This window comes from Phaseolus vulgaris, chromosome 6 (genome assembly GCF_000499845.2).
Source record: "Phaseolus vulgaris cultivar G19833 chromosome 6, P. vulgaris v2.0, whole genome shotgun sequence".
NCBI classification, from domain to species: Eukaryota; Viridiplantae; Streptophyta; class Magnoliopsida; order Fabales; family Fabaceae; genus Phaseolus; species Phaseolus vulgaris.
Genome location: NC_023754.2, coordinates 29,995,973 through 30,278,452, shown reverse-complemented (window position 1 = coordinate 30,278,452; position 282,480 = coordinate 29,995,973). Strand labels below are relative to the sequence as shown.

Below are 282,480 nucleotides of genomic sequence, written 5' to 3'. Positions count from 1 at the left end.
AATTATTTAGTTTCTAAATTTAGTCTCTAAAACCTTGGTTGCTAATTAGATACCAATTTAGAAACTATTTAGCAATAATAGAAAATAATATAAACTAATTTAGAAACTAAATTTATTTTTAGTTTCTAAAATGGTCTCTAATTTAGTTACTATTGCAATTAATTATTTTGGTTTCTAAAAATTGGTTTCTATTTCATGATTTTCTTGTTACTTTTGAGTGTCTTTCCAACCAAAAACTAAAACTCGAGTAATTGAATAAAGAAAAATAAAATGTAAGGAGAGAATTTAATTTCAACCAATTAACACTAGCTTGTTACCTTCCCACACACAAACAATAGTAAAAAAATATAATAGTATTATGACTTAAAACCATACACTTAATTATTCTTTTTATTAATTTATTGTGTCGTATCATCTTTTATTTCTCTTTCTTCTTATATATATATATATATATTATATGTACTTATCATTCTAAAAAATTTAAATAATTTATTGTATCAACTTTTCTCTGTTTAAAATATAAGGTAATGAAGGAACAGAATAAACCCAACAGAGGGAAGACAAAGATCTAGATTTATTACCCTAATACTTGTTTACATTATTGTGTGACTTCTCAGACACCAATCTTTCAAGATCTAACACAAATTCACAGATGTCATCCTTTCGTGTCTTTTTTCTTTATATTATTATTACTGCACACCCCCATTTGTGGGATTTAGGTGGGAATAATAAAAAAAAATAGTAGAAAGACAAAAGAACACCAACGTTTGAATTGGTCTGATGTAAAGAGAGAAAATGAAGTGAAGAAAGTGAAAATATTGTGTATATTATACTTTTCTTTTCCTAAAACTTGCTTGCAATGTAACTTGACTGTGAAGTTATTGTCTCTTTCATCAACAGCAAGTAAAGTTTTCTCCCTTCTGTACCCAATGTGCTAAATTATCATTCCAACAAAAAAATATGTAAAAATTTACTTTTAAAGGGAGAAGAGAATCAATTGCTCTTTCGCTCTCTTTCATTTTACATATCTTTTAAGTTTTTTAATAATCTATCATTATTTTTTCAATAATTTAATTATTATTTTGTTTAACTATATATTATCTTCAATAAATATTCATATTAATATAGATTCGCTTATGAACATTCATTCGCATAAGCACAAATTAAAATTTATTCCAAAAAAGAAAAGAAAAAGACATAAAGGGAATGCAAAGATTTTTTTTCTTCAGCAAAACAAATATATTATATTATATAAGTACAGGAACAGAGTTGAGGTAGCAGTAGTAACTATTATTACATTATGACACATTTCTATATAACATAATAATCTCAGAAATGTTAAATAATATGCAGCCATAATACCAACTTAAGATGCTTCACCCTCCTGTAATAGTAAAAAACTAGTACCACACCCTGCAACAATGAAGAATGTTGTATCTTTTGTTGCATCAATTTCGTTTTAGAACAAACCAGTTGAAGTGGTATTTGGTCTAACATTTGTCTATACTTTTAAATGATTAATAGATAAATTGGGAATAAGATCAGTTGTAATAATTATCTTTTTTTTCACATCATATGCTTTTATAAAAGGCAATATATTGAAAGAGTATTCCTTGATTTGTCACTACATCCTTCCACTCACTTTCCTTTTATTTGTCTTTATTCTAAGTAGACGAGGTATTATGATTCCAGTATTCGAATTTAAGGTCTTAGACACTCTTTGGGTAAACACAAGAGAGGGAGGGAAAACATGCATTGAAATTAAAATATGGTTAAAAAATGAATTTTAAGTTTAATTTAATTTTATAAAATCAGATTATAAGGTGAAATTTGCATCTACTTATATACTATGAATTGTTATAATCTCTAGTTAATGTGAGATCTCCAACACATCTTTCACGCTGAGATTATTAACTCGTGTGCGAAACTATATATTATGGATGATCCAATAACGATTTGATAGTGGGTGGTCTGATAAGATTAATAAATAATTGTTAGGATAAACTCAAAATGATTTTAATATTGTGTTAAAAAGTAACTAACTTATAAAGTGAAATTTACACCTATTTATACCCTATATAAAACTCACGTATACTATAAAAAAAATTTGACCTAATGTAGAGTAAATCTCCAACCACTATTAAAGCTACCTACAATCTGATTTTTTTCTCATTCTTTAATAGATAGCAGTGAAAGTAATCATGTGCCTCATGCTTGCTGACAATAAAAAGTATAGTATTTAGTTTCTTAATTTCAACCTTCTATTAGATTATCGTATTGATTCAAACCATTAATAAATAATCTTTTTAGACCAAACCATTTTCTGTTTGGATTGTTCCACTTCCTTTTATGTTAAATGGTAGAAAAAGTGGCAAATGATGGTAATTTGGAGCATGTGGATGAAATTTGGACCACAAGAAAACGTTTATCAATTACACTGGAAATGCAAAGTCTAAAACGCATCAATAAGCATTTTTACAGACATAGTACAAAGGAATAAAAACTAAAATACTAGTGAATTATTAACTCTTTGGCATCTTCTACTAGACAATAAAACATTTTCCATCAATGTAATCTGTAATGTGAACCAGTGATTTTAAGTATATTAAAATTTTAATTTTTTTGCAATTTTGTCTTTTAATTACATTTGATTTTCAGTTGGTTGCTTAGCTTCGTTTGCTGACAAATAGGATAAATTAAAAACAGAAAAACAAAAGATTAAATGAAAAAAAAGACATACCAGACAAAGAAAAAAGTAGAAAAAAAAAGAAGTAAAGTCATTGTTTTATTACATTATTTTTGAAAAAACTTATTGTTAAACAAGTTCCCTTTCAACAGCCATGAATATGACCCTTGACCTTATGGAAAACTACAAATTGACATGCCAGAAAAGCATCTATATCTCTACAGTGTTTTCCATTATCATTCTTTAACAAACATTAAATACTTGTTTGCCTTTAATTGATGTAGAAATGGAATCACATGGTGCTAACCTTCAATTTCATGCTATGATTTGTTTGGCAGATGGAAGGGGTGTGTTTGGTTCTTAGTTTCCAATAATGAGATGATAAGTACTTATTTAATAGACGTTTGGCAGAACCACCATATCCTATTTTCTAGCTTCTCATTGGTCTCAAAAATTGGAGTAATTTTATTTTGATGTGCATGGCCATGTCCCACAATGGCATAACGTGAACGGGAATCAAACATGATTTTAAGCAACAAGTTAAGGAACTATTTTATCTGATTTTTCTAATCAATCATACTAATTAAAAGGCATTTGGTCCATCACCATCACCATCACCACTTTAATTGCCATTTGAGCGTGGACGCTAAAGTTTCATATATATCCACTGGTTGTGGTGCTTTTGAATGCTACAATCAATATTCTTTAAACCTTGGCCACTTTTTGGCCACCAATTACATTTTATTTTCATAACTTTTAATGCATTTTTAAGATGAGGAGTGTGGGCTCATGAGTTAATCTCATATCTCGTATAAGAGGATATACTTTTAAGTTTTTAAGTCTCATTGATTTACTTCAGAGATAGGTTGGAAGGTTGTATGGTCATGAGCCGAGTCCAATAATGTTGTTTGGAGTATCCTATTACAGTGAATGAAGATGATGAATATTCATTGTCTGATATGATGCTTTAATGTAGTGTACGTAATTGTACGTAATCGTAATGGAAAAAAAAAAAGTTTTGATAAACCCTACTTGTAGAGAAAACTAAATATAAAATAAACTTTTATTCACTTGTATATTAAAGAGTAAAATACATGGTGTGTATATATAAGAGAAAGATTAAGACCTAACTAAAATAGTAAAGGAAAGTTGGGTCAAAGAAACAAAGTCCAATAATTTACAATAGAAAATTAAATATGTTAACATATCCCTGATCACAATATTTATGAGAACTTGTATTTACTCTGACTGGAGTGAGTAGACAGAAATCATGAAATTAAAAGGATACTCAAGATTCAAATCATTAGAGATAAATACGAGTAGGAAACAAAAGGAACATCAAGATTAAATGGAAACAAAGACTGATTTATAAGATAAGAGACTTAAAAACTAAGAAGAAACATTGTTGCTAGATGAATTGTATATTCTAGAAAGAAGAGTTTGCTATTTGCTACAACAAGGAGTAATTATTCAATTAATGGTTCCTTATTTGTGTGGTCAAATGGGACAAGGAATAAGAGATATTTTTCTTTTCTTTTCTATGCAAGTCATCAATCATTTTTGTCATACAAGGTATAAAGTACTATAAAATTGTGCGAAATTGGAAATGTTTCACTTTTACTAATACAGTGACTTCCTGAGACTGTGAATGGTTTGGTAGAAAACTGAAACTTAATTTATCACAATGCCTTCTTTATTTACCAAACATGAGCATACCTGTCAATACATTTTTAATACATACATCCTAATACTCTATACATTATTAACAAAATTTATGAACATTTTTGCTAAATGAGATTTAAGACCTATACGGAAAAAAAAAAGTGTGCTTTTGATTTTTTTTCCCCTTAGAAAAATTTACTATCAATGTATGTTTTTAAATTCATCGAGTGCATATGAAATATTAACATTTAATTAAAGTACTGATATAAATTCTTAAAATTTATTTTATAGTAACCGTGAACCATTAGCATAAGTCTAAAATATTGTGATTTATGTGAAATAAGGGTGACAATTTTGTGATATGTAATTCTTACTATGAGTAACTTTTTTTATTGATTCTCATATGTCATATTTTTTTTTTCTTAATACATAATCGTTGAGCATTAGGGGTGGCAATGCGGGTGGATCATGCGAGCCAGCCTGTGACGCTACTAAAAAATGCGGGACAGACTCACTAATCTAGTCTGTTGACTCGTTTAGATTCGTATTGTATAACCCGTAGCTCGTGTGGACTAACAGCAGGACGGAACAGGTTGACCCATTGACCAGTAAAATGAGTTTGTACTCCTTATGTAGGATGGACGGACCTATGTAGAATGGACCAACTCGCATTGTCATCTATGTTAAACATATTATAATGATTGTTTTAAAAGTAATCAAATACAATTTTTGTTACTAGTTGATTTTAAAACATTATTAAAGAATTAAAAAAAACTTAGTAAAAATAATATAAAAATTCATTAAAAATTATATGAAAAGGTATTTTATATATCTCAATAAAAAAACTTGAAAAAAATATTTTTAATTTGTGATCACTTTTGTGAAAAACACTTCAAATATATTGGAGTTTATGAATCATAATACGTGTGCCTTAAGCTGTGGAAGAGGGAGAGTTTTTTTATATATCTTGTTCCTTTAAGACCTAAATATATGATTATTTTGTGATGTTTATTCTATGATGTCTCTGTCTTATGCTTATTTTATTAAAAAAGAAAAAAGAAAGATGAGACACGTGCATGATCGTTATTCAGTAAAAAGCATAATGAAATGGAATAAAACGAAATAAATAAAGTAAAATAAAAATGAAATAAAATCGTGATTTTACTGTTTGGGTATTTATTGTATATGTTCATTCCTTTCTGATATAAAATATTAAAAAAATATATCATTAACAGAATCTTAGAAAGTACTGTTAAATTTATAAAAATAAAACATGAAATTCACATGCCAAAAATATGCAATAAATATGCATTAATAATATTTTTTGATCAAATACTTTCCTTTGTCGAACTACATTTATATGTTAAAAAGGGGTTACGTTATAATTTTGATATTTTATATTTTCAAGTGATTTCATTTCTTCATCATATAAAAAACCAATGAATTTTGTCCTATTTTCAAATTGGAATATATTTTATTATTTATTTTCTTTTAATTGAGTTTTAGATCTAACACATATCTCTAAGATATAATAAAAAAAAACAAATTAAATAAATAAATATAAAAAGGTGTGTGTATATTATTAAAAAATTGATTAAAATTTTCCATGATGAATTAAAGAGTAGTGACATGGTGGTTTAGCCTAAAAATAAAACAAACTAAAATGGAGGGGAAGTGAAAACACCCAAACAGAAACAATTAAGATAATTGTTTGAAAAAACGAAACTAAAAAGTAGGATTGAGGGTTTATTTTATTTTATTTCTCATATGAATCTGTAACAGTTGATAAGGAAGCATAAACTTTGAATTAATATAAAAAAATAGATTTAATGTTTGGTTATTTAATTAATGTTCATATACCAAGCTTATAGGAAAGCACCGACAGTGTTTGTTTGTGAGAATAAGGGGTTTAGTTTAGTTCTGTGCATGTTTCCCTTTCACATATTTATTCTCAAACCCAACTCACACAAACAAACATCATTGCACCTCCTATTTAGAAATGCTAGTAACTGCATTAATAATTACTAATTATTTCCTTTTTTTTTTTTTTTTCCATATATAATATGTCTTTACCAACATTATTGACGAAAATGATTATTAGAGAAAATAACTACTTTGGAAAAAATACCATTTAAAAAAAAAGATACTATATATTAGTAGATATTATACTTAATTATTAAATAAATACAACTTTGTCTGGTTTTAATAGCATCTCCATTGCAGATATACCATTTTGATTGTTTATTCACACGAGACTCAAATAATGGTAAAATATTGAAACGAGTAATAATTTTTTTATAAGTTTGTAATGCAGAGGGCTCAAACAGACAGAAACCTTGATATGCTAACTGAAGAAGACAACATAAGTGATGAAGATGAAAAAGTAATTAACAATTTCTCACTTTTGGGTTTGAAGATAAGATCAGACATTTCTAACCTTTTCTATATTTTACTGCATCTATAGTATATATATAGTGATAAAAGTAGCTGAAAAGTATACTAAGAAAAATACATGAAAAATCAAGCAAAAATGTAAGTTTTTTTTGAAGAAAATTTTGAAAGAAAACAAGGGTAATTAAATGAAAAAAATCTTTGAAATTGATGCATAAGTTGTTTAATATTATGCAAGATTTCAGTTCATTTTACCTTCGTGTATTTTCTTGTATAAATACTTGTGGAATAATTTATGTAAATAGTACTGATATAAATATTCATGATTGGAAAACTTTAAAAAAAAAATAATGATTAGAACTGACATTAATGGGTTTTAAAAACTATGTAAGATTTCTAAAAATGAAATGAAATTGATGGTTTATTTTGGGTTAAAAAAGAAAGCCTTTTTTTTTGTCTAAAAGAACAGAGGCCTCTCTCTCTCTCTCTCTCTTTGAGGCCCATGGACATGGTAACATGGGCCAAGATCTGAAGTTTATGAAGGAGCCAAGGGATACAATCCAACTTCTCCACATATATGGGCTTTGCATTTTACATCCCATATTTTTTAAACCAGCACCCCCATAAGGGGTAAAACAATAAACATGACCATGAAAAAAATACATTATAGATTTCATATTTCAATATGTATTTTTGAATTAAAAAATACGTTTTAAAATCTACAATTCAAAATATATTAATGTATTTAGTTCTAGAAATATATTTCAAAATGTACAATATAAAATGCACTAATACATATGAGAATGAAGATTCTAAAATATATTTTCAGACTCTTAAATATTCATTTCATAATATACATTATAGAAATACATTCTAGAATATGCAATATGAAATGTATTAATTAATCTCAAAATATATTTTTAAATCCATAATGTACAGTCTATAATATATTAATACATTAAAGGATGTATTTTCAGTGTACAATCCAAAATATATTTAGAATTTAAAGTTTAAGATTTAAAATATAGGGTTTAAAGTTTAGGATTTAAAATTTAAAATTTAGATCAATATATTGGAAGTACAAAATACAATGGCCAAAAATCATACACCTATTTTAGATAATTTATGTCTCAGATTTGTTCTCTTTTTAGAAAAATCTTTCTAAAACCTATTTTGAAAAAAAATATATATTTACAAAACACATTCTGGAACATATTATATACATTTTGGAAAGTTTATTTGAGGATTTTTTGGTGAAATGTTTTCCAAAAGTTGTGTTGAGAAAATAGAAAATGTTTAATCCTATGTATACGAAGCGATTAGTGTATATTAATTTAGAATGAGAAAAAATGCAGGATGATAAAGAGAAAAGAAGAATGAAATTGTATTTGAAAGTATAAAAATTATAAATGAATGGATGGAGTAGTTGAGTTGTGTTTGGGTCAAGAAGAGGACTTTTTCAAAATAACTTTTGGAATTATTGCCTGCTCTAACCCCTTTCTTCATCAATTTAATCCTTTTATTACTCTTCTTATTCTCACTTTTTATTTTTTTATTTATTTATTCACCACTTTCAATGTAACAAATATGAAACGGGCGCTTTCACCCCCTTAAGGTAATGTTTACAAACTATACAAATTTGTATAAGGTTAAATTTTAAAATTAAATAAGAGAGGGCTAACAAAAATGTCACGTGTCATTAAAAAATCAAATATTATTTTTCTTAATATATATATGATCAGATGTTGAATATTATATTTTAAAAGTTATCAAAAATATTATGTTTTTAAAAATTATTACTCAATTAGAATCTAAATAATTGGTAGTTAAAACTTTGATAGCTATTTTGATACCAATTTAGAAACTATTTAAAAATAGTAGAAACTAATTTAAAAGCTATGTTTTTAGTTTCAAAAATGGTTTCTAATTTAACTATTATAGCAACTAATTATTATTATTATCTATAATTGATTTTTATTTCATGATTTTTTTTTGTCATACTAATTAATAGTAGAAGGATTTTGACATTAAAAAAGTTCAATAAATTGGTTAAAAATATTAAAAATATACCTGTAAAGTGTGAAAAGTAAAAATATAATTAAAGTCAAATAACAACCACTATAAATAGATGATCTCACATTATTATTGGAGCTCCTTGCAGGTACCACTCACCGGAGAGTGATCATGGACTTAGAAACTAAGAGCTGACCCAAATTCAATAAGTGAGTGATGTTGCACATTCAGTGGCTAAGTTCACACAACAGAGTTCAAACTAGCTGATCTAATAAGACAAATCATCAATTATAAACCGAAAAACTGAAGAATAAGTTATTTATTTCTAAAACTCTTGACTTTTCATAAATTCACAGAATCAAAACATGTAAGATATGAAGATCAGAATATATAAGCAAATAGAAATGTAGAGCAGAGTTACTAATAAAAGAAATCTTCACTGGTGATATTTATAGACAGAAAAGAAATCTGAGGAGAGAAAGAGATAAAAAAGAAAAATTGAAGAAGAACGTGCTTGTCGCATGGTCATGTATTATTCAAAACTTGAAACAGCTAAGCTAGCGATGTATGTAATCTAACTCGCCGGAACGTGAAAACAAGTAAAAAGGAAACACAGAACAAGGAAAAATAGCCACAATTATTTGACTAAAGTGCTCAACTAAAAAGTGATTAACCCCAATTTTGAAACTTCCAAGTAAATTTTTTACGCAATAAACTATTGTCTAATAATTGTGTTTCTTATTTATTCAGTAACCTTTATAAACTATAGTAATTATAGTAAAATAATTTAAAATTTTTGACAAAAACGTGTTTTTGTTTGTTCTATGTTTGAATTGAAGTTTGAACATTGAAAGCTTCTTGGGGCACTGTGTGGGGACAGTCACAGGCGTGCAAGCGTGCGTGTTTGACCCAACTTTCTTATTTATTACCGTTCAATACCAAACTCTCTCTCTCTCTCCTCTTAGCATTTTTTCATGTGAATTTTACTTTCTAATCACAGTTCATACTCCATAATTCATATTCACGTAAATAAAACAAAGAAAAACCAGAAAAGTATAATTTTTAAAGTTAAAAAAGAAGAAAAGAATAATTAGAATAGAAGCAGCAATTTCTCAACAAAGGATGCAACATTCGTTGACTTGAGCTTTCTCTTTTCCTCGACCCTTCTCTCTCTAAACCGTTCTCTGCATTTTCTGCTAAACCTGCGCGCACCCAATTGGGATTTTAGCTTCAGATTCCAAGGCAAGAGCAGAAAGTGGAGAAAGAAGATAACTTGAAGCTGCCCACAGTACGATTTTGGGCAGCAAACCGATTTTGGGTTGGCCAACAAGGTGAAGATGTTTCTGAGCTTGATGGGTGTCATGTAGATCAAGAGGGCGTGTGGATTAGGGAAGCAATTGTTTATGAAGGCTTGGTTGTTGTCATAAGGTCAATTGTTTATGAAGTTGAAGAGGCATGGAGAGACTGACTTCATCTTTTATGAGTTCCTTTTTTGTTTGGGCAATTTTGGTGCTTGATTTGGTACTTAAGGCTTCTGGCAATCAGGAAGGTGGGTGTTTACCTAACTGTTTGAGGTTTTAATGGTTCCATAAATGTCTCTTCTCATTAAACAGCTGCTTTATAAATGACTAGGATTAGGAAAATACACTCAATTGTCTTATTATTATTTTTGCCCCCTTTTGATCTGGTATATGTTGGCCTTCAGCTTGATTATTACTGGTACATGTGTTGTTTACTTGACAAGTTGAACTGGAGAGGCTAATGTTAGACTTGGAGTAGTTTTTTTGTTTTATTTCAGTTTCAGTGTTTCTCTAGATGTAATCTTAGTAAGCAGAATATAATCATTAATTGAAAGGTTTGAATTATGTTCATAGCGTTGTTTCTTAGCTGGGAAGTAGGAATTGTTAAGCTTAGGGAATTCACCATAATTTCTATTGGAATAGTTTGAGATGAATGGCCTGGGCGAGACAGTTTATTGACTTCATTATCTCAGAGTGGCTTGTCAAAGTGGTTTTACTCTTGCAAAAAGATGTTTCTTTCCATTTGCTTTCCATTTCCAGTAGTTGGCAAGCAATTAGGGGGAGTACGTATGCTTAAGGCTAAGTAATCGAAGTAGGGCTTCATGTTTCTGATTCCTGAATCTTACAATTTCACATTGCACCCTTGATATAGTAACACATATTTTATCTTCTCTACATACAATTTAATCCTGGGAATTATTGTACCTGAATATTGCTTCTTCCCATAACAGGCGATGCCCTGAATGCATTGAAGAGCAATTTGCTTGATCCTAACAACGTTCTTCAAAGCTGGGATGCTACTCTTGTCAATCCCTGCACTTGGTTTCATGTTACTTGCAATAGTGATAACAGTGTGACCCGTGTGTAAGTTAATATTTGATTTTTCCCTGTTGTTTTACAACTGTTTGACTACATGGTTAATTATTTATTTGTGTTTGGTCAGTGATCTTGGAAATGCAGACCTTTCTGGTCAACTGGTTTCACAACTTGGTCAGCTCACAAATTTACAGTACTTGTAAGTTATGAATCAGACATGATATTGTTGAGTAACTTAATTCTTTCCTGCAGCTAACGCCAAACCTTATTTCTTGATTGATACTCTTGTATTTCCTTTCTTCTTGCTTTCTTCAAAGGATCTTGTAAGCATTAACACTACATTGGGTGGCCACGCATCTAACCAACAATATCATAGAGATATGTGCTTAATTTGTAAATCAAGTTAATAAGAGAAAGCAACTGATAAATCAGGGAGGCACTCATGTGGTTTATATATGGTTTAGAGACAAAACTTTCACAACTGCAGTGTGCTTTTGTTTGCCTTCTCATCTTCTGTATGACAATTCGAAAGGCCTTAACCACCTGTTTACTATTGTTGAAGAGAGAAACTTCTGGCATTTTTCCATGGCTAACTTAATATCGGTTGGGTTTTTAGATAGTTGTATAAGTTGCTAAAGCCAATATAAGAAAATTTGTATTGTACATAACTATCAATTTCTGTTTGTCTGGTTCCACTCTCAAATGTGAATATTTTCTGTCACCTTTTAATTATTTGTTGGATGATTTGCCTGCACAAATCTGATTTTTTATTTTCATTAACAGGGAACTTTATAGTAATAATTTAAGTGGAAAAATTCCAGAGGAGCTTGGGAACTTGACAAACTTGGTGAGCTTGGATCTGTACTTGAACAATTTATCTGGTCCCATACCGACTACGCTGGGAAACCTTGCAAAACTACGTTTCCTGTATGACATACTATCCTTATTCTCATGTCTTTGAAGTGCAAAATCATTTAACTATTTGAATATTTGATAATTGCTTCATGTCATGTCTTATTACGCTACTCTATCATTAGCTTATTACTGCAAACTGATTCATTTTGCTCTCTGAAATAGGCGTCTCAACAATAATACCTTGACGGGAGGCATACCCATGTCTTTGACAAATGTTTCTTCTTTGCAAGTTCTGTGAGTGTCACTTCTATATTTACATTTTCCTTGAGTAACTGCCAAAGTATATTCCCATTTATACTGTGTGTCATATATTATATGTGACCTGAATGAATTGTAATTTTGGAATACAGTGATCTCTCCAACAACCATCTCCAGGGGGAAACCCCAGTGAATGGTTCGTTTTCATTATTTACCCCTATCAGGTTGGTACAAATAATTAGTTATTTTCTATGGTTATTGTTGAGGGACAACCTGAAAATTTTGCTAATCCCATGTTCCATTTTACAGTTATCAAAATAATCCTGGCTTGATACCTCCAAAAAACGCTCCATCTCCAGTTTCTCCAACACCACCACCAGCTTCTTCAGGTTTGTTGATGCCTGTCTTGCCTTTGCTTCTTTTATATGCTGACTCAAACTTTTCTCTTACCTACTGATACCCTTTACCCCAAAGGATGAGGAGATAGGTAAGAGTTGATAATTGATAGGCACAATCTTTGTAGCTTTTTTCTAGATATTTATTCTGTAGTTATATGGAAAAGGTTGGAATATTTTTTAACAGCAATATCCTGAACAAACATAACTTATGTCAGCTTCGCTAAGCCAGTTGCATTATGCCTCACTCTTAGAAATGTCACTACTTGAGGCCGGTGTCTCTCGGTGGTTGAATTTAACAGTGGGGGATATAACGATATTGAATCTTGGGTTTCTTATTCCATTCGATCACAAACAATTCTTGAATGGAGTTATAATTTCTTATTTCATCTGTCAATCCTTTTCTTCAGGAAATAGTAACACTGGAGCTATTGCTGGAGGAGTTGCTGCTGGTGCTGCTCTGTTGTTTGCAGCCCCTGCAATTGCACTTGCTTATTGGCGAAAGAGGAGACCGCAGGATCATTTCTTTGATGTTCCTGGTTAGTTGAATGACAGAAAAGATGATATACACACTGATCAATGCTGCATATGATGGCCATAACCTATTTGCTGATATTTTATCTGTTCTTTACTGGCAGCCGAGGAGGATCCTGAAGTTCACCTTGGTCAACTTAAAAGGTTTTCGCTGCGTGAGCTGCAAGTTGCCACAGATAACTTTAGTAACAAACACATTCTGGGTAGGGGTGGATTTGGAAAGGTTTATAAAGGACGCTTAGCTGACGGATCTCTTGTAGCAGTAAAAAGACTTAAAGAGGAACGTACGCAGGGTGGGGAGCTCCAATTTCAAACTGAAGTGGAAATGATCAGCATGGCTGTGCATCGTAATTTGCTTCGGCTTCGTGGTTTTTGTATGACTCCTACTGAACGATTGCTTGTGTATCCTTACATGGCTAATGGAAGTGTAGCTTCATGTTTACGAGGTACCCCTATTATTTGAATTGCTTTTATTCATATAAAACTTTTCTCTCATGTGTCCTTTTCTTGTTTAAATGTTATAATGCCAGTTTTCAATGTCAAAATAATTTCTAGTGTATTTTGATTTATCAAAAAAAGAAAAAGAATTCGGTGTTTCCAAGATGTTTTCTCTCAGCAACTTAAATTTCTTAATTAATCGCTCAAAATTTTAAATTTTCCAGCTCGTCCAGTTTTAGACTGAAACTGTTTTTGTGTATGTTGATTATGTTGTTGAAGAGCGTCAAGAATCTCAAGCACCACTTGGCTGGCCAGAACGGAAGCGTATTGCTTTGGGATCTGCAAGGGGACTTGCTTATTTGCATGATCATTGTGACCCTAAGATTATTCATCGTGATGTCAAAGCAGCAAATATTTTGTTGGATGAGGAATTTGAAGCAGTTGTGGGAGATTTTGGTTTGGCAAAACTTATGGATTATAAAGATACTCACGTTACTACTGCTGTACGTGGAACAATTGGACATATAGCTCCTGAGTACCTTTCAACTGGAAAGTCTTCAGAGAAGACTGATGTTTTTGGATATGGTGTGATGCTTCTTGAACTCATAACTGGACAAAGGGCTTTTGATCTAGCTCGACTTGCCAATGATGATGATGTCATGTTGCTTGATTGGGTAGGAATTAATTACCTTAATCATTTAATTAGTACTTGAATTTATGTTAACTGTACTATCTATCAACCTCTTCACATGGTTCCTTATGCTCTAAATTATCAATGTCCCTTGCTGATTTGCTTTCATTCATGCTTTCTGGAGCCCCTTTTTCAACCCTGAAAACTTTGCCTTATACTAATTTAAGAATTCAGTTAACTGTCTTGTTTTTCTTTCTGGTAAGTATTACAAGGTAGAAGAACAATTTTGTTTCAGAACCTTGTTGTTTCTTGGTTTCTTGAAAATCTCATTTCATATCAGTAGGGGGGTTCTTGTAATATTATTTCCTTCAATGCTATAGTGTGACAACAAATTGATTTGGTATTTCTTTTTCTGTCACAAATTCTTGAATCTCCTTTTCTGACTGTTCCTCTGAGCAGTGTTGCTAATGTTATATGTAATATTAACAGCAATGAATGGGTGATCATTGATGGTAACTGACATTGTTGTGAGTCCAGGTTAAAGGACTTCTCAAAGACAGGAAATTGGAAACACTGGTAGATGCAGATTTAGTGGGCAATTACATTGACGAGGAGGTAGAGCAGTTAATCCAAGTGGCCTTACTATGCACACAAGGTTCTCCTATGGAAAGACCAAAGATGTCAGAGGTTGTCAGAATGCTAGAAGGTGACGGTTTGGCCGAGAAATGGGAGCAATGGCAGAAAGACGAGACGTTCCGACAAGACTTCAACTACAACATTCATCACCCCAATGCTAATTGGATAGTAGATTCAACTTCCCACATCCAAGCAGATGAACTGTCAGGTCCTAGATGATCCCTTTAACATTCTATGGACAAGTGAATACACAATTCTGCCTCACTAGGCTTTCTGTTGGAAAGGGATATACTTCTGATTTGTGCATATGATTTTCACCCTTCTACCTTCCTCTTCTCTTGTTCTTTTGAAATTATCTTCTGTGTTCAGATTACATGCCCATTGATGATGATGTTGTGATTATTAAAGGAAGAAGGTTGTAATTTCTATTGGGTCATCAAGTTGCAGAATGAAGTGTATGTTACAAGCAACTTTTGTCATTGTATGTATGAGAAATTAGAATAGATCTTTATGGAAATAAATGAAATTCTATTATCAGTTTCAGATAAGTATATTATTTCAGTAGTTTATTGTGGGGCTGTAGAAATCAGTACAACTTGAGTCATTGCATTTATTATCTGTGGAAATGTATTTTCAGTTTCTCATTTGGAATATGTTATTCGCCCATTATATATGAAGATTATGTTGCTCCAAATACTAATCGCTGTTTTGGTTAATCATGTTTATGGTAGGGCAAATCATGTTTAATCCGTTAAGTGGAACGATAGAACATACTATGATACCATGCTATCCAATATTTTTTCGTAGATATCTTCATAATTTACCCTGCAAATAATGTTTAGTATCGGTGAATTAATCCATCCATTATTAGTTACGTTTGTGTTCTTAAAAGAAAATTTGCAGGTTATAACTTTAATAGTGTTAAATAGCTAAAATATCTCTTCTGAAAAAATGTGGGATGACACTAATACCTTGTTAGAAGGATATTTTGTTTTTTTTTGTTAGTTTCTTGCACGAATTACAAATATATTAACCTAATAATGGTAAGTTGCAGAGGATTGTAAGGTGAATTTTAAGGAGTTTAAATTTTTTTTATTGTGAGTTTGGGAAGACTTCATTTATTTATTACTCTCAATTCAAAGTTGTTTTTCTTGAATAACTGTTATTAGGAGAAAGTATTTACTGGTTCTGTAAATGGCAAAATTTTAGTAAAGACTCTGGTTGGTCATCTTCAGGGACTCTTCTCTCTCAGTATCGTTTTTTACTCACGAATTAATCTTGTAAATTCTGCTTGACTACTTGGTAAAAACTTAATAATATTTTAGCTTTTTTGGGAGAGGAATTTAAATTTTTATAATTTTTTAAAAATGTTTTGACATTTATATATATATATATATATATATATATTTAAAATTTATTATCAAACAATAATTTATTTTAAATAGTTAACATGAAAGAAGAGATATATATATATATATATATGAGATTTTTTTTAGGTGAAATCAACATTTTAAATAAACAAAATATTCTAATAATTTTAAAAAAAATTAATTTATTTTAAAATCACTTTTCCAAACAATATATTATGCTATAAAACATTAAAACTTGTTATAAAAATAATTACCCTATAAGTTTTTTATTCAATTCAAACATTAGGGTGCAGTTTTTCTATTAAAAGTCTTTTAGTTAATAAAATTTCTTGTGTCCTGCTAGTTGATTTTTATTTTTTTACTTTTAACCCCTTATATTCATCCAAGTATTTTAGGATTATGTTATTTTCTTGTTGACTTTTTTATTTAATAGTATTACATTTTTTTTATCAGCAATTTAATACTATTAAATATTACTATATTTAATAGTATTACATTAGTTTTCTTATTTAAAAAATTGCTTACAACCGTACATTCCCAAATCCTTTAATACAAAACCGACTTGGAGTTTGTGCACTTAAAAATTCTCACTAATTTCTCCTTTTTACATCCTGGAATATTTCCAAAATATAGAAAAGAAGGGGCTTGATGAGTTGTTTTGGAGTGTGCATAAGAAACACCCCAACCCACTTTATTGAGAACGACAGATTCAGAGAGCAAATAGAACTTATATGGAGAACTTTAAGACTTCCAGTGTCTTACAGCGCCATGAAAGAACCTACCTTCAGTGCTTCAATGTACAAGTCAACCACCCTTGATCTTAAAGCAGGTAAAATACAAACCACACACATTATATACATGTTTTGACCATGAATTAGTTGATAATTTCTTCCAAGTTTTGACCAGCCCATTCAACTTCTATATTACCTTGGCTGCATTATATACTAGTACTAGCCACTACAAACATAATAGAACATAATACCAGAGCAGGATCATCTCTATTTTCTGCCAGTAGCACCAATGCGTGGTTTGCCCTTGACCTCAGATTCCTGCATTTCATAAGAATATAATTTGCGCATCAATCACAGATGATTAAAGGATATTCTTTTGAAAGGGATACCCAAACCAAATACCTGAGGCAAGTGCAGGAAAATGTAGGTCTTTGCTGTTGCAGGATTAGAATTTTCAGCCCCTTTACTCCAGTCATAGCAGACCTACGCGCAAGATGTCTAAGGCTTAGTTGTTGTTATATAAACAATGGAGTCATAAACAAATTTACAGTTCATGGTACAGTGCCAAGTATGGTAATCGCAAATCAGAACTACTTGTCACTGCTATATAGATCGATAGGCATGGGTTAAAACCCAATGGTGCTGCTCGATCCATATGGTCGAATTCATCACCCAAACTATACCTAGTTATTATAAGGCTTGGTTTTTGTTGTTGATGAGCGATGACTTTAGAGATCTATAATAGAAGATTGCCATTATTGAACATAATCCTTAATCTTCTCACTATCTATCACAAGATTATCGTTATGGATCATAAATAATCCCTCATCTAATTAGCTTTTATCAAATATAACAAGCAAGTAAAATGACGTTTGGTCCACACTCACCCCAATCCTCAAGAAAAAAAAAATGTATTTTATAGAGAAACACCTCTAGATTGCTAGGGAAGAAGAAACAACTATGCTTCTCGAAAGCAAAGTCCATCAACAAAATTAAGATATCCTCTGGCAAATTCTTTACATATCCACGTCACTTGTTGTTTTGCTCTTTAGTATCTATTTAAAAATTACTCACAACTATATGCATTTTAACATCCTCTCACACATAATGGTGTGCTGAAGTCAAGGGTGCTTTTCAAGGTATTCTAACACAACAAATTGAAACAAGAAAAAAAATGCAGCAAAAGAAAGAAACCCAAATTTCATCACTTATAGTATATGTGCATAGAAAAGGGTGCAAAACGCATTTAACAAAGATGCAAGTTTATGCAGAATAGTAAGGTGGGCATACTGAGTAAGCAAATATTGAACCATCACTATTGAAGGTACTGCAAGGAATAGGTTGGTTGCATCTCAACATGGCCTGAAATAAGCTAAGTTTGCATTAGATAAGTAGGTAATTGAGCCAAAAACATCACTACAATATGTGTCCGTTAGGAGTTGAATGGAACTGTTAATAAAGATGGAAAAACCTTGAGCCTCTGTTTACTATCCTTATCCCAAAAATTGAAAGCACCATCCGAACCAGCAGTTGCAAATGTGTGGTGTACCTAAAATAAGTAGAAAAATAATGTAAGAAATGATAATAGACTAAAGTGGATCAACTTTGTCAGTGATTTCTGATGTGCATTGGGACTAGAAGTAAACAGAAATTGTGAAAATATGTGAACAAGCACCAAATAAACATTTATACTAGATATGCTATATAATTTTAGGGAGACCAACAAAATATACACAGCACTCAGCAAAACAGTACACTGGGGAAAAAAAGAATTGAGTCTACAAGATCTGTGAAATTCCATAACTGAAAGACTTACGATACTGAATATGCTTATTCATTGTTTACACAAAAATGAACTGGATAAAAGATGTCAATACACCATAACCATGGGCTAAACATTTGTCAAAGTCAAACATTTTAATGTCAATACACTAACACTTGAAATTATTAGTAATTAAAATAAAAATTACAACTGTTTTTATTCAATTACTACACGTCTACATCCAAATACCATAAATAAACAATAGGACCCTTCTCTTAAGATATTTGTAATCAAAGAAGTCAGTATTAAAGCAAAAAAAAATAAAAAAATTGTTAAAATTAAAAACATAGAACTTTGACAGTTAGTGTTAATGTGCTTCCTTTCATGAGAGCTCATATATGGAAAATAACATTTTCAATGAATACAGAAATCTCATGTGATTGGTTTTTCATTATTACGAAACAAAAATGGATTTCCTTAATCTGCGTAGCAGGAACATACTATCTTTTGGTTCAAAATTTACAGAGTGATTGACTATTTAATAAACTCGGACCAACTTAACAATATATTTACAGATATAGCTCAATACTTCAAATTGGTTGACAAAAGTGAGAAAGTAACAAGGTGAATTAAATTCTTTATTACTGAATATATAATCATAAAATTCAAAGCGAAGGGGTAGTATGGCTTCAAAAGTAACCGATCACAAAGTTTAAGCTGGAGAGAAGATTTCTTTTAGCTACTTCACTATTAATGATTAAGAATGATAATAATATTAATAAAACACACAATAAGAAAATCACAACCAGGAATATTTTAACACCAATCATTCATTATAAAAAGTGCAATGACCCAGTTGAAATTCAAAGATAGTAGAACAACTTAAATCATACAAACTTAAATCAGAATAGTAAGGCACAGGTGGAACATAAATCTTACAGGATGGAAGTTTAAAGAGTTGACTGAGTATATTTCGTTCCCCTCTCTGTGGCATTTAAAAGTGAAGTTTTTAGCCTGCTGACTATCATCCAAATGATGCACCCCAACTCTTCCTTCTATTGATCCAACCTACAGCAAGTGTATTGTCAGTTTCAACATCCCAAAAGTATACAAACTAGACATGCAACTTACAAATTGATAATTACACTGAAATGAGACTCAAGAAGGAAGAGATATTTTGTATATTATTCTTATAAATCAGAAGTATACGATGGATAAGTTATGGAAACAAACATAAGTTGGTGTAAGAAAATTAAGGAAAGGGCCAGAAAGTGGAGAATACTCCCCCTTCTTAGCTGGAGTATGCTATCAGATTTATGTCTTGATGTAAAAATAGATAAATAGAAGCAACCTATAAATTGGTTACAGAAGACACTAAATAGGAACACACTGTTAGGAAACAGTTGAATGTTGTTTTTCACGGAAGAATAAGATTACTAAAATGCAGAAAGGAACAAATATCTAAAAAAGAGAGGAGACTGATGCATACCAAGAAACCTTGTTGATCAGGGAATGCTGAAAGGCACCTTGTCTGATACTTTAAGGGTGAAACAATTCTCTTGAATTCAACCTGTAGCAAATGAACAATGGTAAAAGGTAGGAGACACTAGCAAAAACAGAAATGAAAGCAAAAAAAGATAAAAATCAATAGGATGAATAGTTTGTGTATATATATATATATATATATATATATATCATATAACAACACATTGATCTCATCACAATATATAAAAGGCACTGAATAGAATATGAAAAGACAAATGGCCAACAAACTAGTATTCAATTAAGGAATCAATAAAAACAAATATATGTGGAGAAGGTATGATGTTCCCAAGCCCACCAGGCGGCTGAAGCACCATTAACGTGCATTCATTTTACATCTATACACATTGAACGCAATCTATGGCTCTTGAATAATTGAGCTGAATAGACAGTTAACAGTTTTGAACATCAAATCAAACACTATATATAGTTAACTGATTGTCTTACAATGAAGCACACAGCAGAAGAGAAAATATAATTGTATCTTCAGAGCCAAATTGTGGCTATTTATTTGTTACAATGTTCAAATAAGAAAGAAATGTGACAAGTACTTAAGCCCTTGGGAAACTCACCCTCAAAAGTTAGCTATTAAGGGAAACTCCACCGAGCATCCCATACCCCATAGCATCCGTGTTTCTATCATAGCACCGCTCCTAAGAGCTAATATCTTGTCAGCTTTCACTCTACGCTTCTCTGTTGGTTAAAACCCTTCACCAGTCAGAACCCCTTGGTATCATAGCACCGCTCCTAAGAGCTAATATCTTGTCAGCTTTCACTCTACGCTTCTCTGTTGGTTAAAACCCTTCACCAGTCAGAACCCCTTGTTGGTAGCCATTTCTAAAACACTGACAACTAGGCTTTGATAATAGTTGACAAGTACCCAAGCACTTGGGGGTTCCACCCTCGAAAGCTAGTTATTAAGACAGAAAAACCAAACACTTAAATACTCCACCAAGCATCCCATACTATTCAATGAGGGGCTTAGGCACCACATATTACCCAAGTTCCTTTCGAAATGCTTGATGCCAGGTTGGAGGTACTTGAGACTAAACTTCTCTTCAAGGTTCTAATAAGCAAGGAAGTACACGAGACTAAAGTTCAGTTAAGTGAGGATTGCCTGATGCCTCGGAAAATGTATGTGAGGCTACAAATTATTAAGCGTGTGACTTGAGTGACTGATGCTCCAGTAGAAATACTCCAGACTAATCTTCTGTTAATAGGTTGTCCTAATTTTGTCTAGTATGATTCCAATTATGAGATATCTAAGTAAATCATGAACCAAATAAGCTTTTCTGGATGTTATTATATTTAAATCCTTTGATTAGTTTCATCGCTTCTGAACAAAATGTAAAGCATACTTATATAGCCATATAGATATAATTTTTAATTTTCGTGTAGTTTGATTTGAGGATGCCTATCGTTCTTAGCAGGAAAATCCTTCCTTCGCTTTTACTATTTGAAACCTCTGGCTCCAAACAATGATTGGGAGTACGTGAGTGAATATACAGTAAACTTCTGGCCAAGAAATTGGGATGTCTCTTCTTTTTCTTTCTAGATGATTTATTGTTCTCATGTAACTCCTAGTTTCTCCTCGCCCTTAATAAAGTTCATCTTTTTATTGTCTAATTAAGCAATAAAAAGAAAAAACCCTTTTTATTATGAAATCTTAAGAAAAAATAGCTGTGATATAATAATAAGTGAATATACAACTGAAAGGTAACACTAATAATGCAGAATACAATTAAGTTGAGATTCACTAAATTAGACTGGAAGTATTACCTGAGGATTTTGCAAGTTGTAAACAATAAGATTTCTATCAGCAGTGCCAACAACCATCAGAGGATATCTCACTGTCATAGCATAGCAGCGCTCTGGGAGTTGCTGTGTGTGCACTGGGTTTGACTGCCTTGTATCCCAGTATCTAAAAGTAGCCACAAAGATTCATGTCCAAGAAGAGGACAGAAGCATCAGATCAAGCAAACTTGCAAGCTTCATACCATACTTAATCAGAAAGATGTGATACATATCAGCCGCACCACAAAATTATAGATATAATGTTCATATTATGAGATATTTTTTATATATTCTAATTCCTAAAGTTATAATTTAAAAACAAATTGCTGTAAAGGCAGAAAATGCTAGTGCAATACTTCAAAGTCTTGTCCCAGCTTCCTGTGGCTAAGAGATTCATTTCAGGAATCCAAGCGACTTCTTTTATGGGTGCGTCATGCATGGCAACAGTCATTGGTTGGCCTCCAGATAATAGAGGCCACATCTTCACTTGCTTATCACATCCACCAGAGAAGACAGTTGTGCCATCGTCTTTCCATGAAGAGCACAAAACCTTTGCAAAGAAACAAATATGATGAATTTATGAGTTCATAGACTTGTAAATATTGCTGTTTAAGGAAAAGACAGAGCAGCAAGATCGTGAAAACCTATAGTCTTAGATTCAATAGTCAAGTACTATTAATATAGGTTAATATATGTTCTTAAATGCTAAAAGATAAATCTTCTACTTTTGGTTCCTCATTTAAGGAAATGTGCCGAAAAATGTGTCAAGATATGGTTCTTGTCCTTCACTAAAAATCACGTCTTTTTGGTCCTGTTCTAATTGAATTCCTAGTTACTCTATTTTTGGTTCTTGTCCTTCCCTAAAAGAATTTAATTCTAACCAATTAATTTATCAATCTAATCAACTCAATGGTCAATGCATATAAGTTCATTATCTGGATCAATTCATCGACCGGCACAAAACTAGGGTACAAAGAGGCAAAAAACACTAATAGTAAAATGTTTAACTCCAAAATCCCCAATTGAGACTCAAAAACATGTATAACATATATATGAATATTGAAAGACTAATACAGTACCTTAGGGCACTGAATAAAAAAAATGGAAAATCCTTATTAAAAAGTATTATTAATGCAGTCCAGAACAATTTCAAATGCAACCACGATGTCATTCCAAGAAAAGCTTCTACTTGTCGATACCTTAACTAGTGCCCATAGAAGGGTGATTTGCACGAAGCATACCTTCATATGAAAAATAAGTAACCATACAAGGCCAGTTACATCGCCATCCACATGCAGCACTATACTTCATTTTAAGCAGACGGAAATCATTGTCAAACCTCTATGCCTAATGTCTTTGCCACAAAAAAGCACCTTGATTCTTAAACCCTAACTATGATCATCTCCGAGTCCTACTTGTGAATCCCAAATTAACCTTGCACATGTACCAGAATAGTAATTCATGAAAATAAACACACACACACATAAATAGTAAGGAGAAATGAATAAAGAAAACTAAAATAGCTTACTGGATGATCGTGCGTTATAGAAGCCTTGGGGACAGTGGCGACATTTACCCCATTCCGTGCTACCTCCCAGCAACGAACCTTGAAAAGGTTGCTCATAACATAAGGCTCTCGAAATGAGATGTTTGAACAATGAAGCTTAAAAGAAAGGGAACTGAGAGAGAAAGAAAGACCTGATTGTCCCAGGAAGTGGCTACCAGCAAGTTGGCTTTGGGACTGAAACTGAGACTGGAGACAGAATCAGTGGGAGGCTGATTCACCTGCAAAATTCACCAAGCAACCATGAAAACTATCACACTGCACAACACAACAACCTGCTTCTCGTGAATCTTTCAGGTACCTCGAAGGACTTGTTCGGATTTGGATTAGTGTTCGTGAGGAAATTGGACATTTGCAAATCTTCTCGCTGAATTTTCTCTCAAGAAAATTACGCAGAGAGACAGAGAGACACTGTGTTCGTAGTTTCGAGTTTGGAGGGAGTTGATTTGGGCCTTGGGTTGGTTGGGAGAGAAAAACGTGAAAGAGTGGGTTTTGTGTCGGTGAATCCAGGTGTACGAGTTAAATACTACGACCTAGCGTTATTGCCACGCTTGCGTTATTTCCACGCTTGTTTTTGGGCTCTCTAACTAACTAACTGCAATTGATCTGTTTATTATGGGCCTACATTCATCATTAAGGCAAATGCTCCCTGCACCCAATCATTTTTAACCTGAACCCAACATATTTTTTTAATTTCCAAAAATGCCCTTAATTCCGGAAATAAAAATCCGGAATTGAAAATAATATATTCCGAAAAAATAAATCTGGAAGTAATTATTGAGTTTCGGAAATAAAAATCCGGAAACCAAAATTAAAATTCTATTTCGGACAAAAAAATCTGGAATTGAAAAATAATACATTCCGAAAAAAAAAATCCAGAAAAGAAATAATTGTGTTTCGGAAATAAAAATCCGGAAACAAAAATAAAAAATCAATTCCGGATAAAAAAATCCGTAGTATAAAATTTCGTTTCGGAAAAAAATATCCGGAATACATATTTTGGAAATTTTTTTAAGGACAGTTTCGTCTTTTCCGCTAAGATCGAGTGCAGTGATATGGTGCAGGAAGCAATTGCCCATCATTAAGTTGGGAATTGTTCCCTCCACCCATTATTTTTTAACCTGCACCCACACAAATTAAAAAATTTCGAAAATACTTTTTATTCCGAAATTGAAAATAATGCATTCTGTAAAAGTAGATCCGGAACGGATTATTGTGTTCTGGATATAAAAAACTGAAAAAAAAAATCAAAATCTCATTCTAAATAAAAAATTCGAAACTGAAAATAATACATTGTGGAAAAATTTATTCAGAAGAGATTATTGTGTTCTAGAAAAGGGATTCAGAAGGTATTTTTATATGTATCCCTTTTCTTAAGGGTATTTTCGTCTTTTGGCGTATAATTCAGTCCAGTGATATGGTGCAGGAATCAATTGCCCATTAAGTTTAGAGTATTTCTTCCTACACCCTTATATTTTTCTTCCTACACCACTACATTTTCTGAAATACTATAATTATCTTTAATAAATTTGGGTGATTATGGAATAGGGTGTCCGTAAACAAAGTGTGTTTCTAAAACAGGAAATCCACAAGGAAAAAATCTATTATGAAAATGATGAAATAGAAACCAAATTTAGAAAAAAAAATAATTAGTTATTATAGTGACTAAATTATAGACTACTTAAGAGACTAAACAAAATTGGTTTCTATTATTGTTAATAGTTTCTAAATTGGTATCTAATTAGCAATTACATATTAATTAATATTATCTGATTATATTCATTTTTTCATCTCTTTTCATATGAATAAATAATTTTTTTGAGAAATGCTTTTTAAATGGACAAAAAAAAAGGCATAAAGGGATTAAAAACAAATTTAAACATATAAAACTAAGTAGAATTTTCATGGGGAAGCTTTAATATTTCATTGAAGATTGTGAGGTGGTGCATTTAATTAACTTAGCTTGGTACTTTGAATGGTGATGGTAAGATTTGTAGAAGTTGCAGAGGAGGTAGAGTACGTTGGTGGTGGTGGTCCTTGGTTTGATGTCTGCTTTGTGCAGCATGGAACAGAAGAAGGAATTAAAGACTGAACCCTCTTAAATAATGTCACATGCCATCCCTCAGACAAAGTAGTGTGTCTATGTACAACTCATGCAATCATCATTAAGGAAGTTTCGATCAGTCATGTCTGCTTCCTTCCATCATCTTCTAATCCTCACATTTAATTCTATCTCCTACGTCTTGCTTCATCAACCCTATTAATCTCCCATCTTTTCTTCTTTTTTTCATTTTCTTAATGCATACACAACAATATTAGTATTTTGATTCTGCTATAGTTTGGACCTATGCATCACTGCAAACTACATGCATTATTGGTAGCAAAATGGGTATGGTTTTTTTATCAGTATATAAATATGAAACTATTTTAAGAGTGGTCTAACCCTTATACATTTTGGATAAATAAATAATAACAACAACCTCTCACAACCAGCAGAAAGAATCACCTATCCAACCTAAGACAAATCACTTGTTTTTAATCGAAAACATTCAAATCAAAGGATCAAGATACCAATTTGAAAAAAATAACATGTTGAAGAAATTTTGAAAATAACTCAATTCCAGACCTTCAATTGAGTCATGAAGAAAATTTCAAAATGATTAATCATTTCCCACTTCAAAAATATGTTTATTTCGATGATGCCAACTCTCACTAACAAAAAAAATCCAAATATTTTCAAAAGCTAAATTAACAACTGTATGAGCACCAAGTTTGTTGGAGATCCCACATCGACTAGAGATTAGAGTCTTTCATAATGTATAAGTGGGGTGCAAACCTCACCTCATTGAGCCGATTTTATAGTTACGTGCATTGCTTATTTGATTTGCGAGAGAGCAAAACTCAGCAAGTGGTAACACTTCTTTGCCTCGATCTCTCCCCACTGATTTTAGCCATTTTTGTGCATCGACTAAATACTTTTGATGCATCGCTGTCCAACTGCATTTCAGCTTTTCCACTATATGGCTATAACCTTTAGGGCAGAAGACAAGAGAAAACGACCATATCCACTACCCTTGTAACAAAGGGTACCCTACTTCTTCAGCTTACCTAACTTTCTGTGGAGCATGGTGGTCCTTTGTATTCTTCTCACTCTCACCACTCGTAGTTGGCCAAGGCCAAAAATAAGGAGTGGAAGATAAAAGAAGATTTTATAGTTTTAACATCCACACGCAGCAAAACCCTCATCCAAATAACCCAAACATAAAAATAATGAAATGCTTTGTGTTGAAAAATTAAACCAAGAAATCCATGTTTTAATGTGATTTTCTACAAATCCATTGTAGCAAAAAGGGTTAGTGTGAATCTCTCAGAATTAAATGCTGAAAAGGACAGGGTTTTGGAGTCTTCAAAGGTCATACATAGACACATGCATAATACATAAAATGACAAAAAAAATCCACTCTTCCAGTGAACTCATTGTTATTTGTTAGCTACATCATAATGACAGCACGTCTCTTCTATTCTATAGTCACTTTCTACTTTCTTCCACTTTGAAAACCATCGTTGGTGTCAACTATATCTCTAAACCTAAGGTTCTCTTCCCCCTCAAAACATCTTCATACTGTGATGAACCTGAAAAACAGTAAGAGGACAATGAGGAATGGTTTCATGTGTCCCTCTGAGGCATCAACAGCAGTTTGGTCTGCGGTTGTGCCCCGTAAGAGGCATGAAAGAAGTGTTTCTCTGGATGACACAAGGTTGATCAACTGTTCCAACTACTCCAAAATTGTTGACTCTGCCACTGCCACCTTCAATTCAGCTCACAACTCTCTCTCTTCAGCAAACATCCAACAGAGAAGCCAAAATCAAGAGAATGGATCAACCCAACTTCACAAAACTCCAACAGATCATGTCTTTCAGGTTACTCACATTATTACTTCACACCATGTTCATGTCTCTCTATAAGAGTTGTTATATCTTAAATGTTCATTTTATTTTATTTATTCTTACTGAACTATGCTTTGTGTTGCCCTATGCTTTACCTGTTATGTTTTTATCATGCAAATGATGAGTCCCTTTGGATCAAACTTGAAAAAAATGCTTATGTAATTGTGGTGAAAAAAAATTAAAGCAAGTCTTTGAGTTTTAAGAAAAGAGAAATGAAAGGGCCTATGCAGATTCTTTCGTAGTAGTTGGAAATCTGCAATTCAAAATCTTAAAACAGTAAGTGACTGCTTGCATGTCTCTGTCAAATTGATAATGAAGGAAAGAATTAATATTAGGAGTCCAAAATGAAAGACAGAAGAAGAAGAATATGGATTTCCATTTTTTCGTTGTACATGTCAGAGCATTTCCTTTTCTGCCATTTCTTCCTGTTTGGTCAAATTAACTAAGACTCAACAGTTACATATTTTGTGTCACTGCTGAGTTCTTCAAAGCAATGTAGAACACTAATTATAATTACTTTTCCTCCTCTTTTATATGCTTACATGCATGTGTTATACATCAATTTTATTATATATACATGTATACAATATTTGTACCTTCTTTTCCCTTTTTATTTTTCAAATCTTTTGTCTATCAGTGAAAATTCTATGTCAATTAAAAATTAAAATATTTCATAATATATAAATAGATCTAAATTTTATTTTGTAAATTGATTTTATATTATTTTTTAATAAAATCTTTGATAAATTTTGCTTTCTCTTTCTTATCTTTGCATTTTACTAACTAATGTTGAAGGTGTGTATGTTCAGGTGGTTGTGATGAGGGTTGCTATTCACTGTGAAGGATGCGCTGGTAAAGTGAAAAAGCATCTGTCGAAGATGGAAGGTACCTAAAGTAATAATATTTTTATGAAGATAATATAATTTATAATTTTTTATTTTGAGAATGTTTAATAAATGTGATTTTAATTTGGATTTATACAATTACAAATATCATTGTGTTTTGAAATAGACAATATATACAATGTCAGGAGTGACATCATTCAGTGTAGATGTAGAGTCGAAGAGGGTGACAGTGATGGGATACATTTCTCCGGTGGGAGTTCTTCAGAGCATTTCAAAGGTCAAGAGGGCTGAGTTCTGGACTTGTTAAAAACACTGCACTAAGCATCTTCCAAATTTCTCTTTGCTTTTACCACTACAACTTTTTATGTTTTTTGTTAGACTAATCTTCCATGACTTGGTATCATTCAAATAAAAAATATTCTAATTTTAAGTTCATAGATATGGCGTTGTTAGTATCAATAATTGTATATGAAGTTTTGTTCGTTTTAGAAATTTTGAGCTCTACCACGGTTTTGTCATTTTTTTATCAACCAAAAAAAATTAAAGATACTTTAACCCTTATACAAGTCAATCTAAGTCTTCTACTACTCTACCTAAGTCTTCTACTACCCTACCAAATAATTTCGATAAGTTTCATACAAATCACAAGCTCAGGATACCACCAGTCAAAGTAAGAAAAACTAGTTAGACGAACTTTGAAGGAAATCCACAATCATACCTTCAATTGCACTATTGTGAAGATTTCAATGTGATCTATCATTTCATTCCTAAAAATCTTCTAACTTTAGTGAATTAAGGGAGGAATGTGTATTTAAACTATCATTAATTTTGACTCCTAAGCTAGGATTATATTTACAGTATAAAAAAAAATAAAAATTTTACAACTCTATACTTACAATATCGATTTATAATCTTTTAAAACTTCTTTATTTGTTCTCGTAGATTCATATTTCACTAAATTTTTCTTCTACTTTTAAATAGTTATAGTCACGGGTAGTTGTGAATATATCAACATTCCTAGTTTTTTTTGCCAAAAATTTAAAAACATTAATCCAAAAACTACACTACATATTGAAATAATTCTTCTGTAATAATTTAGGATACCGAATTTGAAAATGATTATTTGAGAATATTAAAAATATTAGGAGCGAAGAAAGAAAATGAAATACAGAAAAGTTTAGTCTTTGAAGAGAAATTTCATCCCAGGCTGCAGTTCTACCTTTTCACTCTCTAGCTTCTCCTCTTGGACTTATTGTTGACATAAATAAGTAAGATTTTACTTTGTATCTCCATAAATTAACCAAAAATTATCTTTATTATATATTTTAATCTAATAAATGTTTATTTTTGTCAAACCAACTTGTTGTGGCATCAGCAATAACGAACCGACCATGAGATTCCCTATTTTGTATCTTTCCCTTTGTATTAATTGTGGAAGCCAGCATTTCAAAATTGCCTCTGCATATTATTTTTGTTATAAAATTACTAATGAATTTGAAAGGAAAATAAACAAATGAATGTGTACATAATATGACGAACAAATCAAAAACTTATATCTAGAAGTTTACTTCAATATTCAATTATTTTGTAAATTAAGATTCTGATTATGATGAGCTTTGGCACCTAGTTTTTGTTGCTATTAAAGGAGGTTTGGAAGTCCATAGTTCTATCCAAACTTCAATTCATTTTGTGTGTTTTGTATTAGAGATTAGAGAGAGATGCCAATGATTTAGAAAACGACTCTGCGCATTGAAGCTTCTCCACCTTCAAATTCTGCAAATTCTTATGTGGTTGAGGCCATTGAAGAACCTCCTCTACTCATGGTGAGTTTCATTTTTACTCCTGCTTTTCACTTTCTTCTTCATTAAATGCTTTGAAGCTGTGATGATGGTAGCTTTTACATTTGTTTCTCTTTGTGTTTTTTTATCACGAAAAAATTGGAAAACTATTTATTCATTTCTAATCTTAGTTTTCATCGAAATGGAACTCAGTTTGTCTGTTTTATTCATCCATTTTCATGGTACAAACTAAAACTATTTGAGAAATTATATATTCAGTATACAATTTTTTTATTAATGATATGGGTTGATAACAAAAAAATTTGATAATGTATAAATAGATGTAAATCTTATTTTATAAGTTGGTTTTATAAAATTAAGTTAAATTTAAAGTTTATTTCACATGATACCATAGTCATTTTAAGTTTATTTTAATAATTTTTATTGTATTTATCAAATTACTTATTATACTATTATCAAAACATCTAAGATAAGGAAAAATGTTGTAGCAACTTATTAAATGCACAAAATTGCAAAAGACTGATCTTATTCATTTTGATTCACTCAATTATATATATATAATTACAATTACTGGAAGCTATAAACTAGGAATACAAACATGTCTATAAATTGACCATTAATACAATATAACGGTAAAATAATTTAAGAGTAATAAAATCTGAATTAATAATAATAAAATCAATAAGTATTAGCCATATTTTTCGTTTTTTTATTTTGTGAAACATGATGAGTATTGTATGACATCAAAATGGAGATTTGAAGTATGTGCTTACGCAAATTTGATGGGAAAGTGGGTGGTTAAAAAAACTTAGTGAGTGATAAATAAAATAGTGGAGTGAATTAGTCATCGACTAAGAAGAGAAAACAAACACGTGCATGCCCAACAACCTAGGGCCACGTGGACAGTAACCAGTGGTTCAAATTCAATGAATTTTAATTAAACAAGTTTTCCTTAAGTAAACCAGTAAAAATGAATGTAGACATATCCATATTTTTCTAGACTTCAACTTCTAAATATATGAACTATTTTTGTTTTAATTATTTTATCATTTTTTTCTTCAAATCGAATACTCTAATTTCAAATTTATATTATTGAAAACTAATATATATAATTTTTTCTATTATTTGAATTGACATGATACACTAAGATATAATGAAAAACATATTCGTAGTTATCATAAAAAAAAGTTGAAGTTAAAAGAGAATTCTAAAAATATTATACGAATCAATTAAAAAAATCAACATAATAATGAAGATGAAATATAAATAAATTTTTTTTGAGGAACTTAAACAAAAAAAAGTATATTTTATGTAGTGCCAATCTTTAAAAAATATATTAATTACTAAAAAAACTGAACTTATATTAATTATTTAAAACTTATTTAAGTTTATTTTTTATTTAATAAAAAAAGTTTAAAATAAATTTTCAACCCTTAAATTTAGTATGTAGTGATTAGAAGATATTGTATAAATCATACCGAGGTGTAAATGTAGATAAAATATTTAACTAAAAGTAGAAAACTAATGTTCTGGTTGGTACAGAGGAAAAGAAATAAAGAGAACATGATAATTTTTTAATAAAGAGAAATAAGTAAAAATAAATAGATAAGAAATAAATAAAAATATAAACTGTTTGGTAAAAAATAATGTAAAAAATTATTTCTTAAAAATTATTTTTACTTATTTTTATTAAGATAGGAGATGGAAATATACAGTAATACCCTCAAATCTTTTTATAACTTCATTCACTTCGTTCAACTTTATCTCACTTTCATCTATACAATAAATTAACAAAAAAAAATGCATTCAATCCTGAATTAAACTATCTAATTGTAATTAATGTTAACCTGATACACTTAATTATAGATTTAAAATTAGAAGAAGAAAATATTTTAATTGAATAATATTTTTATAACAATTTAAATTAATCTAAAGTTTTAACAGAATTAAATAATAAAGAAATACTGTTACACCTGTGCCACGCGCAGTGCCAGCGATGTACAGTTAATGAGAAACAGAGAAAGTGAACCCAGGCTCAATTATAATGACTATAAAATCATATAATTAGGTATTAGCATGTTAAAAAAAAAATTGAATTGGTCCTAACGTTTATTGATTTATTTTCTTTTAAATAATTTTTAAAAAAATTATATGTTAATAATATATGTGTTTTGATAAATGAGAAAAAGCTTTATAATGTAAAATAATGTTTAAAGTGAAATCAGGAGTTTTAAATGTTAATGATGTTTTTATTTTTTGGGGTTGAAGTTGCATTTGATGTAGAAAAGAAGTGGTAGTGGGTTGTTGAGATTTGAGAAGTGATGAAAAATATACATCCAAGTTTTAAAAGTTGCCAAACAATATAAATGAACTATTAAATATCTATATCATTTCGTAATTATTTAAGTTTAATTAACTGTTTTAATTCAAGTTTTAAAATTATAGTCGTCTTAACTCTTCAACATATATCATACAAGTTTCTTATAAGAATTGTTTGAGAATAGAAAAACATTTTAATATAAATAATACACTTTTTAAATATAAATCTTTATTCAATTTATAAATGACTTTTTTTTTTAAATTTAAACAACTTGTATAACTTATATTACAATAAATTTTTTCCATTATAAATATTCTTAAGCGCTCTGTAAATTTAAAATTATCATAATCATTTCTTTCTGGTCACTTAGTAGTCTTGTTTATTTCGTATATAATTTTTTTATGGTGAGTAATCATTTTTATACTTGAAAGAGTAAACTGGTAGTAATAATTCTTGAAAAAACTACAAATATAATTTTATCCCTAAATATGTAAAGTACAAATTAATCTTGAATTTTAGAACATATATATTGTTAAATTAGTCTTTAAAAACGTACAATTTAATATAAAATCATTCTTAAACATTACAGCTTAATGAAAATATGGTATCATCGCAATACTTAATAACGAAACATAATTATTGCAATTTTAACACTAAATATTTAAAAAAAAAAATTGACTCTCAAGAAATTGCAGTTTCAAAGATCAAAATGACTACGAACTCAATTTTCACTGTAAAAATTAATTATGTGCTAAACAAATTAGCAAAACACAAATATTTTCTTTTTTTATTTTATTTTAATCGTTTAAAACTTTGCATGTGTATTAGAAATTTAATACTTTTAAATGAAGAAAATAATAATGAAACTATTAAATCGAGAAACGTGATTTTAAAGTTATAGTTAAAGCATCTAAATTTCCTTTTGAATTTTGTTTGAACGAACCTTGGTCCTAAAATTTAATCTTGCATAGGTCCTTACATAAGAAAACTAAACATATTTTAATTATTTTTTAGCACATTGATTCTAACATGTTTAGTATAAATAATTTTAAAAAAAATGTTTAGAAGAAAAATAAATAAATGGTTAACTATTAATTTTATAATATCTAGAAAAATCTTCCATTAAAGTATGTTGGTATGCCAATTAATTTAAGATTCTAGATTTAAATAAGATTTTGAGTTATAAGAATAAACACATCATTTTCTTACATTAAAAAAAAACTTTGGTTTCAAATAAAAATTCTATAAAATATATGTTTTTAAGTTAAAGCGTGAATAATATATCATTAAATAAGATTAGATTGCTACTTGCCAGCATTCTCTTGTTTTTATTTAAATTTCACCTAAATTTTTACTTGTATAATGCAACAAAAAAGTTACTAAGTTACATATAAAATTTCTTTGTAAAATATAATTTTCAATTTTAAATATAAATTTCGTGACATTTATCCCCTCGACTGCATAAAAAAAATCCAACGTTGTAACGGAAAAACCTAATGAAACTATAACTTTTAATTACATTATCGTGAATTTTCTTCCTGGTGTAACTCCCTTTTTCAACTTTGTAATATAGATTATGACTTGCTTCCTTTTTTCTGAACTTTTTTGTTTTTCTTTAATCACTTTCTTTAAATAATTACAAATTTACAAAGTTAACTAAAATTTCGAGGTAGATATTAAAATGCATTTATCTTAAAAGCTATAAAATTATGTAAAGAATAATATTTTAACTTTTTTAATAAAATACCTTTCCTTTAAAAGTTTTAATAAAATATATAGCCCAGAGAACCTCATTAGAAATGAATAAAGGATAAGATTTGGAAGATGATATTGCTCTATTTGAAATAAAATAAAAAATTGGAGGTAAAAGTGGAAAAATATTATTGGAACATATAAGATTCATAAAAGAAATTCATGGCTATTATCGAGAGTGGGCATTTTTAGTTGATTTTTTAATAAGAAATAACTCATAATTTTTGTTGAGAATTTGAAAGAGATTGAAGTGGATGTGAAATCTTATCTTATTATTTTTTATATTTTTTATATAAAAGTTAAGTTACCTTTTAATTTATTTATATTTATTTATTATTTTTTATTAATAAAAAAATCGATAGAATAAGATGTCTAACAATTTTTTTTTTTAGAAATGTATGATTAGAATTATTTTAATTTAATGTGATTAATAGCGTTACACAATCAATGGAGAAAATGTTTATTAGGATGGTAGGGTATGTGGCAGTGACAAAACTTGAAGGATTATTCTTTTATCACCAAACCATGCATTCCTCGAGGATTTTAAAATCTTAAGGTTTTATAAATTAAAATCAAATCATTTTTTTCTTGCAATCATGGGATGCATGTTTATGATAATGTTTCATTAGTTCATTAAGTAAATCAAACCAAAAGAAAGATGAAAAAAATAATATTATGTAGAGAAATACCTAATTATATAAACTCAACATTTACATCACCAAAGTCAAATTGGAGATATAGAGGAGATTGAATAGAATGAAAATCACTTAAGTTAAATTTTAACATGAAAATAAATCAATAAAAGAGTATTATATTAAATTCTATATTATATTTAAAAATTACTTTAAATTTAACTCTTTCTTATTATTAAGTAAACTTGTGAGTAAAGAGATTATTCCATTTATATATTTTATATTAATTTTAGTGATAAGAAAATTATGAAATAAAAACTAATATTTAAAGACCAACATAATTAGTTGTAATAGGAACTAAATTATAGACCATTTTAGAAACTAAAACAAAATTGGTTTCTAAATTAGTTTGTTAAATAGTTTATAAATCGGTATCTAATTAACAACCAAAGTTTTAATCACTAATTATTTAGTTTTTAAATTTTGTCTCTAAAATCTTGGTTGCTAATTAAATACCAATTTAGAAACTATTTAATAATAATAGAAACTAATTTAAAAACCAATTTTTGTTTTAGTTTCTAAAATGTCTATAATTTAGTTACTATTGCAACTAATTATTTTGATCTCTAAAAATGTTTGTATTTTATGATTTTCTTGTAGTGTAATACTAACAACACATCTTTCATAATACATTTTGTATTATATTTTTAACATACTATTTATTATTGAATAAAATTTATTATAAATGTAATAGCCACGAGTATGATTCATTAAATAGATTATAAATCCAATTTTTTTTTTGTAATTTTAGATAATTCAACCAATAAAAAAATAATATATTTAACAGAATATATTATTAACACTTTATTTTTCTTATTTTATAGTCTCTAACTAGACATAGAGAGATGAACATGCCCATTCATGTGCATGCATTAAATTAGCATTGCAACAAGTAGGTTATAAAGCTATCATCATACTCAAAGGTTTAATTTTATTAATTAGTTATAAGATTAACTTCACATAACATTCTGATTAAGAGATCAAATGATAATTAACTTAATAAAAAAAATCACTCATCAAATATCTCACAATTTTGTATTTTAATTCATTCGCATGGATGAAAGTAAGTGGAAATTATAAAGAATGCAAGAGAGTCATTATCCATAAATAACAACATGGAGTAAGTAATATTGTACATAATAAGTGATTTGGTCTTAGTTTTATTATTTCAAGATAACGGATTAATAAAAAAAACCACACGAAAATAATGAAATAATAAAACAAATCTTCATGTTGGAGATGAAATCGATGAGTCCCTTCCCCAGTTAAGTTCTTCATTTTTATTTTTTTTTAAAATAGTTGTTTTTCGTCAGACTTTTGCTTAGGAAACATCAAACATACGATAGCGTGAATAATAATTCAGTTGAACCAATTTTTAAATAAAGAGTTGCAGCTTTATAATTTAAGTTTTTATTTCTCAAAATAATTAACCATAACCTTTGAGTAGCCACTTTTAATCACTATTTGCGTGGTTAAATATTTATTATTTACTTCTATATAATCATTTTAAAGATCTAAGAAATTATATACTAGTAACAACTTCCTCAGCACACTTTCTTCAACATGTATAGCATATAAAGAAACATTAAATTTTAGTTTTTTTTTAAAGAAAGTTATAATTTAAAAAGCAATTCTCTTTTAAAAAAACACAATGAGGGTACCCATAATTGTGTAACATTTCTTACAACAAAGATTGAGAGAAAATGGAATTTAAAAGAAAGTACAACATGTAATAAATAAGTAATATAATTACGAGATAGAATAAAAAAATATTTATTATATAAGTTACTGCAAATAAATTATCCTTATATATAATGTATTTAATTATCTGTCTCATTCAAAAGTATAATATGACGTATATAATCTCTCAACAAAAGCGGCAATTGCATTTGTAGTCAACGCTATGCAAATTGCTGTGCTGTAATCTCAATTATAAATTAATAATCAACGCCTTAATTCCCTTCATTTTTTCATGAACTTGGACACAATATTGTCCACATTCATTCAAACCCAAACCTATTATAAAATACTACAGATTTTTGGTTTTTACTATTTTTTTAATATAAATTCTCCTAATCAAACCTTTATAACAACTTATAGTTTTACTATTTTCCTTCTATAATCAATATTTTCTAATTTATTAGCTTTTAAAAAAAATTATGTTTCCTTGCTAAATTCAGTGGATTTTATTGGGCTTTTAATTTAAAGAGTGTAATGAGTTATATTTTCTTTAAGATATCTGATTGCCATGTGAATTCAAGTACATTTTTTGTACAACTAAAGCCACCAAATAGGGAAATAACTCTTGGTACTTAATATGTTTCAATTGTAGTTTCTTTATGTATTTATTTAGTATTGCTAAATTTAATGTAAAGAATATGTTAGTTTATGTGTTTTAAATTGTTATAGCTATAATAAAAGGAAAAAAAAATAGTGAAAATATTACAATATGGTAAATGCAATGATTAATCATCCCATGTTATTGTTTATCTTTATATAGCAAAGTTGCAGGTGTAAGTTTTTATATAAACTAAAAGCACTTGAAGAATATTGAAAAATGTTAGAAGTAACAAGTCAAATATAATAAGTGAATAATTTCTTAACAAGCCACGCTTAGAAAACTGAGAAAAGTAAAAATTAATAATATTGTACTTCACTGAGATTTTTTTTGTAAAATAATATATACTTGTAAATATAAATATCTTAATTAAAAATATTATACAGACAATACTCATTTTTATTCTTGAACAATCTAAAATATATAAAAATCAAATTTTATTTCTAATGAAAAATAATTAGATTTAATTTTATATCTAGATAGTATCATGATGGAAAAGCCAAGTGAAACTCTTGTTCAGTCATTTTTCACACATTGCTTTGTGACTTGTCTCTACCTAAAAGCGAGTCCTACAACGTTCAATGAATGATGAATAATCAACAAAGCAACATTGGAGAAGAGAAAAAACACACTCCCACCCAATGTGAAAATTAATTGATAATCATGGTCAATGGCAATAATTAACCTTATCTAGGTGTTATTAATCAGAAGAAGTTCTAGTGAGAATTGGCTTTGAAGTGTTGTGTACCATAACCCCTTTTTTATGTTTGGTTCAACCTTTTAACCCTCCCAAGTTGGTGAGGTGTTGACTTGCATTAATAAATAGAACTAGAATTTGTTTAATTGAAGTTGAGCCTCACACATTACATCAATTAAAGTTGACATTTCCCATCACTTCTCATTTCAGATCCTATATAAGCACTTGTCTCATCACAGAAACAACAAGAAGTTCGTGCAGTATCAAGCTTGTAACATCATTTGGTACTTTGAGTGTGTCTTATGGTCAATTATTTGCATTTAAGAAAGTTCCCATGACAAAATGTGACCATGCAGAAAATAGAATGCATAACTAAAGTGTTGTCTGGTTTGCAGGTGAAACGTTAAATGAGTCAGCGTGTGAGTGACGAGGCTGCGAAAAAAGCCATGGGGGAAATAATAAGTGGGGCATCTTCACGTAGGCATGGAGATTCTTTGCCAAATATTCACAAGGTGGGATCTCCTCCTAAGCAGACACTTCTCCAAGAGATCAAACATTCTGTGGTTGAGACTTTCTTCCCAGACAAACCCTTACACAAATTTAAAGGCCAATCTCCCTTTAGAGTCTTTCTACTATGCCTGCAATCTCTCTTCCCCATTTTTGAATGGGGCAGAGATTACAATCTTAAGAAATTCAGGGGTGATTTCATTTCTGGACTCACCATTGCAAGTCTCTGCATCCCTCAGGTGAGCTTGCTCTATCAGTTGTAACTAAATGTGTTTTTTATGATAACTTTCTAACATGTAAATGCATGGCAGGACATTGCATACGCAAAGCTTGCGAATTTGGAACCCCAATATGCACTATGTGAGAATCTTTATTTACTTTAAGAAAAATCTCTTGCATCTTAGTTTTTTAGTTTCATGACTTGGCTTTCCTTCACTGTGTGCAGACACAAGTTTTGTGGCTCCTCTTGTGTATGCTTTCATGGGAAGCTCGAGGGATATTGCCATTGGACCCGTAGCTGTTGTGTCCCTTTTGCTTGGGACTACGCTGAGCGATGAAATCAGCGACTTCAAAAGTCATGACTACCTGCGTCTTGCATTTACTGCCACCTTCTTCGCAGGAGTTACTCAAATGGCACTTGGTGTTCTCAGGTATATATAATAAATATGTTCAAAACACGTGGTGCAAATCTCAGATAATATGAGATTGAGTTAGATTTAAAATTCAGATTATCTTTCATTCACTCTTTTTACTGCTTTGCCTAAATCCTTCTCGTCTTGTGTTACAATCTAAACGTGAATTTTGCAGGCTTGGTTTCTTGATTGACTTTTTGTCTCATGCTGCCATTGTGGGATTCATGGCTGGAGCTGCCATTACAATTGCACTGCAACAGCTTAAGGGATTGTTTGGCATAAAAGACTTCACCAAGAAAACTGATATTGTTTCTGTCATGCGCTCGGTGTTTAAATCAGCACACCACGGGGTAAGGTTTCACTTTGCTTAGAAATTCACTTTAAAATGGGGTCGGTATTTAATTTGCTTTAATCTTTGCTTGCAGTGGAATTGGGAGACACTAGTCATTGGATTAGCATTCTTGGCTTTCCTTCTTGTAACCAAGTATATTGTAAGGATGCCAACAATAACTTTCCTTCTTTGATGCCCTTTTTCTTGAAACTTTCATCATCATAACATAACTTCACTGTTGCAATGAACAGGCTAAAAAGAATAAGAAACTCTTTTGGGTGGCTGCAATTTCTCCTATGATATCTGTCATAGTGTCTACCTTTTTTGTGTTCATTACCAGGGCAGACAAGAAAGGAGTGGCAATTGTAAGTAGCATAAAATTGTGGGAGTGGTCGAAACAAAATTAAGCACTGTGAAACTAAAAGTATGTTATTTCAGGTGAGACATGTTAAGCAGGGTGTGAATCCAGCATCTGCCAATGAGATTTTTTTCAGTGGAAAATACCTAGGAGCCGGTATTCGGATTGGTGTGATAGCTGGTATGGTAGCTCTAACGGTAAGCATCTTTCAGTTTCCTACTTTAGACAAGCAAAATTCCTATTCTTTTCATACTCTTGCAGCTAAATTCCTCAAATTTCAGGAAGCTGTAGCAATTGGGAGGACATTTGCTGCCATGAAAGACTATGCACTGGATGGTAACAAAGAAATGATGGCAATGGGAGCCATGAATATTGCTGGTTCTCTAACATCTTGCTATGTGGCTACAGGTACAACTATTAAATCATGTTTAAGTCTCTAGTTAAGAAGTGTCCTTTAATCTAACTTCACTTCATAAAACTGATTTATCAGGTGAGGTTTGCATAACTTATATACTATGAAATGCTTGGGATCTCCAACACACACCCCTTTAATCGAAAATGACAGTTTGTGCGGGAAACATTATAATATGAATGTTCCGATAATGACCCGATAGCGGATGACATAATAGACTCGACTCTATATGTCGACTTTAAGCTAACTTACTTTATACAAATTTCTTGTACCTAAAACTGTCATACTAATAGGAGTTTTTCTGATCTTTATGTAGGCTCATTTTCTCGGTCGGCAGTGAACTACATGGCCGGTTGTAAAACTGCAGTATCGAACATTGTTATGTCCATGGTTTTGTTATTGACTCTGCTACTCATTACGCCGCTATTTAAGTACACTCCAAATGCGGTGCTTGCTTCCATTATAATAGCTGCAGTTCTAGGCCTTGTGAACATTGAAGCCATTATTCTTCTATGGAAGATTGACAAGTTCGATTTTGTTGCTTGCATTGGAGCCTTGCTTGGTGTTGTCTTCAAAAGTGTTGAGATTGGCCTTCTAATCGCGGTAATAAGAAGATTGGTGTTGTCTTTTTTGCATATTCGATTTGGCCACATTTACTTATCCTTCCTTATGCAGGTGGCTATATCTTTTGCCAAAATTCTTTTACAAGTGACAAGACCAAGAACTGCAGTACTAGGGAAGCTTCCAGGAACTACTGTTTATAGGAACGTCCTGCAATACCCGAAAGCAACCCAAATTAATGGCATGCTCATTGTCAGGGTTGACTCTGCAATCTACTTCTCAAACTCCAACTATATCAAGGAGAGGTAAATCACTGCTTTCATTTTATGTTAAGAAAATCTAGATATTGCTTTACTCATCTAATTTAAGCTTAAATAATTTCATTACTATTAGAACTATTAGATGATAAATCATATATTCTAGATTTTAGTTGTACAAAATCTAATAATCTCAATTTTTTTTAGCATCCTGAGATGGCTGAGTGGTGAAGAAGCCCAAAGGGTAAAAAGTGGACTGTCCAGAATAGAATATGTCACTGTTGAGATGTCACGTAAGGGTTCCTAAGAAATCCTGTTTTTCAAGAATAATTTTCATGAATTAATGAACTTATTCACTCTACCATATTATTCTTGCAGCTGTTATTGATATTGACACCAGTGGCATCCATGCCTTTGAAGAGTTATTCAAGAGCCTTCAGAAAAGAAAAGTCCAGGTAATAAATTAATGAATAACTAATAATCATAGATTTAACCTTTTCTGGGTACTGATCTTGTTCTGTTCTGTGCTCTTAAAATTTGCCAAAAATGATAAGGAATTCCAAGGTCCATGTCTGTCCTATATTATATTTGCTTGACAGTGATATAGTTTAAGTGAACTAATTAATTAAATGAGTTTGTTACGTGCAATCAATGTCATCAATAATAGCAATAATAATAATCACATGCATTAGAAAACAACTTGTAGTAATTCTGAAGACATTAATCTCTTTTGTGTGTTTCACAGCTTATCTTGGCAAACCCAGGGCCAATTGTGATAGAGAAGCTCTGTGCGTCAAAGTTAACAGACTTAATAGGAGAAGATAAAATATTTCTAACAGTGGCTGATGCTGTTTCAACTTTTGGTCCAAAGGGTGAAGGAGAAGTATGAGAGTTGAAGTCAAAGGTGAAGTAAAGGGTCGGAAATCAAGTGTTGAAGGAAATGTTTAGAAATGGCATGAGCAATAGTTGTGTTTGGTTTTGTTCATTCTATACACAGATTTATAAAAAGAAAAGGAAAAGAAAAGTATGTGATGGTTTGACTGTACTGTAGGTTGTGTGTAAGTAATTATTTTGTTTATGTAACACATGCTCATTTGTTGCAGAAGAAAGAAAATTGAGTTGATGATTTCATGTATGGAATGTGACAGATAAAAACTGGTTTAAAATATGATATACTTCAATCACCATCAACAAATGAATGGAATATAAATTTCCTTAAAATATGTTGTATAAAATTTCCATAACCTTTGAGAAAAAAAAGAGTGTTCATAACATAAACTTTGAAAAAGTAGAATGTTCATAAGTTGAAAGTGACATAATGTATTGTTGTGTGGTTGGCTTTTGGGATGCGGAAATGGTACTGTCACATTCTGTACTGTTCTCATTTAATACCATCTTCACCTTTCTAACTTTATGCATTCACGCACCCAAATCTTCTGCTTTCTCATAAACTAGTATCTTGACTTCTATATTAATTGTTTAAGAATGGTATTAATATTTATTATTCTTAACTTCTATATTAATTAAGTATTAGTTCTTTCTCACGTATTTATCAAGTTCTGTCTAAGTATTTCTTTCAATAAGTATTTTCAAAAAAATATTATTAAAAAATTACAAAAAAATATAGAGGATTAAACCGAAACTCACTTATTAACAAAAAATAGGTACAAAAATAATATATACCTATTAATAAAGAATTTTAAAAAAAAATTAGATGAAAGTCTATTATACAAATGAAAATACTTTCTATGAATAAAGCTTAAATTAACAAGTTTATCTGTACATACATTTTCTTCATGAAAAATGTGAGAAATTTTAAACCTGATATGTATCATCACTAATTATGTTTGATATGAATGTTAATATTAATTATTTATTTATTTTCATAATAATTAAGTATTATTGGATCAGTAATATCTTATGAAGTCATAAGATTTGTACTTTGCATGCATTAGCCAAATAAAACAAAGTTAAACTCTATCTTCCATTATGAAATAATACTTGGCCCTCGTAGTTTTGGAGGCAGTTCTACTTAATAAACAATTTATGATGTGGTTACGATTATATATTATAATTATAAATTATTTTTTATATTTAATGACTACATAGTTAAACAAAACAATTCATTTTCTGATTTGGAACTCATTCGATTGACTACAAGGAAAAAAAACAATTGCAAACTCACACAACACATTGGTTTTAAACTTTTATAATGGAAGGGTGATCACACTCTATTTTTTTTTATTATCAATATCCCTTTCCCTCTTTTTTTTTTTAATAACATAAGTACATATGAACTACCTTTCACAACAAGAAACATCACCTCTAGATGTTTTGTTTGAAGTATCCTCATCATATATAAATTATATAAATTAGAATACACATTAAAAAATAAATCCATTTAAAAAAATCAATAAAAAATCTTTAATTCTTGTTTTTTTTCATTTTTATTTGTATATTATTTTAAAGTTAAATTTTATATTTTCTTAAAAAATATTAATAGATTCAAAAAAACTTGTATCATAATCATTGGAGGTACATGAACTAGAAATTAGTACATTTCATATTATATAAGCATTAAAAATCATAACATTTTGTATATAAGTAAATGCAAACCTCACATTATAAGTTAGTTTTATAATGTTGAGTTATCTATAAAATTCACGTTGAGTTAGATTTCAAGTCTTAATATGATATGAGAATCATTTAGTTTATCTTAGTGAGAGTTTGTTGGTTTTATCAGATCATCCACTATCGAATCATTCATAATTTATAAAGTTAAGTTAATTTTAAAATTCACTTATTAATAATAATAGAAATCATTAACCATAAATTTATAATAAAATTGATATGTTTAAATTTATTTTCTAATAAATATTTTCATGAAATATAATTTAAAAATTTAAAAATGTTTATTCATTATAAATTTGAGATGTCTGATTCCATGAGAGAGTGATATGAGCTAACGTGTAAAGCTAATTTTAGAGCTACCAATATGGACAGTTTGGCCCGTTTAGATTGGATCTGTGTTGGGCTCACAAGTTTAATGTATGCGTATTTCTTCCTGCATCCCATATTTTCTTTCTCCACCCTAAAAAATAATGAAAATATTAATTTTGGATGCTACCAATATAATTTTTTATTCCAGTATGTTGGACTGTATAATCTGAAATAAAAGAATTCATAAATTTAACTTGAATAGCAGAAATAGTTATGAATATAATCAGACATCAAAACAGATTGTACAATTAAAAAGAAAACATAATAACAGAAGAATCTGCTACCACTCTTTCTAAGTTTACTATTTCAGATTATTACCAAAATTATTTTAATGACTATTTGAAATCATGAGTTAGCTCATATTTATTATATGAATAGCATATCATGCATTTAACTATTTATTTATATGAATGACATTGGAGAAAATAACATTTCTGACAGTGGCTGATGTTGTTTCAACTCTTGGCCCAAATGATGAAGGAGTATTATGAAGAAAATAAATAACTATAATCAATCTATGTAGCATTTAAAATATATGTCATATTTGAAAGATATATCATAGTCTTACAGTATTTTATTTTATAAAGTTTTCGTGTTAGGTATCACTATGCAACTTGACATCTAAGCTAAACTAACAATAATCATACATGAAAAAAAAATATTATTAAAAAGATTAAAAAAATATATAAAAATATGGGAAGCTAGACCAAAACCCATAGGTTAACAAAAACGATACATAGGTAGATTATATCTATTCATAAAGAATTCTAAGAACAGACTAGCTGGGAGTCCATTATACCAATGAAATGATTCTCTTTGAATAAATCCTAAATTAGCCAACTTATCAGCATACCATTCCTTTCACAAAAAATATGAGTTACCCTAAACCTGATTGTCCCACAAAAATTAAGACAAGTATTTCATCGATTCTGAAGCATCCACGGAACATTAGTCATAGCAATAAACGCAGCACAAACCAAGGCAGCACAAACCAAGGCAGAATCACATTCGACATTAGTAAGTCCCATTTTTTGAGCTTCCTCCCTAGTATGTATAACTTCATAAAATTCAGCAACCAAAACAGTTTGAACTTCAAGAAACACTGAAAAAACACCAATAAATTCTCCCATACTCCCACGAACAATATCTCCACAAGTAGCAAGACTAGGATACCCCTTAGCAGCCCCATCAGTATTAATTTTGACTCTAGTAAAGGAAATTCCAATCTAATAGGAAGAGGACGAAGAACTTTACCATAGCCTCAAAGTACTTCAAGGTGCTCGTTACTCTGTTTCTAAGCATACTGTTATGCAAAATTTTTAATAGATAGTTCTGCTTGGTTATCTTCGATTGATTTATGCTTTATAACCCCGAGTTGATGTGTAAAAGGAAAAGGGAAACAAAATGTGTTGTGTTTATCTTCCTTTGTGGGAATAAATATATCAGTAATGATCTAATTTTATTTTTTAATCGGCTAGTAATTATCTACATAGTTGCAGAAGAAGAAACAAATTTGACTTCATGATTTGATGGATAAAGTTGATTATATATGGAAGTAGCAAGAAAAATATAATTATTATAGATATTATTACACGATACATATGAACCAGTGTAGTTGAACTAATCTTGCGAAATTTGTAGTATTGAAAAACTGAACTACAAATTACTGCGTATACAGAGACATTCAAACACATGACTGATCCAAAACTATTTCTGATGTTTTTTCAATTCATGTTTTGTGCTCTGACTCTACAACCCCACGAACCCTCCCTCTGTGCCATGCGTGTGTGAGACTTTCTCTTCAACTCAACCACCTGCTCCTGCCACCTACTTCTCCACCTCTCATCTGCCACACTTTTCTTGGTTCTCAAACCCAACTCATAATCATAATCTGCTCGAAGCTCTGGGTTGGACAAGGTGGCGTAGGCTGCGTTCAGTTGCACAAACATCCTCGTCAACTCTTCTTTCTTGGAACCATCATGGCACACGTCAGGGTGGTACTGAAGAGCCATTGATCTATACGCCTTCTTTATGTCTTCTGTGGTTGCACTCACGGGACTCAAACTCAGAACCTTGTACAAGTTCTCCTCCACACATGGCTTAAGTTTTGTGGCTCTGCATGAAACAGAGAACTTGGTACGAGGAGGTTGTGTTTGGTGTTTTTTTGAGAGTGGAAGCATGTGAGTGGTGGCAGGGTTTGAGGTGAATCTGAGAACATCCATTGCTCTGAATCTAATTGCAGTATTGGGGACTCTGCTTTCCACTATGTGGGGTACATATTTATAAGAGCTTGGACATTTCTAGAACCTCTATTCAAATCTTACACTCTTTAATACTAATCTAAGGAAAATAACCTTAGATTTCAACAAACAAATCTATTATTTAACATCTTGCATTTTCTCTAGTTTAGTTTAGTTTAATAATATCTTTATTATTTTTAAATTAATAATATTGATATATAATTTTTACGTTGTTAAACAAAATTGTATATGTAATTTGTATGCCTTATTTTCAACATTAATATTAACGTAAAAAAAGTGTATAAAAATGTATAATGGATAAATTTCAAAACACGCATTGAGGAATGGTCTTGAGTCTAAGTGGAATGTTCTGATTTTAGTTACATTACATCACAGAAAGAATGAAAATAAGAAAATTTTGCTCTCTTTAAACAAGAAAACGTAAGAGAAAGTCTTTAACTTCCGTCAATTTTCAACAAGCAATCACTCACTATACAAAATTATATTACTCTCTCTCATTCTAGAATCACTATTTTAATTCTTCTTCTTTTTTCTTCCTTTAATATTTCTACATTAAAACATTACAACTTTACCCACTTTATTCTGATTCAATCTAATTCTAGATTAAACATATTTATTTCACATGTTAAAAAATAATTTAGCCAATTAAAATTAACAAATAAACATTATCAAAATTATAAGTTTTTTAAAATTAAAATTGAACTATGAAAAATAAAAAATAATATATATTTGTTTGGTTTGTTATATGTATCTTTCTTCTCTGCCTGCGTGCAGCAGTCACTAGTCAAAAAATGCTCATTTGATGTCAGTTTATTGCAAACTTTTCTAGAGATTTGGATCGTCTGCATTTAGTACCAGAACTGGGAATATCTTATCCATTAAAAAACTATATGATTTAAATCTGATCCATTAAATAATTATTGTTTTAGCGGTTGGGTTTATAATTGCACTCCGCGGTGTGGAACTTATTTTTGAAACTGTAGAGAATCTATTCCTATGAAGGAGCGCGTGAAGAAAAAGATGAGGCTTGAAAAGTTGAAATGAAAGAAGATTCTGTATACGATATGATTTCTCAACAGTTTCAAAATTAAAATAAACTTCTTAGTTAGTCATTAATTTTATCCAATTACTTTTAATATTAATTACACATTCTTTTATTTCCCATCGTTAATATTTTATTATTCACGTCATTTAATGATTTTTAGATAAGCACATATATTAATGTATTTCATTTACTATTAAACATAGAAAAAAAATCATAAGAGAAAATTAAAAAAAATATGTAAAATATATTAATAAGTGGAGTCTTGTAGGAAATATTCAAAATACTTAATGTATTATACTTAGTAAAAATCAATAATTAATTTGTAATTTGTTTGAGTAATTTATAAGTTACTTTGATACGAGATAAATATTTAGTAACTTATTTAACGCGTTTTCTTCACAGTGTTATTACTTCTAGAAGGAGAACTGCGTATAGATTATAACTGAACAAAAATTGGAAATAAAAGAAAATAAAATAATAAAAACACTAAAACCAAAGGGCAGTATATATGTTTAAAATATTTTTCCCAACTATGCGAACGGAAAAAATCGATATTTGATTATGAAAATTTCGTAATTATTACATTTTAATATAATTGATTTTCTAATATGATTAATTATTATTATTATTATTATTTTATAATGTAGTTTTTTATTAAAAATTTATAATAATTTTTTATTTAATTAAAAAATTATTCTAATTATAATTTATATTTATTGGATTATTTTGTATTTTTTATATACTTCAAATTAAAGGAAGTTTAACATATAAATTTAATTAATTAATTTTATTTACATAATTAAGTAAGGGATAAAATCGATTTATTCTCTCATCCACTCAAATGCTAAATTGACATATTGGTTGACCTACCGAATACTCTCATAGACAACCAACTCACATGGAAATAATAATTGCTTAATTTGTAAATAAAAATATTTAATATTAGAATTCAACAATAATAACACTACAAATATAATAAAAAAATTATATGTAAGGATTTATAATTATTCTGTAAAAAAATAAATTAAAAAGAATCCTTGCATATTTGTTAGAGAACGATTTTAAAATAGCATCCTCAAATTAAAAAAATATACAAAAAATATTTTTATTATTATTTTAGTATAACAATTTTTTTACATAAATACAAGCATTACTAAAAGCATAAAATGTTGTATTTGTGAATTTTACTATATTACATTATACTTTTTAAGATTTTCTTCCAACTTTTCCTTTAACAAGAAAAGTTTTATAAAACTTATATTTTCATTAATGTTTTATTTTATCATTAATATTTTTAACATATATATATATATATATATATATATATATATTACGTCTTACTTGGCATCTTAAATCTTAATTTTATTTTTATTCACAATAGTCTTTTTATTACTTTTTAAAAAGAATAACATTTTATTTTAAAAAATCAATAAGTAAACAATTATTTCTTATTAAACCCAAAATAGTTATAAAAATATTTACTTTTTGGAAGTGTTATTCTCTGTAAATATGGGACAATATTTTTGCTTTATTTTATTAAGTTGAATATGTTTTTTTTTTCTTAGTACTATAATATAAAATTAATTTTTTTTTATGGTTCAAATTTTAGATCTTGTAGTATAAAAATAATTAAAATATGTTTTTTATATATAAAATTGATTCAAAATTCAAGTTCTTACTTCATCAACTCATTTTACTCTAAGTACTAATTTGCAATCAAAACAACAGTAGATTTGAAGACTAACAATTAACAATCATTTTTACTTGTTAATAGACTCATTTAAATTATTTTCATAATATTACTTGTTAATAGACTCATTTAAATTATTTTCATAATATTATAAATATGTGGATAATCTAAAATTTAATTTTGACAACGTGGATGGATAAGCCACCATACAAATTGCAAATTGCTTATGAATAAATAAAATGTTTTTTAAATAGGGCACAAACAGATTGAATTTAATTGGTGATTAAATTAAAAATTTATTTGCACTCCATCCCTCATAACTATGAATAAATTATTGAGTTCACCCATTCCAGAATCTTACCTGCGAAGTTGCCTCATAGTTCTAGAACAGGAAGTACATTAATCAGTAATCATAAATTGTTTTGGTGTCATAAAAAAATAAAAAGATGGAATCTTAAAATTTTATATACACACTAGTCCATCTCACTAATCGACCAACCAGTAATTTTTAATCAATAATTATATATAATTAGGCAGTGGTGGACCCAAGATTCGTGATTAGTGGAAGCAATTTATTTAAAAAAGTGTAAAGAGTGAAATTTGAAAAAGAAAAATGGAAAAGTGACCCCACCTCATATGATGTTATATTGAAGAAAAAGGAGAGAAAGAAAGAATGAGAAGAGAAATTGAAGTTGGTAACTTCATTTTGTGAGTGTTTCCTTTGCGTGATGCATAAAAAATGGCGTAATAATTATAGAGAACACAACACCATGCTTATTTGTTTATTCTCACGTAAGTCTTCGTCGACAACCACTCTGCAACTTTTGTTTCAAGTTTCTAGAGGTCATTGCCCCTTTCAAATTATTCTAAGAAACACAATATCATTTTTAACACCTTCTTCCACGTACCCACGTTCTAGACAAATATAACTTTTCCATCAATTACAACTATTATTCCAAATACATTTATATACAATTTTTTCACCCTCAACTCCTACAATTAATCTCTCTCAAATATCAATTTTTTAGGATTAAATAGAAATTGGTCTTGTAACAGTTTAAACTTTATATTTTTCTTTTATAGTAAGAAAATTGTTGGAAAAAATTATTTATGTCATAGGGTTTGTGATAAAAAAAATAATGTTATATATATAAATTCTTGGACAAGAAAAAAATAACTTAGTTTTTTCTTCCCCTAAACCATCGACTATTATTATGATATGAGCAACCAAATAGACACTTGTAGAATAGTGTGCTCTCATAACATTTAGTAAAATATAAATAATTTATTTAGAGTATTTATAAATATGGTGGATGTTTAGAAAATAATTAAAAAGTGTTTTTTTTTCATATATAGTGTTTGATAAAATGCTCGCAAATCAGTTCTTTATAATATACCACATGAACGTGAATTTATATTTTTGATAAATTTTCAAATATGAGTTTATTACACTCAATTTACATAATTAATATATTTCATGTTATTTATCATTAAATTAAATATAATCTAAATTTTAATTTCTCTTGATTTTTTTTGAAAAGGGGTTTCTTACTATAGTAAATTACTTAGGAATACTCTATCACAGATTCATGTACGATCACTTGTATAATTCACAATTTATGTGAATGCGGATTATTTATGGTAAATTTTTAAATGAGTATTTTATATTTGATTTCACGGTTTATATACTTTGTGAATTACCTACAATCTATATTACAAGATTGAATCCAAAAATTAATCTGATTTTATTTTTTTATTTTATTTTTTTAAATAAAAATTTTCATGTTAGGTATTATTATGTAATTTGACATCTCAAATAGGTTGAAACCTCAAGTAACAACAATCATTTATCACATAAAAAAATATTATTAAAAAAAGTTGATTTTATTTGTATTAACTATACATCATTTAATGAATTGGATAAATTATCAAATTATTATCATAAGTAAATGGATGTGAACAAATTTGAATTTACATTTGAAATTACAAGACGGTCTATTTATAACATGGTAATTTTTCTTCTAGGAGTTGAAAAAATAAGGCAAATTCTTGTGCACTTCCATATTTTTTTCCTTAGTATGTATTTTTTTTTATGTATTTTTTTCTGTTCAAGTGGTGCTAGTTGTTTATGGTAGTTGATAGTAAAGTTTGGTAGTTGAGATAATTTTTGTGATATTTTAACTAATAGTGATTGTGTTTTCTTTTTTTGGAAGTCACAAAACTAGAAAAAAAAAATTACGTGAAAAAGTGAAATACCAAACTACAAAATATTATTTTTAATGAAAAACATTGAATAGAATGAAAAACCATTTCAACCCTTTCATACACTTAAATAATGAAATTGCACTTTCAAATAGTATAACTTGAGAATAATACAACTGTAGTAAGTGGAAGGGAGGTATGCAACTAAATGTTTGTGAGTGGATCATGCAATTGAGATTGTTTTAGAAAATGAAGTTATACTTCATTTAAAATTATTTAAAATTTTAAAAAATAAAACTAATTTTAAAAATTAATATGGAGGTGGAAGGGAAAGTTACAGAGGTGGAGGAAGAATTTGAGAAAAAATCAAAAGCTACTATGGACATGCACTTATGGGCTCAAACAACACTAAATTGTATCAGCCCAACTCCTCACAAAATAAAATCAATTACTTCCTGCACCATATTTGTGTAACCAATTTTATTGGAAAAGACGAAAATTTCCTTATAAAATATAAGGTATATATAAAAATACATTATTGACCTCCTTTTCTGAAATATGTTCCAGATTTTTTTCAAAAACAAATTTTTTGTATTCTGGATTCTTTTATCCGAAATGAATTTTTTTTTTTGAATTTTTGTTTTTAACATAATAATCTCTTCTCAATATGTTTTTAAATGTATTATTTTTAATTCTAAACTTTTATTTTTAAAATGAAAAACATTTTCGAAAATTAAAAATGATTGGATGTAAGAAGAATTTTCCAAAACAAATTGTGGACCCACACTCCATGTGCCAATAATTAACAAATATCATCACTTATTTTGAGGAGTTTCACACAATAGATAATCCTTGATTCATTTTTATAATTAAAGACTTTTTTTTCAAAAGTTGGAACAAACTGGGCCCAATTCAATTATTAACTCAATAATACTTCATTACTATATTAATCATTTGTTGACTTTCCTCTCAAACTCGCTCCAAAACTGCTTCTGCAAGGACTTTTTTTTTTTTTTTTTTTCTCAATAGGGTACGTTCACTTGCTTAATATAGTTTTGAGTTAAAGAAAAACAATAAATAATTATACATTAACCACTCACATTTTTTATGCCACTACATTATAAATTTTAATATTTTTTTCATTTAATTATAAATTTATCTTTTATTATATATATTTATATCTGAATTTATTAAAAATTGCATACAGTTCTCTCTCAAAATTTTCAGAGTATTATTTAAAAAAAAGTATTTAAGAAAATTCGTTACGCTTTTTGTTATTTTTGTTGTTTGATGTATCAAATTATTTAATAAAAAAAAGGTAAAGAAGGTGGCCCCAAAGACAAGAACCTATCTAGTTCAAGTTTTCAGTTCATCTGAATATAAAAGTGAATTATTTAAATTATAAAGAATAGGTATGGATAATGTATAAGAATATGTATGGATAATGCATAAGAGTAGGAAACTAAAAAATTGAAAAAAGAATAAGTTAGGAAGAGAGGTATCTGCAAAAGAAGCTAGGTTATTATTTTATGTTTGTGTCGGTTGTAATTATTTAGGAACATGGATAAGGTAATGATATATTTATTTTTTTAATGTTAATTTTTTTGGAGATAGAGATGAAGATATTTCATTGTATATAAGTGGGTGCAAATTTCAAACTCATGAGCTGATTTTATGGGATTGAGTTAAGCTTAAAGTTTAACTCTTAACATGGTATCAAAGCCATTTTTAAGTTTATCCTAGGAGTATTTATTCACTTTATCAAGTTATTTCTTTAACTATATTATTATTTTAATATTTTTTATTATATATTTATTCATAAAGTTATGACATAAAAATTTATAAAAGTTGAAGGGTTATCGAATTATATTTTCCATATAGATAATGTATAACAGTATAACAACGTCGTACCGTTCTTCAACAAACTAAAGAAAGAAAAAAAAATCCTAAAAGATGTTGAAAGAACATGACATGAAAAATAGATTACAGAATTACTAATTTGAGTTCATGGTGTGTGCTCTGACTCTTGTGCCCCACGATCCACGATTATGTTGCATACGGTTGTGAGATCTTCTCTTCAACTCCATGAGCTGGTCCTCCCATCTCATTCTCCAACTGTCGTTACCAACGCTCATTCTGCTGCTTCTCAAACCCAATTCATAGTCATACTCTGCTCGAAGCCTTGGATTGGACAAGGTGGTGTAAGCTTCGTTGAGTTGCACAAACATCCTCGTCAACTCCTCTTTTCTGGAACCGTCGTGGCACACGTCGGGGTGGCACTGAAGAGCCATTGATCTGTAGGCTTTCTTGATGTCGTCGGAGGTTGCAGTGTTGGGACTGAGGCTTAGAACCTTGTACAAGTCGTGTTCCACACCTCGAAGCTGTTTCGTGGCTCTGCAGGAGACTGAGAAGCGCGTGGGAGGAGGATGTGGTGTTTGGTGTTTCTTTGGGAGTGGAAACGTTTGAGATGATTTGGAAATGGTGAGAGTTGAAGCTATCGAGAGAACTTCCATTACTCTGCTTCATTGTCTCCACCTTTTAGAATGTGTGGTATATATAATGCAGAGGATTCAGATATTTGTTGGAGTCTGTTGTGGAAATGTCCTCCTAAATAGTTTAACTTTAATCCGGAGTCAAATAAGGAGAGAAAAAAAAAATAGAAAAGAGAAAAAAAAATATTATTTCACACTATTAAAGTTTTTTTTATCACAAAAAGTAAATAAAAACAATTTGATTGCACATGTTATTGTTAATAAGAGCATCACATTCTATTTGCATTGCAAGAAACCAATTTGAATCACCAATGACTTATTTAAAATTCAGATATCAATGACAGTAACATAAATTTTGGTTTAAAAATTTATGCTTTGAAGATCAACTATCTTAGTAAAAATGGGAGTATACATAAAGGTAACACTCAACAACCTTTGTTCATAGAAAAGAAAAACAGGATTAACAACATTACGTATTACATCATCGAATGTGAGATATTTTAGAGGAGAATCTTGATTTTTAAAAAGTGAACAAAGTCCAAACTTTTGACAGGAAGTGTTCTTGTCACATCAAACAATTATTATCATTCATCTCCAAAATAAATAAGTGTAAAACATGAAAAAAATTCAAAATCAGAAATAGAGAAAGAAGTAGCAATCATGAACTGAATAAAAAAATCTCTATATACTATATGAAAATGAAAAAATAAAATAAAAAATAGAAGCAGTTTATTCCGATTTTTCTGTTATCTTGTGAAAGAAAAGAAACTAAAATTTCCAACCTCATCCCAAATTAATTATTGAAATCCACCGACAGGTTTGGTTGAAGTGTTTTTGCGTCAACTAAAGTGTGACGACGTGAGACTAATCTTATCGGATATTATGTACTTTTTTTACCTTTACAACTCAGCATACCTACAATGTATATACAATAATAAAATACGTAGCACTTGGGCTTCTCATTGGATTGCAGAGTACAATTGTTCAAAATTTTAAATAAATTATATATAATAGCGATACACGTTAACATAATAAAAATCTTGAGTCATTTCCGAAGCTATTACGAACTTCAAATGCTAAGTCATCACCCTAAATCTAATTAATGAATTATAAGTATTTTTTTTTATCTCTAATAATAAATTAATAAATACGAGTCCTTCAGGTGGTTCAACCCTTATACAAAGGAAATAAGAGATATCAAACCAACTACTAACTAAAATTTCCAAACTAACAAACACAATCACTAACTGGACATAGACTTAAACTACATCAAACAACCATTCTCATACACTCCAAAGGTACCATACACCAGTTAAAAAAAAAAGAGAAACGAAGCGAAAAAAAAAATAATGAATTATAAGAATATAAAAAAAATATTTTGCAGCGTGAAAAATTTATCATACAAGTTATTTATTTTATTAATGATTATTGAAAAATAAATTAACATATTTATGAGGTTGATTTGGACATCGTTAATGTGCCGACCTAATAATGAAAAGTTAGGAAGCAGTTGAAAACAATTGTCTTGTAATGTTATTGAATTAATATATTATAGAATTTTATAAATGTTATTACAATTTTATTATATACATAAAAATGAAAATATTTTTTTAATAATATTTTTTTATAAATAGGAGAATAAATAAATATTAGTATTTATAGATCTATTTTATAACAAGTAAAATTTTAATTAATAAATTTATTTATTATAACAATAATTAAAGTATATTCTTTCTTTAAAAATAAATTATATATTAAAAATAAAAAATATTTTATATAATGTCTCTTTTAAAAAAGAGAATTATTTAACTATTTTAAAATAAATATGGTTATTCAATTATTTATTTTATTAAATAAATAAATATATTATTTTTTTAATAAAAATGCTCATAAGTTAATAAAAGAAAATAAGTACAGAATTAAAATACGAGTAAGAAAAGCAAAAAGTACACAAGAGAGAGGGAGAAAAAAATGTATACAAAAATATTTCTGTTATTTATTTTGTTTCTATTGTAGTTATGAGGAATGTTTCTCAATTTAAATATTTAATTTAGTCTGAAAATTTCAGTTGGGTTGTTTTTTTTATTAGGATTTTCTTACTCTTTTTTTCTTATTTTTATATTTAGTATTATTTTAAGTTATATTTTCAAATTAATTATAATCTTGCATATTCAATTAATCTGTGTAATTAACTTCTTTCTCTCATTATCTCACGATTTCCTAACCTAGAACATAAGGATATGAAAGTAATAAATTCATAGTGACTATATTCAAAGCACTAAGACTGTTTTATCACACCATTCTACTCTGTCCTTTTAAATTAGTATCATTTAATTTGGTAAAAAAAAGTCAATTGTGTCTTAATTATTTGAAGTTTTGTTAAAGAAAAGTACGTATAGAAACAGTGCATGACAACGTTTATTGTTGTTTTAAAACGAATTAATAAAAGGTATCTGGAACGTAGGTTATGGATAAGGGAACAACTAGCATTAAAAAATAGTTAATAGTTTGGTACATTGAAGAGGAGCAAAGAGAGAAAGAGACAAGTTTTGTTCTTATCCATAAAATAAATACCTTACTTATAATAGATACTGTGAAATTCACTCTGCACCAGATCATATATAAAATAAGAGTTTATCAGAGTAATTGGTTTTTGTGCATGATCTAAAATCCTTGTGTTAATTCTAAGTTGAAGAGAAAGAAAGGATTACGGAGTATCTGTATTTTTGTATATTTTTATTTATTTTTTTAATAATATTTTTTATGTGATGGTAAATGATGGTCGTTAATTGAGGTTTGAGCCTAGCCGAGATCTTAATATCGCAACAACCTCGTTTTAGTTCTTGTTGGAGATTTTTTTTATATTAACCCACAAGAGTTTTTTTTTTTTTTTTCATTGGAAATATAATAATGTAAACAGATTTTTATATTTGTAAATATGGGTTAAAATATGAATGTATACAAACTGGTGAAAAATTAGTTTGCTTGGGATAATTTAGTGATATTATTTTTTTGGATTTGAAGTTGGAACACCAGTCTTTGATATAGTTTTTATAAATATCATCAATTATTTTCTCACTTTTTTATATTCTTTGGTTATGTTTAAAATTAACAAGAAATAAAATATTTTTTTAATGTTTCAATAAAGTAATTGTAGAGTTTTCTATTTTAATTCTTTTCCTCTATTCATCATAATTAATGTATATATGAATTATTTGAATATTACAAAATTGTAAATCATAAGAAAATAGAAACAAAAATTTTACCTCACTAGTTTTTCATCCTCTTGCTCAGAGATTGATTTACTTTTTCTCTCTGACTCTTTCACATATGTGAAGGCTTAAAACGAGTTGAAGAGTTTGTGAAATGAATATTTTTACTATTATCACGTGAGTAGCACCTGAAAACACATGATGGTAAAAAAAAGTTATTCTATCAAAAGTTTTTTTTTTAAATTTATTAGGTTATTCCTTATCCATAAATATAAATATATAATTTATGTTAATTAAAACTAAAAATATTTTATAATGAATAAATAAATATAAATTTTATTTTATAATCCAATTTTATAAAATTAATACCGTATATTATTTTAGTGCAATCTTTTAATAGTTAATGTAAGCAACATTCATGTATATTGTAGTGTCATAGGCCGATTCTGATGTAAGTTTTTAGTCTCATTGGCTCATACATTAAGTTAGGAGACTCTAACGTCATGGGTTGATTTCGATGTAAGCTTTTAGTCTCGTTAGTACATGTTTGAGACTAGAAGATTGTAACGTCATGAACAGGTCGTACGTTGATACTCTTATACATTAACATTGTATCATCACAGATCAAGAAATTTCAAGTTATCAGCTTTAAAGAGGTAACTACATTTATTATTGAACAAGACTTATAACATGAGCGAATAAAGAGAGTATATGAAAATGAAAGAAATTTTGATATATATATATAGGAAGAAACATAAGAAAGTTACATAATAATTAAGAATACACTTTTTTTTTTTTTCTTCTAAAACATACACGCTGATACGGATTGAGAAGAAGAGTGATGGGAAAGTGCAATACCTTTTGCTTTAGTTTAAGGTAAACATCCTTTGATGGAACAATGAGAGGTTTGGTCTGGTACCAAACTATGAGGCACATGTCATTTAGAAGACCTTACAAAATTTGGTCTAGGTACCTTATTTAATAGGCAATAGTTAATAAGGTAGAATTGTCTCTTATATATATATATATATTAGTTTAAGGTAAACATCCTTTGATAAGACAATGGGAGGTTTGGTCAGGTGCCAAACTACGAGGCACAAGTCATTCAGAACACCTAAAAAATTTGGTCTCTAGCAAAACACCTTATTTAATAATATGAATTATTTTGGCCTAGTTTAGACCTCTGTTCCTACTACAGAGTAACAAAAAAAATTTCACCACTAGAAGATGCAACATATTAACTTATGTTTCAATGAAAAAATTAAACATATATATTTTATTTTCAATCAAATGAATTACTTTAAAAATCATTTTTTATTTTATTTCAATTTATCAAACAACTGCACACTCAATTTGACTTATTTCTCAACTTATTTATTTTCTACTTCTACTCTTTTGTTTTTCATCTAAACCAAACACAGGATAATAATTGAACACTTGAAGAGTCCACCATACTTTGGAAAAAAAATATTTAAACCAAAAATATTTTAAAATAGCGAAAACAAATACTTTAAACAAGTTCTAAAATATGCAGTAATTTTGACTATAATACAAAGTACATTTTGAAAAAAAATTAATGAAATATATTCAACAATAATATTATCCCGGAAAATTTTTATTTCTCTCTCTTTATATATATATATATATATATAAATTATATCAACCAAAGATTAATTAAGGTAAAATCGTTACATTTTATCAATACGTGGTTGCATTAAATATTTGAATGTTTTTTTAGTCAGTAGTTTTATGTAATTATCATATTAAAAACTTTTAGTTTATATCAAATAAGATTGTTCTACCAAATTTAGAATTTAAATAATTGATAGATAAACATTAATAGCTAATTAAATATTATTTTATAAACTATTTAATATAGTAATATAAACTGATTAATAAATGATCTTTAATTTGATCATTATATTAACTAATTATTTTTTTTCTAAAATTAATTTTGATTCAATGATTTTTTTTTTTGTAATGGAAACATATGACTACATCTAATCCAATGTATAACTCATAATTTGTCAAATTTTAAGATACTCAATAATTTAATTAATTATTATATTTTTATTAAAAAAACAAACAGATTTAAAAAAAAATTCAGCAAAATTTTTTAAGTTGTGCTCTAAATGTATAACTTTAGTAAAATTCACTTTAAATGTTTGCTAATCAAAATTTTGTTAGGATGAAACAACTTTGTCCTTATTATATAAATTGTGCAAATCTTGGCAGGACTTTCCTAAGGAACTTATTTAGATTCATAATTTAAAAAAAAAACATAAATTTGCTAAAAAAAAGGAAAGAATTGTCCGAGACGGTAAAAAAACGATGCAAACTATTGGACTTACTACAACAATATAATTTTTTTTTGAATTTATTAATAAATTAAAGAAAAACTATAATTCATTATAAAAACATTAATAGTTTAATATATTTATTTCACTTATTTAAAATTGAAAAAAAAAATCAACTAAATTTAGAAAAAAAAAATTGTTCAATATAAATCAAATTTAAATCATGCATCCGTTGTAACATGTGATGATGTAAATAATGTATGTACAATTAATGAATAAAATTATCATATATAAGTATTAGGGCTTGAGTTAATGAATGTTAATTAGGTACGAAGAATCATTGTTTCAAATAGGTTGTTTCTTCTAATATTTTGTTCTTCTTGATAAAGTAATGCTCTATATTCTCCATATTGGACTTTCAATATCACTCAGTTGTTAATGTAAATTATTATCCAGCCCAATATCATTAATGGGCTTAAAATTAGAATTTAGGTAAATTCTTTCTGCACCTTTATAACTTTTTCCTGCACCTTTATATTTTTTTAATTCTAATAATATCCTTTTGAGTATGATGTCTTCCTCTTTGTTCTTAAGTGTTGATGATGGCTAGTGGCGAATGTGTGGTTGAGAAAAGTTTTGTATGTTTTTAGTGGTGGTGGTTGTGTTTTAATTCGCTTATTTTTTTTTTTCATTTTTTGGAAATCACAACCAAAATAAAACTCAACTAGATGCAAGAATGAAGTACAAAACTACAAAATATTATCTTCATATTGAAAAATATCAAATACAACGAATCTTCTTGCAACTCTCTCATATATGTTCAAATGATGAAACAACTTTCTCAAATACTGTGACTAAAGAATAATAGAAGTATTGTGGCTGAAAGAAGTATATGGAATGCCGGTACAACTAAAATTATTTTAAAAGGTGAGATTATGTTTAATTTCAAATTATTTAAATTTTTTAAAAAAATTAAAATCGTTTTTTCAGGATTAACCTGAAAATAAAGAAAGAAGAGAATGAAGTGGAGGGAGAATTTGACATTCTTTATTTAAGAACTTAGTTTTTGATTAAGGTCTATTATTAGCCTTTTTGGTTGACCTTTAATGCGACTAAGAAAGCATGAGGATCTGAGAATGTACCGAGAAAGCAATTCACAATTCATGCCTTTCAAAATAACCTTTCAGTGACACAGTTAGCTATAATATGTTTCTTTGCCCAAATTTATCTATAAACATGCTTATAAGACAAACAAATTATCTATAAATTAAAAATATTTAATATACAATACAAATTTAAAGAAATTAATTTAAACAAATAGGGCAACACTGGGTCGGCAAGAAACTTTATAGGACAAATGCTTCCTACACTCAATCATTTTTAACATGCACCCAACATGTTTTTTTAATTTCCAAAAATGCCTTTAATTCCAGAAATAAAAATCCAGAATTAAAAATAATATATTCCAGAAAAATAAATCCAGAAGTGATTATTGAGTTTCGGAAATAAATATCCGGAAAAAAAATTAAAATTCTATTTTGGACAAAAAAAATCTGGAATTGAAAAATAATACATTATGGAAAAAAAAATTTGGAAAAGAAATTATTGTGTTTCGGAAATGAAAATCCAGAAACAAAATGAAAAATCCATTCCAGATAAAAAAATCCATAATATAAAATTTCGTTCCGGAAAAAAATCCAAAACACATATTTTGGATTTTTTTTAAGAACAGTTTCGTCTTTCTCGCTGGAATTGGATGCAGTGATATGGTGCAGGAAGCAATTGCCACTTTATCGAGTTAAGAAACTTTGTCGAGTTAAAGCATTTTCTTTATGTCCAATATTTTACCCTAAACCTTAAAAATACTTTCAACTCATATTTTATATTATACTCATTATATTTTACGTTATTGTTACATTTCTTATTCCCCTCATTGGAGAACTTCTTTTGTTTCCCTCTTGTTTCTGTTGTTTATAATGTTGGATCTCAATTTGCAGAAATCCATTCCACTACGAAAAACTTTCTTCATTGATGAAACTCAACAAGATTCCGAAAAACTTGTCATTCGGTAACCCTTAACTCTAGCCCTATAGAGTTGATCTTCAAATCTTACATTCCTGGATATAGATACGAACATTATCTGCTACACATCACCACAGATTTTGGCATTTCCTTCGTGGCAATCAACCCATCCTCTTTTCTCACGTACGTGCCTAAAAGTGGACAAAGATGCCTTTCGCCTCAGATAAAGGACCACAACGTAGGCTCACTCATGGATAACTTGTTTGCGTTAGTTGTCATAATTTTGAGCCATAAACAATACAGGTTGTCGATGACATGAAAAACAATAATAGTTTCACCAAAAAAAACCAACTTCCATTAAAAATAATTGCCAAAGTAGATCCATTTTGAAACACTTAACTGCTAGAGTTAAATCTTCGAAACACAGCCTGCAGGACCCATGTCTGGAAATAATTTTGCAGAGGGAGTTGGTTGAGTACTTATGGTGCTGACAATAAAAACCATATGAGAAAGAAGCTTCCCATTTGGTGCCTAGTGGGTCACTCATGTACCATAGTTGTTATTGGCTTTCGTTTAGTCATTACAATTCATCCACAAACAAGTTCTCCCTTGTGTCTCGTGGCACACGTACTAGTCAACAAGATACAAAGCACATGCACATTAATATCACTTCATATAATAATAATGGTAGACTCACTCATATACATCATAGAACATAAATATACAAGCATAGAGTAGGTTCAACACACTTAATGTTATCTACTTCATTAAGTCTAGCAGAAGATGGAAAAGTCAAAAAGACAGGAACATCTCTCATGTGATGTCCCTACCTCAAAATGAAACGAGAAACACAACAACAAAGAGGCAAATAATAAAGGATCCAGGAGTTGAGGCTGCGTTCCCAGGAGTTGATGATGGAACTACACCTGGAGATCCATTTGCACCAGCAGATGTTGGAGGAGAGAAACCTGCAGGAAAATTTGTAGTGATTCAAATCAGAAAAACCAGTCATGTGAGAGATCGAGAACCTAACAACATTGATCAAAAGCCTTCAAAATATTTCACACAACACACAATAAAGAACAAACATGCATAATTGACACGCAGAAGATATATGACAGATAACAGCTTTTTATTTTCCTTCCACCTTGCTACTACATTTCACTATTAATAAAAAACATGAATAAATCCAGTAATCTCCCAACCAAACCCAACATCTTGACAAAGAAATCTTGAAGAACAATTAATCATGCCAACAATTGAGTTAATAATCGATAATGTTTTAGTTAATTTAAAAACTGTCTACAAAAGGTATACCCAGACGATTAAATACAAAAGAAAGAAAACAGATGAAAAATTGCCCTTAAAACTTTGGGATGAAGCAAATGTACACCCCCAAAGGCCAACATTTAATTTGGTATAAAATTGAACATGGAACCACAAAAGCAAAGATGGTAAATGGCATAAACGTGTAAACATACCAGGAGCAGGAGCAGGAGCAGGCGAAGCAGACACTGCAAAAAAAAAAAATCTCATTACCGACATAAACCTAGCAAGAGTCGAAATTTATGTTCGACAGACCGTAAAAAAGAAGACTTTGTGTGAAAATACTCTGGCCCGGGTGACAAAGAGGAATAAACGCGAGAGAAAAAGCAAATGGGTAGAGGAAAAACTAACATCCACAGTTGGAGAGAGAAGGGGTAGAGAGTTTGCAGGCAGCTGGGAGAGTGAGAGCCTTGGTGGTGTTAATGGGGAAACCGAGCTGACCGCTAGTCTTGAAGGCCTCGCAGAGGCAGTTGGGAGCGGTGGTGAGCACAGTTTTCAAGGAAGAGCAGCATTTCCCCTGAGGTTTGGTTCGGGTGCTGCCGTTGGAAACGAAGGAAAGACAATCCTCCAAGGTAAGGACGACGGTTGAGCAGTCGGCGGAGGGTGCTGGGGCATGGGCGTGACCCTGGTGTGATGAGGCGGTGGGAGCCACGTCAGCAGCCCAGATGACGGCCACGACGCATGCAATGAGAAACCACTTGGGTGCCATGAGCAAGGCTGTGTGCTGTGGGCTGTGGAGATTATGGGGTTTCAACTCTCACTTCGTCTCTGTCACTTCTCACTCACTCCCTCAGTCTGAGCTGGAACTTCGAACTCGCCCTTTATGGAGATTTAGGCTCCTTTATTTACTAATCTTGGCCATTTATTTATTTACTAGCACACTTTAGTGTTTCCGATTATTAAATTGTTTAATTCAGTGATTAAATATGTTTTCTTTTGATAATTTTCGATTTTAGTCTTTTTAAACGTGTAGTCAGAGACGTAGTTTGTGATGTACTAGTAGTACGACGTGTAAAAGTTCTGAATATAATTGTGCAGAATTATGCTACGAGAAAAGTGCATTATTTATTTTTGCCTTTCAATTTTTTATGTTCATTTTAGCAGTGTCCACAAGAATAAAGATGACTGAAAAGTATCTTACAGAATAGATAGGAAATATAAAGTGTTATTGTCCTGCACAGGAGGATTGCACCGATCCCAAATAAGAGGAGAAACCATGAGAAAAAAAAAGTTACTACCATTCAGTATCATGATAAATTCACACATCTCTTGGGTTGTATATACAGATGGAACATATAACATGACAAAAATATGGGAGATAGCTACCTAGGTTGAACTAATGACACTATAACGGTTACATCATCAAGCTTGCCACCGACATATCCCACATAACCAAGAGCTTGGGCTGCATCAGAAAAAGGACTTCTTAAGGATGTTGATCTTCCAACATCTTGTGCCCTCACGGCCAATAATTCTGCTATTTCCTGCATCGGCACAAGTAAGCATAAGCTGTCTAGTGTTTTGGAGTTTAGACTCAAGAAGAACCACTTTCATTAGCACATGGAAATCATGATATTGACCCTGGATTATGAAAAGATACGTTTCAACAGGGTAATTTACAATAGCATATTCCCAAATGTTGTCAAAAGGGAAAAACTAATTGGTTAGCATTTGTGTTTCTCAACTTTGGATAGTTGAGATGATGAGTTTAAATGATAATGATATATATCTACATTTTATATAATGTTGAGAAGAAAATCCTTAAAAAGGAAACGATACACAGAACCAAAATTAGAAGGGTATGAACCTGAGGTGTCAAGCTAGCTTGTAGTGATTTTGATATAATAGAGGCGATTTCTTGGTCATAAAGATTGTCGAAGAGGCCATTCGTGGCAGTAACTATCACATCACCATCGTGTAGATCGATTGTGTAACCCTGAAACCATGGTTTAACGAATGTTAACTATTTGATAATCTAAAGTTCTCTTATGTCACTTGTAAACTTTAGAGCCTCACTGTTCAAACGGTGCATACATGAAAAATGTTTCCAAATATTAATCATGTCAGGTGAATGATTGGATGCTAAAAGTTAGATTGTGTACCTCAATGAGTGCTGAGGGATTATGTCCTTTAACTATCTGCAACGGAAAGTTGAATTCATGAAACATTGGAGTTGATTTTTTAAAGATGAAACCATTTCTTATGATGATAAATCCGGTGTTCCCAACATTGGCTGAATGAAGCACCTGAAAATAAATTGCTGAAGATGATTTACGTATTTGAAAAATATACTGCAGGGGGGTTAGTTTTACATTTATTTATACTTTTCTGGCTGCTGAGATGAGACCAAAAGTAGAATCTATCTCTGCTTTTAATCGCCATATACCTGTCCATCAAAATGAGCAACCAAAACAGCAGATGATCCTGGAGTTTGTGTTTCAGCAGCACCTCTGATGATAACTTCTGCAGGTTTTATTGTTGAAATGTTTTCATAATTTGACACAATATTTTCACAATTTTCAATGAGTTCCCTGATATACAGTCCAGCATTTCCTGCATAATTATCGAAGGTGAGTAAGTTATAAGCATAGAACAAAATTAAGAAAGACTACAGATCAGAGCTCTAATAATAGCAACTGGCAAGACATGAGAAGCCTGATGCTAAACACTATTCATCCAATCCAACAACAGATGAAGATAGTAAATGCAGGTTCAGAATTATCAAAAGGGAGAACAAGCCTAATTTCAAGATATGGCACTAGCTTATTAAATGGGACCATTGTAGTAAGTAACATGCTAACATTCTAAACGGAAATTCTGTACCACACTGCACTTCCTTAAACAGACACAAATAAGGGACAAAAACAAGGGCATATTAGTGCAGTAGTTTTAATGGATATCCAAATATTGTAGACAGAATACCTTCAACAGACCACTGACCAACTCCATCAGCTACAGCTAGCCAGTTTTGCTGAGAAATGAAATAAGCATCCTCCCTACCTGTCAATGCCTGAAACTTGTTATTAGTTGGCTTATCATCTGTCCTTCAGGATTCAAGCCAACCATCACTTAAAATGTCATGCACAGGTTCATGATTATATACATACAATAAACAAGTCAGATTCCTAAGCTAGAAGTATTTGCACATTAGGCCATTGCTTCCTATACCTATTAAATTTCGAAAATTCCAGAATTGCCCTTTACTTGGAAATTTGGAATTTAAAAATATATTTTGGAAAAAGGAAATCCATAATAGATTTTTTGCCTTCTGGAAATGAAATTCTAGAGTAGAATTAAAAAACCAAAATTCCATTCCGGAAAGGAAAATCCAGAATATAAATAATACACTCTAGAAAACAAAATCTGGAAACATATTCCAGAAAAGGGATTCTAGAAAACAAAAATCCAGAAACATATTCCGGAAAGGCTGTTCTGAAAAGTTGTTTTGAAAAGCCTAATTCGGAAAAGTGTTCCAAAAACCCAAATTCAAAAATGTATTAGGGAATACCAAATCTAGGATACACCCTCCACTCCTATTTAAAAACTAATAAAGACATTTTGGTCATTTTGCGTCAGTGATAAGATGCAAGTTCAAATTTATTGGGTGCTGCAAGCAAAAGCTTCTAGATTTGAGTAAACTAAATAAAGCATTTGGGAGCACCAGCTTAAACAACAAGATGACATATCCTGCTGACCAGAAATAAGTTTGTCATTACCCTTCAAGTGTCATTACTTTCCAGTAGAATTTAACAATTCTTATTTTCTTCTATCTACTGCATGTATACATTTGACACGAACACTCCCAGATTTATTTATTGTCAGTCTTCCCATAAATTTGGGTAAAACTCTTTTCACTTAAAAACATCAAACATATCAATCATACCAAAACAAAACAAGAATTATCACAAAAAATATTTTTTTAATTGAAGAATTGTATAAAAAATGGAAAGGGGAAACAATCACGAATTCAGAGTAGTGATTAATTAATCATGGAGGAGCAAACCTGATTTTATACCCTAGAAATATATAGAAAACACAGCTTGAAATCATTCTCTTTTTTTTTAGAATTTGATTTAACTAGGACACTGAAATCCCATCACGGATATTTGTAAGCTTAACATGCTTCATTCCCATCCCTATAGACTTGGAAGAACGAGTCTTGATTTTGAAGTATGGAATGTACCTTTGAGGGATGAGGCAAGCAAGCACCACCAGAAACTAGGTAAAGCTCCGTTTTTGAAGTATTTGTCCTGTGTGCATGCAAGTAACCAGTGCAAAGAACCATGAAACAGATGTCATTTCCAAATTCCAAGATGTTGCCATGCATCAAACCTAAATATTTGCATCTTTAATGATTTGGTTTTTAGAAGAATATGATGATCATTGGGAGCTATTGTACTTCATTCCTTACTAACAACAATGTATTACTTGCACCATATACAACTTCTATAACACTCTGCATGATTTGAAAATTATCATTGCTTTTATCACCAAATTCGGTAAGTAGATCATGTTAAAAAACATTCATATGGAATAAAAAGGGAGAAAGTTTCGATGGGTGGAAATAATTTCATATATCAGTGTTGTTGGCCATGAAGAGGGAACATAATTTAGAATAGAGAATAGAAAGAAGATTGTTGGCATACCGGTCACTAGCCACCTCAACTGAATGTATCTGTGACGTAGTAAGCTGTGATGAGTTTTCATAATCACTTCTTTCGGTATTGTCAACATCTGTGATGTTTTCCAAATCTGAGGATGGTACCTCATCATGTAACTAAACACGAAATTAACACAGAAATGATATTAGAAACTGTAGCATATGAATCCAGTAAAAAGCAGTTCTTGAAGGGAATGCTTTCATCCGTTAGGGCCAATATAGTCGAATAGCTAAATGTACTCAAACAAAACAACGTGCACAGAAAAAGTAAATTTTAGCCTTTGTAAGGAAAGGGAATAAGACTAACCAATTCTGACTTTCCCGGTTTACTTGCATCAATCAAATCATCCACAATGAGGTGAGTTGCTTCTTCATCGTTAGCAACAAGTTCAGACCCTAAAGAAGTGGATATTGGCACCAATTCACTTAATTCGGTATCAACACCACCAGTCAGGTTGTTTGTTTCACTATAACCAGCTTGTTCGGACCCTAAAAAAGTGGCTTGTGGCAACAATTCACTTATGTCAGCATCAACAACGGCATTCAGAATTTTTGTTTCATTATAACCAACTTGTTCAGACTCTAAAGAAGTGGATTCTTGCACTAATTCACTTAAGCCAGTACCCACAGCAGGAGTAAGGTTGTTTGATGCACTATCACCAACTTGTTCAGACTCTAAACAAATGGATTCTGGCACCACTTCACTTCCATCAGCATCTTCATCACCAATCAGGTTGTTTGATGCACTATAATCAACTTGCTCAGACTCTAAGAAAGTTGGGTTGTTTGTTGCAGTATAATCAACTTGTCCAGAGTCAGACTCTAAAGAGATGGATTCTGGCACCAATTCACTAATCTCAGCAGCAACAGTGGCAGTTGGGTTGTTTGTTGCACTATAACCAACTAGTTCAGACTCTAAAGAAGTGGATTCTTGCACCAGTTCACTTAAGTCAGCATCCACCGCTGTAGCCAAGTTATTCGTCACTCCATCTACACCATAACCCTTGCCAGCTGTAGAGAGATGAGCAACTTCAATGTTAGCCTTCTACCTGACAAACAGAACAATCACTATTAAAAACATCAATGGATAATGTTGACTAAGAAGACACTAAATAAGCCGCAGCATCACCTTCGTCCTCTTCAACTTCTGCAGAAGCGCCACTCTTCAGAGCAGAGACAGCGTCAGACTCTGGAGCAACAGTTGAAACTACAGCTTCTTGATCACTATCAAGTTCCGAATCTTCCTCAGACGCACTCAGAAAACCATTACACTCAGCACCAATATCTTCACTAAAAATTTCTTGATGACCATCACCATCCTCCACCGAATCCAACTTCAAATGCCTATCATTGATCACTGGACTCCCATAATCACTATTAAGAACAACACTCTCTTTTTCCTTCACGGGAAGCAGAGAGTGTTGATCAGCAACGCTAACTACTACAGTCGAAGAAGACTCAACATCATCCTCTAATGTACGATAAACATCAGTGTTCAATTTTTCAACACCATCACTCACCAAAGCTCGAACACCAGCTTTGTCTTCTTCCACAACACCCTCACGAGCAAGCTTTTTTTTGTTCGATGCATCTAGTTTTTTCTTTTTGTTCAATGCATCAGATTTTTTCTTTTTCTTCAATTCGTCTGTTTTTTTCTTTCTGTTCAATTCATCTAAATGTTGTCTAATCTCGCTAGCAGTGCCGAATCGGAAAACAAAAGTACCATCAGAATGTTCTGCCAAAATAACCAGAAGCGCGAGTCCACATTGATCAATTCAGAAAAATAAAATAAAGCCCAGAAACCAAAACCGAAAATTAACATGAACCCAAAAGATAAAAATGAAAAAAGTAACAGTCTTTGAGAGCTAAGGCAGCATACCAGTGGAAGAGAGAACATCAAAATCCTCAGGATCAGAGTTTCGCGAAGAAGTGGCATTGGGAAGCATGTGGGTATGGTGCGTGAAGGTCACCCAAGGTTTGGGAAGTGGATTTGGAGCATAAATTCGAAGCCTTTCAGAAGATTTTGGTGGAAGATCGCAGCGTGGTAACCAGAGACAATGGAAGCTTCTGGAGAAGAGATGAGCCATTTCATGAAGTTCTATTTTTTCTTCTTAAATTTGAAAATTTGTTTTTGAATTTTGTATTAAGGTGTGATTTGCATTGTGGGTTGGTTTAAGAGAGTGATGAGGAGGGTGGACCAATGGAAGGACGTGTGGACAACAACAGATTACAGACAGAAACAGAGGAAGAGCCATTCCTGAAACCTCTGCACCTTACATCCATCCATTTGATGATTATGTCGTGTTATTACCTTCCAAAAACTCGTATTATAAGTTAAAAGTATATTACAAATTTAATTAGAAGTGTTCAAACTGTAATAAGTTTTACCATTTGATTCACCAAAAAGCAGAGTCTAATTTAACCTATTAATATTATTCTATACATTTATATATATCTATGTTTACATGTTCAATGAGTAGGATTTTCATACCATGTTAATGATGCATCAGTAACACGTTTTTCTTAGCATATTTTTATTTGCAGCTACACTATTAGAAATATAGAATTATGAATAATGACTCATTAAATAAGAAACAAGACTCAAATAAATTTTTAATTAAATTTTCGTTGATGATAAAAAAAGGCATTTTTAATATTTTTCTATTATTTATAGTAACTACTTTTCATATTTACTCGATTTTTATTAGTTAACCATATAAAAGTATAAATTAAACTTTAAAAGGTAGACTCGATATATGAGATTTGTGTCTTTAATATTATAACATGGATAGTATATATATACACATACATAAGAAACAGATCGATACAAATCATCTTAAATTCCATCAAACAACTCTCTTTTTTTAAAGAAAAAAAATAAAGAATAAGGAAGGCTAGAATTCATTTTTTACAAATTATTAATGGATTTATATAAGCTCTAACATTTATAAATAAGAATGAGGATGAGAATTTGAGAGAATTTAAGTATCTTTGAAAGTTTATTACCTATCTCTTATTGCTGATTAACTTCACTAACTCTACTTACTCAAGGGTAATTGGATTTCTGGTGTCGATCAATCCATTTATAAAGATCCATACAAGATACAAGATAATCAGTTATACGACTCTCACTGGTAAAAATAATGATTTTTTTATCTTAAAAATTAATTTTTAATTAATGATTTATTCTCGAACAACTTTGATGAGTACCATTTGAAATAAAGAATATGGCATAGATTTTTGTGAGGTGAAAGAAGCAGATTTATGGTGATCCACATGTTGGTTCATTAAAAATGGTTTTGTTTGGACGTTATTGTATGGGAAATTATTATCTTCCTAAACATGGACAACATGAAAAGATAGAAAGAAGAAGGTAAGTGGAGGGAATAGGTGGTTGAGTTGTCCACGTGGCTGGAAGAAACGTGGGATGAGGATGGACATCTAGTTCCTATTGGTCCGAAATCTATCCATTATACCTTAAGATTTCTTCTACAGATTTCACTGTCCTACTCGCCCTTCTCTCAGAACTCCTTAGATTCTCTCACACTTCACATCCACTCACACATAAAACCTCTCTAAGTTCTGCATCTGACAAGTTAACCTCAAAACCACCCTCTTTTTTCTCATTGTCTCCAGAGAACTTTATAGACTCATGGCAGCTGCAACATCTGGTGCTGTGTTAAATGGGTTGGGATCTTCCTTCTTGAGTGGAGGAAGCAGGAGCCAAACCCTTCTGGCCACTGCTATTGGAGGCAAACTTGGTGTTGCAGTTAGTCCTAGAAGACTCATTGTGGTAGCTGCAGCAGCACCAAAGAAGTCATGGCTCCCTGGTGTTAGAGCTGGTGGCAATCTCGTCGACCCAGAATGGCTTGATGGATCGTGAGTCCACCCAAATTCCTTCACACTTTTTTTATTTCAAAATGTGTTTTCTGAGATAATTCCATGACTATTCATTTTCTGAAAAAATGTTTCTGAATTAAGTGTTTTAGAAACTAAGAAGACAGAAACGGTTGAAGAGGTGTTTGTTTGCTGTCATGTTTTGTTTTGTGGTGTTGAATGATGTCCTAGCTTTAGGGTGAGTCATCTGGAATGATGTTGAATGTGGTGGTGAGGCATGAACTTGGTGAAGTTGCATATTTGAAATCTGAACACAAATTTTCTTATTTTCTCTCTTCACTTTTTCCTCCAAATTTCTCTTTAGAAATTGATTTATTATGTTTCAAGTGCAGGCTACCAGGTGACTTTGGTTTTGACCCACTAGGCCTGGGGAAGGACCCGTCATTCCTCAAATGGTACAGAGAAGCTGAGCTGATTCATGGGAGGTGGGCAATGGCTGCAGTTTTAGGTATCTTTGTGGGGCAGGCCTGGAGTGGAGTGCCATGGTTTGAGGCTGGAGCTGACCCCAATGCAATTGCTCCTTTTTCGTTTGGTTCTCTTTTGGGAACCCAGTTGCTTCTTATGGGATGGGTTGAGAGCAAGAGATGGGTGGATTTCTTCAACCCAGACTCACAGTCAGTGGAATGGGCAACTCCATGGTCAAAAACTGCTGAGAACTTTGCCAATGCTACAGGTGAACAAGGCTACCCAGGAGGCAAATTCTTTGACCCTTTGGGCTTAGGTGGCGCTACCAAGGATGGAGTTTACATCCCAGATGCAGAGAAGCTGGAAAGATTGAAATTAGCTGAGATTAAGCATGCCAGGATTGCTATGTTGGCCATGCTCATTTTCTACTTTGAGGCTGGACAAGGAAAGACCCCCCTAGGCGCACTTGGCTTGTAAACTACACAATTCATGTAGATAATTGAGTTGAGAGGCTGGAGTTGCAAATGAACCTTTGTCCTGTTTGTGTTACCCCATGACAAATTCAAATTCTATGCTCTAATATGGATGCATTCACTTTATATCTGTACTCTAATGTAGCCACCGTATAAATACTTGCATTTTCTTTTCTTTCTCAGACCAGGTTTAGTTGAAGTCATATGGAAGATTTGAAAATATTGCCAGTGCCTGTCTGTGTAACATAGTCGTATGGAGTTTTAAGTATCTTTTTTATGCACAATTCGGTAAAAAATGTAAAAGATATTGGATTGCCATAAACAAATACAAATCTGGATGAGAGAACACAAGGTCAAATGCCAATGAGTTCATCCATCAAAAAGATTAGCCTTGCACGAAATAACAAAACTATCAAAGCAAAGTCATATAGAGAACTAGAACAGAATGTTCAGATAGATTTCATTGAAAATGCATACATTAAGATTAAATGATCCCAATGTTCTGCATTCAAAAGCAGAAGCATTTAAATTAAAAGATAGAAGAATATAAACTCAATTCCAGAAGGAATGTCTACTTATTCGCTCCCCATCGCCATCAAAAATTCACCCTCGCACACAACTTCACCTCCAACATATGCCTTCCCATCCATCTTTGCTATTCCAAATCGCTTTTGCAGCTTTGTAAGCGTCATTCTCATAACTAAGGTGTCCCCTGCAATCACTGGCTTACGAAATCGCACTTTGTCTATTCCAGCAAAGAAGAAGTTTTCACGAGAACCTCCCACTTCAGGTTGCAACATGACCAAACCACCAACTTGTGCCATTGCCTGCAGCAAAATACCTCATGTTTATGCCCACTTTTAAAGCAGATTAACAGAAATCATATAAAAATTTCCCTCTTTTCTTTACAATCTTACATTTGAGGCTGAGATAGTTCCTAGTGAAATGAAGCCATTACATAGTATTTTAGCATACAGCTCTAAAGCTTACAGGTAACTTAGAAACTAATAGAGACTGGTTGTTCATCTCAAAAAAAGAAGTCCTACAGAAGTTGGAGCCTAAGAATTATAGTTCATTGAATATAAATGATATTTACAATCTAACAAGTAATCGTAAGCTGTTGTCTGCTGGTCTAATCAAGATAAAGATATAAAACCAGTTTCAGAGACTGTATATATTGGACTCTTTTTTATGTTCTCATCATATTTAAAATGGTAAAAGATAAACAAATTTTAACAATACAGTAGACATTGAGGGACAATCCGTCATTGGAGTATACAGTAGACATAAGTTAAATTTCATTTTCTGAGTATGAACAAAAGATGCCATAAATGAGACATGAATGAAACTTGACAGAGAAAGAAAAAACTAAAGAACATAATTACTCTATTGTTAAAGTATAATATAACACTGGATTTGTTAAAGTATTCCCAATGGAGTAGCTTTTGAAAAATTACTCTATTTATTTTTGAAGTTTTAGCAAGCTAAAACATAATTTGTTAAAATATTCAGAAAATGTATCTCTTGCACAGTCCCACTCTCCTTTTGCAGGAATGTCAAATTAATTTCACTACTTCATTCAGATGACTTTCGAGGCAAAAAGTCATGAATCCGTGAACGTGTCCACTATTTACACAAGACATGCCATGGAAGTAGTGAACAAGTAGATGCAAAGACACAGGTCTAATGCAAACATGATCTTGATAAGGTAGATAAGAGCATTTGATATGTCTCCTAATCTAACACAGAGAAATATGCATTTTAACAAATGAAGGACTAAAAAAGCTACAGGCCTACCGTCACTGATACCAAAACAATTTCTTCAAAAACAGATGCAACCAAACATTTAAAAGCCGTGAAAACAAGCCAGAAACATGTTCTATGGCCCCAACATCATTTATATACCATTAACATAAATAGAGCACCTGTGTACTTGCCAACTGTCGCCCACATTCAGGACTTGGGGGGAAGCAAACCAATGACGTAAAACTAAGTTAAGATTTTTTTCATTTGCAAAATCGAATCAGAACTCATGGTCCAAGAACTACAAGCTTTATTGATTTGCTGATGGTCATAGTACGGTAAATTGAAGAACTACCACAAGTTGGAGAAACTTAATCTAGAATTCCCAAGATCTCAAATGTTTACATTTACATTTACCATATGCAGTACCATATGTGTGTGAGTTCACTATTAAGGAGACATGCATTGAAAGAGAAATTATAATAATAACATTGATTCATTTTTAAGAAGATGACAGTCAAATTTAGTGCTCCATACAACACTAAATAATGTTTTCAATGTTGTAAAGCTTCTAAATGAACATCTTTAAATTTTAATTGGTTGTGTTTAGTCAAATTCATAGATTTTCTCACTTGTGAATACAGTTAGATCATCTTATTATGAATGCAAGCAATCACACCGCCGTGTATCAATTTGAGAGGTTTCATAAGAACTAAGTTAATCCAATTATGTCTAGTATCTTTTAAATTTTATATTAAAGAAGTTCCTCTCCCGGATAATTGCAAGTTTGAAAAAAACAACAACTCTAGGATAGTAGCAAGTTTCCAACCACAACACTTTTTAGTTCAAACAAATGGATATATCATAAGTTTACAAGAGGTTTTTCATCCCTGTAGTTTTAAACAAGCTACTATAACGATATATCCACGTAAAAAGCAATACAGATAAATAGCTTATCTCATTGCAGATACACATGAATAAAAATCACATGATTATAGACAAGGCAAGAACAATAAAAGGGTAGGGCCAGCAATGAGCATAGTGTATAGCTTAGTACCTCAACCATGAGAACACCCGGCATGATGGGCCTTTCTGGAAAATGTCCAGGAAAGAAATTGTCATTTATTGTCACATTCTTTATGGCCACAGCAGAAACACCAGGATTGTACTCAATCACTCTATCCACCAGAAGGAAAGGAAACCTGAATAAAGAAAAAAGGTGAATCAGAATCTCACCAATGTTCACAAAACAGATAAGAGAAGAAAAAAAAGAGCTAACAGTACCTGTGGGGTAAAATGTCACGAATCTGGTTGATATCCATGACGGTTGGGAATGCCGGATACCCTGCAAAGAACGCAGAATTGCTTCTCAATAAAGGAAGAAAATTAAAACGAATAGAGAATCAAAAGGGAAAAACAAAACTAAAACTCGTACTTAATTCAATTGGGGTGTCATGTTGAGGAGCATTGGCGGCATCCGAGGAACAGAACGTGGTCGTTTTGGTCAAGGAGGGGTGGGATCTGGTGTTGGGGAATTTGAGAAGTGGGAATTTGGGTTGAAAGGAAATAGATTTGGGGTTGGATGGAAGAGTTACGGGAGAAAGAAACGCGTTGGAGAAAGCAGAGGCTGCCATTGGCTTTGAAGCGTGAAGTGAAGAATCACACCACAGCTTGCAATTGAAGAGTGAGGCACCGAGTTATTGAGTGTGAATGCAGTTGCAGTTGCAATTGCAATTGCAGGTTAACGTTAAAAGCAAAGAATGGCGACAAGAACAATGAAGTTTAAGTTAAATGATGGAAAGTGCTAGTTGCAAAAGCCTATGTTACTCCGATGATGTTTTTGTTGTTTGATCAAAGTTCAGTGTTGTATTGTGTTGGACCATAAGAAGTGCAAGCGTGTTTCTTCCTGCACCCCAACAAATGGCTTCCTGCACCCTATTATTATTATCCCCTGCATCCTATTATTATTATCGGAAAAAAACCATTTTACTCTTTTAGTACGCTAAACTCCAATTAAACAGATACAACTGAGGTAAGAAATGGAGTTCCAATAAATAGCATTTCTAATATTACTTCCTCTTCACTACGTGCTTTCTTTATTTTCTTACATGTATGATAAACTTATTCACAAATACTTCTAGACGAAAAATAAAATAAGTTTTTTATAAATTAAAATTAATAAAATAATTTATAGAAATTCTGGTTAACTTATTTTTATTTTTTAAATGTTCTATTCACCATTTCTTTGATGAGATGACAGTTAAGGATAAGGGAACTTGGAAGAGATGTTTGATGCTATTGTAGGAATGAAAAGAAACGGTTGCCTTTAAAAAAATGAAAAAATGTCTTCTTAGTACATAATTCAAACAAGAAAGTGAAGAATTAGTCATAATAAAGAACAAATACCTTGCAAACAGTTATTTCAAATGAAAAAAAAAACATACAAGTAAAAATTATTCAATTCTTTAACGATAATAGTAATAAATTAATAGCCACATTCTATCAGTGTAATTGTTCCTATTAAATGACATTATTATCAATTAATCATATTATTTTTATTTGATTTTTAGAGTAATTACTATATACATTAACAATTCTTTCATATGTATTAATTTGGGAATATGGCAATCAGTACATACATATAATATTTCTGTGCTAAAAAAAATTATCCATGAAAAAAAAATATATTACAATTTTTTTAGCCATACAAAAGTCAAGATCGTGATTTTTCTCTCCTTGAAAATCACCATCATCAGAATAATTAGAGTCTTTCATTCCAATGGTATACATAAGACACTGTGTTGATTGAAAACTCTAACCAATTGTCTATTTTCATCCATAATTTCGGCTTCGTAATTAATCCATTGTCAAAATCATCACATTTTAGTATATCCAATATGGAAATATCTGAGTTATAATTAATACAAGTGTCGACTGAGAAAACTTCCATGGACAAGTTGTGTAATTGATTTTGCATGTTATCCATATAATAATACGAAAATACGAAAGAATATATTAAGTAGTGTACTTGAGGTTATCAACTTCAGCGTGAAATTATATATTATGGATAGTGTGATAATAGTTGGATAAGATGAGATCAAATCCTAATAATTGTTAGAATAGACTCAACTTAACTTTGATATTATATTAAGAAGTGAATTTTAAGTTTAACTAAACCTTATAAAACTGGTTTATAAGATTAGGTTTGCACTACCCACTTATATACTATGAAATGTCTTTATCTCTAGTCGTGTGTGAGATCTCCAAGAGAATGTGTTAAGAAGTGGACTTTATTTTAAGTCTAACTCAACCTCATAAAATCGACTTATGATGAGGTTTGTACTATGAAATGTTTTAATCTCTAGTTGATGTGAGATCTTCAATACACTCCCTCGCGTTAAGAGTGACAGCTTGTGAGTGGAAGAATATATTATGGGTGGTTCGATAACGATCCGATAGCGGGTGACCTGATAAGCCTAATAAATACTCGTTAAGATAAATGGTTCTGATATTATGTTAAAAAGTGAACTTTAAGCCTAATTTAAACTCATAAAATTGTTGTCGTTTTGGCATAATCAATAACCTGGTATCCTTTTAACCTAAGGTTTACAAAAGCTGTTCTCTGAGTGGCAGCATCAGAAGCTTGCAGAAAGCAATGGTGAAAGTGCATCTCCGACGGAATCCAGCAACCAAAGTAGGAGAAAGAGTAAGAAAAGGCGGCTAGTAGAAAGTGCATGTAACGCAAGTTGTGCTGAACTGTGGAATCACGGGTTTTGTTTCGTAAAAGCATAATTAATAAACAAGTTATGAGCAAATAGAAACGTTTATAAACGCATCACTTTTACTATTATTTCTTCGCCAATTGTTGAATTTGCTCGATAATGAAGGCTTGGACCAGATTTTCATAAGACTTGTTAGTGATGTCTTCTTTGTCATACATGATCTTTTATTTAGTGGATAAAAATGGAAAGACGGTCAGAGACCATATAAGAAAATTGTATATAAAAATATGGTAAGAGAGATGGTAATGTCTTATTCTCTTGTATGTATTTATAGAAAATATATTTACGTATAATTACATATAATTGCGTATAATCATTATTTCTTTACTAATCACTACAAGAAAAATTAGATTAGTTTTAGTGACAAAAGGTTGGTGATAAATATAAAATTTGTCACTATTTATATATTATTTGTGACTATTTTTTTCCTTGTCACTAACATTGTTTATAATAGTGACAAAATTAAGAAATATCGCAATAAATATATTAAAATTAGTGATAAAGATAAAATTTGTCAATATTTATCTATTATTTGTGACTACTCATTTTACTTGTCACAAATGTTATTCATAATATTAACAAAATTAAAAAATATCATAACAATTATATTAAAAGGTTAAGAACATATATCATAAATAAATACTAAAAATATATAATAATTTTTTATAATAAGAATATAATTAATATAAATTTATTAAATATTTATAAATTAATAGTTATTTTTATCAATAATAAATTATTAATTATTAGTTTGTTAAAATATGCCTCAATAATAATGTGTTTTAAATTTACTTTTATATATTTAATAAAAAATTTACATGTAGAACATCTATTTATATTAGTGGTAAAAAATATTAAATTTATGTTATTTTAAATTTATAATTTTTAATAAGTTAACATTATTTTAATTTTATAATAAATAATTAACAAAGAAAGAAATTTATTATTTCCAATATACCACTTTAGAATTATCTTGCATCAATAATAATATGTGATAAATTCATTCTTACAAAAGAGTTATTAAATTTATATTATTTTATATTTAAATGCATAAGTCAATTTTTTTTTATAATGTAATTAATAGCATTATATATAAAATTTGTCATTATTTTTATATTAGTTGATCATGCATGTACATGTTACTGCTTGCTTTCCTTTTAATGTAGACAAAACAGAAGCCATTATACCACACTTGTCATGTCAATTTTCATAAAATTAAAGGAGTACAATTAATTGCTCAATTGACATGAGGACTAATGTTACACATACAAAAATATGAAAAAAGGCCTAAAACATTTACTTTTAAACTTTGGAATTCGGTAAATGAGTATCATACACTTCTAAACCATGTCACCTAGCTAGTTAAAGGCAGAACATATCTTGCGAATTTCACCATTGGTCCCAGTCTTCAACTCAATGTTGCTCATCTTCACCATAGATTTTGCAAATTCCACCTTGAAAAGCAAGCCATTAAAGGCCAAGTAACCCTGTACAAATAACTTAGTGGAAGGATCATTCCAAAGCGCTTGATCAGACTGTAGAACTCCACGTCCATTTCTCAAATTGGCAAAGTATGATGTGTCAAATCTGTTTTCACTACCTTTATCAAAAGCTACTCGGTTTGAATCACCTCCGTTCTGCGGACACAATGCTCTTAGTTGACGAAGAAATAAAGGGTTGATGGAAGAGTCAGCACCATTTGCAGTGAAGTTGTACAATCTGTACCTAAAAAACTTGCAAGCTGTAGTACCAATCGTATGTCCACCTAAATATACATATATTCGTTACTCTTAAATCTCTATTCTCAACTCTTCTTTAATGGGTGTAAGAAAAGTGACATCTAAAGGTCGACAAGACAATTGATTGTTGTATATGTTGTGATTCTAATGATGATCATGTGTACGTAAACAAAGTTTTATGTGTAATTACCAACAAGGGTGACGAGGTCTTGAGTGTTGAGTCTCTTTGATGCGAACTTTTGTTTCTGAACATCAAGAGAGTCAAATGGAGCTGGCAAGTTAGTGACATCAGAAGCCTGTGATATGTGCCCATCTCTGCGTCCAGTAGGCACTTGCCAGTTCAGTCCACCACTCTGCCATGCAAAAAAAACTCAAATGTTAATTATAATTTTTTGTTATCAGAAAAAATAATGAATATTAATGGAGGTATTTCAGGGATAACTAAACCCTTTATATAAATACAGCGACATCCTTTAGCTTACCACTCGCATTGAGAGTTATAAAACAAACAACACAAGACATGCAAGTTCGATGTCTACCCATACCCAAATACAAAAAACACCACCTCTAACTTGAAACAACCCTACTCATCCAAACCTCTCTCTCTAAGCTTTCCTTTATTGATTGACCTCATGCATACCAATGGTTTTAGACATCATTCTGACTAAGAAAAACATGTTAATCGTACCTTCGAGGTAATCCATTACCAAATCTGCAAATGCGCCATTGTGAAGATTTCTATTTGATCTATGCCTCAATTCTTGAAAACCTTCTTATTTCTTTGTTTCCATAGTTCACCTATAACTGCTACCCACACACAATACCAAATTCGATTAACATCTTCGCTTTCCTCGTTCAACCTGAAATGTGAAAACAACAATTTTGGATCCTGATGAACCACCGTTGTCCTACCCACCCACACATAACACTCAGACCAAACCAGCCACTCTACCCTACAAGTACTAAACAAATGGGACGTTGTTTCCACATCCTCCCCACACATACAGGTACTACTCTCCACCGTAATCTCCCTTCTCAACAAATTAGCTTTAGTCATTATTTTGTTTTCCAACACTTTCTATGCTGTAACTAAGGTTGTTGGTTGTGACTTCATCCTCCAGAACCCCTCGAGTAGATCAGAGTCTTCCCCCTGCACCTCACCTTTAAAAACTCTATAAGAGGACTGGACTGTAAACCTTGTATCATCACTTTCCTTCCAAACCCACTTTTCCTCTTTTTCATCATTTAAAGTCTTCCTCCCTAAAAGCGGATCCAGCTCTTGCTCCTGATGTTTTTTTCCAATCAAACAAGCTCCTCCTCCACCCTATCTTCCAAGTTCACTCTAGATTGTTGTTCCACTCCCCTCCTTGCCACAACTTGGTTGTCCTGCATGAATATATTTGATATAACCTCTGAAATTTATCTTTAAGAGCTTTGTCCCCCACCCATGTCACTACAAGAAAATCATGAATTAGAAACCAATTTTTAGAGACCAAAATAATTAGTTACAATAGGAACTAAAATAGAAACCATTTTAGAAACTAAAAAAAAAATTGGTTTCTAAATTAGTTTCTATTATTTTCTATTATTGTTAAATAGTTTCTAAATTGGTATCTAATTAGCAACTAAGGTTTTAACTACCAATTATTTAGTTTCTAAATTTGGTAGCAATTTAGAAACTATTTAACAATAATAGAAAATAATATAAACTAATTCAGAAACCAAATTTCTTTTTAGTTTCTAAAATGGTCTCTAATTTAGTTACTATTGCAACTAATTATTTTGGTTTCTACAAATTAGTTTCTATTTCATAATTTTCTTGTACTGTGTATCCTCCCACAAACTAATCTCTCTCCTGTTCTCGACCTTCCAAACAAAGTTGTCATCAAAATTCCCTTTCCAACCCTCAAACCTCCAGACTTCCTTCAAATCTCTCCACCACAGGGAATCTACCTACAACTCCCCTGAGCCCTTATATTTCTCCAGCTTCGATACTTGGATTCCACTACTTCTTTACATAAGCTAATTTCTCCAATGCCCAAACGCTAGATCCACTTCTCTAAAAGAGCCACAATGAACTTTCTAATCTCTATCAGACCAAGCCCTCCCGCTCCTTTTGGTTCACAAACTTTTTAAGCCTAAGTTATCTTCCTGCCTTTCGAGCCCCACCTTCACAGAAAATCTTTCTGAAGCCTCTCTAACTCTTTTGCCACCATGGTTGGCATTTTGTAAAGCGAAAAATAAAACAAAGGGAGAGAGGACAAGACGGACTTAATCAGACATAGGCGACCCGTCATCAAAACGTACTTGTCCTTCCATCTTCCTAGCATGTTTCTCACTCTCTCCAACACCCCTTCCCATAAAATTCTTCTTTTATGACACTCCCTACAAGCATACCCAAATACTTACAAGGTGTTTTCATTATCTCGCAATTCAAGATAGAAGAACAATGGTGTAGCAGATTCTGACTCATCACATTCAGTATATACGTCGATTATTTTGAAGTATACAGAAAATTGCATGTATTATGCATGGAGTAGTTTAATTCATTTTCACATGCCCCGTCAATGGTGCTCAACTTGCCAAATCATTAAAGAATGAGCATTTCTTGCTTTTTGCTACCAGAGGTATATATTATGATGTTAATATTAACTATTTTTGAACTACATAAATTTAAACGTTGATAGGGTTTTGAGTTAATTACCAGAAATACGGAATCACGAGCAGCAAGAGCAAGGATATCAGCACAGGACACAATACCGGGGCATGCAGCCTCGAGTTGCGTTTTCGCATCATCAATAACCTCGTATCCTCTTAAACCAAGGTTTGCAAAAGCTGTTCTCTCAGTGCCAACACCGGCAATGAGAACAGAACCGTCACAACCTTGCACAAAGCAATCGTGAAAGTGCATCCGAAGCAATCCAGCAGCCAAAGTAGGATCAGATTTAACATGGGATTGAACTGTGGATCTAACAATGGACTCAGCGCGAGGACATGTTCTAGCATAAAACCCTACACGCGTTCTTTGGCCATGCACAACCTTCACATTCACCAAAGCAAGCAAAAGAAACGTTACTGCAGACAAACTCCGTCCCTCCATTATTTTCGTGAGAAAAATGTTGCAAATGTACCATGCAAAAAGAAATGAAATGCAAGATTATACGAAATAGTTAGTATCTGTTTAGGTTACTGGTTGTGCAGAATGCAATGTAATGAGTGTTAAAAATAGCAGAGAGGCTTTTTAAAAAATAGATAAAATAGGAGATAGTGAAGAATAGGTAGCTATTATATAGCCTTTCCACAATAAGCTAAACAATATCAGAATTAGCCACGACTAATAATAACACGACTAACAAATCCAAAAATTAAATTTTACAATAATAGATATTTATCTATTGACTGAATGGTAAAAACTTAATGTATAAAATAAATCTTAGCAATGAGAACGAGGTAAGGTATTTATAGGAGTGGTGCAGTCAAATTTGGAAGATATAAAGAGTGGAATCCCATAAAATCGACTCATAAAATTGAGGTTTGCACAAACTTATATACAATGAAATGTCCTTATCTCTAGTCGATGTGGAATCTTCATCACACCCCTCACGTCGAGAGTGATAGATAGAAGCTCGTGCGTGTGAACTTTAAGTCTAACTCAACTCTATAAAACCGGCTTATAAAGTTGAGGTTTGCACCCACTTATATACAATAAAATATCCTTTATCTCTAGTCGATGTGAAATATCCATAAAAAAGTGTAGCATTAGAGAAAGAGTAAGAAAAGTCGTCTAGTTGAGAGGGTTTTGTTTTGTTTGTCAAAGGAGAGGGTCTACTGTTATGCAGAGGAATAGTATAAATGATAACGCGTTGGCATGAGAGTATCTATTTAGTCAAAGCTTATTTGTATACAACTTGCACAAAAAGTGGTTTTACATCAATTTATCTCAATTTTCATAACTTACCACGATATCCAAATAATACAATAAAATTATTAAATATTAAATCATTTATAAAAAAATAACTATATTAACTAAATTAAATATTATTTTATAAATTAATAAAAAAATTATAAATTAGTTTCTTAATTATTATCTACATTATTATTCAAATTTAGTTATTAGCTATTTTATATTTTAAATTAATTTAAAATATAAAATAATTAATAAGTAATATTAGATATCAAGAAATAAAACTTCACATTGCTCTATTGAAACGTACTATATGTGTGTTTATCTTTACTTACAATCCACTTCAGATTCTTTATCTACATTCATTAAATTTTTCTTTTACAATATTCAAAATATTAAATAATTTTTTATCATAAATAATTTAAATTTCAAATCAATGATAAATATTTTGTTGTATGTAACGCACGTATAAGGAAAGCTCTTGTTCAATATGTATGGTTGTTTAAATTCTTTGGTTCTTAAAAAATGTAAAAGTTAAAATATGTAGATACACGTGTTGGATATAAATTTTTTTTATATTTCGTTCAGATATACTTATTGTGTAAGAAGGTAGGAGGGTTACCAATTATTTAGATTCTAAATTTGATAAAAAAAACTTTGAAAGCTAATTAGATACTAATTTAGAAATCATTTAACAATAATATAAACTAATTTAAAAATTAAAAAAATAGTTTCTAAAATAGTATATAATTTAGTCATTATAACAACTAACTATTTTTGCTTTTAAAATTAGTTTCTATTTCATAATTTTATTGTAATATATGACCATAGATATAAATTTTTAGATATCTTTTATATATATATATATAATAATAATAATAAGGTTGAAATATCTTGGTGATTAAAAGAAAGTTGAAATATCTCAAATACTTTTATTTATTATTATATTTTTAATTGTTGATAAAAAAAAATATTTCATGTTTGAACCTATTATTAACCCTTTTATGTGAAATTGAATGATGAAAAATATGAATGTCGTCATTTCTAATCCAAATACAATATTCAGTAAATTTAACTAAAGGTTCACATTAATTTTTGTTGTCGATAATTCTATTTTTTCATGTTAATAATTAGAATATTGAATGAAGTGAAATATATATATATATATATATATATATTATTAAATTACATTTTTATATTTTTAATTAACATTATTTAACAAGTAATGTTTATTTATTTATATATATGTGAGTTATATATAAGAACATTTTATACTAAATATTATATATTTTTTTAAATGATCATATAATTTTATTTGTTATCATGTTGAATAAGTTTAGTACCACTAAATATATTTTTATCATGATTTTAAATTATATTGGATTTATAAACAATTTTTGAAATAAAAAACACAGTTTAAAAATCTGTGTAAAATGATTTTTTATAAATATCTAAAATATTTTATTTTTTAAATCGTGGGTTTAGATTCCAATCCAATTATTTGCATTTAAATTTATAAAAAAAAATTTATTTTTAAAAAAATATAGATTTGAATCTAATTTTGAACTTAAATTTATAATGAATTAAATTAGTTCAATAATAAAGTATACCCAATTTTATGATTTTTTTTCTATTTTTTAACTGTGTTCAATATATAGTTTATCTTACTTAAAATACAGTCGCCTATGTAACTTCACATATCATAGTATTATAGAGTTATACATAGTCGATTATGTAGATTGAAAAATATAGAAATAAAATTTAATATTTATATTTATTGAGAACTATGTTAAGATGATAAAGATTTAATTTGTAATTCATTCCCTTATTAAATCAATGTTCTATTGGGGTAATGTTACTCTTGCTGAATTATTATAAAAAAATTATTAAATAAAAATTATTTTAGAGACTAAAATAATTAATTAATTTTTGAGTAAATTGAAGACTATTTTATAAAGTAAAAAAATTATTCGAACTAAATTAATTTTTATAATTGATAAAAATTTATAAAATAGTTTCTAAATTGGTATCTAACTCTTAACTATCAAAGTTTTATCTACTTACTACTTTATATTTTAAATTAGGCTCTATTAGTCTTTTAGATATAAGTTTAGAATCTAAAATATTAGTAACTAGAACGTAGGTAGCTAATTTAGATACCAATTTAGAAATTATTTTATAAATTTGTATTAACAATAAAAATCACTTTAAATACTAATAATTTTTTTATTTTTAATTTAGTTAATATAGTAATTAATTATTTTTTGTCTTTAAATTTAGTTGATATTTATTGATTTTGTTGTTGTGAATTAACTTTAAATTCGGATTAAGAAACTTTTTTTTTATCGGCTCTGATTGAGAAAACATGATAGAGTCAAATATTTTTAGAACTATATGAATGGTGCATTGATATTGAGAATGAATGATTTGGTTTTGTATGAAATTTTGTCTTGATAAAATAAGAAAAAACTTATCCATTGACATATGTAAGTTAAAGCATATATATACACCTAATTGACCAATAACTCAATTATAGACATTTCTTTCCTTTTTTCCATCCTTAATTAACAAAAATTAATCAAAAGGATTTAATGTTTAGTGATTAACGTAATATTCTTGCCAGTCTGCAAATTACTATTTGTTCTACGTGGGATAAAGATTAAGAATTTCGTATTGTGTTGGACCATAAAAAGTGCAATCCTATTTCTTCCTGCACCCCAACAAATGGCTTCCTGCACCCTATTATTATTATCGGAAAAAACCATTTTACTCTTTTAAAAATATACAAAATATTTTCAGAACATACTTTTCGTAAAACATTTTATGAATTTTGGATTTATAATTCTGAAAATTAAAAAATATGTTCGAGAAAGAATATTCCATAATGAGTTTTTGCCTTCCAAATTTTTTATTCTAGAAATACATTTTACTTATGGAACCTCTATTCTGAAAATACCTTTAAACCCGTATTCTGGAATCATCCAAAATTATCAAAGATAATTCTAATATTTCAAAGAATATAGGGTGCAGGAAGAAAAGTGTAAAATAAACTCCTTAAATAAAGTTTTCCTCTTAAAGAAAATAGTATTTCCCTTTTAGACAAAGATACCTTGCACACCAAAAAATTAATTATCTATCGTGTTGTTACCATGACACATTATTTATTTATTTAATTATTTTAACAAACAGTAGAGGAGTATTTTATCTTATTTTTACACTATCTTATTTCATTCTGATACTGAAATAAATATATATGCTTTTTAAACCGAAATTTTAGTATGCTAAACTCCAATTAAACAGATTCAACTGAGGTAACAAATGGAGTTCCAATAAATAGCATTTCTAATATTTCCTCCTTTTCACTATACGTGCTTTCTTTATTTTCTTACATGATATGATAAATTATATTGATAAACTTATTCACAAATACTTCTAGACAAAAAATAAAATCAGTTTTTTATAAATTAAAATTAATAAAATAATTTATAGAAATTCTGGTTAACTTTTTTTTTTAATGGTCTATTCATCATTTCTTTGATGAGATGACAATTAAAGATAGAAAAAATGATACTCTGAGAATATTTAGAGTTGTATATAATTTTTGTGGAATGAAATTATAAATAAATATGTATAATAAAATATAATTTAAAAATAAATTATATAAAAAAATATTAAAATAATAGTATTGGATGTTGTAATTGATTTTATAAAATATCTGAGATCCTTAAACGGTTGCCTTAAAAAAAAGTCTTCTAGTAAATTCAAACAAGAAAGTGAAGAATTAGTCATAATAAAGATCAGATACTTGTAAACAGTTATTTCAGAAATGAAAAAAATAAATCATACAAATAGAAAATATTCAATTCGTTAACGATAATAGTAATAAATTAATAGCCACATTCTATCAGAGTAATGGTTCCTATTAAATGGCATTATTATCAATTAATCATATATATTATTTTATTTGATTTTTTGAGTAATTAGTATAGATATTAACAATTCTTTCATATCTATTAATTTGTGAATATGGCAATCAGTACATACATATAATATTTCTGGGCTATAAATTATTATCCATGAAAAAAAAAAGATATAACAATTTTCTTAGCCATACAAAAGTCAAGATCGTGATTTTTCTCTCCTTGAAAATCACCATCATCAGAATAATTAGAGTATACACAAGACACTGTGTTGATTGAAAACTCTAACCAATTGTCTATTTTCATCCATAATTCCAGCTTCGTAATTAATCCATTGTCTATTCAGCAACCTGTATTTATTTTCTAAGGATGAAAAGATCAAAATCATCACATTTTAGTTTATCCAATATGGAAATATCTGAGTTATAATTAATGCAAGTGTCGACTGAGAAACTTCCAAAATTATGACCATGGACAAGTATTGATTTTGCATCTTATTCACGTAATAATACTAAAGAATGTATTAAGAAGTGTAATTCAAGTTATCAACTTCTGCGTAAATTATATTATGGATGATGGATGATGTCATAATAGTTGGATAACGCGTGATAAGTTCAACCCAAATAATTGTTAAGATAGACTAATTTAACTTTGATAACATATTAAAAAGTGAACTTTAAGTTTAAGTAAATCTTATAAAACCGGTTTATAAGACCCACTTATATACTATGAAATATCTTTATCTTTAGTTGTGAGGGAAATCTCCAAGAAAATGTGTTAAGAAGTGAATTTTAAACTTAACTCAATCTCATAAAATTGGCTTATGAAGTGAGGTTTGCACTATGAAATGTTATAATATCTAGTTGATATGAGATTTTCAAGACACTCTCTCACGTTAAGAGTAACAGCTCGTGCATGAGACAATATAATTATAAATAGTCGGATAACGATCCAATAACGGGTGACATGATAAGCGTAACAAATATTCGTTAGTATAAACTCGAAAATAGTTCTGATACCACAAAAAGTGGACTTTAAGCATAACTCAACTTCATAAAAGTGATTTATGATATGAGATTTACACCACTTATATATTATAAAATACTCTAATGTTTTATGGGTGTGGATCTCGAAGATAATGTTGTCCCACGCATGCGTTTTGGCATAATCAATAACCTGGTATGGATCCTTTTAAACTAAGGTTTGCAAAAGCTGTTATCTGAGTGGGAGCACCGGCAATGAGAAGAGAAGCGTGAGAAGCTTGCAGAAAGCAATGGTGAAAGTGCATCTCCGACGGAATCCAAAGAGTAAGAAAAGGCGGCTAGTAGAAAGAAAGTGCATGCAACGCAAGTTGTGGTGAACTGTGGAATCACGGGTTTTGTTTTGTATGTCAACGGAGAGACTTTACTGTTATTGTTATTGTTATGCAGAAGAATAGTAGAAATCATACCGCGTTGCCCTGAGATTCGTTATTGAGTCAAAGCTTATTTGTATACCTTTTTCCATTCCGATGACTCAAAACCACCACTTGCAAAAAAAAAGCTCAATCCTCTAAGAGTCAAAATAACTTTTACATCTATTTATCTCAATTTTCACATAACTTATCACACAAAAATACATAAATAAAATCATTAAATATCAATTAATTTATATTAACTAAATTAAATATTATTTTATAAACTAAAATATTAGTAATATCTAAATATTTTATTATTAATAAAAATTTATTCAAATAACTACTTTATAATTCAAATTAATCACTAATAATTTAACTAATTTAAAATCTAAAATAATTAATAAATAATGTTATATATTAATTTAAGAAATATTTTATAAATAAAGCACCACCCAAACTTTCCAAAACTAGCACATTGAAACTCATTATATGTGTGTTATCCTTGCGTGCAATCCACTTCAAGTTCTTTATCTACATTCATTAAATTTTTCTTTCACAATATTCAAAATATTAAATAATTTTCTATCATAAGTAATTCAAATTTCAAATTAACGATATATATTTCGTGTTTCGTATTAACCCATCTATGTGGAATTGAATGATAAAAAATATGAATGTGGTCTTTTCTAATCCAAATACAAAATTTATTAAATTTAGCTAAAGGTTGACATTAATTTTTGTTGTCGAGAATTCTATTTTATTTATTTATTTTCATGTTGTTAATAATTATAAATTGAATGGAGTGAAGTACATATATATATTATCAAATTATATTTTATATTTTTAATTAATATTATTTAACAAGTAAAGTTTATTTATTTATATATGTGAGTTATATATAAAAACATTTTATACTAAATATTATTATGTTTAAACTTTTTTATCATATAATTTTATTTGTTATCATGTTGAATAAAGTTTAGTATTCACAAAATATATTTTTTATCATTGATTTTAAATTATATTGGATTTATAAAGAATTTTGAAAAATAAAAACAGTTTAAAAATCTGTGTCAAATGAATTTTAATAAATACTAAAATATTTTCTTTTTGAAATCGTGGATTTAGATTCCAATCCAATTATTTGCATTTAAATTTATAAGAAAAGAAAATTATTATTTTTTCTTATTTTTAACTGTGTTCAATACATAGTTTATCTTAAAATATAGTCGGTTACGTAACTTCACATATCATACAATTATTATAGAGTTATACATAGTCGATTATGTGGATTGAAAAATATAAAAATAAAATGTAATATTTATATTTATTGATAACTATGTTAAGATGATAAAGATTTAATTTGTAATTCCTTCACTTATTAAATCATTGTTCTATTGGGTAATATTACCTTGTTGAGTCACTAAAAAACTTATTAAATAAAAATTAATTTTAGAAATTAAAATAATTAATTTCTATTTAAGTAAATTAGATATTATTTTATAAACTAAAAAAATTATTAGTATTTAAATTAGTTTTTATTATTAATAAAAATTTATAAACTAGTTTCTAAATTGGTTATCTAAATCTAACTCTTAGTTATTATTTTATATTTTAAATTAGTCTCTATTAGTCTTTTAGATATTAGTTTAAAAATATAAAATATTAGTAACTAAAATTTAGGTAGCTAATTTAAATACCAATTTATAAATTATTTTATAAATTTTTATTAATAATAGAAACCATTTTAGATATTAATAAATTTTTAATTTTTAAATTAGTATCTAATTTAGTTAATTTAGTAATTAATTATTTTTAGTATCTAAATTTGTTATTTATTGATTTTTGTTTGTTTTGGATTATATCTTTAAAGTACGGATTGAGAAACAGGATAGAGTCAAATATTTTTAGAACTATATGAATGGTGCGTTGATATTGAGAATGAAAGATTTGGTTTTGTATGAAATTTTGTCTTGATAAAATAAGAAAAAAGTTATCCATTGACATATATAATAAGTTAAAGCATATATATGCACCTAATTAACCAATAACTCAATTATAGACATTTGTTTCCTTTTTTCCATTCTTAATTAACAAAAATTAATCAAAAAAATTTAATGTTTAGTGATTAACGTAATATTCTTGCCAGTCTGTAAATTACTATTTGTTCTACGTGGGATAAAGATTAAGAATTTCGTTTATATATTACGTACAAACAGGGTACACTCATTATCCAGCAATATTTTGGTACATGTTTTTGTAAGCAAGTGTATCAAAGGGATATTTCTTTTTTTGCATGTAATAAATGAAATAAAATGGTTTTCGTATTTATATAATTTTACTACAAAAGTCAACATCATATTATTTTTCATTTTTAAAATCACCATGGGAGTTATGAATAATTAATATTCGATCCACACACACATATGACATTGTTCCAAACAATAACTCTCTCTTTTCGTCCATTATTTCAGGTAAGAGACTTAATATTTTGGTGGAAATTAATTTCTTATTCTATAATGTTGTTTGGAATTAATGCAGATGTTGGTGGAGAAAACCTCAAAGAAAAACTATGAAGATCGTGCAATTCTGTAGGTTTAAATAATACATATTAGCTTTCATTTTCTTGTAGACAAATTCAATGACAGAAGCTGTCATAGTTATTGGATTTGGCTCATTGAATATAATTTAACATCATAATTGCAGACCATAGTTATCTTACAGATAGAACCCCAAATGTCTGTATAGAGTATTAGCTGCGAATTTTTTTTACAATTTGGAAACAAAAAATAAAGGCTTAAATTTCAGTATAGAAAAAGGATTAAAGTGTTTTTGAATTAGTAATTTTGAAGTTATTTTCTAATTTACAAAAATTGTAAATATTTTTGAAATAAAACATTTTTCGTTAGTTTTGATATTAATATATTAAGCTCTCGAATTAATTAGTTTTAACATTTAATTTATCGGCAATTCTCGTGAGATTATTACGTTCCTCGTGAAACACTACAAGAAAATCATGAAATAAAAACCAATTTTTAGAGAGCAAAATAATTAGTTGTAATAGTAACTAAATTAGAGATCATTTTAGAAATTAAAAAAAAAATTGGTTTCTAAATTAGATTATAATATTGTTAAATAGTTTCAAGGTTTTAGAGACCAAATTTAGAAACTAAATAATTGGTAGGTAAAACCTTGGTTGTTAATTAGATACAAATTTAGAAACTATAACAATAATAGAAACTAATTTAGAAACTAATTTTTTATATAGTTTCTAAAATGGTTTCTAATTTAGTTACTATTGCAACTAATTATTTTGCTCTCTAAAAATTAGTTTCTATTTCATGATTTTCTTGTAGTAGGAGTATATGTTTTTATGTTCTAGATAAGATTGAATCACCCTTTAAATGGATCATATTTTTTTTATTAATAAAAAAAGTATTATTTGTATTTACGAGATTTAAACTTAAGAAATTATTTAAAGAAACTATGGCATGACATTAATATTCTGTAACATTTACACTTCCAAGATGAAAATAGTTGGCTAGCCAAAGATCAATTCTTGATGATATACTTGACTTGCATAAGACGATAACAGAGACATAAATCACTTTCATGAGTAATTAATTAGTTGATTGAAGTGGCTAGTTGATGGCAGAACATATCTTGCGAATTTCACCATCGGTACCAGTCTTCAACTCAATGTTACCCATCTTCACCATAGCATTTCCAAACTCCACGTTGAATTTTAATCCAAGCAACCCTCTTATTAAGCCCAAGTACCTCTGCACAACTTTCTGTGTCGAATCATCGCTCCAAAGCGCTTGATCAGATTGCAGAATTCCACGTCCTTTCCTCAAATTGTTATAGTAAGATAAATCAAATAGTTTTTGACTACCCGTGTCTAGGGCAACTCGGGTTGAACCGTCACCGTTTTGTGGGCACAGTGATTGTAGTGTTGGAAGAAATGAAGGGTCGATAGAAGGATCAGGACCATTTGCAGTGAAGTTGTATAATCTGTTACTGAAAAACTGGCAAGCTGTAGTTCCAATGGTATGTGCACCTAAATCACCAAATTCAATATAATTCAAATCTCTATAGTGAACACATCTTAATCTCACAACATAATTGTTTTTTCATATATAAAAGTTATAGTTACATTAAGTTTTGAGTATTGCATTTTTCCACGGCACTTATCATATATACTGCACCGTTTTATTTATATCCATTGGAAAGCATAGTTTAGTTTTGTTTTTCCTCAAACAATGTGAAAATGATGAAAAAGAAGACAGAAAAAGATGTTATTCTAATGAGGGTATTAGATAATAATAAGAAAGTGTGATAAAAAGTGGCTTGAAGAGTCAACTATAAACTATGCTTATTCTGTCAGAAAGTAACCGTGATACTATTATATATTATATATTATATATACGTGACCACCACATGAGTTGGATTTTGAAATATTAATTATGATAATATTCATTGATTTGAAGTGTGTAATCATAACAAGTGGAGTGTGATTAGATTACCAAGAAGGGTGACGAGGTCCTGAGTGTTGAGGCCCTTGGCTGTGAACTTTTGTTTCTGAACATCAACAGAGTCAAAAGGTGCAGGCAAGTTGCTCACGTCAGAAGCCTGTGATATGCGTCCATCTCTTCGTCCAGTAGGAACCTGATAGCTCAGTCCACCACTCTGCATGCAAAAACGTCAATTTTTAATTATAAACTATAAACTATACTCTCATCAACTTGATGTTAATTATTTATAGCGCAGAAATTGCTGAAGCATGCATAGAATTTGAGTGAATTATAATTACCAGAACAACGGAATCACGAGCAGCAAGGGCAAGGATATCAGCACAAGACACGACACCGGGGCATGCGGCCTCGAGCTGCGTCTTTGCATCATCGACAACCTCAAAACCTCTTAAACCAAGGTTGGCAAAGGCTGTTTTCTCAGTGTTGGCGCCGGAAATGAGAACAGAACCGTCACAGCCTTGCACAAAGCAATCGTGGAAGTGCATCCGAAGCAACCCAGCAGCCAAAGTAGAATCAGACTTAACGTGGGACTGAACTGTGGACTTAACAATGGACTCGGCACGAGGACACGAACTAGAATAAAACCCCTGACGTGTCCCTTGCCCATGCACTGAGTTTACAGAAGCCAAACCAAGCAAAAGAAACAGCAGAGAGTAGAAACTCCGTGCCTCCATTTTTTGTGAGAAAAGGGTTGCAAATGCAAATGCAAATGAAATGAAACACCCCAAATGCAGTGAATGAAACAGTTAATGGTTTAGACAAGTGAATGAGAGTGTGTGTGGAGTAGAAGAGGATGAAGAGGTATTTTATAAGGGTGGTTTGGTCAACCTTTGGAAAGTGAGTAAGCAAAGTCGGCTCTGTAAGGAACTGAGAGAGGTTATATTATGAGTTTGGCTCACGTTCTTTTTTTGGAGTCATAGGAATATGAATAAATATTTTCTTTGCTCAATTAAAGTTAATTTGATTTTGAATTATTTAAAAAAAACATTAATTATTTTTCGTCCTTTGATCATTCCTAAAATATCCTATATATTTTTATTATTGATAAAAAAAAATTATTCGTCCTGTGGCATGATTTTTTATTTTTATTATTTTTTTATCAGCAATAACAGATATATAAATGTGAATCACTTTAGGGGTGGATCAACTCTTATATAATAAATACATAATCCAATGTCTAACAGTACTCTCCAAACCAAACAGACAAAAATATAGTTCACTCTAAGAACCTAAAAACCTAAAAAACATCAAATAACTAAACGTATACATTTCAAAGGTTGCAAACACTAACTTGAAAAGAAAACAAAAATAATGCGAGATTTTGCAGAAATCCAAAACCAAACATGTACAAACTTCACAAACTTCAAACGTGTCTCTCTCTGAGTCGCATGGTACAGTGTGATACAGTGATAATGCAAAATGATTCTTTGCGCGTGAAGCTGCATTTTGTCAAACATGGTTTACTTTTTGTTGTAGCACTTCCAATAAGTGGAATCTTTGTTATTGCTTTTGCCTTGTCACCTTCCTAGGCGACGAAAATGAAAGCTGGCAGAAAGAACAGTAGCAATGAACTTCTCCACCATGTTTAGCCTACCTCGCACTTTCTTTTCTATTTTTAAAAAATATTCATATTTTTTTATGTTTTATTTCACACATTTCGATATCATGAAAGTAGTGCGGGAGTTAATTAGTATCAAATGTCAAAAAATAAGAGCGTTTCTAATACTTTGATTGACTTGGAATACATTATCTTTCAAAAAGATGACATGATTCGTAATTTCAGATTTTAATTTGTTTTAGATTTTATTTTAAATTAACACAAATCTCATGTTTAAACAACTAACACGTGAAATTAAAATTCTAAATTTAATTCCGAACTTTATTCCTTTGAGTGGAAGATTTTGGGTCTTCTTTAGGATCGAATTAGATGCTGAATTTAAAAATATGTTTGTTATGATAAGTTTCTATTGATTTAACTGGTCAGGGCTTTCTTTGATATTTAGATAACATTTCAGATGTGAATATTGTGAAGAACAAGAAGAAAGTGTTGAGAGAGTAATATTCTTGGAATTGGTTTGTTTTATATTGTTTTTTTTATCAATAAAGAATAATGGAATAAAATGAAATTTTTTAAATATGTTATATATAAAAAAAATATAGCACTGCATTTGTCCCTGACACTTAGCATAGTTCCCAAAAATCAAAATAATGGTAAAACTAATAACTCCATTATACTATTATAGAGGGTCCAACTATTTTACCTAACAATCCAATAATCAATAATCAACAGTACATTAGGCTTAAATAAATAATGGTATAAGATGCAAAGAAAAATGGTGAAGCAAAAATATGGTCCTAAAAAAGGGATGCAGAAAATGAAACTCTGAGAAGTGGTCAAAAGTGGTTGTGATAACACCCTGCACCATCTTAGTTATCATAATCACGATAAATCTTGAATAGTGACTAATATAATTAAATAAAACTTGTATAAATCACATATAATTTTAATAAAATTGTTTCAGAAATTTGTGTATCATGGTTATGACTTCTTCCTTATCCACAAATTTGTTTCTCCATAAGTTTTCACTTACAATTAAGTTTTTTCTTAAAATTGTGTTGATCCGACACAATTTAATCCAATTTTTATAAAAAAAAATTACTCAAATTAATAATAAAAGTTTAAAATAACCCATTTATGTAATTTAGCCTCCGTTGTACGTAACCCAGCAGTTTTATCCATAACTCCGAATTAAGATAAGAGTGTGAATATGTGAATGTACTATTGGAAATATGTGAAATGTACTCCGGATTAAGATAACAGTTTTATATATTTATTTAAAAATTATTTATCAATAATAAAAATTAATATATTCTTGAAATACCTTAATTAATTTATTTTTTTTTACAAATAAAGTTTATATATATATATATATATATATATATATATTAATATGGTCGGTTGAGAGCACAATTACATTAAAATCTTGAAAGCTTTTTCATCTACAATTTGCACGCGCAAGTGTTTTGAGTTATTTTCTTTTTCATTAATTCAGATTACTTCTTTTATATTATATATTTTATTTATTCTTTATTGGAAATGGCATTACTTAAATTTATTTGACCTAATTTAAATTTGAATTGAATCTTAAATTTTGAATCTTGATACACGTGTTTCCACTCCATTAATCACATTTTTAGATTCTTTTAGTTTTAGTTAATTTTAATTCGTATTTGATTTTATAGTTTAAAATTTACCACGCATCATAGATTCATATTAAATTGATAGAAAAAAAAAAGATTCGTTGTACCGAAAATAATATAGTAAACACATGAAATTCCAAAAATAAAAGGAAGTAAAAACAGTAAGAATTGAATATTATATGAGGAAACACAATAATTGTGGTATAATATATATCTGTATATGCATCATTACACACATAACACATGCACGTGAAATTAGATTGCATGTATGAACGAACGACTTAGGATATTTTTGTGTAATTATTAAGTAGCTAAGAGGTGGGTCCTGTTTGACAAATACCAACTTAACTATATCCATTATATATAAATTTGTGTGTGCGTGACACGTCAACATCTCAAAAACTAATCCTTAATTTACGCCTTATGACACGAGTATTATATTTATTTTATTTTTATTTTTTATGAGTGATTGAACAGATACTATTTTTGTATAAGTCTCTAAATATGAAAACATTTATATATTCTTACACACCAATTGTCTCTCCATGTACATAGCTTGCATCCCCACTTTGGGTCAACCTATATATTTTGTACCCTATTGCTATTTCTCTCAATCAATCATATATTCACAACAATAAAATATATAAACCTATTTTTTCAATAACCAATCAACGAGGATAAATTAACTTAGATATAACAGTATCAACCCATATATATATATATATATATATATATATATATATATATATATATACGTAAAAAAAATCAAAGACCCTAATAATACTCACCGACAACATTCCCCAACAAAATCACCTAAATAGTAATACACTTCATTTTATAAAATATCTTTGCTGAATGCATGATACTTGTCCAGCTGATATTACAATTTTCTTTTTTTAACAGCATTATTTTTTTTATAACATCTAAAACGAAATTGGTTAGAAGGGAGATTTGCTTGTTGAGTAATATTTATAGTATATGTGAGGAGAAAGAGGAAACTACGTCTCATCTCTTTTACACGTGTAGATTTTTCTGACTTGTGTGATTTAATGCTACGAGTGGATGAGATTGACATCGCCGAATCATTAGGAGTAAAAAAAAACAATTTTTTTTTTATTTTAAGATGAGAGGCGTAAATGAAAGTGTTATGTGTGGATAGCAGTTGTAGGTGAACTTAGGAAACATCGAAATAAGATGATCTTTAAATGCAGCAGGATAGACCATATAGGAATTTTCACAATGGCACAGCTAAAGACATGATCATGGATAATGATCATATTCTAATTCTGCCTGGTGTCTTGAACTACTGATTTGTATGAGATCGATCCAAAATAATTAAGTGGTTTTTGTTTATGATTAGAGGGGTTTGAATACATTTTTTAATGGTGTATATGTACATATGAATGTCACATGTACACCTAAGAAGATTAAATAACATTTTGTATAAGAAATAAAATATTCCTCAAATACCTCTTATTTATTTATTGATTGAATGCTTGTATTTGTTTTTCTAAATAAATAAATCATAACTAATTTACATGTATATTAATAAAAAATATATACGAAGGACATGATGTTGTATTGTGTTCAATTTTGAGTTTTTATTAACATGAAATGGAGTCCAAGGAAAATAACATACATATATTACTTCATTGCATGATGGATAAATTATACTACATGTGAGAAAAACACAACTCGAAAAGATCACGAGCTTGTCAGGAACCAAAAATTATTAAGTCATATTCAACTACCAATTAGTACATATTCAAATTTTATAATTATAACATTATTAATTATATATTAATAATGATAAACTATGTCTACTTTATAGTTTACGTTTTGGGCCTGTTTTGTTTGTTGGGCCTCTTTGCTGATTGGCCCACTTTTTCTTTATAAGCTTTATATTATTTAGTTTTGTAATAAGAAGCTTTAATCTACGAATAAACCAATTATATTCTTCTGTTCTTGAGTTCTCTTCTATGCATTTTCTTTCGATTACTAGGCTGATTTGGTCAAATCCATCTATCAAATCGGATTTTCAAAACCATAATGATAATAATTAAGTAATTATAACATATAACAAATTTATTGAATCTTGATTACAATAAAGTTGAATTAATTGAGATTTAAATTATTTAAATTTTGAAAACTTTACTGTCAAAATAACTATACGTATTTATAATTGAAAAGGTTGGATGTGTATAATTTTATATTTTTAAAATTAACGACTATATAATTTTTTAATATTATTTTTACAAAGTTATATATATATATATATATATATTATGATTTTTTAATAAAGAAGACACACTTCATCTTTTAATTGGATAATTTTATCATTTAATAAATAAAAATAATTTATTTAATAAAATAAATAATTATTATATTATTATGGATGTGTATTCGCTAGTATATATTATTATGATAATAATAATTACTATTATAAATAGTTGTTTTAATTTTCAATTTCATCACTATCATTCAACTAGTAGCAAAGAATTTATTGTGCATAAATTTCTTTGTGGCCTTAAATGATTGATGGTTAAGGCAACCGCCTAGCAATGTAAGGGGCTCCATTCCATAATTTCAAATAGTAGTATAATAGTTTAATTTCAAGCTTTTTACAAATGAATAAAAAAAAATGAAAGTTAATTAATTATTTTTAAAAAATCACATTTAACATATAAGATTTCTTTTTTGTGTTGTTTAACTTATTCATGCATGCAGCATTTGTTTATGCATTTAACTTTTTAACACTAAATACTTTTTTTTTTAATTTAGATATGTCTGTCAGTAAGAATTATATTGGTTCCTCATACATTATAAGAAAATCATTCAATAAAAATTAATTTTAAAGATAAAAAATAATTAATTACTATATTAATAAAATTAAATATTATTTTAAAGATTAAAAAATTATTAGTATCTAAATTAATTTTTATTATTCATAAATAGTTTTTAAATTAGTATCTAATTAACTACCTAAGTTTTAACTAAATTTTTTTGTATCTAATTAGATATCAATTTAAAAATTATTTATCAATAATAAAAACTAATTTAGATATCAACAATTTTTTTAGACTCTAAAATAACATCTAATTTAATCAATATAAAAATTAATAATTTTTTATTTTTAAAATTAATTTTTATTTAATAATTTTTTAGTGATAATTGATATAGGAAAACAAGTGCGTAAATTGATCAACTCCTAAGGAAAGGAATTTGTAAATTGGAGTTCCATTGTGTTTAAACAAAAATCAAACACCCACAGTGATTGGAATTTGGTATTAAATATATGTTTGAATTTTGCAACATATTGGAGATATTTATAAAGTAGGTTTTATTGCAATATTTTTATTGATTTATCCAGTGATAAACAGAGGAAAGTAGACGATAATAATTAGTTTACGGCAGAACATTTGTTGCGAATTTCACCCTCATCACCCTGTTTGACACCAATGTTGCTCATCTTAACCATGGACTTGCCGAATTGGTAGTTGAAGGGAGCTGTGGCTATGTATTTCTGAACAAAGGAGCTTGTGGAAGGATCAGTCCAAAGCACTTGATCAGAACGGAGGATTCCACGGCCTCTCTTCAGGTTAGCCAAGTATGAAGTATCGAATTTGAATTGGCTATTAGTGTCTAATGCCACTCTCTTCCTTGGTTGGTTTTGTGGGCAAATTTCTCTCAGAAATGGAACAAATGAAGGGTCGATGGAAGGATCAGTGGTGCCATTAGGGTTGTATATTCTGTCTGCGAAAAATTGGCAAGCGGTTGTGCCTATTGTATGTCCACCTACGTTTTCACAAATATAAGATGATAAGAATATTAATAATGAAGATGGTAGGTCGGACCGATGATTATGTTCTGTACTGCGGTAAAAGAAGTGTTTGTGTTGTATGTTTATCGGTTTGGTGTTGTATCTTAATGGTGTTTGAATTGTGGCAAAAGGATTTGAGTGGTTACTTCTGTGACTTTTTTGGGAGGTTGTTTTGTGTATGTTGTAAGTTATAACTGGCTTACGTTCTCTTCTTCTCATAAGGGTCTGTTTGTCGTTGTTATTACTTGGGTTTTTGGTACAACTCAGTCTGTCAGAAAGTTATGGTTTAGTTGTTGGATGGTGTGTCTTGTATTGGTTGTTGAGTTTGTTGGGTAAGGTCCTTCGGCTCGATGACAAAGACCTTGTTTTGTTGTTGGATGCATGTCTTTATTTGAGGGTGTGACTTCTTTGATGAGATGAGACAACTGTATCTGATGGGTTTCTATATCTTGGTTTGAGTTTTTAGATATGTAGTACAATGTTTGTCGAATTCTTAATTAGTAGGATTTTAGGATCTTGTAATTTGGAGTTTTGTATAAGGATTGAGACATCCCTGAAATTTTTTTTTATTTTATTTATTCTTTGCTGATAAAAAAATATAAAACATAAAGCCCCAAGAATAATTGTAAAAGTAATGAAGTTAATGAGTGAAAAGTACCAGCAAGAACGACGAGGTCTATGGTGTTGAGACCTTTATCATTAAACTTCTTCTTCTGCACTGTCACGTTATCATTAGGACCAGGCAAACTTAGGGTTTCGCTTCCGATTGAAACCCTTCCATCTTTGCGCCCTGTAGGCACTTTCCAACTTTTTCCACCACTCTGCAAATCAAACCAATACATTTTTTTTTATCGATAAATAAAAATCTTATTAACAAAATTTACATTCACTTATAAATATTGAAATATATTAATGTCTGTCACCTCCAACAAATCACCAATCAAATATACAAAACTTAAGAGAAATATATATTTTAAAATTAAACATAATATAACATAACTAAATCTTATAATTTTTTTATCAATCAAAATTAAATATAATAAAATATAATATTTAAGAGATATTCTAATTTATATATATAAAAAAAATAAGTTTAAAAGTTATTCCTTCCCTCCATCTTTATATGAAATAGATTGAATATAGTAAGTCCCTCGTGTCCATAGATTTATCTAATACATGTATAATAACAAAATCTTTCATTTTTTTTTTATAAAATATATTTATATACATAAATTTTTATTATTAATTTATATAATTCATAAGTAAACATTAAGTAATTATAAAAAAGAGAATTTATTTAATTTAGTTTTTACCAGAACAACAGAATCACGGGCAGCAAGAGTAAGGATATCAGCACAGGACACAAGACCAGGGCAGAGAGCCTCCAGTTTTTCCTTTGCATCATCAATAACCTCGTATCCTCTGAGATTAACGTTTGGCGGTGCTGTTCTCTCAGTATCAGAGCCAGCAATGAGAACAGAAGCATCACAACCTCGTACAAAGCAATCATGGAAGTGCATCCTAAGTATCCCAGCAGCCAAAGTAGGGTCAGACCTAACGTGGGACTCAACTGTGGACGTAACAATGGATTCAGCACCTGGACATGTTCTGGAATAGAACCCTACTCGCGTCCCATGCCCATGCACTGTGTTCATAAAAGCCACACCAAGCAACACAAACTTCAGAACCATCTCTTTCTTCCACAAATTACCACCCTCCATTTTTCCTCAAGCAAGGAAAAACCACTTTATAAATTATAAATGATTCAACTCTTATATAAGTAGAAAAGAACTTCGAAGTAGTAGTGTATATAGAATAGAGTTATATATCAAGTGAAAGTTTGAGTAAGAAAAGATTGTGTTTGGTTGAGAGTGTGAAGAGTTTATGCATGTATTTATAGTGATTTCGTGTGTCTTTGGAGTCATTAGGAGAATGAGTAAGCAAAGCCAAGTAATACATATATTAATTGCCATCATGCCCTACAAATTGAACAAGTCTCAGTTGCATGGTTAAGAATAGGCAAACCTTTGAGGTAGACATTGATTAAACAATTATATGTAATTTGTATTCAAATGTTAAAGATATGTTTATTTCTAATTTTTTAATTTACATAATTTCAAATAAAATGTTGTTTTAATATACTAATTGGTTGTTTTTAGAAAAAAAATTATCAGCAAATAATAAATAAAATTATTTGAAACATTTCAAGATGTTTCAATCCTATTACAAATAGAAGATCCAACAAAAATGTCTAGAACCAAACTTACAAGATCCAAAAGAATTACATATTCTTATATTTTTTTAAATAAAAGCTCTCTTATATCCCAAAACTAATTTCATCAGAAAAGTTATTCTCCTAAATCCTACTCCATTGATAACTTTATATGAAGAATCAACTACTAAGAAGTCTTATTTCAAATATAATTAGTTGTTTCACAACTTTATATAAAACATATGTATTCCATAATACAAACAAAAATAAAAACTAATATATATATATATATATATAATACTATCATATTAAGATCATAAATATGTTTAAACTCCTAAATAAATCTTCTCAAATAACAATTTCACCATATATGGACAACACCTTCGCCATATGACTCGAACTATACCAAGTATATATGAGGTCAAATAGATAAGGAGTTTTTGGATTAGGATTATATATAAATTGAAAAAAAAGAAGTGAATTATTTATAAATAAAATTTAAATAAGATAAGTAAATAAAACTATTTAAATTAAATTAAGTATAAATAGAATTTAAATAAAATATTAAAACACTTTTAAAGTTTGATATATTTTAAAATATTTCAGTTCAGTTTATATATTTCATCTGAGTAATACTAGTGTTATTCTCCTAACAAGACCATGAGTCTTCTTAATTTTTTTGCCTGCATAAAAAGTGAAAATAATTCCCTGGAAAGGAGACCTGGTCTAGCATATGGAAAAGTTATTACATAATAAATTTAGGATTAATTATTATAATATTCAGACCAATTTTAATAAAAGTACCTCTCACAAAAAGAAAACAAAGAGTTAATTACTTTAAAAAATAATTGTTTCATTTTTTTTCTTCTACAAGTATTTATGAAAATATCGTCCAAACTTACTTGTATAGAAAAGTAAACATGTTTTTTTTCCATGACATTTGATCCATCTTCATATTATATTAATTTTTTTATTAATAAAAAAATAAATAAATGTAAATCATTAGTCGCCATACCTTTAATAAAAACAAAATACCTGAAAACACCTAAAGTCCATAAAAACCAACTAACAACTAACACATTTATTAGTATATTAGTATTAGTCTTTTTAAATTAAAAAATAAATGTAACTGGTATTACTTTTATAATAAATATGTTTTTAATATAAAATTATATATAATAAATTATTTATGTAACAATACAAATGTGTTTTCAACTATTTATGGTTGAGAAGAAAAAAAGAAGATTAGGAGAGATTGGTGTTATCTCTTTGGCACATGAATTAATGCTATCATCAAAAACCAACATGCAATTCACAAATTCCTTCAGATCAGTTCTTCCCATTTCATAGAAATCTGGTTTTACTTATTTTAGATAAATTTTAATATTATATTTTAAAATAATTATAATTTAAATTTAGACTATAAGAAAATTATTAAATAAAAACAAATTTCAAATACTAAAAATAATTAGTTATCATATAAATTAAATTAAAAAATATTTATCAATAATAAAAATATTTTAAATATTAATAATTATTTTTTAAATAATATAATAATTATTTATTTATTATTTTAAAAATTGGTTTGATTTTTATTTAATAATTTTTATGTGTGTTAATTATCAAATTTTGACACTTCATTTACGTAATAACATGATGACAATTATGTCTCATTTTAAATATAGATTATTAAGTTTTGATATTCTTATAAACTGTCGTAATTAATCATACAACCAATCTAACAGTATTAGGTCAAGTCAGTTAGTTGCCAAATAATCTATCATCTTTTGGTCTACTCGATCCTATTTTAGGTCACCAGAATAATTTGATTCATTTTAAAAAATTAAAAAAATACATGAAAAATTTAAAATAAAATCTAAAAAATTAAGTCATCTTAATAAATTAATTATAATTTTATATATAAATAATAATATATGTATATGTAGATGTTATAATAATGCTATTTTTATATTTTTTAAAATAATAATTATTTTATAAAATAAATATTTCATATGAGTTATAATTTAGAGAGTTTACTAAATAGATTAAAAAATAATTTAATTTAAGTAATGAATTATTTTATTTGTGTAGTCTTTTCCAGATATGAAAATCAAATTTATTTTAACAGTCGTATTTGACACGGAGATGTTATTTGACTGGTTAAAATAGCATTTTGCTTTAAGAAATCTAAGTAGTTGTTCTCAAATAAGCAATTTATTACCAATATCTTCTTTTTCACATTAAGTTTCTTGGATAATAAAAACATTGATTAAAAGAAAAAAATTAATGAAAATAATCACTAAAATTTATACATGAATCAACACATAAAATTCTCTTAAATTTTAATTTTAAGTTATAAAGAAGTTAATTTATTTTTTAAATTACTTTGTTCTAGAAATTATTTTGAAAAAAAAACAATACGAAAAAGAAAATTATAAAAAATTAAATCAGTCTTCTTATGCATAATTTAATTTATAAAAAAATTCTCTTCTAATTTAAAAAACAATAATTTATTTATAAATTAATTTTAACTAGTAAACAATATTTTAATTTATTTAGTTTAGAAGTCCTTCCAAAGTGGTTGGTCCAACCAGAGTATTTCTCAGTAATGGGTAGTGAAGAAAAGCAAACCACACTTTTTAATTAAAACAGATAAATGATGAGTGGATAAGCCCTTATATATATTCTTACATACATGCACACAATGTCATTCATAATAGAGAGATATTTATGCCACAAAACTACTTAAAAAATCTAAACCAGAATAAAAATTATAACATTACCTATTTAATGATGAACTCACTTTTTTCATTGAGAGATAATATATGGGTGACAGATGTTTATTTTAAATATTCATATTTAAATTAAATATTATTTATTTTAAATATATATATATATATATATATATATATAAAATTAAATTTTATAATATTATTTAGGTTGGATGTTTAGTATGTATTTCTGATCAATGTGTTAAATTAAATAGAAATAATGGTTTGAATATAGATTAAAATGTTATCAAAATAAAAAACTTTGCATTTAAATTCAATTGAAAAAGCTTGTTTACGACTTTTAGACCGAAAAAAGTAAGAAAAATAAATAAATAAGCTTATTCATAAATTAAAAAAAAACTTATATACAAACTAACTTTTCATATAATTTTTTAAAATTTTATTTTTAAGTTCTCCATAAACTAATTTTAACTCACAAAAAGTGTCTTTAAATTTTTCTTCTTTGATTTTCTAAGAGGTTTTATGAGAAAGTCTGTACTAAAATATCATAACTTCTTAACCAAAGCATTTGTCTGTATAACATAGAATTTATTATTAATAATTATATATTATTTAAATACTTCATCCATATTTTACTCTATGAGTAAAAATATTACATTTTGATATTCTTTTAAATAAATTGATTGATATCTTCTGTTTTTAATGAAATATTAATATTGATTTGTATGTTTACTGTCATTTTAATCTTAAATAAAGATCATTTCATTTAAATATTTTTTAAAAATATTTAGACAATAGAATTATGAATTTCTACTTACAGAAAAGTTTTTTTTTTTTTTTAATTTTCTTCAATTCATATACTATACTAGCAACAGCATCCAATGTTATAGAGTTTGACTTATACATTTTTTAAGGGTAATGGTATTTTACACCAATTTTCATTTGATAACTAAAATAATTCATTTCAATAAAATTATTAAATAAAATCTAATTTAAAAATCAAAATAATTAATTACTATTTAATTAAATTAAAGACCATTTTATAAACTACAAAAATTATTGGTATTTAGAGTAATTTCTATTATTAATAAAAATTTATAAAATCATTTCTAAATTAGTATCTAAATTAACCATCAAAATTTAAGTCACTTACTACTTTATATTTTAAATTAATCTTTATTAATTTTTTAGAGACTAATTTAGAATATAAAATATTAATAACTAAAACTTAAGTAGCTAATTTAGAAATATTTTAATTTTTTATTAATAATATAAAGCAGTTTAGATATGAATAATTTTAGTCTCTAATCTAGTAAATATAGTGAATAATTATTTTTTATGTTTAAATTTAATTTCTATTTAATAATTTTTTGTAATAATTATTATTTTATTATAATATACTATTTTATTCTAAAATAAAATTCATAAAACTGTGATTAGTAATACAATTTTAAAATTAATTCATTTCAACCAAATATTATTTCTCCTGTTATAATGTGGTGCATTTTGTTAAGATATTAATTTGGGTAGTAATGTATATAAGGTTGTCAACTATGACACTTTGGTAGTAATTAGTGACAGCATGACAATATTGGTAGTAATTAGTGACAGCATGACAATATTGGCCGTCCTGAGTTTGTGAGTTACAAGAAGAAAAGCATTTTTTGAAGGCCATGCTCACATGCAACATTCCAATTCACTTGATACCTCCAAGGTCATCATCATAAACATCACAACAATTTTAGTATTCTCAGCAGAATATAAGTATCATTAGATACCCTTCTTGTTATTGTCTGCACTGCAACTAGGAATTGTTTAGCTCCTCATTGGAGAGATGGTTTCATCTCCTAAAATCCTCACACCATAGCTGCAACATTTCAATCTCAATAAGCTTCACATCTCCACCTCCACTCTCGTACACCTCCATTAATGAATATTTCATTCATCATCAATGTGGTTCTTCTACTTGCCATTATATTGATCTTGCTGCTTTACTATAACACATCCACAAAGCTCAATAAAATAGCAAAGGGGCAGATTCCATCTGCCATAGAAAAAGAGGATGACGTGGAGATCAGTGTTGACAAGAAGAAGATAGAGATAGGAGAGGGGACAATGATTATGACAGTGGAAGAGAGAAAGGAACTGATATTCTTTAGTGATAAGCCAAAGTTTCAAATGGGTGAACTTCTTAGAGCTTCTGCTGAGGCACTAGGTCATGGGATATTGGGAAACAGTTACAAGGCTATGCTCAATAGTGGAACTACCATTGTGGTTAAACGGCTAAGGGACTTGAAGCCATTCACTAAGGAGGAATTTGCCAAGATATTAAATGCCATTGCTGATATGAAGCACCCCAATTTGTTGCCCTTGCTTGCTTACTACCACTCTAGAGATGAGAAACTCATGCTTTACTCCTATGCAGCCAATGGAAATCTTTTCACCCGACTTCATGGTGATTTACATCAACTTTCTCCATTTTTTTTAGTTTGTCATTGTCTACATTAGGCTCACACACTTCTTATACTATGTGTTTGTCTGACACGCATATTGGACATGATACTCGTACAACACGTATCGATGAACATATATCGGTGAAATATCAAATTCAAAAAGTATTTGTTAAATTTTTGACAATTTTAACATAATTCTAATAGAATTTTAAAAACAGAAATACATTAATTTTTTATAAATTCAATTTTTTATAAATTTTTATTATGATTATAAACATAAGGAATAAATCTTTTTAATCAGTTATAAAAAATATCTGTCTGCTCTAAAAAAAATCTCGAACATACTTGTAAACATAAATTTTTATTGTGAATTTATAAATTCATGATTATATAATATATAGATTCATCTCACCTATCTACATTTAGAAATTATAGTATCCAGGGTTACTAATCATAAAAAAACTATGTAAAACTATATTTGCATCTTTATACATCTTGTGTGACACACGTATTGGACACGACATTCGTAGACACTCATACAACACATATCGATGAACATATATTGGTAAAGTATCAAATTCAAAAAGTATTTGTTGAATTTTTGACAATTTTAACATGATTCTAACACGATTTTTTATAAAAAAAAACATTAATTTTTTTAAAAATTCAATTTTTTTTATAAATTTTTATTATGATTATAAATATAAGAAATAAATTTTTTTGAATCAGTCATAAAAGATATCTTTCTTCTGTTAAAAAAAAATCTTAAACATATTTATAAACATAAATATTAATTTATAAATTATATAATATATAAATTTGTGTGAAGTGTTACACATTTTAAAAATTATATATATTTTTATGTTAATATCTTATCACTATCACATTAATCATAAAAAAACTATATAAAACTATATTTGCATCTTTATACATCTTGTGTCCTCAAAACCTGACATTTCAGATAGAGATGGAAACCGGGCTCCGTTCAGTTGGAACTCGAGATTGTCGGTTGCAAGAGGAGTGGCTCGAGCATTGGTGTACCTGCACCTCAACCACAAGTTCCAAAACATTGTTCCACACGGCAACTTGCGGTCTTCAAACGTACTATTCGATGAAAACGATGCGGTTCTTGTTTCTGACTTCGGTCTTGCCTCCTTGATAGCACAACCAATCGCAGCTCAGCACATGGTTGTTTACAAATCACCTGAATATGGGTACGCAAGAAAGGTGACAATGCAATCCGATGTGTGGAGCTATGGTTCACTTTTGATAGAGCTTCTAACGGGCAAAGTATCTATCAACTCAGCTCCACAGGGAACGAATGGGGTGGATCTATGCAGTTGGGTTCACAGAGCTGTGAGGGAAGAATGGACGGCTGAGATCTTCGACAAAGAAATCTCTGGCCAGAAGAGGGCACTTCCTGGGATGCTGAGGCTGTTGCAGATTGCAATGCGTTGCATTGAGAGGTTCCCTGAGAAGCGTCCTGAGATGAGAGAGGTGATGAGAGAAGTGGAGAAAATACAGGCCCCAGTGATCTCTGAAGATGATGATGATGTGTCTGGAGATAGGTCTCTAACTGATGACTCCCTTTCAACCAGTACCTCTATGATTGGAGATGAAAGATAGATTACCAGAACTTGTTCACTCTTACTCTTTCTTTTAACATCAAGGTACAGCATTCATCCATAATAAGTTACACATCATTATGCATCTTTCTTTCTCTCTCAAAATAATAAACTGTTAAACACACTTATCTCTTGTCATTTACTAGACAGCAAATTGCATTTATTTGGTGTAATGAATCTCATGTATATTCCTCTTCTCTTTTTCTTTTCTACTTTATGTTATGTTAGGAGATCCACCACTAAAGATTAGATATTTCATTCTTATTTTAAAAGTGACTTTTATAAAGTTAAATTAAACTTAAAATTCATTTAAAATCTACGAAAGTTGGACTTCTTAACACAGTGTATCATTGCTGAAACACAGAACACCTTGTAGTAGAGACATTTATCAGATGGGAAAAGGTAGGTTTATAAAAAAATTGATTTTTATTGTTTCTGACACATGTTAGGGAATTTGATCACGCTAGACTTAAAATGAGTAACTATAAACATGTTTTGAGCTAGAGCCGAATAATTGGGTTGAAGCACCTTTGTGAATGTTCCCCAAGGTGAAGTTTTTCTCTGTTTCTCATTTGGAGGCTCTAATGTTGCTGTTTTCTCCACTGAGACGTGCAAACGTCATATTCCCATCAACATGTGAGCAAAAGGGGAGCATAAATAAAGTCATCTACCCCCTTTCTGGTTAAAATAAATTATTGCCTCTGAAAAAAATCAAAATAAATATTTTGAATATTTCTTAATATTTATAAAATACCAAGGCAATACTTATAATATATACTGGTGGAAAGATAAGAACAATAATCCCTGATTTTTATCATGGTATTTTATTTTGTTGATTTAAAACTTATTGTTATATTTTTTTATCATCTTACATGTGTATATTAATTTTATACCAAGTTAGAAAAAAAAAAAGATCTGCAAGAAGATAGAATATGGAAGTTATAAGAAAAGAATGAGAGCGCTTTCGTAGTTATTTGAACAAGTTATTAGACAAAAAAAAAAGAATAAAATAATATTAAATAGATAAAAGTAAAATTTGAATTTAAATTGGTTGATCGAGTTTATAAGTTGCAACCCAATTAAAATTGTAATTAAAAGTTGGCACTAGGGGGTCCAATAATTGGTAATCTGGAAACAAAGAACAGAATCACAAATAATATAAAAGGCACAAGAACCTTAAATAAGTACCTTTAAAAAAAAGTCAAAAGTTACTATTGAAGGTCTTCGGTTCCACCTCTGGTCTCTAATTTTATCATTACCACTTGAAAAAGGTCAGAGAAGTGACACCAGTTTCAGATTAATTTGATGAGTTAATGAGCTGCGCGATAATGGTGACATTTCGGATGAAAATAATTGGGAGCGTGGCACTGCTCTAAATCATAGTATATGCTACCTTATGACGACGATTAGCACAAATTTACATCAGTATTATGGCATTCGATGCAAAAATGAATTACAAATTAACGGAGGGATCCGAGTAAGCCCGAAATAATTATACATCCTCATACGACGATGATTGGAAAAGTAAGAGATTTTGCACAACGAAACGTGCCAAATGCTGGTTTCACCTTCATTTGGTGTTGTTACCCACTGAAAACTTATTCTCCAATCCGGCTGAAGAATCTTCTTGACAGACTTGTTTCTCAGTCTTTACTGGCAGATTGATCGCTGATGCATGATGCATCTGTCAATTAAACTAGAAAATCAGAATTGGACCAAACAGTAACTTTCTACTAAAATGCCAAAAATTCATGAAAGCATACCGTGGCACCGGATTTGAAAGGTAAAGTTTCGTTAGGAAGCAACATTGATGGATCTGAGGGCCTGTGAAACAGTAAGTGTGCTACAGACCGATCCATGGGATTTGTGTTAGTTTCCATATCCATTAATCCGGTACACCTGAATGAAGCTATGTGTTATCCAAAACATTAATTCATAAACATGGTATTTTGAGATATATCCACAAAATATTATGTGAGTATATGAATAAATTAATAGAATAATACATCTTCGGAAACACTGCAAAGGCAAGATACGGAGCATACAAAACTACTAACATTCTAAATCATGCTATACCTTGTAGTCAAGAAAAATATAATCTGAAGCGAAAAAGTGAGCAATACCTGCTTGCATCCTGCACCATCATTGTTTTGCATGCTCCATTGTCTCCAATGCAACCATTAGCATTTGAATCATTATGTCTTTGCTCAGCACTCTTAGCCAAGCGGTATAGACTGTCCCTTATGCACAGTTTGGTTTTAATATCCAACTGCAATCAAGCAAATTATAGGTGTGAATGTGATAGACAATTGTAATCAATGAAGTGAAAATTTTCAGTAACGAGACACATGCAGGTAAACCTTAGCATCATCACAGCTACAAATCTTTAGTTCTTCATTGCCTCAAATTCTTGAATTTTACACTAAAAATAATAAATTTGATATTCCTTTCTGCTGCTTAAACCCTGAGTATTATTTTTTTCCATTCCTTTCACTGAATGGGAACAACTACAACAGCCAAGGAAATCTTGCTCTGCTACCAAACCTTTCCACCTTCATTCATATCAAGAAGACAATTTTTTTACTGAGGCTGACACCCTACTCTATGCAAACACTTTGGGTACATCCAAATCATTGCTGCTATCATTCTTCCAACATCCCTTTCATATATTTTCCAAAATCAATAAGGAAGTGTGTAAATCACTATGAAAATGGTAATTATTATTAAACATTACGTCTTAAGTTTTTTTTTTCAAAGATCTGTATGCAATGCCCAATATTCAACCGTGCCAAACTGTCATCAAACCTCCCCTGAGAGCTCTAGTTATTAGGGGGATGCAAGATAAGGACTTCATATATCTAATAAACCGATCCAATACCCCTAAGAGAAACTACTTCATGATGTATATGTAATAGAATGTTTTAAAAACGTGGATGGCAATGCCAAAGTTAACCGTTGACTAGACTTGAAAAAGTACTTCACCCCAGAAAAGAAATCTGCCAGGGAGGATGAAAAAACTCTTCTTGATTTGCACATAAAACATTACCAACTGATAAGCTATAAACTTACATGCTTTTTCTCTTACTATGCATAAGTGGTCAAAATCAAAGCTAACCCATTTCAATACATGTCTAGAGTTCAATGTTGAGAAGATAAATATAATATACTCCTTCCTCTCAAGATAACAAAAATACAAAGAACAAACAGGATCAAACTTGAACAAGATTCAGATACCTGATCCATGATCTGTTGCAGGTGGCAAAACACAGTTGCTTCAAGTGAGGTTTGGTCCAGAACAGAGCCCATGGATGAGCTTTCCTGCACTGCTGAAGAATCTATTTCTGGTGAAAAACCTAAGCTAACTCCCTGGACTTCACTATGACCTTCATTTTCATTTTCAAACTGATGACCTACTTGCTGAGCTGAACCTGGACTATGAAGTGGTATTTGATTTGCCGTATTATCATTTTTGAAACTACTACTTAACGGAGGTCCATCAGAGCATTGGTATGACTTTTCTCTGTTTTCAAATGTTTTCAAGGCAGCAGCCTCCAAAGAATGACCATGAGAGCTTTCCATGTTTGACGCGTATGATGATTCTTTAACAGAAGGAGACAGATGTCCATCATGCTCAGATCTTGATCCAGACAAAGTTGGAAAGAGGGAAGTGAGATTTGGAGCATGACTATAGTCTGGGAGTCTTGTAGGAATTTGTGTCTGTATACAGCCTAAAGAATCAGAATCTATGCTCAGCTTATGTTTCTGGATGCTATCAAGAGATGTAACTACACTGGAAGATGTTCCAAAGGGCTGCTTTGTATCTGCATATTGCTCTGGAGGTGCGTAAGGATGAACAGAACCTCCATTTTCTAGGTACCCATTTTTTCGCCTTCCCACTGATGGCTTTGGCAGCTTCCTGTGTGGCTGTAAAACAAAAATTATAGGTGATGTACTAATTAGGAGTCAACTTAGTTCAGTTTAAGGGCTCACCCTAATAAAATGGATTCAGAGTAGTTCAGTTTGCTATTAAACTTACATTCTAAACCAAGTAAATCCAACAAATTACCCTTAAAAAGTGAAATGAAAGAATTGATCTTGACTTTTTGAGTATAACATAAAGGACTCGAGCCCAATCTTTTATCAGTAAAGAAAAAGTAGTTTAACGTGAAAAAACATTATCTATATCAAACAGAGTTATTTACTAGACTTCTCTTAATGCACACTCGTTAGTGGATACCTTCTAATCAAGATAAAAAATTATAAGTTGAGAATACACCATAAAATTATCTATGAAAAGCATATACTAAAATTATTTAATGTTCTATTACTTCAACGTCTTAAGAGTTTTAGGAATCAATACTGACAACATTTTGCTTGATTTCATAAATTACAAAACTTTTTTTTATGAGCGAATATATGATTATATTCAGAAATCAACTGAATCTGTCTAAAATATATGTATTCCAACATTATTATCCTTGAAATATCAAAACATAATCAGTTCTGCGGCAGCTCAGGACAGACTTGTATTGCGATATACAATAATTTAATTTAATGCCATTAATAATTTTTACCAGGTCAAAGGCATGTGTCAAAACTTACTATGTCACAAACCTTTGAGAAGACCACTATGAGAGTTTGTTTAAATAATCCTCACTCCCTCGCCCCCCACTTCCCATATTTAGGTAAAAGAATTCACATCACATTTTTTTACACCATGATTAAAAAGTTGGGAATTTGGAACCTATATTAGAAGGTAGAGAAAATATAATGAAATAAAATGAATGGGTAACCAACCTTTTCTTTGGGTAGCAAGTCAACTTTAATACCAGATTTCATATCTGACTCATTCTCACTGAACATCGATAATGGAACAGGGACACCATCATCAATAACCTCCATTTGAGAACTGTTTTTTTCATCAACAGGAGATGATCTTTCATCGGAGTCATTTGAAAGACCTACCATATTTTTCTTAGAGTCCATTTTATAATCTGATATACTTTTCAACGGACTCATTTCTGCATATGAAAACTTAAAGTCAGACTTCAATGCATCATCAGAACCTTCAGCACCATGAGAAGATGAAAGCCAGCAGAAGTCCTCTTCATTGTTCAGACTTCCAGTTCCAAACGTTAAATCACAACTTCTGAAATTTAAAAAGTCATATTTAGATTCTATAACATGATTGCAATGAATTGAATAGCATTTCAAAACAAAGGAAAAGATGAGGAAATTTCTGCCAAGTAGGAGAATTTCTTACAACATCCTGTCAACATCTTCAAAGTCTCCTATATCCAGCCACCCATCATTATCAAGAAAACTGAGTTCATTGTCAGCTTGGGATATTTGATTGATTGGATATTGACATACACTGTCATTTTCAACCACACACTTATCTCCCAAGATAGTATCGTCTTCACAAAGATCGCATCCACCAGAATCTAAATTGCTGCTCTTGAAGCAGTGATTGGACATGCCTGTGTCATTTAACGTTGGCCTTTTGGCTTCTTTACTTGAGTCACCAACACGAGAAGAAAACACAGCTTCAGGTGTATGAGACCACGAATCCTTTTCTAGCATTTTCTCTTTCTGAGTTATATTTTCTAAGTACAATTTCTCCTTATCCTGGGTACCATAGATATTAGTGTAATCCCTACTTCTGATACCATGTAATTCGTGAAGTGAATCCTTACAGATATCTCCCTGTATTGTTAACTGTTTATTATGCTTGTCACCAGCATGGGGTATTGTATGGTCATCACATTCACCAAATCCATCCCACACATTATCTTCAAGCTGTAACACAAAGACACAATATAAGAAATTATTCAAATAACTAGGCATCACATATTGAAACAAATAGATAACAAGAATGAGACATATAAATTTGTCAAAGCACATAAATAGAAGTACAACCCCCACCACTCTGTTGGAATCAGCAGGAAAGAGGAAACAAGATACAACACATAATTTTTTTAATTATTCATAAACAGGATCATTTTAACCTGCAAGTAGAGTTCTGGAATAAATTTTGATAAAAAAAATCCACATTACTAAACAAGAACCTTGTCATCAAAGATTCAAACTGATATTCAACTAAGCCTAACTCAAGCCTGATACTGGGCTATGCAAATAAGGAAAAAAGTGGTGCTGAGTTAGGCCAAGAGTAGAAGGAATGTCGTACACACTTGGGATTCAAATTTACCATTAACCAGTACTGTGCACTTCAAATTAACTGTACCAATCAATATCTAGCTTTTCAAGGGTAGCACTTCAGAAACATATCAATAATTACCAAGCCAGATCTTCTTATCTAGCTGTTTTGAGATTAGATTGCACAACAGCCTGCTAATAATATTATGATACAGACCAAAAGTTCATTTCCATGTAAAGTGATATTCAATCAGAAATAACAGTACTACTTCAATGAAAACATCTAATGAAGTCCAAATAGTGATATAATCAATAACATTACAGAGTGGATCACATTATACAAGTAACATACGAACATTCTTCAGTTATCACATACATATGCCACTGAGCATTAGCTATAGTACAGCATACTAGTCATATTTCCTCCAGCTCACAACAAACTGTTCAATATTGAGTGCATAGCCTTAGAATGATGTATAAAGAAATGAAACTATTGGGAACATGGCCAAAGACGTGACATCACTGAGCGACCAATGACAGGAACTTAACTTATTTTAATCAGTGTGACACAATGAGAAGAAAAACAGTATCTAATTATGCTGAAAAGTCTTTAACCTATATGATTATCTCAATAAAGATTGTAAAAGGAGGCAATCTTTTGGTTAATGCAGAAAAAGGCACTCAAGCTCAGTGAAGACAAGTCAGCATACATTGCACGACCATCATGGTAAATTATTTTAGTTAGTAGAGAAGTGAAGTTAGTTTCTATCTTATAATGTGAAATTAAGAAAGAAACGCTGTTTAATGATTAGAGACAGATCCAAAACATCTTAACAAGTTAGCAATAAATGCTTCCTTGCTTAAACTTGATTGACAACTATATTCAATAGGTAACTCAAGAAAACATATGGGACATTGATGTCTTATAAGGAAAGGAATTAGGGCCAGCTATATATTCTGCATAATGTAAAGATTGGAAATTGAACTAGAGAAAAATAATACAAGTCATTGTGCTGTATCGGTATAGTATGGCACAAGAATATTATACTTCAAATACTGGAGTTGAATGTAACTATAACAGTCTATACCTCGTACATACATATGCTTGATATTCCGCTGAGACTTTTTATCCACCATTAACGATACATTCAACTGGTTGGTCCAATATCATGCTACTTAATTATATCTGCCATCAAAGTCCAAAGGTGGCTTTTCAATTACAGAATATGCCAAACAAAAAACATAGCTTAAACTTCTTAAATCATAAGTTCAAAAAATCACTGAAACAACATCAGTGCCAATCAGGGCTTGTACATCCATCGAGCTTAAAAATTATGAATAGAGATTGCCATTAATACCTACAGGCTACAGCATCCAACAGTGAATTCTTAATGTTAGGCTAACACTCAAGCTACAGCATTGTGAGTGAGTATTAACTAGGCCTGCTTGCTAGTACTTGTATCACCACCACCACAACACAGACAGCATATGAGCACCTATTTCTATCCATTACAAATTGCCAATAGCAATCCCCTTATCTGTGTTTACTACAAGTATGATAAAACAAAATTTGGAAATTTTGAATATAAAAGTAATTTGTCAACAAAATTGTATTTTGTTCAGAAAATACATAGCTGGCATTACAGCTCACACTAGGTCTCAAAATTATAAAACGGGATCCAAATGGTTCCTGCTTCAAGTTTTATCGGCTTGACAAAACCTTAACCAGGGCACTTAGACAAAAAAACTCGTGAGCTAAGGACATTCTTTAGTGTTATACAATCATTATCTCCTATGATGAACTTTCGCTATACCAGAATCTCATTCCGTGAAGTCCCTGATGCCAACTTGTCAATCAGCCACTGTTGTTCTCTTCCTAACTTCAAAATTCATACAATTTCATTTTATTTAGCAACTTACTACAAATCTAGACAGTCAACTATACCAGAAATCCAGAATAAATCAGTTTACAAAAAACAAAACTAGCTAGTGAGACCCCAAAATTTGAATATCCAGAAAACCGAAATATCATTTTCACCATTTCCTTACTTGGCAAACATTGCCCCAACCGAATTGTAAAGTCATACTAAAATTTAAAAAAAAAACGCCAAACTACCAAACTTAAAATTAAAACTAAAAATCACAGAAATTAGAAGGCATGCGCAGGTGACAACAAAAAACTAATAATAACTATAATATCAATAAGAAATCATAAATCAAGACAAAATAGAGTTTAATTCACATCCTATGACTAGAAAGTAAACCTTTGAGGAGGAGAAGAGAAGCGTGGAGAAATTCTGTTGAGGAGTTATTTCCTTTTGAGGGTTAGTTTTGGTATTGATGAGAGTAAAACACTACAGCATGCAAAGACGAGAAAGGAAAGGGGAAAAGGTTAGCAAAAGGAGAAATCAGCATGAGGAATTGAAACGGACCTGAAGATGAAGATTGTTGAGAAATCGCAGAAATTGGGGAAGACGAAGAGAAAGAAAACAGAGAGAGAGAGAGAAAGGAAAACGTTGGTGCTCTGTTCACCTCACGAGTGGGGATTCCTTTCGAGACCCTTCTTTACTATCCAACTTGAATTTTGCCCATAATTTTGTTCGCTAAAAATAATATTATTTTTAATTAATTAATGTGACCAAAAGGTATCACGGAAAGACTGACACGTGTATTGAGATTGATATGAAATAAGGTTCGTGGATGGGAGGTGGGTGCTTAAGATCCGATCAGTTACTGCATTTCTATTGGTCCACGGTGACTTCAGCTTCCGCTACCTTGCACGTGTTCTCACTCTCCTTGGCACGTGCCCCATCATCGCCACTTGTCTTTCTTTTTTTTCTTCACTTTCAAACTTTCTCCCTACACATATAAATATGCATATTTGGAGGGATCAAAGCTCAAATTAATAAATATGTAAAAATATTCTCCTTTTAATTTTGTTAAATAAATATGTAGACAATTGTTATTATAAACACTAGCCAATACACCTTCACATTTTACATGTGTATTTGTAGTTTTATTATATTAAAATAATACAGTTTTAAGAAATATATTTAAAAATATTAAAATAATAACTAAGTATATATATATATATATATATAAATAGTGTTGCAAATTTTTGTAATAATTATTTTTTGGAGTATAAATTATTTAATTATTTTAAAGAAAAAAAAATATTTAGAGTTTAGGATTTAGATAAAAAAACTATTTAATTTATATTATATATTAAACTTTTTACAGCATTTAGTGCAAATATTCGTTGTCATTTAACTATCTAGTTAAATATGTTTTTTTTATTTTACGTTAATCTGTTTTTTTTTTCTAGTCCAAAATTTAAATTTCATACATATATGTAATAAATAAATTATTGAAATAAGTCTTAGTTTTATTTACATGATACATGTTACAATATTATAATACAATTCATATTAAAAAAAGTTCTTTGTTGTGCAAAAATAATCACTAATAAGAATTTATTGTAATAATTTTTTGACTAGAAATATTCATACTAAAAAAATTCAATTTCACCTATAAGACACGAAAAACATATTTAATCATATTTTATCATAATTTTTTTTTATCTTTTTTAGATATTCTCGTTGTCCAAACAATTTAAATAAATAAATATAACTTTTTTTAAATATTTTGAGTTTAATTTACTAAAACTTAGCCAACAACTCCTCTGTTTCCAAATTTTCAAATTAACTTCTTATATTTTTATAGTTGTATTTTAAAAAGTAAGTAAAAAAGCACAGTAACTTATGATAAATAGAATTGTTTTTCCTATTAAAAAGAAAATTAATTATGTCCTCCTTAAATAAGTAAATAAACCACATATCCTCAACTAATTCCAAAATGTTGAGATATTTTTAAGGTGATGATTACATTTTCCCTCCATACAACAAAAAATCTATAACTTTTTAAACAAGTAATAAGCTGTTAGTATCATATTTTGTTCATACTACAAACAAACAAATACGATTATCCCAAAACTATTGGTCATGTTTTCCTTCATTATCCTTTCTCTAAAAGCATTTGAAATTGGATTCAAGGCCTTTTCAATAAAAATAAAAACACCAACATGAATTTCATTCGAAAAAATATTTATTATATGTTCTCATACTGATATAAGAATATCAGTGAAGATTTTGACAACTATCACCTTTATTATTTTGGCAATTTGACATTGTGGGTGTGGGACAGTTTCATAAACTCAACCCCTCACTACAATATGTACTGGAAATATCATGAGTTCCTCCATGGATTCCTCCATTGATAAATTTGCTATTAGAAAATGAGATTCTCTAATCAAGAACAGGAAATTTATAATATAATAATTGTAAGTACAATTAGACAACCGGCGTCATAATTCATTCCCTTGCACACAAGACAAGGGAAGTTATTCTCAGAGATTCTTCCTAGTATTACAGTAACACCAGACATCCTAATACTATATATACACTGTACATTATCAGCCAGTGAGAATAACATAATTAACATGATAATAATAATAATATCCAATAAGTAGAGATACAAGACAACATTGTACATTCAAAGGTTGAAAAATTAAACGGGAGCAAAATTGCCTGTTCTTTCTTTTTCTCCATTCTTTCATATATTATCTGATATATTATCTGAGCAGAAGGATAAGTTTTTCTAAACAGACTGACTCCTTTCTATGGTTATTACCATCCCAACTTACAGTTAAATAACCATGAAATGCATTTTGTTCAGTGGCAAACTCCAAAATGATTTTTATTGTAGAACAACAACAGTACTTGCTAAGGGGAGAATATGTATCATTTCTTCAACAGCTTCTGGGAGAAAATCTTCTTGGAATATGGGCTATTCCGTGAAATTGCTTTGTGGGACCCAATTGCTTCAACTAGTAAATTACGCACATGGCCCTAGTTTGGAAGTAAAGGACAAGTGTGAGAAAAGAAATACCAAGCAAATATGTCAGAGGAATCAAAATGTTCATTGACACAGCCCCAAAAAGCTTAGGCACGACTGTGGAAATTTCATGCACTTAAGGATGTCGGAAGCAGCAATCGGAGAGAAAGGAATATAAAGCATTCATGTTACAAACCTCAGAATGTCGAAGAGCTGATTGAACAACATAATTTGCATGTGGATCTTGAAGCAATTGTTCGAAGTGAGGAGCCCAGAGTAGTTCATGAATGACTCTTGATCGGTTCTCATCATTGAATACAGCAAGACATTTTTCAACGACATGACTGCTGAACTTCTGCATTGACAGGTGCACATATTTACCTTCAAATAGCAAACTTAAAGTTGCAGTCGCTGAAGGAATCCTCAAGTCCAGGATAAATTGAACAACATAATTTCTGTGGAAGACAAAAAGAATGAATAGATCATAAAGTGGAAAATCACAGGGGAAACAAAAATTGATCTCAGTTTCAAGGTACCATCTTATTTCTAAATAAGACCAAATACCTACCTGTAGACAAACCCTCCATTAAAAATGTATCTGTTAATCACGCGTCTCAAGCACAGAAGAAAGCAGAAAAACGCAAAAGAGAAAATAGTACAGTAACAAACAGAGAAAAACACTCATTTCAAGCGGATTGCAGTGCACCATCTGGTTTAAGGAGTCTCACAAATGGCTTAATTAAAAAAGGTGATGATTATAGATGATTTCTGTTTCGAAATTAAATATAATATTTGTTAAAAAAATTACCCCCTTAATCAAATTCTTTGATATTCTCTCTTCCATAATTGCACCATCTCCAATCTAAACATGGAATGGTCATGTGCAAAAGTTGTAAACAAAATAATGTTCCATGACTACCCACATATAAATTCCCCCAAAGTCGGTCCAGTGGTATGGGCTAAGAATTTCTTTACCAATCACTAGACAATATGCTACAGCTAAGATTCTATGTCCCAGGAAAAAAAATGTCCGTAGGCAAAGATGCAGACAGGCTTAATGCAAAAAAATATCTATGCAATGCAAGGTTTAATATACTTTATATTTTAAGTAATATGCTTCAAATAATTACCCATATTGATCTTGAGCCAGGAGAAGTGCATTAGTAGATATTTCTGCAACCAGATTTTCTCTAAGCTCCCCACTTGAATGACCAATGCATCTTTGTAGAACACAACACCCATGTTGATGAGTTGCAATGTCAACACAATACTTGGCAGCAGCAACAAATATGAACTGACCAATGCAAAGAATGGGAAATGTAACTCTTCTGCAACAAAATATTTATATTTGCACACATTTTATGCAATTTCATCAAACGACGATTTTTATTGTTTAAGAAATGACATTTGTGACAGTGTGATCAGCCTGAATCAATTAGCAGATACTTGTCATTTATTTTGAGCAAGATTTTCATTGCACAAAAATATACCTAGCCTTAAACTAACAATATGCACAGCACAGCATAATACTCAAAACATCAACCACAGTTCATAAGCCCTTTTCCACTACATAGACCAACACAAGTTAATCTGTCATTGGTTTCTTGATCTCAAGACTCTCAAAATGTTGATCAAGTTTATAAACAAGGCAATAGACAAGTGCATTTGGAAGTCTTGAACTTTAACCCATAACAAACTAAGTTTCAGATGGTAAACCATTAGTATTCATGAGCATTTTCATGCAACCAATTTTAAGTAGTCTCTGGTATGTAAATATGAACCTAAATTCTAACAAGATTATATAACCTATTGCTACATTGGATTTCCAACTGTAAGAGAGATTAAAAATTCTCTCTCAAAAAATAGAACAGTATGCTAAAGAACAATAGGAGTAAAAGCAAGGAAAGGGCAATTACATCTCTGCATTTGTATTCCATGAAAAGAATAAAATACAAACAGACATGGTAATGTACAATGAATTATTTAATATTTTGTCTTAGTCTTTTCTGTGTCTAAGAGGAGAGTGTAAACTACGAGATCATAAAATATAATTTCAAATGCTTTGATACCATGATGTATATTCTCAATATCAAGTATCAAAAATAGCCATCCGAGATGATGAACTTGGTGTTACTACTTGCCTGTAAAGTCATAGTCCTGTTAAAAGCATAATAGTTCTAAGTAGAGGACCATATCTGAAAGATGAGTACACAAGAAAGTTTGAACAATTTGTCCATGTTGAAACCATAATGCAGAACAACACTTAACCATAATGCTTCCTGTGAACCCTCTCCTTTCAAAAAGGACTAAGAAGTTCACTAATATAACAAAAAAAGACTTCTCAAATTTTATTCATAATGCATACAAATTTAAGCATAAAGATGCAATAAAGTTGAAAATTCAATTAATAGAACATCATTACACAATATTTCAAGTCCGCGAAATAAGCATTATAAACTTTTGACAACGAAATGAAACTGGCAGAAAACCAAAGTGCTTTCTCACACAAGATGTTCAGTTATCATGGATTTATCCAAAAGCTCAAAGAAAATATAGTAACAAGTGATTTAAGCAGATCAATTTATGTTCACCCATAACTAATAACTACCATGTTATCCAAATCAATAAACATTTTAAGAAAACTGTAGAAGTCATACTTTGTTATCTTCAGTGCTAAGACATTGTAAACAATGTTGAACCACATGATTCCCATTAAGATCTTTGATGAGGGCCAAGAATCCTGGTTGCAAAGCCGATACAACTAATGAAATTTGCTGCCTAGTTTTGAGAGTCTCAATTAGCTTCTGTACCACACGAGTGCTGGAAAAAGATAAAAGGTAAAGTCAAATTCAGCATCATACAGTCAATATATCATTTCAATGCTATCATAAGTTGCGTAAGTACCCGTGAGTGTTTAAAGAGATTCTGACAAGCTGCCCTGTCTCCTGTGTAACTACAAGTATAATCTGCATCCTCTGTTCTTCATCACATACATCCAACAACTTTTGCATAAGGTAATTTCCAAAGGGATTCATCATAAGTTCAACTACATGATCAATTATCTCACTAAATATCACTTGAACATCTTCCAGTGTACCCTCATCAAACATTCTTTGCAGGAACCTACAGCCATGTTGATCTTTGGCTATTAAATATAACGACCCTCTAGCTTCTGCAAGGGAATTATACTTAGGTAGCATAGGGAATGTGAACCCATTCCTGGGACTCCTAGGATTTTCATATCCTACAATCTGGTGTCGGATGTCTAGCTCTGACGGCTGTAGCTGCTTAGCAAAGCCACTTTCACGCACAGAATGCTGACACCTTGAATGATCCAAATCCCTGCTAACAACATAATTTAAACCTTCCCCCTGTATAATGAAACTCCCCTCACTTGTAATAGCATCGAGATTTCCTCGAGGAATTCTAGAATTCAAAAGTGGCACAACTCTTGCATTAGGCTGAGAAAGGCCATACTGTAGAAACTCATGAACACTCATGCAAGGCTTAATGTTAGGACAAAAGGAATTGTTAGGCAGTCTTGACACCCCCCTTTCCTCCAACAAGTTAATTCCATATTTCTGTGCATGATGTGAAGCAGCATCAACAGCTGGATTTTGGCTCAAGGAACCAGCAATCATCGGCACCACACTTTCACTTCCAGAGTAGTTACTCGTCAGCTGCCTTCCACGCCTCGGAAAATCCATCGAACCACCACTGAATCCATTTAATTGAGAGAGCATTTGGAGCTCATGCAGCCTAGGACAAGACTGCAACGATTCAAATAAATTATTCATTTTATCATCCTGAGTCAATCCTAACAATGCTGAATTAATTTCAGCAGCCCGAGTGACAGAACTCTTTGTCCTGGCTACAGGGGACTGAAACCCCACAGAATCACTATACCTTCTTCCAAAATTGTCACAGTCCCCACCACCACCACCACGCGTGTTGGGAACATTATTGACAAATTCACGGCCAAACGGAAGAAAATTACGATTCTGGTGTGTATCATCAGCAATGCACATTTTACTAAAATTAGAGCACATGCCCAGTTCATGAACCAATCTCTCAGTCTCATTGAGCTTCACAGTGGAATCAGGGATCATAGAATTGAGGTAGAGATTGTTGAGGTGGTGGTGGTGGCTGTTGGGGTAATAAGAGCTCCTAGAAGCCACTCTGGATTTGAGGTCCTCAAGAGGAGGAGGAGACATCGAAAACAAACTGGATGAAGAATCCTCAGATTGCAGAGAGAATCCACTCATAGGGGATTTGAAGCCATCATTGTAACACACACCATTACCATAACCATAATCATGACCGTTACCATTACCATTATAATGGCCATAGTGTGTCTGTTTCGTAAAGAAAACGCAATCGCGTTCATCATCATCAACACCGCGTCTATGGCGATGATGATGGAGATTATGCAACCTAGCATGAGGGATCTCATCCAGCAGCATTTCTAACTCCTCCTCCAGTTCCCCATCGCCTCTCGCTCTCTCTATCGTCTCTCTCACCATCTCAGCAACAGCAAAAGCAAAAACAAAAACAAAAGTGACTCACTCAGAAGATGGGGAACCGCAGAAGAAACAGAACAACTGAAGAAGATAAAGACGCCATTAAGACGACGTCGTGTGGGTAGGGTAGGGTAGAAGAATCGAAGGTGGTGGCGTGTGTATGATGGGACTCACAATCGCATTTGCATTTGAAAAGAAAAGAAGAAAAGAAGATGAAAACTGGGTGATTGGGTTTTATCTGTGAGGAGTTGGTGAAGCATGCAAAGATTCAACATTCTCTCATTCTGTTACTCTCTCACTGCCCATTAAACTTGCAGAACAAGAAGAGTCACTGTTCTACACTTTCTATTTTCCCTACAATTTTCCTTATATATTTTCAACATAACAAACACTGTGCTGTGCAACTCCTTTTCTCACTCTATTTTTTTACTTTTTTATTTCTATTTTCTCAACAGAAATTAAATAAATATATAATATAATATAATATGCTCTGAATGTGAAAGAGTGCTTTAGGATGCGTGTTATGCACTCTCTCTAAAGAAGGCTGGTCCCATTGCTGGTGATGTCTTTAGGTGGAGTTTAGATGCTGGTGGGGCGCGTGAACCTAGATTCATTGTTGCTGTTATTATTAAAAAAATCAAAAAATTATGAGTTTTCTGTTGCATGCTCACCCAAATCTGCAAGGATTGGAACAAGACAATCCTCAAAATTCCCTCTGTACAATGAAGAAATGATTAATAAAGAATTATTCGAAATATCTATTTTGCCCCTCCTACATGTTTGTATTTTCTTTCTTTGCATGCCCTCTCAACCTATCATATACTATTAAATAAAAAAATATTAAATGTGCCAAACAATAATAAAAATATTAAATATGTTAAATTGATCACGCCTTTTATTTGAAAAATAAAATACAATGAAAATTAATTACAATAGTATGTTGAAACTATTAATTAAATAGTATACAAAATATAATTTGTCTTTCGCAGAAGGTTGAAAGATTAAATTAAATGCCTAATAATTAAATTGATCGTAACTCTCTAATAAACAACAGAATCTTAATTAATGCCAATTAGAATTAAAGACGCTAATTTACAAAAGAAATAAATTTCAATCTCCATTTAATTAAAGAATATTTGGTAAAAAATAAATAGCATTAAAAGAATACAGTTACACTATTAAATTTATAATAAGGTCTTAATAATTTTCTTCTTCTTTCTCAGAGTACCTTCTTACCAATAAATCTTTATTTTCAATCTGAAATAGTTGTTTTACATATAAATCCATATTTTACATAATAATCTGAAATATTTAATCCCAAATGAATGAACACATATGCAGAGGAGAAAAATAAACAAAGGGTCATTTTAGTTGGTCAATTTTCACCCTCTTGTAAAAAAAAAGTGATACAAATAATTTTTTAGTTACACTCATGTTTAATTTTTGAAAAAATTGTGATTTTTTTTAAAAAAAGCACCTTAATAATTAAAAAAGAAAAACAGTTGTAAATTGTTTTTTAGTTTAATAATTCTTAAGTGATATAAGATTTTTTTTAGTGTATTGAAAGAAAGAAGTTAATAAAAAACAATTGGTATTGTACCTATGATTCTTGTCTCTATGAATAATATAAATACTTGAAGTGTTTATCTTTAGAATTATTATGTATGATTTGAAGTACTCTTGAAACTTAAAGAGTAATGAATATTAGAATAGTTGGTTGATTTGAGAGGAGTTTTCACCATACTCAACCTCCTTGTTGCTTTTGCCATAAACTAAAGTGATTAGTGACCAAAAAGAAAAAGAAAAACACCAAAATGCATGTTTCAATGGAAGATGTTTGGTCTCAAAGAAAAGGACACTGTGGCCATTTAGGGATTTTCAAATACCAAAATTTAAGGAAGTTAGAGATTAATTTGTTTGGCGCAGAAGAGTGACTGGTTTCGGTTTCTTAATGGGAAAGCGAGAAACCGATTTGGACCCACTCGTCTCAGAATTGGTCCACCCTTGTCACCAAACATGTCTTTAGGGTTTTTATTGGGAGGTATAATCCAATAGATCTTCTTTTTCAACAACTTTTTCTGTTTCTATTATCTGTAACTGCATAACAGATACGGTTATATTCTTCATATTTTAAATTTACATTCACGCTCTTTCCCCGAAACTGATTCGCTTGATGTGAACGACTCAAAGAAAAAATAAAAGTTTCATCATGTGTTTCGGTCACCAATTGAATCTATTCCAATTTGCTCGTATTCTTTTAAAATAATTTAATTAAATTATTTAAATAAATTTTTTGGAAAAAAAAATCGGATTTACAAAATAGAAAATATGGAGTTTTAATTTAATATCATTAAAAAAAATTATCAATTGCAATTAATTGTAAATATCAAACAATCAAGAGATTAAAAAAAATATAAATATCCAAAATAATTTATATTATTAATACAAATTTATAAAGTGATTTTTAAATTAATATTTAATCATTAACTATTAAGATTTTAATTATTAATATTTCATATTTTAAGATGGTGTCTAAAAGACTAATAAAGATCCATTTAAAATTTAAAATATTAGTAGTTAAAATTTAAAACATTAGTAGTTAAAATTTTGGTAGTTAATTTATATATAATTTTAAAAATTATTAATTATTTTAAATATAATTAATTTTTTTAATTTCTAAAATAGTATATAATTTAATTAATATAATGATTAATTTTTTGTGTTATTATATGTTTTTTTAATGTATATTTATTTTATTTATTTAAATACAAAATAAATTATTATTTTCATAAGAAGTGGTGGGAATTTCAAAAATTTGAATTTTTTTGTAAGATTTTAAGAAAAAGTTGTTGGAGACTATACATGGTTTGATTTGATATAACAAAAACTGCACCAAGCCCATTAAATAATCAACTAATCATTTGTTATTTTTTATCATAATTTTCTGTTGTATTTATCAGACTTAAAAAAAAACATTTTAAAAAGACCATTAAAACAACTTGTTTACTTTCAGCTTTAGACATATAATACCTGCCAAATTGTTTGACATTTTTTGCTTAGAATGAATGTTGTTTGATTATAAATTGTTACAATTAAGGGGTGATATAAATATGATTAAAGTGATGTATATATAAACGGAAAGAGTTGAAGTTACAAAGTTAAAAAATATATATTTTTGAGTTTAGGTATTAAGTAGTGAAACTTTTCCCAAGTATATTTTGGTTTTATTAGGTGTTTAAATCATTTAAATTAAAATTTACGTAATGAAAAACTTTGAATTCAAGTTTATGATAAATATATATTTTTATCTTAAATTAAGGATGACAAAAATATCGGGTTCATCTGGGTTTCTATTTTGAATATGTTAACCTATAATGGTCTCGCCGCTTAATCTATCAACTTTGTGGGTCTATTTTTTTTTAAATTTTGACATTTTTAAAGAGAGATATTATATTTTTCTTTATATATCATTTGATTCATTGAAGTATTATTAATATTTAATTTTTTTTCTTAGATATTAAACTTTAGTCCATTAGAAATTAAAATTTGATTTAATTTAATTGATGTTTATTATATTTTTTATTGTCTAAAAAGTAATATAAACTATTATAACAAAATAAATAAATATAAAAAATTACAAAATAAAATAAAATTACAAGTCAGCTCGTAAACCAGTGACGACACAAGTTATTATTTCTATCATGCACATTTAGTTTATATAAATATATATGATTTGAATAATATAATTTTAAAATTATTTATTTGAACTAAATATTATTTATCTTTTCAGTTTTAATTGATATAGGTATCAACATTTATATATATAAATTAGAGCATGTGTTTAAAATTTAATATATAATAATATACCTTATAAATATTGTTTATTAGTTTTACGCATGTTACAACTATTAAACATGGTGAATTTAGACTGTTAAAAAAACAGAATCAAAATGGCTACTCATATTTTTTTTTTCAGGACTAATGTTTCATTTTCTTATGAAAGTTAGAAGTTAAAATTGTGATTATCTTGTCACAATTATTGTGATTATTGTGATTAAGAAGTAAATATGATTTACTTCTAAAAAATATCTTATAAAATAAACTGTTTAAATAAATCTATAAAAAAATATAAATTTGTTTATTTAGTCAATTTTTTAAATAACTACAAACAAATGACCCTATAACTTTGTCTGAAGAAATATTTATTAATTAAAGTAATTTGTCAAACATAACTATAAATATTGACAACTTATTTAGTTTATTTTTCAGTTTTATATTTTATAGAAAATGTTAATGCAACTCATCCTTTAAATAAAATATTAAAAAATATATTTTTATTTTGCTATTGATACACTTGTTTATGGCTGGGACTAGACCCTGAGCTTAAGTATATTTAAAAAAAAGTTACGAACATGGTGAAAGTAAAATTAAAAAAATTATAATGTTATTTTTAATTAATTAGTTATTTTTTAATTATCCAAAATGAATAGACAGAGAAGAAGAAGTTGTAAGAGAGGGGGAAAAACCTATGCGAAGCTCAAAGCATTGAACTTCTTCTCCTTAGGCAGCAACAATGGCCGCAGAATCATCTCGCAGAAGCGGCAAACGCCCTTTTGTGGAAGAAGACGACGAATCAAGCAAAGAACCACCGTAATTTCTTTCCCTTTCTTCTCGCAAGCAAACCCTAATTCCTTTCATTGTTATTGAGATAATTGCAGCAATAGCCAGACTTGATTACCATGATTAGGTTATCATACATTGAGTTCTGTGTTATTTTGATTTGGGGATTATTGTCGTGTGGGTCACCTCCGTAGCCTGTCAAGTTCAAATATCTGGCATTGTTTGAAGAGAGTTTAGATTTCGTGTTTGCATATAATACTATGTGTTAAGTTTGCGTTTTATGTTCATTCACCCAACTCGTGGTAATATGTTCTGCTTGTATATGAGTTCCTTTGTTGAGGTTTTAACTTTTGAGACTGTAATGAAAAGCTCGTGAAACTGAATTTTGAGATGGTTGCATTGAATTTATACAGAGCAAAAAGGGTTAGGTTTCCAAAGGGTAAGAAAGTGAAGCCAGGAGATGAAGTTGTGGACAAAGGAAATGTTGAGGAGGGTGAAGTTGACATAATGAATCCCCGGGTAGCAGCCAAAGCTGCCAAAGAGCGGGCAAATCAAAGAAATCAATTTACTGCTGAACTTCTCAGTGAGGGCACTGGAGGTATTGGAATAGACTTTTCAGTTGCTGAAGTCACATATGAGGTTTGTTTTGGAGTTTTTTAACTTTTCGACCTGGATGACGTTTTTTTTTATCTAAATTAATATCTCCTCTTTCTATCAAGTGCTTTCTCATGGATTCAGTAAAGTAAGTAGTATGCTTCTAAAGCTTATTTCATGCGGGTTGCTGTTCAAATGTATTATTGTTGTGTGATTTATTCCTAAATTACCATCATTTTTATAGTAAAGTTTATTGGTCCAATGACTTGTTATTGGATCCACATAAAGGATAGGCAGGCAGTGATGGGTGATATCTTGTGGCAGGATAGCGAGAATTTTGTTGATGATGGGATTCAAATTGAACCTTTCAACCTAGACAAAGAAAGGGAAGAAGGTTATTTTGATGCAGCAGGAAATTTTGTTGAATATGTAAGAGAGAATGAGATCAAGGTGAGGGATTTGTATATTTTTTTTATTTGTGATTCTTTCATTTGAATTCCGTTAATAAATTAATGAGCCTTACAGGATGCGTGGCTTGATAATATTGAAGTTGATCCAAAGTATTCTGCATTAAAATCTGTACCAACCAATGATGAAGATGAGGAACCACCCGACCTTTCTTCTGAAGATATTGGAATCATGAAGAGACGCATTGCAAATGTTCTTGAATCTGGGGAAACGGTAAGCGCATATTTTATCATTCTTAATCTTCTGATTTTGACGGCTGTGTCCTACTGAAGTATCATTGTAAAATACAATATTTATTTGCCCACTCACACCTGAGTAGTTGTAGATCTTCCATTTACTGAGGCAATCATTTTTTTTTTTATGGCCAAGGAGTTGTGAAATTTCTTGTTGAGGGAACATATCCTTAAAATATATTCCAGATAAAAAAAATTTACTCTCAAATCTGAACTTGTAAAGAATATGTAATTTTGACATTGTGTTTTTGTAACTGGAACAAATAAATACAGAAAATAAGAGAACTGGAATCTGCTGCTGCTGACTCCATAGTTACGTATGCAAATTTACTTTTAACTTGAGTTAATAATGGTTTACATCTCTCTCTCATTGTTATTAGAGAAAGCCTGTTAATTGCCAATTTACCAAAATAAAGGATTACTGGTGTTCATAAAGATAAACATATAGACAAAATTTATTTAAAGGGACTTTTGGCTTGTATCTAACTGCAATTATTAATTTTATATCATGTTCAATTACCTGTTCTCTTTATATCTTTGTAACTGTAAATCTTTTGTACTTGACTAGGCTGGAATTTATATATAATATATGTACTTTGTTGAGGTGTTTGAGGCGGTATTAACAGATATTCTTCCAATAGGTATTGCAAGCCTTGAGAAGGTTAAAAGGTAACAGTGACAGAAAGGCAAAAATGTCTGCTGAGGCTAAGATTATATTTGACCAGCTAACTGAGGATGCTATGAAGCTGATGGAGGATGGTGAATACAGTTGAGTTGATCTCTCAGGCTTTTGTAGATATTAGGCATTGTGTAGACATGTAATCATTTACATAGCCTGACGAGACTCTTTATGTCATGCAACCTGTTTTGCTTCATTGTTTCTTTAGTTTTATATACATGATGCTTAATTTTGATTCCTTGACCTTTTTTTTCCCAGATGTTTATCATGAAAAACGAGAGGTTTTTGTTCGTGAAGCGGGTCAGTGTTATACTCTATGTTTTATTCTATTTATATTATGTTATATTTCTTGTTGACACCTTTGGTTCATGGTTTGTCATTAAGTTTACATTATTAACAACTTGATAAAATATGCTGTTTGATTTTCTAAGGTATTTGATTTAATTATTTGGTTTTTACTATTATAATTTTGTTCAGCTTGTGCTGTTATTATGGTCATGATGCAAGATAGAACTTACTGTTTTATTATCAATATCGTACATGGTGTTTGTCGATTTAAACTGTTCGGGGAAACCCTAAACTATTTTTAGGGCCTCCATATTAATTAAGTTTTGGATTTTGGGGCAGGATATTTAATCTTCAATTTTTCCTTGGCCCTTCTTTTTCTTCTTTCTGTGATGATGTTGATATTTAGGTTTATGAGAAGGAGTAAAGGGTGCCTGTTTCCTGGTATTAATTGCTTAATGCTTATGCCTTCTACAATCTCCCTTTTTCAGAAGGATATGAGAGGTTATCCCAGGCAAAAGAAGGCACATCAAATCAACATTTGGCTAGTGGAGAAGCCTCTGGCGATGGTGATGATGATTTTGATATGTTTGCCAATGATGATGAACAGGATACTAGTAAGCCATCTACAAATGAAAATAATGCAGTTAGTCAATCTTCATCGGATGCCATAAATTCTGGTAATGAGGGTAAATTGGCCTCCGAAATTTTTGTTACTGATTTTTATCTGATAAGTATTTACTTAACAGCGTTCTACTTTTCTTTCAGCTGGAGCATTGCAAAATGATTATGTGTATGATGAATCTTCTGGGTACAACTCTTCTCTTCCATCTACATTTTGGGAAATAATGATAGATATGACATTATTTATCTTTGTTGTAACATCAAAAACCAAAAAAAATCATTGTTATATAAAGGTCACAAAAGTTGATGTTTGTACCCATCTCTTCTTTATTCCCATGAATTCTGTTATGAAAAGGTTCTGTTAGTTATAGGCTTGTTCTGACATCAATATTTGGTCCAGGTACTATTACAGCAGCAGTTTGGGCTATTATTATGATCCAAATACAGGGCTTTATTTCTCTGCAGCATCAGGACAATGGTACAGCATATTCCTTATCATCTTAGCGTGTGGTTTGTCAATTTTTATGCTGACATTTTTTAGCCTTTGTTTATCAGTGAGTGGTACCAAACATGGATATGGATTTGAACGTGTCTTCTTTAGCTATTTGTTTAAATTTATTCTTGATTTATGATATTTTTTGTTGGAAACTATATCAAGAGATGTGATAGGTGTACGTCAATATAGATATTGGGAGCATAAAAACATACATGGTAATTAGAACATTTCTATAATTAACACCTTTGGTTGAGAGGAGGGGAGAGGAGGGGCGAGGAGTGAAATAATATTGTGTTTGGTAAGAGAGGCAAAGAGAAGAAAAAGTTTTAATAAACGGTGGAACTTATTGTACTGTTTCTTATTTATTTCTACTTATCTCTCATCCCATCTCTTATCTATTTCTTTTGAATTAAACATCTTTAACTTCTATTGTATTTTTCATCTATTTTCAATCTACTAGCTTAACCCATTTCCCTCTTCTATACTAAATAGAGCATAAAGTAAGTTGTAACCCAAGAAGAGAAAGAGGGGGTGGGTTTTTTTAACTGTATATATAATTTAGGTTCCTTACAATTTGGGCTGATGCCATGGTGGATGGAACTTGCAATATTGGCCATATATTGTTCACACTAGCTGCATTCCTTGTTGCAGTCTGCAGCCAATTGAGAGTGACTAATTTGATGTTTGTCTTTCAGAAAATCATGTTTCTAGCTGACTAGGAATGTTACTTTTATATTTAAATTCAGGTACTCATTTAATGAGGAGACTAACACCTACGAAGAAGTTGACGAGGTTCCATCGAATGTGAACTGAGGGACTTGTCTCAAGGGACAGTAGGCTAGTTATAGCATAGCCACAATCATTGTCTACGAGTGGCTCATGTACAGACCAAAACACTCTTGAACTTTTTGTACCTTATGAGGGATTGCTGCCACTGCTCAGAATTGTGCTTTTATCTTTTACAAGGTTGTTGTTTTGTAGTAGCTAAACTTTTCGCGTAAAAATCACTTAGAATGACCCCTTTAAGCAAACAATACAAATTATACAATGTTTACCATCATCAATTTGTGAGACATGTGCACTTATGCCCTCAAATTGCAAATCACTTTGTCTGTGCAATTAGATAATAATTTTTGACATCATTTTGTTGAAGTGGCGTCAAACAGTGCATTGCTGTGAGTACTGACCATTCTTTATTCTTGATTTTACAATACCAGTGGTGTTCTGCAATGTTATGTTTAACTGTTTTTTATCCTGTTAATTGTTTTTCTCTTATGTTGCTTTTAATTGTAATTAAAAATGTAGAATCCACGCATATGACATCAAATCTGTTTGAAACTAAATGTTATTTTCATCCTCAACTAACGTTTATTTACTGTGCTTTAACCATATGAAGACCTGCTCTTCGTTTCAGTATCTGGAAACAATTTCAAACGTTATTGTGCTTCGTTTGGTTGACCTGTTTTTATTTATTAAATTTTATCCATTTCACGAACAATGACTTGTAATCCATTGACGGATTTTGGCATGTAACGGACAGTCTTACGTATATTGGTTAATATTATAATGTTAAAATATAACGCAAGCATATTCTATGTGTTCCGTATGACCAATACACAATTATTTAGGAGGAGGTGTTAAATGACAGTTTAAATATATTTTTAATAAGTATTTATTAAAGAAAAAAATTAAGTATTGACTTTCAAAGCGTATAATATTTTTTGGATATAGTAAGTAACTGATTTTAACGATGTTATCTCTCTCGATGTCTTAAAACTTAAGACCGAAGTCAGTTTATAAATATTTTCTCTCAGTTCACCTAGACATATTAAAAAAATAAAATCGGATTCTTGAAACGATGTTATCTCTCTCGATGTCTTAAAACTCGAGACCGAAGTCAGTTTATAAGAGGGATTTCAATTTATCATTGCAAAAAAAGGAACCTTCTTGATATGTTTTCATAAAAATCATACACGTTAAACAAATTTATAGAAGCACTTTAAGAACGAAATGCCGATCCTCAGTAGAAGACAAGCATGAACCAACTTATTAGAATGGTTAAATACTTAGGAAGGCCATGCTCTGTATCATCTGGCGCACAATTAGTTTCATTGCTTCGGTCGCATTCTTTGTAACGCTTGAAGACGACGAAGTCCGGAAAATCTGCTACTTCTTTATGTCAGAATATTACACCTTATGAAATAATAATTTTCTTAGATCGGAATAGAATAAATCAAATAAAAAGCTTCTTTATTCTATTAAGATGAAATTATAATTATTCATTCATAATTTTAGATTAGAGTCATTAGTGACACTTTCCACTTTTATCTGTAAAAGGCAATCTCTGTTAAGAACAAATAATATAAAATTATCATTGATTTTGAGGTGATTTAAGATTTCTCCATGTAAATGAACAAACTGTTTAAGAATTGAAGTGACTTGAATGCATCAAACTCAATATTTTCTTTCATTAATATATCAAATTAAATTATTATATCTTTTGTTGCTTAATAAAAGTTGGTTGGGTTAAAAGATTGATGAATTCATCAATTATGAATTCTTAATATTTGCTTACACTTGTATTATTGTCATTGGTGGTGTTCTTGGATTGAGAGTATAATTGTTATTTATTGTTTTATAAATAATTGCTCTTCATTAAATTATTTTATTCATAATTATCATTAATGATTTTGTTAGAAAAATGTATATTCAGTCTTTTGACACTCCCAATCTTATGACGAGTAGATATACTCTTATTTTAAAATATTTTAAAATGATAAATTTAAGTTTTAAAACAAACAATAATGTGATAAAAGTTAAGAATAATAATAAAATAATTGATGTAATTTTCCAAATTAATTTAAAAAAAAAATTAAAAGTAGTTGTAGTAGTATCTTGAAATGTACCAAATTTTATTATGATTATAAAAATAAAAACAATTTTTTTTAATTAATAATTAAAAAATAATTAAAAAAACTGATACTATAAATATAAATTTTTATTATCAATTTATATAATTTTTAATTATATATTTTCTTGTATCATGTTTGTGTCTATCCTTGGTAAATAACAATTAATTAACCTATTTCGATTGGAATTTTTGGTGTAATTAAGATTAAGAAGAGTAGTAATTAAAAGTAAATAAAAGTAATGAAATGTGGTTTTGAGAAACCGAAACAGGGCAGTGTGGCCCCATAGGAAAGTTCAGTCAGATGCCGTTTTGCATTGGTATCACTCTCTCTCACTCACGCGTGATCTTCACCACCTTCTGTTCTTGCGCAAAACAATGCAATGGAAGCACCATCCCTTCATACCCTTCATACCGTTATCTTATGTCCAATTCATGCCCAAATCCTCTCACTGAGATTCCCCCATTTCTCTATGTGAAACCCTAACCTCCATTTTCCACATCCCGCTAACCACATGGCCGAGGAGATCAATCGCGGATCCTCCATGGAGTCCACCGAATCGCGCTGGGTTATCCAGGATGACGACGACGACGACGACTCAGATTTGGAGAACTTCGTCGCGGATTTGAGATTTGGACGCCACCCTTCCGTCGTCGATTCCGAAGAGGAAGAGGACAACGCGGAGCAGCGACTCATCCGCACTGGTCCTCGCATCGATTCTTTCGACGTGGAGGCTCTTGAAGTTCCCGGTGCTCACAGAAGTGACTATGAGGTCTTTTTTCTTTCTTTATAATAATTCAAAGGAATTTCAGATTCTAAGCGCAGGGTTATGTCGCTTGAAGTGACCATGCCAGGTTATTTTTAATTGTGTAGTTTAAGATCTTTTTTGTCAATAGGTTGAAATTTGTAAATGAAAATTATTTAAATCGAGCTTAAAGTTTCTCTGTCTCCCTGTGTATTTGTGGGACCTTGTGAATTGTGATTGTTAATTTAGTGTTATGACCTGTTCCACAAATGGAAAATAAGTGGAAGGAAATAGATGTGGAATACATGATTCAACCTGCAGTCTGCATTCACGGACAAGGACTGAGAGTTTAACGTGGATGGTGAAAATTAAACAAAGTGGAATCCCGATACAACCGAATTCTTGTGTGCATTGCAACCTGAATGATGATCTTACTATTTATAACATTTAGTGTATAGGAGATGCTTATATTTGTCTTTCTTCTTCTTATTCTTTTATTGCTATGAGGTTGTTTTTCTTGTCAAGTTTATGGATTCTGTGAATTTTGGTCTTAAGCTTTGGGTGTTGTTCCTTTTGTTGAGTTTCTGGATTCTCGGGATTGTAGTCTGTGATTGACTGATGTATTATATTTGTACACGGGCATGTGGTTCCATCTCTTAAAATGTCTTACTATTCATCATGAGATTATATATATTAGTAATGTTTGCTTGTCTTCATTATATTTCATTGCAGGACATCAGTTTGGGTAAGAAAATTGTATTAGCTTTTCAGACACTTGGTGTTGTCTTTGGTGACGTTGGAACAAGTCCCTTGTATACCTTCAGTGTTATGTTTAGAAAGGCCCCTATTAATGGAAATGAAGACATTCTTGGAGCTTTATCACTTGTCTTGTACACCTTAATCTTGATTCCTTTATTGAAGTATGTCCTGGTGGTTCTGTTGGCCAATGATGATGGTGAAGGTATGTTAAAAGTAAATGGTCTAAAATAAAACTTTTGGTACTTACATCCTCAAAATCATACTTGTTCTGAAACCTTTGCAGGTGGTACTTTTGCCTTGTACTCCTTGATCTGTCGTCATGCTAAGGTTAGTCTTCTCCCCAATCAGTTACCATCAGATGCCCGTATATCAAGCTTTAGGCTGAAGGTGCCATCCCCTGAGCTTGAAAGGTCATTAAAAATCAAGGAAAGACTTGAGAATTCTCTGACTCTGAAGAAGACTCTACTAATATTAGTTCTTGCTGGTACTTCTATGGTGATTGCTAATGGTGTTGTTACACCGGCAATGTCAGGTTATTTACTGCCTTTACTTCATCTATACTGTAATTTCTTCAGACTTGGTTTGGCCACAATGTGTTCAGGATGATGTCAATACCATATATGTATTGATATAATGATGTCGTTGCTAGTACTCATGACCAACTATTGTTTTGGTTAACTCTCTTCTACTGTTTTGTTTACAATAACACCAACTATTGTTTTGGTTAACTCTCTTCTACTGTTTTGTTTACAATAATTTTCTTTCTATCTTTTCTTTGTTGCAGTACTGTCATCTGTTGGCGGTTTAAAAGTTGGGGTAGATGTCATCCAGAAAGGTATTATGTAAACTATTAATGATACTATATGTAGTAGGTATTAATTAATTGATTGAGCATTGATATTCAGAGACATGCTCGAAGAATTTAAGTTTAGACCTTTTATCTTTTCTTCTTTGGCTAATCATGCAAACTATAATATCAATAGTGCTATGCTATCTATCAACTTGGTTTGAGAGATTAAAAAACATTTTTTTTTTCAAGTATGTGGCTTTGTGAGATGTCTTGGGAGGTGGGCATAATAATGCTAAGCTAATTTATGTCCTTTTGCTGTAGTATTTTGTATGGTTGCTTGAATCTTTTTTGCATTTTCCTCTATGCAGATGAAGTGGTGATGATTTCAGTTGCCTGCCTTATCATTTTGTTCAGTATACAAAAGTATGGAACAAGTAAAGTGGGACTTGCAGTCGGACCTGCTTTGTTCTTATGGTTTTGTTCTCTTGCGGGCATTGGGATATACAATCTTGTGAAGTATGACAATAGTGTCTTAAGGGCATTTAATCCTATTCATATCTACTACTTCTTCCAGAGGAACTCAACCAAAGCATGGTATTCTCTTGGGGGTTGCCTGCTGAGTGCAACTGGTAAACACCTCAAGATCTTGATATTACAATTGCAATAATACTGTACATTTGTCTTGTTGTGTATGTAAATTTGGTTCTACTGGTCTGTTTTTATTTATTTTAAAGACAATATATTGCCATCAATTTTGATGATCAGTGCATGGTTTTTCATTTAGTGTTTGCTGCTATTTATCTGAGGAGAAATAATCCGAATTTTGAGCTTATTGATAAACTTGTTCTATCACTGTAATCCTTCCAGCCCATGGTAACTTAATATTTTAATGTGGTAAAAATTGCAATATAGATGTAACTATTGCTGCCATATGCACAACCTGTTCAACTATAACCATATTTTGTGTTATCATGTTGCAGGTTCTGAGGCCATGTTTGCGGATCTTTGCTACTTTTCTGTCCGATCAGTTCAGGTAATAAATTTTATGTCATATTTATTTGTTTGTCATGCTTCTTTGTTTACTTTGTCCTCTTGGTGAACTACTATACTAGTAAAGCTGATGGTTCTAATTTGCAGCTTTCATTTGTCTTCCTTGTTTTGCCGTGCCTACTACTGGGTTATTTGGGTCAAGCTGCATACCTTATGGAAAACCATGCCGATGCTGGTCAAGTCTTTTTTTCTTCTGTTCCGAGTAAGTGTTGATAATATCACTCTTTACATTGGGTTGGCCTTGCATTTTACAGGATCTTCAAGTAATGATATTCTGTCTGCAGGTGGTGCGTTCTGGCCAGTTTTCCTTATTGCCAACATTGCTGCACTTATTGCTAGTCGGGCTATGACAACAGCAACATTTTCATGTATAAAGCAATCAACTGCACTTGGTTGTTTCCCTCGTCTTAAAATCATTCATACCTCTCGGAAATTTATGGGCCAGATCTATATCCCTGTCATAAACTGGTTCCTCTTGGGGCTTTCCCTGGTTCTTGTCTGTACTATATCTAGCATTGATGAGATTGGAAATGCCTATGGTAATGAACTTCTTTCCATTTGTTTTATATTTTTGGTATAAAACATATCAGCCATTTTCAAGTAACATAGTCCAATTGTAACTTGGTGATAATTTTAATATCACAGTTTTGTTGTTTTCAACTATCATACTAGAATTGCTTGCATCAGTGACAGTAGCTGATATTGCTGTTATTATTTGGAAAGGCATTAAACTGCTCACCTAGTATTTCTTTCTTTTATTTATAATCCTTAATATTTCTTTTGGATGTCCTCAACCAGAAATAAAAATACACAACTGGAGCCTTGTATAAGTGGGACCCAATTTGCTTAGAAGAATTCGTGACCCTAAACCTCATCATTGCATTGTTCTTTAAATGGTGTCTGTGGTCATATATTTTTCTTGAATTTGAGAAAACTTATTCGAGTTTATAAAAATTAATTGATCCTAATCGATAACAATTTGATTTTTCAAGCTAGATAGCGGGATGTAGGCTGGCGGAGAGTTTAGCTTTTAGGCTCTTAACTTTCTTCATTGTTATTATATTATAATAATGTATTTGTATTCAGCTTGTTCCTTGTCCCCTTTCAGGCATTGCTGAGCTCGGGGTGATGATGATGACCACTATTTTAGTAACCCTTGTTATGCTACTTATATGGCAGATACACATCATCATAGTGCTTAGTTTCGTGGTAGTCTTCTTGGGATTGGAATTAACTTTTTTTTCATCTGTCCTGTGGAGTGTGACAGATGGAAGCTGGATTATATTGGTCTTTTCCATAATAATGTTTCTTATAATGTATGTATGGAATTATGGAAGCAATCTCAAGTATGAAACGGAAGTCAAGCGAAAGCTGTCATCAGATTTGATGAGAGAATTAGGTTGTAATCTTGGGACAGTACGAGCTCCTGGAATTGGTTTGCTTTATAATGAGTTGGTCAAAGGAATACCGGCAATTTTTGGCCATTTTCTGACCACACTTCCTGCTATACACTCTATGATCATATTTGTGAGTATCAAGTATGTTCCAGTTCCTTTGGTACCGCAAAGTGAAAGGTTCCTTTTTCGGCGAGTCTGCCCCAAAAGCTACCATATATTTCGTTGTATTGCCAGGTAACTAGCTTTGTTATTTTACATTTGTGATTTGGGCAGTATTTAGGCCCTAGATATTATCTTTAAAAAAACTTTCACTGAGCATCTCATCATAGCGAAATAATGTATTTTATCCTCTTAATAAAAAATGTCTATTTGTCTGAGTGTTTGTCAACAGGTATGGTTACAAAGATGTTCGGAAAGAAAATCACCAGACTTTTGAGCAGCTGCTGATTGAGAGCCTAGAGAAGTTTATTCGTCGTGAGGCTCAGGAGAGGTCATTGGAAAGTGATGGGGATGATGATTCTGATTCAGAGGATGAGAACCCTGGTTCTAGGGTTCTCATAGGTCCCAATGGGAGTGTTTACTCACTTGGTGTTCCTCTTCTCTCTGATTTTAAGGATACAAGCAACCCCGGTTTAGAAGCAAGCACATCGGAGTTGATAAGCTCAGTATTCCCTGACTCCAGTGTGTTTGATGCCGAGCAGAGCCTCGAGAGCGAATTATCTTTTATTCACAAGGCTAAAGAATCTGGTGTTGTTTATCTTCTGGGTCATGGGGATATAAGAGCAAGGAAGAACTCGTGGTTTATCAAAAAGTTAGTTATAAACTATTTTTATGCTTTTTTGAGAAAGAACTGCAGAAGGGGAATCACGACTTTAAGTGTACCACACTCAAATCTTATGCAAGTTAGCATGACTTACATGGTGTGAAAATCAATTTTGCAGCCAAATAAAAACAAATGGCAATTTTCTTGGAAACTACAGTTTGATTGCAGTGAGTGGGCATTGGAATTCTCAGTAATGTTGCATCCTTTGTAGCCATTTGGATCTCCAAATTGTTTTTTGTCTTTCCGGTGCATCAAACCAGAAGTTGGCCATCTGCATGTATGAGTTTGGAAAAGGCTGATACCAAAAACCAAATGTTAAAAACTACACATTTCTCAATGCGTCAAATTCCACCTAAATGCAAGAACCAGGACACCGAGTATTGTACAGTCACATTTTGTTGCTCTTAGTTTTCTTATTGAACAGTGAAACCCTAAACAGTCATACATTTCACATTTCAATAAATTAATATATTATTCATTTTTATTTTATTTATTCAAAATATTATTACATAATATAAATGTTTGTTAGATATATATATATATATATATATATATATATATATTTTACGGTGTTAATGAAACTTTTCTCTTTCTTATTATACAGCCTTAATTTGTTGTCCACTGATAAACACAGATGTGATCATATTTATTTTTTTATTTGAAAATTTTCATTTAGTGTTTTTACCCTTTTTAGTATTTAATATACTAAATTCACAATATAAAATAAATATTAGTTTTACGAGTTGGAATTACACACTTGCAAATGGTGATTATGCTCCTAAATTTCTGTTGATATCGAGCGTTTAATAATATTTATTTGGAAGTACTATTATTGATTATGTGGATGTTTTTTCTTTATTTTCTCTCATATTATTATAATAATAATGAATATAAACATATAATAAGTCAAATTATTGACGATAAAAATATATTTTATTCTTTTAACTCTAATTAAATTAACTAAATTATAATTTATTTATCCTTTTTTTCTTCCTTTTTCTATTTCATTCTCTTTACTTCTCTCTTTCTTACTAACTAGAGTAAGACTGATCAGTCAGAAGCTTTTTCCATAATGTGTTCTTTCTCTGATTCCCACGTTACAGTTTAAAAAACAAATCAGAATTAAATAAATAGAACTTGTTATTCTATAAAAAAAATAGTATATAATAAATAACTAATAAAAAATAAAGAACTAATAAAAATAATTAAATAATGATTAATGATACCTAATAATAATATAATTATTGTTTATTACACATTACAAAACTCTGAATTACATGTATGATTTGATTTTTCTGAATGCGATTTTTGAACTTTCAAATGAGTTTTTAGTGTAAATCTCATTCATTTTCATCTTAAGAAAAAATTAGTCTTCATTTATTTTGATGTTTTTACATATTGTCTTCATCTCTTTAAGATTTTTTTTACTTCTTAAATAAAATAAATATTACATAAAAAATAACTAATAAATAACAAAGAATTAATAACAATAAATAAATAGTAATTAATGATACCTAATAATATAGAAATAATTATTGTTTATAAATAAATTAAACATTACAAAATTCTGAATTACATACTCTTTCGATTGACATTTGAAAAATAATTTCAAAGATTAATTGTTTACTTCAAATAGTAAATATGTGATGCGGGCAAACCCTCTGAAATGTGATGCAGGCTTGTTAGAAGCCTCAAATATTACATTTAGAAATTAATATGAAAAACGTATTGAAAATATAAACAATGTTCCCCTTTAAGATCATAAAAATGACATAAACCCCATACATCTACATTACAACATTACAACATAGGTGTTCTCGTGATTATCTGCAACCGGTGCTCAACAATATCAGAATTAAAGTACATAGAACTTGTTAAAACATAATTAAATTAAAGTAAATTAAAGTAAATAGGTATGACAGTTGCTTTTAAAATTAAAATTGTCAATATGTCGAAAGTTATGACATTTTGACAGTGCAGAACAGTGCATAAATAATTGTCACGCTCATTCAAGAACACTCTTCTTACTACTCTTCTCGTTTTAAAGAATCCATTCTCACTTACCCTAAATCAATATCATTATCTAAGATAAGATTTTTATCATGAAAAAAATAACACAAAAATCTAAATAAGATGATACAATAATCTACTAGTACCAACAATCCATTCTCACTTACCCTAAACTTACCCTAAATCAATAAGATAAGATTTTTATCATGAAAAAAATAACACAAAAATCTAAATAAGATGATACAATAATCTACTAGTACCACAAGCATAATTCAAACGGTTGGTCTTAATAAATAAAATAAAGTTACGTCACCCTTAAGACAGAGACTCACCCTTAAGACAGTAAGACAGAGACTTCGTAACTGATTAATCAAGGAAATCACAGTAGAGAGTGATGGCGAAGCCGAAGGAGTCATTGCTATGATTCCCATTGAAGAGTGGAGGCCATGTGTTGAACAATTCTGATCTGATGCAGAGCAGTTGCAGTGAAGAGTGTGAATAGCATTAGAAATGTTGATATGGTAGGGTTGGAGAGGAGAAAGAAAGAGATGAGATGAAAATGTGTAGATAGATAGAAAATAGAGAGAGGTTTATATATCCTCTTTGATGCGGCGGAAGGAATAACTGTTATTTTTATACCTAGGTTTAGGTTTAGTGTAGTTATATAACCCTTCAAAGGTATTTATATATCATATGTTTGCAAGTTTATACAATCCTCCTATAACCACTTTTATTAATATTTTATTTAATAATTTAATTTATATATTACTTAAATAATCAAATTAATATATAGGATTGTTAAATGGAAGTAAGAAAAAAAAATTGTGACTTTCAATATAGTTTTTTTGGAAATTAAAAACCAGGTCAAAGTTAGGTGAGAGTGAATGAATAAAAAATAAAGAAAGAAATTGAATCAGTGAACACCAAATGGATAAAAACAAAATTGAAAGAAAATAAAGGTAAGAGATTTAAATTCTACTTTTAGAATCCATTTTTCTCTTTTTGTATATATTAATATTGGTGGAAATAAGATCGAATATAGACAGTTAATTTGAGAATAAAATAATACATTTTACGGTTTTGAGCTGGTAACAATGATAGCCTTAAAAAATAAATGTTTTATTAAACTATAATTGAATATGGCTTTAGCGTATTAGGAATATCACGAGACATAATTAATTATGTTCAATTTAAACATCTTTATATTTAAATTATTTTATTTTATTATATTTATTATTTAAATAATTTGATTTTAAATTTATATAAATATATATATATATAATAAAAAGTTGATACTTTTATATTTAATATATAATACTACAATATATCAATAAATATTAATAATATAATTATTACAAACATTCTTATATACATAAAAAAAAAATAACATTTCAAAACACGAATAGATTATTATTTACATACATAAATGATTAATTTTTTAACACGATTTGTTCTTTGTAATTCTTTTTTATATAACTAGAGAAGTTTATTGAGATTTTTTTTTGCACTTTCCAATCTTTTCAATCTATGGCCAAAGACAGTGCATGTGATTGTGAGCCAGGAGAATAAAAAGAAATTGTGTTTCATGACTCATTGATATTCTACTTTTAACTCTCAAGTATGCTCTGATATGAAAATCTTCACATTGGAGTTGTTTAAATGTGGCATGTATCATACACAAATCCCAAACAACTCAGCATAAAGTGAAATTCTGGATAACTAAATGGTTGTTAATTATAGATTTGTGCATTGACAAATCTACACACATACATATGGCACAATCATACAGAAACTGTTTTGTAACATAAATAATTGTTATAAAACTGTATTGTACATCTGAGAATGGAGAATATAAGATTTGATAACAACATAGTCTCTTAAAAGAGATATCATTGAGTCTATCTTCTTTATATAACTGAGGAAATAACTGCTTCAGATGCTATCTTCTTTATCTGCCACTTAACCCACAAAGGGTTACATAAATAAAATTTTAGTATTGAAAATGCATAATGTCCATCATCATATCACAGATTTAAGTTTTTTATTCATATTTAATAGCAATTTGCAAACTATTATACTAGAGATGCAAAGTTTTAAGTCAAATATATAAAAACGTTAGTTCTCAAACTGTCTTACTAACAACATGGAACCGAACACTAAAAGAAAATTCATTATTTCTAACCAAAAATTTAAAGTAAATTTACTAACAAATTATTTTATGGATAACTTATCCATGGACTACTCCATTACTATATCAGTGACGGATTAATCCGTTCATACATCTGCAAAAAAAAAGCTTGGAAAATTATCTAAAATAAATTTCATATAATAATAACCATACAAAAATATCCCTTTGTATTATGCAATCAATTATATACCTGTTATATAAACCAATATAACATGCATTAAATGCAAATTCAACTCATCACCTACATATTATATATTGTATACTCAAACATCAAATTCAAACAATATCCTTGGAATTATAAAACTATCTACTAACATTAAGTTCCAATGATATATATGCTAAAATAAAAATGCAAATAAGAACAATCTAATATAATATTCTAACAAGCATAAACACCATACTACAGGAAAATTTATTATTACTAACAAATTTTTTTGTGTAAGTTTACTCACAAATTATTTCATGGGTAACTTAACCATGAACTATTCAATAGGTATATTACTGATAGATTAATCCGTTGATAAATTTGTGGAAAATCTTGAAAAGTTATCTAAAAATTTCTTACAATTGACTAACAATACAAAAATATCCCTTTGTAATATGCAATTAATTATATACCTGTTATGTAAACCAATATAACATGCATTAAATACAAATTCAACTCAACAATACCTAGAGATTATATGTTAAATACTCAAACATCAAATTCAAACAACATCCTTGAAATTATAAAACTATCTACTAACTACATTAAGTTCAAACATTATCCATGACAAAATAAAAATGCAAATAAGAACAATCTAATCTAATATCTAAACAATCTCACCTTAAGGACTAATATTTCAATCTTTGAAACATGGTATATCCTTTCCATGAAGCCTCAAAAAGTCAATTTAAGCAATTCCGGCCAAAAAAATCAATCACTTCAAATAGAGGGGATTAGAAAGAGAAAAGAAATCCACATGAAACATGTCATGCTAGTCCTTTTCCAATCTTGCAATATACTTGTCATAGAATTGACCTGCTTTCTCAAGTTCTCCAAGCTCAGTGTAACAATCAGCAATTGCCCCAAACGCCTCTGTACTCCCTGAGTCCTCCCTTTCTCGTTCAGAGATGGCCAAAACCATGGAATGGTATTTAATAGCATCTCGATATTTTCCTTGTCTTTGCAATGAAGCTCCTGTAAGGCAATATTTCAATTGTATTCATGGAGCACCTTGTAAAATTCGGCATTCATCTAACACACGCACATACAAAAAACAAATTGAGGAATCCCTTTGATTCATAAGCAACAAAGGAAAGATGACAAACCTAGACCTCTAGCGGCCTTTTTCTCTTCGATAGGATCCCGTAGATTCTGGGCAAGCTCAAGTGCATTCTTAAACTCTGTGAATGCTTTATCCAATTGTTGATTCCTTAGAAAGTTCTTTCCATTTTTCAACTTAGAAATTAGCTCTTGCTTCTTTGGGTCAACAATAATTTCATTATCAGGTATCCTACCACCACCAATGGGAGCATAACTCAAGCTAGGAGCATAAGACTCAATTTTGGCTTGCTTCCTTAGCGCTGCATTGATTTGGATTAATTGCTCGTTTACTCGTTGTAATTCATTTCTTCTTTGCCGAGCAAGCAACCCTGAAGACACCAAGTAAAAACTGAGCTTTCATGATGCATCCATGCTTCACATAGCTAAGACTCTTAACTTCCGCATGACTCGTGCATTTAAAGATTTGTAGTTGCACACAAAAAATATTTCAGTGATGCAACAAACAAAAATAATTTCCTCAAACATCTTGCAACAAAATGAAGTTCCACTCTCCAAGACCTTGGAATAGGAAAATTAGTATAACCATATAAAGGAATCTCACTACCTTACCTCCAACCGTGGCTCCAATGAGGGCTACCGCTAGCAATATAGGCATATTGAAAAAAGAGTTACCAGCCTCACAAGTTTCAGCCAAAGCTATATCAGGCATAGAGAACATCAAAATATTGCTCGCTATAACTATCAGTGATGGGAACCTTTGGTGCATGTCTTCCTAGCAAGGAAAACAATTTTACTCAGAAGTCAACAAAGAACGATGCCACAAGAGAATAGAAATTTAAAACCAACCGAATGTAGAGAAATATGAAGCATTATCCCAACATAGAGAAGTGACCAACAAAGAGAGACTCGGTGTACAAAGTAATATGCAAGGTTGTGAACTTTTCCAATAGCATTATTTTAAACAAAAGATCATAAACCTTAACCTTCAATATTTAACAATACAACATTATTTTAAAACTTCCATATTTGACAATGGATGTCCTTTGTATTGTGTAGAAACACAATTATAGATAAAACTAACATTAACAAGTATATAAATCAAATGATTCAAAGCACATAGCGGCAAGAATGTCGTTAATCACCACCATACCTTACACCTTGAGTACTGCAACAAAGTTGGAACCTTAGAGGACCCTTCAAGTGTATATTCAAAGCGTGGAACAATCTTGTCCGGTTTTAGCGAAAGACAAGCCAATTTTCCTGAATCATTGAAAAAATGTTCAATTTTGCCACAAATTTCCCGAACACAACCACAAAACGGGTGTTTTCGAAGCTCAAACAAGACAAAAGCTACAAATTTGAAATAATTTGAAGAGTGAATGCAAAAAATAACTGACCCAAAAGTAAAGGTTTGGGGTTGTTAGCATATAACTGAGGTTGTGAAAAGCAAGGACGAGCAAAGAGGCAAGAGCAACATCGAAGTGGCTTAAATTCTCCATCAATCTACCTTCCAAACCCACTCCCCTCTCCTTCTCCTTATCAACCACTATGCTTTTGCTCTTTACAATTCGTTCACCCTAGTGGTTGTGCCTTGACCGCCACTAGTAGGGGAACATCTTCATGTGTCTCGTCTCTTCCACAACCATGATAACCAAATTCTAATGATCAATGGCATCAAGTCCCTATTTGTTGCCAACACGCCTTGCTCCATCATCCCCATCATCCGTGTGAAGCTTGAGTTGGACAAGGTTAGGTGCATGTCATATGTTTCCCAACTGTTCTGGTCCATTTACAGATATTGCTAATGTGAACATGTATATGTTCCACGTTTTGAGAAGTGACAAAGTTCAAAGTCTTTATTGATGACAATAGAGTTTACTTCTCTGCCAAGACAATCAGGAAGCTCACGCTCTAGGATAGTCATACTGTCGAAGGGGGGAAGTGGTAATGGATTGAGGTTAGTTAGGGAATAAGAAGTCAAGGTCCCATAAATAGGGATTTGATTTAGCGATTGAGGATAGGGAGAAGCGATTGGGGATGTATTAAGGGATTTGATTTAGCGATTTAGGAGAGGGTTAAGTTATTAAGGATGTATTAGAGAATTTGATTTAGGGATTTACCAAAGGAGAAGATATTGGAGGTAATGAAGAAAAAATATACAAATATTTGGTACCAAATAGTGTTTGGAGGGCAAATAGGGATTTTTGGTCAATGGAGTAGAAAGAGGTATGTGTTCATCAGTAATATGAATTTACATACAAATCCAATTCCATGGGTAACTATATGTGGGAAAATCAGCTTAACAAAGCATACAATTTTAAGACAAATATGCAAGGAACAATTGGCAAAAGGCACTAACATAGAAGGATTATCAAATTCTCAATTATTCATTTTATAAATACCAATAAAGGAGGAGTATTGAGTGATAAATTAAGGAGAAAAGAATGCAAGCATTGTACATGAAAAGGAAAATATGCATGCACCTCTCTCGCACCTTCCCAATATTCTTCATTTGTTCTGCTGGGGAGGGAGGGTGTGGGTTCAACTCCACTCTGTTGAATTGAATGTGGTTGCATGGGAGAATTTTAGTATAATTCCAAGGTTAGGTAAGGTTTCAAAAAAATTCATCACTACAACATGCCTATGATGTTTATAAGGGTTATTACATTTGTATACCCAATGGATATCTCATTCTTCATCTCATTTTCTATCACATTTTTGTCCATCTATGGATCTATTATCTCTCTTCCTCAATTTTTTTTCGCTCTCTTGTTTCTACTTAAACGTTAGGATGTACCTTTCCTCTCTATAAACTTAAGTATCACCACACTAGATGTTACCTTTCTTCTATATTATATAAATTCATAAAAACAAATACAGAGACATTTGGAACATTGAGCCCCATAATGAAAACAAATAGAAACAACAACATAAAAAACCATACCTTGAAGGGTAGAAGTGAAACCACGGGTAGTTAAATGTTGAGCAAGTTCCTCCCCTAATTGCTTTAGATAATTTGGTGCCGTTTTTTCTTCAGGTGCAGGCGAAACAGTTGCTAACTCGGATGTCAAATTTACACGAGCAGATAACACTTGAGGCTGTCCACTCCATTAATCATTGAACACAAACAAAACACATAATAAGAACATAAACTTAGGTTACTTTCGAAGTTATAACATATTGTGTAGTTATTGTAACAAATGGAAAAATTGAAATTGGAACAACATAAATATTACTATTACTATCACTTACTCGGCTTTCTAAAAGCTTTTTGACGCTATTAGCGCATCCTTCGCACATCATTCCCTGGAAAGAGAAGTGGAATTCAATTTCTACATTTGATTCCGTTAGAGAAATCTTTTAAAAAAAAAAAGATGAAGCGAGGAGGTCAAAGTCAAAACAAACCCCAACGTGGAGAGTGATGACAGCGTCGTCCGCGGCGGAAGAGCACCGGAACGGCGCAACGGAGTTGAGGCGGCGATGAAGCGGTCCAACTCTGACTTTGCCTCTGGCCAAAGGACGATGGTGCTTCAGAGGTTTGGAAAGTGCCATATGCGTCACCGTCACACACGACAGCGAATCCATTGCGAACGGAATTGGAAATGAAAGAGACGAAGCCATATCTCAACTGCAGAGGCCAGATTACTCAGCTGTTTCTATAGTGTGCTTTTTATCCCTTGTAATTTACGAAAATATTTTATTGAAAAAAATATTCTTAAAAAATATCTAAAAATTATGTCTGGTTAGTTTATTTATACTCTTAACAATAATTTTTAAATTTTACATTCATTAAAATAAAATAACACAGGTTATAAGAAATGTTAGTAGCTTTCTCATTTTATTAAGTGTAAATATTTTTTTTTTATTCTATTCTTATTTAATATATCTTATAGAGTATTTTATCATATAAATTATTTTAAAATAAAATTATTTTTTAATTTTTTAAATTAATATTAATAAATAGTTTTATATGTAAACTAATTTTCTACTAATTTTCTTAACTCTTTATTTTAAGGCAACACAAAGAAAGAACATACTCTCACACAATATCTCATTTATCAAATGAAATAAAATTTATTTTCAATCACTCTCTCATCTCAACTCCACTTCGAGCAACTCTATTATTTGATAAAATCATTATTCTTTTGTATATATCATCAAACTCTCAAATCTCAAAACTATCAATGGAAGAAAAAAAAAGTTAAAGAAAAAAACAAACTCAACCCAAAGAAAAAAAAAGGTTGATTAATCAATTTATCATTTGAAAAGTTAAGTTTGATATTTATACCGGTCAGGGATGGACGACAGGTGGAAGTTTCGTCATCCGGTCAAAGGCAACCGACACAACAAAATTTATTAAGCCTTATAGGAGATTAATAAGACAAAACAGTAATTAAATATTAAATAATACATTTTTAATTATGATCCAAAATCATAATCTGACCCAATAACAAAAGATCAATAATATTCATATAAATAGTCACACATTTCAATAAAAAAATACATCATCATCACACATTAGTTGCACCAAACACCGAATATCGAGATCTCACTTGAGCATCAAAGTGTCTTTTGCTGGTACCATCCGATCTTAAAGTTTACAAGAACAAAGAGTAAAAGAACGAAGGGAGAATTGTGAGTTGTGAAGTTATTCAAAGAGGAAAATAAGTCAAAAGCGACTAACCGAAAAAAAATGTAATAGTTATCTTAGTCGCGACTTTGTTCGAGAAGAATACTCAATGATCAATGTATATTTTAATTAATGACAAAGATGTTTGTATTATCATTATCATCATGTTTACTCATTAAAAATTAATTATTATTATTTTCAATTTGATATTTTAATTTATAAAGAATTAAAAAAATTTATTAATATTTTAAAAACATTAAATGAAAAGTAAATTGTGAGGTCTAAACCAACAAAAAAATATTAAAAATTTAAAATAAAATTTATCATTAAAATATAAATTGAATAAAATACTATGAGATTTTGCAAACTCAAATTATTTCTCAGTGTAGCTCAGGGAGAGAGAAGATGACGTGAACGTGACATGTTCATAACGCGTTATTCATCTGCTAGTCTCTCACCAGGTCAAACCCCATTTGGAAAAATTGACCTTGCAATTTTTTTATACTTTTTTTTTGCATAACTTATTTTTATTAAACACTTTTTTTTCTTTCCCATTTGATTTTTTTCGTCAATAATTCAATATAATATTTATGCAGAAATATCATCAACCACCGATATCATAATTTTGTCCTTAAAAATACGTTTTGATAAATTAAAATATATAAAAATATAAATACTATGATATCAACGTTCGAAGAAAAAATATATACTCTGCCCATCGACTCACTATATTAATTTCCGAACAATTAATATTTCAATTTATCAGAAAATCTAAAATAAAGAATGAAATTCATTATTATGCAAAAAATTAAAATTTCTGAGATAAACATTTATGATATAAATGTTTGAGAGAGTACGTACTCAGTATAATATAAATAGGAAATATACAGTATCAGTTTTTCACTTTATCACGTCACTGAAGAGTTGAGGGGGAAAGAAAAAAACAAGAAAAAAGAAAAAAAGTCTCTGTCTGTCCTTCGTCGTTCGCGTTGATCTCAGATTCAGTCTTCGCCATGGCGGAGGGAGCTGCTTATGGATTGCGTCGTCCATTAGGTCATTTTCTAATCGCCTCTTTTATTTTGCTTTTTAATTTCCCGTGCAATGCTTCGATCCTGAACATTCAAGTGTTTTTTCGACGCGATTTCTTGTTACGGAGCTTCAGCTATTGAATGTTTCCTTCATTGAGTGGATTCTTGATGTTGGGTCTAAGTGTCAGGTACTGTCAATGGTTTGGCTAATGAATGGACGTAAGGTTTGGCCCTTACTGAGGCTGGCTAAAACTGTGCCCAATTGATTTGGGGAAATAACCATTTTGGTACTTTTTCAGTCTAATTACGCTTTTTTAGGTGTTACAGCGTCTTTGAAACTAGGGTCGTATGATATGAATGATTGATAGGTATTTCTTCACTGCATCGATTTCTTTTTCGGATTCTGAGTGGTGAAACTAACTAATATGCATCTTCAATCCCCCCCCCCCCCCCCCAAATTATCTAACCTAGTCGTATTGCCAAATTTGTAGCTATTTCAAAATGGTTTTGTCGGAAAAAGCACATGCATTACAGGGGTTTTTCTTGCCAAAAAACAAACAAACTAAAGGCAACTAAAAAGAGCATTATGATTCTGTCATGATTTTGTGTTTTCCAATAAATTTTTACAAACAAGAAAGAGTGCGTTCTAAAGAGTATGTTGGCAGCACTCCTCTATAGGTATAAGGAAAATTACCCATATAAATGTATGGATATAAATTTTCAGTTCAAGTTTAGCAACGTTACTACTTACACAATATTTTCCTTATCACATGGATATGTTTATGTATAATCTTGCTTCATTTGGTTGGCTCTTTCAATTTACGATCTTTAATCCCCCTCCCGATCTCATGTAATCTTGATTGTAACAACATTACTCAAAAACAGTTATCTGGTCAAAATCTCGCATTTTTTATTTATTTAAAATATTTTGAACACAATAGGCTATTTCAAATAATCACTTAAAAAAACCAGATTTGAAGAAAGGAATATATTTGGTAGCCTAATTGATTTTTTTGGGGGGTGGCTTATAGGATGCTAAATTTATGTACTGGATACTCTGACCTCGAAATTGCACTCGTGAATGGCAGTGGCTGTTAGTTTCATATGTCAGTTTATATTTTATTTTTATTCTATTATTACAAAAATATTCTTATTGATGCATGTTGCTTTTATGGCCATGATTTGATATGTGATATAATTGTATTTGTTGTCTGTGGGATGTAATTTGTAATAAAATATCTGACCAAATGCCTTGATATCAATTTGCAGATATTCAGCAATTACAATTTGAAGCCCAGCATCGGTGGTTGCGACCTGCAGAAATTTGTGAAATTCTTCGTAATTATCGGATGTTTCAAATCACTTCAGAACCTCATAACAGGCCACCAAGTATGGTTACTGCATGTTACTGATAAATTAATTGGCACCAAGTGTATCTACTTTAGATATATGGATCGGATGAATTGCCCAAGAAGCTTCTACTAACTGATGTTCCATTGACTTGTTTGGTGGAACATGGTGTTTATGAACATTTTGTTCTGAATTAATCATTTCTTTCTAGGTGCTGAACAATGTGTTTCAAAATGGAAGTATTGTCCTCCTTGAGTTCATTTAACTGGATTTAATTCTTTTTGAAGCTGTATGAAGTTTTTTTTAATTTTTCATCATCTGAACTTAAGGTGTTCATGTTCCAATAGATCCTTTATATTTTAGTTCAAGGAATACCGGCACATTATTCAGTCAAAAAAGTTTGGTGAAGCTTGGTAGCAAAAAAGCACCTTATGTACTTATTGCATAATCTTCGCAATTAAGCAGGATTTAGGATATTATTATTAGTATTTTTTTTTTGTTTTCCTATAACTTGCTTTGTTGTTATTTTCACTCTATCTTTTAGCTACTAATGACAATCCTATCATTACTTCATGCTTACAAAGACATCATTTAGACTTTTATTTCATGATTTCAGGTGGCTCACTTTTTCTATTTGATAGAAAGGTTTTGAGATACTTCAGAAAGGATGGACATAATTGGAGAAAGAAAAAGGACGGAAAAACTGTGAAAGAAGCTCATGAAAAGTTGAAGGTGATTTTATAATTTGCTTAAGTGTTGAGTTTATAGTTAAGCGAATCTGTGTAATTAGCTTATATGTAAGATGATCGGAACTTTTTCAATTAGTCTTCTCTAATTGCTAAGCAAGTGTCTATACCATTATATAATTATTCAGTGGGTTGTAACATCATTTAAGCAAATTTAGGTTGGAAGTGTTGATGTGTTGCATTGCTACTATGCCCATGGAGAAGATAATGAAAATTTTCAAAGGCGAAGCTACTGGATGCTTGAACCGTGAGTATGAATTAATTTACTTACAATATTTTGTGTAATATGTCTTGGAAATTAGATTGTATTCATATTTCATGTGTTTGTTACTTTGTAAGCTTCTTTGCAAGTACTGGTTCTCATGTCATTTTATAGATAAAATTGTTTAAGGGTGTTTTATTGCCCCAAACTTAGTGAATAGAGCACTGGAGGTACATTTTTCGCTTTTTTTGGTGTTTGTATACTTCAAAGGAGTTTCTGGCTTAGACAAGTTGATTGAGAAGCTTTACTGCATTTTTCTTCCCTGTTCTCCTTGTGTATGTTTTTGAAGGATTTCTTATCCTACCCCTAGTTGTGATCATCTAATTCACCCATTTCTCCCTAATGTAATTTCTTCTTTATCTACAAATTGTAGATGGCATTTTTAAATCTTATTGGATTTTAAATATTTTGCTGCATCTTTACTAATATGAACTTTCAATGTACGTATACCGAGATATTCATGTCTTGTAATTAATCAGAACGTGGTTTTCTTGTTAATTTTCTTTTATTGCAGGGATATGATGCACATAGTATTTGTCCATTACTTGGAAGTTAAGGTATATTGTTCATTTCTTTATATTTTTTGCTGTCATTACTTTTTCTTGTTATTACCTTCCAATGATTGTGTATTTTTATCATTTATAACTCTTTCATTTCTACCTTTTGGATTCTATCTATTATTTACTTTTGTTAAAACCTTTGTCCTCCATAACTTGAGTTTTGATGTTTTACAAAATATGATGAAGCATTTGAAAGGGAAAGAATGTAGCAGCTGCAGTTCTTGTAGTCTATGTTGAACCATCATGAATGATTAATGATATTATTGCTACTCATTTTGTTTTTTTATTATATAATAACCATAGCTCTAACTAGTGTTACTAAAGGAGTTAATGAAAGTATATGCAGGATGAAACAGCCACTGAAAGAGTTCAATTTGATCAATTCTCAATGTTAATTTTTAATACTATCAGTAAGACCTACTGGCATGGTAACATGCCGTTAAAAGAGTTTGATTTTGAAGCTGTGATAGTCACACTATTTCAATGATCAAATTAAATACATCCAGATTATGATCAAGTTTTAAAATTAAGACATTGTTTTTATTTGTGTTTCGATAAACCTTTTTGTAAGCGCTTATATGAGAAGAAAATAAGAAGAAAAAATGCAACAAGTTTCTCCTATAAGTTAAAATAAACTTTTTTTAAAGTTAAAATTAGAGAGTTTCGACAGATTTTGTATAATCTAATTTTATCGAATGAGAGAAATTTATTCCCTTTTTCCTTCTTATTTTTTTACAAGTGCTTATTGAAAAAATTATCCAAATAGGGTAAAGTTACATTTTTTTTGTAGGGTTGGTTTTCTTGTTCAGGGGTGAGGATGAGGGAATAACGTTTGGTCATACCCATGGCTGAATCCATCTGACAAGAGACATTGTGGCTATTTATGTTATTTAATTTCCCAAGAGGGAGGGGATGATATGCCCAAGGGGTCATGACATATATATGTATATGTTGGGTTTGTGGGTTGGATTCGAGCCAGTGGTCTCGTCCAATTGCTTGAATGGGAAAGTGCTTGTGTTTGACCTAGTATTATGAGTCGAGTTGCACCTCTGCCAACATCTTAAGCTTTTGGTATGGTGATAAAAACACTATTGGTACCATCCTTTCTGAGGAGATCTCAAAATCTATTTTTGTCATATTCTTCTTGAAATCGGGCAGGAAGAATTTGAAGCTGTGTTTTGTAGTCCTGATCTTAATTAGCTTGAGTGCAGGTATGACTTATTCATGAATTTATTCTGGTTTATTTCTCAGGGTAACAAAAATATTGTAGTGAATACCGAAGGTGAGGATTCCCAAAAGGTTACTTCACTTAGCACGGATTCTGTCAGCCCATCAAGCAGTTTGATGTCTTTACGTGAAGATGCTGATTCTGGTAATTCTGCTTCAGTTTATTTCACGAGGGTTAAAATTTTTTATGTGGTCTGTGAAGTGAATTAACATGTTAAGAATGTTTTGGAATAAACTTATCCATAAAAATATTTGAAGAGAAGAAAAACAGGAAGGATAAAGGAAATGAGTTTTTCCTCAAGTTAAAATTAGTTTATATTTAAATTGACTTGTAGATATTAATTTTAGCTTATAGAGAAAATTTTCTTTTTTCTTTTTTATTTTCTTCTCCTGTACTTTAATTATCTTGGTTTACTGATACAACAAATATTTGTGTAATACTTTGGACCATTTATTTGATCACCCTTAAATTTTTTAATCATGATTCTTTCCAGAGGATATCCACCAAATTAGTTCTGGGTTGCGCCCATTACATGAGTCACGACATATGGGGAATGGTCCATTGACAGAAAAGATTGATGGTGGTGTGAACAGTTCATATCATATGCATTCCTTTTCAGGTTTCTCCCTTCATTTTGGTTGTCTCAGGTATTTTATATTTTTTATTAGGCGTTCTCTGACACATGTTTTCCCCCATATATCTTCAAATAATTTTAGGTGATCATGGACAGTCATCAATTTCTGGAACAGATTATATCCCAGTTGTTCATGAGGATAAATTTAGAGGAAATGACACTACGTATTTTGATGGTGAGAAAACACATGGCGTGGCACCATGGGACACTGTCTTGGAAAGCACTGCCAATTTGCATAATGATCCTTCTCTTGCATCATTTTCTTCAATGCCCTCTAGTTCAATGGGTAGTGTCCTTGAACAAGAACATACCATTTTTGGTGACCTTTTATCAGGCAAAAGAGTTCTCACCGTGGAAGCAGAGAGCTCTCACTCTTTCCAATCGAGTTGGCAGGTACATACTGTTATCTGCATAGTATATCTTCATCTGCAACTATTAGGGCCTGTTTATTTTCATCATTTTCTGTTTTCATTTTGGTTTGATATCATTTCAGAAAAAAAAAACAGTATCTTCAAACTGATGTAATGCCATTTTTTAGATTTTCATGTCTTTATATCCATTACTTTCTATCTCTTGGAAAGTTGAGACCATGGATTTCAATGAGACAATAACTAGATCTTTCCATTAAAGTTGTGCATTCTCTCCCAAACCATCTTCTGAACTGATTGTGACCTATAACACTGCCTTATAATCAAATTAGTTAGATGGAATTTTGTTTTGGGTGCATGTAAGTTAGGATGAATGTACAACTTCAATATGAATGTTTCAGTCTCAGAACACAAGCTGCAAGTTAAAAGGATGAGGTCATTCAATAAATAAACATTTCAAATTACAGAGTGGAAAAAGTTGTTGAAGAAAAACAGAAAATGATTAGCAAATCTAAACAAACATTTTCAAATTGATGAAAACTTGGAAATGAAAGGAATTTTTAGAAAATGAAAAAGAGAACATTTTCTTGAACCAAACACCTTTTGTTTTAGATGGAATAGACATAATGTGACAGTTTTATGGGACTATCTGGTATTTGGCTGCATGTGGCATATTAAAAGGTTTTGAATTGTTTATGGACTTTAAAAATGCTATGACTCCAGATTACAGTTTCTTCGGATGTATCCATATTCAACCTTTTGGTAAGATATGTATTTTATTAGCTTGAACTCTTCCCAATTAAGTTATTGGGTAGCCATGACTGGGTTGGATTGGTGTCTGTTTTATCTTTTGATTGCTTAATTTTGAAACTGATATTTTTAGCCTCGGTTACTCTTGTGTGTAATTTCAAACTACTAATTACTTAGCAGATTTAGCCAAAAAATATAACTATTCATTTTGTTATTTGATTTGATGCAGATTCCTTTTGAAGACAGTTCGGGAAATATGCCAATGTCAACCCTAACCCCCCAATCATTTGGTCTGCAATTTGGATCTGATTATGGCACCAGTTCACTAGGGTATGAAACTCGTAATACAAGTTCTGAAATTGCTCCGATCCTGTACAGTTTTAATGGCGATCCAAAAGAGCAGCTCATGCAGAAAAACTATCCACAAGAGCATGCAGATGGACAATCTCAACATTCTCTAAAATCCAATTCTGCAATTAAAGTTTCTGATGAAGAATCTGTCAACTATAGCTCAAATGTGAAACGCACACTATTGGACAAAGATGAGAGCCTGAAGAAGGTTGATAGTTTCTCTCGGTGGGTAACTAAAGAACTTGGAGAGGTGGCTGATTTGAATATGCAGTCCACACCTGGTATTTCTTGGAGTACAGATGAATGCCAGCATGTGATAGATGATAGCTCATTGAGTCCATCTCTCTCTCAGGACCAACTGTTTAGTATAAATGATTTTTCACCTAAATGGGCTTATGCTGAGTTAAATATTGAGGTACTGATCTTTTTGAAAATCTATATAATTGAGGGTTCTCCCTCCAATTCTTTTTCAACCCTACTTTTCCTTCTAATGTAATCACATAATATATTATATATTACTATTACTATTATATGATCATTATCATATATTATACATTATTGTATTAATATACTTTTCTAGAGATACCTAGGAGAAAGATTTAAAAAAAAATCCTCTAGAGATAGTAGGTCTTGAGCCAACATGGTTTTGAAAAAGGCTCTAGCTACCATGTTAAATTATAGGGAAGAAAGAAACACTGAGATGAAATCGTGCTTCTGTGAGACAGCCCTGGTGCTTTATTGAGAAAATGAAATTAATATAATAAATAAAGGAGATTTCTTCTAATAACAAAGATATGATATAGGAATAAATAAAAATGTTCGTAATAATACATACATAATCTAGATATTTATGATTATATAAGATTAGCTCCTCATTTTTATAATGTTAACACATTTATTTAAATAATCTGTTTGCCTGTTTATATGTCTTTTTGTTACTCATTTGAACTTTTTTGCTGGCTTTTTGGCTCATTATTATAATTTTCCTACTTATTTTTCTCACATTTTGTGTAAGAATTCAAATACAATTTATGTTTTGGTAATAATTTTGTATGCGCATGAAATGTAGGCCACAGGATTACACGAGTATTTTATTTTATTTTGTAAAAAGTTATAAACGTTATCTATGTTCTGTATTAGATATTTTTATAAAGTAAAATAATTATAAAACTGTGTATATATAGCTCTTAATTTCATCTGTTGTTGCTCTTAATTTGCAATGTTCTCGATTTTGCATTTCTTCTATATCTTGGTATCTCTTGACACATCTGACAATCTTCCCTCTTTTTCCCCTCCTCTTTGGTATGTTATATATGATAATTGGTTTTACTCCTTTATTTTTAATATTGAGTCACTGTTACTTGATTGTATAGTTTGATTGGCATCTTATCCTGTTTAAAACTATACAGGTGTTGATTATTGGATCATTTTTTAAGAGTCAATCGGAGGTGACAACATGTAACTGGTCCTGTATGTTTGGGGAAGTTGAGGTTCCAGCTGAGGTTTTAGCTGATGGAATTTTGTGTTGTCAAGCTCCTCGTCATAAAGTTGGACGGGTCCCATTCTATGTAACATGTTCCAATAGGTTAGCTTGTAGTGAAGTGCGGGAATTTGATTTCAGAAAAGACTTTGCTAGAAATGTAGATTTTGCAGAATTTTTTGGCAGTTCAACTGAAATGCAGCTTCATAGCCGACTGGAGAATTTTCTTACTTTAAAGCCAGTGAACCCTTCAAACCATTCTTTTGAGGGTGATATGGAGAAAAGGAATTTAATTTTCAAGCTTATTTCACTGAGAGAGGAAGAGGAATATTCCATTAAGGATGAACCAACTACAGAATTGGATATATCCAAACACGGGGTGAGGGAGCATCTTTTTCACAGGCAGATTAAAGAGAAGCTGTACTCATGGCTTCTTCACAAAGTAACTGAGAGTGGTAAAGGGCCCAATGTATTAGACAAGGATGGCCAAGGTGTGATACACTTAGCAGCTGTTCTTGGTTATGATTGGGCCATAAATCCAATTATATCTTCTGGAGTTAATATCAACTTCCGAGATGTGAATGGATGGGCTGCTCTTCACTGGGCTGCATTCTGTGGCAGGTAAAGTTCCTTCAGATTTTTATCCCTCTTCATTGAGTCCAGTTGATTGAGCATAAGTTACGTCTTGTAATCTGGTCGAACCTTCTTTAACTGATCTGATATTCTTCATATTTTAGACTTTTATCAAGGGTGAAATTGTTCACAAAATTCGTTTTCCAGTATATGAAGCAAATTTACGTCTGTTTATTACCTAAAATAAGTTACGCCTAGAACCATTGCTTTGATCAGTTAAAGGAAAATAGCAGAAGGTTTCTATTTCATTATTGTTTCTCAAATATGTTATGTTTTGCATGACACAATTTTTTTTCTCATTATTCTGTCTTTTTGTCAGAGAGCGGACAGTTGCTTTCCTGGTGTCCATGGGAGCAGATTGTGGAGCACGGACAGATCCATCTCCTGCATTTCTGTCTGGTAGAGAAGCTGCAGATCTTGCCTCTGAAAACGGGCACAAAGGAATCTCTGGTTTTCTTGCTGAGTGTTCATTAACTCACAGACTTGAAACCATCACAATGGATGATCAAAAAGGTGGTCGACAAGAAATTTCAGGAATGAAAGGGGTGCAGACAGTTTCAGAACGAACTGCAACACCTGTGCTCTGTGGTGATATGCCAGATACCCTCTGTCTCAAGGATTCGCTTATTGCTGTGCGTAATGCAACACAAGCCGCTGATCGTATACATCAAGTATTCAGAATGCAGTCATTTCAGAGGAAGCAGTTAACTCAGTATGAAGGGGATGATGAGCTTGGATTGTTAGATCAGCAAGCCCTATCTCTTCTAGCTTCTAGGGCTTGCAAATCTGGACAACGAAATGGTTTAGCCAATGCTGCCGCAATACACATACAGAAAAAGTTTCGTGGTTGGAAGAAGAGAAAAGAATTCTTGATGATTCGCCAAAGAATTGTTAAAATCCAGGTTCAATGATCTGCTCTTTTTACTGATTTTTCATTTTTAATATTGTTCGTGTAAAACAGAGTATTGTTGGATGTTCTTAATTTCTCATAAAATCATCTTATCAATTATTTCTCTATTTTGGAAACCAAAGGTGGAAAATTGATTTCATTGGAGAGATCTTGATTGATACAATCTTAGGTAAAGAATGGAAAAACTGTTGCATCTCTTTGCTCCTTCTATAACCGTTGTATACATTTAGATCGCACATTCAGATTGTAAGTGGAGAAAACAATCCAAAATGTGAACATGCATTTACTTGGAGGGTTGATGTTTTAACAGACATAAAATCATGAGCTTGAAGCCTTAAAGACAATTATATATAGCACTATTGTTTACATGTCTTTCCTTACCCCCCCGTTGTAAAGGAGAAAAATTTGATCACACAATTGATATTCGCATTCCTTTTTAGTTTAGGAAGCTACAGAAAAAAAGGTATTTTCAGAGTCTGCCCAAAGCTTTTAGTTCAATTATCTCTGGCCTGAGCCTTAGGTGTGAACTTGATGTTCTCCAAACAGCTTTGCCCCTCCTCCCCCTTTCCCTAGAAGAAATATGACTACTTATTCTTCGTTATTCTTTTGCCATAAAAAATACATATCTTTTTTCCACATGACACATGCTACTTCCACTGACTGTTGAATTCTGTGGTGTCAAGGCCCATGTAAGAGGTCACCAGGTACGGAAACAGTATAAACCAATCATCTGGTCTGTGGGAATCCTAGAGAAGATCATATTACGTTGGAGGCGCAAGGGTAGTGGTTTACGTGGATTTCGACCAGACACGCTTAATAAAGTCCCCAGTCAACACAATGATTCTCCGAGAGAAGATGAAGATGAAGATGATTATGATTTTCTCAAGGAGGGACGGAAACAAAAGGAAGAAAATATCAAAAAGGCATTATCAAGGGTGAAGTCCATGGCTCAGTATCCAGAGGCACGCGCCCAATACCGGCGTCTGCTAAATGTTGTCGAGGACTTCCGTCAACCCAAGGTATTTTGTTAACTTGTGGTTGGGTCTAGGGTCATTAATATTTGGCTTAATGATATGCTCATTGTCATTTAATGTTATGCAGGGAACTAACGAGGATTTGACCAGTTCTGAAGAAGGGATGGTTGATGGTGTGGAGGATTGGATTGATATTGATATGCTTTTAGACGATGACAATTTCATTCCTATAGCATTTAACTGATCCAAGCTTCCCCTCTGTAAATACATGGGGCCACTTTGGCTTTATTTGGCATTGGGGACTCCTAACATCGTCTTCATGTATATATTTCTAGTTCAAATTACTTGGATCCAACGCTGCATATAAATAGAATATGATAGCTAGCATGCACTTTGGTTTCACAGTTCAGATATTGTAGTCTAATGAAATATGGTTTTGATTTTATTTATGGTTATTTTAGTGTGACAGGATAATTCTGTTTATAGATGGTTGGGGGTTATGACATAATGATGTAACTTGCTAAAGTACTAAACTTCAATTTGTACAAAAGTGGATTGGGGAGAGAGGAACTATGTAATTAAATACTAAGTGCTAATTATGATATCCTCTTTTATTTCTGCACACTTTGCAACTTACTCGGTTTTGTTTGTGGTTATAGCATAAACAGCAGAGTTTACCAAAGCAGAGATTTATGGGGGCATGTACTTGCTTTTATTTTTTATTTTCATTATTAATTATAAATTTGTCATTTTTTTAATTTTTTTTTTTAGTTCTGTTTTCATAGATTTATTTATACAGAAAATAATAGTCTCTTTTTAGTGATTTTCAGACAAAAATTGATTCGGTTAATCGTGTATGAGCTTACAAATGAATGCTCTATATTTGACGCAGGGTCACATCTTGAAATAAAAGTTTAACTAAGATAAATGTTATATAAGTTTATCATAAATCTTAATATTTGTAAGGAATTTTTCCAATGAAAAAAGAATATGTTTATTATTTTTAAAGCATTAAATATTTTCTTTATTTAAAAATAAAAGGATTAACATGAGGATGCACGATTTAAAAGTTTTCACTTCAGTTACGATTCTGAACCCAGTCAAGGTTGGCAACCGTCTAGGTACCAATTTTGGAGAATGCCAAAATAAAGTTTGTATATATATAAATGTTAAAACTAAAAATTGTATATTCATTACTAAAATTACATTTTTTTTTGAAAAATGAAATAATTATAATAAGACAACAATCAATAAAAATATAATTAGTATTGTTTTTTTAAAATTAAGAGGTTATAAGTGCTTAACCTTAAAAGAGAAAATTATGGATGTAATGCATTTTCTAAATCTATCTTGTTTTTAATCCTCACATCTTTAATTTTTTTGTCCTTTCTTCTATTATCTCCTTATCTCTACGTAATTATTTATTTACCATCCATAATTTAAATTTGTGATGGGAATCTCAGAATCGAACTTAAACTCCACCCATTCATATTATTTTCGTATCCAATTTTCATTCCATTACTTCGATTCAGTCTTGTCAAATCAAATCTTCTTTGCATCCTTTTTTTATTTTTTTTTATGGAGAAATGCCTTTGAATTCAGTCTACAAAACTCATATTTTTAAAGTTAATTTAGGTTTGAAATAATTTTTTTATTCTTTCAATTCCCATGTTATTTTCAAGTATTATTGCCCTTGATCTAATTTTGACTAGGTTAGATGATTTAAGCTTCACCTAACTTGGAGGCTAGTTATCAAATTTGTAAGGTAGGTTAGTTGAATTTTCTGAAAATTAACTTTACTAATACAAGACCACATTGATTGAATTTTAGGAGATTTTTTAATATATTGATTGTACCAAAATAAGTCAACAGTCAAGGTTTAAGGGAGGGAAGAATTTCTCCTAAGTGAAGAGCTAAGGAACATTTTCGTTTTTACAAATGGTGTCATTGTTTCGATTTTAAGTCTCAGAGATAACATCACTAGGATTAATCATCACATTTGAGGTATTATCTGCTTTGGAGGTCGGTGTTCTGTCACGATTTTGTCCTTAAAATGTGTCTTTGTGGGTTTGAGGAGAAAAGAGTATATAACTTACCCTTAATATCAACTTCTGAGTGATGTGAATATATATTAACAATACCGAAACAGTTATAATTATACTTGATAAGGAGTAAATGAGACTATAGATATTAGTGACGGATCTCGACACGATTAAAAAATTCTTTATTCCATTCATGTATTAGAAGGTGTATATTTTTTTTTTCAAAAACTTAATGTTCAAGTGGTGTATAAATATATTATTAAACCAAATTCAATATTTAACACTTCACTGAGATTTTTTTTTAAAAAAAAACTATATGATTGAGAGCAAAAAATATTCCTATGTAGGATATGATCATACTAAACTAGTTCCGTTATCCTTCATCAATTCTTGCATATTCAAACTCTCATTTTATTCACTTTTGAGAAATGCAATTAACACAATTTTTTGTCTCATAACTGTTTCCTTCTCATCTATTAAGCTACATACTAGTATTGTTTGTTTGTAATGTGTAATTAACACAAATTCAACCATTTTTCATTAATACATATAAATAGTGTCTATACAATTTTTTATTACGAAATATTTAACCACCATAAACAAATTACAGAAAATTGTTAATAGTACATCCACATTCTAAAAAATATAAATGTAAGATTATTAATTAAAATAAAAAATTAAATATATTTTTCAAATATGTACTATAAAATAAAATTGGCTTTCTTCCTAATTTAAACTTTAGATTTATAGTACTTGTAGTATAAAAATTATTGTAATGAATTCTTACAAATGTTTCTTCACGTAATAAATGAATTTTTAGGATGAACTGTATGGAAAAAGAATGTGAAAAAACAGAAAAATACATAAGAAAAGATTATGAAAAAGTTTGTTATTTTATTATGCAGACAATGCTCAGAATATATACACAGTATGTGTAAAAAAATGGACAAAAAAGAATAATAAAAAAATACACCTCATAGGTATACCTCGTTCTCTTTCTAAAAAGATCTAGTAAAAACTCAAAGACTATGTATTTCTTGATTGGGCTGAACCTATTAGCTACTATGAAACTTTCTTTTAAACTATACTATAATACTATAACCTCTTTATCTACTTTGAAAATATGTTTATCTGAAAAACCGTTAAATATGTAAAAAAAATACAATAATTTATTTCAATAATTATCTTAATTACTACAAAATTTGAATTAAGGATACAAATAAATTTTGATAAAATTATAAAAAAAATCCTAAATTAATGTCAAACATAATTAAAATATTGTATACTTTATAATGAAAAAAAGTTCGTAAGTACATTTTCAACAACAGTAATAATGACTCTTTACAAGTATATTGTGATTACAATTTTAGCCATAGTGACAGCATTGTGAGTGCAGTTTAGAAGTCAGTGTAGTATGGTTTGAGCATACATGGTGGCATGTTGGTTTAAGCTAACTGATAGCAGCACAGGGGAAGTTGCTCTGTTCATGTGTAACTGAAACAGGGGAAATTACTCTGTTCATGTGTAACAGAGCAACAAAAACAGGGAAAAGAGGAGACATCAGCACGGGGTGTACACGTGGCGAAACCCCACCTCGTACACCTAGGTGACTGTTTGTTTTCCACGCGTGTGAAGTGGTGCCATGTTCGTTTTTCTCATTGCACGATAAATCATAATAAAAAAAATATACTTTGATAACTTTTAGAATTATATATAATTCTTCATGTAATGGATTTAAAATAAATATATATAATAAAAAGTAAATTTATAATTAAATAATATAAAAAATAGTAAAATAATAATATTGAAAAATATAATGTGATTGTATAAAAAATTGTAAGTGGTGAACTATCATAACTTATCATTAATCCATTATAAGTAAAAAGAACTTTTTCTTAAAAAGAGCATTTCCTTTTGAATGGGATTTGAGTTGGGTTTATGGTGTTCATTCATTCCACCAAACACTGCACAAAGCAATACATGCAATGCAATTAAGGGAAGTTGACCTATTCATGCTTGTAATAATAAGCAAGTCCACTTACTTTTTCTTTTTTTCTTTTTTCTCTTTTCCATTGGAGAAGGTCTTTTTCATTATCCATTTTTCAATTTTTTCTTCTTCAAATTCATCAACATAATTTCAAATATTCATCATTGTGTGCTGAGATGTGAGTATTTTTTTGCCAAGTAATAATACATTATCGATTCTCTTATCAAAGTGTTTGAGGAACACCTTTTATTATAAATGTAGAAACTGTGTACTTGCATTTTTCCATGTAAGTAATAAATAAATAAATTTCAACATTACATGAAACATTTTTTAATTTTAGTTCACTGAAAATCATCTTAAATATGATATTCAAAGTAAAGGTTAAGAATAGTTTCTGCAACTTTGTTCCCTTTTGCTTTTTAATCCATACTAAAACATTTCATAGTTTTAAATTCTTGATGTTTTTTAATTTTATATTTAAATATACTTAGTTTAGTGTTAAAAATAGAAAATATTAATTAGTATATTATAAGTGATGATAGAGGATGAAAGTGTAAGCAGGATGTTACATTTACAATCACTTAAAATTATAATATTCAATATAAAAATAAATTACAAGTATCTAAGCAAATTATAATTATTTATATAAAAAATAACAAGTTAAAAAGTGAAAAGAATAAAATAATATATAACTATCTTATTTATATCAAATAAAAACATTTTATAATTAAATAATGTATAAAAAATAATAATTGTCTTAATTTTTTTATTATATTAATCATGTATCTCTTAATTAAATATTGTATACAAAATTTATGTTATTTTAATTATATTTTATAAAATATAAAACTGTAATTCAATTTTTAAATTTGCCTATATTCCTTTCTCAAGTTTCAATTAATTAAACTATTTGATGGTACTCTAAATAGATGTATTAGTTGTAAGGTGAACATAAAATATAGAATTAGTTAAAAATTACATGTTTTTAAAATATGAAAACTAACTGTGTGTTTTATATTTTAATTAGACGGACCAAAATTACAATTTGAATAAAATAAGTAGATTAAAGTTTTAGTTGAATATTTTCTGAGACAATTAAGTGGTGAAGGGGAGAGAAAGGACTATTTAGTTTGAAATGGTTTCAATTGTTTTTTATTTTGGATGGAGAGTTTAAATTAAAAGCAATCTAGCACAAACATTCATAGGAATACAAAGAGATAGGTATAATCTTTAAAATATAAAAAACATAAATTTATATATTATATAATTATAAATTATATAAATTGAGAATAAAAATTTATGTGCACAAATATTATTTTATTTGTTTTGTACCAGAAAGATGTTTTTTTATAGTTGATTTAAAAGAATTTGTTTCTTATTTTTATAATCATAATAAAAAAATGGTTTAATTACCTTATTCGTTTATATATTTAGTGTCAATAGTCAATTTAGTATAGTGGTTTTAAAAAAAATCATTTTGGTCCTTATGTTTTTTAAAATGTATACAAATTGGTCCTTTTCGTTAAGTTGCTGTTTACGGCATTAAATGCTGCTTACGTGGCAGATAGACGTGGAATCGAGAGATGACGTGTCAAGTGGGTCATCCCCTAATGCCTTGACCCCTGCGTCTCCGGCGGCATCTCCTCCTGCTCCTCCGACCAAGCCTCTGACCAAACCTCCAACATTTAACGCCGTAAAGAACAACTTAACGGAAAGGACCAATTTGTATATATTTTAAAAAACATAGGGACCAAATTGATTTTTTTAAAAACCACTATACTAAATTGACTATTGACCCTAAATGTAGGAACGAATAAGGTAATTAAACCTAAAAAAATACAATAAATATTAAATTTTTAAAGAAATTAATGTATTTTTTTAAAATTATATTTAAATCGTGATAAAATTATCAAAAATTTAATAAATATTTTTTAAATTTAATATTTTACCAATACATATCCATCAATATATTTTATTACAAATATAATATAACCGTAAGTATCCTATATGTGTTTCACAGTTTGATATATTAGATCTGAAAAAGGACAAATTTGGTGTTAAGAGGAAGCAAACAAGTCTGCTAGAATTCTAATTTGACCATTCAGCTTTTACTATACACAGCATGCTGCTTTCTGACTTTCTCAGATCTTTGTCATCCCTGTCCATTTTCATCCACCTAACCCTAACCCTAACCCTAATTTTAACAATTTTAACTTCATCTCAAATCTAACAAATTTAACTTGAACTGAAATTAAACCTGAGCCCCACCCAGAAGAATCCTTGCCTTCAAAGGTGTTGTTGTTTGAAAACAATATCTTTAAGATTAAAGCCATGATGTTTTTTAGTCAATTAGGAATTGTACTGTTTCTGTGCTCAGAGTTAATGTCCTGTCTCAAAAATCTAACCTGCAGGGGTTGACTTCTTTATTGCAGATCCTATTCTTCTTTATCATATTTTTTATATTTTTTTTTATATATTAATTCCCTAGGGATAACCGCTACAGCTACTAAAAATATAATAATTATGTTATCTTATTAATTACTTTTGCTAAAATAATCTCATTCTTTCAATAAATATATAACTATTCTGTTATAAATAAAGAATAATTATTTGTTTTTATTAATAAAGAACTGCTTTAAAGGTGAGACACTATTACAATGTTACCCTAATAAAACAATGGTAACAAATTTTGGTGATTCTTTTATTTCCATTAAATGTCTTCTTACATAAATTACAAAAATGATTAGTATTTAGTAAGGAGTAACATGGTTCAAATGTCCATACATTGTTTTTTAATATTTATAAATGTATCATAAAGTATTATTTATTAGGAGGAAAAGTGGAATTTAAGTTTAATATTTCGTTGAAACAGTCAAATAATATAAATAAAAATTAATGGTTAAAATCACAGAAAATATCAAATAAAAGAAGTTATGCGTATATGTATTTTTTTTTCTTGTGATAAGAAAAAATAAAGAACTTATTATTGTAATGATTATTAAAATAAAATAAAATTATATTATTAAATTATAACTTTATATTAAGTTATTATAATTTTTTTAAAAAAAATTTATCAGAAACATTTTTTTTTATTGTAGAGGTAGTTAATTGAATTTAAAAGAACAATGACTTAAATGCAAAAGAATAAGGGTAAAATAACAAAAAGTTGTGTATCATATGATATACTGCATAAAAGTTAATAAATTTATCATATGATATACTGTAAAACTCTTTACATTGTATAATCAGATGGTGGTGTTTGGTTCAGTGAGTAACAATATAAAAACAAAAATCTTCATTGTAAAATAAGGTTGTTTGTGTTATCCTTCTGGGACAAGAGCTTAGGGAAAATGAGAGAGAGAGAGAGAGAGTTTAAAGAGGGTAGAAAGTGTTGCTGACTTTTGAAGTCTTTCACAGGTCCTCACCCAACCCAAGGCACGCAGCCACGGATGCGAGAGAGTTGAGAGAAGAACTATGAAATGAAACCTCAAAACAGCTGTATGTAATAATCAAACAAAGTATGTCAGCATAGCAATACCAATTTCAATAGCATTCACAATAAAACAACAAATACAAAACTGCAAAGTCAATAAGGGCAACCTCTGCCTTTTCGTACCCATTGCAGACCAGACTTTCTCAACAAAACCACGAGGTTACCTTACCACCCCTCCATCTTCTTTTCCATTCTTTCTTTTCAATAACCTCTTTTCATCATAAGGGGCGTTTTCTTATAACTTTTTGGTGTTCCTCGGTTATTGCTTTCTCTCTTTTAATACCATCCAATTCCCCTGCTCATCTCTCCTATATTTTTCTGTCACAAATTTCAAATTTTTGGACTGGTTGTGAATTTTTTTAGCCTGTTGGTTATCTGGGTGTTGGAAAATTTTCCTTTTGCCTTCTCTTTTCTGGGGAGGATTGTTAGAATTGCTTGCTTCAGTGATCGGAATGTTTTGCTGATAATTCACAGTTGTTGGAGAGTTTTGGAGTTTATCTGGCGTCAAATTTTTGTGAAATTTTCTGTTTTGAAGATTTGCGGAAGAGTTTGATGTTGAGTAATAGAGGGGGAAGGTGAGGCGGGGCTGAATTACTTCATGGCTTGTTTGTGTTGCTTCAATCAGGTAAGAATTTGTGGCCTTTATTATTATTCTGAAGTTTTGCCTTTAGAATAATCAATCTTCATGCTTATACAATTTCTTAAAGTTTTAAAAGATTTCCTTGTATCTTAGAGGGTCCTTATGCAGCCTTTGTCTATCTGCGGATTGAGTTTTTCCAGGGCAATGGATGGCTTAGGACTATCCCAATTTTATTTTTCTTCGAGTACTTGTTAATGAAAATTGAAACATTTTTTTTTTCTGGTGCTTTTAATCTGTACCCTCAGAAAAGGAGCATTCTGCATTGGACTTTATGCAGTAAACTACTTTCCAGACATAGGGCTCATTTCAAACGGTTGCTATAAACCAAACTATCTATTTAATATAATTTTGACTCTTGGATGTTTTGTAAGTGTTTTTCAGTCTACTATGAACAAGGTTTTAAACTCACAGTTGTTGCTACGATTCTTGATATTGTTAGGTATTACAAATGCGGTTGATGCCCCACAATTGCAGTTGTGTTGTTGGGGTCACTGATCCAAAAAACCTTGGCTTTGCATACCGAATTGCAGTCAGACCATTTTTCAAAACCATGCTTATGAGCTATGCTTTATTTATAACTCATTTGGTTGTTGGTTGGTGCTGATAAATACTTAGTATTCTGTGGTTGTGGCCTTTTAAATGTGACACTCAACCAGATAGAGTTATCTAATACATCTTTTTTTATTTCTGAATGTTGTGTGTATTGACAACTTCCTATTTCCTGGCATCACATTTATGCTATGCTTCCTTCCATAATCAATCATGTTTCTTTGTCTTTCTTTAATACTTCAACCATGTTCCTTGGATGGCATTTTATGTTAAACATTAGATTCTTTTGTTATTGTATTTTGACTTCAATAGTTGTAGGTGGTTGGAGGACGCTCTTCATGTAGCTCTGGCAAGGGCAGGAGCCACCTGTGCCCTGTTAAGTATGGTTTTAGCCTAGTTAAAGGGAAAGCAAACCACCCAATGGAGGACTATCATGTAGCAAAATTTGTCAAGTGCGGAGGGAAAGAGTTAGGACTTTTTGCTATATACGACGGACACTTGGGAGAGAGTGTGCCCACCTATTTACAAAAGCATCTTTTTTCCAATATCTTGAAGGAGGTGAGTTATGGAACCAAACTAAAATGTATCATGCATTGATTTATTACATTTGATTCCTTGGATTGGACAAAGTTTCCCCTTTTACTCCGAACTTCCCATACTCTATTTTTTCGGGATCAATATTGACAGTAAGAAATGTAATCTTGTATAACCTCTTTATTGTCAGAAAACCTTGAAGTTTGGCCTAATTTTCTTTTTCCATATTTGTAATGCCTCTTGGCATGATTCTATTTTGGAATTACATTTTGTACTCTTGAATAAGATTGACTGTTCCAGGAGGACTTCTGGACTGATCCTGCCCGTTCTATCATCAAAGCTTATGAGTCAACAGATCAGGCCATTCTTTCTCACAGTTCTGATTTGGGGCGAGGAGGATCTACTGCAGTGACTGCAATTCTTATTAATAATCAGAAGTTAATAGTCGCAAATGTTGGTGATTCACGAGCAGTTCTGTCAAGGAAGGGGGAGGCCATTCAGGTGACTATTGATCACGAGCCAAATACTGAGAGGGGCCATATCGAGAACAAAGGGGGCTTTGTCTCAAACATGCCAGGTTCTTTAATAAACCTTAGTTAGTTAACGTCTGTTAGATATTTTTTATAAAAATTTTCATGTTAGATATCACTATGCAACAATGTCTATGTTCAATGCGGGGATTTATGTTGTCATTCTGAGATTTCAATAATATGAAGTGTTTGGAATAGGATTTATGCATCATGAGTCTAATTTGCATTTTAAAGAGGAAGGGACAGACACAGAGTATACATGTTACTTTGTTTCTAAAAATATTTGCTACATCAGGTTGAGGGTTCATACCTCAATAGACATTTACTTTCTTCTTTTGATCAGAATTTGTGGATTTATTTTTTTGAAATTCATTATTTCTACCTCTTTCTGGACCATAAGGCAAGGACTGTCCATCAGTTCGCTAAGGGTAATGAATGTCTGCATCATAACTATTTTTAGACCAGTGCTTGAAGTTCTGAAAAAAAAGAGAAATTTCATCAAGAAAACCTTATTTTGATGTAAAATAGGAGATAAACCGAAGAGTAACAGAATCTGGCTTCCTAAACAGAGAATTGAAGTTAAATTATTTTATTTGTAATAGTTCACTTGGCATTACCATCTTATTTATACTTTGAGCTTTGAGTCAACCAAACAGAGAGACAGCTAAAGAAACAGAGGAAAAAAATAAACTATTATTCCCTCTTTTCTGGTAATCCACCTATATGCTTGTATTTTATTTTTGAAAACTTTTGTCAGAGATGACATGCCTTAAATTATGCCGTGTTCTATATGAATTTTTTCACATTATTTCCCATTGTAAACTGCAAAAGGAGTGAGATGAAATGAGTTTTCATAATTTAAGGTGTTGGAAAACTTCTTTAATTGTGGTCATCCCTACTTAGTTAGTACACCTTAATTGCAGTCATGGACTCTTGTAGTGCTTACAAGACTTGTATAATTTTTACCTTACAAGTTACCTTTGTTGTATTGATTTACACTCTAAACTCAAATATAAGGACTGATCTTGATATATATTAATTAAATATTAAATTAGGTGAAGTACTGAATTACAAACAATGAAGCTCCACAAATATTAGTGCAAGATTGTCAGTTTTTAGGCAGATCCCATTTTTAAGCTTGCAACTACTTAAATATGTAATTTAAAATCATAATGATGATAACGAAATTTCTAATATTTGTCGGCTATAGAATCTGTCATAACTCAGAATGAAATAATATCTTATTTCTCCCAATTATGGAACTCCAATTAGAAGTTGTTGACTTTGACTCTGGCAAGTCTGCAACTGTTCATATCTGTTAGCTACGTGTCTATATCACCCATAATAACACATACAGCTGCAATCTCAAGTGTTAATAACTCACTGATCAGATTGGGATTGTCCTCAGTGCCAGAAAGTGCTGATAACTAGGATACTCAATTAAGCATGACTAAAGCCTTGTTTTTTGTGCTGTTCCAGAAAGATTTTGTTGTCCCACGCAAGAACAATCTTCTTGTGTGTGTCCTATGGTTGACCAGAATGCTGCACAATTTCAATAATAGTATCTTAGATGTGATTATCTACGTGTGAAGGATTAATGTTTAATACTTCTTGGTGTTGGGTGTTTGAATCTTTTAGTTTGATTGAAATTTCAGAAGCTGTAATCGAGCCCCTCTGAATAAATATGGTGATGAATAATAGAAAATAAGTCATTAAAACCTTGGAAAAATATTGCATGTGACCAATCAGTTTGATTTTTGAGGAATCATTTGTTTCTGCAAGAAGCGTTTCTGGTGCCACATCAATTGATCTGAAGCAATCTCAGAGATGTGGAATTGTCTTGAGAGAAGTTATGGACCGAATAGGAATACATGTTTGGTTCCTATTACTATAGTTTAATTTTGTTGCATTCATGATATCTTCTAAATTTATGGAATAACACCGAGCTTCACTTATATAGAGTATAGGCATTGTTCTTCTTCAATGAGAATCTGATGCCTCACGAATCAACTAGAGATTAAGACATTTTATAGTATATATATAGGTGCAAACAAGCTGGTTTATGAGATTGATTTAAGTTTAAAGTTCACTTCTTAATATATCTTATTCTTTCAAAATTAGATAACAATATGTGATTTGGAAGAGTTTGTTGACTTGTGAGTGGTTTATATCAGGAGATGTTGCAAGAGTGAATGGGCAGCTTGCAGTTTCTCGAGCATTTGGAGACAAAAATCTAAAATCACACTTACGATCTGATCCTGATGTACATCAATCTGATATTAACCCAGATGCTGAGCTTTTGATACTTGCTAGTGATGGTCTTTGGAAGGTTATCCATTATTTCTGCAGCACTTCAAATATTGAATAAACAGTGTAAAGAATTACAAATGGTTATATATTTTGATGAGTTGCATTGCAGGTAATGGCAAACCAAGAAGCAGTTGATATTGCAAGAAGGATAAAAGATCCACAAAAGGCAGCCAAAAAGCTGGTTGCAGAGGCATTGGACAAAGACAGCAAGGATGATATTTCATGCATTGTAGTTCGTTTCAAGGGGTGATTCATGAAAAACACAACACAACTATTCCCTATATTTTCTTGGTATATATTTCATAAATGTTAGACTTTCATTTGTTTGGAGATCTCGTGATCATAGTAGGTTTTGCCCATTCCTCTGTAAAATTGAAGTTCTTCAAATTAGGTCCTCTCTTGCCATTTAGTATCTCAAGATTTGTTTGTGTAGATTAATTATTACCATCATTTTTCTCTGTAATTTTCATTATTACATGGAGCAGTGTGAAGTTGGACATAGCTTTTAAATTTGTATCAGAGTTATGCGTTTGTTATGAACGAAATTTACAATATACTTTGAATATTATTTTTCCACTTTTAAAAAAATATTATTTTATGTTTACATCTTTTAGGTACTTCAACTAAATGTAAATCACGTTTGAACATGACAATTTAGTCTTCTCTTCCACTCCAAACTTCCAAATTTCATTTTCAACTCAAAATTAAGAAAATTAATATTAATTTTGTTCAAAATTAGAAACTCATTTTCCTCATCTACAAGTACTAATTTCACTGATATTTTAACTTTTGTCACGCTTCAAATTATGATTGATCTCAAGGTGATAATCCTCTTGATGATTTAAAATGAGAGTGGCATGTTCTAGTGTTCTACGTATGAGCCATTAAACTGTTCGTTGTCTTTGGGTAAAGTTTGTTTGCTATTAAATAATTTGACTAGAAGTTGTTGTAATCTCTTTTATTGATACAAGGAAAATGAGTGAAGAGGAAGTACTAATTGAGATACTAGGAAAGGATATGCCCCAAGGAAAAGGAAATGCACTTTTAGTTATCCATTCTCATGTTTAAAATATAAAGTTCACAATTATATCGTACCAGTGAAAACCACAAGTCTCACAAATTTCGGTATCCAATTTTGATCGATTGACATGTTTAAAATGTATTATAATCAATAAAATATTAACTAGGTTAAGTCGAATGAATAACTAGATAATACATCATTAATCACAATTCATACGTAAATCTTGACCTAACACTAACATGACCCACTGTGAACATATAAATAAGCACAATTTTCAAAAAAAATTACATTATTATTAAGTAATTATTTTACCAAATTTTGAAAGAATGAATTGTTCATGAGTTATCTCAGTCTTTTTGAATAAGAACACATAGACTATCAGCTTTTATTATTCAAAAAAGGTTTTTATTAATTATTTCATCCTCTGCTTATAGTTTTTATTTCCAATTTTAATTAAGAATTCTCACTCAATATGTTTTTTTTTTATATATATAATAACAGTTAATACAGATCCTTGACATGAAAAAGATTTTAAACAGATTTGCTTATAAATTTATATCATTTAAATATTTCTCAATTAATGTGACACAATTTTGAAAGAGAATTATTTTAAAATAAAGGAGTTATAAATTAATTATTCATGAAGTGATTTGTGGATGTTTTATGGTAGTATAGAAATAAGTAGAGTATGTCCAATAAACAAGAAAAAGAAAAAGAAAGAGAATCGCGCGAATGTTTATTTGGGAGCGGCGCATGATAGCGGTGACATTCCCTCCTTTCTCTAAAACCCTTTCATTGGGAGTGCTCTGTATCGTCACATCACATTCGCGATCATGTCTAAATCCTTCAAGCTCAAGCTCTCCAACCCTAAGCTCTGGCTCCTCATCGGAGTAGGACTCGCCGGCGCCGTCGTTCTCGCCGAGACCCGCAGGAGGCGACGGCGGAAGCTCTCCAAAGAGGACTTCGGTGCATTGGTAGAGCGTTTCCAACTTCTCCCCATTCCTCAACCCGATCAAACGCAAACGCAAACGCAAACACAAGCGCTCTCTGCCCTAACCTTCGCCATCAAAGACATGTTCGTTTCGTCCTTCATTTCTTTATTTCTCTCTGCTTCAAATATTTTTGCGTACTGATTCTAAACGAGTTGTGGTGATTGCGTGTTTGCGGCAGATTCGATGTGAAGGGGTATGTGACGGGGTTTGGGAACCCACATTGGAAGAGGACGCACAGTGAAGCTGGGAAGACTGCCATTGTCATCACTGCTCTCCTCTCCAGCGGTGCTACTTGCGTTGGCAAGACTGTTATGGATGAATTCTCTTTTGGGTATGTAATAAGTGTTAGTGTGTATCAGTTCTTTATCATTGAGATATATTTATTAACCTTTTGATTCTGAACTCGTTTTCTTTCCTCGTTTGTTGGTGGCATTCGTCGTCGGCTTTGCAGGATTTCCGGTGAGAACAAGTTTTATGGAACGCCAACCAATCCTTACTTGCCCTCATCCATCCCTGGCGGTTCTTCCAGTGGTTCGGCTGTTGCTGTCGCTGCTGGCCTCGTTGACTTTGCTATTGGTGAGTTTAGTTTACTTGCTTGTCAAGTTACCGTTCATTTGAAATTGCCATTTTCTCAATGTGTGTATGTATTCTCACTTATTAGCTTTCCTATTCAATATAATAAACAAACGTCGCTTTTATTTTGTTTAGGACATTGGGATTGTTCTTGTGTTCAAATGTATTCCTGGAAAGCGGAAAGTGTTCGTTTGTGTGTATTATTTGGTCTTATACAGTCGTGAAATGAATTTTACTTTGCTGACACTTATTAAAATTTCAGTTCCATGGTTGTGGGGATCTACACATTATATTTTGATAGTTGTATTCACAATTTCAGGATTCCGGCTCGTACTATATTATTGTGATCTCATTCATGTATTGTTACAGCATGGCTTGCTCTGCATAGTTTCTCACTTTCTTTAATCCATATCAGGGTTGATAAAAACATACACATTACAATTACTTTGTGCTCATAAAAATCATTTGCATTGTTTTCTCTCTAATGTATCTGCTTTTGTAGGTACCGATACAACAGGATGTGTGAGAATTCCCGCAGCATTCTGTGGTATTCTTGGGTTTCGACCATCTCATGGGATTGTATCCACCATTGGAGTTCTTCCAAATGCACAAAGCTTGGACACTGTTGGTATGAAGCTTGATTGTGTGATTTTGTCACTATGCTTTTAATTTTTTCATGTATTACGAGGTTTTATTTATTTGAAATATCCACATATACCTTTAATCTCTTTCAAACCATTGAATTCGGTATTGCTTTCCAGTTTCTATAGTGTAACATGCCTTGTTTGGTCTTGGTCTGACATCCCAGCGTAACATATGGTTACCTTACCTTAATTATAAATTACTGCTCATTGGGTTGAAATGGGATTCCACTGTTTTCATTTAATTTGCACACAATTTTTTTTAATATTTTCTTCTTTAATTGTTTATTGCCTCATTGCATATTGTAGGATGGTTTGCTCGGGATAGTTCTGTCCTACATCATGTTGGACTTGTTTTACTTCCAAAGAATTTGGTGGAGCTCAAAAGGACAAGGCGTATTATTTTTGCTGATGATCTTTTTCAACTATCTAAAGTTCCTTCACAGAAAACAGTATATATTATTCACAGAGCAATTGAAAATTTGTCTGGTTGTAAGTTTCTTTACCTTCGAAGACCAATTTATGACTCCTTTATGCATATTAATTTACTTTTTATGGCTGATTCACTTGATTGTTAATATCTGGTGGGAAAAGGCTTTTGTTGCTATTGTTGTATGGTTGATTGTTAATACAGTGAGTGGCAAAACTTTGAATGTCTTGACATGATAAAAGGAAATTTGTGTGTATTATGATCAATGAAGTCTTTTGGTCCAATTGGTTTTGCAGATCAGTCCCCGCAGCATATGAATATTTGCCAGTATATTGCCTCTAATGTTCCCAGTTTAAAGGGGTTTCGTGATAAATTGACACACCAACAAAATGCAGTATCTATATTGAAAGATCTCACTTCGGTTATGTTTTCCTTACAAGGGTATGCTAATTTATCCTTTAGAGTTTTACTATTGAATTTATGTTATGTTATACTTTATGTTTCCATATGGTTGATGAATCATTTCCCTTTTTTAATAAAGATATTGCATTTTAGATTTTTTTAGGGTCTTATATAACCCTGTATTGCAATTTTGCTTCTGCTCTTCAGATATGAATTCAAAACCAATCATGAAAAGTGGTTTAAATCAGTCAAACCCAGGTTAGGACGTACTGTGTCCAAGCGTATTAATTCAGCCATGAATAGTACACATGATCGTATGAAAACCTTGTATAAAGTAAGAACTGAAATGCGGGTTGCTTTCCAACGTTTGCTAAAGGTACTGTAATATCTGCATTAATTTGTCAGTAATGCTCTAGCTTAATGTTATCAAGTTTCAGATGTTAAAACTAGTACGGTGATATGTGCAATGCACAGTGTCGTATTACATATTATTTAGAAAAAAACAAAAAAACAAAAAAAAAACTGAAAACTAAAATAGCTTTTAATTTTCCATGATTTGATTTATCATTAAATTGTTTTATTTATAGGTAAAGTTTTTTAGTGTTAATAATACTATTCATGTTCAAATATAAATTAGAAAGAAATTAAATAAATGAAATATTCATGAATGAATCACAATATATATGATAAGGAAGTAATCATGGTATTATTGTGCAAATACTTATAAAAAAATATGTAAGCATTTTGAATGAAATAGTTACAAAAATGAATAGATTATAATTTAACAAGGATTGTAAAAAAGCAAAAAGAAATTATAGAATGATAGAATTAAATCCATAATATATATACAAAATATATTCTGAATACAAATACACTTTCTTATAATGTTTTACTCCAGTATGATGTTGTGTGTATGTGTGTCACTGTTATTCGTCACTATAAGTAAATTTTGCAAGTTATAGTATTGAATTTTCTTGACTTGTTAGGGGAATGGAGAGTAAATTAGTAGTCCAATATAGCATTTATTTTCATTTCATTTCAATGGAGAGTAAATTAGTAGTCCAATATGTGTCCTAAATTTATTACATCAGAAGACATTCAAGGTATTCCTATTTCTATTATGAAATGATCGACAGGCTTTGTTAATTTTATTGTGTGTTAAGCCCTTATCTCCTCTGTTCTGATTCTCTCTCAGGATGATGGAATACTAGTTATTCCCACTGTTCCTGATGATCCATTAAAGCTGAATGGATTTTCTTCTGAGTTTCATGATAGAGCTTTTGCATTATCTAGTATTGCTAGTATCTCTGGATGTTGCCAGGTATCTTGATATCTTTAGGCTCTGAAGAAGGAATTTTTTCCCTCTTCTCAACTTTTATTTATTCTTCTGAAACCTCTGTTGATTTTTATATTTGCTTATGCATCATATGCAGGTTGCAATTCCGTTAGGATGTCACAATGATTGTTGTGCTTCTGTCTCGTTCATCTCAGCCCATGGGGCTGATAAATTTCTTCTTAATACGGTTTTGGATATGTATACAACAATTCAGGAGCAAGTTAGTGTTACTTATACTTTGCCACTGCCGGATGCAAACGGTGGTATAGAAAGTTCCGATCTTTTGAAGGAGAAGGTTAGTTCTATTTCAGCATTTCTTTTGTATTCTGATAAAATTCTTTTGTAAATAAAGTCATCTTGTAAAACTCAGTAGACTTGATCACTTGATTAATAATGAATGTAAAACAGAACTGTATTAAAGCTTCTCAAGAAGTGTCAATTGTTATATATGGGGAAAAGGTGTTGAAATGGTGGTAGGTTTTCAAGATGTGGCATGGACCACTAAAAGACATTTTTTTTTCAGGGAAATGCAGCCTTTAAAGGAAGGCTGTGGAACAAGGCAGTCAATTACTACAGTGAGGCTATTAACTTGAATGGGACAAATGCAACTTACTTCAGCAACCGGGCAGCTGCTTACCTGGAGTTAGGATGGTACAAGGTTTCTCCTGTTTTTATAATTGGTATTTTCACCATTTCTGTGTAACTGGTGTATCCTGTGAAATTATGCAGCTTTCAAGAAGCTGAAGAGGACTGCAATAAGGCCATATTACATGATAAGAAGGTGAGAAGCTGAGCATGGGACAGTGCCAAAATTATGAAAAACTTGTAATCTAAAACTTGCCATGTATAATAATAACCGTGACTAATGAACTCTAATAACTATGTCATAGATAGGTATTCCTAATATTATGGTAAATGTCTTGCCTGAAGGGTATCCGATTTACGAGCAGCTTAATAGTGTTCCAGCTATCATTTATTTTTGCAATTTACATTTAGTAGATGCTTGTATTTCGTAGTACTTTTGATTTTGACATCTCAATCTGAAAAAGAAAAAGATCTACAGCACATATGGATGTCATTCGGGATTGTTGTGTATTGTTATTTGACTGCAGAATGTGAAGGCGTATCTGAGGCGTGGAACTGCTAGAGAATTACTACTTCGTTATGAGGAAGCTCTAAAAGGTGCGTCAATTTAAAAAAAAAAAAACTGTCTTGCATGTCATTTGAATCTGATTTGGAATGGTGTAGGATAGTCTTGTCAAGGACATATATCATGGAACAGTCATCCTTACTAGTCAATTTTTGATATTGCGTAAGCAGTACAATAATGTTTGGACATTTTTTTTTAAAGTTTGTTTTCTTGATTCTGATGCGGATACTACGGAGCATGACATGATGACGTTTAGAAACAGTGGAACAAAACTGTTGAATACAGTAGAGGCAGAAATTAGAGTAGTCATATTTAAGTGTGCCTGGTGTGTACTTTTTTTTGGTCTCGTTAGATCTTTTAATCTTTAAGGAACCGGCATACTTGACCATGTAATATAGGTAGATGAAAAAGATTCTGTTTGAGGTAGAGCTCTTAATTTGTTAGATACTCGGATGTATTAGTTATACTCAAATCTTTCTCTGTTCTAGGATGAGTTGTGTCCCGTAGTAGCCATTTTTGCTGTAATTTAACACCCGACTATTATCAGGCTAACTGGGTCTATTTGATAGTTTTTCTTGACCATCTACCTCTTTTATTCTTAATGCTGTTTCCTTTCCTTTGTCATTTTATCACGTTTTATCCAGATTTCCAGCATGCTCTCGTTCTTGAACCACAGAACAAGACTGCTAGTCTTGCAGAGAAAAGACTCAGAAAATCCAGGAGTTGATACAAGCTGTTCTTTCAACACTGACCTTCCTATTTATCAAGAATGTTAATGGCTGTCGATTTGGCTCCTTTCTTGCACTTTATACGAGCAACACAAGGGGAAGAAGACTAGTCTGTGTTGGTGGTATGATCCATTTTTTGATCTCATCGGGAATTTTGTTGTAAAACTATTATTCAATAACACATAAAAGTTTGGACCCTGGTATGCGCTCTCACCTCTCTTTTTCTTCCTCTCTTTGTTTGTGCACCTGCTTGAACGGAAAATGAGCTTTTGTCAGCGTAAGTGTTTGGCCTAACAGGCTCCTTGTAAATTTTAGATGCTACTCTCTAAAATGTTTCTCCTTTCTGATTGTGCGAAAAAGAACTGGTTTGTTTCAGACATATTTTGAGAGTCAATCTGTATACGATGTTATCTTGATCTAAATGCAAGATCGACCCAAATTATATAAATTGTAAATGATATGAAATTATATAAAGTTTAAATTAAACTCATTTTCAATTTTAAGCTTTATGTTTAAAGTTTTAAATAATATTTCTCATTTTAAAGAACGCAATCAAAATATGAAAATTTTGCAATAAAATAATTCAAAACAATTAAATAAAAAAAATATTTAAATATTGTTATATACACCAGATTCTAAAGCATTTTGAAAATATATATTATTATCCTCTGATATATTGAATTATTTGATTAAATTAGAGATATTTTATAAAAAAATATTAATATCTAAAGTTCATTGTTAATAAAATTTATAAAATAATTTTTTTATCATTATTTATCAAAATTTTAACTATTTATCATTTTGTATTTTGAATAACTGAAAAGGTTAAGAAAGTAAGGTAAAAAAAAATTGGAAAAAAGTAAAACATTATTATGATGCATTTACACACATTTAATTTTAAGTTTGATAGATGGTTTTGTAATTAGTGTAAAACATGTTCAATCAATCCTTATATAATATTAAATCATTAAACAGTTATTATTTTGTTATTAAGAAAAGGGTTTTCTAGGCTGAGCAGTGGATTGATGTGTCACATGAAATGGCAGTCCGCGTTTGTTGCATTGTAATTTGAGGTGATGACGTGTTGGGCTGCCATGACCTCGTATTCTCCGCACTCATAATCACTAAATTTTGATAAAGAAACATCCAATCTTATCCTTACGTTGTTTGTCGTTTTCTGTTACCCATTTTCCTTTTCTTGAACATTCCCTCCTAACCATCCTTGTCTCCCTCTCCCATTCCATTCCACACATTCATCAACTACTCAACCCACCTTTTCCATGTTGCCAAAACTTTCCAAATGCTTCAGCTTTACGGCGTCTCGGGACTGGGTCTACCGCCACCTGTTCGCCTCCGCGGGGCTCCGGTCGGTGGTGACGGACCTCGGGGAGGGGACCTCCATGCACTGCTGGGTGCCCAAGCTGCAGAAGCCATGCAAGCCCAGCCTGGTTCTGGTGCACGGGTTCGGCGCCAACGCCATGTGGCAGTACGGGGAACACGTGCGGCTCTTCACGGGGCACTTCAACGTGTACGTGCCGGACCTGGTGTTCTTCGGGGAGTCGTTCACGTCGCGGAGTGATCGGAGCGAGTCGTTCCAGGCGCAGTGCTTGGTGAAGATGTTGGAGGCTCATGGTGTGCAGCGAATGAGCCTGGTGGGGATCAGTTACGGTGGGTTTGTAGGGTACAGTTTGGGTGCTCAGTTCCCGGAGGTGGTGGAGAAGCTTGTGCTGTGCTGTGCTGGGGTGTGCTTGGAGGAGGTTGACATGCAGAATGGGTTGTTTAGGGTTTCTTCTTTGGATGAAGCTTCAAGCATCTTGTTGCCACAGACACCTGATAAGCTCAGGGAGTTGATGAAGCTCTCCTTTGTCAGACCCGCCAGGGGCGTCCCTACCTGGTTCCTTCAAGATTTCATTCAAGTATGCATCACTTCCTTTCATATTTTTAAACTTTCATATTTTCACTACGGACACGGAGATATATATAAATTTTAAATATAAATATGAAAAATTTTAAATACAAATATAAAAATACATAAGATACATATAATCTATAAATATGGACATAAAATATATATATAATCTTTAAATATGGACATGGAACTATGTAGCACATACACTCATATCGATACTGATATGACATGACTTGATACGACACAGTTACGAATACAGAAATACATATAATCTTTAAATATAAATACAAAATATATATAATCTCTAAATACGGACATGAAGCTATGTAGCACATACACTCAATACTGATATGACATGACTTGATATGACATGACTTGATACGACACAGTTACAAATACAGAAATACATATAATTTCTAAATACGAAATACATATAATCTCTAACAGAAAAATACAAATATGTATAATTTCTAAATACATATATGAGAATATATATAATTTCTAAATACGGATACAGAGATAAAGATATATATATAATCTTGAGATATATATAATTTCTAAACATGGATTATATCTAATAATAGTAAAGATTTATTCCAGAAAAATATTTTTCAGATGCAAAATTATTTTTTTATAACCATAATAAAAATTTATACAGTTTTTAAAAAATTAATGTTTTTTTTAAAAAAATATTTTAAAATTGGATTAAAATTATCAGAAATTTAATAAATATTTTTTAATTAAAAAATTCACCAATACGTGTTCATCTGGATGGTTTGTATAGAATCTCTTTCAATTTGTAGCTTACTTTCTTTTCTGGGTGTAAAGTTTTGTTGAAAGTTGATCTCAGCTTTAGGAGTTTGATCTTGCTGCTCTCTCTCTCTATGTGTGTCTGAATTTAGAAAATCTGTTCATTTGTGATTTGAATGAAGCAAAGAGTTTCAATGAAGGGTGATGTGATGGTGGTATGAAGATCAAATGATGTTAAACCAAATCTGTGTTTACTGCTGTGGCAGGTGATGTGTACAGACTACATTGAAGAAAAGAGAGAATTGCTTGAGTCAATATTGAAAGGCCGAAAACTTTCAGATCTTCCCAAGATACAACTCGTATTTATTCTTTCTCAACCTACTCACATTTATTTGCTTCTCATTTTTCTTCATACTTTTACATTTTATCATCCACTCTTCTTCTCAGCCCACTCTAATTTTATGGGGAGATCAAGATCAGGTATTCCCTCTCGAGTTAGGCCATAGATTAAAAAGGTCAGATTTCAATTCACTCGAACTTCATCTTGCTGCTCTCATAATTTTGATATCAATATTTTTTTTAGTATATAAAATAGTAACTAATTATTATTTTTTTTTGTAAAATTAGTTTTTATTATATTACATTGAAACATCCTCTTAGAGTGTTAAGTGTGGATGTGTGTTTGGAGCAGGCACATAGGGGAAAATGCTCAAATGGTAGTGGTGAAGAACGCAGGGCATGCAGTGAACCTAGAAAAGCCAAAAGAGTTTGGGAAGCACTTAAAAGCATTCCTTATAGATACAAATACTACAAAGTCCTGTCCAACATCACCACTTTCTTCTGGGGACAATATCAATCATTTTTAACTTTATATCACTTAGCAGCAGCTAGAACAAAGTTCCTTGCAGGAGATTTCAGCTTCCTACAGATCCAATTTTCGATATATTCAGGAAGAATTACTCTCTTTTTTTGGTTTTCTTGGGGAGGGAGGGATCATTTCATTCTTTTATTTTGTTGATTTAATGGAAGCAAAGGCTTAGCATACTAGTTTCTTCCATTCTTTGTCACTCTCTGTTATTGAGTTTTGTTTTTTCAGAACATGTATGTACAATTGACAATAAATCTCATGAAATACATTACTTTATTTTGCTCTCTGGTTAGGAATATTAGCATTTTCAGCAATCAGCATCTTTTTTATTTCTAACTTAGTACTATTCTTTCTTCTAACAAGACTAACCTTCTGTCCAACATTTAATATACCTCATAGCTTTTCATAATCTTAGTGGTTAGGAGATAGAAGGATGATTTCGTGGTAAAATCAATTTCGTATTAATTATAGTGTTTTTGTTTATACAATACATTGACGACTTGTTTCAGTATATAAGTATACATTTATTTGAAGAATTGTAAACTGGTACAAGTTGTTAATATATCATTATTATTTATCTGGAAAATTATAAACCGGTAAAATTATAAATCGGTACATTTATCTGGAGATCTGGAAAATATATCATTTATCTGGAAAATTATAAACTGGTACATCTGGAGAGAATTGATTGAGTGAATGAATCACATACTTAAAGATGTTATTTTGAATGAATAAATAAATGAATAGATTGATTTTGATGTGAGATGGTATGACAATGAATGTGACTAAGGAATCACATTCTCCTTGCCTTTTTCTAAGACGAATCTAATGTGTTTTGTTCGTTGGAATGGAATCATTTCCCAAATAGAATAAAATATGGTGAAACAAGATACATAAATAGAATTTGTAAGTCTATAATGGAAGAGGATAAAATATTAGAGGAACAAGAATATGAACAACTTTTTCTTGTAGCATATTCTGTTACCACTAATAGTTCTAGTGACCTATGATTAATTAATAACAAATACACAAACTATATGATAAATTACAATATATTTTTTTAAAAAAAACTTGACAAAATAATCATTTTTTAAAGTAAAAAAATGAAAATAGAAAAAATGAGTCTAAGTATTATTAGTGACGGATATGCTTTTATCCATTATCCTATTCTGAGTGCAGTATCAAGAACCTCATTCTCCCAACTATTTCTTATTATTTTATAAATAATGTTTAGTTAAGAACTAAATACAAACCCTATGTTAAAAAAAGTTTTGGATGCCAATATATCAACGATTTTATTCAAGTTGCTAATAAATTATTTAGTTTAATTATTATTAAATAATTAATAAATTTGTATTTAAAGTTCCTAAAGAAATTTTATTTATATGTCATTCCTACTATTACTCTTCTAATACTTTTATATTTATCTTTTTTTAAGCTCTTACGCGTAACAATTCAGAATTATTCTAAATACCTCGAAATTATCCCAAACATCTAAAAAAACTTAGTAGTTCGTACTTGAAACAATAATTAATATATTTTCTATGATTGAGGTATATTCTCACTAACGATAATGAAAGAAACTTTTAATATATATATGTTTTTTGATAGTCTTAACAATATATTAAATTTGAATTGTTTTCATTTCAGTTTGTTTAATTTTTAAAATATTTTATATTGATAAAATAATTTAAGTTTATTAAATTTTATTTATTTTTATTTAAATAAAGTATTTCAATTACTATATAAAAATTATATTTGCAATTCTACCGACAATGAACAAAAAATTATTATAGACTTCAATTTAATATCTAGTTATATATAGTCTTACGACTTCAATTTAACATCCAATTATAACTAGTTTTACGATATTGATTGAGAAAATTCTCACAAATATCAATCCAGAAATATTTTTTATATATGGGTGGAGATTTTAACCTGATTAAAAACCTTAACTTTATATTATTTAAGAAATAGTGTTACTAGCGACGATAATTTTTTTTTGTTATTATTTGCTGAAAAGAATTGCCTTATTAATGCTGATAGAAAAAAAAAAACTATTATTAACCTTCATTGAGAAATAACATGAATCTAAATTTTAATTAATTTCGATGGATAATAATTTTAAATGACATCGATTGAAAATAAAAAATGGTGCCAACCTAAAAATTATATTGATATATTGACAAAAAAAATAATCACTGATAATAATCTAAAAATACACTACAAGAAAATCATTAAATAGAAACCAATTGTTAGATATCAAAATAATTAGTTACAATAAAAACTAAAATAGAGACTATTTTAGAAACTAAAAAAATTGGTTTATAAATTAGTTTATATTATTTTCTATTATTGTTAAATAGTTTCTAAATTGGTATCTAATTAGCAACTAAGGTTTTAACTACCAATTATTTAGTTTCTAAATTTGGTAGCAAAAACATTGGTTGCTAATTAGATACCAATTTAAAAACTATTTAACAATAATATAAACTAATTTAGAAATCAATTTTTTTTTTTAATTTCTAAAATAGTCTCTAATTTAGTTACTATTGTAACTAATTATTTTAGTTTCTACAACTATTTCATGATTTTTTTTTAATATAATTTGGACCTTGAACCGAGACATTTTCACCAACATTAATAAAAAAAATAATTTGAGTTGATAACGTTAATTGATCATAACGATACAATCGAATCTAAGTGATTTGAGTTCAACAATATTTATTAACAATACTGAGCGAGTAAGAAATCAAAATCATGAAAACTTCATTATAGTATTTGTTTTAGAAGTAAAGGTGTATTATTAGAAGTGACTGTGACATAGAAATTGGTAGTTCCTGCAGACAAGCCTAAAATCCTAGGTTTTATCTTTTGTTGTCGATACAAACAATTCCATCTTCACTGTAACACAATCAGTACAAATTTTATTCTATGAGAGGAATCCAATTTCATCATCAATTATTTCTTCTGTCATGAGATACCTATAATCAATAGCCAATAATATTTTCTCATCCAACCAATCCACAAATCAGATAATTGTCTTCACAAATTAAATGTTGTTGTAGCAATATCAAAATCATCCGACGATGATAAAATAGGGTCCTGCAATGAAAACACAATAAATTTCTTTCAATGGTTTGAGTTTATCTTCTACATTGTAACCATAAAATCCACTAAAACGTTATTTCTTAAGATTATACCAGCCATTTCACTCTCTTAGGAAAAAAAAAAAAGCATTTATGAGGTAAAATAATGGATTGCCAATGGCTGGTTGCTGCTAACTATGAGGCTTGGTATGTCCGTGAACAACGTATATTCATACGACATTCATAAAATATATATCTAAAGTATTAAATTTAAAAAATATTTATTAAAATTTTTATAATCCTAACACAATTTAAAAAAAAATACATTAATTTTTTAAAAACTTAAATTTATTATATAAATTTTTATTATAATTATAAAAATTATAAACAAATTCTTTTGCATAAAAAACATCTTTCTACTAAAATAACTTAAATATATTTGTGCAAATAAATTTTTATTAAATTTATATAAATCATAATTATATAATATATAAATCAATGTTTCTGTATTTTACGTTTTATAAATTATACATATTTTTGTATTTTACATTTTAAAAATTATACATATATCTATATAGGTGGTATCTAAATTAACAAGTGCTTATTGAATAACTGATAAACAAAATATTCGTAAAGGAAGTGAAGTATACCTGATCTATTTTGCGATGAAAAAGCCGTCTCAAGAAGCTGTTATCGAATTTGCTTTGGTGAATCTGTCCAATTTCCTCGTATAGTTTTTCTAGTAAATTGCCGTATGTTATTTGAGGATGATCTCTCATTATTTTTGAGAAAATATACGTCATAATACTGTTATACTTGTTTCCAAAAGTCTGCAAAGGTGATAATTTAGGATTAAATTTTATATCGAGATAATAATATTATAATATGTAAATAGGTGTGAATACCATCTTATAAAGAAGTTTTATAACATTAAATTAAATTAAAATTTATTTTTTAATAAAATTGAATATATGAATCTAGATTAGTTTTTATTGAATTGCAGTTGGTGAGAGGGAAGACATGAAAATATGATTCTTACTGCGCCATCAGCAACCACCTGACTATCTTCACAGGCACTGAGGCAAATAGCAACTCCACCACTTGTTCTTTTAATACGCCTTGTTCTGTTTACCTTCCAATTCCAAATGCTTCTGCAAGAACAAACTCAAGAGTTTGAAACACAAAAATAAGATTAAATAATTTTTAAATTAGTATTTAATTAATTAAATAAATTTTAGTTATTAATTATTTAGATTCTAAAGTTATATCTAATTAGATATTAATTTAAAAATTATTAATCAATAATAAAAACTAATTTAAATAATAATAATATTTTTTTAATTTTTAAACTAGTATTTAATTTTATTAATATAAAGATTAATTATTATTTTTTCTCTAAAATTGATTTTTTATTAATAATTTTATTGTAGTAGTGTGTATATACTTACTTATCTTTTTTCCACATGTAGCCAAGATCAAGTGTTGTTCCACTATGACAAGTATCAATAATAGCATGAAGTTTGACACCTTTCTTAAGTGGTTCAACAATGATAGAATTTATTTCATTGTCAGTGATCGTTCCCTCTCTCAGATAATCAACAGGACAAATAGTTTCATCAAGTCCGTCAGATTCATCTCCTTTTTGTTGTTCCGGTTGTTGCATACTATGTCCGGAGAAGTAGAACACCAATGAACCTTCTGACCGACACTCACTCACTAGCCACTTTAAAGAATCCAGTATATTCTTTTTTGTTGGAATTAAATTCAGCTCCTTCGTTTCTTCTGAAATTTACAAGTTCTGAAATAAAATTAATCTCTATCTTTCACTGCACTGCTAAAGCTCACACTTCTATAATTGTTCAACACTCATACAACAAGGAAAACTCAAGATCTTATGAAAGTAGATATGTTGAAACATTACTTGTTAATGAGAACAAGAATCTTCATTGGAAATTTTGCCTTTCACAAAAGTTCAGGCAATAGCATAACACTTAGGCTTTCAATACAGAAATTATTCATCCTCATCTACTGTAATAAATAGTCCTACATAGTCACATAAATAATGTATATAATTTTGTATGCATTCAAGCAAAAAGGAAGCATATAAAAGTAAATAAAATTGAAAAGGATGTGGATCATAAAATGCACATACTAATCAGAGAAGAACTGAAGGAGATACCTGAGAGGACACGTATGCACTCATTTGGGAATTTAAATTTATCAAGCAGTAGATTTTTCATGTTATTGACATCATTAATGGATCCTTCGAGCTTGAATGTCCCTTTCCCGTATGAAACTCCACATAAAACAGCGCGTTTGTGAGTTGGTGTGGAGAAGGAGAAGGAAGAACTAGATGAAGGAGATAATCTTCTGGGTAAAGTTTCATTTGAGTTTCTGTTATAACTGTTCTGCAGATGATCGCGTTTGAAAGATCCACGGTCTTTGCTTGATTGCTCAGAAACTGAAGAAGATGAATTGCTTACTGTTCCACATTTGTAGCAACGGTATGCATTTGGAATATTTGCTAATATAAACTCGTGTTTGCAACCATTGCAGATAACACTGTCTTCCCCGAAACGCCTTGAACTATTAATCCTTGTGGAAACAAGGAAACGAGTTGTATCAGTGTTTGAAGGAAAAGGAACACCCTTTCTCCTTTCTCTACTTCTATTTCTACCATCCATTTTCTCTATACAAAAATCAAGCAACCAATAAGAACCACTGCATAGTTTTGACCTTTGTTCATGCGTTTCCTTGGTTTGATAATTAGCAATCTCAGCACCAACGTTACATACTTTTTAATTGATAAAAAGAAGCCAAACGAGGAATCCATTCCCACTGTCTGTTGAAAATGCTGAGTGTTGACATTTTTCACCGTTCACCTCTCCTTTGCGTGCTTTTATCCATTATTCTGGGTATACATCATCAAGAACTAGATTCTCATCATTTCTTTAGCCACCCAACTATGTCCCTTCCATATTCTTTTTCAATAAACTAATTTTAGAGTACAAAACACTAAACAAAAACAATTTTAGATACCAAAACATTAAATAGAAATCAATTTTAAAAACTAAAATAATTAATTATTATATTATTATATTAACTAAATTAGAGTCCACTTTCTAATATGATATAGAGTCATTTCGATCCTATCCTTACGAGTGTTTGTTGGGCCTATAGTGTCATGAGCTGTTCGGCAGGGTGTGTTGGAGATCCCATAAGTTGTACATTTCATTGTACGTAAATTGATGCAAACCTCAACCTCATAAGTCGGTTTTATATGATTGAATTAGATCTTGAATTAAACCTAAAGTTCACTTCGAAATAAGATTCCTGAATAAATATATTGAAATCTCCTTCCCTCCCCTCCTAATAAATTCAATTTTTATGTATTTTGGTCTGTCCAATGAGATTTTTTTCTCTCATCACTAAGTTTTTGAGCAACCATAAAACCAAAGTAGCAAGTTTACTAAAATAGTGCTCTCACCTCATAATGAATTGACTACAGTATCTCTCGGAAGGCATAGTCTTTGGAGCTTTTTGCTCTCCTCTTTAAATTTTTCGTATATGTATTGGAGAGTCATGGTTAATTACACCAGAAACAGAATTTGATTTTGAAGTTTTTTTTGTCTTATTTCATTTTAAATTCGGTGATTCAGAAATATTATGAATTATACGATCTGATTTTTATTAATTTTGTTGTACACATTTTGGATTATACATCTTGAAATGAATTACAAGGAAAAACATACTTTACAATATATTCGTAAATCTAAAAATAATATTTAAGTAATAGAATTCATAAAATATCTTCTTAAATGATACAATTCAAAAGATATTTTATATTTAAAAATATTTTTCATATAATCTGAAATGTGTTTTTTTAATGCAATATGAATTATATAATTCATAAGATATTTTCAAATAGAAAAAATCTTCTAACAAATCCATACTATTATTTTTGTAACATATTTAGTTTTTCTGTTTTAAGTTATTGGACTTTGTTTGTTTCGTCCAACTTTTTTTTTCCAGTAAGATCTTAGTCTTTTCCTTCTATATACATAATGTATTTTACTATCTAATGCACTAGTAAATAATTTTTTTATTTTTTTATTTTATAAGTCAGTGTCTCTTTTTCATTTGCAATTAGTATTCATTAGAACCTCCCTTTTTTTCATTGCGTGCACTCCATTTAATGCACCACATCATACAAAGAATATTTATCTCCATCGATTGTAATAAGTTTCATAATCTAAAATTAAAAATCAACCACTTACTACCACCACCACACCACTACTTCTCATTAGCACCACCAGTGAACCATCACCGACGAAGACCACCAATCTCGACAACAACCAACCACCAAACTAAGAAACACCAATAACTTCAACACACAAACTTCAATAACTTCACCACACAAACTTCATTAAACTCCAACCAGATGTAGGTGAAAACCAAAGGATGCATAATTTTTTTTTGCCTATCCTTAGTTATTAGTTACCTTAGCTATATAACTTCCCTTTAGTTTTTCATTTCTTTTCTATTTTCAAGATCCAATTTCGGACGGTTAAAGGAAATTTTAGAAAAAATATTCATTTAATAAATAAAAAATAAAATAAATATTTATAATTAAAACACATGTATCAATCAATAAAGAAATGAAATTAGTTTTGAACTTTAATCAAATTGACGAATATGATGAAAATCAAGTCAAGATCAAGTTAAAAATTAACTTACTAAAATATTTTTTAAAGATAAAATCTTGACAGAAATTACAAATTTTAAAATAAATAATATGATAATAGATTATCTTAATAGACTTGAAATCAACAGTATTTATTAGAAGTCACTGTAACATATAAATGGTAGAGTGAAACAAACCTAAAGCTTCCTGCAGACAAGCCTAAAATCCTAGGTTTCATCTTTTGTTATCAATACAAACAATTTCATCTTCACTGTAACACAGTCAGTACAGATTTTATTCTATCAGAGGAATCCAATTTCACCATCAATAATATTCTGTCATCACCTTACCAACCAATTAATCCACAAATGAGAGAATTGTCTTCACAAATTAAATGTTGTATCAATATTAAAATCCTCTGATGATGATAAAATAGGGTCCTGCAATGAAAACACAAGAAATTTCTTTCAATGGTTTGAGTTTATCTCCTGCATTGTAACCATAAAATCCACTAAAACATGATTTTTTAAGATTATGTCAGCCATTTCACTCTCTTAGGAAAAAAAAAACATATATGAGGTAAAATAATGTTATTGCCAATGGTTGGTTGCTTCTACCTATGAGGCTTGGTGTGTCCGTGGACACAATATCGAATACCAATACTCGTAAGATATTCATAGGACACGGATGGATGAAGTGTCAAATTAAAAAAATATTTATTGAATTTTTTTATAATTCTAACACAATTTAAAAAAAATAATTAATATTAACAATTCAAACTTATTGTATATATTTTTATTATAACTATAAAAATAATAATCAAATTCTTTTTCATGAAAAACATCTTTTTTTTAAAAAAATTAAACATGTTTGTGCACATAAATTTTTATTATTAATTTATATAATTCATAGTTATATAATATATAGATTTATGTTTTCCTGTTTTACGAAATTATACATGTTTCTATATTCTATGTTATAGAGATTATTACCAAATACAATTGGATAACAGCTAAACAAAAGGTTGGAAAAGCAATTAAAAGAAGATGGAACTAAACCTGGTCTATTTTGCGATGAAAAAAGCGTCTCAAGAAGGTGTTATAGAATTTGCTTTGGTGGATCTGTCCAATTTCCTCATATATTTTTTCTAGTAAACTGCAGTATGTTATTTGAGGATGATCTCTGATTATTTTTGAGAAAAGATAGGTCATAATACCGTTATACTTGTTTTTATCAAAAGCCTGCAAATATAGGAAACAATTCAGAATTTGTTAGAAATCTTATATCCTTTATATTAAAATTATTTTTTAATAAAATTGAATATGTAAATCTAAATTAATTTTTATTTCATCAGAGGAGAGAGATGAAAATGTATATAAAAAGATTCTTACTGCGGTATCAGCAGCCACTTGACTATCTTCACAAGCACTGAGGCAAATAGCAAGTCCACCACTTGTTTTTTTTTCTTTACTATGGCTTGATTTGTTTTCCTTCCATTCCCAAATGCTTCTGCAAGCATGCAAAAGAGACCCAAGAGTGAGTTTGGAACATAAAAATAAGATTAAATAAAAAAAAAACATTATTACTACTAGAAAATCATTAATTATAAATTAATTTTATAGACAAAAAATTATTAGTTTATATATTGAATAAATTATATACTAATTTAGAGACAAAAAAATTATTAATATCTAAATTAATTTTTATTATTGATAAATAGTTTTTAAATTAGTATTTAATTAGTTGTCTAAGTTTTAACTATCAATTTTTTATAATCTAAAATTTGTATATAAAATCTTTGTATAAACTAATAATTTTAAAAATGCTAATTTAAAAATCATTTATTAAAAACTAGATATCAATAATTTTTTGTCTCTAAATTAATATCTAATTTTCTCAATCTAACAACTAATTACTTTTTGTTTATAAGATTAATTTTTATTTAATAATATTTTTTGTAATTTACTTACTTATCTTTTTTCCACATGTAGCCAAGATCAAGTGTTGTTCCACTATGACAAGCATCAATAATAGCATGAAGTTTGACACCTTTCTTGAGTGGTTTAACAATGATAGAATTTATTTCATTGTCAGTGATCATTCCCTCTCTCAGAAAATCAACAGGACAAATAGTTTCATCAAGCCCGTCAGATTCATCTCCTTTCTGTTCTTCCGGTTGTTGCAGACCATGTCCGGAGAAGTAGAATACCAATGACCCTTCTGACTCGCACTCACTCACTAGCCACTTCAAGGAATCCAATATATTCTTTTTTGTTGGAATTAAATTCAGCTCCTTCTTTTCTTCTGAAATTTATAAGTTCTAGAATAAAATTAATCTCTATCTTTCACTGCACTACTAAAGCTCTGACACTTCTATTATTGCTCAACACTGATACAACATGAAAAGTTCAAGATCTTAATATGTTAAAAGATATTACTTGTTAATGAGAACAAGAACCTGCCTTTTCTTTGGAAATTTTGTGTTTAACAAAAGTTCAGGCAATAACATAACAAATACAGATATTGTTCATCATCATCTACTACAATAAATAGTCCTAGTCACATAAATAATGTATATAATTTTGTATGCATTCAAGCAAAAAAGGAAGCATAAAAGTAAAAAAAATTGAAAAGGATGTGGATCATATAAAATTCACAGACTAATAAGAAAAGAACTGAAGGAGATACCTGAGAGGACACGTATGCACTCATTTGGGAATTTAAATTTATCAATCAGTAGATTTTTTATGTTATTGACATCATTAATGGTTCCTTCGAGCTTGAATGTTCTTTTCCCGTATGAAACTCCACATAAAACAGCGCGTTTGTGAGTTGGTGTGGAGAAGGAGAAGGAAGAACTAGATGAAGGAGATAATCTTCTGGGTAAAGTTCCAATTGTGTTTCTGTTATAACTATTCTGCAGATGATCGCGTTTGAAAGATCCACGGTCTTTGCTTGATTGCTCAGAAACTGAAGAAGATGAAGTGCTTACTGTTCCACATTTGTAGCAACGGTATGCATTTGGAATATTTGCTAATATAAACTCGTGTTTGCAACCATTGCAGATAACACTGTCTTTCCCGAAACGCCTTGAACTATTAATCCTTGTGGAAACAAGGAAACGAGTTGTATCAGTGATTGAAGGAAAAGGAACACCCTTTCTCCTTCCTCTACTTCTATTTCTACCATCCATTTTCTCTATACAAAAATCATGCAACCAATAAGAACCACTGCATAGTTTTGACCTTTGTTCATGCGTTTCCTTGGTTTGATAATTAGCAATCTCAGCACCAACATTGCATACTTTTTAACTGATAAAAAGAAGGCAAACGAGGAATCCATTCCCACTGTCTGTCGAAAATGCTGAGTGTTGACATTTTTCACGGTTCTGAGTTGAAGATGAGACAACTCTAGCCAAAACAACAATTGAATACTAGATAAGATCAATATTGTAAAAGAAGAAAGACACCAAAAAATAGTATTATAGATGAAATTATCATAGAAAAATATAAGTCTACGGTACCTCTCCTTTGCGTGCTTTTATCCATTATTCTGGGTATACATCATCAAGAACCAGATTCTCAACATTTCTTTAACCACCCAACTAGGTCCCCTTTCCATATTCTTTTTCTCCTTTTAGCTGCGCACAAGACTTTATATTTGTGGTGAATTTGTAGAATTAGAAGACTTTATATTTGTGGTGAATTTGTAGAATTAGAGAGGATATATGAGGGTATGTAAAATTGTTTGGATTTAAAAGTAATATAATAGATTTGTGAAAATAATTTATTGAAAGTTTATAAATTTATTCTTGTTATTGAAAAATATATAAATAATAAATTATGATTTTTTTTGAGTTTGAATTAATTAATTTTTTTAATATATAATATCTATAAGTATTTATATTTTAATAAAAAAATTAAAAAATATTATTATGTTAAATTGAAATAAATTTATTAAATACTTTAAAATTTATAAAAATAATATTTATTACTATATTCATTTGTTATTTTATATGAATATATATATTTTGTTAATATTATAATTTTGTTTTTTTATTTTATTGTGTTGTTATTAATAATATAATTAAATATTATTAAAATTATTAAATATATTTATATATTGTAATAAAATATATACACAAAAATATTTTGATAAAATACAAGGATTCGTCATCGATCAACACACAATCTCTTTATTCATGTGAAGAATGAAAAAAAAACCTTCAATCTCTCTTCCATTAACTCCCCCACTCTCAAAACCAAACACACAAAAAAGCACCTTAGAAACAAACACACCATTAAGTTTAATTACTTTCATGAAGATGACTAAATTATAACTTCCTAACCATGTTTTACTTTTAGTCTTGTGAGAACTCTGATTCAGCTTTTACTTTTAGTGAGATCGTCTTTTTCAATCACAATTTTTCGCTTTCAAAATTCGAACAGGAAACTTTGCTTCAAAGAATTTAATTTACTTCAATTCTACTCAAACCAAGATGATTCTACTAATCTCACCTTTTAAACTACAATAAATAAATATATTGATTTGGAGCAATTTAGGTATACAGTATCCAGTTATGCAGGAAATTCAAAATTGAAAGGCATATGCACTATTGCTGCAGGGGTGTGGATAAGAGAAAACAATACAACATACGAGAAGATTAAACAACAATACAATAAAAAAGTATTCCATCCCAAATGCTGTCTTCTAGTTCATCATCACCACCTCCTTCTACCGTCTTTCGAAGATCATTCAGCACCCAAAGTTAAAAGCTCTATTTGAAGTCGACACGAATTATGATACAATTACAACAAGAGTAAATTCGTTATGGATTCCTTCTGAAAAGAATAAAGTATATTGAAATCCCCTTCCCTCCCCCTTCCGCCTAATAAATGCAATTTTTATGTATTTTGGTCCGTGCAATGAGATTTTTTCTCTCTCATCACTTAGTTTTTGAGCAACCATAAAACCAAAGTAGCAAGTTTACTAAAATAGTGCTCTCACCTCAGAATTAATTGACTAGAGTATCTCTCAGTTAGACAAGATCATAATTAGGAGATAGGATAGGATGACGGAAACAATTCTAATAAAACCATTAATATACAGAGAAACAGAAATTACCAGTCTATAGACAGCCAGCATTTGGCTATTCACAGTCCAACACGTTGATTTGACCAGAGATTTTTGCTTTACAAGCTGGACACATGAATCCAACAGAATCTGGTTGTATTTCAGAATTAACAGCTTCATGGTTAAACTCTATTCCACACCATACACACACAGTTGTAAGCTGATCTCTGCCACCAATATTTAGCATGCCCTCCTGTGATTCAAACTGAACTGAGGATGCATACGTCTCTTCCATCACTCTGATATTGGCCAATTCAGTTGATACAGCCGGCAGAGAAGGAGAATCCTGAACCCTTGCAAAATCATAATCAACATTATCTATTTCATCAAACCTCAATTCCTGGAGACCCTTCACATTATCATATTCATTGTCAAGACTGCAAAACTGTTTTCCTCCCTGTCAATGAGCAACAACAACAATAATTTTTCAAGGTAAAGTTCAGCACTACCAACCAGTTGTGACTTATCATGGCTGGGCAGTAGCTAAATGCTCATAAGAGATTTACAGTTAATTGTGCTATTCTAGATTATAATAATCATCACAACTAGCTTTTAGCATGAGTCTGAAGAAAGAGCAAAACAAGGAGAAATGCACAATACAAAGGTTGTTTCAAGTGCACAGGCACATGGTAATTACCTAGCAATTAGAACTCCTCAAATTTCCAGCACACGCCAAATATAAGAAAAGCACCAGACATGGCAGGCTAAGACGGGGCAAATAAATTTTTAATCTGTGGACTAAAGGCAGATTAGAACTGTGATTCCTTCATCTCCCCAAAAAACAAACTCGTTCGAATAAACAAATTTGTAATTTTCTCCATGTAATACATGGAAGGCCAGAATAATGAGAAAGAATAAGAAACTAATAACTATATAAGATGGATAGCCATCATTGGATTCAGAAACAATGGACCTGTTACTCAATCAACATTTAATAAAAAGTGAAAGAATGCTTCTATAATTAATGTAATCTTTAGGGGACACAAATACTGAAAGTGCAAATGACTGACTATTGCATAGTGTAGCAATATAGCAGGTTAAAGTGAAATGGTTACGGTTAAAAAAAAACTATACTGTGAGTGTCACATAGAAAAGTATTAACAATTGTGTGAAAAAACCCACACCAAATGATCACCATGGAACAATAACTGGCCAGACAACAAAACTGGTTCTTAAAACCACGTGTTGTTGAAAAATTGAAATGTGTGCCCAGAGTTTTGTAAATAATAAAAAATTACAGCAATGGTTGAATACAAATAAAACCATAATACATTCAAAGACACAAATGAAGATAAGCATAGTAGTCCGCATGCCATGTCATGCATTTGCATGCACATACAGAAGACCTCATATCAATCACTTTCTAAGAGGACCTTGGTATAATATTAGTAGTACTATTCCCTCAGTTTTTCAACATATATGGAATCCTTAAAATAAAGGCATCCATAATTATGCCTTATACCTTATCAGAGCTGAATGCAGGCAAACAATCCAAAGATTGTTCTGTGGATATAGAGGAGTTAAAAGCCCTAGAATGTAGCACATTTTCTTCAGAAGCTGTCATTCCCATCTCTTGGACATTAGTGCTAACGGTAACAGGTACATCCTTCAAGCAATTACCAAATTCCAACTCACTCTTGTTACTAATGTCTTCATCAAGTTTAAACTGAACCCTAGTATTAGAACATCCAGAATTTTCACTCTTTTCAGATTCTGGTATCATGTTAAGTTCAGATAAAGGAAGTAAACGAACTTCAGTAACACCATCCAAATCAATCCCAGATTGATCCAGGTCCTCAATGGTCAATTCTACATCATCTTTTGCGTCAGAAGTCTCCGATGCTTTAACATCTTGCATATTTACAGATAACAAACTCATGTTATCAAGAAAAGTAACCATTTTTACATCTATCACATGGTTATCATCATCAATTTCCTCTACCTTTCCATCCATATTATGATGATCCACATTTTTTCTAGTCAAGCTATCTTCCATCTGTTTTTCACTGATTGGAGACTCTTTTCCGTGGTGGTCCAAGCAACCAACAGCAATATCCGAAGCAGGAATCTCATTCAGTTTAGCTAAATGATGGGGTTCCGTGACAGAACCCTCCATAATAGAGTTTTGAGCAATTTCAATTAGGGCATCCATCTTAGATATCCTTAAAGGCACGTCCTCCCTGACTGGAGACTTGTCATCTGTCCTCTGGACATTTATCTGACCTGGTGAATCTTCGACCCTCCTCACATAATTCCTAACATGAATCCCCACATGACCATTGTAGCGACGCCTTTCTAGAAACACCTTATGGCAGAACTGGCACTCAAACTTCCCATCTTTAATTATAACTCCATCTCCAACAGACGAACCGAGCCGGTACCGCCTCGTCGTCCTCTGGTGAACGGACAACAGGTGTCGCAAGTACGAATCTTTCTCGTCAAAACTCATATTGCACTTGCGACATTCAAACAGATCATGAATCTGCACATCTGCAAGATTTTCAATCCCCAACAAGGCAACCTCCTTCACTCGTTCATTAGCAGCCGCAAACAAACCAGGCACCTCCGTGTTCACGGCAATAATCTGCCTCTGATCTTGACGTTCAGGAGTGACACCAGCAGACTACAGCACAAGCACACAGCCCATAAATCTCACAATAACATTTAACAAACAGATTCACCTCCTCTAGAGCGAGGATGAGCACTTCAGAGGATAAAGTACAATAATAATAATAACCATTAAATAGAAAATCAACTGTTAAGATTGCAATTAATGCTAAGGTTTTTAATAACACGTATTTAGTTTCATCACAATTCTTAACCGCTGATTTTCTAGTTAATAATTGTAAGTGCACTTTGTACTCTATAAATGCTCCAAGAGGCAAATCCTTAACAAAATCAACAACGAAAACATGCGTACTTACATTTTCAGCAGGCACTATCTGTTCCTGCACCACATTTTCACTCCTACGACTACTTTGCGGCTGTGCATCACCATTACCCAGAAGAGACTGCAAATACGAAGAAACCTCTTTACAAGACACAAAATGCTGTCCACTAGGGCTGCACAACGGAACATCAAATATACGATAAGCCTAAGGAACAATAGCGTTATAGTGAAAAAGAAAGCCATCAAGTGATGAAGGAAGAAGAAACAAAACCTAATGTATCTGCGGCAATAGATCCAGGCACGACCGTCCTTCCTCTTCAAACCGAGAAGAATCTTCCAACTGAGCGGCAACACATCGCCGAAATCCGCAGCATCAACAATCCTCCGCTTCTTCCTACGGCTCCCCCACTGGCCAGGCAAATCCCTCAAAAACCCTAACAGCTCCTCTTCGTTGCTCAAGCCCTCAGTGCGTCTCTTGAGCTCATAGGCGAAGGGGTCTTGGGAGGTGGCCAATTGCGAGAGATCAACGGCGACGCCGTTTCGGTTAAGAACGTCGATTCCGCGGTAGCAGTGTTCGAGGTGGTGTTTGAGCTTGGGCTTGCGGCCTCGCTTGCGCTTGACGGTGGGTTGGGGAAGTGAAGGGGGAGCGAGGTGGACCTGGTCGAACTTCGGGTCCTCTCTGATGAGTTGTTTGAGGTAGTCGATGATGAGGCGGTTTTCGGCGTTCTCGGGGTCGTGAGCAGGGAGGGGAGGGAGCTTGGGTGCGGGGAGGAGGCCGGCGAGGCGGCGACGGCGTCCCGTGGGGGAGGACTGGGGGCGGGAGTAGGTCTGGCGGCGGGAGCCGGCGCTCTCGTTGAAGAGCGCGGGGTCGATCTTGGGAGTGACGAGGTGATTGGTGGCGCGAAGGTCGAAGGTGCAGAGAGAGGAGAGAGAAAGGGCGAGGAGCTCAGAGTGAGAGAGTGTGGTTGAGTCTATGCACGCAAGGGACTCCAGCTTCAACGCTGCGTCTTCCATTTCCGAAGGATGAAACTGAGCTTAAGCTTTGAGGATCAGTGACTCTTTCTTCCTTCCTTTTTCTTCTCATTTTCTTTCGCCATTACTGCGTCTTCACTGTTTCCCACTTCTTTAATTACTTTATTACTACACTTCATTAATCACACCCCCATCTTTCTTTCAAACCAAAATTCTTTTATGAGCAGGCCTTTCCATCTACACCCCCATATTTCCAATTTACACACACTCCTATAAATAAATTTACCTTTCTGGAGTTAAATTACTCACGGAGGAACTCATTGTCTTGTGTTGGAGTTAAATTAGTTTTTTTTTTAAAAAAATTTCAAATACATGATTAGTTTTTGATTACACAGAAATTTTTTTAAATATATATATTAATTACATAATCTAAAAATTATTATAAAATCTAAATTTTTAAATTATATAATTCAAAATATTATTTTTTAAAAGTATATTTTAGATTATATAATTCGTAAGTTATTTCTAAATTTAATATTAATTTCTAGATTATATAATTCAAAATATTGAAATGATAAAAGGATAAAAAATATTTTCATCTTTTATATGGAATGGCCATTTGAAGGTCTTGACTGGTAAGTAAAATTAAACTGAGGCAAATTCTGCATCCTACTAATTTTAACGTGCACTTTATCACCTTTTAAATTTTCAAACATTATTTTCTATTTTGAATTGAAAATTCAGAATTCGAAAAATAAATAAATTCGAAATATAAAAAATACATTTTGAAAAAAGAAAATACAAAATCGGGAAATGTATTCTGATAGGATTTTCAAAATTTAAAAATGTGTTACAGAAATCCAAATCTAAAATTGTATTCTAAAAAAGAGTTTTTTGAATTATTTTTTTTATCCACACTCCATTTTATTTATGATCATTTTCGTCAGTTTGCAAGGGTAAAATGGGTATTGACATGGTCTAGGAAAGATTTTCCTGAAGGTTGTTTCAAGGGAATTACAATTTGAAATATTCTGAGGTAAATTTCTTCCTACACTCCATAGTTTCCACTTGTACCCATATGAGGTGGCAAAATGACCATTTTACCCTTAAATGAAAAAAATACATAACCTTATTTCTTTACCTCCTTCATCTCTTCATTTCTTCAGCATTTTCACACCCTTTCATCAAATATTGCATATGTATTGAAAAGTCATTGACCATCCATGAATAAGGTTTGATTTTAAAGTTTTTTTTCATTAAAAATATTATAAATTACACAATATAGTCTTTATTAATTTTGTTGTATATATTTTGAATTGTACATTCTAAAATGAATTTTAAATAAAAACATATTTTAAACTGAATAATCTAAAAGGTAATTGTGAATGTAAAGAAAAAACTTTTAAGTAATAGCATTTATAAAATATCTTATTAAATGATAGATATTTTATATTAAAAATATTTTTCATATTATATAATTTGAAATATGTTTTTGAATGCAATATGAATGGTATAATTCATAAAATATTTTAAAAAAAAAATCTTATAACGAATCCATACTATTATCTTTTGAGTAATATGTATTCAGAAAATTTTCAAATCTAAAATTAAAATGAGGCACTTACTACCACCACCACACCACTGTTTCTCATTAGCACCACCAGTGAACCATTAATCTCCACAACAACCAACTACCAAACTAAGAAACACCAATAACTTCACCACACAAACTTCACTAAACACCAACCAGATGTAGGTGAAAGGAAATTTTACAAAAAAAATTCATTTAATAAATAAAAATAAAATAAAATCTTTAGTTTGAGAGAAAATAATTATAAAAAGAAAAAGATTACAAAACTAGAAAAGGTATTTTTTAATTATTTAAAAAATGAAATATTTAAGAGTGGCTTGCATTCGGAGTTGTGAGCGGGCTTTCACTCTTATATTTTCTCCAAGATTAAATAATAAAGAAAACTGGGATTTAGATATTTATTAACTATAAAAAAAAGTTTATGATCTTAAAAAAAATATCAAAAAAGGCTAAAGAACAAAAAAATAAACACTAGCAGCAGATGTGAGACCTTAACCTGTTTTGACAATAAGTCATTGAAGAAGGGCAAAGAAGTAAAAACACTAAGGGACAGAATCATAAAATTTCAACAGTTTCAGTATGCAGAATGTCTTTATCATTGTGAGAAAGTGATCAGTACTCTCCCTTAAAATATATATATATATATATATATATATATTTTAAGGTTTATGATTTAGAATTTAAAATTTAAAAAAATTTAAAACAAAAATAAACTGGAATACTTGTCATAAGAGGAATGATATATGGACAATCTGCTCCACTATACAATTCTTAATTAATAATATAAAAAAGAGTATTTTTTTTATTTTATACAAAAAAATTGAAATTTTAGGCAACTCAAAATTGAAAAATATTATATACTGGAACAAAGTTGTCCATGTATCATTTTCCTTGTCATAATTAGTATATATATAGGAGAATTTTGCTTTTTATGGAATATAGTAAGTTATCATATTTTATTACCCGTGTGCGTATCAAATTTACATGATATTTAAAAGAAATATTTTTAAAAAAAAATAAAACATATTTTTATCATTAATTTATATAATATATAAATTTATTTATCTATATCCTTGAAGATTATAAGTATCAAAATGTTCGTTTTCGTACTTATCTGTGTTGATATAGTGATTTATAATTTGATATCATATAAAACTGATAATATTATATGTAAATATTTATTTTTCAATAATCTTAGTTACTAATGCTTCTAGCTAACATTGATAATAGGTGGAGGCATTAATATTTCATGGTCACAAATAAAAAACACAATGTGTGAATAAAAGGTATTATTTTATTTGGATACATAGTTGAAGCTGTTGTACATTTATCCCTCTCTTCTCTATTATTGGTTGTGTTTTCTTATCAACAGTTTATGGCTTTGCATTTGGATCTCATAAAGCCAATTTCCATAGGATATGTTTTCTTAAGGAAATATATTATATTGCTGAATATTTATTGCAGATAGAAGTTTAGATTATGGAGGATAAAAGGTAACTCTAGTAGCCATAAATTCAAATTTTAAAAAATTTCCAAAACCATAAAATCTTATCATGGGCCATTTAATGTTGTCCTTGCTCCAGAAGAATCTGGAATCTTTATTTCTCACTCAACATTAACCACATATTTAGTTGGAAGTTGGTCCATGACCCATGTTGGATTGTGATGTGCAAAATTCTGTCACTTCTGTTTATCACATTTCAATATATACACAACCAAAACTTTTCTTTGCACATGTCAAACCTCCTTATAATAATATCATAATATTTTTAATTAAAAAATAATAAAAATATTCATTCATTAGGATGTAAGCCCTATGTCTATGTATAAGAAAATCTACATTTAAGTTATACTTTCACATCAATCCAAAAAGAATCCAGCCACTTGACAATATATATATATATATATATATATATATATATATATTAATTAGTATTTCAAGTTAAGAAATAAAATAAAATAGATATTTATTCAGTAGAATACTATTTTAATATTATAATAATATGTATTAATATTTTGAAGCGGAATTAAGTTTATTTAACACCATCAACACTAATTACATATAATTAACAGACATTTATAATAATATAATAATATTTTTAATTAAAAATAAAAATAAATAAAATATTAATTTATTGTAATGTGAAAGGTTGACAATCACACGTTAAGAATATCGTTTATTTTGTATATAAGTAGATGCAAACCTCACTTCATTGAATTTGTTTATTGAATTTTTTTTAAGAAGTTGAATTAGGATTGAATTAGACTAATATTAGTAATACTGCTAAATTAAAAAATCCTTAGTTTATAACTGTATCTGTAGCCGAAACTGCCAACTCGTGTGCGTGTGACTGTATATTATGAGTAGTCCAATAGAGACCCGATAACGGGTGACACGATAGACCTAACACAAACACTCGCTAGAATAGGCTCGAAATGACTCTGATACCATATTACAAAGTGGACTTTAAGCCTAACTCAACCCCATAAAACCGATTCATAAGATTGAGGTTTACACCCACTTATATACAATGAAAGATTCTAATCTTTAGTCTAACGGATATCATCTACACAGTGTTCCCTGATTTGAGAGAAGATGAGTTACACTGTCTCCGTATCCAGTACAAGGTCATGTGACACCCTTGTTGAAACAAGCGAAGCTGCTTTCACCTGTCTTTATCTTCCATGTTCCCCTGTCTTTCACCGAGTGTGTTCATTGGCTTGAATCAAAGGAATATGGGTTCCTTATTTATGTCAACTTTGGCACCATCACAATTATGTCCGCAGAGGAAACTGCAAGTGTTTGTGGTGGAGTCCCAATGTTGTGCAGATCAGCCAACAAACTGCAGATATATGTGCCACCAGTGGGAGATTGGGATTGAAGTTGATAGCAATGCGGAGAGAGAGGAGGTGGAGAAGCTGGTGAATGAGTTGATGGTAGGGGAGAAGGGCAAGAAGGTGAGGGAAAGGACTCTGCAGTTGAAGAAGAAAACAGAGGAGTGAAGGAGGTGTTGCTAAAGCAGACATCATTCGATTGAAGGTTGTTTCATTTTTATGGTGTTTTACTGTAAGATCTGGTGTTTGTTGCAGTGTGATGGAAATAATGCACCCTTAGTAGTGCTACTTTGTGTTTTATTTGTGGGTTTTTATTATGTTTTTTTTTTTCTTCATGAAAATGGGGTTTTTTTTAAAAAAATTACAAATTTACACAAGTTATCCCAATTCGGCACGACTTCATATGCACAAATTGTTCAAATTAGACACGACTTTTGTCCTGTCATAATGAAGTCGTGTCAATTTGGTATTCTGCCACATCATAAATTTTTTTATCTATGTATTTATTCATTCATAACACTCTTAGAACATTCATTTTTTTATCTATGTATTTATTCATTCAATTCAAACATGATTCATACACGATCATCCAATTTTTTGTTCACTCTTAAAAAATTATGTATCAAATTAATTTTTAACATTACATAATTTACTACTCAATATATAAATAATAAAATTTAAAAAAAATAAAAAATTATGACGTGACAGAAATCGTGCCAAATTGGCATGACTTATCTAAATTTGTAACTTTTTTAAAAAGGATTCCATTTTGATAAAAAAAATAAAAAAAAATAACCCATCATGATAAAAAAACCTTATCTTTACTATTTTCTTGCATTTCAAGGTGTTAGACACTTGTTATCAGTTAATTAATTTTCAGTATATTTTATTTCACGAACATATTGTACCTTTTATTGGCATACTTTGCTCAATATGTAATTGAATTCTGGAGATCGTTTTCACTTTCTGGTTTTATAAAACCAGTCAGAATTCGATTTTCTTGAAATCGAATAATATAATAATTTTTTAAAATATATTTATTTCAATGTAATAAATATTTCAATTAAAATAGAAATAAATATCGTATTTATTTAAAAATATTTGAAATATATTTATTTAAATATAAGAAATATTAAAACACCATTACTCACCACAACCACCGACCACCAAACTAAGAAACACACCACACAAACTTCATTAAACTCCAACCAGATGTAGTTGAAAACCAAAGGATGCTATATAACTGTTTTTTAGTTTTTCATTTCTTTTCTATTTTCAACATCCAATTTCGAACAGTTAAAAAGAATTTGAGGAAAAAATAGAAATTAAATAAAGAATCTTTAATTTGAGAGAAAATAATAGACAAGAAAAATATTACAAAACTAAAAAAAAGGCATTCTTGTTTTTAATTATTTTAAAAAAATTGGCAGTTATCTTTTGCAACAAAGTACATTATGAAGCCACTTACAGCATTCACTTTTTAATATCTATCAATGCAATTTTCTGCATTCAAAGACTATGGACCTCTCTTGCTTTGTATGGGGGCCACTATTTATCATTTATCATGGCCTATTAACTAAAATATATTTATATTTTTTTTATATGATGAATAAAATAAAATATATGTATATTACAAGTGTCATCTTATAGTTAATATTTCTAATAAAAAATAGTTTTATTATATAAATGATTGTATGTACCATCTCGTGTTTTATTCAGGTTTTTACTCTGATATAACAATTTCTTTTTTATAAATATTTTCTTCTAAATAAAATCCATATAATAACAATAGTTTATATTATATTTGTTTATTATGCAATTTTAGAGTATTAAAGATAGTGGTTAACACTATTTTCTATTTTAATCAGACTAAATTAAAAAAAACAAATTTTTTAAAAAAATATTAAACTTTAAAAACTAAAAAATATCAACACACAACAAATTGATTTCACACAAATATTTTATTTTTAATTTTGTATATACATTTTTTTTTATTTTTAGAAAAAAAAATAAACATCATAAAAATCGCATTCGAACACCTGTAATTAAAGAGAGATATGTTGTTGGGTTCTAATATTTTTCTATAAGTGATTCTCATACATAAATTTGGTTTCAAGACATTTTTTTAAGATTTTTTCATATATTTCTTTGATAAACTATTGTATCGGTATGACCGAGACCGATCCCTGGCCTGACCAAGATCCACCTGACTGTCTGAGATCTGGTCTACCTAATCGAGATCTTAGAGACTTGGCCGAGACGATCGAAATTAGGGAAATCTGACCGAGACCTGAGAGACTTGGTCGAGACGATCGAGACCGGAGAAGCTTGGCTGAGACCCGAGAGACTTGGCCGAGACGACCGAAACCTGGAAAATTTGGCTGACGACCAACCCATATTATCGCTAATGCTGAAACCAAGGTCAGTGAAGTTAATCCGTCATTAAGAATTAGGTAATACAATCCTAAGGAGGGTCCACTCTGATAAACAGGTCCAACAAGGTAGGCACATTAGAATAATATAAATAGCACACATCCCAAGGAGTAAGGTATGTCATTTATTATTGTTCACCTACCAGAACACCATCACCCGCTCTTTACTGACTTGAGCGTCTGAGTGTCTTCGCAGGTACCCCACCATCCGATGTTCACCGAGATCGAGTAGCGAAAGAGAAGCAAGAGGACGAGAAGAATCTCAGTTCATCACTCAGCAACCTGACCGACCGAAGGAAAAAACACTTCAAGTGTTTTTTAAAGTCCCATCTCCCTATCTCCCTATTATGAACATATATGATAATGTCTTTTCTTTTATTCTGTGGGGGACTATAGTTGCAATACATGAGAACTTCAATGAAAATATTTGTATAGAATCACTGAATGTGAAAAATGTGTAATTTTTTTTTTTTTATATTTGCTGTAGATTCTGTATTTTATTACTGAATCTAAGGGTAGAAGAAGTAAGACCTATACCTAGGTCTGTAACAATATCAAATGGAATGTACTTTCTGTTTCAGTCCTGGGTTCTTTCCAGAATCATAAAGACGAATTTAGACACGGATAATTATAAAAAAAAAAAAAGATGATAGTTTAAAAATTTATGAAATTGTATAAAAAAATTTATGTGATAAGTTTAAAAATAAATATATATAATAAAAAATAAATAAAAAAATTAAATAATATAAAAAAATTAAAAAATATCTAAAGTTTACTTTACTCTTCCTCACAAGTACATTTATTATTAGTGTATTCTCTGTTATTGGTTGTGTTTTTCTATCCACAATTATGGCTCTGCATTTTTATATATAGTTGCACGGTCGACAAGATATTTTTAAGGAAATAATATGATATGCTGAATTGAATTGAATTAATTTAATGAAATATTAAATCATTTTAAAAGCATTAAAAATATATTATAAAATAATATAATGAATGGAGAAGTGTTTCAATTTTACAGTTTTCTTAGGATAAGGGGCACTGGAAGATCTGACAAGACATTGAAGATATGTAAATTATAGTAATGCTGCATTCTGATATGTCATGGTGAGATTTAAACATCTACCTAAAATATCTTTAACAGTGAAGTAACATCACATCACATCTCTGTACCTTAAAGACATTTTCATCACATGCATACTACATTTTTTTTCACAAAAACAAAATTTTATTACTTTAGTTTATGGAGGATAAAAGGTAACTCTACCCTTAAATTCAAATTTTAAATTTTTCTTGGCCCATGACCCATGTCCACTTTTCCTTTTGTCAGTTATGTGAAAATTTTTGTCAATTCTGTTTATCGCATGCGAATATATACAGAAGGAAAAGTTTATCTTATAATAACATAATAGTATTTTAAATTAAAAATAAAATAAATATAATTAAAATAATAATTTATTAGCGTGTAAAATATATGAATTTTACTGTATGGAACCTAAATCCTAAATAATTCTAAACCCTATATAGAAGGATGATATTTAAGATCCATAAAATAAAATATATCTACTAAACACAACTCAAAATATTAGTATTTTAATTAATTTTTTTATTTTTAACTTAAAATATATGAATATTATTAAAATAATTATTAAGTGAATGTATATTTTTTAGTAAATGTTCAGGAAAATATTTCTTTAATACCAAAAAAGTAAAATATATACACTTGACAAACCATTATAATAATATAATAGTATTTAAATTAAAAAACAAAAAAAAATATTAATTTATTAGTATACGAGGTGTATTTTTTTTTTTTACTGTAGATCATTTTAACATATCAAGACGCAGATGTCCAAGTAGAGTTTTACGTATAAGAAAAACTACAAAGAAATTATACTTTCACATCAATCCAAAGAATACAGCCACTTGACAATTATATATATATATATATATATATAAAACAAAATAAAATTGATATTTATTAAATAGAATACAATCACTTGATAACTATTTTAATATTATAATAATGTATATTAATTAAATATTAATATTTTGAGGTGTAGTATACGTATTTTAGTTTATGACTCTATCCATAGTTTGTCATTTGTTTTGAACAGCATACGAAGATATCTCTGTATGGTGTTGATATATCAGAAAAACGATGTTTTGACAATTTTGTGAATTTAATTCTTGATATTATACGTTTAAAAATAAATAAACATAATAAAAAGTAAATTTAAAATTAAATAATATAAAAATTTATTAAAATAATATTAAAAATTATAATAAAATTGTATAAAAAAATATGAATTGTGAATATATCATTATCATAATATATTAACACTTTAAGTAAAAAGATTAATTATTGAGTTCACATTTTAATAAATGTATCTTAGTCCGTCTTTAGAATATTAAGAAAAGTTTAGTCTATATATATAGTGTTCCCTGATGTTGAGAGAGTAGTGAGAGAAGAAAAGAAAAGCGAAGATGAGTGAGAATGGAGAGAGAAAGGGTCATGCTGTGTTGATTCCGTATCCAGCACAAGGCCATGTGACACCATTGTTGAAAGTAGCGAAGCTGCTTCACCTGAGAGGCTTTCACATAAGCTTTGTCCACACTGAATACAACTACAAACGCTTGCTGAAATCAAGGGGTCCCAATGCCCTTGATGGCTTACCAGATTTTCGCTTTCACGCCATACCAGATGGACTTCCTCCCTTGGATGATGATGATGTTACTCAGCATGTGCCCTCTCTCTGTCACTCTATCAGAAACAACTTCCTCCAACCCTTTTGCGACCTTCTCCACACACTTAACCGTTCTGCCTCTCAGGGTCTCCTTCCCCCTGTTACTTGCTTAGTTTCTGACGGTTGCATGCCTTTTACCATACAAGCTGCTCAACAATTTGCACTCCCTAACGTTATCTCTTGGCCTGCTAGTGCCTGTTCATTACTGTCTGTCATGAACTTTCCCACTCTGTTTGAGAAAGGTCTCACACCTCTCAAAGGTTAGCATCAACCTGTGTTCTTTCTTTCCTAAACTCTAGGATCTCTTTAGATAGGACAAAAGTAAGAAGTTATAAATTAATTGAACTTTTTTACTCAGCTAAAACCAATTGATACAACTATGTTAACTAATATTTGTTAAATTTATTAGACCATCAATTATCGGACCATTCATAATATGTTATTTCATGTATGAGCTGATGAGTTATAGTGTGTTAGAGATCGACATCAACTAAAAATTATGAAATTTTATAACTGGATTCACCTTTTAAATTAAACTTTAATATGATATCAGAATCATCATCGGCTATATACTTTTATCATACTACAAATAACATTTCTTAATAATATATGTTTGCTCTTATATCAATTAATAGATGGAGCTTTAAGCAAAGGCTTATGTATTTATAATATGCAGACGAGAGTTATCTGACAAATGGGTATTTGGACGCCAAAGTGGACTGGATTCCTGGAATGCAGAACTTTCGGCTGAAGGACATGGTTGACTTCATAAGGACAACGGATCCAAATGATATAATGTTGCAGTTTTTCACTGAATTTGCAAATAGAGTTGGAAGAAACTCTCCTATTCTTTTTAACACTTTTGACGAACTTGAGGACAATGTACTGAATGGTTTATCCTCCATTTTCCCCAGTCTTTATCCCATTGGTCCATTGTCTTTACTTTTGAATCAAACTCCACACCAGCACTTGGAATCTTTAGGTTCCAATCTTTGGAAGGAAAACACCGAGTGTCTCGATTGGCTTGAACCAAAGGAACCTGGATCCGTAGTTTATGTGAATTTTGGCAGCATCACTGTCATGTCTGCAGATCAACTGTTGGAATTTGCTTGGGGTTTGGCCAACAGCAAGAAACCGTTTCTGTGGATCATTAGGCCTGACCTTGTCATTGGAGGTTCCGTGATTTTGTCAACAGAGTTTGTGAATGAAACCAGAGACAGAAGCCTGATAGCAAGCTGGTGCCCACAGGAGAAAGTGCTGAACCATCCCTCAGTTGGTGGTTTCTTGACTCACTGTGGATGGAACTCGACTACTGAGAGTGTTTGTGGTGGAGTCCCAATGTTGTGCTGGCCATTTTTTGCAGATCAAACAACAAACTGCAGATATATGTGCCATGAGTGGGAGATTGGGATTGAGGTTGATAGCAATGCGAAGAGAGAGGAGGTGGAGAAGCTGGTGAATGAGTTGATGGTAGGGGAGAGGGGCATGAAGATGAGGGAAAGGACTCTGCAGTTAAAGAAGAAAGCAGAGGAAGCCACCAGACCCGGTGGTCGTTCATACATAAACTTTGACAAAGTAGTGAAGGAGGTGTTGCTTCAGCAGACATCATTCGATTGAAGGTTGTTTCTTTTTTATAATGTTTTACTGTAAGATCTTCTGTTTGTTGCAGTGTGATAGAAATAATGCACCCCTTAGGAGTGCTACTTTGTGTTTTATTTGTACTATCTTTTTACATTTCAAGGTGTTAGACACCTGTTATCAATTAATTAATTTTCAGTATATTTTATTTCACTAACATATAGTACCTTTTATGGTATAAATAATTAACAATAAACCCTGAATAACAACAAAAACACATCGTTTATATTTTATTTTATTGTACACTTAAACTCTAAAATAATGTTAAATTCTAAAATAATGTTAAAGCTAAATCGTTCTTATTTTAATTAATGAATATTTTTTTTTATTTTTAATTTAAAATATCATCATATTATTATAAGTATTTGTTATAGGAAATATTATAATTAAAATATAAATAAATATAATATTTATTTAAAATTAATTGAAATATATTTATTTAAATATAATAAATATTAAAATCAAAGTATAAATATAAATAATTTTAATAATCATGTAAGAAATAGTTGAAATATATTTATTTAAATATAATAATATAATAAATATTACAATAAAATATAAATAAATGTTATAATTATTTAAAAATTAATTAAAAGAACAGTATTTGTATCTCTTAAAAAAGAGGTGAGTAAAAGATGAAAACATCTTTTTTTTTAAGGCAGAATCACATCAATTGAGTGATTGTGACTCGTGATCATATGTTTAAATAGGGATATATGTCTTGGCTAAAGTTATTTCCATAATTTTCATTACAATGAACAAAATAATTTTCAAAACCCAAAAGTTTATATAGCACTAAAAAGTGGTAAAGAAAAATCCAAAACAACATCATTTTATTATTATTATTGAACTATCTTTGTTATGATTCATGAACATTACCAAAATACGTAAATTTGAAAGACATTCCTTTATGCTTTCCAAGAATGTCAAGTTATATATTTTGAGTGCTTCATGAGTGATGTATGAAACCATAAAAAAAAATAAAAATCTCATATTTCCCATTGATTAATACATTAGTGAATAGATATTTAGATGAGTGGTTTAATGCAACAAATTTTGATTGCACATGATTTATGAAACCCCAAATTAAATGTTGTTAAAAAATTATAAATCAAATATTACATAATGATAAAAAAAATGTCTCCAAACAGTTCATTCATCAAACACTATAATATCTTTGTTTAAAAATTTGGTGCAAGCATCAACCATTTTACCATTAGTACAATATAATGAGATGACAATATTATAATGATTTGTAATTTGAAATACTTCAAGATATACAACAACATGGAATCATACTATCAATATCATAAGGTACGATTAATTTTTTTCTACAATTCTTTTGTAAAATTTATATTACATAATAAGTTGAGGTTTTGTGCGTAATTTTTCAAACATGTAATTTTGGGATATTAAAACAATTTAATAACAAGAATGAAGAAAAAATAACTATGATAGATGTGAGTAATCTTAAATTTTGTTCATTAAGAATAATATTAAAATAATTTTGAATATAGATTTTTATTTTATATTTATGTCTAATTCAACTTTACAAAATTTAAAAAATAAAATTTATATATCTCTTATATATTATGATTTTGTCATATCCCTCATAGATATTAAATCTCTAACATAAAGTTTGAAAAAATCTTAAAGTTTGGTTTGAAAAAATTGTTCAGAGTTCCATAATGATGTTAGGCATTCTTACCAAAAATTGAAAGTCATCTTTTAATGAGGCTGAAATCTTCTATCTTCTCTGATCAATATTAATAATAATATTATTAATAATAATAATAAAAGAATTTCATGTTATATGAAATGTATGTTAATGTGTAAATATTGTTAAATACTCAAAGTCACCAGGTAAATAATATAGTAAAAGATAAAATAAATATAAATATTAAAATAGCGTGTGTTGAAGTCAATTTTCAGATAGGATAAAGATGATTATTATATACTTGTGGGATTTATCATATGAGGTTGAGTTAATTACATTAGAGATAAATTTTGAATTATTAAGAGTGATATTCTGATTTTTTATTTTTTTATTCAGTTATATGATATTGTAATAAAATAATTGGGTTATATATATATATGTAGTTATTCTGTGTTACCTAACTCATTCTATTAATAATAATCAATTCGATATATAGGATGAAACGTGAATCTCTAGAATTGTCTAGCTAAATAAAGTAGGTATGGCAAGAAAATAAAGATTATATAATGAGATATTGGGTCCAACTTTGAGTAGTGTGAAATTATTTGGTGGCTCAATTTGGCATCCAAGAAACAGAGTTCCCACAAACTCTGCTACTGTTTCGTGATCTCATTCTTGAACCATTGAATCAGGACTAAACAAAAAAATAAGATAAATAACAATGTACTAATCTTGATAAATATTACAGTTTTATTGTGTGAATCTAATCATATGAAGTATGAAATAATTTAGTATTATAGTTTGAGTTTTTATTTTCAGCATAGTTACTATAAAGAAATCAATCAGTTTACACGAGATCGCGTTTGATATGGTAAAGTCTTCTGTTTATGTCCTCATGTGCGTGTTTCGTGATTATTACTTCTGCAAGTGGCTTTTTTTTTATTTTGACTTTGGTAAAAACAAGAGTTTTGTTGCTTGTCTCTCAACTTCAGATTCACATAAGACAAATGGAAGATTTGTATTCTGATACATAAAATTTGATATCAGTGAATCATCTTCTTTGGATGTGCCGACAGATAAAAAATGACAATAAGAAATTCGAATATATCTCTTAAATGGTGTTTTGGTGTGAGATATACGACACTGTTGACAGTGATATACGTATCTGTCTCAGCGCTACATACTGATTACAAAATAATTAATCCAATAAAATATGGTCATGAAAAAGGCTTAAATGGGAAGTTGTGTTTGTGCTAGAGTTGAATTTGTATTCATAGATCAAAGCATAAAAAAGATCAAGCATGAGTTACTTTGCAGAGAGAAAGCCACACGCTGTGTTCACTCCATATCCACTTCAAGGACACATAAACCCCTTGTTCAAACTAGCAGAGTTGCTTCATCTCAGAGGCTTTCACGTAACCTTTGTCCACACTGACTACAACCACAAACGTTACCTCAAATCAAGGGGTCCTAATGCCCTTCAGGGCCTGCCAGATTTTCGCTTTGAAACCATCCCAGATGGCCTTCCTCCCTTGGATGCTGATGCTGATGCTGATGTTAGTCAACACATACCCTCTCTCTGTGACTCCATCAGAAAGAACTTCCTCCAACCCTTTCGTGACCTTCTTGCTAGACTTAACCACTCTGCCACTACTGGTCTCAACCCCCCAGTTACCTGCTTGGTTTCTGACTGTTTCGTCACTTTTCCTATCCAAGCAGCTCAGGAACTTGGACTCCCTGTCCTTCTCCTTTCCCCACTCAGTGCAGGTGCATTCTGGTCTTTCATGCACTATCGTACTCTGGTTGAAAGAGGAACCGTACCCCTCAAAGGTATATATACAGTTATGTTCTTCATCCATTCAGCATAAAACGTGTTTTAGCATCTTCAAGATTTACACTGGATCAAGTTTAGTACCTATAATTTGGAAAGGATACCTTTAGTCCACTAACTTTTGAACTGTGGTGAATTTGTGAATTTTGTGATCGTTTTTGTCATTTTGACCAGATGAGGAACAAACAAAGTTGATCATATTTCAGAAAATACAAAGACCAAGATAGTCTTTTTAAAATACAGGGACAAAACCATTTTTTTTAGAATATTAAGGAACTTAAAACAGTTATTACATTTGAATGTACTATGTGATAGATGTGTTCATGCATGGATTTGACAGCTATTGGCCTTTGTGATTGTGACATGCAGATGAGAGTGATCTGACAAATGGATATTTGGACGCCAAAGCAGACTGCATTCCAGGGTTGACAAATTTTCGGCTGAAGGACCTGCCTGACTTTATGAGGACAACAGATCCAAATGATGTAATGTTGAACTTTTTCATTGAAGAAACTGATAAAATTCCCAGCGCCTCTGCTGTTGTTTTTAATACTTTTGATGAACTTGAAAGAGATGCAATTAATGCAATCTCCTCTTCCTTTAAACTCCCTTCTGTTTATACCATTGGTCCTTTCCCTTTACTTTTGAATCAAACTCCACACCAGCACTTGGAATCTTTAGGTTCCAGTCTTTGGAAGGAAAACACCGAGTGTCTCGATTGGCTTGAATCCAAGGAACCTGGATCCGTAGTTTATGTGAATTTTGGCAGCATCACTGTTATGTCTGCAGATCAACTGTTGGAGTTTGCTTGGGGTTTGGCAAACAGCAAGAAACCGTTTTTGTGGATCATTAGGCCTGACCTTGTCATTGGAGGTTCCGTGATCTTGTCATCAGAGTTTGTGAATGAAACCAGAGACAGAAGCCTGATAGCAAGCTGGTGCCCACAGGAGAAAGTGCTGAACCATCCTTCAGTTGGAGGTTTCTTGACTCACTGTGGATGGAACTCGACTACTGAAAGTGTTTGTGCTGGAGTCCCAATGTTGTGTTGGCCATTTTTTGCAGATCAGCCAACAAACTGCAGATATATGTGCCATGAGTGGGAGATTGGGATTGAAGTTGATAGCAATGCGAAGAGAGAGGAGGTGGAGAAGCTGGTGAATGAGTTGATGGCAGGGGAGAAGGGCAAGAAGATGAGAGAAAGGACGATGGAGTTGAAGAAGAAAGCAGAGGAGGTGACAAGACCAGGTGGTTGTTCATACATAAACTTGGACAAAGTAATCAAGGAGGTGTTGCTTAAGCAGACATCATGCGATTGAAGGGTTTTTGTTATTCATGAGATGTGTGTTTTCACTGTTTATAGAGTAAACATATAAGCACCACAGTAATAATTCATTCCCTTAGAATGTGTTGGAATGTTATAGAAAAATGCCCCTTAGTAGTTTGTAATTCCTCTGTTCTAATTTTTTCTTGATATTTCAAACCGCCATTCATTCTGTTTTGGATGATATTTAGAGACTTGTTATCAATTAATTAATTTTCAGTTTATATTACCATCAACTTGTTTCTTGCATGTTACAACATGCATAGTTAGTTGACATAATTTATGTAATTGAAATAAGAATTATCTATTTAATGGTGAATATTCGTTCTGTCATAATCCATGTTGAAAGATTCTTAAACCGTTTAAAAGGTTGTAGACGGTATATAACTTTTAGATCGTCTAGTAGTTCAAAGACTTTTTTTGTGAATGAGAACTTTACTTAGACTGTTTAATACTTTTGTTTATTTTTTAGAATTTTAGTTGCCGTTTCATTGTTCCCTCAGTTGATTCATTGCAGACCTTTTTTCGAAGAGTGTCTTCTACTGGAAGTTAATTAAACAATTTTTTTGTTTGATTATATTAAAATATTTTTTAACGTTTGAATTAAATTAAGAGTTCGTTATAAAACTTGAGAGAAATTATAAATTTTAATCCCATATCCATATAATGAATTTTTATATATGTGGACGTAGATTATGTTTCACTCAATGTTAAATATTTTTTTATGTGATTCATCGTCACTCTATTATATCTTGTTTTTGCATTGGTATCTGTAGACGGTTACGTAAATTTATGGGTTTCTTTTAAATTAATTAAATTATTTTAACAGTGTAAGCTGCATCAGCAAATTGAACATATACATAAACAATTATAAAAAATACTCTTGGATCAAATTGAAATCTGGGTTAAAATAATGCGAGGCTATTAAATCTCCCATTAGCCTTTTTTTGTTTATTAGTGGAATGGTGTTTATATGTTGGTATTCTTTTCTTTTACATCCTTATTATATTAAATAATAATAATAATATATTGAATTAAGTTATTTAATTAAAGGATAAATTAAATTATTAAATATAAACGATAACAAATAAGGTTGTAGAGTGGTAATGAAAAGGTCCGTATCTGTTGTTTTATTGTTAATTATGGGACTTACAACCTAACATTAAAAATAAGTTAATAATTTTGATGATGTCAATAAAAAATAAACACAGTCAACTTTAATATGAAAAAAATATTTTACAATATAGTTAGTTGATTAGGCTTACATGCAGACACACTGATTCTTCTAACAAGAAAATTACAAAACCTCTTATATAAATTTTACAAAAAAATACAAATTTTATTATGACACACAACTATCTTAATCTTCTGTACTAAAAAAGAACAGTAAAATTACTTAAATTAATTCCTCAACTTTATAATAATTATCAACTTTTCTTTTTGTTTATTATTCAATGTGAGACTCTGATAACAATTCATTCATACCTTTTTTCTCTTCACATCAGTATCCATACCCCTTTCACTAGAAAAGTGGTGTTAAGAGTATTGATTTCTTATTTAAACATAAAAAGTCAACACCATATTTGATAATGAAATTTGTAGGTGAATTGTTGTAAATCATTGTAGGGATAAACAAAGTTAGTTTTAAGTTGAAGCAGAAGGAAAAATGGTGATAGACGAGGGATCATTGACTTTAGTGAACACTGCAACAACACCTGTCCATTTATCTTTCTCCATAGTATTTGGATTGCCTTCTGCATTAGAGGCGACAGAATCTGTATCCTACCTCACCCATTCCCCACATGTAGTAACCACTCAAATATTTTCTTTTCATTTTTTAAATTCAACATCTATCCCATCAAAATGCCACTACTTCTAAAAAAGGCCTTTTATATAAAAAACTGCAAGATGTTGCAATTGTCTTGTCTGGCAAGTGGTTCATTCATTGAGCTTGCTATATTTGTTGAGAGGGTTTTCCTTTCCTTTGACTTTCCCCTTCATTTTGCATAAAAAGGAAAATTCAAGATGAACTGCACTGCTGAGACAAAGCCACACGCTGTGCTGGTTCCATTTCCACTTCAAGGACATATAAATCCCTTGTTCAAACTAGCAAAGCTGCTTCATCTCAGAGGCTTTCACATAACCTTTGTCCACACCGACTACAACCACAAACGCTACCTCAAATCAAGGGGTCCTAATGCCCTTCAGGGCCTGCCAGATTTTCGCTTTGAAACCATCCCAGATGGCCTTCCTCCCTTGGATGATGATGCTGATGGTGATGTTAGTCAACACATACCCTCTCTTTGTGACTCCTTCAGAAAGAACTTCCTCCAACCCTTTCGTGACCTTCTTGCTAGACTTAACCACTCTGCCACTGCTGGCCTCATCCCCCCAGTTACCTGCATAGTCTCTGATTGTTTCATGAGTTTTCCTATACAAGCTGCTGAAGAACTTGCAGTCCCTATCATTCTCCTTTCCCCGGTCAGTGCAGGTGCATTCTTGTGTTTTATGCACTTCCGTACTTTGGTGGATACGGGAACCGTACCTCTCAAAGGTATCAATTTATGTTCTTCCTCCATTTAGTATATGTTCGGATGCTTTTTGTGTACGGATCTGTCAGTGGTTGGTTTTTGTGATTATGATGTGCAGATGAGAGTTATCTGACAAATGGATATTTGGACACCACCTTGGTAGAATGTATTCCGGGTTTGCAAAATTTTCGCATGAGGGATCTGCCTAGCTTTGTAAAGACAGCAGATCCAAATGATTTCATGCTAGAATATTTCATTGAAGTAGCTGGTAGAGTTCCTACAGTGTCAGCTATTGTTTTTAATACTTTTGATGAACTTGAAAGAGATGCGATGAATGCTCTGTCCTCTATGCTCCCTTCTCTTTATACCATTGGTCCTTTCCCTTCGTTTTTAGATCAAAGTCCCAGTAACCACTTGGCTTCTCTTGGTTCCAATCTTTGGAATGAAGATCCCAAGTGTCTTGAGTGGCTTGAATCCCAGGAACCCAGATCCGTAGTTTATGTGAATTTTGGCAGCATCACTGTTATGTCTGCAGAACAACTGTTAGAATTTGCTTGGGGTTTGGCCAACAGCAAGAAACCGTTTGTATGGATCATTAGGCCTGACCTTGTCATTGGAGGTTCCGTGATTTTGTCATCTGAGTTTGTGAATGAAACTAGGGACAGAAGCCTAATAGCAGGTTGGTGTCCACAAGAACAGGTGCTGAACCATTCATCAATTGGTGGATTCTTGACTCATTGTGGATGGAACTCAATCACTGAAAGTGTTTGTGCTGGAATCCCAATGTTATGCTGGCCCTTTTTTGCAGATCAGCAAACAAACTGTAGATATGTGTGCAATGAGTGGGAGATTGGGATTGAAATTGATAACAATGTGAAGAGAGAGGAGGTGGAGAAGCTGGTGAATGAGTTGATGGTAGGGGAGAAGGGAAAGAAGATGAGAGAAAAGACGACGGAGTTGAAGAAGAAGGCAGAGGAGTTCACCAGACCCGGTGGTCATTCATACATAAACTTGGATACAGTGATTAAGGAGGTGTTGCTTAAGCAAACATCACTTGGTTGAAGGGTTTTTCCTTTTTATAGAAGTTGTACTGTAATAATTCATTGATCTTCTCTCCTTTACACTTTCTTTGTAATCGAAATAATGAGCGCTAGTTTGTGTTTTCTTTGGAACAGTACCTAATATCTTCTCCACATTTCAAATTTGTTATCAATTAATTAGTTTTCAGTTTATATTACTAGCTTCGAGTTTCATGCATATATTACAACTTGTAGGTAGTAGACAGACATAATTTATATCATTGGAATAACAATGATCTATTCAACATTCTTGGTGAGTTGTAAACTTTTATGGTGACATAACATTCTTCTGAAGATGAAGCAATGCGAAAATGAAATTTTTATTATAAACTTGTTTTGAAACTGGCACACTTCTTGTTATTCCAAGCCACAACCGTTGTACAGAATTTAAGCATGGTCTCTCACTCGACATTTGACAATCTATTTTAAGTTTTGCTGTATTATAAGTTGTGCTCCTTCAACTAGCTGCTTTACCACTTCACCAGCAGGCAGAATTTCCTTGATGAGACCAACACCTTCGCCAGCAAACATCACCATGCTCTCAAGATCGCCTGTAGTTGTCATGTTTGGAACAGTACCTGCAAAACGTCGTATATCTTTGTCCTGTTTCGTGCAAAAAGTATAGTCAAACACAAATGTTGTAGACATAACAGTTGCATATAAGGATGGTAGTTTTGTCACGTACCACGCCATTAATTGTTGAATGGCCAATGATGGGTTGGTTGGTTTCGTTTTCGTGTGCCGGAAGCGATCTCCATTCCTTATAGAAAGGTGTCTGCAAGACACGATGAGGAGCACCAGGCCATCTTGCCCTCCCAAACACATCCGTGTATGCAGTCTCATCAAGTTCAACCAATTTCCTTTTGTATGTAGAATGAGCATTGCTTTCCTCAGTTGCCAAAAACCTGCAAACAAGACTCTTGGCATGAAAACATATATGAAAATGTGTAATAGTGTCAGGAATAATCTAACTTAAATTGAGATTATTAGGTTGGACATGGAGATAGTGTTGGGCACCTTCGTATATCTCATCACAACAGACCTATAATCTCATGAAGAATAAATTGTGGAATTTATAAGCCTCATTGCAGGCTTCTATCATGGAGGCAGAATTCTTGATTTAAAGACAAAAATTGCATATGCCAAGATACTACAGCAACAATAGGAGAGCAATTTACTCAAATATGATTAATGTGAAAGTAATATTTCAAAACCTGGTGCCTAAACAGACGCCTTGAGCACCAAGGGCTAGAGCAGCAACATAACCCCGACTATCCACAATTCCTCCAGCTGCAATAACTGGTATCTCTCTGTCACCAACCAGATCGACCACCCTTGACACCAATGTAATTAGACCATCCTACAATTACGTGAAAGAAAAAAGCACTGTCTCTCAGTGGCAATGCAAAGATGGAAAATAGTAGTCTGTGATCCACGATTGAAAAAACATGATTAGCTATCATTCATATCAGCTGCTAATGATCAACTAAGCAATGGTGGTGGTAGACAACAAAAAGATGAACTTTTTCAAAGGTTGTGAGAATGTTACATATACAAGTGACGGTCTTCCCCTCAAAACAACTAAGGACATGAGGCAGTGAATACTGAAAAGATCCAACAAGCCAGATTTCAACAATACTTTTAACTAGAAAGGTTTTCTGCAAGTGTATGGGGAATATTTGAATATATTTGAAATTGCACACTCATTATTTCTGATAGAAAAGCATTGGTGATGAAATTTTGCTTTTTAATTCATCACTTCCTTAAATCAATACCTTTCCAGACTTTTATTGAATAGAAAACACAAGCAAAAAAATACCCTTGTGGAAAAGTGTCTCAAGGAAAAACAATGTAATGTGTAGTTATTCAACACCTGCAACCACTACTACATAGACTATATCAAAATTATGACAAGCATGCACACCTGACCCAATACATGACCACCAGCTTCAAGTCCTTGTACAATTATCCCATCCACACCTGCTTCAATCGCTTGTTTCGCACCTTCAATGTTCCCCACCTGTAATAGGATTAAAAATACGAGTCCCAGATTAGATTTCAGACGATAACCTACAATTAGCTTTCAACATGCCTCACAAAAGGGACTGCATATCACTTAAGTCAATCAACCTATCCACTAGCAATATAAATTTCTTCATAAACACTGACAAAAACAAGAAATGAAATATGTTTTTTCATATGCTAAAATTGATTTATATATAAGTTAATATCAGCTCTTTGAAGAAGCTAAATCTGCAAGTACTTCAGGAAAGTTTATCTAAGCATAAATAAGGAAGGAGAATCATGAAATATAAACTCAGCAATGGTACAAGTTATAGCAGACTGAGGGTTCATCATGACTTCAAACGAATTTCGAGTTTAATTATCCTTAACATGAAAATAAAATGGGCTAAGTTTAAATCCAGCCAGGCATCAAAAAGCACAAGAACGGAATAATTAATATGCAAAGCAAATAAAAAGAAAACCAAAATTAAGATATCATTGTCTTTTAGGATTTGCGTATAGTTAGTAACCTGATACTCTTAATAAATGAACAGAAAACTCACTTGAGGAACAACTTTGACCCCAGCAGCGTGAGCCTTATTTACTAGTTCCGTTGTACAATCACCCCATGAAATTTGCAAGACTGCAACTTTTTCTTCCAGAATGACCTTCAAATTCTCCTCAAAAGGAAAGGCTAGAACGACACCAACCCCGAAAGGTTTATCAGTTAAGGTCCTAGTCGTCTTTATGAGTCCCCTCAAATAATCGGGCGATTCCTGTTAGAGTCAAATCAACAAATAATTACACTTCATAGCAATGAACTTGTAGAAAAAGACTATAAATTTACACAGCGTATGATACTCCTAGACAAGTTAACAATGAACTGATGCAGGAATTGAAGAACAGAAGGCAATGATGAGCATGAGCATGAACATACCCAATCAGGGGCCCTAAGAAGTCCAAGAGCACCAGCATTGGCAACTGCAGCTACAAGGTGAGGAGCAGAGATATCAGGGCCTAATGGAGCCTGAACAATACCATATTCAAAACCCAGTATCCCTCTCCAACCCATCTTGCTCCCCAAGTTCATCAATCTTTATCTTCCTTTAACAATAAATGGATCTCAGGAATGACATCACACGATGCACTACACGAACCATTTATATTATTTTTATAATACGAACAAGTATTGGAGTTAAACATGAACTCTTTTTAATATGATAGAATCAGAGACATTAACTTTTAGTCACACTATACAATTCATATACGACACTTCACTTGACTGTACTGTACATACAATTACCATTTCTCAGAGAATTTCACAGTATAAACATGAAAATAACAATTTCAGTAACCTGAGCAATTACCTTCAAGTTTTATTCCATGAGTGTGCAATTTCTGTAACATGAACGTGCTAGCTTCTCTCTGTTACGCTTTAGGTTTTTGTTGTTCTGTTTTTATGTTGCCCATTTAATAGCTATCTCAACTTTTTCTTTAGCTTTCTCTCTCACGTGTCCATTTTATTTCCGATTCTAACAAGTTTTAATTGTGGTTTTAATTTTGCTTTATACACGAAATTAAATTGAATTTTTATTCAGTAAAGCTAATTATCCTTTTTACATATCATAGAGCAGTTATAACATAATGATTAATAAAATTCAAACACTTGTTCAGATGAATGGAATATGGAATTCAATATATAACAAAAGGTTAAACTCTCCATTTGAAACTTTTAATGTTAATGAAGATAAGTGATTTTCTCTTGTACTTGAGTCCCAACGTTTTATTAGGTTTACATATCTTAATAATATATTATTAACTCTTGTCTCAAAATATTTAATTATATAAACAATAATACTTAACTGATGCTTTCTTTTAGTTTTTGACAAAAAATATTTTATGTTTTTATCAAACTTTCATCAAGATAATTATAACTACTCTTCCAACACTTTTTGTTCTTCCTCTACTTTGTTCTTCAGTGTGCTTCTAATGATTTCTTCTTCATGGTATTTCGTTTCTCGGATATGTGGGTGTACCTGTAAGGTGTTTCGATGATAAAGTCATAAATAATCAGTTTAGTTAAGTGATTATCTTTTTAAAAAAACACTCTAGTTAATCAAGTCACCTATTTATACTATTGGGCTATATCAATCTTATTGGACTTTTACTATTTGTACTTATATTTATTGAATTTACTCATAATTATATTTTGGGTTTAACCTTTAGACCTTAACATTACTATGTTGATATTGTGCATTGTTTTACATTTTCATATTTACCATCAAAGTCTTATTAATCATATAGTGTTTAACATACCCAAAGATCTTTCAATCTCACATCTTCTCGGTCTCTTGGTCCAATAACTTAATAATTTTACTTGGAGAAGCACATTTTATATGTGTTTAGCAATAGTTATTATAAATAATAACATTTTATTTCTTAGAAAATACTCTATTTCTTTTATAATCTTCATTGTGAAATAAAGATATTTTTTTTGTTTTTATACAAACTACTTAAATATCATTTATTTAATATTCAGCATTTCGTTTTAATATAATTTTACAAAGATTAATCTCGTAAACTAATTGATTTATATTAAAAAATAGATTTAATTTCAATTCAACTTCATAAAATTGGATTTATGTAAAAAATAGATTTAATTTCAATTCAACTTCATAAAATTGGATTTATGTAAGATCTTTTAACATCTAAGATGAAAGTTACATGTATAGAATTGAAAAGTCTTTGAACATTTTTCCATGCATACTAATGAATCTTAATGTTGGACACAATCGTATCTTTTTCACTTGGGCCATAATTTCTCAATTGAAAGTTGACCAAGTCTTCTTACTTTGGATGTTAATTCCTTGGAATAAAATGTGTGTGGCTTTCAAAGACTTTGGGATAAGAAGAAGCCAAATTGGATGTCACATGACTCCTCAATAATGAACTTCGTTTTTAACTTTTCCTCAATCTTCATTAACAATATCTCCTTTCAATTATAATTCAAAAAAGAAGTAAGAAGAGTTCAATACAAAAATTTAAAAAATTATATATATATATATTATGTCATTACAATAACTCACTTATTAAATTGTAATTTTAGATAATTTAGACAATAAAATTATAGAAAAAAATTAATGAAAGAAAGAATAAATTATTGTAATCTATACATATTTTTTTTTCATTTTTTATCTCTAAACAAAATTTCATGTCCTACAACTAATCTTTATTTAAAAAATCTAACTAAATAAATAAAGTTAATTACTATTATTTTTCTCATTTACGATGTACAAACTTAGATTGCTTATAAGGATATTCCTGTTACAAAGGAAGTGAATTTAGTGTGATGTTTAAACTCATATCATACAAACAATAATAACAAAATAACTCCTATTGAATATATGTAACCTGTGTGTAAAAAGACAACATTTATTAGACTTGGGACATATACAAAAAGAGAAGATTTAAGTTTATGGAAAATTGAAAGTTGATAAAGTAATGTTTTTCATGTTTATATTTTAAGAAAAAACATTAATTGGAAACAAGATTTTTTAGTGTTGGTTTTTAGTCAAATTTTTTATAAAAGCATTTTTACTACAAGAGATAAATTAAATTTTCCAGATTAAAACAAAGTTTGTATCTAAAAAAATACCATATAATTTGTATTAAATCATTTAAGGTGATAATAAATTAAAAAATCTCATAAAAATAATATGATATATTTAAAGTTTTAAGATCTTATATAAACATTCTTTAAAATATTTTTCTATCCTATTAAAAAGTTAGTTATTCATAAAAAAAAATTATAATTTTTTTGTATTTATTGTATTGCCAAATATTGAATGAGTACTCGGTATATCGATCATTTGATGTAAGATAACAGATCACAAATGACTAATCACTCACTAAACAAGATTAAAAAGGTAATTAGATCTTCACGAACCTATAACAACCATCAGGCTCATAAGAAAACTATAAATAGAAGATAATACCAGAGAAAAGTGGTACTTATCCTATAACCACAATATCTAAAAAATGGACATACTCATTGCTGACTCAACTTAAACGTCGAAGTGTAATTACATACATTCATTCTAAAACCATGAAGTGTCGAAAAACTACGTAATTAAAGAATTTAGAAACTTAATAAAAAAATGTGATTTTAAAAATGATATGTATAAAAATAAGCATGAAGTTATTAACTTTTAAAATTAAAATTTTATTGTGTTTAGTATTTTATGATTTGAAGTGTGTGAGACGGGTCAAACGTGAATGGATTGGCACCGAAAGAAGAAGAAAAATATACACCAAAATCCCCCAAACTTGTCCCATTCTCCTCACTCTTTTGTCTAATTCTTTTTAACAAATACTCCTCCATGCTTTTAACTCTCTCAAATACTTTTTCTTCTACAAAAAATTATAATCACTTTTATGTTTGCTGTATAATTAATTATATAAAAATATAGTTGATTATCTATTAATAAATAAAATGTTTATAACATAACTAATTAGATTAAAACTATAATTAACTATATTTTCTTCCATCTAATTCTAGTGGGTGATCAACCTTAGGATATTTTATATGTCCCCTTGTTATAATATTATATTATCAAAATATCATCAACTTCTCATTCATATATATATATATATATATATATATATATATATATAACTTCAGAAATTTTTAAAGATAAATATATACATGTTTTGAGAAAAAAAAATATAATTTAAACATTTTAATATAGTATTTTCTTAATAAAAATAAATATGTTTACATCATACCGCATATTATATCTTAACAACTGTATGACATATTTTTATTTATGCATATATATCTAATTCAATTTAAATGTTAATAAATTAAAATATATTAAATATTACATTATAACAATATTCAAATATAATATAGTAATCAAAATGATATAGTCAAAGATAATTTAATTTTAAAATTTTAAAATATTTAAAAATATGTTTTTTCATGTTTAGAAAACAATCCATCCAACAAACACTTGGTTTACTAAGTAAATTAAAAACCAAGTAAATTAAATACATGTTACAATTCGTTTAATCATCAATTTGCTCAGCGAAATGTATTAACTAAAATTAAACTAGTTTTTCTTACCTATTTAAATTGTTAAAAAATATTATTATTTTTAAATAAAACTTAAATAACTAGTTTTTTTTCATTTTTACTTTTAAACAATTTTTCAATTTTTTACACTATTTTTTTTAAACAAAGAAGTTAAATTTTGTAAGTGGATTTTCAAGTGTATAACACCGGATTCATACTACTTAAATTTGAATTCAAATTTTCAAACTCATTCTTTACTACTTTAGTCAACAACTTTTGTTAGAATTCAATAAAAAGTATGTTAAAATTTTTAATTTTATTTTAAATATAATTATTTTTTATTAAGAATTAATAATAAACTGCATGAAATAGTGGTCCATTATAAAAATAATTACTAAAATGGTACACAAGCTTTTTTTTAAATTATATATTTATTCATTCATTTAAAAAACTAAAATAATTTTTTAAAAAATTTAATCTAATATAAATTAAATTAAAATAACCTATTTCTATTTGATGACTCAAACATAAATTTAAAAATATTAAAGTGGAGTTTAAAATGGTTCATAACCACAAAAAGTTGAATCATATCTTCCTTTTCTTCAGTGCCCATAACTTCTTAGCAATGATTTATTTTATCTTTGTGTCACATCAATTATTTATTTTATATTTTTCTGTCGTTCTCTTTTTATTTGACGCATAGTTGAACATTATCTTGGCAATGTGGTTCGGATCCAGACAATACTCATAAATGGTCGGAAAAACACGGTCTAACTAGGTTTGACTTTTTACAATCATATATTATTAGGTGCATCTGAACATAAGAAAAATATCATCATTATTAGGAACATAATAAATACCTCATTTTTCCGTCTTTCAAATTCACTATAGACTTATTTTACGTGAGTACTTTAGGTTTAGGTTATGGGTCTTGTTTATTTATAGTCTTTTTTCTATTTATGTATTTAATATTATGAGGAGTATAAATTAATGAATGTTAATCAATTAATTTTAATCATTAAATTAAGATAGAATTATGATTAAAAGTAGAAAGAATTACAATTAAATATATATTTATATATATATATATAAATTTATGCTCTACAGAAAAAAATCATTTAATACACAACACAAGTAGTACTCTAAACTCATATTTTATATTATATTCATTAAAAGAATGTTATTAGAAAAGTCCCGAAATTGAATCATTAGAACTTGAAAAAGACCTACCAACCAATATCAAAATGACAAAACAATTATATAAATTATTTTAGTCACAACTTAATTAAAAATAAATATACTACATATCATAATATATAAATAGACGAGAATCTAATTAAATCAACTTAAATTTAAAAATCTACTTCTTATAATATATATTATAAATAAAAAGTATAAATATTACATTAACAATAAGGTGTCTACAGGCTAAGTTTACTGACTCAACTATTTTTAGGCTTTTAATTAAATAAATAATTTAATATATATTAAGTTACTATAAGGTTATTGGTATACTGTGTTATTTTTAATATAAAATTCAGTTTGTTCATATTTTTAATGTATGCTATATATGTGTATTTTTATAAATACAAATATTATTTTATAATTGCTTTAAATAGTAAACACGATTTCATAGGTTTTTGAACTTTTTCTTTTATATGACAAGCTAGCTTGTAGAGAATTTCATTCCAAAACTATCATAATCTTGCAGTATATCACAATCTTCACATATATCACATTATTATGATTTCCTAAAATAAAAATCACTTCATCCATCTCAAAAAATTTCATATAATATATTTTTCCTTAAACCCTGCTCAGAGCAAATATCTATTTAGATCGAAAACTTATAAAAGAAATATTTGTTGTTCTATTCAAGTCTTGGACCTTCAATATATCACCTAGTTCATTTTTATATGATTGACTCTTTTGTTTTACTCAATACCTCAATTTATATGTGTAGTTTTTCACATAGTTCTCAATAATAACAAATAAAAAATAATACAACAAAGTTTTTAATTTGTTATATTCATTATGCATACTAATATACACTTTTTAATTTCTCATGGCATAAATAATCACATTCAAAACATTGCATAATATATTTCTACGGTCTTACCATAATAGATAAATTAGCATACAACTTTCTAAATTAAATAAATTTTCATAAAAAAGTAAGTATGTCTAAATTCAATATTAATCAATAAATATATATATATATATATATATATATATATAACTATTCAACTATTCAAAAACAAGTAGTATACAAAAACAAGTTTGGTATTACAGTAAACTATTCAAAATTAATATATATATATATATATATATATATAACTATTCAACTATTCAAAAACAAGTAATATAAGTACAAAAACAAGTTCCGTATTACATTAAACTATTCAAAATTAATACGAGTTCGATCTTTCATGTTAGATATTATTATGCTTCAGGTTGACACTTCTAAATAACAATAATCATCTGACATGATAAAAAAATATTATTAAAAAAAATATAAAAGAATTAAATCAAAATCTATATATTAATATGACTTTGAGAAAAACAAATTAGATCAAATTTTACTTCATACTTGTCACTTATTTTTAACAGAAAAAAAAGCCAAAGAAATCTAAAAAAGTAACAATAGTCTTTTATATTGTAATTACAATTAATTACATACTCAAAATGATTAAATTCATCCTTCCAATAAAATATAGTTAATTAAATAATAAATTCTAACAATAAACGATGTACTATAAATAGAGAGTTTAGTTATAAGTTAAATAGGTGTTAAAAGACCACACCACCACCACAAATACATGCTTAAAATATATTATATTTTATAGAGTCATAAGGAAGAAGTAAAACCATATATACATAATAGTAATTCATAACAATCACACTGCAATGTATTGAAAAAGACATAACTCGTATTAGAAAAAAATGTATACTTTTTTTTTTTATGTAAGAAGAAACACACTCTTGAGAAAGTTATTTCATTTATTTTTTAATATCTGTGATTATTTACTCTCAAATTATATGTATAGTGAAGAGTATAAAATATCATTTTATTACTATAAGGAAAAACCCATTTTTTCATAAAATTATGTTTCCTATATATTTCTACTATAGTCATTCAAAAAAAATGTAGTGCATTAACGAGTATCTAATAGTATTAAGTTTATACATATCCTCATCATATATATATATATATATATATATATATATATATATATATATATATTTTGTTTTTGTATTTTCTTGGTTAACTTAAACCTAACAATTAATCTATTATATATAACTTTGAATTCACAAAAAAATGCAATTAAAATATAAATGAAATTGAAAACTGCCTTCATTAACTCCTCCTAATAATGATATGTGTATACTCTGAAGTTTTTATTGTGCTAATGAAACTTAATAATTAATAACTGTGGGATGCAATTTAATTGATGATCAAATCCAGTAGAGGATTACATACCTGCGTTCTGCACACAGAAAACTAAAATAAAACACTGAGTCCTGGTTTTTAACAAGAGACAAGGACGGTCCACAGATTACCGACCAAGAAAAAATAATAATTAACTTCTTATTACATTTTAATATTTCAAAATATAAATATATATTTTACAAATAAGTTATATAATTTTAACAAAAATTATTTTATTTATCGTGTGTGATTATATATATTTATAAATTATCCGATAGAAAATGATACGATAAACTCAATAGAAGTTCATGCTACGATAAATTCTAATACTACTATTATGAAATAATATAATATTTAATTAATATAAAAATTTTAATAATTTTTTTAAATAAAAATTACCAATTTATATGTAAAATTATCAGACCACTCGTATAAGTAACTGTCCAAAAAGTCATCACTCCATTGATATTACAATTTGCAATAGCTGTTACAAATACTTTAACTCAACTCAATTAGTGTAGAGGAAAACTTTTCTTTGACTAGAAATAGCACAGACTTCAAAATTCTTTATAATAATATAATAATATTTTAAATTAAAAAGTAAAATAAATATAATTAAAATATTAATTTATTGGGATATTTGATATATGTTTTGACTTTGTCAATGTCAGCATCCGTATGTAAAAGAAGGTATACTATATCATTATTTTATTTTTAAATTTGAATTACTTCTAAATAAAATCATTTTGAATTATAAATTGCAAGATTTAAATGTATACTTTAATAAAAAATAGTTATATATAAAATTTAATATTTTAAAAATAAAAATATTGTAATATAATTCAATTCACTCAACTTACAATATATTAGAATTACATCTAAATAATTATATAATTTAATTCCTTGGAATGACTATTGGGCGAAATTTGAAAGGCATGCATGTCGTATACAACTTACCGTGGGACCCGCCCTAGTGAGTACAAAATGTATGGAAATATTGCTCAGTGTGTTCTTTTTCAAGTATTTTTGAAAAAAAAATTATTTGTTTTAGCTGTTAATTTTTAATTTTAGGAAAATTTTTATTATTTATGTTTTCCATTTTTACCTATTTTTTAATTTCGCACACAAATTTTATTGTAATGTAAAAGGTAGAAAAATAAAATAAACATATACAGTTGAGGAAAAAAACCCTAAATCACATTTTATCTTGGAGTGGGGAGGGGTTGAAAAAGGAAAAAAAAACTCAAAAGTAACACTCTTCATCATATATATTAATTATTCCTACTAATTAATTAATTAATCATATTAGTTAACTAAGGCTATCATTTGATTAATGCTATTAATTTTTAAAATTCATTTTCTAATTATGGCCGAATAAGAAAATATATTTATTAAAGTTGGCTTAATAAAAAAAAAATTAAACGATTTATTTATTATTTTTTCCCTAATGTAAAAAATCATAAATTGCAACCATATTTTTTTCAACTAAAACTCATTTTGAAATTAATTAGCATTTGTGTGAATAAGAAGAAATAAAATATGTAATTAATATTTAAAAAATGTGGAATGGGAAATAAAATAAAGAAGCATCAGAGGGAAATGGACGATGCAGAGTAACTATAAATAGGGGTCCTAAGCAGTGGTATTTATCGTCCACAACACAAACAATATCTTCTTCTGAGATATAAAAATGGATTCCAAATGCTTGTTAGCAGTGGTGTTGTGTGGTGTTCTCTCACTGCTGAATTCCGGCGCGGTGGCGCAGAAGCTCGTGCTCAATTACCACAACGGCGCGCTCCTCAAGGGGCGCTTCACCGTTAACATATTATGGTACGGGAGCTTCACTCCTATCCAACGCTCCATAATCGTTGACTTCGTCAACTCCCTGAGCTTCCCCTCAGGGGCGCAATCCCCCACCGTGGCCTCGTGGTGGCAGACGACGGAGAAGTACAAGGGCGGCTCCACCACGCTGGCCGTGGGAAAGCAAATCACGGAAGAATATTCCGCCGGAAAGCACCTCACCGAAAACCAACTGCGCAGCCTTGCGTCACGCTTCAACGACGTCGCAGCAATCAACCTTGTTCTCACTGCAAAAGACGTTGCAGTGGACGGTTTCTGCGGTAGCCGATGTGGGACCCACAACTCCATCAACGGGAAAATTCCCTACGTTTGGGTTGGGAACTCCGAGACCCAGTGTCCGGCCCAATGCGCCTGGCCCTTCCACAAGCCCACTTTCGGCCCACAGACACCGCCGTTAGTTGCACCTAACGGTGACGTGGGCGTGGACGGCATGATCATAAACATTGCAACGCTGTTGGCCGGAACCGTGACCAACCCCTTCAACGGTGGATATTATCAGGGTCCTTCGTCGGCGCCGTTGGAGGCCGTTTCGGCGTGCGTGGGGATTTTCGGGAGCGGGGCGTATCCGGGTTACCCGGGTCGGGTTCTGGTGGACAAGGCGACGGGGGCGAGCTACAATGCGCACGGCAGTCACGGGAGGAAGTTCCTCTTGCCGGCGATGTGGGACCCAGCGAGCTCCCTATGCAAGACTTTGGTCTGAACGACGTCGCTTGAGTCAGTGAAGTAGTTTTGGTGTTAAGTGTGGCGTGTAAATTTCTTTCTACATGCGCACTCATTGAAAAATATTAAACAATAATAGAGGAAAAGAAAAATACTGTTATTTTTATTTATCAATCAAAATCTATGCTTATTATTTCGCATTTCAAAAACTCCACTTCTGTTATGTTATTATCCAACTCTAACATTGAATTTTAGAAACTATTTAAAGTCACAAGACAATGCACTAAAGAATATTTTAAGACGAAATAATCGCAATTAAAAAGACTACTGATGTGATAGATTTTTAAAAATATAATAAAAATTAAATTATGTAAAAATTGATTAAAATAATAATATTATGAGTGGTAAGGAGAAGTGTAAAAAAAATAATTAACTAAAAACATATCTTTTACATCTAGTTTTAAAACAACACGGCAATAATGTATATACATTTTTTAATATTTTATCTTTCCTCTACTAATTCATTAAATTCTAAAATAAAATAATAGTTTATAATTAGTTTTTGTAAATAAATTTAACGATGAAAACAGTATAATTAAAGAGCCTGCAATGTATGCTATAATATTTGCCAAAATATAGTTAAAATATACTAATATTGAAAATAAATGCGTTTATTTTTTGAAAAAATTAAAGTAAAAGTGTAATTAAAGAGACCATTGTATATATAAATATATATAGTATACATATATAATATTTGTTATATTTTTTAAAATACATTGAAGGTCAATTAAATCGGATAAATATTTTATACATACTTTTGGGAATAAAAATAATGATAAATGAAGTGGAATTAAAGAGAACAGTATTATTTTTAAATTTTAGATAACTTTGACTACTCTTTATCATTTTGAAAGTTATATTTCATCTAATTTTTATGCATTTATTATAATATAAAAAATAAAAATAAGAATAAAGAGCTCTATAAATATTTTATTAAATTCAAGAAAAAATATTTCTTGATATTTTCAAAATGAACATTAAGTGTTAGTTAAAAAGAAACAAATGGGTTTTATGTTAATCGAAGGAAATGAAAGTAGTATATATATTATTTTTCCAAATGTAATAAAGACCTATTAACGCAAGGAAGAAAAATATATTTATTTTTATAAATAAATTAAAGTGATAATAGTAATGCTATAAAAATAGGCCATTATATATTTATTATATTTATCAAAATACTATTTTCAATACAATTTTAAATAAACTACTTATTAGACTCCTTTCAATTTTATATTTCTAAATAATTTTTAATGCATGATAAAAAATAAACACAATTGTCTAGATGTAAAAGAAGGCTATATTATCTTTAAAGAGGACAAATAAAAATAACATTTTTTCCTTAAAAACAGCTATTATATAGGAGAGGAGCAGTTCAAACTATTTTTATAAATTAATTAAACTCATAACTGCACTGTAATTAAAGATAGCATTTATACTTATTATATTTTAAAAATACAATAAATATTAACTTAAATTCATAAATGCACTGTAGTTAAAAGATAAAATTTATATTTATTATATTTTTCAAAATACAATAAATGTTTAATAAAAGAACACTACTAAAAAATTATTAAACATAAACTAATTTTAAAAAATAAAAAATTAGTTATTATATTAACTGATATATTTTAGAGACTAAAAAATTATTTATATATAAATTAGTTTATATTATTGATAAATAGTTTCTAAATTGATATATAATTTTCAATTATTTAGATTTTAAAGTTGGTAGTTAAAACTTTGTAGTTAATTAGATATCAATTAAAAAAATTTATTTTTATTTTCTAAAATTAGTTTTATTTATTGATTTTTTTAGTGGAAAAAAAAGGTTCAATGTGTAATAAAAGGAAAAAAAAAAGGTATAACTTAATAAGGTTTATGTTATCTTAAAATTTTAAAATAAAATATAAAAAACAATTATTCTTTAAAGAAAACTATTATATCATAAAATAGGAAGTACGAATTATTTTTATGAGTAAATTAAAGTCACAAGACAGTGTAAATAAGGAGAACCTTTATATTTATTATATTTTTAAAAATGCATTAATCGTCTAATAGATGTGTATTTAAAGAGAAAAATAGTTTGCATTTAGTTTTATGAATAATTTAAAGAGACTTAAAATGAATAATTTAAAGAGACTTCAACAAAGTCTAATTAAGGATGTAAGGACCTAGAAAATAGTTTTAAAGTAGAAGTGATATATTTAAAATTATACTTGAATATTTTATTATTAAAGTGAATATTATATAAATAAAAAATCGCTCTAAACTCTTCCATTTTCCTTCCTTTGCCTTTTGTTTAAATTTTTGAACATCTCTGTCATCAGAATGACTATCAGAATCCGTCATTGGATTCTTGGTAGCAAATATTACAAGATTGGCCGATTAGAGTTTTAGATAGGGTAAGTTCATTTTTTTTCCTTCTTTCTTTGAGTCAGTTTTGAACTTGTTAAATTATCTTTGGTATAGGTTTTGCATGTGATGTTTAGAGCTTCAATATTAGTTCCTGTTAGTTCAGAGTCCTAGTGATATGTTTGGATTGTTGATCAGGACTTTGCGATCCAGATTAAGCTACCTTGGGTCGGTGTAGGATTATAGCTCTTTGTGAGCACAACTGTTAAAAATCAGGTAAGAGAAACTAGTTTTATTTTCAATAGAACCCTAGGTTAGATGATCTGGATATGGGGTGACGTGGTCACAGTCTCAAATCTTCTTGTAAGGATGTTTAATTTTGAATGAAGTAGTGTTTTAATTAAAATTAAACTTTGAACTAGTTGATTTATTGTATTGGTTGATTTTGTTGTCAATGAGTGATTGAATATGTTTTGTTAGAGATTGTAAAGGTTAGTATGATTGTATGAATGGTTTGTGGTGTATTATAATGCATTTGAAATGTAAAAATTGTTGCGAGAACATGTTTAAACTAGATTTTATGCATATCTCGCTCAAGCCAGATATTTTCGCTTAAGTGAGACCTCCTCGCTTAAGCTAGCTTGAGACATGAGTTCCAGACTTATTTTCACTCAAGTGAGAGGGAATCTCGTTCAGGTGAGATCCATTTTTTCTCAAGCGATAAAGAATCTTACTCAAGCGAAAATAGGATGAATTATAAGGTGCTCTTAGGTCTGTATTACAAAAACTAATTAAAGAAAATAACATAAGGCAAAAAGTTTGTAGAAACTGATTGAACGTAATTGCATGAAATTGCAAAACTGCTGAACTGATACTTTCATTTTGATTTACTTCAATAATATATATATATATATATATATATAATAAAATTACAATTACCGAAGCTATAAAATAGGAATACTAACAGCCCAACCCTGTAAACTGACCACTAATGCAATACTAACGGTAAATAATTTTAAACTAATAAAATCTTAATTAATAACCAACATCCTCCCTTAATTCTGATTTGGAACAACCTTCATGCCCAACATATATCTTAACTTGATGAAAGCATCGATCTTCAATGGCTTAGTGAGAATATCTGCAATCTGATCTTCTGATATGCAATATTCCAATTTGATCATGTTCTTCCCAACTTGGTCTCGCAGGAAGTGATATCGAATATCAATGTGTTTACTTCTTTGATGAAAAACCGAATTCTTTGCAAGATTAATTGCAGAGACATTGTCAACATAGATCTTGATTGGAACATCTAGATTAAAACCAATTTGAGTCGTGATATTGCTGAGCCAACCTAATTGACGAGCACTTGTTGTTGCTACTACATATTCCGCTTCACAAGTAGATAATGTAACAATTGATTGTTTCTTTGATGACCACAAGCAAACAGTCTTTCCGATCATAAAACAATGACCACTTGTGCTCTTCCTCTCGTATGAATCTCCACCCCATTCATTGTCTGAGTATCCAACGATCTCAATCTTCTTAGATGAAGAGTAAAATAGACCAAAAGTTGTAGTACCTTTGATGTAGCCCATAATTCTCTTTACGAACTTGTAAATGAACTTGTCAAGGTGACTCCATGTATCAACTGACCAATCCCACAACATAACATATGTCGGGTCTAGTACACGTGAAATATCTAAGGCTCCCAACAATCTGCTTAAAGTATGTTGCATCTTTAGTTTGCCCATCACCTTCCTTTGTAAGCTTAATTCCAATTTCAATTAGAGTCTTAATTGAGTTTGAATCATCCATCTTAAACTTCTTTAAAAACTCGGCAACAAATTTACTCTGATGAATGAAGATTCCATCATCTCCTTGGATGACTTCAATGTCCAAAAAGTAGGACATAAGATCAAGATCAATCATCTCAAATTCCTTCATAATGATATGCTTGAAGTCACCAATCATTTTGAGATCACTTCCTGTAAAAATCACATCATCAACATAAAGACATAAAATTAGCAAATCTCCATAATCATTAGTGTTTACATAAAGACCATGATCTGATGCACATTTTGAATCCAGTGGCATGAAGAAATGAATCAATCCTTTTGTTCCAAGTTCTTGGTGCCTGTTTAAGACCATATAAAGCCTTAGTTAGTATGTACACCTTCTCCTCTTTGCCAGATTGTATGAAACCCGACGACGGTTTTACATAAACCTCTTCATCAAGTGGGCCGTTTAGAAACGCATACTTGACGTCCATTTGGTGAATTTTTCATTGCCTTTGTGCAGCTAAAGCAATGATTAATCTCACTGTTTCCATTCAAGCTACAGGACAAAATATTTCTTCGTAATCATAACCTTCTCTTTGCTCGAATCTCTTTGCCACCAACCTTGCCTTGTATCTATCAATCTCACTATTTGCTTTCACTTTAATCTTGTACACCCACTTCACATCAATTGCTTTGTGTCCTTTTGGAAGATCAGTGAGTTGCCATGTATTGTTTTTCTCAATCGCCATCAATTCTTCATTCATAGCCTCTTGCCATTTGGGGTGTTGAATGACATCTGCAAGTCTCGTGGGTTTGAAATCTGCAAGAAAAGAAAAGTGAACCAATTCTCCATTGTTAACAACTTCATCATCAAGATTTACTTCATAATCTTGAAGGTGTACAGGTTTTCGCTGCTGCCTTCTTGGTCGCTCCATCATAGTTGCAATTGGAGCTGCAACTTCAGGTTGAATTACAACTTTAGGTTGAACTGCAGGTGCTTCAAGAGTGACTTCATTTTCCACATCATCGTTCAAAATGTAAATATATCGTTTTTTCTAATCCATTTCAGCTGCTGCATTCCATTGTCATTCCTCATCTTCAACAAATGTAACATCACGACTGACAATCACCTTCTTTATCGTTGGATTGTACAGTTTGTATTCCACATGCTTATATCCAATGAAAATGGTCTTCACTAGGTTATCATCCAACTTCGATCTTGCTGCCTTGGGGACATGAGCATAAGTAATTGACTCAAATACCTTCAAGTGCTGCACATTGGGTTTGAATCTGCTTCATGCCTCAATTAGAGTTGTGTTAGGAACGCTCCAAGTGGGTGATCTGTTTATCAAATATACCGCACATGTTACGGTCTCAGCCCAAAAATAATTTGGCATACCTTTCTCTTTAAGCATGTTCCTCGCCATGTCCATGATTGTTCTATTCTTTCTCAGGTTATGTTATGCTGCAACCCAAGTTCTTCACAGTGCCTCTTGAACTCATTAGACTTGTACTCACCCTCTCCATCACTACGCACCATCTTAATTAGTCTGCCACTCTGTCTTTCAACAAATGCTTTAAATATTTTAAAGTAGTGGAATACCTCATCCTTGCTTTTTAATAGATAAATCCAGGTTTTCCTTGAGAAATCATCAATAAAGGGTAAAAAGTACTTATTACCTCCAATTGATGATATGTTCATCGGCCCACAAACATCTATATGAACAAGCTCGAAAGGAAATTTTGCATGCCAAGGATCCTTAACAAATGGTATCCTGTGATTCTTTGCAAAAATGCAAGTCTCACACAATTGATCAGGGTGATGAATATGGGGTAAACCATTCACTAAATTTCGTTTGGAGAGATTTTCCAAACTCTGAAAATTTAAGTGTCCAAAGCGTAAATGCCATAACCACGATTCATTATTCACTATTGCATTCAAGCACTTGAAATCACCCATATGAAAATCTACTGGAAACATGCGGCTTTTTTGTATCAAATAATTTGTATCCTTATTTACTGAGAGGATAACCAATGAAGATGCATTGTCAAGCGCGCGGATCAAATTTTTGCTTAGGTGAAACAACAGTTACGTAACAGAGGCAACCAAAAAGTTTTTAGGTGAGAAAGTGAAGGTGGGCGATTATATAGCATCTCAAAAGGTGATTTATTTTATTTTTTAGTAAAGGTGATGACAAGCGATTAATGATATATGTGGTGGTTAAAACGCATTCCCCCCAAAATTCTAATGGTAAATGGAAATGAAATAGGAAGACTCGTGCGTGTTTAAAATGTGTCTATGTTTGCGTTCTACTACTCCATTTTGTTGAGGAGTGTAGACGCAAGTGTGTTGACATTCAATACCTTTTTTGAGAAAAAAATTACGCATTGAAATAAGTTCCACTCCGTTGTCAACACGGATGGTTTAATAGATGTCTGAAATTGATTTTGTGCAAAAGTAATGAATGATTCTAAGAGATGTTGGGTTTTAGACTTGTGATTCATAAGAAATGACCAAGTACATCTAGTATAGTCATCGATTATAGTGAGTAAAAAATGTTTTCCAAAATGAGTCTGAGTTTTATGAGAACCCCAAATGTCACAATGCAGTAAATTAAATGGAGAATGAAATTTTATTGTGCTTAAAGAAATGGTAGTCTTGTCTGTTTAGCTTTGGGACAAACACTATAATTATTATGAATGAGAATGAGATTTTTACATGTAGTAATGAAAATGCAAGTTGTAGACGCACTGGAGAAGGATGTCTGAGACGCTTGTGCCATAAATCAGGGTCATTTAAATTTGAGATGTGTGGGCTTGGTTTGAAAGAGGGGACATGTAGTATAAGCCTGCATGTAGTTAACCCGAGCCAATCATCATCCCTGTAGCTAAGTCCTGCAAAACGCAACCATGTGAAAAAAAAAAACACAACAATTTAGTGAACTACTTATCTCACTAACAGACATACATGAGATTTAAATTAAAAGAAGGAACGCAAAGAACATATTTGAGAGTGATATTGTCATTGAATTTAATTGTGCCCGTAAATGAGATGAGCGCAGTTGAACCTGTGGGCAAATTAATATTTGGAATAGATGATGATGAAGTATGTGTGAAAAATTGTGAATCAGATCTAATGTGATTGGTTGCTCCGCTATCCAAAATCCATGGTTTCGTAAAAGCAGAATTAATAGACGAGTTATGGACAAACAGACCTGCAACATTCATAAACGTTTCATTTTTACCATTATTGTTGAGCGAGTAAATCGCCTTTGCCAATTACTAAATTACAAGCTAATTAGGTAAGGATCCACTAATCATGAAAGTTTATCATTATTAAATTAATTGCATATAATTGCGTACAATATCGTACAATAATTGCATACAATAATTGCGTATAATTTGATAATTATTATTTTCTTAATATAATAAAAGAAAAAAATTATTAAACTTATAAACATGCGTAATTAATTTGAGAAAATGGATTAGTTATTAAAAAATAACTCGAGTTACTCTTTTGTATCATATTTACAATAAAAAAATATGAATTACTCGTTAGCACTCGAGAGAAAAAATATGAATAATTAATTTATAGTTTATGCTCTAGTCATTTGTTCTTTCCATTGAATAAAAGTTAATGTTGTGTGTGTTTTTTAATGTTAAGAGTAGAACATGTTAGATTAAATAAAGAGCATCAAGCAATGTTAAGAGTACGTGAAGTAGCATTCTACTGTGAAGGCATGAAACAATGTTTTAAACTGGAACAAAAATCTCAACATAGGTGAAGAACACATAACAAAATTCATCTATATCAAGTTATCCTAAATAATAATTTATAATATTTTGTAGTTAATGGATCCATTAATATGAGATTCTATCATTATTAAATTAATTACGTACAATAATTGCGTATAACTTGACAATTATTATTTGACGGACAAAAGGTTGTGGTGGGAACCTGTCTGATTTGACGGGTGGCGGGGTTGACGATGGATAAGGCAATGTTGTTGTGGAGGCAGAGAAGGCCGTTGCAGGAATCGAGGATCTTGGCGTTAGGGAAAACGATGGGGAAGAGATGGGATTGGTGGATGAGGTGGCGGTTGGCGGTGGATGCGTTGGAGAAGAAGGGTGTCGTTGCGGGTGGAGTGCTCCAGCTGTTGTTTGGCAAAGAAATGGTTTTTTTTAAGAGATTTAACTACTCTTTTGAGACGCATTTGAATCACATTAGGGATTTCACTGGAAGTCTCTTCAAAATGTTCATCAAAATGTCCAAAATATAGTTCTAATGATGGCCATGGAACTAGAGACAAGACACAAAGGTTGCAACTTGACTATTAAGGAAATAATAATTGTCAACGCAATTATTATACATTATTATTATATGTTATTATTATACGCAATTATATGTAATTAATTTAATAATGACAGGATCTCATGACTAGTGGATCACTGCATTATCTTATAATTTGGAAAGATAAAGTCTTCATACACACACAAGAGAATAAAGACATTCATTTTTTTTACCATAGTTGATGACGGGTGCATTGGAGGAGAATGACAGCAGGTGCTGTTTGATAAAGAAAGGGTTTGTTTGTAAGAGATTTAACCACTCTTTTGAGGCGCATTTGAATCGCATTAGAGATTTCACCGGAACTCTTTTCAGAATGTTCATCACATCAAAACCTCCTTCTCTCTTTCCCTCTTCCATTTCCATTCTTCTCCTTCACCAATTCAAACCAATTCTCTCGCCACCCTTTCCTTTTATGCACTTTCTTCACCGTCTAACTTCACAACTAAGTAAAGGCCCTTCCAATTAACTACAAAATATTATACATTATTATTTAGGATAAGTTTATTACTTTTTATGATATTGTACGCAATTATATGCAATTAATTTAATAATGATAAAATTTCATGATTAGTGGATCCCTATCTAATTAGCTTGTAATTTGGAGAAAGAAAGTCTTCATACACTTGTATATATTTTTCTATACATGGAGTGATGTAAGTACAAAGAAGATAATAAAGAAATTCATTTTTTTTTACCATCTTCTTATATACAATTTTCTTATAACCATTGGTTTTCATAATTTGTCAAGAACTTTATTTATATAGACATCAACAGTATCTGTGATTTCCATCTACAGGAGTTCATATTGGCGTCTTAGGGTTTGAAGACGCGCCCTCTTGATCTTGTCATCACCTTTATAATTGGTTGGATGGTCCAAGGCTCACTTGTAGTTGTTGCTCCTTCATCAGCTCAAACGTTTCGTCATTCATCCCTTGATGGATGAGATACAAAGCCTTCTTGTTCTTTTTCTTCTAGTCACGATGTGCTACTCATTGTGTCTCAGTTGCATTATTACGTAATGCAGACACTCCACTCTCAACGACATCCCATAACTCATGATAATCCAACAAAACTCACATCTGCGCACATTACCGATTGTAATTATTTCCATCAAGGTAAAGTTCATGATAACATACATACGAGTTGTAGAAACTAATTGAAGGAAATAACATAAGACAAAAAGTTATAGAAACTGATTGAACACGTAATTGCACGAAATTGCAAAACTGTTGAACTAATACTTTCATTTTGATTTACTTCAATAATATATATATAATAAAATTACAATTACTGGAAACTATAAAATAGGAATACTAACAATCCGTAAATTGACCACTAAGACAATACTAACTAAATAATTTAAGACTAATAAAATTTGAATTAATAATCATCATGTATTCACTCAAGCTAATAAACAAAAACTTCACTTTTTATTTTTTCTTTTAAAAGGAGGCTTATTTTTATTTTATGATTTTAATTATAAATTATGAAAAATTATATTGTACACATTTAATTGAAAAATCATTTAATTAGATGATTATGAGATTCTTGGATGAATTTTTAGTGTGTTTTAAATTTATAAGTTTTGGAATGATTTAATGGTTGATTTTGGATAATGTGAGATGTGATATGTGAATTGTAATCAAGACATAGTATTTTCAAGAAAAAAAAATATCGTATCGAGATTGTTATTAGAGTATTGATTTTTGAGTATCTTGTGAATAAGATGATATTGACTCTACCGATATAATATAATCAAGTAGATAAAGTTATTCAGTTTATGAGTCGAAGGAGATTCATATGATAGAGTCTGGGGTTTGAAAGAATTGATCAGAGCAAATCATATGGATTTACCCTGTCATATGAAATGATGATATATTGAGATGATTATGCACATAGTTGTGTGGATTCATAATGAGTAGTAAGACATATGCAAGTATCAAGATATTAATTTCAATACATGAGTCATCCAAAAGTAGAGTAAAGTATTTATGCGTTGATGTTAGTTAATAGATTTTCTGAAATGAGTGATATGGAAATTGAGATAATGGTAGACACTTCAGTAATTGTGAATCATGATTTTAGATAATGGAGGATGTAAAATGATTAATATGTTTGTGAATAAAATTTGTTTTATTTTAAAGATTTATTGAAAGTTTCAAAACTAATAACTTACCTTATTTTCTTGTTTGTGGATGTTCTTCTTCTTTTTAAAAACCTACTAAGATAATGTATTACAATGAAACATATGTTACAAGTAATGAGGTAATGAAGATAAGCATTGAGAAGTTGAATATTGTAATAAAATAGAATATTTTTGTAATAAAATATTATGAGCATTTGGAGTATTGAAAATTGAGAATGTTACAAATGAGACTCCTATGTATGTATATATGCATTATATTTATTATATTTTTAAAAAGTAATAAATATCTACTGAAACAGAAAAATAGTTTATGTTTATTTTTATGAATAAATTAAAGTAACAATACCATTGTAATTATTTAAAATATAAACAAATATAGTAGTGTTTGTAAGATTTTTTTAAAGGTGAAGACGGTGAAACAACTAGAGTAAAAACAATGGCGTGGAGCACGCAGAAATACAGTGTTTTTTTCTTTTAAAAATATTTACAGAGAAGTTACTCCAAATGTATCCTACTTTTCTTTTGATTCATTGATCTGGTGTAGGAAGAATTAGCTTTTTTTTTTTCACATTATGATTAGTTACTTATTGGCACTATGAAAAACTTGATGAAAATACCTGTATAGTACTTTGTCACATCATACAAATAAAAAATTAAGAAAATATATATAATAGTTAATAAATTTCACCAGGATGCTTTATGACATACGTTATACCTTGAAAATTGTACTTATTACTCATTACCCAACATAAATACAGACACACACACACCGTATCTCCAAACCTTAAAGTCCAAGTTTGCAAGTACAAGATGTTTTATCTGTCTTGTAACAAGTTCTTATGACGCTTGAAGAGTGGCTCTCAGAAGATTTTTTTCACTGTCCGGAGCAAAATTAAACACATGGTAGCCCAGTATTGTGCCTCTTGTCTAAATTCCAAGTGATTGTGCTGAACTGAGCCTTGTTTTGCGCAACCTCTCTGCAATATTGAATGCAAGCTCCAGAGACTGAGAAGCATTAAGCCTTGGATCACAATGAGTGTGGTAGCGAGAGCTCAAGTCATCATAAGTAATAGTCCTTGACCCTCCAACGCATTCTGTCACGTTCTGTCCAGTCATCTCTAAATGAACTCCTCCTGGGTAGCTTCCTTCTTGGTCATGCACATCAAAGAATGCCCTCAACTCAGCCTATCATCAACCATACCAACATCCGTGAACAAATGAATTTATCATCAGTAGCAATAGACCTTGAATTATACACCAAAAATAAACGACTGAAACTGAGACAGCAACATATTGAAGGACATTAAGAAAGCACAAAAGTCATAAAAACAGATAAACCACTGCCAAAGTAATTCCTTCCACTACAAAGCTGCTGTAAATTTGGATATAGCACTATTTTCTTACATTAAGTAAATTACTTGCCAAACAATTATTTAAGTACTATGTGCCGATCCATATATTTCATTCAGGACATAACTGCATTAGAAGAATAGGGCAGGCAGAGGTGATGAACAATTTTTATCATAAACTTTATCCATCAACCTTTTGGTAAATTTGGTGGAATTTCAGAGTTGGGAAAATTTTCTTGGAAATTCATGTGAAGGTGGTAGCCAATATTCCAGTACTAGGTGATATGCAGGATATATGTTTAGTGAAAGTGTGAGACAGTACAAAGATCACAAAAATACATATCCACGGAAAATATTTATGAGTTAAATTGCATGCATGGTCTAGGAGAGTTTTATTTTATTGGAACTTGAACTTTAAACAGTACAGTAGGATTACAAAAGAATGACCTAGTAAAGACCATATATTTTGCCACTTCTGTATTGACCAAATATTGAGTATAAAACAGAACTATATATGTTGGAAACAGGAATAAAGCATAAGTGAAATTACCCTTATTGCATCAAAAGAGCGGGTTTTTAACCCAGATGGAGCTTTAATGGTGTTGCCATGCATGGGGTCGCTAACCCAAGTGACAATTTGTCCTGCTCTGCGAACTGCCCTGATGAGATGAGGAAGCTTCACTCGCATATTCTCAGCTCCCATTCTAACAATTACTGTAATTCTGCCAGGCTTGTTTTTAGGGTTGAGAATGTGTATCAGCTTAACAAGTTCGTCTGGCACCATCTTATCACTCACCTGAAAACCAAGTAGCCTTTCAGTAACACTAAACTATTGTTGATTAGTTCCAACAGGACCGAGGCCCTTCAGACAGGATTGTAGTTCAAGTGTTGACGGGGCATATCAAAATACAAATTCATTGAGACAAGCTTATGCAGGGCATGTTTTTGACTATCAAATGCAAAATGAATAACACAAAAGGGCATAGGCAAAGAGCATTATATGAGCATCACCTTTATGCCCAGTGGATTAGCAACTCCTCTCAAGAACTCAACATGAGCACCATCGAGTTGGCGGGTACGTTCCCCAACCCACAGCATGTGAGCTGAGCAATCATAATGAAGGCCCGTGGTGGAATCCTCCCTAGTAAGTGCTTGCTCATAAGGGAGAAGCAAACACTCATGGGAGGTCCAAAAGTCTGTTGTACTTATTATTGGGTGCTCGGATGTGAGCCCGGCAACATTCATGAACCCAAGGGCCTCATCTACCCTATGAGCCAATTCACGGTACCTGTTTGCCCACACACAAAAAAACATATCATTAAAGTTGAGGGATTCCTCAGTCTTCTACTATCTTTCTACTATCTTTACAGCAACATGAAAAGGGTCCGTTCAATTTTAATCACACTCATCCAAACCAAACCCTTTTAAATAAGGAAGAATAAGAATTAATAAACACTAACGATTCAAGATCCAGAAATAAATTTAGAGAAGGTTAGAGACGATACCTGTCTCCCTGTTCACTATGCTCCATGAAATCAAGATTCCATTTGTTAACCCTTTGCATGGCAGCATAACCTCCTGTGGCAAACGCCCGCAAAAGGTTCAGAGTAGCCACTGATTGGCAGTAGGCTCTAACCATCCTCTGTGGATCGGGGATTCTGGATGCCGCATCGAATGTATCGCCATTCACATTGTCACCCCTGTAACTTGGAAGCTTCACTCCATTCTTCTCCTCAAATTGATCTGATCTTGGCTTTGCAAATTGACCGGCCATTCTCCCCACCTGAATCACCATATCCAATAACTGAAGCTAGTCATTCTCATTCATCATAAAATTTTAAAGCAGTACGATGTAAGACTATCTAATCATTGCTCCATGGAAGAATTTGATCATGGGGTATGTTTGGATACAATCTATTAGAAATATAATTTTTCTTTTCCAGCATTGTATTTAAAATTCATGAAAGAAACAATCATCTTCTTCCAAGTTGGTTACACACTTCTTACACCAATGACTAAATGTCTTGAATGTAAAATTTATAAGACAAGACATGATTGTCAGATGACTCTATCAACAACTATTAAGACAAATTTTAATACACCACTATACAATTTGACATTTTATCCTTCTCAATCCAAAAAGTATAAGCTCGTGTAACGAATCTTGCTCCCACTTATACCTTTTTTTATTTTATTTTAAACCAGGGCTCATTCCTTCACTAACTCAAACAGCACAAGAAACATCAAAATCTATCCCAGAGAGAAATTAACAATTCACAATAAAATAAAAGGAATCCTCCCCCAAAGAAAAAGAACGAAATAAGAAGATGCAATGAAAGAATGGTGAAAAGATTGACCTTGATAACAGGCATTTGGCCACCGAACATGAGGACGACACCCATTTGAAGGAGGACACGGAAGGTGTCACGGATGTTGTTGGCATGGAATTCCTTGAAGCTCTCAGCGCAATCCCCGCCCTGAAGCAGAAAAGCGTTCCCCATAGCCGCCTGACCCAGTTTCTCCTCCAGATTTCTGGCCTCGCCGGCGAACACAATTGGGGGAAAAGAAGAAAGGGTTTGGAGAACTTGATCCAATTCGTTCGCATCAGGGTACTCGGGAAGCTGAAGCGCCTTCTTCGTCCTCCAACTATCGATGTTCCAACTTGTCGAGATTGAGGACGCCGCTGGCTTGGCACAATTCCGAACAACTACGGATCTCCTCGGAGTCCCGAAAATGCAAGGTTTGAGCTTTATTGTAAGAAGGGATGATGAAGATGAGGGCAGAGCCATTCTCTGTTTTCTTCTTCTCAACAAAACACAACACTTTGATTGATAACTGATGATTCTGACTCAAACTCTGTAGCATGCATATAAATGTCCTTTTTATTCTTAAAAAAGAAAATAAATAAACCATTTTCCATGTTTTAAAAACAATATATCTGTCGGAGAATAACAGAAAAGTGGTTAGGTAGTACTGTCCTTTTAAATAACAATAAATAAAGAATATTACTTTAGAATATGATAGAATCTATTAGGCTCAAATACGCTTTTTAAGTTGTGTATATAGATATCGATATTTATACTTGTAAGATACAAGATACAAAGATAAGTGTAAAATTCAAAAATATTTGATGGATTTTTAATAATTTTATCATGATTTTAATACAATTTTTTTAAAAAAATAAAAATAAATATATATATATATATATATTAATTTTTAAAAAATTTAACTTTCTTATATAATTTTTTTAATATAATTATAAAATAAAAAATAAAGATAGGCATATCTTTCTACTAACAAAATTAAAATATACTTGTCATATAATATATAAATTTGTATGGTCTAATTTTAAATTTATATCCGTATTAATGTTAATGTCAATACCTATACTAAATAGGTTAGAACAATAATAATCTCACACTATCATTACTGTTATTAATTTTTATTTACAATAACTATTTTAACAATTTTATCTACGATAATTTATATTTGATGCACATCACACTAAAATTAAATTAGTATATTTACACTTGATAAACATAAAACGTTTGCATCTGTTTATTTTTTCTTTTAAAATTGAAACCAAAGTGTCCATATATAAAACAAATAAATTAGTCTTTCATAACCTTTCATGATATTTTTCAAATATTAATTTTGGTTTGTGATATTAAAATATTTTCTACTTTTTTTCGTATTATTTTTCATTTTTTTCATGAATTTTATACTCTCGTTTGTGGTGGAAAAAATTGAAATATTTATCTGTGAATATTTTTGTAATTCTTTTGCAAGAAATATAGAAAAAAGATTTATAAAGAACAAAATTCGTGAAAGAGTATGCAAAGAAAAATTATTAATTTTCAAAAAAAATGAAAGGAAGTAATCAGTTTTAAACATTATAGAAAAAATATAATAAAACATTAAGTCAGTGTATGAATTTTCTATGCCATAATGAAAGCATAAAGCAAAAAAACATAGCAAAATGGGCTTGAGAAATACAAAAAAAACTTTTATGTTTTGAAACAACAATTAATTAATGTATGGAAATAAACATTATTATGTAGTGCAATGATAACATATAGTTGTCTATAAAAATAAGAACAATAAAGAAAATGACCGGAAGTCCTTTTTTCAGTTCAATAACAATTTAAAATTTTAAAAATCTACATTCTTTTGATGATTTAAATTAAGAAATAAAAGAAAAACTTTAAATGACATACATTATAAAATCTTATCAATGCCTACTAAAAGTATAAATATTTTTAGCACTTTTTAATTAATTTAAATTTATCACTGTTTTGATTTTAAATTATGCTCTATATTTAAATATAAGTAAAATTAAATAATTTTATCAGTAATTAAGAAAATTAATTAATATTAATTATACTTATAACATGTATGAATAAAGAATCTCCTTTATTAGAAGCTAGAATTAATTAAGAATAAAAGAGTTATTTTTCCTACTCCATTTTAACGGTCATATTTTACTGTGTTGTTCTATATATAGACTTGAAGTCATCACACCGTGCATAATCTGGGTGGTTCAGTATAGTAATTTAAAAATTTGGCTTCAAGCTAAGTCATCCTTTAATTTTGATTAAACATCCAAATAGTAAGATCATGATAATTTACATTGATTATATGATAATAAACATGAATGACAAAAACAATCTAGACTTCAAAACCATTTGTGGTTGAAGTTGAGAAAAAAAAAAGTTTGAGAGTGATAAAGTATCTTCTTGACACTGGTGATTAGATCAAAGAAAGGCATATTTTTAGAAATGAGCAATGCTTGATTCTAAGCCAACTAACACTCCCATAGTTGAAAACCATCATTTGGGAGAATACCCAGATCAAAACCCACTGATGGAGAGCAAGTATGATAGTCAAAATTATGCATTGCCAAAGTGAAGATCACATGAACGCAGCAATTTGAATAATTCGATATCTAAAACACTAGTGTTTTCTAAGAATAATCATTTGGTTATTGAAGGTTGTACTAATGCAGAGTGGACAAAAAGTATTATTGACAGGACAACTACGTCTAGCTATATTATCTTTGTTGGAGGAAATCTAGTATGCATAGAGGAGTAAAGAGGCATAAGGTAGTTGTATTATCTATCTAATACAGAAGTTAAATTTTGAGGTATGACTAAAAGGACTGTTAGCTTCTCTAGTTAAAGAAGTTGCTTACAAAAAATTCTTTTTCACCTACATCTGCAATGAACTTATTTCGTGACAGTAATGCAGCCATCTCTATTGGTCAAAATCAAGTTCAAGATGTTCGACCAAAACATGAAGTGGACCATCACTACATCAGAGAAAAACTCGAGGCGAAGAAAGTGCATTTTCTGTCAAAATTGGAGACCAATTGGGAGATATACTTACAAAAGTTGTGGCTGATAGAGATCTTCACAACTCACTCAGAAAGACGGGCATGAAAGAGACATGTATGCACCAACCAACTTGAGAGTAGAGGGATTTGACGTGAGTTTGTGGGATTGTTTTATAATATATGCAGACTGTCATAGTTTCCCAAAGTAGGAGATTAAGTAAGCTATATGTATGAAACTTCGTACAGAGAAAGAAAATATACCATATATTAACAGAAATAGCACTCACAGTTACGATGTTCATGAAAAAGTGAGCGAGCAATATTACAAAGAGCAAGAATGAGAAAATTAGATGACACCCAAAACCCATGTATTAATCACACTTGCGAAGGATACTTTTACAAGAACTAAAATTCAATATAATGTAACAATACCAAAGCAAAGCAGGTGCAAACACCACAATTGGCTGATAAGTAAACGCTTAATCCTCACAGAACTGGTTGGATTTTCCTCCCTCATGTTCAATGGCCAAAACTCCGACCATGACACTACATAGGGGAAGAACGACGTCATTCAGTCCATCATCCTACCCGAGTTGGCCAGTTAATAGTAGGGGCTGTAGCGCATTGCCATTCGGAACCTTGGGACCTTTCTGCAATTCACAAACAGATGCTATTAATTAGCCTGTTACAGGATAAAAAGATTTGAAAGGGATGATAGATTGTAATGTACCCATGTCCATATGGAGAATAGATAAAGGGAGGTGCATAAGGGGTTCTGCCTCGAAAGCCTCCAGCATAAGGATTTGACTGGCGGGACCGATACTGTTTCATCCCTGGTACATTGGTCCTTTTAGCTGTCACCTGACAAACGCTCAAATAAGCAGAGATGGTTAGAAAGGGGAAGCAGTCTATTATTCAACAGCAATAGCCTCTAGCTCTCTAACCTTTAATTGGCGCCCATGAAGTTCAGATTCATTTAGCGAAAGTGCCTCTTGAACAGCTTCCACCTCAAGGAACTCAACATAAGCATAACCCTTGGGTTGGCCAAACTTATCAGTTCGAATGGTGACTCTGTTTACTGTTCCACAAGACTGAAAATGCTGTTGCACTTCTTCAGGAGTGCACGAATAGTCCACCTGTTGAGAATATCAAACCCATGAGACATTATAAGAGTAAAAATAACAAGTAAAGCCAAAACATTCACCACATGACATGTTTTCAAGTATCTGTTAACACCAAATTGAGATTAAAAGATGATACTTACCAGTTTCTAGTCTACTACTCAACCAGATATAATTAGCGTCACTAAATATCAACACAACATTTAATGAAAGAAATACATTTTTGAAGATTCAACCAGCCTGTTAACAAAACCATCTGAAATAGATATAATAGATATAATAACATACATTCAATAGAACTGTTCTGTGACAGCTATCAAATCACTGGCTCAGGGCCAAAATGATGAACATCAACCTTCTCTGGCAGAACAATTAACCTCTGTTTATTTCCATGTTTGCAATCTCCATAGGCTGAAAGCAAATTATGTTTGCTTTACTAAAAGTGTTAACACATCCCAGATATTGTAATATAACCTCCAAACTTAGTCTCATGAAGTAAAAAAGAACTACAACTAGGCAAAATGCAAACAACTAAACCAATACATGGTTTGCAAGCATTGTCATCACAAATGCTAATGGAATAAATTTTGGGCTTTGAGCAAGTCAGTGAATGTCAACCAGTAAAAGAAAGATGGTTCACACACAACAAACAGTAGATTTCAAGTCTTCCCCTATTAAATTAATTGCTTTACCTAGCCCTTTTAAGATTGAGGAAGAAACAAAAATCAAAATAATCTCATAGCCACCATATGTTATATCTGAAACATGGCTGTTTTAGCAAGCTGGAAAGTTTCAGGGATGTAAAAATATTTTGCCTGGTTCATGTAGTCTAAAATGCAAGGAAGGTCACAGAATAAGGTGCCAGCAGACAAACGGAAAAAAAAAAAACTAGGAAGTGGAATTTTGTAAATCCAGAAAATATTATTCAGTGGGTTCTTCAAACCATTGCTGCTGCTGCTAGCGGTGCAATTCGAAGCTCTGCTGCAATCTTGAGCAACTAGATGGCTGCTGGGATGTGCCGCCTTGTGTGATTCGGAAGCCTCTGTTTCTGAGTGAATTATATCTGGGCTGGCTTCTGTCCTCGGCCCCCATTATTAGCTGATTTGTTGGTAGTTTGTTAGTGATATGCAAAGTTTCATTGCTTTGCTGGTCTGCAGGGGACGCCTTTGCATTCCCTGCTTGTTCCACTTAATTTCATATTTTTCTCATTAAAAATGTCATCATAAAGTATCTGTTTTTAAAAAAAAAATCTTGTAATCACCTTAGTCAAATCTATTATGCATTTTGAATTACAAGATACTTAACTGCTATTGTGAGTGAAATTTTATTATTCCCTATTTGATTTATATATATTTTACATATATTAAAACAATACAATTGTGCATTTCTACCTCCCTTCCGAAGAGAGGACCTAGGATTTTGAAAACCCCACTCACTGAGTGCACCACCTTCCTTCTTGATCACTGTTTTATTTTCCAGTTTCCTTTAGTTTTTGTGGTGTGAAGTATATCAGAGAACCAAAATGCCAATAGTCTAAAAGAAATTCCTTAGATCCCAAAGTAGAAAAAAGGAAATGACAACAGTGCCTCACCATGATAAAGAAAACATATTACATGAACTAGCACCACAGAAAGTTTCCTTTGAATGTTCGACCAAATGACAGATATGCATGCATAGTATTGTACCCATAAAGTATGTCCTCACCAGTAGGAGTCCAGATTCTTGATCTCCAATCTACCCTTAATTGATTTCCTGTCAATCCCATTGCAAACACTTGACTGTACACTGATAAAAAAAAAGTCCTAGTTGAAGATTTTTTCTTTTCACCTTTGATGACTTCATATTCTATTTTTTTTTTATTCTTTGTTTCTTGCCTTTCTTCCTCCCATAAGAAAGATATGCAAATTCACAAAACCACGAAAATCACTTCCCTCAACAAATACTTCTTTAACACTCTTGTCATCTCCTTTATTCCTCAATGTTTCTTTTGTGTTGTATATTTTGTTTTTCCACTCCTTTTTTTTTCAATTACATACATTTCTAACATTTTTACCCTCCAACTATATAATCTAACATATACTTTCAACTGCTGCAATACAAAACCAGAAAACTTGTAGGTGGAAGCGTGACCTGCGATTGTAGTCAAAATATTATGTCAAAGCAGGATGTCACTGCTTGGAAATATACTAAAATTTCAAAACAGTAGAAAGCACATTCATCATCAAAACTTTAAAGGATATAATATGATGAAGCCCGACATATTTATTGACCAAAACACTTTGGGTCATAAATGAATCAAACAATACACGCCCTTAACCCATATCATGAACGATGACAGATGGTGAAAGACAATCAAGCACAATAACATGTTCTCATACAAACAAGGTAAGAGAGAGCTCACATTGCCTACAAAGACTGATCGAGAATCTACTTCCTCTCTATTGGCCTGACTGGCAGAAGCAGTTGCAGGATCTATTTTTGGAGAAAATAATTAACAACTGAGATTGGAGTCCAACAAACATTGTAATAATATATGTTAGGCATTAAAAAAACAGTGGCATGCAAAAGATCAAGGAAAAAACAATATAAAGAAAAACATGAGGGAAAAAATAACAGAACTAAAATTTGTAACTCAAGCATTAATGAAAAAGTTCTTCCTTCCGAATTTTCAAACAGAAGTTAACAAAATTACCAGTGTGCTAGCACAGCTATAGCGGCAAGAGGCCCCTGGCGGCTACAGGTGCTGCTGTGGCAGAGCACCTTAGTGTAGTGGCCTAAGCAGCATAGCTTAGGACATCTATAACTTCTTATTGTTAATTAGGAACGGTCATTAAATTTTAGAAATTCTTATCGTTTGTGAGAATTTATATGTATCTGTAATATATATCATATAAAGTATAGACTACATAAAAAAATTCGAAATTGTGGTGTTATCCCTTATCTGCTATCCTGCTGCAGGCCATTACATACAGCTATTCAGGATTTCAAATATTGATCTCGAAAGGGTAGAAGGATATGTATATAGTTTATGATTTATAACCAAACAAGTTAGAATGAGTTTCCCATTACCACCGGCCAAGAACCTAAAACTAGTCTACTAATATGAACATTTATAACAAACATTTCAATCACAAAAGATTTTCAAGCGAAAAAGTGAAGACTCGTCGTAGAATCCTACACAGAAAAAAGAAAACAAATAAACTACTTTCAATTTTGAATATATCCAACTCACTGCACACTATAGCATTTTCTTCCCAAAATGTAATTTTCCAAACTAAAAGAAAAAAAGTGGTTTCAAATATACATCTTTTGGAGAGAGAAAAAAGAAGACAGAAAAAGAAGGCACCTTGCACAGATCCCATTTCCTTCTCGACCTTGGCCTGCATCTCTCGCAAAGCAGCGGCTTCATCCTCCATCTCTTTCAAACGCTTCTTCATGTCATCCAATTCCTAAACCCAAATGATTTGACATTGGGGAACGAACAAATTAGGGTTTAAGATTGAACGGCGGCAGCACCAGACAAGTTTGATCCAAAGAAATTAGGCGAATGCAGAGAATTGAAAAGAAAATTAAGAAAAAAGAGAAAGAAAAGAAAGCATTTGTACTTCATTAGCGTCGGCGTGCATGTCAACGTCGTCGTTTTCCATGGCTCCGCAAAAGAGGAATTCTTGCAACCCTCCCTGTGCTTTGCTTGCCCCTCTCCCTTGAACCTGAGAGAGTGTCAGAACGATTGTGAGAGTCTTGGGTTAAACTACTTGGGCCTAAGACAAGACAACCTTTTTATTTTATAAGAATAAGAATAACATTTTTTGATATACCATAATTTTCTAAATTTACAATAATAAATAAATTCTTTTAAATCATAACATCATATTTCAAATATTCAGTGACGGTTCTAATATCTTTAATTGTTAACCGATTAATAAATATCAGTATTATATTTCTTTATTAAGGGAAATTTATTCAAATAAAAAAAAGTATATTCTCAAAGAAAATGTTTTTATGGAAACTTGGCCAAAATTTGCCAACTTTTTGCGGGAACATATTTTTTAAACTCAGATTCTGAATAAAAGTAAATCTTCTGTTAAACATCTCAAAATTCTATCTCATTGTGAATTATGAGGTCAATAACAAATTTTACTTGCACTTTAAAGGATTTATATTCTTTAATTGTTTATCTATTTAGGTTAATTGCTACTTCCAGATACAAAACTAAATAAATATACCTAAATCCGAATTTTATATCAAATTTGGGCTATTTGTTTTTTTCATATAGGAGCATAAATGTACTCTGCAGCAAGATTGTACTAAAATTAAGAAAAAAAATGTGAACTTCTTTTAAAATACTTAACTAATAATTATATTTTTAAAACATCTAAATAATGTGAACTAATTTCGGTCAAACGATATATTTTTATCTGAAGCAAAAGAAATGTATTTGTTAAAGTTAGATTGCAATAGTAAAATTTATTTTGTTTTTGAGTTCATTTTTGTTTAAAAGAATATTTTTGTTTAAGCAAAAATTAAGTAAATTTTTTTAATTGTTATTGGATTTATTTTTCACAGTAAGTAGTAAGATATGTATAAATCTTTAAATCTAAAACACAAAACACAACTTTAAAAAAGTAATTAAACTTAAAACTATGTTTACCCATAATTTATCTATTAAGATTAAATATGTTTAAATCCATATATATATATATATATATATACTGTAAAATCAATTTTTGTCATAATATAAACTTTATGTTTACTAATTAACTGTAGTAAAAAATTAATGGAATGAATTCTTATTATAATATTTTTCTTACTAAAATTATTATAAATATAATATAATAATTTCTTACAACATAAGAAATTTAAAGTTGAAATTTCAGTGTACAAAAAACATTTAATCTTATATGTTAAAGAATTTAATAACTTTTTTATTTTAAAATAACTAAATACTTTTTATTTTTTAATGATTACATAATTTTTTAAATACTATTTTATAAAACTATATATACATATATAATTGTATTAATTTTTCTATAATTTATTTATTACCAATAAAAATATCAAATAAAAAAAAATTATATATATTTTTTAATATAATTAAAGTGCGAATATATACCTAGAAATCCATGTGATTTTGCTAGTGTGTATAAAATTTTTAAAATTTGCGCATCCTTCCTTAATGGTTTACTTGTTTATGAAAACTTGTGAGAACCCTAGGTTATTGGTCAGTGATACATTCGAATTTTTGTTTGGTAAAAAGCGTGTTTCATCGGAATGGCGAAGGCGTCCGAGTCACACGGTTGCCGGAGAGTGTTGGAGTTTTACAGTGGAATCGGCGGCATGGTTTGCACTTCATCTACGGAACCAATTCTTTTTGCCTCAATTTCATGTGCTAATGATCTTAGTGTTTGTTTAGAGGTACTCGCTGATGAAGGCCCAGGTGAATGCCGAAGTGGTGGAAGCATTTGAAATTAACGACACAGCCAATGACGTTTACCAACATAATTTTGGTCATCGTCCTTTTCAGGTTTGCTTTGTTGCTTTTTTGAAATGAAATTGTTGATTTGAAGTTTCTTGCTTATTAATGCTTTTAGTTTTTTTGCTTTATTACTTGTACTAGTTGTATCGATTTTTTATGCTTTCTGTGAAAGTTTAAATTCTTTCAGAATAAATTGGTTTTACTCAAACTCTAAGTTGATAAGATAAGCTTAAACAAATCCTTTTTTCATTACATCTTGTCACTCAGGTTTCTTTTTAAGTCACTAGGGTCTTTATACTGGTGAGAAGTTTGAATAGTTTGTACAAGATCCTGGGTTGAAACCTTGTTGCCGCCATTGTTCGCCAAAAAAAATCTAGGTTCTTTTTGGAGTTTGGCTTTGCCATAATTGTCAAACTAGATGATTGTGGACTTTACATGATGTCCCAGACAAACAAAAAATATGAAATGATCAGGCCTACCACGATTAACTTGTGTTTGTTTATTTAGGGAAATATTCAATGTCTGACTGCTGCTGATCTGGACAAGTATGGTGCCGATGCATGGCTTCTTTCTCCTCCTTGCCAACCTTATACACGACAAGGTGAGTTTTTCTTCTTCTCATATTATGGCTTACCTTTTTTTTTCTTTGTTTGGCAAAGAGTTACTCAATAATCATCTGCTAGGCCTTCAGAAGGACACTGGTGATGCCCGAGCATTTTCTTTTCTCCAGATTCTTGAGCTCTTGCCATTTCTATCGAAGCCTCCAAGTATGTTATTTGTGGAAAATGTTGTTGGATTTGAGGTTTGTCTTGTTTGATTAAACTCAGTTATTAGCCCAGACTCCAAATTAATTTCATTAAATATTTCTTCTATTAATTTTTTTCCTGTTTTTTCCTTTGTTACAGACTTCTGATACACATGCAAAACTGGTGGAAATATTGGAAAAGACTGATTTTATCACACAGGAGTTCATTCTGACCCCTTTACAATTTGGAATCCCATATTCGAGGCCTCGGTACTTTTGTCTGGTAGTCTTCTTGATTCTTGCCATAGTCTTTTGGGATGTATTTTGTTAATATCGAGGAATCATCTGGAAATAGGCAATATGTTTTGGATTATGATCATTATAACTATAATTTTATGCAAACGTGATTACTTTTCTTAATTATTTTAAAATTGAAATTCTAGTTTCATGTCCTCTGCTTTATCTGGAATGAAATCAAATTTTGTTGGGGCCTTTAAGAGAGCTATTCAGAGCATTTCTTAGGAAGCCTTCTTCTTGTTGACTTAAGCTGTGTTCACCTTTTGTATTTAAGTTTGTCATCCAAATATCTAATACTATTGTTTGAATTACTTGGAGTATGGACCTCTATGACGTAGTGGTGTATGTGTCATCAACATCAAATTACAATAACATGTTTTTTACAAACGAAATAACGAACACTGGGTCCTCAGCAGAGCAGAAGTCATTCTAATACTGGATCTATTATTCTGAAATGTTTAACCAATACTATATTTTGAAATTATTTCTACTACCTCTGAGAAAATGCTTCCTGTTTTGGTATGTTGTTTTAGAGCTACAATTTGAAAAACAGAGAAAATAAGATACTTAATTAATTATAAAGTTGTCTGATAGATTTTTCTTCATAACCATTTATATTTGGGTGTTTATTCAGATAATATTAATTTATAGCTGAGTGCTAATATAAAATATAGATTAACATTGGTTAAAAAGCTTTTGCACAGTCTTTTATTGGCTTGAATAACTTCAAGAGATGGTTGGAGTAAGATTTCTAGTAAAGGTAATTATATTAAGTAATAGTGCTGTTGATGTTGCTGGTGTTTCCATTGCACTTTATTCTCTCTAAAATTCTTGTTAATCACTCGATTTGAAAATTACATTCCAAAGATGTTGGGACAAAAACAGATGTAGTTATAATACTAATATCATCAATTAGGATTCTTGCTAGTTGAATTGTAAACCTGTAATGTAAATATGTTTGTAACTGTTGACTTTATGTGTATAATTTTTTCAGGCTAAGAGGAAAACTTCATCTTTTGTAAATGAATGTTTAAACCGCCAGCTGATTCAGTCTCCAGGGCCATTATTTGAGCAATTTGATACAGTGGTGGATGAAGATGATTCATCAAAAGAGGACAGACATAAGTTGTTGCAGTCATGTCAATCTATTGAGAAATTTCTTGAATTGAAGAATCCTAACCATGATATAGCTGTTGAATCTGCGGCTTTAATGACTGGCTTGTCTAATGATACTCCTAGAACTTCGGGAAAAACTAATGGTCATGAATATGAATCTTTGGACCAGTATTATGTTCACCCAAGCTTGATAGAACGGTGGGGAAGTGCTATGGGTATCCTTGCCTTAGTAATTGGTTACATCATATTCAAACCATGTTATAATATGACCACTGTATATTTCCCATCTCCATTCCTTAAAAGAGCTTAGATGTTGTCTATCCTGATTCAAAGCGCTGCTGCTGTTTTACAAAAAGTTATTACAGATACGTGAAGGGAACTGGATCCCTTTTGGCAACTGTCCAGGTAGGAATTCTATTTAGTGCAAGTCTTTCTTCGTCATATTGCTTAATATATTTACATAACACTACAATTTGTTTGTTATTGAGTCTCTCATATGTTTTTCTCTCCCCTCTGTAGTCATCGTTTCATCATATGTTTGGTATCTGCTCTCTGTTGCTAAATTGATGACAAAACTTGGAATGACTACCTGGTGGTTGTTGATAGTTTCTTGCTCATTAACATAGAATATCCCGTTAGTTTTTTTTTATCATAATTGAGATATAATATAATATAATATTTCTAGACTATGATTCTAAAGAATATGTTTCTTGACATTAACCTTTTCAATCACCATTTAATTTCGATATTTTTTCTTTTCTAGAAAACTATATTATCCTGATAAAGTCTATAAAGCTATTTTCTTATAATTGATTTTGGAACAATTGAGAAAATAAACTTAGCAAACCAAACTTTTTTTTTTGTTTGGGGAGGGGGGGATTGGGTAACTATTTAATAGCAATTCCCTTGACCTTTATTTCACTCTTTGCTTTCCTCCCCAACTCAACATTTAAATGTGCAGCCGATGAAGAGGGACAAAAATTCACTGAAGGAGCAATGCCTCAGATATTTTACCCCGAGAGAGGTTGGTGGACTTTCTTTATTCTCAAGAATGTCAAATTATTTTGAGTCAATGTTCTATGTTTGCAAGAATGCTTGCATGTGAATGTATGTGTTTCAGTGTCTGAAGTTTTCGTCTTGATTTCAGTGCATATTACTAATCTATATGGTATTTGTCATCATATACATAGGTTGCCAACCTACACTCCTTTCCTGAAGAATTTGAGTTTCCAGAGCGCATTAGTCTCAGGCAAAGGTATCGCATTTTATTGGATTGAATAATATTTTTGCATTCCTACGGATGAATCCCTTATTTTAACTGTTAGTGGTGTTTAGTTGTGGACTTCTTATCAATTCCGAATACTCTGGTTTACATGATTAATTGGTCAGATTCCTGAGTTATATGCTTTCGTGTATTTATTGCTTGTGTTTTATTATACTACTAATATTTTTTCTTTTATAGGTATGCCTTGTTAGGGAACAGTTTAAGCATAGCAGTTGTTGCACCCTTGCTTCAGTATCTTTTCACCGAACCTTAATGATTTTCAATCGCGACATCCATTCAACAGAAGCAGATAATGATATTTCACAGGCCCGTCATAATGCTGTGATTTCGTGTTTCGATCATGACGATCCAACACTTACACGAGTTTGGCCATTTTACTTCAGAATTCAAATGTAGTTGACTAATGAGGGACACAAAAATGTAAATGAAATTTGGGAGAGATTCAAAATGTACTTGTTAGGCATCTTGTTGAAGAAATGATAAGATCTTGTATCAAATTTGAATGTAAACATATTTGAGAAAATATGCAGTTAAATTTAAGTGTTCTTTAAAGCTGATTTGCTGATAGTTTATAATGAATGGTTTCTTGCTAGCACTTGATTTTGCTAGTTATTATACATTTTAAGGATACATGATACGACGACAGGTTGTTTTCGAATCGTTTAACAAGTGATTCCGCGAAACACGTACTGATAATGTTGGTGGTTCCATATAAAAAAAAATTGCATACTGTTTGTGTCTTTAATTATTAAAGTTATAATTTAATTTTTGTTTTCCACAATAAAGGAATTAGTCATTTGCAATTTAATTCCACACAATCTTCATTTGTTTTGTTCATAAATGTCTCGAAATATGAAAATGTATATTTAGGTTTAGTTTGAGACAAATCATAATACCTAGAAGAAAAAATTATTAGATTAAAGATAATAAGATTATTACTCCTAAGACACGCATAGTTATAATTCCCAACCATAAAAATCTATTCTCTTACAGAAAATTGAATTTATAGACATAAAGATTAAATCAATTATATCTTGCGAGAACCATGTATCATAGGTATAAGAGTAAAAAAGTCAATTATCACACAAAAAAAATTATTAGAGAAAAAGTAAAAAAATGGGGAAATAGAGAATGAAAAGAAAACATAGAGATTTTTTTTGTTCAATTTTGTTAAGGTTGATTCTTCCTGCACCATGTCAATTCAAAGTTGTACCCAACATACTGACGCAAAATATCCATTTGTCTTTAATGATTTAAAATTTTTGTCTTCTAAATATTTATATCCCTAAGTCAAATTACAAAGTTTCAGATATATAAATCCATAACTAATATGTCACTCTCGTATTTCACCATTCGGAATCTTATCTGGACAGCATAGATGACATTTCAGATGTCAAAATCCGTAAGCAAATATAAATGAGTTTCAAATTTCAATCATCAACATCATTTATAGACACTATTCTGGATATGGCAATCAGAAACCTTAAATGAAATATGAAAATAATCTTCTAGATTTTGAAATCCATAATACATAAAAATCACTTCCAGATATTTTTATTTATGAATTTTTGTTGGGTGAAGCAATTGATTTTTTTCTTTGCCAAACAAACTTAATTTCAATAACTTTTTATTTTCTTTGTCTCCCGGCTACGTGTTTTTCTATTATTTTTACTTTGTCAAACGAAACGGCTATGATTAGAGAGATGAAATGAAAAAAAAAAAAACAGTGCATAAAAAGAATGGAAGACTGAAGTAAAAAATAAAAAAATATAAGAATTAAAGTATAATCGAAAAATAACAATTTCTTGTAATATTTAAAGGAATTAATGATATATGGAAATGTTCTGATAAATATTATACACATTTATGGTTTAAGCAACATGAACAGAGAGTTTGTTACATGTCACAGAAGAAAAAACGTGGCGCGCAAGTTGTTTTCCCGCCAAAAGGAGTGAGAGTGTGCAGAGCAGAGAAGCATGGAGAAGAACATCCCTGATCCAGATGACTTCAAGAAGCCAATGGCCTTCTTTCTCGTACGCCACCATTCTGATCAGCTTCAATCCATTGTTTCTTCTCCCGATTCCGACCTTCACTTCCCTCTTTTCGTCGAGTATTATGATTTTCGTTATGCATTTGTACCTTTTCATTTATTTTCTTACTGCAAAATCAACCAACCCTCTTTTTCTTATTCAGTTTTGCAGAATTGTTTGATGAGGAACCTCGCGTTGCTAGTGTCCTCTTTGCTCAACCCAATACCTATTTGCGAGTATTCGACGCGGCTGCCATTTGGGCACAGGTAATTCTCTCTTTTTTTTGTTTATTTTGATTTGGAAGAGTAAAGGTGGAATCTTGACTTCTATTTGTGTTGTGGGTCGTGTTAGCAAATTGTATTGGCGGAGGGTAAGAAAGGGGTGGAGAAAAAGTCCATTCATGTTCGTATCTATACCAGTGGCTCAGCCCTTGAATTCCCTGGTCTGTTTTTGCCCTCTACTTGTTTGTTTCAACACCCCTTATGAATCCTCTGCTCAAATGTTGATTGATTCGTGTGTGCATGTTATTTTGTTTGACGGAATCAGAAACTTTTCCAAGCATAGGACGTGTCCGCGTGCAGCACCATGGAATTCTTCTCACTCTGAAAGGGATAGTGACCAGGTCTGGAGCAATCAAAATGCATGAAGGGGAGAGGACGTACATGTGTCAAAAATGCAAAAACAGGTGTCTCCTACTTCAATTTTGTTGTCCTTCTTCATAATTTGTATGACTAGGATATCATGGTTAATCCCTCTTTGTCAGAATGTTTGAAATATCATCTATACTAGTAATATTAACAATTGCGATGTTCTACTAATACAGATTTTGCTGCACTATTTTCTTTAACAATTTATTCCAGACATACTCAATTCCAATTCTGATAAAAAAAAATACTCAATTCCAATTCCCTCACATTCACCATGTTTCATAAAACCTTAGCTCTCTGTCTGTCATTGTAAGTTATTAGTGTCGGGGTGGAAACCCTTGCTTCCCACTTTGGCTGTGCATCACTCAAGCCCTTTCTCTTGTTGGCGGGGAGCTTTTCAAACGAGTTTTCAGAATGCATTGAAACCACTGGTTTCCTATTTTGCCTGAGACACAAATTTCCATAAGTTTGTTTTTGATTTCTCAAAACACTTAATGAATCGATTGTTAAACTCCTACCAGGACAGTAGAAGTCTCTATTTTTACCTAGGTAAGTTTTAAACTTGTCAAGATGCCAAACAGGTTGTAATTAAATTCTCTTGGTATGTGTGTGCGCATGTGCATGAATTCACTTGTGTACATTCACGAACTCACTAGGGTTGGTCTAGTGGGGGAGGGGGGGTAAAGATATCTGTTTTATGTCCATGTACCTCTCAATATCTTTCCCACACCAGTTAACTAAGTTGTGTGCAGTTTCCCAGTTCATCCTTTGGTGGAAGCTAGAAACTCCATATCATTACCTTCAATTTGCCCAATTAAGGTATGTTCTGCATCTGAGTTATAAGTTCTACATTTTCCTTACAATACTTGGATATCTGTTCCCATTTCATAACCCAAAAATTAATACATAATAGGATATGCTATCATATATTAAAATATAAGATAAGCAAAGTGCCAGATTAGAATTTTCTTGTGCCATGTGAATTTTCTTGAAACAAGTTGAGGAATCATAGGTCAAATTTCTCAATTCATAAAATTTCTTGAAAGCTTAAAATTGATTTTTGAACTTCTATTCTTTTGACTTATGGTTTGTTTTTTCTGTAAATCTGATATTAGCATACTTTTAAATTGGCAGACTATCTTTTTCCCTTTGGTTATGTTTGTTATTTGGTGTTTATAACAGCAGAATTCCAAGCCCTGTGCAGGCACGAAATTCCAGTATGTAGAGAATACTATAGTATGCAATGATTATCAGGAGATAAAAATTCAAGAAAGTACACAGGTGCTAGGTGTTGGGGCAATTCCTCGTTCAATTCTTGTCATCTTAAAGGACGACCTCGTTGATGTTGTTAAAGCTGGAGGTATTCACTTCAAATTCTGAAAACTATTGTATCCCATACACATTACTTTTTTAACATATGACCTGGTATTGGGGTTATTAGCGGTGAAAATTATGAGCAGGTTTCAGTATAATGTGTGAAAGCTCTATTTTTCATTCACCAATATTTGATATAAGAAATCTAGTCCTTGAACTATGGTTTTTTTTTTCCCAGAAATTATGAATCATGCATTTTTGGATTTCTTTATACAAATCGATTATAATTTCTCTCGTCATGTTGGCCTTACTTGAGATAAGTTGTTAAGATGTGAAAAACTCTTAGTTGTGTTATAAATGGCTTGCATTTCATTTTGAGCTTGGCTCTACCTGACCTGAATTACTGTTTGTGCTTACTGATTCTTAATGACTATGAGCATATTTGAGTGCATTTAGAATTGGAATTAAATTTTGATGTTGAGTGGCCACTCTTTATAATCTTCATCGAAAATGATACATTTTATCTCTGTTTTGTCCATGGAAGGTAGTCTATAGTACAATGCAGGTTAAACCATATTAATTTTGTGCCTACTTTTTATTTTCTCTATTTGTTTCTCTTGTTACATCTTGACTGTTTCTGAAATAATCAGGAAACCTTGTTATGTGTATATTTATTTTAAAGCCATGCAGTATTGGGTCATTTGTTTTAGACATGGGCTTTTCAGTAGAAAATGTAATTTTAATTGCATTAGTTTCCTGACAATTTGATGGTCTGAATATGCAAAGGCTGGGGTATTGGAAGAGAATATTGACAAATTTCTGGTAACTATCAGAAACTGAAAATAAAGCATTTCTATTAAAATTAGATTATGTGTGTTGTAGCATGTAGTTATGCATATAATATTTCCTTATTCATTATAATTTGGATTGGTCTTCGTACAGATTTGTATGGGCATATGATTATTACGATTGATTTGTAGCCTAAATCCCTAGGTTAAGAATTATTTATTCATGAGTTTACATACTTGTACCTATTGCTGTAAATAAAAAAAATATAATGTGCAATTTCAATTCTCTCTTTAAGTAATTGGTAAGAGCGTATGCTTTATAATGATGTTGAAGGAAGAAATAAGATGACCTGTTAGTCCTGACCCAGCACTATATTGTATAAGCACTACTTTTTCATCCAAAAAGAATTAAATTAAGAAAATACTCATAGTAACCTTTCATATAAATAATAAAATTAACTGTCTCTATTTAACAATATAATACAGTTACCATGAAAAGATTGTTAGGCAATTTGTAGGCTGCTATCTGAATTGAGAGCTTTCGGAATTGATTTCAAGCATGCAGCATCATACTCCTTTGTCTCGGCTAAGGGTGTAAACAAGCCGAGCTCTTGAAGCTTGAATTTGGCTTGTGAAAAAATTATTGGCTCAAGCTTGAGTTTGACTTGTTAAAAAAATATTAAACCTGAGCTTGACTTCTTTAGCACGTTTATAACTTAACTAATTTTGTTTTTATGAAAATTTTCTCAAATTATTTGTCAACTTTGTCAATATATCATCTCATTCTTTTTAATACTAATCTACTAATAAAAATATACATGAACTTTTTTCTCAGAAAAATTATTCATATTAAAAAAGAAGCTAGATTTTTGCACAAATGTAATTCAATATTAACTAATAGAACCTGAACTTTGGAAAAGGGTACTAACATCTCAATAGAACGTAAACTACAATACTTTCCATTCTAAACTTATATATATCTATATAGATATATAGATATACATATATATGAGGTACTCGTGAGCCCATAATGTTAAGCTTTTGAAGCTTGAACTCAACTCATATAATAAAGTCTAATTGAAAATTCGGGTTTGTGTATTTAACTTCGCAAATGACATTGAACGAGTAATTAACAGGTCTAGTCCTGATAGTTCACAAATAGTTTGGTTCATTTACACCTCTAGTTCCGACCATTATAGCATGTATATTGCCAAAGGAATGAGGGGCATATTATAATGAATTCATAAATGCAATATTTGATGTTTGATTATGGTGGATTGATTCTTTTTTGCTTGCAGACGATGTGATTGTCACTGGTGTCTTAACAGCAAAATGGGCTCCAGAGTTGAAGGATGTGCGTTGTGACCTTGATCCTGTATTAATTGCCAACAATGTAAGGTGCAAAAGAAGTTCTCACCATGTTTACCTTAAAATTAGAAAAATAAAAATAAAGCATCCTCATGTTTGACATTGGCCATAAAAGTTTATCAGATGAAAAATATATTTATTTATGCACAAAGAAACTTTTCCCATTCCCCTATAATATAATAACCATCTAATGATACCTAATGTTGAATGCCTACCTATTCTGACAACGTTCTCCTATTCATTCTCTTTTCAATTTATTCAATTGTTAGTTCTTTAATTGTGCAATGCCTTGATATGAATCTCCCGTTCAAGTAGGGGTTATTCTTTCCAGCATTCAATTTACTGCTTATGATGATTTGAACCACTTTCCATTACCATCACTCCCCAATCCCAGGATGTTAATACAAAACTCTTCATGCACCTCCAGCTGATATATTTTGCTCTTGGGCTGAATGGGTTCCTGGCATGGTATTAAACTTGAAGTCCCCTCAATCACGTGGTGTATAAATCAATCCTCGTTAACCTCATTTTTCATTATTAAATTACATTTTAGCCTGATTTAAAGGGGATTTGAAGTACTATCCTAAAGTGCAGTGTTGAAGTAAGCTAGTCTGGTCTCGCGTCACTGACAAATTAATCATTAAAACACTGATCCTCTTTACTCTATTTGGCTACTTTTACAATTTGGCCTTGTTTTTACTAGAATGAGTTATTAACAGGAGAAAGCAAGTTTCATGTTAGAACTTCTGCTCAATGTTATTTGTTTTCCTAATTCTGAATCCAATTTATTTGGCGACTAATCTGAAGTTCCTTACAACATTAATTTAATGTGAAATGCTAGGTATCAACGGAACTAATAAAGATTCTTTAAAATAAATGATGAAAGGAAAATGATGTGTATAACATACAAATTTTGTAGCATAAATAGTCAGTAGGGTGAGCCCTGGCGCAAAGGTAAAGTTTCACTTGGGTGATCGGTTGGTCATGGGTTCAAATCCAGATAGTTTATACAGTCTTTATATTATTGTTCGGAGCAGTCTTAGAGGTAATAGTATTCTTGCCTTTTGAATATGTTCCAACCTGCATTTTTCTTCCCAACTATGGCAAAGCTAAATAGGAATGACTGCATATATGATGATTTTTACTCTTATATTGGAAAATCTGTTCCTTTGTCTTCTTATGTAACTCTACAAGATTTGTTTGTAATACTGTGTTTTAAATTTTTGCTCTGCATTGGTATTATTTTTACGATTCTCTTAATAGTTTTAGGATTTTGCATGAAGGAAAACATTATGCAGTTTCATAAACTTTTGGGTTTCTTTACCTATAAATTAGCTGCATGATTCTTCTGTAATATGAGAAGGTAGGCCATTGAGAGCCAAGCCATAAAGCTAGCCACTATGGTGGCAGAGTTGAAAGCCGTAAATCCAATATTAAATCCCATACTTTCCATGCTGGATGCCAGTCCTATGGCCCTTACCTTGTAATTGGGCCCTTACATTCTTCCATGCAGACCATGCTCCATAGACCTGGCACTGATAGGCTGGCTGGGCACTAGCCATGGAAAACACTGTGATGTAATGTCATTACCATCCTTATTTGAAACTAAGAGAATTGGTGGAATGCTACTACCACAAATGTAACAGTGAAGACAAAGGAACTACAAGAAGTAAAGGAACCACAGCAGCACACAATTCATGCAAAGCACACCCACTTGGGTGGTCTATTAGAGAGCAAGTTTCACACGATATATGTTTTAATATATTAAACAAAGCACAGATTAAGTGCTTTCAGGAATTGAACTAACGCTTTAAATTGTAGTCATCTACTATGATCCAATGGAAGAAACGAAAGAATATGAAGTTTATTCTTTTTGTTCTCATTGTTGTCAGGAGAGTCAATGAACTGAAGTCAGAAATTGATATTTCTGATGATATTGTTATGAAATTCAAGCAGTTTTGGGCTCACTTCAAAGATTCACCTCTAAAAGGTTGTATTTTGATACTCACCTTGCTTGTATCAGTCAAATTCATAACCTTTTGTTTTCTACCAATATTTGTGATTTTATGTCAAACTCTGTCCAGACTCCTCCTATGCCAAATTTGGTTAATGACTGTACACGTTCTCTGGGATACTATAATATATGCATATAACGTGTGATGAAAACTCTAATGCCTTTTCAAACTGATCCAGGGAGGAATGCTATTCTGCGAGGAATTTGCCCCCAAGTATTTGGCCTTTTCACTGTCAAGTTGGCTGGTAAATCTTATGACTATTTACACATTCATCTTGAAATTTGTAGCATTTCAATATAGGTTCTGTACTTGCAACGAGAGAAGCTTTTGTCCTGGACATACTTTTTCTTTTGAGGATTTTGTTTCAAATGTTTTCTAGTTTGTATTAAAGAATATAGAAATCTATATATGATGAGATTCCTTGACACATTTACTTCAAATGAATACCTTGGTTCCTATTGGAACGTTTATAGAAGGGATTGAGTTTATGTAAATTTTAATTTAAAACTAAATTGAACCCTAAAATGAATAGTTTCAAATAGAATCAAACTTTCAATTGATCTTGGAAATGAAATCCTAAAGATGAAGCCATGGTCTCTTTGAATTCCATTGAATTTCATTCGAAAGAACCTTATAAAGATTGTAAAAGGAAATACTTGACTTTAAAAAAGAGTTTGTAAGGAACTTAGTCCTTGACATGACTTAGAGGGGCAACAAAATCGCAATGTGGTGGATACATTCAATTATTTTGAGTACAAATACATATCATGACATGGAATGACTGGGATAAAAACTTTTGGCTCTTAGCTTTGTTAGTATGGATAAGAACATGAGAGGGATTTGTTCTTCTCAAACTGAGAATTATTTTTTCCTTTGATAATTTATCTGTCTTTTAACTGAAATTCTTCTTTTTTGTGAAACACTTCACTATCATTGCTGATAAAAAAAAACTATCATATCTGTTTGCAAACTTCTCATGACTTTTGCTTCTGAAACAGTTGCATTAACTCTTATTGGAGGCGTGCAACATGTGGATGCTTCTGGAACTAGGATAAGAGGGGAGTCCCACTTACTCTTGGTTGGTGATCCTGGTAAGCAGTTGATTTCTGTTGCTATTTCTGGAACTGTGGACTTTTCTGTCAGTTCTTATCATCAAATGTAGGTAAAGAAAAAAGTGTTTTACTCTAACGTTCCCTCACATACTGACATACTGTCTTGGTTACAGGTACTGGAAAATCTCAGTTTCTGAAATTTGCTGCAAAATTGTGCAACCGATCTGTTATTACCACTGGACTGGGAAGCACAAGTGCAGGATTGACTGTTACTGCAGTGAAGGATGGAGGTATGTTTTTCAAGCTTAGATTTTAAGAGCGACAGATTCTTTTAGTCTCATTCATACTTTATTGTACCTATTTGTTTCTACTATTGAATTCGCCACTTGCTGTTAAAGCTATTTTAAAACCATGTTCTAGTTACCCCATGAAGTCCTAGATTCTGTCAATCATTGTTTTTGAATCCTTAACATGAGAGAATTGTTAGGTTGTCTTGGTTTCTTAATAATTGATTTTTGTTGTTGATACATGTCAATATAGGACTTTTTGTTTATGCAAATGTCTTTTTTTTTCAATTTTATAACCTGCTTTTCATTGTGTATTGTATACAACAATAATGGTGAAGATGATTGTTATAGTCACAATCTAGCATTTCAAGGGTAGTTTAATTTATTCACACATAACTCATTTAATTGAATAAAAAATTGGCATGCATGGATCTGCATAACTTGGTGCATGGTTATACTAATTGTAATGCTGCATTGTGGAATCTTTAGGGGAATGGATGTTGGAAGCTGGAGCTCTTGTTTTGGCTGATGGAGGATTGTGTTGCATAGATGAATTTGATAGGTAAGCTCTTGTGTAATTGCTTTTGGTTTTGAAATTTCTTCTGGAGATTTAGTCCTTTGGCAAATGTTGTATATGGTCAATTATTATTCCAATTTTGGAGCCGAAAATTGAAATAAAGAGCTGGATATTCATATTTGGAGGTTTAAATTGGATATTTAATCAGGCAACTTATGTTTGGTATGAATTATAAAACATTTTCTTCTGGTTTTTGAACGCTAAATTCAAAATTTGATGTTTGTGTCTATTGCTATGCACAATGATGCATTCATTTCAGAAGTTCCTTTGACGATCGAAGTTTTCTTTCGCATTTTTCATTAGCCCAACAAAACTCGTAGTCTTCTGTAATAAGATATCATACTTTGTTTTAATGGGGAGTAAACTTCGACTTTTAACTGCACTTAGCTACTAAGTTTCTTCTGTTTGAAACTTGGAAGACCTGGACTAGATCTACATTTAATTGATTAAGTTGGGTGGGGAAGGTTCACTAGAAGCTTTCATGAAACTTGAAAGTTCTGATTTAATGGAAATTCTGGCAGAATGTGTATTTTCATTTAGCGCCCTGGCATTGGATATGTAACTAAATAATATTTTGGCAGTATGAGGGAGCATGATAGAGCAACAATACATGAAGCCATGGAGCAGCAGACAATAAGTGTTGCCAAGGTAGAATGTTTGAGTACATTATGCAAATTTTGAATGAAATTCAGCTTTCTCTAAAACACAAGTAAACTGGCTGCTAGCAGATTCGTGGTAAAAAGAAATGTGGCAACTGATTTACTCTCTTGATTTTTTCAGGCTGGTCTTGTAACAACACTCAGCACTAGAACAACTGTATTTGGTGCCACAAATCCCAAGGGGCAGTACGATCCAGATCAACGTATCACTTAAGTCAATATATTAGTTTAATACTATTTGAGATTGATGTCAAGCTACAGTCCTCATTACTCCTTGATGTACAATCAAGGGCATTAAGTTCTTTCCTCTTGCTTCTAGCTTATGTCTGAAGAAGTTTTCTATTGCTTCAATTTCAATACTTGCTGACTTAACACAAGGTAGCTCTGTCTGTCAATACAACACTCTCCGGTCCTTTATTAAGCAGGTTCGATATTGTCCTTGTTCTATTGGATACAAAAAATCCTGATTGGGATGCAGTGGTTTCATCTCATATTCTTTCCGAGGTAATCTTTGTCTCTGTATAATGCATATAGGTTCCCATGACTAAGATTATAATACTTGTATGAAAACTATATGCAGGCAGAACCGGATAGCAGAACTGATGATGAAGGTCTGGTAAATAGCTGGCCACTTGCTACACTCAAGAGGTAAGGTATGAGGCTACTGGCCATGAATAACATTGTTTGCACATCATAAAACGTAGAAAAGAAAAGGATGTTTGAGCTTGTCTTACTTCAGTGTTATAGACTCTTATCTCTTGATTATATTTAAGCTGTCAGCAAATGGGGAATCTAGAATTTAAATTTAATTTATCTTCTTGTATCCTAGTTCTATGCAAAATTCCATCCTCATTGAGTTCATTTTGTCCTGTCGGAATATGCTTTAAAACGGGATAGATCTTGTTTATTTCCAAATTTTGTTAAATTTAAGAGAACCTTGCAGGTACATACACTATGTGAAAGAACATTTCAGACCAGTCCTAACGAGAGAGGCTGAAATAGTTATATCCAGCTATTATCAACTTCAAAGGAAATCTGCAACTCATAATGCAGGTTTGACCTAAAAACCGATTGCTACTTAAAGTGAGTACAATACTTGAACTATTTATGTCACTTTCCTTTATTACAAATTTGCAATGTAGCTAGAACAACTGTCCGCATGTTGGAAAGTTTGATACGCCTAGCACAAGGTATATGACTAGTAATGGATGAAACTTCTCTGGTGAACATATTCCTCTTGTTATGTGCTTTAACTCTTTAAATGTCACAGCCCATGCAAGACTCATGTTCAGAAATGAGGTGACTCAGCTAGATGCCATAACTGCTATTTTATGCATAGAATCATCCATGACTACCTCAGCTATCGTGGATTGCATTGGGAATGCTCTGCATTCCAATTTTACTGACAACCCTGATCAAGAATGTATCCTTGTTTTCATTCTTTGCATAAATTAACCTTACATGCATTTAATCTCACTATCACAACCAACCTTCTCCTATTAAATGGGGTTAGTCACGTGGATCAATTGTGTCATTGGCTGAGCTGAGTTGCGAAAAACCAAAATTACAGTAAAGCCACATGTGATAATTTTGACACGTAAAAATAAAAGTGATAGGATAAGTAGTATTCTTTAGTTTACATGGAAATTTTCTTAGAACTTTTTACATGGTAATATTGTTTGCCTTAGTCAAAGAGGTCAATCTGCAGAAGAGAACAAGGGGTATTAGATCAGATGCATGCATTTAAATGGCCTGTAATTTTGTGCATAGCTAAGTTATATTCTTGTGTTGCATTATGTCCTCTCTTCACAGTCTTTTGACTTTGTTTCAACAAGATCTTTACTACCACTAAAACAGATGCGAAACAAGAAATATTGATCCGAGAAAAGTTGAATAGTGTGGAGAGTGAAGGCTAAGAAAGAAAAAAGAAATGGAAGAGTCGTTTAGTATAAGTGGTTCATTATGGTTGGCTCTGCTATTTTCATCATACAATGGAATTGATTACTGTAGCATTTGGTTTATCACTTCTGAGATGTATACTTTACAGTCGATTTTAACTACAAAGACTCGGTTTACAAGCTATCGAATTATATAGTTACGAATATTTTGACAGACGGTACTAAAAAATTATTAAATTAAAAATAATTTTAAAGACAAAAAATAAATAGTGACTATATTAACAAAATTAGTATCTAAATTAGATATTATTTTAAGGATTAAAAAAAATTTGATATTTAAATTAGTTTTTGTTTTTATAAATAATTTATAAATTGTTATTTAGTTAACTACTTAAATTTTAGTTATTAATTATTATTTAGATTGTAAAGTTGATATCTAAAATCTTGATATTTAATTAGATAATAATTTAAAAATTATTTATCAATAATAAAATTAATTTAGATATTAATAATTTTTTAGTTTCTAAAATCAATATAATAATTAATTAATTTTTATATCTAAAATTTGTTTTTATTCAATGATTTTTTATTTAATAAGAGTTAAAAGCTTTACTAATCATAGAATAACCTATGGAAAGATTCCATAAGTCTCACACATCGAACTTAGGACTATGAAGTATCTAGTTGTAACAAAGTCAATTGCTTTTCCTTTCAATAATATAATTTTTTTATCGCTTTTAAAAAGATTAGTGCATCTTCATGTCTTCGAATTCATATTGAATTATTCAATATCAAGTTGAAATATCAATTAGTTTACACGATCTTAAGGAAAAATGTATAATATGTTTGATTCTAAATTGAGAAACTATTTATAATTTCAATCACAATTGATTAAGTTGAAACAACATAAGATCATTTCTGTGTTAGATTAAAAATTATACTAAACTTAATAACTTATTTTAGAATAAATACATATAAAATACATAATGTGTGGGTTCTTCACTTTCAAAAACAGATTTACTTCATTGATCTTTGTTTGAAGATCTGACAGTTCTGGTTTTGGATCCCTCCTCCTATGAATCGGATCAGATAAATTGCTTTAGTTATGAACAAACACAACATTGTTTTATTAATCAAGTGAACATGAAAAGTGACATATATATATATATATATATTATAGATGTAGTAAATGATAAGTTAGAATAGTTAACACTTTTAAAATTATATTTTGAAATATACTTTTTAAAATACTTCAAAAATGTGTAATTCTTTTTTATATTTTTAAAAATGTAAAGATTTTAAAGAATTATTTCTATGGTTAAATTATAATAGAGAGGTGTATGAATAAAATATGGGAGTGCATAAAGTAATTTCTTAAAATAAGTGAAGAACACCAAAAACCCAATTCATTAGTTTGATTGAAAAAAAAATGAAGGTCCGAAAGAAGTTTGAGCATGGATTTCTAGATTCGTAATTAGCTTTTGGATTATGTAATCCAGAAGTCCAGAAGTTTTTTCTATACATGAATTAACTTTCGAATTATGTAATCCAGAAGCCTTTTTTTCCATATGCGTAATTAGTTTTTGGATTACATAATCTAGAAGTCTTTTTTAGATATGATATTAGCTTCCACATCTGAAAGTCTTTTTTCAAATGTTTAATTAGCTTCCAGATTACATATTCTATAAATCTTTTATGAATATGAAATTAACATCCAGAATATATCCAGATTACATAATTACATAATCCATACACATATCTCAAATTCAAAAGAACTCATGAACTTTATAAATCTAAAGAACAGTTCCAACATTTTTCGAGTGATGTATGGGGCGACACAAAAAAGACAAAAAAGTCTTTTCACTTTTAGTATGGGGGTGGAAAACAAAACTATGGAGGTGCAGGAAGAAGCAGTCTTCAGCGTGTAGTCTGTCTAACCGTGTGTTTATTGAATCCCGAAGTGCAGAGGAAACGTTGTTGAATTATCAAAAAACGGGGAAAGGGAGATTCTGCGACGCCATTTCAATTATCTCAGGCAACCATGGTACCATCTCCGATCTTTACTCAAACCAATATACAGTGCATCATTCATCATTTCTTTTACTATTTCTCTTACAATTTTTCTCCCTTACATATATTATACGCTTAAATCAGTAGTTTCTCTTTGTTTCTTGTATCAAATCTAGGGTTCATAACAAAAATGTTTTTTTGAATTTTTTTTTTATGAATGAACCATTAACTTGTGCAATTCCCGTATCAGTCATCTTTATATAGAGGGGAATCCAGGAGGTACAACAGTAAACCAAAAGGACGCCATCATTTGACAACGCAGAAGAAGCAGGAAATTAGGGAAGCCTTTGAATTATTTGATACTGATGGCTCAGGTTTTGTATCTGCACTTTAGCTTCGCATCAAAATAACACTGTGGTCCCATAATTTTTTTTTTATTAATGCTATTACTTTGATGATTTTTAGGTACTATTGACGCCAAGGAGCTGAATGTTGCCATGAGGTATTGTTGTTCTTCATAGTCTTAAAATGATTGTCCTATTATTTGGCTGTGTTGTTGCGAATGACATCTTATCTTGACAGGGCTCTTGGATTTGAGATGACTGAAGAGGTATTATACAGTAACCATTCAATTTTTTTCTGATTGAATTGTATTTTTGCAAGTTTTGTTTTATTTCATCTGAGAATCCTCGATTGTCACGAGGAAGGGAACCATCTGTTTTTTTATTCAGTGTTAGGGAGTCAATTTGCTGTAATGAAATCCAAAAGTTAGCATATCATTTATTTGCTGATATGCTCTGGTAGAGTTTTGTTTGCATTTCTGATAGATAACCTGCTGTGTCGTTTCAGCAAATTAATCAAATGATAGCAGATGTAGATAAGGATGGAAGTGGAGCGATTGATTATGACGAATTTGAGTACATGATGACAGCCAAAATAGGAGAAAGGGATACTAAGGAGGAGCTCATGAAAGCTTTCCATATTATTGATCATGATAAAAATGTAAATTTCTGCACTGCAATGTTATACCTAATTTATACATCTTTATTCTCATCAATCGTGGTCTATTCAGGGAAAGATATCTGCATCAGACATCAAGCGCATTGCAAAAGAGCTAGGTCAAAATTTCACTGACAGAGAGATTCAGGAGATGGTTGATGAAGCAGACCAAGATAGTAAGTTATCCCAATCATATCCTGGTTAATCTAATTTACATGAAAACTTTTACTTGTCATATTGTGGATTTGTATTCTATGGTTAACTGGGTGTGCATGCGTGAGTTTTAGATTATGCTGACATAATGTTGTGTATATGAAATAGTATTATCATTACTTTGATCTTCTAATTTACAGCTATCTGTGCTCAAGTCATTAAAAAATACCGTGGCAAAAAAAAAATTACACTGGAATTATTTATGATGGCAAGAGGTCTCTAACTTGTATGCAAGATTTACTGAAAAAAGATACTCGTAGTTTGTCATTTTACATAATTTTGTCTTGCTTTACCCTTGTCTCTGTAACTGCTTCTCATGATTTTGAGATGTTAGATCAGTTTTCTTTTCCTTAAAACGTGCAGACGATCGAGAGGTTAGTCCAGAGGAATTCATCACGATGATGACCAGAACTCGCTTCCATCACTAATCATATCTATGTGGGGGTAGTTGTTTGCTTTGTTTGCTTTGTTTGCTGCACTTGTATGGGAAAGTTAAAAATGGATTAACGAAGATATATATTGTACAATTTGTATGAATGATTCCAATGCTATGGTTGTGTATTGCCTATGAATAACATTGATGTACGCTCATATCTCGGTTTGTTCTGATTAATTTCACTCGTGTACCAAAATAGTCACAATGGGCATAAGCGTTTTCTACCACCCACAAAAGGACAACAATTGTTATATATATATATTTTTTTTTTCAATTTTTTATTTTATAATTTAGCAAATATAGCACATACAGTGCCTATATCAAAATGCTGCTCAACTGCGTTTAAAGGGTTTACAGATGCATTAAATCAAAAATAAATCAAAGGGGTTCCTCAGGTGTATTCACCTCTTTCTAAAATAATATTTTAGCAAGTTACATTTTTTTGGCGTAATAAAATTAAAGGCTATATAATTTGCGAACCCTTTATATTTTTGTATTTAAAACAAGGGAGTGGATTGATTTAAGAAGAAATCCCGTTCATGGATGACAGGCATTAATCCTCCTTCGACCCCGTTCACCTTGGTTCCTTCATGCATTCGGTATTCAATTTCAGAGCCATCCATTGAGATGAAAACTGAAATTCAAGAAGGACCTACATATATCAACTTCGACACAAAAAGAGGATAATAACCACAACTAATTTCTATTGGATATGCTTTGAGTGAATGATTATAAGTTTTAGCTCATGAAATATGATATTGTGTAGTATAAGTTTTAATTGTTCAATTTCTAATAACTTTTATAGTAATTTTTATTGACGATGCCTTTCACTTTTCATGGAATAAAAGTTAATAGTGTGTCTTTTTAATGTTAAGAGAAATGATACTTTTACAATATGTACGTAAGATTATATAAAGAATAAATTTGAATATTAAAAGTAAATTGAAAAAATAGTATTATCTTGAACGCCGAAACTAGTAGGACACACGAACACCAACATTAGTAGAATACACGTGGAATATGTAACGAACACCAACAGAATACACGTAGAATATGTATCGGTCCGTAAATTGTACCATACAAAAAGTATTGGATTTATGAAAATTTAATTTTAAATCTTTAAAAAAAAAAATTAAAAACTCAAATTTATTGCATGATTATAAAAATAGAAAAGGAATCATGAACCAGTCATAAAAAAAAAATTGTTAAAAAAAAACTATGGAAGTAGCATTAAGCAAAGATGAATATTAGTGTCAATTTCAAACTGGAACAAGACTCTCAGCGTAGGTGAAAGGCACATAACAAAGCTCATCTCTATGAGCAGGCAGTTTCTTCAGTTCCTTACTCACAGGATTGAACAGAGAAAGAGCAGTTTGCACTCCTCTGAAATCATTCTCCTGTGCACACAGCTCTTCCCGGCACACAATTTCATCTTTCCAAATACTTAAAGGATACATAATCCTGGAAAATGGCCCCACACGGTACATCTTTACCCAACTCTCTCCACCACCATCGCATCTATCATTATCATAATCACCACTAAAATCTTTCAACACCCACAAATCAAAAGAACAAGACTCGAAGTTCCCAACAATGTAGTTACGAAACATGGCAAGTTCATCGTTGTAGACAGCAAGCACGTTATTGCTGTATGGATGAGAGGGCGAGGAGGGAATGGGAGGACCATTCACCAGCGTAAACCATTCCCTTCCAACGTCAAATGAAAGCACAAATTCAGAATCAGTATCAGAAGCAGAAGTCATAGAGGCAAGCCAAAATATAGTTTCAGTAATAGTCACGGAACTAGATACAGGACACAAAGGTTGCAACTTGGCGGCGTCGATTTCCCTCCAGGAACCGGAGGTTAACGAATAGACCTCGGCTCGATTAACCCTAATGTTGTCGAGAACAACAACCTGGTCGTCATAGGCGGAGACGCACGTGGAGATTCGGACGATCTTGTAATCGTCGGCGAGAGGACTGAACCGAATCCAACGTAATGGAAGGGCAAAAGTGTTGTGGTAGGAACCTGTCTGATTTGACGGGTGGCGGGGTTGATGATGGAGAAGACGGTGTTGTTGCGGAGGCAGAGGAGGCCGTTGCAGGAGTCGAGGATCTTGGCGTCAGGGAAAGCGTGGAAGACATGGGATTGGTGGATGAGGTTGTAATGGGATCCGAAGAGACAGACCGAGAAGAAGAGAGGTGATGGTTGGCGGTGGATGCGTTGGAGGAGAAGGACGGCGTTGCAGGTGGAGTGCTGCAGCTGCTGTTTGGTGAAGAAAATGTTTGTTTGTAAGAGATTTAACCACTCTTTTGAGACGCATCTGAATCGGATTAGGGATTTAATGTTTGTTTGTAAGAGATTTAACCACTCTTTTGAGACGCATCTGAATCGGATTAGGGATTTCACCGGAACTCTCTTCAGAATGTTTATCAGAGCGTCCAATGGCAGAACCTCCTTCTCTCTCTTTTCTTCTCTCATTCCTGTTCTTCTCATTCTCCAATCCAAACCAATTTTCTCCCTATCCTTTCCTTAATATTTTTTTATACTATTTAATTATAAATATATTTTTTATTATATATATTTATTTTTAAATACATTACATCATAATTATATACCACTCCAACAATTGTAAAACTATCATTTTTATTTCTTCATCTAACTTCACAATCCATCATCATATATTAGATATACTTATCATTAAGTAAATAAAGAGTTAACAATTATAATACTAGTTGAATAGATTCTTTCATAAGTTTTTATTAATTCTTATGTTCATTCGATCGAATATCAAAATAAGATAATGTTTTTCTACAAAACTATTGAATATTTTAAGATTTTGAAAAAAAGTAATTTAAATGATGGGAAGATTTCGAAGAGTTAGGATTATAACGATACAACATAAACTCTAAATTAATTATTCATATTCATATTTTTTTTTATAGTAGATATGACAGTAAAGATTACGTCGAGTTGTTTTTAAATAACTAATCCATTTTCTCAAATTAATTACGCATGTAAGTTTAATAATTTTGTTCTTTTTATTGTATATTGCTTAAATTCTATTCGATCCGGATATGCATATATCATTTATACTTTAAATATTTTTTCTTTTAATTATATTTTTCAAATTGCATATGTAATTTGAATCTTTATAATTCTCCCTCGTCATTAATATAAGTAGCTTTTATCATAATTACAAAGACACCATGATGAATTTATGAATTAATGTAACAAAATTACTTTTATTATGCAAGTTTTCTAAAATTATCTTATTATTATTAATCTATAAAAAAGTTTTCTAAAATTATCTTATTATTATTAATCTATAAAAGAAGTAGTATCATTCCGGTCCATATCACATATATACTATTGTGTATAAGATCCGGGACAATCTCCCCACCTCATTAAATTCATTTTTACTCTAAAGATCTATTATTCTCTATTTTTTTTATGATTTAGTCATCAATCAGTTGAGAAAAGTGTTTCTCTCAGCCCAGCTTAATTAAGCTCATACTAAAATTTGGTAATGTTTTGATAACTTGTTCTAGGTTCTTAAATTTTAGAGTGATTCCCGAGGTAGAATTTCCATTCGAATAAGAATTTCATGTAAGAGAAACTAACTTTAACTTTTAATAGTACCCTAGGCTAGAAGATCTGAGAGTGGAGGGGACGTGAACTCAAGTTTCAATTTCTCTGGCAGGGAAGTTATTTGATAAAATTATAAGCTCTAGTTTGATTTTAACTTTGACATTTCTTACTTAAAAACTTATACTACTCTTCAAGATAAATGTATTGAACGGTCATACTTAGCTGCAAATGTTTTTAACAAGCCTTTTCACCTCACTCACTCGTCTCAAGGCTGGGGACTCTGTACCGTTTCGGGTTTTGGTTAGTCATATACCAATTAGTCCGACCCGCCAAGTGACTT

General features: G+C 30.8%; 36 protein-coding genes and 1 long non-coding RNA gene across 57 annotated transcripts; 18 read left to right on the top strand and 19 right to left on the bottom strand.

Annotated features, from left to right (window-relative positions):
• The first annotated feature begins 9,702 nt into the window (after positions 1 to 9,702).
• On the top strand, positions 9,703 to 15,383 carry LOC137832810 (BRASSINOSTEROID INSENSITIVE 1-associated receptor kinase 1-like). The gene is made up of 11 exons (XM_068641162.1): positions 9,703 to 10,301; positions 11,004 to 11,136; positions 11,216 to 11,287; positions 11,872 to 12,015; positions 12,166 to 12,237; positions 12,354 to 12,425; positions 12,511 to 12,590; positions 13,007 to 13,135; positions 13,235 to 13,576; positions 13,848 to 14,242; positions 14,737 to 15,383. The coding sequence occupies exons 1-11, from the start codon at positions 10,208 to 10,210 to the stop codon at positions 15,052 to 15,054; spliced, it is 1,851 nt and encodes a 616-aa protein (XP_068497263.1). The 5' UTR covers positions 9,703 to 10,207; the 3' UTR covers positions 15,055 to 15,383.
• Positions 15,384 to 16,858: 1,475 nt separating this feature from the next.
• LOC137832811 (protein RAE1) lies at positions 16,859 to 24,110 on the bottom strand. Of its 2 annotated transcripts, XM_068641164.1 has the most exons (12): positions 23,900 to 24,094; positions 23,733 to 23,819; positions 23,563 to 23,640; positions 23,276 to 23,468; positions 22,391 to 22,584; positions 22,020 to 22,161; positions 20,188 to 20,268; positions 19,638 to 19,766; positions 18,408 to 18,485; positions 18,227 to 18,298; positions 17,339 to 17,419; positions 16,859 to 17,254 (listed from the first exon to the last, which is right to left on the bottom strand). In XM_068641164.1, exons 4-12 carry the CDS (start codon positions 23,279 to 23,281, stop codon positions 17,204 to 17,206), a joined length of 834 nt encoding a protein of 277 aa, XP_068497265.1. In that variant the 5' UTR covers positions 23,282 to 23,468; positions 23,563 to 23,640; positions 23,733 to 23,819; positions 23,900 to 24,094; the 3' UTR covers positions 16,859 to 17,203. The 2 variants fall into 2 exon arrangements, with proteins under 2 accessions (XP_068497265.1, XP_068497264.1); XM_068641163.1 differs by lacking the exon at positions 23,276 to 23,468 and having other exon boundaries at positions 23,900 to 24,110.
• Positions 24,111 to 27,114: 3,004 nt separating this feature from the next.
• LOC137832800 (protein SODIUM POTASSIUM ROOT DEFECTIVE 3-like) lies at positions 27,115 to 28,828 on the top strand. 3 transcript variants are annotated; one of them, XM_068641147.1, is made up of 3 exons: positions 27,115 to 27,519; positions 28,356 to 28,431; positions 28,577 to 28,828. In XM_068641147.1, the coding sequence occupies exons 1-3, from the start codon at positions 27,226 to 27,228 to the stop codon at positions 28,696 to 28,698; spliced, it is 492 nt and encodes a 163-aa protein (XP_068497248.1). In that variant the 5' UTR covers positions 27,115 to 27,225; the 3' UTR covers positions 28,699 to 28,828. The 3 variants fall into 3 exon arrangements, with proteins under 3 accessions (XP_068497248.1, XP_068497247.1, XP_068497246.1); XM_068641146.1 differs by having other exon boundaries at positions 27,137 to 27,519; positions 28,598 to 28,828; XM_068641145.1 differs by having other exon boundaries at positions 27,137 to 27,519; positions 28,558 to 28,828.
• A 1,231-nt stretch (positions 28,829 to 30,059) lies between these two features.
• Positions 30,060 to 42,182, top strand: LOC137832799 (high affinity sulfate transporter 2-like). Its single transcript, XM_068641143.1, has 15 exons — positions 30,060 to 30,214; positions 38,200 to 38,273; positions 38,385 to 38,735; positions 38,808 to 38,856; positions 38,942 to 39,146; positions 39,304 to 39,478; positions 39,554 to 39,619; positions 39,711 to 39,824; positions 39,898 to 40,014; positions 40,099 to 40,225; positions 40,546 to 40,832; positions 40,905 to 41,095; positions 41,255 to 41,340; positions 41,426 to 41,502; positions 41,793 to 42,182. The coding sequence occupies exons 3-15, from the start codon at positions 38,397 to 38,399 to the stop codon at positions 41,934 to 41,936; spliced, it is 1,977 nt and encodes a 658-aa protein (XP_068497244.1). The 5' UTR covers positions 30,060 to 30,214; positions 38,200 to 38,273; positions 38,385 to 38,396; the 3' UTR covers positions 41,937 to 42,182.
• Positions 42,183 to 53,101: 10,919 nt separating this feature from the next.
• On the bottom strand, positions 53,102 to 53,812 carry LOC137832809 (chaperone protein dnaJ 20, chloroplastic-like). Its single transcript, XM_068641161.1, has one exon. The coding sequence runs from the start codon at positions 53,756 to 53,758 to the stop codon at positions 53,240 to 53,242; it is 519 nt and encodes a 172-aa protein (XP_068497262.1). The 5' UTR covers positions 53,759 to 53,812; the 3' UTR covers positions 53,102 to 53,239.
• An 8,110-nt stretch (positions 53,813 to 61,922) lies between these two features.
• LOC137832808 (non-specific lipid transfer protein GPI-anchored 31-like) lies at positions 61,923 to 63,432 on the bottom strand. The gene is made up of 3 exons (XM_068641160.1): positions 62,946 to 63,432; positions 62,750 to 62,782; positions 61,923 to 62,236 (listed from the first exon to the last, which is right to left on the bottom strand). The coding sequence occupies exons 1-3, from the start codon at positions 63,301 to 63,303 to the stop codon at positions 62,100 to 62,102; spliced, it is 528 nt and encodes a 175-aa protein (XP_068497261.1). The 5' UTR covers positions 63,304 to 63,432; the 3' UTR covers positions 61,923 to 62,099.
• A 379-nt stretch (positions 63,433 to 63,811) lies between these two features.
• Positions 63,812 to 69,557, bottom strand: LOC137832802 (probable protein phosphatase 2C BIPP2C1). The gene is made up of 10 exons (XM_068641149.1): positions 69,134 to 69,557; positions 68,384 to 68,989; positions 67,562 to 68,265; positions 67,241 to 67,371; positions 66,778 to 66,844; positions 65,517 to 65,604; positions 64,981 to 65,147; positions 64,697 to 64,840; positions 64,402 to 64,530; positions 63,812 to 64,078 (listed from the first exon to the last, which is right to left on the bottom strand). Exons 1-10 carry the CDS (start codon positions 69,339 to 69,341, stop codon positions 63,917 to 63,919), a joined length of 2,406 nt encoding a protein of 801 aa, XP_068497250.1. The 5' UTR covers positions 69,342 to 69,557; the 3' UTR covers positions 63,812 to 63,916.
• A 1,014-nt stretch (positions 69,558 to 70,571) lies between these two features.
• LOC137832806 (chlorophyll a-b binding protein CP24 10A, chloroplastic) lies at positions 70,572 to 72,211 on the top strand. The gene is made up of 2 exons (XM_068641158.1): positions 70,572 to 71,133; positions 71,484 to 72,211. The coding sequence occupies exons 1-2, from the start codon at positions 70,907 to 70,909 to the stop codon at positions 72,031 to 72,033; spliced, it is 777 nt and encodes a 258-aa protein (XP_068497259.1). The 5' UTR covers positions 70,572 to 70,906; the 3' UTR covers positions 72,034 to 72,211.
• A 246-nt stretch (positions 72,212 to 72,457) lies between these two features.
• Positions 72,458 to 75,664, bottom strand: LOC137832807 (uncharacterized). The gene is made up of 4 exons (XM_068641159.1): positions 75,208 to 75,664; positions 75,057 to 75,117; positions 74,830 to 74,974; positions 72,458 to 72,856 (listed from the first exon to the last, which is right to left on the bottom strand). Exons 1-4 carry the CDS (start codon positions 75,404 to 75,406, stop codon positions 72,605 to 72,607), a joined length of 657 nt encoding a protein of 218 aa, XP_068497260.1. The 5' UTR covers positions 75,407 to 75,664; the 3' UTR covers positions 72,458 to 72,604.
• A 3,248-nt stretch (positions 75,665 to 78,912) lies between these two features.
• Positions 78,913 to 82,393, bottom strand: LOC137833194 (cationic peroxidase 2-like). Its single transcript, XM_068641555.1, has 3 exons — positions 81,998 to 82,393; positions 79,484 to 79,646; positions 78,913 to 79,319 (listed from the first exon to the last, which is right to left on the bottom strand). Exons 1-3 carry the CDS (start codon positions 82,391 to 82,393, stop codon positions 78,913 to 78,915), a joined length of 966 nt encoding a protein of 321 aa, XP_068497656.1.
• A 9,583-nt stretch (positions 82,394 to 91,976) lies between these two features.
• On the bottom strand, positions 91,977 to 93,949 carry LOC137832805 (cationic peroxidase 2-like). Its single transcript, XM_068641156.1, has 3 exons — positions 93,327 to 93,949; positions 93,040 to 93,202; positions 91,977 to 92,573 (listed from the first exon to the last, which is right to left on the bottom strand). The coding sequence occupies exons 1-3, from the start codon at positions 93,720 to 93,722 to the stop codon at positions 92,155 to 92,157; spliced, it is 978 nt and encodes a 325-aa protein (XP_068497257.1). The 5' UTR covers positions 93,723 to 93,949; the 3' UTR covers positions 91,977 to 92,154.
• A 3,505-nt stretch (positions 93,950 to 97,454) lies between these two features.
• LOC137833587 (probable inactive receptor kinase At2g26730) lies at positions 97,455 to 109,235 on the top strand. Its single transcript, XM_068641928.1, has 3 exons — positions 97,455 to 97,536; positions 106,956 to 107,468; positions 108,428 to 109,235. Exons 1-3 carry the CDS (start codon positions 97,455 to 97,457, stop codon positions 109,090 to 109,092), a joined length of 1,260 nt encoding a protein of 419 aa, XP_068498029.1. The 3' UTR covers positions 109,093 to 109,235.
• LOC137832798 (cationic peroxidase 2-like) lies at positions 99,566 to 101,936 on the bottom strand. Its single transcript, XM_068641142.1, has 3 exons — positions 101,383 to 101,936; positions 100,728 to 100,890; positions 99,566 to 100,044 (listed from the first exon to the last, which is right to left on the bottom strand). Exons 1-3 carry the CDS (start codon positions 101,788 to 101,790, stop codon positions 99,650 to 99,652), a joined length of 966 nt encoding a protein of 321 aa, XP_068497243.1. The 5' UTR covers positions 101,791 to 101,936; the 3' UTR covers positions 99,566 to 99,649.
• A 1,224-nt stretch (positions 109,236 to 110,459) lies between the features above and the next one.
• LOC137832803 (protein LNK1) lies at positions 110,460 to 117,931 on the bottom strand. 8 transcript variants are annotated; one of them, XM_068641151.1, is made up of 9 exons: positions 117,780 to 117,821; positions 117,512 to 117,601; positions 116,336 to 116,433; positions 114,355 to 114,890; positions 113,889 to 114,240; positions 112,326 to 113,015; positions 111,215 to 111,360; positions 110,855 to 110,990; positions 110,460 to 110,775 (listed from the first exon to the last, which is right to left on the bottom strand). In XM_068641151.1, the coding sequence occupies exons 3-9, from the start codon at positions 116,342 to 116,344 to the stop codon at positions 110,662 to 110,664; spliced, it is 1,983 nt and encodes a 660-aa protein (XP_068497252.1). In that variant the 5' UTR covers positions 116,345 to 116,433; positions 117,512 to 117,601; positions 117,780 to 117,821; the 3' UTR covers positions 110,460 to 110,661. The 8 variants fall into 8 exon arrangements, 6 of the variants coding, with proteins under 6 accessions (XP_068497252.1, XP_068497253.1, XP_068497251.1 ...); XM_068641152.1 differs by having other exon boundaries at positions 117,512 to 117,544; positions 117,680 to 117,812; XR_011084611.1 differs by lacking the exon at positions 117,512 to 117,601 and having other exon boundaries at positions 110,855 to 111,000; positions 117,680 to 117,839.
• Positions 117,932 to 119,547: 1,616 nt separating this feature from the next.
• Positions 119,548 to 125,060, bottom strand: LOC137832801 (uncharacterized). The gene is made up of 5 exons (XM_068641148.1): positions 123,045 to 125,060; positions 122,798 to 122,960; positions 121,271 to 121,434; positions 120,337 to 120,595; positions 119,548 to 120,154 (listed from the first exon to the last, which is right to left on the bottom strand). The coding sequence occupies exons 1-5, from the start codon at positions 124,661 to 124,663 to the stop codon at positions 120,047 to 120,049; spliced, it is 2,313 nt and encodes a 770-aa protein (XP_068497249.1). The 5' UTR covers positions 124,664 to 125,060; the 3' UTR covers positions 119,548 to 120,046.
• A 4,056-nt stretch (positions 125,061 to 129,116) lies between these two features.
• Positions 129,117 to 133,730, top strand: LOC137832797 (uncharacterized). The gene is made up of 10 exons (XM_068641141.1): positions 129,117 to 129,310; positions 129,694 to 129,919; positions 130,199 to 130,324; positions 130,400 to 130,555; positions 131,217 to 131,343; positions 131,513 to 131,554; positions 132,031 to 132,219; positions 132,308 to 132,350; positions 132,564 to 132,641; positions 133,406 to 133,730. The coding sequence occupies exons 1-10, from the start codon at positions 129,234 to 129,236 to the stop codon at positions 133,470 to 133,472; spliced, it is 1,131 nt and encodes a 376-aa protein (XP_068497242.1). The 5' UTR covers positions 129,117 to 129,233; the 3' UTR covers positions 133,473 to 133,730.
• A 2,071-nt stretch (positions 133,731 to 135,801) lies between these two features.
• On the top strand, positions 135,802 to 141,616 carry LOC137832796 (potassium transporter 7-like). Its single transcript, XM_068641139.1, has 10 exons — positions 135,802 to 136,340; positions 137,046 to 137,274; positions 137,356 to 137,604; positions 137,857 to 137,907; positions 138,231 to 138,491; positions 138,843 to 138,895; positions 139,000 to 139,114; positions 139,197 to 139,451; positions 140,021 to 140,543; positions 140,701 to 141,616. The coding sequence occupies exons 1-10, from the start codon at positions 136,083 to 136,085 to the stop codon at positions 141,233 to 141,235; spliced, it is 2,529 nt and encodes an 842-aa protein (XP_068497240.1). The 5' UTR covers positions 135,802 to 136,082; the 3' UTR covers positions 141,236 to 141,616.
• Positions 141,617 to 142,720: 1,104 nt separating this feature from the next.
• Positions 142,721 to 143,780, bottom strand: LOC137832795 (uncharacterized). Its single transcript, XR_011084610.1, has 2 exons — positions 143,475 to 143,780; positions 142,721 to 142,959 (listed from the first exon to the last, which is right to left on the bottom strand). It is a non-coding gene; the product is annotated as an uncharacterized lncRNA (long non-coding RNA).
• Positions 143,781 to 144,835: 1,055 nt separating this feature from the next.
• LOC137832794 (protein FLUORESCENT IN BLUE LIGHT, chloroplastic-like) lies at positions 144,836 to 150,268 on the bottom strand. Of its 3 annotated transcripts, none has more exons than XR_011084608.1 (8): positions 150,003 to 150,268; positions 149,850 to 149,903; positions 149,542 to 149,695; positions 147,748 to 147,857; positions 147,207 to 147,369; positions 146,642 to 146,965; positions 146,157 to 146,510; positions 144,836 to 145,100 (listed from the first exon to the last, which is right to left on the bottom strand). XR_011084608.1 is itself a non-coding variant. In XM_068641138.1 (7 exons), exons 1-7 carry the CDS (start codon positions 150,216 to 150,218, stop codon positions 146,308 to 146,310), a joined length of 1,224 nt encoding a protein of 407 aa, XP_068497239.1. In that variant the 5' UTR covers positions 150,219 to 150,268; the 3' UTR covers positions 145,987 to 146,307. The 3 variants fall into 3 exon arrangements, 1 of the variants encoding a protein (XP_068497239.1); XR_011084609.1 differs by having other exon boundaries at positions 144,836 to 145,094; XM_068641138.1 differs by lacking the exon at positions 144,836 to 145,100 and having other exon boundaries at positions 145,987 to 146,510.
• Positions 150,269 to 152,093: 1,825 nt separating this feature from the next.
• Positions 152,094 to 163,123, top strand: LOC137832792 (calmodulin-binding transcription activator 2-like). The gene is made up of 13 exons (XM_068641135.1): positions 152,094 to 152,280; positions 153,525 to 153,644; positions 154,222 to 154,337; positions 154,510 to 154,598; positions 155,128 to 155,170; positions 156,425 to 156,545; positions 156,895 to 157,020; positions 157,118 to 157,428; positions 158,383 to 158,919; positions 159,914 to 160,605; positions 160,937 to 161,519; positions 162,211 to 162,546; positions 162,629 to 163,123. Exons 1-13 carry the CDS (start codon positions 152,241 to 152,243, stop codon positions 162,743 to 162,745), a joined length of 3,231 nt encoding a protein of 1,076 aa, XP_068497236.1. The 5' UTR covers positions 152,094 to 152,240; the 3' UTR covers positions 162,746 to 163,123.
• Positions 163,124 to 169,760: 6,637 nt separating this feature from the next.
• Positions 169,761 to 175,016, top strand: LOC137832790 (probable protein phosphatase 2C 10). Of its 3 annotated transcripts, none has more exons than XM_068641133.1 (6): positions 169,761 to 170,182; positions 170,559 to 170,648; positions 171,531 to 171,770; positions 172,047 to 172,323; positions 174,451 to 174,605; positions 174,696 to 175,016. In XM_068641133.1, the coding sequence occupies exons 2-6, from the start codon at positions 170,622 to 170,624 to the stop codon at positions 174,834 to 174,836; spliced, it is 840 nt and encodes a 279-aa protein (XP_068497234.1). In that variant the 5' UTR covers positions 169,761 to 170,182; positions 170,559 to 170,621; the 3' UTR covers positions 174,837 to 175,016. The 3 variants fall into 3 exon arrangements, with proteins under 3 accessions (XP_068497234.1, XP_068497235.1, XP_068497233.1); XM_068641134.1 differs by having other exon boundaries at positions 169,837 to 170,182; positions 170,498 to 170,648; XM_068641132.1 differs by lacking the exon at positions 169,761 to 170,182 and having other exon boundaries at positions 170,202 to 170,648.
• A 1,290-nt stretch (positions 175,017 to 176,306) lies between these two features.
• LOC137832789 (outer envelope protein 64, mitochondrial-like) lies at positions 176,307 to 182,062 on the top strand. The gene is made up of 13 exons (XM_068641131.1): positions 176,307 to 176,682; positions 176,778 to 176,930; positions 177,051 to 177,175; positions 177,675 to 177,800; positions 178,123 to 178,305; positions 178,540 to 178,684; positions 178,853 to 179,021; positions 179,841 to 179,966; positions 180,079 to 180,276; positions 180,505 to 180,632; positions 180,711 to 180,762; positions 181,094 to 181,163; positions 181,776 to 182,062. The coding sequence occupies exons 1-13, from the start codon at positions 176,441 to 176,443 to the stop codon at positions 181,856 to 181,858; spliced, it is 1,800 nt and encodes a 599-aa protein (XP_068497232.1). The 5' UTR covers positions 176,307 to 176,440; the 3' UTR covers positions 181,859 to 182,062.
• A 959-nt stretch (positions 182,063 to 183,021) lies between these two features.
• Positions 183,022 to 185,672, top strand: LOC137832788 (uncharacterized). The gene is made up of 4 exons (XM_068641130.1): positions 183,022 to 183,775; positions 184,785 to 184,877; positions 184,966 to 185,033; positions 185,210 to 185,672. The coding sequence occupies exons 1-4, from the start codon at positions 183,140 to 183,142 to the stop codon at positions 185,382 to 185,384; spliced, it is 972 nt and encodes a 323-aa protein (XP_068497231.1). The 5' UTR covers positions 183,022 to 183,139; the 3' UTR covers positions 185,385 to 185,672.
• A 2,456-nt stretch (positions 185,673 to 188,128) lies between these two features.
• LOC137832787 (metacaspase-3-like) lies at positions 188,129 to 191,301 on the bottom strand. Its single transcript, XM_068641129.1, has 5 exons — positions 190,655 to 191,301; positions 189,924 to 190,257; positions 189,515 to 189,626; positions 189,126 to 189,305; positions 188,129 to 188,491 (listed from the first exon to the last, which is right to left on the bottom strand). Exons 1-5 carry the CDS (start codon positions 191,157 to 191,159, stop codon positions 188,432 to 188,434), a joined length of 1,191 nt encoding a protein of 396 aa, XP_068497230.1. The 5' UTR covers positions 191,160 to 191,301; the 3' UTR covers positions 188,129 to 188,431.
• A 1,990-nt stretch (positions 191,302 to 193,291) lies between these two features.
• Positions 193,292 to 196,675, bottom strand: LOC137832786 (metacaspase-3-like). The gene is made up of 5 exons (XM_068641128.1): positions 195,848 to 196,675; positions 195,130 to 195,463; positions 194,551 to 194,668; positions 194,218 to 194,400; positions 193,292 to 193,599 (listed from the first exon to the last, which is right to left on the bottom strand). Exons 1-5 carry the CDS (start codon positions 196,350 to 196,352, stop codon positions 193,543 to 193,545), a joined length of 1,197 nt encoding a protein of 398 aa, XP_068497229.1. The 5' UTR covers positions 196,353 to 196,675; the 3' UTR covers positions 193,292 to 193,542.
• Positions 196,676 to 197,677: 1,002 nt separating this feature from the next.
• LOC137832793 (uncharacterized) lies at positions 197,678 to 202,409 on the bottom strand. The gene is made up of 5 exons (XM_068641136.1): positions 201,454 to 202,409; positions 201,217 to 201,355; positions 199,755 to 200,915; positions 198,284 to 198,689; positions 197,678 to 197,936 (listed from the first exon to the last, which is right to left on the bottom strand). Exons 1-4 carry the CDS (start codon positions 202,194 to 202,196, stop codon positions 198,309 to 198,311), a joined length of 2,424 nt encoding a protein of 807 aa, XP_068497237.1. The 5' UTR covers positions 202,197 to 202,409; the 3' UTR covers positions 197,678 to 197,936; positions 198,284 to 198,308.
• A 9,016-nt stretch (positions 202,410 to 211,425) lies between these two features.
• Positions 211,426 to 213,538, top strand: LOC137832785 (7-deoxyloganetin glucosyltransferase-like). The gene is made up of 2 exons (XM_068641127.1): positions 211,426 to 212,019; positions 212,436 to 213,538. The coding sequence occupies exons 1-2, from the start codon at positions 211,500 to 211,502 to the stop codon at positions 213,374 to 213,376; spliced, it is 1,461 nt and encodes a 486-aa protein (XP_068497228.1). The 5' UTR covers positions 211,426 to 211,499; the 3' UTR covers positions 213,377 to 213,538.
• Positions 213,539 to 216,196: 2,658 nt separating this feature from the next.
• On the top strand, positions 216,197 to 218,435 carry LOC137832784 (7-deoxyloganetin glucosyltransferase-like). Its single transcript, XM_068641126.1, has 2 exons — positions 216,197 to 216,884; positions 217,255 to 218,435. The coding sequence occupies exons 1-2, from the start codon at positions 216,356 to 216,358 to the stop codon at positions 218,199 to 218,201; spliced, it is 1,476 nt and encodes a 491-aa protein (XP_068497227.1). The 5' UTR covers positions 216,197 to 216,355; the 3' UTR covers positions 218,202 to 218,435.
• Positions 218,436 to 219,962: 1,527 nt separating this feature from the next.
• LOC137832782 (7-deoxyloganetin glucosyltransferase-like) lies at positions 219,963 to 221,969 on the top strand. Its single transcript, XM_068641123.1, has 2 exons — positions 219,963 to 220,760; positions 220,856 to 221,969. Exons 1-2 carry the CDS (start codon positions 220,232 to 220,234, stop codon positions 221,797 to 221,799), a joined length of 1,473 nt encoding a protein of 490 aa, XP_068497224.1. The 5' UTR covers positions 219,963 to 220,231; the 3' UTR covers positions 221,800 to 221,969.
• A 43-nt stretch (positions 221,970 to 222,012) lies between these two features.
• LOC137832783 (uncharacterized) lies at positions 222,013 to 225,316 on the bottom strand. Its single transcript, XM_068641124.1, has 7 exons — positions 225,188 to 225,316; positions 224,758 to 224,967; positions 224,384 to 224,596; positions 223,741 to 223,836; positions 223,031 to 223,176; positions 222,502 to 222,721; positions 222,013 to 222,419 (listed from the first exon to the last, which is right to left on the bottom strand). The coding sequence occupies exons 2-7, from the start codon at positions 224,908 to 224,910 to the stop codon at positions 222,237 to 222,239; spliced, it is 1,011 nt and encodes a 336-aa protein (XP_068497225.1). The 5' UTR covers positions 224,911 to 224,967; positions 225,188 to 225,316; the 3' UTR covers positions 222,013 to 222,236.
• An 8,662-nt stretch (positions 225,317 to 233,978) lies between these two features.
• On the top strand, positions 233,979 to 235,053 carry LOC137832781 (protein EXORDIUM-like 2). Its single transcript, XM_068641122.1, has one exon. The coding sequence runs from the start codon at positions 234,015 to 234,017 to the stop codon at positions 234,882 to 234,884; it is 870 nt and encodes a 289-aa protein (XP_068497223.1). The 5' UTR covers positions 233,979 to 234,014; the 3' UTR covers positions 234,885 to 235,053.
• An 11,127-nt stretch (positions 235,054 to 246,180) lies between these two features.
• LOC137832778 (phospho-2-dehydro-3-deoxyheptonate aldolase 2, chloroplastic-like) lies at positions 246,181 to 249,848 on the bottom strand. Its single transcript, XM_068641120.1, has 5 exons — positions 249,241 to 249,848; positions 248,389 to 248,666; positions 247,895 to 248,171; positions 247,434 to 247,679; positions 246,181 to 246,719 (listed from the first exon to the last, which is right to left on the bottom strand). Exons 1-5 carry the CDS (start codon positions 249,670 to 249,672, stop codon positions 246,462 to 246,464), a joined length of 1,491 nt encoding a protein of 496 aa, XP_068497221.1. The 5' UTR covers positions 249,673 to 249,848; the 3' UTR covers positions 246,181 to 246,461.
• A 2,608-nt stretch (positions 249,849 to 252,456) lies between these two features.
• LOC137832779 (polyadenylate-binding protein 2-like) lies at positions 252,457 to 257,113 on the bottom strand. Its single transcript, XM_068641121.1, has 6 exons — positions 256,942 to 257,113; positions 256,683 to 256,785; positions 255,738 to 255,808; positions 253,160 to 253,351; positions 252,946 to 253,076; positions 252,457 to 252,865 (listed from the first exon to the last, which is right to left on the bottom strand). The coding sequence occupies exons 1-6, from the start codon at positions 256,981 to 256,983 to the stop codon at positions 252,817 to 252,819; spliced, it is 588 nt and encodes a 195-aa protein (XP_068497222.1). The 5' UTR covers positions 256,984 to 257,113; the 3' UTR covers positions 252,457 to 252,816.
• Positions 257,114 to 258,472: 1,359 nt separating this feature from the next.
• On the top strand, positions 258,473 to 262,807 carry LOC137832777 (tRNA (cytosine(38)-C(5))-methyltransferase 2). Of its 2 annotated transcripts, none has more exons than XM_068641118.1 (10): positions 258,473 to 258,676; positions 258,750 to 258,860; positions 259,320 to 259,413; positions 259,496 to 259,614; positions 259,718 to 259,840; positions 260,849 to 261,185; positions 261,281 to 261,375; positions 261,932 to 261,994; positions 262,161 to 262,225; positions 262,433 to 262,807. In XM_068641118.1, the coding sequence occupies exons 1-10, from the start codon at positions 258,608 to 258,610 to the stop codon at positions 262,506 to 262,508; spliced, it is 1,152 nt and encodes a 383-aa protein (XP_068497219.1). In that variant the 5' UTR covers positions 258,473 to 258,607; the 3' UTR covers positions 262,509 to 262,807. The 2 variants fall into 2 exon arrangements, with proteins under 2 accessions (XP_068497219.1, XP_068497220.1); XM_068641119.1 differs by having other exon boundaries at positions 258,500 to 258,676; positions 259,504 to 259,614.
• A 1,313-nt stretch (positions 262,808 to 264,120) lies between these two features.
• On the top strand, positions 264,121 to 275,074 carry LOC137832772 (probable DNA helicase MCM9). Of its 5 annotated transcripts, none has more exons than XM_068641109.1 (20): positions 264,121 to 264,365; positions 264,449 to 264,551; positions 264,637 to 264,727; positions 264,832 to 264,970; positions 265,685 to 265,751; positions 266,115 to 266,292; positions 268,333 to 268,432; positions 270,295 to 270,392; positions 270,596 to 270,661; positions 271,416 to 271,508; positions 271,643 to 271,759; positions 272,246 to 272,318; positions 272,915 to 272,981; positions 273,114 to 273,195; positions 273,375 to 273,496; positions 273,573 to 273,640; positions 273,936 to 274,045; positions 274,135 to 274,182; positions 274,263 to 274,415; positions 274,850 to 275,074. In XM_068641109.1, exons 1-20 carry the CDS (start codon positions 264,232 to 264,234, stop codon positions 274,906 to 274,908), a joined length of 1,968 nt encoding a protein of 655 aa, XP_068497210.1. In that variant the 5' UTR covers positions 264,121 to 264,231; the 3' UTR covers positions 274,909 to 275,074. The 5 variants fall into 5 exon arrangements, 4 of the variants coding, with proteins under 4 accessions (XP_068497210.1, XP_068497213.1, XP_068497212.1 ...); XR_011084607.1 differs by having other exon boundaries at positions 264,129 to 264,365; positions 273,573 to 273,645; XM_068641112.1 differs by having other exon boundaries at positions 264,130 to 264,288; positions 266,118 to 266,292.
• Positions 275,075 to 276,793: 1,719 nt separating this feature from the next.
• Positions 276,794 to 278,703, top strand: LOC137832776 (probable calcium-binding protein CML20). 2 transcript variants are annotated; one of them, XM_068641117.1, is made up of 7 exons: positions 276,794 to 276,934; positions 277,151 to 277,274; positions 277,366 to 277,402; positions 277,483 to 277,510; positions 277,750 to 277,902; positions 277,973 to 278,075; positions 278,476 to 278,703. In XM_068641117.1, the coding sequence occupies exons 1-7, from the start codon at positions 276,932 to 276,934 to the stop codon at positions 278,538 to 278,540; spliced, it is 513 nt and encodes a 170-aa protein (XP_068497218.1). In that variant the 5' UTR covers positions 276,794 to 276,931; the 3' UTR covers positions 278,541 to 278,703. The 2 variants fall into 2 exon arrangements, with proteins under 2 accessions (XP_068497218.1, XP_068497217.1); XM_068641116.1 differs by having other exon boundaries at positions 278,452 to 278,703.
• Positions 278,704 to 279,740: 1,037 nt separating this feature from the next.
• On the bottom strand, positions 279,741 to 281,087 carry LOC137832774 (putative F-box protein At1g32420). Its single transcript, XM_068641113.1, is given in 2 exon segments — positions 279,741 to 280,535; positions 280,538 to 281,087. Coding segments are annotated over 2 exon segments (1,236 nt in total). The 5' UTR covers positions 281,046 to 281,087; the 3' UTR covers positions 279,741 to 279,807.
• Positions 281,088 to 282,480: the final 1,393 nt, after the last annotated feature.

Excerpts from the sequence above, each read along its gene's own strand:
- LOC137832810 (XM_068641162.1), top strand. The coding sequence starts at position 10,208 with ATGGAGAGACTGACTTCATCTTTTATGAGTTCCTTTTTTGTTTGGGCA. Across the intron at positions 11,288-11,871 it reads CTCACAAATTTACAGTACTT|GGAACTTTATAGTAATAATT; the intron begins GTAAGTTATGAA and ends TTTCATTAACAG. Across the intron at positions 12,238-12,353 it reads GTTTCTTCTTTGCAAGTTCT|TGATCTCTCCAACAACCATC; the intron begins GTGAGTGTCACT and ends TTTGGAATACAG.
- LOC137832811 (XM_068641163.1), bottom strand. The coding sequence starts at position 23,950 with ATGTCCAATTTCCTCACGAACACTAATCCAAATCCGAACAAGTCCTTC. Across the intron at positions 23,820-23,899 it reads ATCCGAACAAGTCCTTCGAG|GTGAATCAGCCTCCCACTGA; the intron begins GTACCTGAAAGA and ends TGAATTTTGCAG. Across the intron at positions 19,767-20,187 it reads CTGATCAACAAGGTTTCTTG|GTTGGATCAATAGAAGGAAG; the intron begins GTATGCATCAGT and ends CACTTGCTGTAG.
- LOC137832800 (XM_068641145.1), top strand. The coding sequence starts at position 27,226 with ATGAACCTGAAAAACAGTAAGAGGACAATGAGGAATGGTTTCATGTGT. Across the intron at positions 27,520-28,355 it reads CAACAGATCATGTCTTTCAG|GTGGTTGTGATGAGGGTTGC; the intron begins GTTACTCACATT and ends GTGTATGTTCAG. Across the intron at positions 28,432-28,557 it reads GCATCTGTCGAAGATGGAAG|ACAATATATACAATGTCAGG; the intron begins GTACCTAAAGTA and ends GTTTTGAAATAG.
- LOC137832799 (XM_068641143.1), top strand. The coding sequence starts at position 38,397 with ATGAGTCAGCGTGTGAGTGACGAGGCTGCGAAAAAAGCCATGGGGGAA. Across the intron at positions 38,857-38,941 it reads GGAACCCCAATATGCACTAT|ACACAAGTTTTGTGGCTCCT; the intron begins GTGAGAATCTTT and ends CACTGTGTGCAG. Across the intron at positions 39,479-39,553 it reads TTAAATCAGCACACCACGGG|TGGAATTGGGAGACACTAGT; the intron begins GTAAGGTTTCAC and ends CTTTGCTTGCAG.
- LOC137832809 (XM_068641161.1), bottom strand. The coding sequence starts at position 53,758 with ATGGAAGTTCTCTCGATAGCTTCAACTCTCACCATTTCCAAATCATCT.
- LOC137832808 (XM_068641160.1), bottom strand. The coding sequence starts at position 63,303 with ATGGCACCCAAGTGGTTTCTCATTGCATGCGTCGTGGCCGTCATCTGG. Across the intron at positions 62,783-62,945 it reads TTCTCTCTCCAACTGTGGAT|TGTCTGCTTCGCCTGCTCCT; the intron begins GTTAGTTTTTCC and ends TTTTTTTTGCAG. Across the intron at positions 62,237-62,749 it reads TGCTCCTGCTCCTGCTCCTG|GTTTCTCTCCTCCAACATCT; the intron begins GTATGTTTACAC and ends ATTTTCCTGCAG.
- LOC137832802 (XM_068641149.1), bottom strand. The coding sequence starts at position 69,341 with ATGGCTCATCTCTTCTCCAGAAGCTTCCATTGTCTCTGGTTACCACGC. Across the intron at positions 68,266-68,383 it reads AGAAGTTGAAGAGGACGAAG|CTGGCAAGGGTTATGGTGTA; the intron begins GTGATGCTGCGG and ends ATCTCTCTACAG. Across the intron at positions 66,845-67,240 it reads GTTGAGGTGGCTAGTGACCG|GACAAATACTTCAAAAACGG; the intron begins GTATGCCAACAA and ends GCATGCACACAG.
- LOC137832806 (XM_068641158.1), top strand. The coding sequence starts at position 70,907 with ATGGCAGCTGCAACATCTGGTGCTGTGTTAAATGGGTTGGGATCTTCC. Across the intron at positions 71,134-71,483 it reads CCAGAATGGCTTGATGGATC|GCTACCAGGTGACTTTGGTT; the intron begins GTGAGTCCACCC and ends TTTCAAGTGCAG.
- LOC137832807 (XM_068641159.1), bottom strand. The coding sequence starts at position 75,406 with ATGGCAGCCTCTGCTTTCTCCAACGCGTTTCTTTCTCCCGTAACTCTT. Across the intron at positions 74,975-75,056 it reads CGTGACATTTTACCCCACAG|GTTTCCTTTCCTTCTGGTGG; the intron begins GTACTGTTAGCT and ends TTCTTTATTCAG. Across the intron at positions 72,857-74,829 it reads CGGGTGTTCTCATGGTTGAG|GCAATGGCACAAGTTGGTGG; the intron begins GTACTAAGCTAT and ends ATTTTGCTGCAG.
- LOC137833194 (XM_068641555.1), bottom strand. The coding sequence starts at position 82,393 with ATGGAGGGACGGAGTTTGTCTGCAGTAACGTTTCTTTTGCTTGCTTTG. Across the intron at positions 79,647-81,997 it reads CTCGTGATTCCGTATTTCTG|AGTGGTGGACTGAACTGGCA; the intron begins GTAATTAACTCA and ends TTTGCATGGCAG. Across the intron at positions 79,320-79,483 it reads AGACCTCGTCACCCTTGTTG|GTGGACATACGATTGGTACT; the intron begins GTAATTACACAT and ends ATGTATATTTAG.
- LOC137832805 (XM_068641156.1), bottom strand. The coding sequence starts at position 93,722 with ATGGAGGCACGGAGTTTCTACTCTCTGCTGTTTCTTTTGCTTGGTTTG. Across the intron at positions 93,203-93,326 it reads CTCGTGATTCCGTTGTTCTG|AGTGGTGGACTGAGCTATCA; the intron begins GTAATTATAATT and ends TTTTGCATGCAG. Across the intron at positions 92,574-93,039 it reads GGACCTCGTCACCCTTCTTG|GTGCACATACCATTGGAACT; the intron begins GTAATCTAATCA and ends TTGGTGATTTAG.
- LOC137833587 (XM_068641928.1), top strand. The coding sequence starts at position 97,455 with ATGCAGCAGGATAGACCATATAGGAATTTTCACAATGGCACAGCTAAA. Across the intron at positions 97,537-106,955 it reads TAATGATCATATTCTAATTC|TCATCATCAATGTGGTTCTT; the intron begins TGCCTGGTGTCT and ends TGAATATTTCAT. Across the intron at positions 107,469-108,427 it reads TCTTTTCACCCGACTTCATG|ATAGAGATGGAAACCGGGCT; the intron begins GTGATTTACATC and ends CTGACATTTCAG.
- LOC137832798 (XM_068641142.1), bottom strand. The coding sequence starts at position 101,790 with ATGGAGGGTGGTAATTTGTGGAAGAAAGAGATGGTTCTGAAGTTTGTG. Across the intron at positions 100,891-101,382 it reads CCCGTGATTCTGTTGTTCTG|AGTGGTGGAAAAAGTTGGAA; the intron begins GTAAAAACTAAA and ends TTTGATTTGCAG. Across the intron at positions 100,045-100,727 it reads AGACCTCGTCGTTCTTGCTG|GTGGACATACAATAGGCACA; the intron begins GTACTTTTCACT and ends GTGAAAACGTAG.
- LOC137832803 (XM_068641150.1), bottom strand. Across the intron at positions 113,016-113,888 it reads ACTTGCTACCCAAAGAAAAG|CCACACAGGAAGCTGCCAAA; the intron begins GTTGGTTACCCA and ends TTTGTTTTACAG. Across the intron at positions 110,776-110,854 it reads CTTTCAAATCCGGTGCCACG|ATGCATCATGCATCAGCGAT; the intron begins GTATGCTTTCAT and ends TTTAATTGACAG.
- LOC137832801 (XM_068641148.1), bottom strand. The coding sequence starts at position 124,663 with ATGGTGAGAGAGACGATAGAGAGAGCGAGAGGCGATGGGGAACTGGAG. Across the intron at positions 121,435-122,797 it reads TTAGCACTGAAGATAACAAA|TTCATATTTGTTGCTGCTGC; the intron begins GTATGACTTCTA and ends TGCATTGGTCAG. Across the intron at positions 120,155-120,336 it reads CAGCTCTTCGACATTCTGAG|GGCCATGTGCGTAATTTACT; the intron begins GTTTGTAACATG and ends CTTCCAAACTAG.
- LOC137832797 (XM_068641141.1), top strand. The coding sequence starts at position 129,234 with ATGGCCGCAGAATCATCTCGCAGAAGCGGCAAACGCCCTTTTGTGGAA. Across the intron at positions 130,325-130,399 it reads TAAGAGAGAATGAGATCAAG|GATGCGTGGCTTGATAATAT; the intron begins GTGAGGGATTTG and ends TGAGCCTTACAG. Across the intron at positions 131,555-132,030 it reads GGTTTTTGTTCGTGAAGCGG|AAGGATATGAGAGGTTATCC; the intron begins GTCAGTGTTATA and ends TCCCTTTTTCAG.
- LOC137832796 (XM_068641139.1), top strand. The coding sequence starts at position 136,083 with ATGGCCGAGGAGATCAATCGCGGATCCTCCATGGAGTCCACCGAATCG. Across the intron at positions 138,492-138,842 it reads TTGCCTGCTGAGTGCAACTG|GTTCTGAGGCCATGTTTGCG; the intron begins GTAAACACCTCA and ends ATCATGTTGCAG. Across the intron at positions 139,115-139,196 it reads CTTTTTTTCTTCTGTTCCGA|GTGGTGCGTTCTGGCCAGTT; the intron begins GTAAGTGTTGAT and ends TTCTGTCTGCAG.
- LOC137832794 (XM_068641138.1), bottom strand. The coding sequence starts at position 150,218 with ATGGCTTCGTCTCTTTCATTTCCAATTCCGTTCGCAATGGATTCGCTG. Across the intron at positions 147,858-149,541 it reads TTTCACTTCTACCCTTCAAG|GAAAATTGGCTTGTCTTTCG; the intron begins GTATGGTTTTTT and ends TCAATGATTCAG. Across the intron at positions 146,966-147,206 it reads CATTGGAGCCACGGTTGGAG|GGTTGCTTGCTCGGCAAAGA; the intron begins GTAAGGTAGTGA and ends TGGTGTCTTCAG.
- LOC137832792 (XM_068641135.1), top strand. The coding sequence starts at position 152,241 with ATGGCGGAGGGAGCTGCTTATGGATTGCGTCGTCCATTAG. Across the intron at positions 156,546-156,894 it reads ACGTGAAGATGCTGATTCTG|AGGATATCCACCAAATTAGT; the intron begins GTAATTCTGCTT and ends GATTCTTTCCAG. Across the intron at positions 158,920-159,913 it reads ATGCTGAGTTAAATATTGAG|GTGTTGATTATTGGATCATT; the intron begins GTACTGATCTTT and ends AAAACTATACAG.
- LOC137832790 (XM_068641133.1), top strand. The coding sequence starts at position 170,622 with ATGGCTTGTTTGTGTTGCTTCAATCAG. Across the intron at positions 171,771-172,046 it reads TTTCCAATATCTTGAAGGAG|GAGGACTTCTGGACTGATCC; the intron begins GTGAGTTATGGA and ends TGACTGTTCCAG. Across the intron at positions 174,606-174,695 it reads CTAGTGATGGTCTTTGGAAG|GTAATGGCAAACCAAGAAGC; the intron begins GTTATCCATTAT and ends GTTGCATTGCAG.
- LOC137832789 (XM_068641131.1), top strand. The coding sequence starts at position 176,441 with ATGTCTAAATCCTTCAAGCTCAAGCTCTCCAACCCTAAGCTCTGGCTC. Across the intron at positions 176,683-176,777 it reads ACCTTCGCCATCAAAGACAT|ATTCGATGTGAAGGGGTATG; the intron begins GTTCGTTTCGTC and ends TGTTTGCGGCAG. Across the intron at positions 178,306-178,539 it reads AATTGAAAATTTGTCTGGTT|ATCAGTCCCCGCAGCATATG; the intron begins GTAAGTTTCTTT and ends TTGGTTTTGCAG.
- LOC137832788 (XM_068641130.1), top strand. The coding sequence starts at position 183,140 with ATGTTGCCAAAACTTTCCAAATGCTTCAGCTTTACGGCGTCTCGGGAC. Across the intron at positions 183,776-184,784 it reads TCCTTCAAGATTTCATTCAA|GTGATGTGTACAGACTACAT; the intron begins GTATGCATCACT and ends CTGCTGTGGCAG. Across the intron at positions 185,034-185,209 it reads TTAGGCCATAGATTAAAAAG|GCACATAGGGGAAAATGCTC; the intron begins GTCAGATTTCAA and ends TGTTTGGAGCAG.
- LOC137832787 (XM_068641129.1), bottom strand. The coding sequence starts at position 191,159 with ATGGATGGTAGAAATAGAAGTAGAGAAAGGAGAAAGGGTGTTCCTTTT. Across the intron at positions 189,627-189,923 it reads TACATGTGGAAAAAAGATAA|AAGCATTTGGAATTGGAAGG; the intron begins GTAAGTATATAC and ends TTGTTCTTGCAG. Across the intron at positions 188,492-189,125 it reads TTCATCGCAAAATAGATCAG|GACCCTATTTTATCATCGTC; the intron begins GTATACTTCACT and ends TTTTCATTGCAG.
- LOC137832786 (XM_068641128.1), bottom strand. The coding sequence starts at position 196,352 with ATGGATGGTAGAAATAGAAGTAGAGGAAGGAGAAAGGGTGTTCCTTTT. Across the intron at positions 194,401-194,550 it reads AAGTGGCTGCTGATACCGCA|GCTTTTGATAAAAACAAGTA; the intron begins GTAAGAATCTTT and ends CTATATTTGCAG. Across the intron at positions 193,600-194,217 it reads TTCATCGCAAAATAGACCAG|GACCCTATTTTATCATCATC; the intron begins GTTTAGTTCCAT and ends TTTTCATTGCAG.
- LOC137832793 (XM_068641136.1), bottom strand. The coding sequence starts at position 202,196 with ATGGAAGACGCAGCGTTGAAGCTGGAGTCCCTTGCGTGCATAGACTCA. Across the intron at positions 201,356-201,453 it reads TATTGCCGCAGATACATTAG|CCCTAGTGGACAGCATTTTG; the intron begins GTTTTGTTTCTT and ends TCCGTTGTGCAG. Across the intron at positions 198,690-199,754 it reads CTGCATTCAGCTCTGATAAG|GGAGGAAAACAGTTTTGCAG; the intron begins GTATAAGGCATA and ends GCTCATTGACAG.
- LOC137832785 (XM_068641127.1), top strand. The coding sequence starts at position 211,500 with ATGAGTGAGAATGGAGAGAGAAAGGGTCATGCTGTGTTGATTCCGTAT. Across the intron at positions 212,020-212,435 it reads AGGTCTCACACCTCTCAAAG|ACGAGAGTTATCTGACAAAT; the intron begins GTTAGCATCAAC and ends TATAATATGCAG.
- LOC137832784 (XM_068641126.1), top strand. The coding sequence starts at position 216,356 with ATGAGTTACTTTGCAGAGAGAAAGCCACACGCTGTGTTCACTCCATAT. Across the intron at positions 216,885-217,254 it reads AGGAACCGTACCCCTCAAAG|ATGAGAGTGATCTGACAAAT; the intron begins GTATATATACAG and ends TGTGACATGCAG.
- LOC137832782 (XM_068641123.1), top strand. The coding sequence starts at position 220,232 with ATGAACTGCACTGCTGAGACAAAGCCACACGCTGTGCTGGTTCCATTT. Across the intron at positions 220,761-220,855 it reads GGGAACCGTACCTCTCAAAG|ATGAGAGTTATCTGACAAAT; the intron begins GTATCAATTTAT and ends TATGATGTGCAG.
- LOC137832783 (XM_068641124.1), bottom strand. The coding sequence starts at position 224,910 with ATGAACTTGGGGAGCAAGATGGGTTGGAGAGGGATACTGGGTTTTGAA. Across the intron at positions 224,597-224,757 it reads TTCTTAGGGCCCCTGATTGG|GAATCGCCCGATTATTTGAG; the intron begins GTATGTTCATGC and ends TGACTCTAACAG. Across the intron at positions 223,177-223,740 it reads GTGGTCATGTATTGGGTCAG|GATGGTCTAATTACATTGGT; the intron begins GTGTGCATGCTT and ends ACGTAATTGTAG.
- LOC137832781 (XM_068641122.1), top strand. The coding sequence starts at position 234,015 with ATGGATTCCAAATGCTTGTTAGCAGTGGTGTTGTGTGGTGTTCTCTCA.
- LOC137832778 (XM_068641120.1), bottom strand. The coding sequence starts at position 249,672 with ATGGCTCTGCCCTCATCTTCATCATCCCTTCTTACAATAAAGCTCAAA. Across the intron at positions 248,667-249,240 it reads GCCAAATGCCTGTTATCAAG|GTGGGGAGAATGGCCGGTCA; the intron begins GTCAATCTTTTC and ends ATGGTGATTCAG. Across the intron at positions 246,720-247,433 it reads GCTCTTTTGATGCAATAAGG|GCTGAGTTGAGGGCATTCTT; the intron begins GTAATTTCACTT and ends GGTTGATGATAG.
- LOC137832779 (XM_068641121.1), bottom strand. The coding sequence starts at position 256,983 with ATGGAAAACGACGACGTTGACATGCACGCCGACGCTAATGAA. Across the intron at positions 253,352-255,737 it reads GATCAGTCTTTGTAGGCAAT|GTGGACTATTCGTGCACTCC; the intron begins GTGAGCTCTCTC and ends TATTCTCAACAG. Across the intron at positions 252,866-252,945 it reads TATTCTCCATATGGACATGG|AAAGGTCCCAAGGTTCCGAA; the intron begins GTACATTACAAT and ends TGTGAATTGCAG.
- LOC137832777 (XM_068641118.1), top strand. The coding sequence starts at position 258,608 with ATGGCGAAGGCGTCCGAGTCACACGGTTGCCGGAGAGTGTTGGAGTTT. Across the intron at positions 258,677-258,749 it reads ACAGTGGAATCGGCGGCATG|AGGTACTCGCTGATGAAGGC; the intron begins GTTTGCACTTCA and ends GTGTTTGTTTAG. Across the intron at positions 262,226-262,432 it reads CGCATTAGTCTCAGGCAAAG|GTATGCCTTGTTAGGGAACA; the intron begins GTATCGCATTTT and ends TTTCTTTTATAG.
- LOC137832772 (XM_068641109.1), top strand. The coding sequence starts at position 264,232 with ATGGAGAAGAACATCCCTGATCCAGATGACTTCAAGAAGCCAATGGCC. Across the intron at positions 264,366-264,448 it reads CACTTCCCTCTTTTCGTCGA|TTTTGCAGAATTGTTTGATG; the intron begins GTATTATGATTT and ends TTTCTTATTCAG. Across the intron at positions 264,552-264,636 it reads CGGCTGCCATTTGGGCACAG|CAAATTGTATTGGCGGAGGG; the intron begins GTAATTCTCTCT and ends GGGTCGTGTTAG.
- LOC137832776 (XM_068641116.1), top strand. Across the intron at positions 277,275-277,365 it reads ATTTGATACTGATGGCTCAG|GTACTATTGACGCCAAGGAG; the intron begins GTTTTGTATCTG and ends GATGATTTTTAG. Across the intron at positions 277,903-277,972 it reads TTATTGATCATGATAAAAAT|GGAAAGATATCTGCATCAGA; the intron begins GTAAATTTCTGC and ends TGGTCTATTCAG.